The sequence below is a fragment of the Sinohyriopsis cumingii genome, chromosome 1 (assembly GCF_028554795.1).
Source record: "Sinohyriopsis cumingii isolate HCF-2022 chromosome 1, ASM2855479v2, whole genome shotgun sequence".
NCBI lineage: Eukaryota > Metazoa > Mollusca > Bivalvia > Unionida > Unionidae > Sinohyriopsis > Sinohyriopsis cumingii.
In genome coordinates this window covers 81,075,408-81,363,765 of record NC_142961.1, presented here as the reverse complement: position 1 = coordinate 81,363,765, position 288,358 = coordinate 81,075,408, and the positions used below count along the sequence as shown (strand labels likewise).

The 288,358-nt window shown below is 36.6% G+C and overlaps 4 protein-coding genes and 1 long non-coding RNA gene across 8 annotated transcripts; 3 read left to right on the top strand and 2 right to left on the bottom strand.

Annotated features, from left to right (window-relative positions):
• Nucleotides 1–38,560: 38,560 nt before the first annotated feature.
• Nucleotides 38,561–50,165, top strand: LOC149807223 (complement C1q tumor necrosis factor-related protein 3-like). The gene is made up of 2 exons (XM_089963755.1): nt 38,561–39,036; nt 47,854–50,165. The coding sequence occupies exons 1-2, from the start codon at nt 38,802–38,804 to the stop codon at nt 48,273–48,275; spliced, it is 657 nt and encodes a 218-aa protein (XP_089819881.1). The 5' UTR covers nt 38,561–38,801; the 3' UTR covers nt 48,276–50,165.
• A 5,285-nt stretch (nt 50,166–55,450) lies between these two features.
• LOC149807222 (C-type lectin lectoxin-Thr1-like) lies at nt 55,451–98,304 on the top strand. The gene is made up of 3 exons (XM_089963749.1): nt 55,451–55,852; nt 82,734–82,952; nt 97,910–98,304. The coding sequence occupies exons 1-3, from the start codon at nt 55,618–55,620 to the stop codon at nt 98,134–98,136; spliced, it is 681 nt and encodes a 226-aa protein (XP_089819875.1). The 5' UTR covers nt 55,451–55,617; the 3' UTR covers nt 98,137–98,304.
• Nucleotides 98,305–100,313: 2,009 nt separating this feature from the next.
• Nucleotides 100,314–105,037, bottom strand: LOC149807221 (uncharacterized). The gene is made up of 2 exons (XR_016414730.1): nt 104,813–105,037; nt 100,314–100,780 (listed from the first exon to the last, which is right to left on the bottom strand). It is a non-coding gene; the product is annotated as an uncharacterized LOC149807221 (long non-coding RNA).
• Nucleotides 105,038–151,213: 46,176 nt separating this feature from the next.
• LOC149807220 (tax1-binding protein 3 homolog) lies at nt 151,214–172,861 on the bottom strand. 3 transcript variants are annotated; one of them, XR_016422039.1, is made up of 5 exons: nt 172,788–172,861; nt 168,544–168,696; nt 165,645–165,722; nt 162,800–164,519; nt 151,214–162,736 (listed from the first exon to the last, which is right to left on the bottom strand). XR_016422039.1 is itself a non-coding variant. In XM_089963732.1 (4 exons), the coding sequence occupies exons 1-4, from the start codon at nt 172,836–172,838 to the stop codon at nt 164,337–164,339; spliced, it is 465 nt and encodes a 154-aa protein (XP_089819858.1). In that variant the 5' UTR covers nt 172,839–172,861; the 3' UTR covers nt 151,214–164,336. The 3 variants fall into 3 exon arrangements, 1 of the variants encoding a protein (XP_089819858.1); XR_016422038.1 differs by having other exon boundaries at nt 151,214–162,746; nt 162,808–164,519; XM_089963732.1 differs by having other exon boundaries at nt 151,214–164,519.
• A 162-nt stretch (nt 172,862–173,023) lies between these two features.
• On the top strand, nt 173,024–283,123 carry LOC149807219 (nucleoporin NDC1-like). 2 transcript variants are annotated; one of them, XM_089963722.1, is made up of 17 exons: nt 173,024–173,170; nt 183,425–183,545; nt 194,274–194,375; nt 195,986–196,157; nt 200,423–200,546; nt 203,557–203,665; nt 205,262–205,310; nt 211,813–211,945; nt 220,459–220,551; nt 228,767–228,848; nt 234,089–234,244; nt 241,082–241,144; nt 257,508–257,575; nt 259,808–259,922; nt 261,010–261,110; nt 263,127–263,278; nt 271,881–283,123. In XM_089963722.1, the coding sequence occupies exons 1-17, from the start codon at nt 173,138–173,140 to the stop codon at nt 271,942–271,944; spliced, it is 1,737 nt and encodes a 578-aa protein (XP_089819848.1). In that variant the 5' UTR covers nt 173,024–173,137; the 3' UTR covers nt 271,945–283,123. The 2 variants fall into 2 exon arrangements, with proteins under 2 accessions (XP_089819848.1, XP_089819841.1); XM_089963715.1 differs by having other exon boundaries at nt 173,024–173,196.
• The last annotated feature ends 5,235 nt before the right edge of the window (nt 283,124–288,358 follow it).

Sequence of the window (288,358 nt, the reverse complement as noted above, 5' to 3'; positions counted from 1 at the left end):
TCCTATATTGACATTTTTTCCCCAGTGACCAATGAAACTGATGGTTTATTCACTATTGCTATATAGTGTAGCCTTTAGATAATAAATAGTATATAAGTTAGACGGGTACTGCATCCTTTTGTATACGGGGTTTTGAACGCTGGAGGAAGTTTTACGTGAGTAATATGTGTAGTAATAAGGTTTCAAGATTACCATTGTTCGTCACTCAATTTACATACGTTTCATAAAAAGACCAAATATTTGACATTTGCTGACAAATGTGGTGCACACACGAAAATAACAAGCTAAGCCCTTTGCAATCTTGTGAACTGCTGAATCATCAATGAATCAAGAAGACCCACTACGATGGGACTGGGATTAAAAGGTAGAAGTGGTTTTCAGTAAGGATATATCGCTTATTGCTGTGCTGAAATGTTATTAATTTCAGATGTTTAAAATTCATCACAATTTTATATCATTACTAAAAAAAAAACAAAAGTCAATTAAATTACATCAGTACACATTCTTATATCTTACAAAATTGTAAAGATACTTATATAATCTTTGAATTAGAATGACTAATATGTTCATTTTACTGTCTTAATTGTATGTTGGTCAAAAAAACTATTTTTTTTCTTTTTCAAATTGGCAAGAGTAAAATAAAGTTTCTTACCGTCATCGAAGTCGCCAATAATAATAATAATAATAATAATGAGGACTTTGTATAGCGCCTAATCTTTAGAAGCTCTAAGCGCTTTACAACATTAGACAACACCTATAAGATAAAAAAACAACTTATAATGATATGATTACAAAAACAAACACCATGAACTTAGAAAACATAAAAAACATGCTGAGAATATTTAAGGTAGGAAACATTATTAGGTCTTTAAGTTTGTTCTTGCAGTCGAAATAAGTGAGTTTGAGAGCACTCTTGAATGGGATCACTGTGTCTTTGTGTCTAAGTTCAGTGAGCAATTCATTCCACGTTGCTGGGCCCTGATATGCAAAAGAACGCAGTCCATATGACTTTGTTTTCATAGTGGGAATAATGAGTATACGATTGTCAGAAGAGGAGCGTAAGTATCTTGCTGGTGTGTACACATCGAAGAGGTCGAATAGGTATGTTGGACTAGAGTCCGACAGTGAAACGTAGCACAGAGAACAAATTTTGTATTTGATTCTAGATCGAATGGATAGCCAGTGTAGGGTACAGAGCAGCGGGGAAGTGTGCTCTGATCGTGGTACTCTAAGTATGATCCGAGCAGCTGTGTTTTGAACTTTTTGAAGTTTCTGGAGCAGATATTGAGATGAACCAGACAAAATTGAGTTACAATAGTCCAGTCTTGAGAGTACTAATGAACACACAAGGGTTTTAGTGGCTTCAACTGAAAGCTATTTGCAAATCGAGCTGCTCCATCTCAGCTCAAGATATGCAGCCTTGCATATGTTCATGACATGTTGGTGCAGTGTGAGAGTACTGTCCAGAGTAACACCTAGGTTCATACTGATTGTGTGAATTTAATGTTGGCGTTGCTGATATTTATTGTTTGAGGTAAAGGATGTGAATGAGAAAGTGTTTGTGCTGTGATCAGAATGGCCTCAGCTTTATCATCATTCATCTGCAGTTTGTTACATGTCATCCATGATTTCACATCAGAAATGCACCTCTCCACACCTTGGATGGTAGCATCAACTTCAGTTGGGTGGCTAGATTTGTATCTTTGGGTGTCATCAGCGTACAATTGGTGAGACACTGGATGATGATCTATGACACTTGAGAGCGAGTGAGTGTACAGAATAAAGAAAACAGGTCCAAGAACAGACCCCTGTGGAACACCACAACATAGATCAAGTGGGCTGGAGTGTATTCCATTTGCAGATACAATTTGTGTCCTGTTGACCAAGTAGGACTTGAACCACAATAAGGCTGTATCATGAATGCCAAATACATGCTGGAGACGGTGAAGTAATATATCGTGGTATATTGTGTCAAATGCTGCAGACAAATCAAGGAGGGTGAGGACTGTAATCGTTCCGCTATCTAACGCAGAGAGAATGACATTAACTACTTTTAGAAGAATAGTTTCAGTATTGTGGCAAGGGCGATATGCAGATTGTACATTGCTAAAAAGACTGTTTGAATTCAGATGAGATACAAGCTGGGATAGAAAAACCTTTTCTAAGATTTTTGATATGAATGGGAGATTAGAAACTGGGCGATAGTTCTTTAAGTCGTTATGGTCTAGTGTTGGTTTCTTCAGCAGAGGCTTTACAATGGCAGTTTTGAAAAATGATGGGAATTCCCCGGATGAGAGAGAGGTATTAATAACATCAGTTAGTGAAGGCAATACTGGATCTAAGCACACAAGAAACAGTGATGTTGGAATTGGATCAAGTTCACATGACCTTGGTGCACTATTCATCAGGATTGTACGTACGAAATCCATAGAGACAGGTTCAAATGCTGCTATTGGTTGCCGCTCAAATTCTGTATCCCATCTGTATGGTGACGACGAGTCAATTGAAATTGTGGTGTCAAGCATATCTTTAATGGTTTGTACTTTGTCACGGAAGAATTTTGCAAACATATCAGGAAGGTCGACTGGAGAGAAGGTAGTTGGAAGTGGTGTAGATTTGTTCCTTGACATTAGCTTGTTAGTAATCTCGAAGAGCTCTTTGCAGCTGGAACTTTCCATGATCTTAGTAGTGTAGTGGGCTGATTTCGCTGCATGGACTATATTTGTGACATTCTTCTTAGCGGCTTCATAGATTTGCTTATGAATAGTGAGTCTGGTGGAAAGCCAAAGCCTCTCAGCTTTACGGCGGTCTCTTTTAACAGTGCGAAGCTGGTCCCTAACACTACTATACCATGGAGAACAGTTTTGAATTGATACTCTGCACTTGGTAGCTGGGGCATGTTTGTCGAGTAATGAACACAAGCAGTTATCGAGTTGTTCTGCTGTAGGAGGTAAGCAAGTTGTTAGGTTTGCTTGGATGTCGTGCATTAGTTTGGTTCTATTTATCATAGGAAGGTTTATCTTAGTAGCATATAAAGGTGGAGGGTTAGGGACTGATACGTCAAGATGGCATATAATGAAGAGGTGATCTGATGCAAGGTCATGGGATACCAGGGAGGGTCGTAGAATGTTATCATCAGGTCTATGAAGAATCCAGTCTAAAATGTGACCATGTTTATGGGTGGGTTGGTTAACTGACTGTTTGAGCTTGAAAACATTAATGGAATCTATGAGTTTTTATGTGTTTGGGTTTACGGGCAGTCAAAGTGAAAGTTGAAATCTCCAAGAATAATCAGGTTGCCACCTATCGAATTTCCATACTCCAGGAGTATCGGAAACTGCTTCAAAAAGAGAGATTCAGCCAGCTTGTTTTTTCTACTAGGAGGAGGGCGGTATAGGCAGAAACAAATGGACTGACCTTTGCTCCAGTGTAAGTGTGGTTGGGACTAGTTCAAACTATGTGTGATCGAAATTGAATGTGGTGGTGTGGTTAGGACGTTTGATCATGGAGTTCTTTGTGATGACAGCAATTCCACCTCCGCGAGAGTTACGGGGGAAGGACTTGATGGAGTAACCAGTAAGTGTTAGATCCGCACACTTGGGCTCATCGCCTGATGTTTTTAGGCATGTTTCTGTCAGGAGAAAGACGTGAATATTCTGGTCGTTGATACAATTAGCTATTTCTGTGCGATTTTCCGGTGGTCCTACTGACTGGGCATTGAATAATGCAATACGCAGAAGTATATCTTGGATAGTTGACATAAATGTTGACGAATTAATAGGGATTTGAATTAGGTTATCTAAATTAACGGTCGAATTTTTTTAAAATTGTTGAACCGAAATAAGGGAGATAACTGGAATTCTTCTTCCTGTTCTGTGCCGGCCAGCATTGAAACAAAGTTTCTTTTTTCGCTTCTGTTTACATTTAGGTAATGATGAATTAAGTCCCAGTTCGTTTAGTCTAGAGCATAATGTAGTGTGGAGAGCCAAGGAGTGATCATTTAAAGCAATTAATGAGGGTCCATCATAGCATAAACGGGTTGACTGGCGAGTATCACGTGATGGTGGTTTGTTCAAAAACAGTGGAGCAAGATAGATGAGAAAAAGTCTAATTGTTCTCATTTCCAAATCAAGGAGATGAAGAAACACATACGAATTGAACAGCCAATTCATAATGAACACAATAACGTAGAAGAAGACAGGGAACAAGCACAAATATCACGAAAACGGCACTAAAAAAACGGAACAGGTGTTTCAAGCCGGTTAAGCGATAGCGGCTATCTTGTTTTCCTTAGGTTAGTCGGGGAAAAGTCAATCGGAATATATTACATTTTGCTGTTTTACATCTGATATGGTGGAAGGATATACAGAAAAGAAAGAAAATATAATTAATGCACTTTTAAATGCAATAATTCCTAAACTACGCAATATAATTTTATCAGCACAGTGAAAATGTGGTTTTGATATAGGGAACTTCCAATAATAAGTTTAAACAGAATGCTCCATATTTGACCACTAAAGAGAAGTCAAGATTATGTTATTGGACCCATTCGGCCATGTATCGATCAACGTAACTTACTTTCTCACGGACAGTTTCTACTGAAAGTAGAAACATGCTGACCAAGGTAATGATACCATATTAGGAAGAACAAGATGTTTACTCATGAACATGAATTAGCTAGCTAACAATATCAGATTTACAATAGCTGAAAATACATAATCAGGTATGAATGAAAATACAGAAAATCACATGCTCGTAAAAATTAGGTCGCGTTGCCCCATTTTTTAGTGTATGAAGAAATTGAAAAAGCACATGAATGCGATGTAAGACACTTTTGGAAAATGATCAACATTAAGAGAGGGAACAATACAAATTTTTGTCAGGAACTATCAACTGATGGAGTTTGTGTCCGTGATGATGATTCCATCGCAAATGGCTTTGCTAGATACTATGAGGACATTCACACGCCGAATTTAAACCATAGTTTTGACGGAAACTTTTATGAATTTATAGAGAGAGAATTAAATCGGGGTCTACAGGACGAAGTAAGCCATATCGAGGCCTTACAGACCAGTATCAGTTTAAATGAAGTAAGAGAAATCATTAAAGGTCTAAAGAAATCAAAAGCATCGGGCCATGATCAAATTTGCAATGAACATTTGATCTATGGCAGCGACTACCTCATCGAGTGTATGACAATTTTATTTACTCGGATGATTGATCAATCTTACATACCTGTAGATTGCAAAAAAGGGTTAGTAATACCACTGTACAAAGGTAACAGAAAATCAAAGAACTCCCTCGAAAGTTACAGGCCTGTTACTTTACTGCCTGTTATCTACAAAACCTTTGAGAAAATTATTCATGAACGTTTGGTAACTTGGCTCAAAGATACTAATTCTAGTATACCCAGTTCACAACAACATGGTTACCAAAAAGGTTTAGGCTGCACAACAGCGAGTTTTGTGCTGTTGCAATCAGTACAATATAATGTAAACATGGGTTCACGGGTTTTTGCTGCTTTTCTTGATACAAAAAAGGCATTTGATACCGTGTGGCACGAAGGACTGCTTTTTAAATTATTCACGTTGGGAATTACGGGTAAATCCCTTTTGATATTTTCTAACATGTATACAAATTTACAGAGTAAAGTTCTTGTAAATGGGCAATTTTCAGATTGGTTCTCAATTGGCCAAGGAGTGAGACAAGGGGGTGTTTTGTCAACCTTGATGTACACAATATTTATAAATGACTTGCTGCTACAGTTAGAAAATAGTGGATTTGGAGCAAAGATTGGATCCTTAGCTGTGGGAAATCCAACCCTAGCTGATGATATTTCACTTTTGGCTATATATCCTAGCAATCTACAAAAGCTGTTAGATATAGCATACGACTACAGTAATAAGTGGCGATTCGAGCTTAGTGTTACAAAGTCATACATTATCATTTTCGGACCCCAATACAAGAATTTTATCAATATGAAATGGTATCTTGGCCCGTCATGTTTGCCGGTTACCGATTCGGCAACACACCTGGGTCACCGGATTAACTCAAAGCTGACGTCGCATGACGCAATACTCGATGCATGCAAGAAAGGGAAAAAATCTTTTCACGGTCTGTTTGGTATTGGCATTAAACCGAATGGTTTAAATCCTTTGGTTGCTGCAAATGTAATTAAAAAGGTAATTTTCCCTTCAATGTTTTATGGAAGTGAATTATGGTGTAACATTTCAAAAAGTGACCTCGCTTTATTGGATAAAACTCTGAGGTATTTTGCCAAACATTTACAAGGTTTTCCAATACATACAAGATCAGACATTGCCCTGGGAATGCTAGGATGGACATCAGCGCAGTCCGAAATTGATAGAAGAAAATTGATGTTTTTACACAGATTGTGTTTGATGCCTAACAATGTACATACTAAACGTGTGTTTAACGTTGCGTTATTTCACTTCATTCTGAGCGGATGCATGTCAAGCTGCGGGTTAATTTCAAATTTATATTATACCTCAAAGAAGTTTGACTTGCTCGGGTATCTAACTGATTATTTACATCATTCTGAAATTCCAGATAAACATAATTGGAAAGAAATTGTAAGGTCAAAAATTGTTGGTCTTGAAAATAGCCTCTGGAGAGTTCGTATGTCTAATCAAGCAGATTTTGATAGATTCTCTTCGATACACGAATACTTACGACCTGCCTCAGTGTGGCAGTCGGCTAAAACTAGACAACACACTAAGGTATTTACATATGTAGCTAAACTATGGGCTGCTGTTCCACAAACACAGCTTGATATGTGTATTAGATGTGGAAATGTTTATACAGACTTGATACTTCATTGTTGTGTTAGTTGTCCTTATATGTCGAACTTTCGAAATTCTTTCTGGGATTTCCTTACTGATAAATTTCCCCTGAGCCTGCACATTACGTTATTTAATGCAGAAGATGAGCTGCAACTACAATATCTTTTAGGTAAAAGGTTACCATCAGGAGTAATCGACAAAGAAAACTCCAAGCTATTCGTCCTGTATGCAGCATACTTTGTCATGCAGTGTGCAGCTATCTTCTGTAAATAAGGTACTGAAACTTGCAACTTATGAGTTGACGAACACTTCGTTGATTGATATTGCGTAAGAATTTGTTTTCCAATATAGAACATTTTTTTTTTTTTTTTTTTTTTTTTTTTAAATATTTATTGATTGTATTCAGATGATTTATTCTTATATCATGTAATCTTCCATGGAAGGAAATAAAGATGATGATGATGATGACCACTAAAGAGAAGTCAAGATTATGTTATTGGACCCATTCGGCCATGTATCGATCAACGTAACTTACTTTCTCACGGACAGTTTCTACTGAAAGTAGAAACATGCTGACCAAGGTAATGATACCATATTAGGAAGAACAAGATGTTTACTCATGAACATGAATTAGCTAGCTAACAATATCAGATTTACAATAGCTGAAAATACATAATCAGGTATGAATGAAAATACAGAAAATCACATGCTCGTAAAAATTAGGTCGCGTTGCCCCATTTTTTAGTTTGGTTGAGTATCAGTTTTTATTAGAGTATGTGAAGAAGAGTCCAATGTGTTACGAATGTAAATATTGAAATCACTTAAGTCCAAAATCAGGTCAGAATGATCTACTTTGGGTAAAAAAAAATGTTACTCTTCTTAAGATACACCCACGCCAATTTTCGTGAGTGTGCGTGAAACAGGGTCAGTTATACTGACGGAGCAAGAATTGCCAAATTGACAATATAAAAGTCACTAAAAGATAATTAATTAATTTTAGTTTATACACAAATTGATAATCTTAATTAACTCTAATTACACATGGTCCAGTTTATGACAGGGTTTATCTTACTAATAACCAGATAACTGCATTGATATTTTTGTTTACCAATATCTGATTATGCGTTAAGCGAGTGCTTTTTATTTCTTCTTTTTCTTCACATACGGAAATTATTAATAGTATTTCAGGCTGACGTGACCATATAAAGTTTGAATTGTCCCGTGATAAATGCACCTTTGTAAATGGATTTTATACATATTCATTGAATTTGAGAAGTAGACAATGACAAGAAGTTATTTTTTAGCCCCTTAACTAACCGTTTACTTAGTGCTATTTGTAGGATCATGTTCAGTGCATATGATCAGTAATCCTGTAATTGGCCATCATTTGCACTATTTTAAAAAAATAATTCAATGAAAGTAGTTGGTAATTATGCAGTATCATATGATCAATTACTTTCCCTGACCTTTCAAAGTTACAAACAATGGTTTCTATGTCTGGTCATCCAAAAATATTTTCTGGATTTGTGCTTGCGACTGTTGCAGCACGGTCGCAACTTTATCAAGGTGTTCGTTGTTTCAGGATTGTAGAAAAGAGAGACATTCGGGAATCAAAAACCAATCATGTTCCCGATCCTTTGCGGAATGGAGATGATCAACAACCGGATGTTTCCCTTCTCAGTGAATAGTAGAGCATTTGGGAACGTCCAATGAACTTAATGATCTCATTCTGTGCCAGCGGAAATAGAATAACAGACCCTTTTCAGCAACCTGAATATTGCGCCAGAGCCACATATACATATGCGGCAAAGTCTTTGCCGTTCGCGGAGACTGTCCATTCAATTCTGTGAAAACAGATTCAAGAGATAAATACGTTAGCCTGGTCTCCTTCTCAATTCCATACTATATTAGTCCCCACTCAGGCAACCCTACAACTTGCAGAGGAAATCCAAACCCTAGCCTGAATACTTGTCTTACACTACCTCAATTTATACAAGACTTTGGCATTAGTAAAGAATTATCTATGTGCATCCAATTGGACGCCGAGAAGAGGCCTTATATGAAAGAGATATTGTCGAAATGGCTTCCAGATAAGGCAGCATGGAATAATACGAATACCGTAAGATGATTTCTGCCCAGGCTGCAGCATATCTCAGGTACAATTATGTGAAAGTTGATTAGTCTATGATGAACAATACATTGTTTCTTTCCATATTCGCTAATAATCGGGCAGATCCCTGTGCCCTCTGAAACAGCAAGCTTCATCTTTCCGCATTTTGCTCCACTCTGGTAGATGGCAACAAACCTTCTGGCTTTCCAAGTTTCGTTGACAACTGATACGTCCTTAGTGGAACTAGGGTGAAACATCATGGCAGGCAAATTTGCAACAGCTTTAACACCGTGAAAGGATGTCATTAGACACGATTAAATAGCAAGCATATTTTTTTAACTTGTAAAGGCTTGCGCTCAGAAAGCACATGCAAGGCATAATAAACTCCCTGGCAGCCAAACTTATTGATCATAGAAAAAAAACAAACACAAAGAGGGACCAGTAAACATAACCAAGTTAAAAATAGGGTTGAAGGCTCACTCTAATCAATAATTTTCCAAATGGCAGGATGATTCCAATGTTTTGACTCAAGTCTGTGAAATTTGCCTGAGTACTATTATGGATGTAAAACTTTTGAGATCTAAACGTGCCTCCGTTTCCAACAAAATTGTCGGCTCTACTGCGGTTCTTGAATACGGTTCATGTTTTTGTGACCAATTTGAATTCTCGGTCATCATCTGAATGAGCTTTGGGCATGTTTAATTACTTGCGCAATGCAGATAGGACTCACAAATGTGCTACTCTATTCCTTTTTGAATGGAATGGTGACTAATTTTTCTTAAATGATACAGCAACAGAGCTGACGATATGCAGTTACATTGTGACGCCACACCTACGGGTTTTGGAAGTTATTTCAATGTGAAGTGGTTTCAGGGATACTTATCTCTCAAACACCTTCCACCCGAAAGTTCTGCCTCTGTGGGTCTATTTGATCTATATTCAGTTATAGTGTCACCTGTGTAATGAATTGTGACAATTCAATCAAATTCCAGTTCGTCCAAACTTTGTGGAATATTTATAATAACTGAATAAGGATATGTGCTGTGAATTAAGAGAGAGAGAGAGAGAGAGAGAGAGAGGACACTAGTCATGTAGCTTTTGTTTCTTTTCTTACACGAATTAAACATTTTTTTTATTGTACATCTATATTTTGTAGCGTAAAAAAAATAATGGAAGTTGAGTATCAGTAACTTTGTTGAATTACCGTCACGATTCTAAATAGCTAAACCCTCCAATTAGCAGAAAATATTTTTACCATTTTTTAAAGCAATATGCAATAATACAAATAATTTCTTAACACCAAATACGTTTTTATTTAAAGCTAATGAAAAACAAAATATTCGAAGAGACACACAACAATGTATACTAAGCAGGGCCGGCGCCAGACCCGGCCAGACTATCTGGCGCCCAATACAACGTTAGATTCTGCCCCCCCCCCCGCATATCAATTTCAGAATTTACAAACAATAATTATTTTTTTTTAAAAATGCGCCCCCTGAAATCAGCGCCCTAGGCGGCTGCCTAGTTTGCCTATATGATAGCGCCGGCCATGATACTAAGGAATGTTTTGCACATACTCAAGAGGTTACTAAACAGACGACCAACAAAGCAAGCAGTTACCGGTGGGTTTTCTTTTGTTGTTGTTGATGTCCTGACATTTAGGTCAACGAATATATTCTCCGTGAGATGCATCCAACTGCAGTGTCATTAATATTGGTTAAATAGGGCTCAAGACAAAGACGGTTTGACAAATAGCTTAAGATAATAAAAAAAGCTCGAAACATATGTCACATCGTCATAGTTTTTTATATGGTTAGATTATTCAATTTGATATGCATTCACATACCAACTTTCACAAGAGTGGGTGAAATATTGTCTAAGATAGTGAGGATATAACGCAGATGAAAATGCAAGTCACACCATTGATCAAGTGGGACGAATGGATCTAGTACTGGTATAGTCGAGTTACTTTTGTAAGATGCATCAACATAACCAAGTTTTAAAAATGCAGATGAAATAGGGTCGAGTATATTTAGTGTGTAATGAACCGATTGCGAAAAACAAAAGTTATTCCAATATGAATATTAGGTCACGCTGACCTAGATGTAATTTGGTTAAGATATTCTCACGGAGATGTATCCACATACCAAATTTTCACTGTACATAAAATAGTGTCCAGGATATTGGCAGAGTAATGAAAAGATAGTTGAAAATACAAAGTCACTCAAGCATGAAAATTAGTTTTATTATGGTCAAGTTAACTCTCATCGAGGTTTATTCTTATAACAAGCTTCATGGGAAAAAAATAGATCTAAGATGTTGATGATATAAAGTATAGCTGAAAATAAAAGGTTACTCGAGCACGAAAATTAGAAAACAGTGTCCTAGTTTCGGCATGGCCGAGTTGTTCTCCTCGAGATGAGTCTCAATACCATATTTAACGTGCAACAGACATATTTATCTCGACAAATGCATATTAGTAGTCAGGAGTATAGCAGAGTCCTGTGTGAAATGTTAAAGCACTTGTCCGTATTTTATACCCTAAAACGGACAACTGGGGTAACATTAATAGTTTTGATGAACCTCGAAATCGGCGATAGTTTCTAGAGCAGCTTATTTAAGTGATCACTTCTTTAACGGGGACCCCTCCACACGCACACTCTCTGTTATTCACAATGATGATCATACATCTCTGTTATATTTTAAACAGTCTGTTCAAAACGTAAAACCCATGGGCTGGGCATAACATATGCTTGAATGTATATCAATACAACATTCTCACATGCTTCTATTGGCTGCAGTGAAGAGGGGCTGCATGGCCTTATAAAACTTTGCTAATGGTCCACGTCAGGATGACCCACTTCTTTATCGGATTTGACCAGTCAGAAGGCGAATACGAGGGACCGGTGTTGTTGGTCACTCGGATCATGGGAAGTCAGAGATGGAATGAAGATTTTACTGTGCTCCAGAAAGACTTTCAGTGTCCAAGACAACGTCACTGCGGGGGCGGAGCCATAAACATGGACTACGCATGCCAATATATTTTTGGCAACTGCCTCTATCAAGTGCTCTAATGCAGCTGGAGGCTGGAATTCCTCGTTCAGTGGATTCAACAAAGTTGCCGAGAAAAGATCTAGACCAGAGGTCATCATATTCACGAGGCGTTGAAATGTACTCGGCGACCCTTTCATCCCAAACGGCATTACTTTATATTGGTAAAGTCCATCTGGAGTCACGAATGCCGAAATTTCCTTTGCTCTTTCCGTTAGTGGAATCTGCCAAAATCATTTCTGAAGGTCAAATTTGGTGACATACTTGGCATTCGCAATCTTATCAATACAGTCATCGATTCTTGGTAATGGGAATTAATGTTTTTGTCACATTATTCACCTTCCTATAATCAGTACATATGCGGAAAGTTTTATCTGGTTTTGCAACAAGTATGCATGGTGAACTCCAGTCACTTTTACTGGGCTCTATAAAATCATTCTCCAGCAAATACTGAATTTCCTTTTTCAAGTATTCCTGTTTGAGACGGTTCATCCTGTACGGGTGTTGTTTGACAGGTTTGGAATTTATAATTTCAACGTCATGGAAAAAAAAAATGTCCTTGTAGGAACATCTGGAAAAAGTGCTCATATTCAAATAATAACTGTTTAAGTTCATTTCTTTCTTGTTCTTGCAAATGTGAAAGTTTCTGGTCCAGATCTTTCATGATTTCTGAATTCCGAAGATGTGTCACTCCAATTTCAGTAGAATCTGATGATATTTATGATGTTCCTTCACTTAAAAGTTCACTGAGTGGGACAGGTACAACTAAATTAATTGCATGTTTAACTTGGCTATCTCTTTCAATATAATGGTACTCCTATAATTTATTTAGATCCCAGGAGCACTAATATTATAATTTAACTCATTCATTTTCTTTTTAACCTTGTAAGGGCCGTAATTTATAATCTGAAGAAATATCTGATGAATGAGCAGGTGAGACAGTTGTTGTTGTTGTTGTTGTAGGGTTTAACAACATTTTTCAGCACACGATAGGCTATACATGGCGGCCAGTATTAATGGTCGAGGAAGAACCCGGGAAATCCCCGGAAAGAACCACCGACCCACGAGAAGCTCCTTTCAAGTTTTCTCACATACCCACATTAGCCGAATCCGAGACTCGAACCCACACAGACAGAGGTGAGATGGCAGTGATCCGTAACGAAGAACGCTTTAGACCACTCGCCCACTCGGGGCCCCCACTATATTTGGAACATTATATGTAATTTCTTAACTAACTGGTCGGAATATCTGTCTGATTCTCAGTCTTAGATGCCCAGATTGTGTTCAATATTAAATGAGTAAGATGATAATGAATTCTGTTAGATAAGCAAATAATTTAGTATATTCATTTTGGTTCAACCGGGATTAAGTTTACAGGTTAAAAGAAAATAATTGTTTTTCCCAAAAGTAAATTTTTATTAGGGCACATTGGTGATACTCGACGATGTTGTTTTTGGTGCAAAAGTAAAAAACCCTAGCTAATCCTTTATCCCCATATAAAATTAAAATAAGATAAGTGACGATTAAAACAAAACAATGCTAATCTTTCGAGTTTAATTCACTGAAGAAATTGCTTTAAGCAATGGGCAACTATAAGACACTGGCCATTCTCAAGGTTGACTTTTTCTAGTGTAATATGCTGACGGTAGAGAACATAAACTGGTACCAAATAGTAGGTGATTTCAGGTGTATGATGAATAATTGATAAAACCGATGTTAATATTTTTGCCAGAAGAAACTCACGGCCTTGGGTAGATGAATAAATATCGTCTTTACATGTACCGCAGCGTGGTATGTGCACGTGTTGATACAAGAATAACATGTTAGTATTGTTTACTTTCTTTATAACGTCAGCGTATACCATTGTGTAATTTTCCATAAAACCAACATTTTCCAAAGTAGAAGCCACATTAATCTGTTTCGTCACAAGATGGACAGTGCCTTTCACTTCGTCTGCATAATTTTGATTTTTTCCATACGAGGGGGTAAGCATATTTTTCCGTTTTTCTCTGTCATTAACCGTTCAAACCAAGCTATTCACCCTAAAATGTATGTTTAATATTGGATAGTATTAATAGATTTTTATAATAATGAAAAGTGTGAAAATTAAATTGTTAAGAATATTTACAAGAAAATAAAACTAATTATTGGAATCCTTGATAATTATTAGTTCAAAACGTGATGTGACGTAGATTTAAGATATTCATGATGTCCAGAATAGCAAATTGGTGAAAATCACGGACAATCGAGACGCTAAGTTATTGCAATAAGAAAAAGAAACACGCGTTAAGACAAAAGGATTGTAATTATTTTTTCTCACAAAGATTTTTTTACCTTTTGAATCGCTTCTTTGCCATCAAAAACGTCATAGTCCTAAAAACGTAGCAAGATGTTAACTCATATATACCCATTATTTTAGCTATCAGTAATGCTGTCTACAGGATTAGTGCGTCATGATCTCGAAAACAATTTATTTTTTCTGATATTGGCTGCTTTTAACCCAAAATTTTACATTTGTTTGTGTCATATTCTCCATCGATTATATAAAAAAGTGTCTTAAAAAGTCTGTTCATCTCTTTTATACAAAAGTGAAATGCAGTCGTTCATCAATCTTCCATGACTGTTCATCTTAATATAAAACTACAAATGGTACGGATCAGTTTGTTTCAAGTGTATATTGTAAATGCAGAGACACAATGGTTCCACGGAAAGACTAGTTTTACCAATCGGAACATTACTGGCCTTTTCCGTTATGTCAAAAAAGAAATATTGGATGTAATTAGCCGCCATTGAGGACAACATTTGGAACTATTTATACACAACAAAACAATACTGAATTGTACATGCAATGAGTTAATACATGCACTGTAATAAATATAGGATACATGGGTATATGCATTCTCTCTCTCTCTCTCTCTCTCTCAAACATGCCACTATTCATTATTACCAATAGTTTACAACATCAAACTCAGAAGTACAATAACATCAATACTTAACTAAAATATCTTAAAATATTCGGCTTTCTCAGTGGGGGCTACTCATGGGCCAGAATCTGAATGTAAAAGACTGATTCCCAATCGGTGCTAGGCTGATCCCAGCTTTACGATGTATTCTGGGTTGATCCCAGCTCAAGTAAAATTAGTGCTTGGCTGATCCCACCATTCGAGTGTATTCTGGACTGATCCCATCTTAAGTAAATCTATGCTAGACTGACCCCAACATTATTGTGCATTATGAGCTGATCCCAGCTTAAAGATAATTGGTGCTAGGCTGATCACAGCATTAAAGTGCAATCTGAGCTGATCACAGCTTCCGTAGACTGTGCTAGGCTTATCCCATCTCAAGTAAAATCTGTGCTAGGCTATTCTGGGCTATTCCCAGCTTAGCAGAATATGTGCTAGGCGGATCACAGCATTTTAACGTATTCTGGGCTGATCCCAACCTTACAGTGTATTCAGGGTTGATTCCAGCTCAAGTAGAATTGGTATTAAGCTGATCCCAGCTCAAGTAAAATTGTGCTAAGCTGATCCTAGTATTTGAGTGTATATCTGGCTGATCCCATCTTCTAGCCAATATATGCTCGTGTATTCTGGGCTGATCCCAGCTCAAGGATAATTGGTGCTAGGCTGATCACAGCATTAAGGTGGTGCTATGCTGATCCCAGCTTCCGTAGATTGCACGAAGCTGATCCCAGCTCAAGTAAAATCTAGGCTAGAATGATACCAGCATTCAAATGTATGTTTGGCTCATCCCAGCTTAGCAGACTATGCACTAGGCTGATCCCAACATGCTAATATATTTGGGCTGATCCCATCTGAAATAAATCTATGCTAGGCTGATCCCGCATAAGATTGTATTCTGGGTTCATCCCAGATTCGTGGAATAGAGCTAGGCTGATCACAGCATGAAGAAAATATTTTTATTTTATCCTATTTAAAACTTTAAATGAAATCTATTTAACGGGAATGACCTTTACGTTATTAGTATAGCTTATGAGTATCCGATTTGGGGAAAATGTCATATTGAATTTGATATTTAAATATAGCAAATGAGAACCCAAAATAGGATGCTTGTTTGAATATGACAATCCATTTGGAAGGAATGGTGTCCAAAGCACCTAACACTAAATGTATGTACACAACTGTTCCTGAGCAGAAAGAAGTCCACCGGCTCAATTACTGCTTCTACACACTGCATATAGTACACAGGATACAGGACACACCACGAGGTCTGAAAAAATGAAATGTTGATACCACAGAAGTCAGCACAAAATTACAAATTGGAATTTTTTTTCACTCAGGTGGACGTATTCTCAAAGGGATGTGACTGGTACCTATTCAAAACCCGAATAATACTATCTGCTAGACGATGCTTAGCACCCTAATGCTGCCCAAGTCCTAAAAGTATGAGTTCTGAATAATTGAGGATTAAAATCGCATAGCACGAGCGATGTGCGCAAGGCTTGATTGAACTCCTGCCTGGTTATGGGCACACACCCCGCCCGCGAAGAGGTAAGGAAGAGTAGCCGCTATTAAGAACAATATTCGGAACTATTTTTGTTATATGTCATAATATGGCAAACTTCATAAGTTCCTGTGTTGTTCAATGCCGATCACTTCTATTTAGCTAATATGGGATTGCGGACGACATGCTAGATTTTTTACACCTCAGATATAGAATAGCTTGACAACGTGGAGAACTATGTACCTTCTAAACTGAAGATATGTTAACACATCGTTTACAAAGAATTTTACTTAATTTAAATTACAATCAAGACATACACTAGCTTGAACTTAGCAAGTCATAAAATTAAACAAAGTAATGGGGCCAAGTGTTTGGAACTATCTTTTTTATACTGTTAACATACAGAAGTGTCCTCCGAATTAGTCAGCGTAGGGATAATATCCGAATCACAAATAAAACCCCATCAAATTAATTTGTATTCCTACAACTACATCCGATGTTACATTTTCGACTTGATATAATTGGCCCAGCCATGTTCCAGCTGTTGATGTACTATATATACTGATTTGCTATTCTATTTTTCGTGCATAAAAGTCAGAATTAATGCCATTTACAAAACATTGTCGTAGCGATGTTCCACCCATGTAAGTAATACCATCTATTAATATAGCCAATAATTAACTTTCTCTCGGCACATTTGCTAAGTGTGATCGTATTGGTGTAAAATACATGCTGCAATAACACCATTTGCAGCATTTTAGCTGTATAATATCAGCGTACTATATTATTTCTTTTCCTCACTAAAAATTCTGTAAGTCTTCTTGTGTTTATCTATGGGTGTTTCTTATTGAGATAAATCACAACACCGAGTAATTTTTTTTTCTTCAGAATTCCTAACACGTTCGTACAAAAGAATTTCTACCTTTGACAACATGTTAGGAGCAGGTCCATATCTATGGATAAAAACATTAGGAACATCTCTGGGGTGTGGACTTTCCTGTAGCTATGACAAAACATGTTCTTCTTTCTTCTATCATGCCAGAAGGAAAGAATGTCGGGGTTCAGAGTCGAATCACCAACATTTGGATGGAGCAGCGATCTTAGAAAACGCGTGGATTTATTTAATTCAAAATTCAGGTAAATCATACATATTTACTCTGTTTCTTTCGTATTCAAGTTAAAAAATCAGCCCGTGTTCTCCTTCAGGGGTGTTAAGTGTAATATGTTACATCTTCTTATCTAATCACAGGTAAATATTTTTTTGCACCCTAATCGAATCACAGGTACAATGTAATTATTTGTATCCTAATCTAATTTTTGCAACAGAAGAGGAATTATTCTATTACAAATTTAAGGCTACGTGTCATCAAAAATTTGTATATTACATGATTACTGTAACATCAGTGGCTGTAATTATTTACATAGCTACATTTTAACATTGCGTACAAATATTTTTGATGTTTGGAACCTTTTAGGAAAGGTATCAATTGCGTGCGTACGATATTACAGTATGCTTTGATATAAGGAAATGGGGAACAAATATTACGTCATTATTCAATGAATTACAGTAAGACGTCCTCAGTTTTGAAGGCATGTAAACAAGACAAGAGTACTTTAAACATTTTTAAACGGACGCCATTGATCTTACTCTTAAGGAATTCTATTATGATTTTTCATTAAGCACCACACATTGGATTAAGGATTACTTAATAATTACACTCTGAATTGGCAGCTGTAGTATTCAGCTGTATGTATAAATGTAAATGTAAAGCATTAATTACAATGCACATAATGGTTAGATAAAATGAAACGTGAATATAAAATTTTCAATAGCAAAAGGTATCGAATTATGACGGGAAGGAGAGCTAAGATGATTAGTTCGTGTTAGTGTCATGACATTCGCTTTGACCGTTAATTCTTGCTGTTAGTGCCTAATATTATTTCTTTGATGAACAGATTTCACGAAAATCTTTAATTATATATTTATAATTTATGAGGTGGATGTTTTATATTTCACTGACAGATTGAAGTATATCCCATCTGAAACTTGAGTGATATGCAACGTTTTATCACCCCCTCCTTCGCAGAACAAGAATGTTGTAAAGAGAACGAATAATTAGCATTTCAAGCAAATCGGGTGTTTATCATCAGTTTGAATTAATTTCAGAGCGTCTAAGCTCGATAACAACCACATTTTCGACGACAGTGACTTTGCCGACAGCCAGCTTAGAGCCAGCCGCATCCACGACGAAGAGTACGACACAGCCTCTGGACCCATTCGGATGCATCAAGCCTCCAGCAAGCAAGCAAACCACCTGCCCAGCTAATTATATCTATCATGATTCTCCTAAACTGTGCTTCCGTATTGAATCATCAAGTATACACTCTTGGCATGAGGCGAAGTGCTCCTGCGAAGCGGATGGTGGTTACTTGATCAAGATTCATAAAAAGCCAGCTTGGCATTACATACAAGAAAAATTAAAGTCGGGTAACAGCTATACTAATTTTGCATCATTTATTTTATACGTGTTTAAAGTTTTCTGTGACACTCTGTGGTCTATTTTCATATCAAGTAGCCAAGCTAAAATTCCTTTGAATGCATACAAACAAAAATAGTAAGCATGTTCTTTGGAATTATTAAGTATTTTGCACTGCAACCCAACGTTCAATTCATCTGCTTAGTTTGGTCTAATAATTTGTAACCAATAATCTTATTCGCCTAAAAGTACCAGAAAAATGGACTTATGAGCTTGGCAAATTTGGAATTATTTAGCATATAGCTTCCCCAATCATCAAATGTTTTCTGCCATGATTCTATACTTCTCTTGAAACGTCACTGCCACCAGAAGATGATTTCTGCCACTATCTTTGCAAAAATGGATTGTTTTTTTTTTCACCTCTGTATTCATGAAATTTGCCACAAGTAACGTAAAATATAAATATTTTAAAGCTTCAACCCAGATGACTCTAGCAATAGTTTTCTGTCAACGTCAACGCAAAAATGACGTAATTTTTAGTGATGCTGACCATGGGCTCACAAGGTCTTTGCAGGAAGTATCGATGTTCACCTACGCCACTTGAGAAAGTTTGGACTCTACCTTCATAAATTAAAAAATCTTTCTTAAAAAGAAAATAGAATAAGATATTGCTCATTGTGGACGTAAACGTCATTTTACAAGCATGATGGATCATACTGAATTTTGTTTATTCACGCCGAATCAAAGTAGTACCTTTCCACAGCAGCACCAAATCAAGTACAGTCTGCAACCAATCATGGTTTGTGTTTTCCCTCTTTTGTAAGCTTTTCTTCATCAAAGCAAATGACCTCTTTCTAGTGAGAAGTGACAGTATTTGGAAGAGAAAGTGAGATTTGTTCAATTAATCGGTAAGAAAGTTCGTATTGGGTCAATGTTATGAGACAATTTTATTAGGACTGGAAATGACAGGTTAAGCAGATTTGTTCATATTCGTGAGAAAAGAGCAAAGTTTCTTGCAGGCAACCGTGGTTGAAAATAGAAAGTAGCCGATTTTCGCCCGTGGCTTATGACGATGTATTACTTCCCGCTATTTTCATAAATTAAACCTTTATGATAGGCATTGTCTTCAATCTTAATGCAAATATTTTAGAAATACATTTGGAAAAGAATACTTCTTGATTTTGAAAAAAAAGAAATAATCCTCAGCAAACATTAAAGGTGTAATGCAATAGTGTACAAGGACAGTCCGTTGTGTAAAGAGCTGCCAAACTCGCGCTATAATTTTATTACTATGAAGTATTTGCATTGCAAGGATTAATCTGAATTAAGGTGTAGCTGTTACAAAATGGCGGTATATATCCCGCAAATGGACAGTTCCAGTTAGCAGAGTGATTAAAGCAAGTAATCAGATGCATCGAAATATTTTCCTAGTAAAATGATCGTACCATACATATCAAAATACGCTCGGCATACTGCATTTGTCGTTTACATTCAAAATAAATGTGCCAAACGAAGTTTCATGAAAATTGGCACAGTATTCTGGGGACAGAGACTATGAGACAATGCCAGAGTTCTCATTAAAAGGTGTAATATATGTTACTGCGGCTTATAATCGGAGTTAGGTATCCATTCACTTTACTGCGGCTTATAATCGGAGTAAGTTATCCATTCACTTTACTGCTACTTATTATTAGAGTAACATTTCCATGTACCTCATCATTTTACGCATATGCATCAGGCATCACGCATCCATATTAAATATCGGCGTCAGTGTCGCCGACGGCATATATATCACACTTGTTCTCTGCCCATACCTCTCTTATTATAGTCTTTTATGTATTAATACATCGTTATCAGAAATCATCCCTGTTCGCTGACGACCTTTTTGCAAATTCTATTGAAAATCTAACAGATAGAAGAATTGCAAAAATGTATAACAATATGTCTTAACTTACGCTTGTGAAGTATAAATGATATATATCCTAAATGTAGATGCATTATTGACAACCAATCAATAACAGAAATATAATATGACCTCCCTTTTATGAACTGAATTTTTTTCTTAATTACCATGAAGGTAGTTTACACTGTAACGTATGTGCAAATGCAATTTATTATTTGCTATTGGAATAGACTTTGTAAAGAGACCTTATCGTTAGCCTTTAAATGGCCTGTACATTATAATTATTATTATCATTATTATTATTATTATTATTATTATTATAGATCATTCTTGTGAGGGATATTATGTTGGAGGAAATGATCTTGATGTGTTGGGTACATGGCGATGGTTAGATGATACCCTAGTATCTGACTCATCCTTGGACTGGGTACGTCACAATCCGAAGAACGACCCCAATCACAGATGCATAATTCTGGAGCCAGACGATAACTACAAGCTTTCTACGGTCACTTGTGCCATTCAGTACTGTTATATATGCCAAATTGATCTTACCGCTGAGTAAGAAATTGACCCAGGACAATTTAGCAAGATAAGTTTGAAGCAAACGTACTCACTTGATCTACTTAATTGTACAATGACATCCTATTCAACCTATTCTTGTTAATTTACGAAATTAAAAAGTTTATAAACCATTACTTTGACTCGGAAACTGTAGTTCATTTTATTAATGTCTTGCCAGGCTTCATTCCATCGTTTGAATGGGGAATATTTGTTATGTGAATGAATAGTCTTTTGTGTAAATGAGGAGTCTTTTGTGTAAATGAGGAGTCTGTTGTGTGAATGGGGAGTTAGTTGCATGGGACAGATCTATATTTACGCGTTGAAATAACTGAGGTTACTGTAATGTTACTAGAAATAAATCTAAGTTTTGGAGTAAACATTTTTATAATAAATCCCTGGAAATGACATAATATACCATCGTTATGTAATAACTAATAGCATGTAAATAAATTAAATTCGAAAAGTAATTAAGTTATTATATTCTCTACAATATCAACTTAGCCAATATTTTTTGAAGAAATAAAGAAATCAATTTGTTTTTGTTTGATGAATGTAGCCTTATCTACCCCAAAAGCGGGTTGATAACATTTTTATTTATGTGCTTATTGTACTGTACGTGAGTGGCGATTAGTACCTGTGTTTGGATTTCTAGTAATGGCTTGTGGCTCTTAAACCTTTAATTTAACATTAGGTACATATATGTGATATACTTTCTTCAAATCCATTTATTGAGAAGCATCAGTATCTACCAGTGGTGCTGATAGATTTTTACTCTTACCGTAACGATGCCGACCCCCGACATTTCCTGTACGGCCGTACCCGGATTAATGTCATAACTGTACAGCATGCCTGACTGTACCGGCTTTACTTGCACTACTTAATATTAGAGGTGCTTTCCATGCCGTCTTTTCCTTGCCACGTAGTGCACGGTGAAATGCATCATCTCGAAGAAGTTCATGAATCTGAGGACCAAAGAAGACACCTTCCTTTATCTTAGCTTCACTTAAACTTTCAAATTTTCCACGGAGGGACTGGAGAGCTGCTTGTGTTTTGTCCATGGCTTTGACAAGTTCTTTATCAGACCCAGCTTTGACTGCATGACCAACTGGCATTGATGGCAAAACATCGCCATTATGCAGCAAAACAGATTTAAAACTCTTCTTTGACGAATCAATGAACAGTCTCTACTCATCTGGATGATGAACCATGTTGAGGGTCATCAGAATATCGCTGTTGTTGCAGTCTCCAAGATCACCATACATGAAGAAGAATGGGACAAAATCCTTTTGACGGTCACGGAACATGGAAACCCCAACATACCTGCCAGGAGATTCCACTGCTCTTATCGGGAGCCCAACAACTCTGCCTTACTCTTGGATAGTTCAAAATCCCTGACAAGGTTAATCAGTTCACCTTGTGTTATGAGGTGTGGTTCAGAGTAGGAGGATTGGAGAAAATATGGTTCATGTGACATTGATGGTTCAGGACCAAAAGTTTCATCCTCTTTCTCTTCCTCGTCTGACTCAAATTAGAATTATTGTGGTGCACCAGGAACCGACAGTCCTTCTCTGTAGGATACTGGGCGTATATCTGATGGAATATTTGGATAATTCACAGTCTACTTTTTCTTATTTGACACACCTTTCCCAACTGGAGGCACCACGCAGAAGTAACATTTGCTGATATGATCTGTTGGCTCTCTCCAAATCACTGGCACTGCAAAATGCATAGATTTCATTTTCCTGTTCAACCGCTGGAGAAACTTGGTTGCACAAGTGTTGCAGCATATGTGTGGGGGCCCACCTCTTGTCCTGATCTCCAATTTTGCAGCCAAAATAAAGGTAATAGTCGTTCTTAACAATAGTGATTATACTGCGCTTTTGTGATGAAACGTCACTTCATGACAAATATAAGAAGTTATCTGCATCTATATTCCCTTTGGCATAAAATAAAGGTGTCCCTTTGCAAAATCAAACACTGACAAATAAGAGATCACAACACTGTATGATTTCTAGAGCTGATATAGGACAACTTGTGAAGGAGAGTGACGTAAGCTTGCTAATGATTGCATCATCCATGACTTCTAGGAATAAAATGATGCAATTCATATCATGTATGACGCATTATTATATGCTTCTTTTTTCTCCGTGAACTTTATATTGTCAGAATCGTTTAGTATTTTACGATATTGCACACCTTCATATTGCATTCACGTGCATAAAGGAACTACTTTCTATTGTAAACAAACAATGGACGCAGACGCCAGCACTTTTGATTTGTAAACAAATCATGTACACTCGCGTAGTAGGCGCCTTATGTTTTGGTTGATTAAATTTGTTTCTGAATGAAGTAACGCAGATGTTTCGTGGACTGACACATACCAGCTGCTTTGGCACATATCGAGTTAACTTTTTGATACAATGTTTCGGATTTAGACTAGCTGTACAGTAGACACCATAAAGAGTCTTTACAAATAACATACAAGGGACAAGGCATAAACTGTCTTCTTTAGCTGGTAATAAGTATGACCAAAAAAAAATATACTTACAGTTTTACATCCTGAATTTCCTCAAAATGTCTTTTCTTAATTCTGCAAATCCGAATTACATGAGCCATGTCATAGGTTTTCAATCTGGATTACACATTTCGAACTTGTGCTGTAATTTCGATGATAAGTGCAACTGCATCCTCCTTACTGCACTCAAAATGAAATAAGCATTAAATTCCATAGCGTCTTTTTGATAATTGCAATTGAAAGACTTCATATTTTTCCCACATTATGATTTCAAACATTCAGTGACAGAAACAGAAACACATTTGCATATGTAAACACGCTTCTCCTGCGCCGCTTCAATCCGATATATTTCATGTATAATTTGCACAGATGAATCCAGTCCAAAATCACAAACTTTCGTCGAATTGAAACAAATACCATAATATATTCATTCCAGATCAAATGGAAAAATTGTTGCAATGCGCATTCATTCACAATATGACTGCAAATTTCAATTTTAACTAGAAACGCCATTTCCTTTCGAAAGTTATGTCGAGCGCGCGACTAAGTTCAAATTTATCTGGGCGGAGTTAGATGCGCATTAATAATGATGTTATTATGTGATGACACATATGCGCTTGTGTATTTAGTTTGGAATACGGCATTCATTCATTTACGTTGTTTCTTGCAGCGTATTTTGTTAATATAATTAACCCTTAGGTAGAATTTAAAAAAAATGAGCATATAATTAAAAGGCTACTGCGTTTGTATGGGAAAAGATGAGCTCATTTTGTCGGATGAATATACTGCACTCCCAAGGTCATGCAGTTTTACATCCGAAAAACTCGTTCATATTTTCCCATACAAATGCAGTAACCTATAAATACCAGCTTCAGATTGCATCATTCATTGTTTTGTTGAAAAAACAAGTACTGTCCAAACCCAGTCATAGATTTATTCATAGATCCAGTCAAAGATATTTTAAAGTCATTTCTGGTTTAAATTGAGATCCCTTCCCTTTATAACTCACTTATCATCCGCCTTTCCCAAATCAAGGGTCGTATATACTGACCCAGTATCATATCCTTAAAATTAGAGCCAATCAACAATTGTAAGCATCGTTTTCGTTCTCAGTGACCCAGAATTAACAAAGTTTGACTACATTTATTTCGGAAGCATTTCGGCTGTTGACCAGTGTTAGCGATATGTAAATTCCAGTTGACGTGGTGATCAGTAAAGACAACAAGAAGTTTGCATTTAAGGGCGGATTTGGTCATCTGTTGGGGTTGGGGGTTAAAAAATTTCAAACGGGCCCTAACTTTTCTCAAAAGGGCACCATAGCAAATGTGTATGTGTCTATTCACTCAAAGTGTGCACAACACACAGTAAACGTGCGTAATAGTACAATTATGGTCAAATTTTAAGCGGCCAGTGACACTACCTTTGTGTGTGTGTACGTCTTTTTTTTTCTAAGCCGGGGGTAGGGGTCCGGAAATCCCCGACCACACTCCAGCCCCGTTCCGGCCATAGAATTGTATCGCTAAAACAGTTTGAACCATTTAAAGTGCCAAGTAAATCCATTAGATGCATTGATATGTATTCTGTTGTGTTTACACCAAAGTGATGCATTACTGAGGTCGATTTGAAGCTTATTTGCAAGATGCAATGTAGAATCGTCAGCACAAAGATCTGTGTTGAGTGCACTGGAGTCAAAGCGAATTCATTAATAAACAGTAAAAAAGCCATAATATAGGGCCTTTAGGAACAACACTTAGAATATAACTCGAATCAGAAGTATATACATATCCGTACAAGCAAACTGTAATCTGTGAGAAGTTCGCCGGATTAAATCGCTGGTAGCTACTGGTCTATATGTTTATTCAAGGCAGTCTTAATGTTTTTATTGAAAAAATTGATTGCCATGTATGGAGGAGTTGGTCTGCAAATTGGAATTGTGTAGCTGTGCAGTGATTAATAATTGTCATTTATGGAAGAGTTGATCCGTAAATTGGTGTCGTGTAGCTGTGTTGTGATTTTGATTGTCATTTACGAAGGAGTTGATCCGCAAATTGGTATTGTGTTGCTGTGTAGTGATTTCTCACATTGGTTGACTTTGTGAAATTCAGTTAATGTTTTCTAATCCTACGCTAACACGAAAGAGTCGTAGTTTTCTGTGTATGACAAGTTAAATGATCTTCAAATATCCACCAATATTTCATATATTGCGACATGTACTTGTCCCGTCTTGAAACAAGACCAAATACAACGAAATTGTCTACCTGGACCAGACACTAGTTGATAAGGAACTTACATTGAATCCCAAACTGATTTTGGTCCAGACCTATGTCAGCGTCACTTTCTCCTACTTGGACAATAAGAGTATGATATTTATTGAGATAAGGTTTGTTCAATTCTGTTTTGAGGCTGTCAATGGTGGCACCAGAGTATGTTTTCACATTTATATTACATGAAAGGTGGTTTCGTTTGATTTGCATGATCATGCGGCTTTGCTGGTGGTAAAGGAGAATGATCATATTAATTTTGATCTGTCCAAGTTTGTTCATGACTGTTGTTAGTTTGTATTGGTCTGGCAGCCTCTGATTTATTTCTGTCTTTTTTTAAAGTCACATTGTCGTTGTATACTTTGTATTACTCTTTTGTGTTTTGTTGAGTAATGTATCTATTTTCTTTTTAATTTCAATTTTGACATCTAATGTTTACTGTGTGATTTATTAAAGTTACATTGAGATTGATTATTTATACACATCCATGCGCTTTGTGACAGTGAATATTTGGTCATTTATATTTAGAAGGTTTGGTTCCATTTTGTTTGACATAGTTTGTATTGATTGTAATATGACAGTTGGGCGTGTATTTTGATTTGTGTATATATGTATGAACATTTTTCAAGTCATTTGGCATTTGCTCATATTGAATATCGAACAAGAATCCCACTGCGTCTGTTTGCATCTTTCATAGGAGCAAATCATGCATATATTACACCATGTCAAGTTTTTAATCGTTTTACTTTTCAGTCATAGTTACATTTGTATTCATTTTCAGCATCAGTGCGACTTTCATCAGATTACGTCAAGACACTGCTTAAATATTCCTTATCTCTGTTTCACTTGCGTTATAATGTCGCTCACGGTTTTTGCTTTAATCTGATGCTCATTCAGGCTATCAAAATATGTATGGATGTTATTTTCACCTAGTTTGTCGTCATCCAGCTCTGAAATAATCGCATCAATGTACGTAACTGTATAAGACGGAGTGTGATAAGGGACTGATTAGTTCTCTTTCGACGCATTTCGTTAACTGTTGCGTCCGATTTTGAGCTTCACGCTCAATACACCGTTGTTGACCATGTTACAAAATCTGGATCCATCGTACAGTATGAAGGTCAGGAGTTCTGTATCTTAGGGTTTTAGTTAAACTGTGCTAGGCATTCGCATACAATAGCAAGCAGTGGTATGTTAGTAAGATTATATAGGTAGTTTGAGCTGTTGTAGCTTGGCGTATGTCCACACAGCGTAGCGGAGAGTAGTAATATACTGTAGGGAATGTATGATAAAGTAAGCTGGATAACTTAACATGTCCTGTATTAAACAGTGTAGGCCAATAATAGACGCTTTCGTATGAGTATCAGCATTGAACTTGAACTGTTCAGACTTTACCAAGATAATATAGCGCGTATCTTCACATTAATTTCGATGGTAAAATTAACCAGTTCCATTAAGTGCAGCAATCACAAAGTTGAAAAAAAAGTGGCGAGCGAATTGTTTAGATGCCCTAGTCTTTTCAATGTTCTATTCGTCTTAATGTCCTACTCGTCTTAGTGTCTAACAAACACATTACTAGAATGCCAGATGTGTTTTGAAGTTAAAATTGTTACCTACGCGTTACACGATATTCCATGTAGACTCTGTTGGCGAAACTGTACGCTGGAGCAAAACACACCAGAGCAGTTGCACATAGACTTAATAGTTATACTTTAATAATGCTACCTAAAGCGAGAAAAGGAAAGACATTAAACAGGTGCCACATATATTACTTCTTAAAAGTAAGTCAACAATAATCGAATAGATGATATTGCATTTTGCTGTAGTATCTAAGAAAATCATTGATTAATAATTGAGTATGCCAGCTGGCACTGGGTGTTACTGCAGTCTCTAGGAAAATCTTCGACATTTTGTCTCTGATTTTAGCTGTAGATATACAGAAAAATGAGGAAAAATATTACTTGTATTCAATTAAAAGCAGGATTAAACCCAAACAACAGACTACTATAAATGATAATCAAATTCAGCCTCTTTAGTTCTGCATAGGATGGCAAAAGCTAACCGATGCCATTTGGTATCCAGAAATCATACTTGCACTACAGGTTTTGGTCATTTCATTCAGATGTAATTGTGTGTAAACAATGTTGCATAACCTGTGCTAAAGACATAACATGTCGTGAACAAGTTAGCAAGTGCTAAATATTTAACACGTGCCCAATTAACATGTACTATGTATTTGACATATCGTGCCCCAGTTAATGCTTAAAAATGGAAGATAGTCTTGGCACACATAATGCACTCGAATTTCTTAAAAATACAGAAACATAAAGGAAATATGTAGGAAAATACATTAGAGTAATGAGACCGAAGCTGCATCTTTCATCCCCACCCCTCCGCTGAAGTACAACACATATTGCAATATTTACTTCGAATAGTTGATTTGTGTTAATGTACGGTAATCACATAGAACAAAACCATAATTAGTCCGTTAGAATACAAATTATTACAAATGTCTGATTGTGTTTGCTTTTTTTTTGTTAAAAAATATTTCGAGAAAAAAAATTGGTACAGACATTGGGGAAAAATAAAAGGAGTAGAATCTGAAAATATGAACAATAAAAGTATTTATTTCCCTAAGAAGAGGTAATGCTTTCAATGGATTTTGTTAAATTATAAAAACAGTTAACATAAAATACTTTTACAATATTTGTCAATGGTCCAGTCATGACAAAGTGTCATTGTTCAAAATTGAAGAATATCACAATTCATTCTGTGACTTACATATACGTATGTTATACATATACCAAACTGCTAATAATTTTATCTAGCTTCAAGATGCTCGTAAAAAATTATGCAGGCAAAAACCCTTTGCGGATCAAAAACCTAACGGAAACTCATGAATATTTTGTACCAGATGAAGTACTTAACCCATACAATCACTTGGCACATGACGTTATTATCTCCATCAGCGTACTTCGCCTTAAACGTCCTAATTATCAGTGAAGGTCAATGTAAACGATGTAGAGTTTCAATCAGATTTTATTTTGAACTGTTTCAACCCGTAGATATTAAACTCGAAAGCCAGGGACAGTCGGAGTTGGGTCAGGGTTCAGGGTGTCACTTGTCACTTGAAATTTGTGCATATTTATTGGGTATTATGGCACTCTTAGTAAATAGACAAATAGACCTTTGTTATGGTGCTCTTTCGAGGAAAGTCAGGGCCCATTCAAATATTGGACCCCCACCCCTTTTCAACACTTGACCGGATCTAGCCTGACAGCAGTGTATGTTGAAAGATAGAGAAGGGTGACGTCATAGATATACGTTTACGTCTTGAAGATGAGAAAGATTAGCGGATATTGCTGATTAATTATGCTCAAAGTGGCAAAACTAGAGCACCAAATGAAACAATCTTTCAAACATGCCCCAATAGAAAAACAATTTTCAGATAGCTAGAAGTCCAAAATCGTTACAGTATACAGGTCAACACGATATTAAGCCACATAACTGCCTTAGTAACGTACACTGGCACGTGTCACGTTTTGTTGACACTAATTGGTTTAATTTCGCGTCGCATTTTTTCTCAGACGAGGATGCCACTTGAATTTGAAGTCGCTTGTAAGTTAACACCAGTCTCAGATTGTAGTTTGACAAAGAGAATCCTATTATGAACGTATTATTGAGCAAGTATATATCAACCAAAGGTTAAGAACATTTCTGACAAACATTTCGTTTAAAAACAATTAAAAGAAATTCTGTTACCCTTCACTTTCAGTTCCATTTGAAAAGATAATTCTATAGTGAACGTATTACTGACCAAGAGTATATAAACCAAAGGTTAAGGACCACTCTGACAAACATTTCGTTTCAAATATATTACAAGAAATTTTGGATATCTACTTAGTACTATTTGAAAAGATAATTCTATTGTGAATGTATCATTGACCAAAAACTATCAACCAAACTTTAAGAACCGCTCTGACAAATATATCGTTTCAAACACATTACAAGAAACTCTGGTACTCTTCGATGTTAGAAATGATATTCATATTGTGAACGAGTTGTTGGCCACGAGTATAGCAACAGTTATATAGTGGGCCAGTCGGTGACATAAATGGGTGGGGTCAAACATTTACGGTGCATAAGGTGAAATTAACTTTAGTGCGCATTTAAAAACTGTTATGACTGGAGTGTCAATTCTATGTTTAGTTTCTGGAAACCGTGTCTTGAAGAACTAAACACCCCCACTTCATATTATATGAATGGGACTTCTTATAAAGGTTGTTACACAAACACACGCACGTACACACCACTACCCCCACCTATCCACCCCACACGCATATATATATATATATATATATATATATATATATATATATATATATATATATATATATATATATATATATATATATATATATATATATATATATAATGAGCGTCGTTATAATTAAATTTTGTCAATGCTTTTCGTTTTTGTTCTTCAATGATTTATACAAATGTTAAGTCATACCAAACATACAAGTATACATTTATAATTGCAATTAATGCGGTACTTTAATTGGTCAAAATGCTATCACGTGACTACCAATATTGTTAATAGTTCTCAATAAACAATTGGACCATCTTCAGCCTTTGGTGTCAAGTTAGAAAAAAAATAAAGACATCTGATGTATATGGGCGATCGATATCTCCATTTTGGATGAAAACAAATATATAAACAGCACAAAACTCTTGCACAACAAGTCTGTTTATTGAATGGATATTGATTTAATAACAGGTAGATTAAATATAATCACGCTAAGAAATATAATGTAAACTTAAAAAACCTTTTGAATGTTTTTCTTTTTCTATTTCCAATGAACAGTGCATGCAAATTTTCTTCCTCTCAAATAATATCTAAGTACAGCATAAAATACATCCGTAGACTTGACGTTACAACAGGAACACAAGAAATAAGAATGATTCCAAAATATGAATGAATCTGATACCACCTGACCGATCCGTCTAATGGGAAAAAGACCGAATCTCGTAAACATATGTACTGATGATTATATTATTAGTAACTATCAACACATACGTAAGCATCTTTTAATTATAGATCCTGTGCAGTTTTTGCGTTCTTTAATATCTTAAAATAAACCTTTGCACATACGAAACCTAGCCATAGATAAGCACTACAATTTACAGCAATGAACAAAACTTTCAAATATTAGAATAAGAAAATCATTGTATCAGGAGTTACACAAAATGTAGATATACATAACACCGAATACAGCATTTAATGAACTTCGTTTTTGTGCTAAGAATATAGCCGCGCCGAACCAAATGCATATAACACAAAGAAAGAAAAAGAAATGGCGAGCATCGTAGTTTGTGATTCGACCATGTGAATTCCTGTGCTTGTACATATTGTATACGAATAAAAATATATAAGCTTCCAAGTTTCTTTAAGTCAGTAAATCGTGCCCCATTTATCCCTCGTAAAGCACAATTCTAAGGCCGCCTCCCAAACTTAGAATCCCCACTGGACATGAGATGCCAAATCGCACCTATTGCAACGCTACTGCACATCTTGTATACAATTATTTACATAATAAATATACAAATAAAAAGTAAAAAAGAATAACAAATGAATTTATGCAATTACGCAGTTCTTACACGACATGGAAATAGTGTTAGTATGCACCTAAAAACAGAAATGTGGCTATGCAATAATGCTATTCAAAATAAAGAAACTTGTTTATACAATTTCACTGTTAAAATCATGCATGTGGTTATGCAATTATGCCGTTCAAATAACAAAACTGTAGTCATGCAATTACACTGTTAAAATAACATAAATGTGGTTATACAAGTATGCTGTTCAAATAACAAAAATGTGGCTATGCAATTACGATGTTGAAATAACAGAAATATGTTTATGCAATTATGCCGTTCAAAAACACTATGGTTATGCAATTACGCTGTTAAAGAAACAAAAATGTGGTTATGCATTTACCCTGGTAAAATAACAGAAATTTGGTTATGCAATTATGCTGTTTAAATAACAGTTAAAAAATTAAAGAAACATTCTGTTTACTATATAAAATGTGCACTTGATTTCACACAATATATATATATACAGTGGAGCCTCGTTAATCCGGACTCCGTTTATCCGGAAACCTCGCTATCCAGACATAATTCAAAGGGAACGGAATTTCTAAACGTTAATTTGCTCCGTTAATCAAGAAATCCGCGTTCCGGATCTGGAAATCAAAATCGGGGACCAAAGTGTAAAATTACTTTAAAACTTGTATCGATAATCCGGAAATAATCTGTCCAAAAATAAGAAAAATAGAAAAATCGTATATGAAAATACAGTCAGTCGGATAATACAGATTCACCTACGCAAATCTGGAGGTGTGCCAATGTATCAATCTCTGATTGTTAAAATTCTAGTGGTATGTTAAAGTTATCCATTAATCACGTGATCATGTGTGTGGAAAAACTAGATAGCGTGACCATGTTGTACATGTAACCAGCGATTGTATAAACAATGTTTTAGCTAGTCGCCGACGGGGGTGTTAATAATTAAATAATCACACTAGGATCAAATTGTCCACGCTTTTTGACATAACATATGGTAAATAAATTTAGTGTGTTATTAAGCCTCTTTGTTGTTTACCAATTGTATGTAACAATCATAGTTTATTGATGGCTGTACAAATACAGTTAATTGATTTAAGCTGTGGACAGTACAGGGCTTCATATCAGAATAAATAGTGGACGTCAATTATCAGCTCATTAGCAACAATAACAGCTGTAAAATACGACTAATAGAAATGACTGCATTTCATTAGTTTACCGTAACGTGAGGTATCAGTTTGTATTCGTTGTACATTTTACATATATTATGGCGACACCATCAAGCAAGCGTAGACGAGTAGAGATACTGGCCAGCATAAAAAGGATTTGCCAGCACAAAGATCACCCAAGAGCTACCATTCAAGATATACAGCAGCATATTATGGCTTATTCATCCTTAGTCACTGGCATGTCGACAGTTGCGGACATCATAAAAAAAACACGGGCAAATGGTTTTCCATACCTGCCGACTCAGCAGACCTAACTCGCGCTCGCCACGCCAAATATGAACAAGTCGATGATGCCCGTCTTCTTGTGGTTCTCAGACATGTGGACCCACCACCGATGAAATGCTCATTGCCAAGGCAAAGATACTCTGAGACCAACTCGGTATCACTGACTTTGCCTATTCTCGTGGTTGGCTACAAAATTCCAAGAATCGGCGGGGCATCAAAGGCAAATTGTATGAGGGAGAAGCAGAGAGTGTCGACATGAACAAAGTGTTCATTGTCTAAACTTATATTTACTGTACATGTATGTACAATCGCATGTTATAATAATATGAAATAAACACACGTCAGTAGAAGTATTCATTAATTTATTTCAACCATTATAGAATATACAGTACAATTACAGCTAGCATATACATGTACATGTATACGGTGTGATGACATCGTAAAATAAAAATGTGCATGATTCAATTATCCGGAAAGCTCGTTAATCCGGACATATTCACTGGGAACGAATGTGTCCGGATTAACGAGGCTCCACTGTGTATATATATATATATATATATATATATATATATATATATATATATATATATATATATATATATATATATATATATATAAAGTGCAATTCTGCTGGCGAATAAATGGTCGGATCGTGCGATTCAATAAGAGACATGAATCGTGAGATTATGCTATTAAAATATATTAATTATGCGATTATACTGTTCAGTTAGAGACTTGAATTGTACGGTTACGCTGTTAAATAAGAAATGTGAACACTGAAAGAATGCAGTTCGCATAATAGAAATGAGATGCCCTATTGAACTTCATTAGGGCAGATAAACAAGGATTGATAGCAGTTGCGTGATTCATTTGAAATTACGTCCATTGACGTGCTCTCCATTGCCGACGATAAGAAAAGTATAAACCGCCACTTCCGGGGAGCAATTTCCAGCAGTGGCTAGGGTACTTGGACATAGATCACAATTAATTTTACTATATGTTCTTTACATTTGTTTCTCAGTACTGACCTTTCCAGTGTGTGACAATCAATGCAAATCGTATGTTAATCTAAAATACCTTCAAAGATGACTTCACTGTGAAGTTCTTGTCAAAGGTTGACCTGCTCTTTTTTTGGACTGTCAACGGAGCAGCATGTAAACAGAACACAGATTTCACTTCCGGATCATCACTAAGGACTTATTACTCACTCTGCACTGTCGCCCAAATACACATAGACAACAATACCCTGAGCTCGTATTATCAAGAATAAACAATTACCTTTAAATCCCTACCAAAAATGCATAAATAAAACTCTTCTATCACCACCAAAATAAGAAAGGAAAAAGTGTTCTAAAAATAGACTTGAACTACATTCGTGGGTACTGAACTGGAAGTACTAATTGTGACCTGATTCCACTTATTATTGTATGTGCTCTGTGGATAGACGGACACACAGGAACACATGGCATACACCACTATTTAAGGGGGTGGGGTGGTGAGCAATATGAGTTGCATGCTTTCTCAGCCGCAACCATGGGTAATAATTATCAATCTTCTGAGCACAAAACTCCAAATCAAGACTAAAATTTTCAGATTGTATAAAATTTTATATAAATGGATGCTTACATAACATATATCAATGTCAGGTAATTGTGGAAATAATCATGAAAAATTAGAAAAGATGTGCACATGACATTGACTTAATGTGTACCTAAAATGTAGTATTATGAATATCCCTCTTTAAATTTACACAAAAAAAAAAATGTATTGAAGTAGTACTCTTCATGCAGCTTGACAGTAACAACATCTCACAACAGGTCCTTGTTCTTAATGTTTTTAATACAATGCACACATACATTTATTCTAGAAATCACAATTTAAAGGAACATAAATTGAACAGCGTAAAAATCTGAAAATACTATTTCAATTTTTTTTTCTTTTCTTTTAAAAGTATCCAACAAACACATACATTGATTGTTTTGACAATACTGAATTATGCATCACCTAATGGTTTTAAGTCTTTCCCATGTTTAATATGTCTAGTAAAAATGTCAGGGACAACTGCATGGAGGTAAAACTCATTCAACATGGTGACTATACTTTCCCAAAATTCAATCTAAAAAAAATACGTTCTACTGAACGTCCTTCTAAGGTCCACACACAAACGTCACACGATTTGTATTGTGAAATTGCAAGTTGTCCCTGCACCTGATAATAATAGGAATGACTTTAATCGATGTGTGGACATTTGGGATCGATTTGTACTTGTGGCAAGTACTTAGTGGTTTATAGCTCTGTACAAGATTCATTCGAAAACATTTTTATGTTAAGCAAAAGGAAATGTATAATTAATATATCACTTGCATAACGTCTCAAAGTGCAAATATTAAAGTTGTTATCTCATTTGCCTGTATCTAATTGACCGTGCGCTATTTCATCTAAATAGTTGTCGCCGAGATGTCAAAAACCAAAGTTTGGTATTTCCCCAACAGGGTCATATATATTTTATTTCAATCTTAATATATATATATATATATATATATATATATATATATATATATATATATATATATATATATATATATATATATATATATATTAGTTTTCTTCGATGTACTCGAACCCCATATTTCTTCACAAGCTTGCTATGTTATTGTTGTTGTTGTTATGGGTAATTTGTATTTTCAAACCCCATATTTCTTCACAAGCTTGCTATGTTATTGTTGTTGTTGTTATGGGTAATTTGTATTTTCAAGATTTAGTTATTCATTACCAAAAAGGAAGGATAAGTGCTTTGGCAAATTTATAAATTACAACTGTTTCTCTATTTCTCCCGCATATTTAAAATTTACGTCCCCTCAAGTTTATGCAAAACTTTCCATCATTTGAAACAAAACTAGGGTAAACATTTATGTAAGCAAACAAACTACACATACAATTCTACTAAAATACAATTTAAATCTAGTTCAAAGATTCATGTTATTAGGCGTGAAGTCCAAATTGTTTGAACGTGATCCAGTTTGAGAGCAATAAATTATTATGTTTTATTGCAATTGACTCATAAATCTTAAAGTAAGAGCAAATGAAACATTTTACAATTTATTTCCTGCTGAAAGACGATTTCAGAAGCATCAGAAGTTTTAAATCAGTCGACGTTTTAAGTTTCAAGTAAAGAATGGTATTTTTCAGAGCGTTTATGTTACGTACTTGTAACGTTTAAATTTGATGGATCGCCTTTTCCTTTGTTTTAATCTATTGTTACAATGCTCCCCGGAAGTAACTAATGTATGCTCATTGCAAGAATGATAACTCTGCAGTTATTCTTTAAGGGAGGTAAATAATGTTATCGAACTGGGATAAACGGCCATTGAACACAATTAATTTTACTATATGTTCTCTATATTTGTTTCTCAGTACTGACCTTTCCACTGTGTGACAATCAGTACAAATCATATGTTAATCTAAAATACATTCAAAGATGACTTCACGGTGAAGTTCTTGTCAAAGGTTGACCTCCTCTTTTTTGAGATGCTGGACTGTCAACATTGCAGTATGTTAACAGAACACAGATTTCACTTCACTAAGGCCTTATTACTCACTGTGCACTGTCGCCGAAATACACAGGAAAACCACACCCTGAGCTCATATTCTCAAGAATAAACAATTATCTTTAAATCCCTACCAAACATGCATAAATAAAACTCTTCTATCACCACCAAAATGAGAAAGGAAAAAATGTTCGAAAAATAGACTAGAACTACATTCGTGGGTATTGAACTGGAAGTACTAATTGTGACCCGATTCTATACATGCCATACAACTACTTACGCCTGCGTAAGTACATTTATGGGTGGTGTGAGGAGGTTGGGTCTACCTTTACCTTACTCTGTTATGACAGTGAACATAGTCCGGGAGGGCCAATTGAATTGCCCCGTAGTGGTCACGTGGGTTTCACTGGCCAATCATTAGTCAGGGCTTGCAACTGCGCACAGTTACTGAATGGTAATTAGCGTCACTTTCAACTGAACAGCAGAGGAGCAGAGACGTAATCCTAGATTCTGAAAATATTTGGTGTGGAATTTTAACTCCCACGCCGCCCCTACACAACCTCCCATATATATGTATGTGTATTTATTAGAGTGTAGGCATTCAATTTTTATTATGTTGCATATATAGGTGTTTTGTAGATACGTATGTAGGTATATGTGTGTATATAGATTATATGTATGTGTGTATAAGTATGTACATAGAGAGATGCGGGGAATTTTATGGATCACACTTCATGAACAATAAAGAATTTTGTTACTGTCCATTAATATAATCTTCTGGCTCAATAGTCAATCGTTCTTTCCCACTGTGTATTTCATTATTATTTCATTATTGATATTTTATGTGTTTTTTATTTATATTGTGTGGCTGTCTGAGCCCCAGATTTCAAGCACTTGAGCTTCATTATGTATGTAAACCATCATAGCAGTAACTTTCATATTTATTTCTATAGATAATCTATGCTCGTCACTAAAAGTGGCCTGCAACAACAATCATGGTGTATGTTATTATTTATTCCCTGAAGCCGAACTCGAAACACGCTCGCCTTGCAGTATCATTCCTGATTCCGTTATCCGTGTCCACAGTCTTGCTTTCCCTCGGGCTGTAAACAAACACCTAACCATAAAAGCGCGCACAAGAAAAAGATTAAACTTACACAACAAAACTGTTATACGTTTAGAACCACTGTAGCACCAGATTATATTATGATTAAGTTCAATCGCGCATTGTATAAATATAGTAATAATCGGAATGGTGTAATTTATTAATATGCTTAATAGATTCAACTTTGCTGAGTGTATTCAAGGTAAGGTTGATTTAGTATGTGTGTTAAATTAACACGACACGAGAACTCACTAACCTATATTTGAGATTAAATGGCGTAGTCGTTGTCGAGTTGTGAAAATGCTTTGAGGTATAAAATAGCCTAGTTGTTGTAGAGCTATGAAAACGCTTTGAGGTATGAAAATAGCATAGTCACTGTCAAAGTGTGAAAATGCTTATGGGTTTGAAAATTGCCTAGTCTTTGTCAAGCTGTGAAATAGCCTAGTCGTTGTCAAGCCGTTAAAATAGCACATTCCTTGTCAAGCAGTGCGAAAGGCCTACTTGCTGTCAACCTGTGAAAATAACCTAGTCGTTGCTTTACGGTGGAGACTCATTTGTGGGCAAGAACCGCACATACAATATAAAAGAAAATACAATACGTCAAAAACTTGTCTCATATTTCCCAATTAAAAAACCAACATGCTTTAAAATATTACGTGGCACTTACTTATAAGGGAAAAACATTTGATATATAATGATACGTTTTGAACAATCGTTACGGAAGCCCGGAAAGCTTCGACACGCAGTACGATCTGATCAAAAAGTTTAAATTCATTAATTTTCCTATTTTACTATCAGACTTAAGAAACAGATTAGGTGTTCCAGTTGCTATACTTGTTGGCATACAACATATTTATTCTAGTAAAGCAGTCATTGACGCAATTATAACAGTTTGGGATAGCGACGAATTTCTAAGTCAGAATGAACAAAGTGAATCTGGTCATGATTTTCATTATTTTCAATGTATGGATGTTAAGCTTGGAAGCAGTTGGTCTGCTAGAAGACGCAGAGAAGGGCGACGTCAGTGCCATACGTCTACGTCTTGAAGAGGAGAAAGAGAAACGGTTACTGCTTACTAATGACGTCGAAGTACTGATGCTGAAAGTAGCCAGATTAGAGCGCCAACTGGTGCAGTCTTCAAAGCAATATTCATTAGGTAAAACGATTCTTCTTTTATTTCGCCTGCCAGTCAGTATACCAAGGTCAGACTGTACTCCTTTAGTATAATTAGGCCAGACTGTACTCCTTTTGTATAATTAGGCCAGACTGTACTCTTTTTGTATACGAAGGCCAGATTATGCTATCTTCTTATACCAAGGACAGGTTGTACTCTTTCCACGCATATCAGTATTTTGGTAAATGTTTGACCATCAATGTCCACTGATACTTATCACGGTTCAATAACACAGATACCCGCAATTTTTAGTTCTCTACTTTCGATTTAACTATAAGGGGCTCTGAGAGGTCCTATAAAAATATTGGAATCCATTCAATCTTTTCATGACTCCATAATATTACTACCTTCTTGGCTAATAAGTGACATCGATAAAACTTGATCTGCTAACCTAAGTGTAATGTCAATAATTTTTTCTTGGAAGATTTATACATTCATTAGGACTTTTGTATCATTTAATTTAAATGTTCATTTCATTATCAACAACTGTGGTCCTTCGGAAATCAATTGTCTTCCACACAACGTTCATGTACATTCATCTTTCCTAAAATTACTCTTGTTTCCTTGAAAATTTAAAAGTCAACAATAGGTTCAGAGTCCTTCTAACTAACACTGCGATATACTTATATATATATATATATATATATATATATATATATATATATATATATATATATATATATATATATATATATATATATATATATATATATATATATTAGTGGCTAAAACAACATTTGACATTAAGAGCAGAGTACATGGCTTGTAAGTGACTTCATGTACCGTTTGTATTGCTTCCTAAACAAATTACATGTCATATCAATACACAGTACATCATATAAATAGACAGTATGTCATATTGATAAACAATATGCCATCTCAATAAACAATATGTAACATGAATAAGAAGTATGTCATCTTAATAAATGTATTGTTATATCAATAAAGAGTATGTCATATCAGTAATGAGTATGTTATCTAAAGAAACATTGTCATATCAATCACAGTATGTCATATCAACAAACAATATGTCATCTAAATAAACAGTATGGCATATCAGTAAACAAGATTTCATCTCAATGCACAGTATATTTCAACATATCGAATATGTCCTTTGTCTTAAATTTACGACAATCTCCTTTTGAATTTTCATTTTCAACTTCGTCCCTTTTCCAAACTGTTTTCTTATTGAAGAAAAGTATGTAACTCCGAGGATCAATAGGTTGATTGTCATTCCTGTGCATTTATTTATTTTTGTTATTATCATTTAATTTGTTTGATTGTTAACCACGTGCTGAGGCAGTAAATAGAATCTGAAGGTAATTTCTCAAGCTCTCAACAAGGAATAATTTTTTAATATAAAATGGCTGATCCTTGATAAAAATGTATGTTGCTACTTGTTCGAAATATTTTGTATATTTAAAACGATATATTTTATGCCAAACGAAATAGCAGGTTAGCCTAGTTTTCAGAGTGGTAGACGTGCCAGTAAAATTTAGTTATCGCTAGAAATGACTAATAGAGTCACAGCAGAGTCGATGACGTCACACTTATATTGCTCTTGTACTATGAGGTCATCTTTCGTGAAACACCTTTTAAATGGCTTTGTCACACAGACAGGTTGTATCATGCATGCATAAGAATGAAAAATTATATTCTTACCAGGTAAGAACACTCGATGATTCAAGATGACGCTATCATGCACGTGATTAGAATCTATGGATAGAAAATCAAAAGAATAGCACAAAGACTTTTCGACAACGGATGATGAAACGGAACAGGCAACTTTAGTGAAAAGTGGATTTTAGATAGCATTAGAATGGCAAAAGTAGTAATGTGGGGCACTTAAGCGTCAGACCGCTGAATCAGCATTACGTCGCAGATTTATATTTGAGAGTCACTTGAGCGTCTAACATGAAATTTAACATGGGAGCAATTTATAGCATCATACTACAATCCACACTAATTTACAGTACTATCCAAAGCCAACTTTATGATTACTAATCAACATGTCACAGTCATTATCCGAAACCCGGCTTTTTGATTACTTTCCAGCACATACTTTTTGATTACATCTAACACCCACTTATATACTTACTTACAAAGATACTTTCACATAAAAGGGGATAGGATGTAAAAGAAGAGTGGTTAAATACACAAAAGCACACACACACACACACACACACACACACACACACACACACACAAACGTGGATTGTTTAAGTTTTCATTTGGTTTTGTCCTGGATCATGGGTGCTTATTGCTGTGCAGGACAAGTACACATTAGAGACATAGCTTGTATAATTAATCAAAGGATCTGGCGACAGAAAAATTGAGCCTAAAATCAGGCTCACTAGTCTCAGTTTCCCTGTCTTAAGACTGTTGAGTTCGTTGCTGCTTAAGGCTTTATGGTGGTTGCTGCGGCAGCCATTCCTTTTCTGCCATCTATCGCATATATTCTTGGTGAATCATTAAGTTTGCATTAGTGTGCCGATATTCCCTATCTTTCACATTCTGCTTCTACGCCTGCATTTCTTCATCTAGCACTTCTCTGATGATTCCCATTGCATAATTTAATTATATTCTCTCTCTCTCTCTCTACTCCAAGTTACTGAGGCTGGGGTAGGCATGCAACTCTTTCCATCCGGTCCAGGAGATGTTGCACTCAGTAACATACGTTTCATAACCGTATTCAGTTACCAACTTTGCAGTGCTGGATAACCGTATTTGTTTCTACAGGAAATCAAGAATTTAAGTTGTGTACGGCCAATATGATCTTTTATGACTGGTTAGTGTGCTCAAAGAATTATTCTTAATTATTCGTCGTTTGGAAAACAGGAGCAACCAGTCGATTATCTTATACCTCTGTTGTTACACTACTAGACTGGCACCCGCTGCGTCGGGCACGTCACGATAACTCCCCAGGAGTTACATTATCGCTTTTGCGTACCTACGCCTTAGAGAGATCTAGCTGTTTTTTGCTTGCTTGTCCTCATTAGTATTCCTTCAATACTTTGGAATGAGTAGGTTGGTTATCAGCTGTGTCTTACTGCCACGTATATGCAGTGAAGCCCCTGACTTTCTTGTATCAAGTAGTACGCAAGTCATTAGCTGCTCGTGGCAGGACGGGAACACCTTATAGGTGGCCCATCTCCGCTTCTACCACAGCAGGCGCGGCACGACGTTGTTGACTGAGCAGCATGTCTCTGACTGAGAACGAATGAATGAATGAACGAATGAATGACAAGACTGGTGAACGCACCTCTTTATATATTTTAGGAACGGAAGTAGAGAAAAACATTTTATAGTACAAATGTCAGAACATGTAGGAAAGAATCTACTGTACACAATTGAAAATAAGCGAAATTTCGCTGACCATTAATAAACTATTCTTTCTTCGCACACATTTATCAACATTGAACTGAGATATGTTTCATACATACAGGTTAGGTAGTGTTCAAATATACAATATGCCCGCAAATGCTCAGTCTCACTAGGGTAGAAGAGGTTTAAGTTAACAGACCTAATAAATTGGAAATATTAAGGACAATAACAAGGACGGGGAGGCCTTATCATGGGTTTGACTACAGTGTAGGGTCTTCTCCAGAACGGGGAGAAAAAAACCCATTACAAATGTGAAGATTGACAGAAATAATATGAATAGTCATATACAAATGATGATTTTTGGGGTATAAAACCAAGACAACACCATTTATTTTAAAACTCAAAATGTTTTCTTTAATAACATTATTTGATATCCATACGGCGCTCTTGATCTTTTCGGTAATTGAGGGTAGAGGCCTGCCTGACTACCCCCATCTTTTATTGCTGTTGTTGTAGGGTTTAACGCCATTTATCATCACACAATAGGCTATACATGGCGGCCAGTATTAATGGTGGAGGAAGAACCCGGGAAATCCCCGGAAAGAACCACCGACCCTCGAGAAGCTACTGGCAAGCTTTCTCACATACCCACATTGGCCGAATCCGAGACTCGAACCCACGCAGACAGAGGTGAGATGGCAGTGATCCGTAACGGAGAGCGCTTTAGACCACTCGGCCACTCGCCCCTCCCCCCCTCTTTTATGTGTAAGTTATAAATAGATTGTTTACTGGTATTCTAATCCAGGGTATTGGTTATTTCCTTGGAAATATCATGGTGTAACTGAAATGACCTTGTTTACGAGTTTGATGGTGATTTCCATTTTAAATTACTTAAGCCCAGGTCTTTTTGTTGAGTCATTAGTCAAGTGACAGTCTGTATAAGTCAATTTGTGCTCAGATTTAATTTTAGAGGAATCTTATATTTAAAACATTCACTAGAATTACAATGGCTAATCCCTTCTTCTTTATTTACAAATACCAAAACATTTAATATCAGCGTATTTACATGGTTAACAACATTGTAGAGTCAGACCTGACTTCCAAGGATCTAATACAGTTTAATTTGGTCAGCAATGCACACTGCGTTTCTGTGTCGAAAAAATTGTTTGTCATAACTTTCACCAAACCACAGTTCTATTTTCATTCTTGCTTTAAGAGAACTCGTGATTAAAACAAGTCACAAAATGTTCTAAGGGAAATTAAAGACTGCGTTGATTAAAAAAAATTGATTAAAAAAAAAAACTTGCAATAATGTCCACACACAATGGAATCTGATCCTTGTATATCTCACATTATTTAACTGTGCAGAAACGGAGGTTCTTCTCATAAAGTCGACGATGTCGCCCTTCAGACTCAAAGTTCCAAAGAGTGGTCGCTGGAAAAGTAGAAGGCTACACAATGGGTTATTGGGCAATGATTGTGGTCTGTGTTGATGACATAGGCTTAAATATCCTTAGGTATTCGATGCGGAGGTTCACCTTGGTCACACACCACAGGATTCCAAGATGTGTCTGAAGTTCCCAGTTATTCATATTTTTTATTACATATAATGATATGTTATCAGATCAAACTTAATTTTCATTACTTGAAAATGTTTTTTTAAGTAAGTTCAGTCTCTGTACTTTGTTGTGAAAGAGCTTCAATGCGTTTCGTTTCCAAGGACATCAATGGAGGTTAAGAATGGTCACTTGAGTTTTTTTTACCACTCTTAAAACTCTTCGTGTCTTCTAAGATGGAGTCCATGCCTCTTCCAACTTGTCTTCTGAATTTATCATTAAACATTTATCGTGTTGGTTTTGTCCGGAACGATAAATTTGGCAACCATGACAATATTCTACAGTTAGGTCATTAATTTATTCAGTCAAGTCACGAGCAAAACAGGACTCTCCATGTTTTGTGCTTATAACCATCTTGATATGATGACTGTATTTGTCTTGTTTTGTTCCTGCTTCGGTTGGTCTTGATGGAAAACATCCTTTTCGCCTAATTTCATAAGTTCTGTCTTTTTTTTCTAATACTCTATGGTCGCCTGTATTAAACTGTTGGCTTGCTGAGTATTATCGAATTCTGCATACAAGATGACGTTAACTGTGTTGACCATAAACAGTGCAAACTGATGTCACGCCTGAATTCATAGATTGGAACTGTACCTCGTCTCTGCCATAGTCTGAAATGGATTAAAATCCTTACAAGTCATATTCACCTGCATGATTGTAGAACAAACTGCGTTGATTATGGATGATTCTTAGTTGTTATGTGGCTTCGAACAGTGTCAACTAAGATATCAAGTAATTTGTATGGACTAAGTTTGGTTCAAGCGATTTGCTACACAAGGTTTGGCCATCTCGAGTTACTTCTCTCGTGGACACGTTGAAATGTTAGAACTCAAAAGGATTTTCTTTGATAGTCCCTTAAAGAGCCACATTGCTGAGATCCCGATAAGCAAACATTTTGGTAGCTGACTTAGGAAAAGATGTCTCCAAGCTTGGATAAATTTATATAGTCCAGAGACAACCATGAACGTTTCTTCTTCCACACATTGTAGAGGATACTGGGCTGTCATTATACTCAGGGTTTGACGGACGAAATTTTTGAGTTTAGGAAATTGTTGTTGTTGTTGTTTTTACTGCCTGTACATTTCAAAGAAGGACTGAGAAGAAGATAACCAATACATCTGCTGAATAAGATAGTTCACATTTGTTTATCTCCTTGCTGCAAACGCAAATTTCCAATTGCAGTTCCAATGACACAATGCACCACACATATCTAGTAGATAACGTCGAATCCATTTTACGGACATTTTCTCCACACCACACCTACTTTGTAGTTCTTGGAGAGAGAAACTCCGAGAAAGAAATTTTGCTGCATTTAAGGGCTTGGTGTTAACTTCTGCTCTTATTGTATAGTCGATGACTTGTGAAGCAGCAATCCAAGAATTGAAACTGGTTGGATATCCATTCTAGCGAACTTTCACTTCTTCAGATTGATTTGTTTCCCACGTTGCGTTTTTTCGATTGAGAATATTTTCGATTTCAACGACGTTGTCTTCTTTTTCACCACTTGTAAAAAAGCAAGAAAAATGTTTTTTTTTTGTAACACGTATCCTCACATATCTTCCAATTTGTACATGGGAGGACCACGTCTACTCCCGTCGAGTTACACGAAACAATTCTTTCGCCCAGTTGGGAAAATAAACCAAAAGTGCTTTTTGTGCTTCTAATGCGAACTCAATATGTCGCCTTTAAAACTTATTTCGTGCTTTGGACGTTCCAAACATTCGATCAAACACTATCACTTCTTTTTCAGATATCACTTCTTCTGATATATATCCGATACTACTCTGGTACGACTGATTGTAAGCTTTAATTATATGTGGTAACACGTCGATGTATTTGAGTATGTCGAAAAAAAAATATTATTCACATATGTTCTTTGAACGTTCTTGAAAACGTTCAATGACACTAGCTTTTGTTTCGGGATTTTTAGTTGTGAAAACATGAACGTTACTTTTAATTTCTTTTTAAAATTATGGTTAGGAAATTTTGAGCCTTCTCAAAGGATGTCGACCACATTGTTTAAAAGCCAGTTTTAAAGCTAGCATTAACTGTAACATTGCTGCAGATGTAAAACAAACTACCAAAAACGATTGTGAAAACATGTCAGTTTTATAACGAGAGATATCATTTGAATATCTTTGCCATTGACAACTGCTGCCTTCTATTTTCTATTTTCACTTTTTTTCTTTTATTGAAAGGGTGTCAATATTGTCAATTTTGCTTTTTGTATTTTATTCGCCTTTTATGATATTCTTGAAACCTCTTAGAGTAGGTTTAGCCGTGTGGGGTAATGCTTTCCATTGAAACAGCTGAATGAGTAGCAATAACTGTCCACAGCGTTGCGATGTTTCTTTCTTTTTGAAAACCGGTTAGATCTATCAGCGATTGTACATCTTCTTGTACGTTTAACATATCAGTAAGATTAGGAATGGGAGATAAATGAAGTGTCCGTTGTTCATACCAAGGATGGACTTCAATAAGATTTCGTCCTTGCGTAAGATGCAAGGGTTCACGTGTGATATTCTTAAAGAAACGCTTGTCCTTTTTATATTCTTTTTTATGATCTCATCGCTCCTCCTAAAGGTGTTCTAGCAATCGATCCCAACAAAGCATGGGTTGAAATACTCCTCGTTGAACAAGTATTTATTTTCTTTTCACTGATGTGAAGTTTCTTTTTCACTGTTTGGCAAAGAAGGTGAATATGTCGTCGTTAACGTTGTTCCTTTTAAAACGTTCAAGCATTACGCAGACACTGCATCAATAGTTTCTTTTGATACTTATCTAATTATTTATTTTTGTATCGGAATAATGGATGTTGTTAGTACTGTTAAGGCATCCCACTTTTTAACTAAACTAAGATTCCCTTTTCGCTTTTGCGGAAGAAGGTTACTTTAGACGTTGTCGATGATGATGACGTAAAGTTTGTGACCTCTTAGTTTCGTAGGAAGAGACTGAAGTGAATCCTATGCAATACTTCTTTTTTATACTGGAATTCGTCTCCACCGATTGTCGGGACGTCGTACAACTTAACTATGGGCACCACTCAAATATGGCGTGTTTTGTTGGAGTAATTATAGTCAGTTATTATTTGGATAAATCCAGTAAACGTTGAAGAACACATGTTCTGACCCGTACTTTTGTCTTCGGAGAGACCACCTTTTGGATGCAGCAGTAGCTAGAGCAGTAAAAAAAAAAGTTTTGTTTTAGATCGCTTTCCATGTGTTCATCAAATTGGGTAAACTGGATTGGCAGGCATCATAATAAACGGAGTAGAAGAATAATAATTGGCAGGAGAGACCGTAACTGAATGATCTTTTCTTGAATACATTCGCGTTATATTCGCAGTACATCTCTTTCTTGCAGAGATGTTTTCGTTTCCTTCGAGTTCTTCTTCTTCTTTTTCTTAGAAGGTGAACTTTCTGCACCACCTCTATTCTTTATGTAATGACACCTCCAAAAGATTTACTTCCATTAGGTTTCAAATTGACTTGCGATTTGGGTTAGAATATCGCAGTTTATTTGCGAATGACTTGCAATTTGGACACTGATTTCTAGTCAGAACAATAGCTGTTGGTGCTAAGAATATTGAACCGGCAGAAAATCTGGTAGAAAATCATTGAAAATTAACATAACGCTTAGTGGACACGTTATTAATCAAAGGACGTAATAAGAAATCAGTCGAAACCACCGTAACCATTACATTATCATGATGAACATTTGGACACACTTAAAGCTAAAGAATTTTATTTTGGATACAAATTGACATTTTTTCGTTTAGCATTAGATACCATTATCATAATACATCTCCGTATGCAAAGTGTTATCTGACTCCATGTAATTTTTAAAATATTTATTGCAGATTTACATAGAAACGACAACTCTACGCCTGCATTTATGACCTTCATGACTAAATCGTTCGTATGTTTAGCGAATCAGCATTTAGTACTCGATGACGTGCGCCTCAATGTCGGCAACTACTACAATCGACACCATGGTGTTTTTCAGGCACCCGTATCTGGAACATATCACTTTGCCCTGACCTTGTCAATTGATAATCAAAGTGGGCATGATTTCTATGCGTTTCTTGTAGCAGGCGATGGCAGCAAAGTTTTAGGCTACGTATTTCAACCCGGCACGAAAGAGATTTGGCAGTCGAAAACTGTTTCAGTGCTGGCCTATTTGGAGAGTGGCGAAGATGTCTGGATAAAGTGCACCCATGACAGTGAAATTGCTGGTGGGTTACATTCATGTTTTTCTGGATTCTTGGTGGATAGTCGATAGATATCATTTTCCTTTTCTTTCTTTGCGAAAATTAAATTAGCTTTGGTCAAAGACGGCAAAGAATGGATGCTCAGTAACCAAATGTGTTTGTAGGTATGTATATTTCAAAACTTAAACTCAGTTAACATCTTGAAAGGTTTTGACAGTTACTATGATAAAAATGGTAAATGTTTATAGTAACATGCGTGCTGATAATAGCATCTTAAAAGGAGTTGACAATTTGTATGACGAACATTGTCAATGCTTATGTGACATGCAAGATTATAATAATAAAATGCGTGCCAAGAGACTGAATTCTTTGCGGCAAATTCATTATAATTTCTTTGATGTCATGTTTTATGCATTAGAAAAAAGAGCAATGTCTTCTGAATATAATAGTGATTACTTGATTCAAATAGAAGTCCTATTAAGAGAGATAAGATGGTTGTTGTTGTTGTAGGGTTTAACGCCATCTTCCAGCACACGATAGGCCATACATGGCGGCCAGTATTAATGTTGGAGGAAGAACTCTGCAAAACCCCTTGAAAGAACCATCGACCCACGAGAAGCTACTAACAAGCTTTCTCACATACCCACATTGGCTGAATCCGAGACTCGAACCCGCGCAGACAGAAGTAAGATGGCAGTGATCCGTAACGGATAGCGCTTTAGACCATTCGGCAACTCGGGGGCCCCTGAGAGATAAGATGGTCTTATTCCATTGTGAACAACATCATATATACAAAAACACAACAACAGAAATAAATAAATAAGTAAAACAAACCATGAAATAAATAAATAAATACATAAGTAAATAAATATATAAATAAATGACGGTTTAATTTGTTTTCGCATTTCCTTCTTTTGTCTGTCCTGTCTGAATGAATAAGGGAATTTAATACTCCAAATCACGATAAAACGAAACTTTCCGTGTTTGACGTAAATCTGAAGAGTTAACTATATTTTCGGTGTTTGACGTAATATGGAAGAGTTAACTATGTCTGTGGTGTATGACACATTTGAAGAGACTTTGGTGTTTGATACAAGCTTGAGGAGTTAAGTATATTTTGGGTGCTTGACATAAGTTTGTGGAGTTAATTATATGTTTCGGTGTTTGACATAATTTTTGAAGAGTTAAATATATGTTTTGTGTTTGTAATAAGTTTGAAGAGTTTGGTAGAAATATGCTACACATCAGAAAGATTCTTTAATGAACTTTAATAATACTGTCCGGTCAGAATACCAATAAATATCAATAATTTCCATTACTGAGCTCGAAATCATAACTGTGGTATTATCTCTTTGCATGGTCCAGTGTCCCTACCTTGTTTTTAAAGTCCCACCAAAAGTAAAAAGTACAAACATACATAAAGTTACAAAAATGCCCTGCTCGCAACGCTCATAGATTAGTTCCTGAATGTTAACATTACTATTTAATTACAAAATATCCAGTACAATTACTCATTAGTTAATTCCCATAGAAATACGTTAACATTAGAAACCACTTATTCCTGTTATTTAGACATTTGTATATTTCTTTCTAATATATCAAATGTCTTTCTAAACATTTTTCATTCCATTATTGTTGTTTTGAGAATTGTATGAGTACTTCAGATATTTTATATGGTTATTGAACTCTCGCAACTAAAACAAAAAATGTCATTAGGAGGTTGTCTATAAAAATGAATTTCACCTACCGTCTTAATTTTACTGCAATAGTCCCAATGTTTACAATGTGACCTGTCCATTGGAATTATATAATGGAGTTATTATCGTCCATTAAAATTGTGCTTACAATGTAAATTGTCAATTGAAGTGATAATACGGAGCAATTATTGCATAATAAATGGTTTCGATTACCAATGAGGACCAGGTATAAAATATAAACTGTATTAAATATATTTTAATTTTTGTTATATGTTCAGTTTTTATTTCTAATATTTTTGACGATTAATTGAGCGTATTTACGCTGATAAGCGCTTTATCTGGAGATATGAAATGTAGAGATACAATTTTGCTAAAGCATATTTCAAGTATCTGCATCTGAAACGTTAACGAAAATATTGTAAATTAAAATAAAGCAAAGGAAAATTATAAATGGATTTGCAACGAGCAAGCGAACACTGTAGGCAAATTATTAATAACATTCATACACAACTCTGCGCAATAAAGAAGTGAGGGAACGCATTTTACTCAGATGCTGGTTGACTATGGCGAGTGAAGAAAAGGTAAGGCAACGCGTAAAAAAGAGAGTATGCCGTTCCCGCGTCTTCCAACAGCACTACACCGCTGTATATATTTCAGTTTAAAGTTTATGTGGCATGTAGAAAATGCACCTTAGGTGTGATTAAAGTTCGTGGCGCGAGTATAAAATGCACCTTAGGCGAGTTTAAAAATCCTACGACTTCAACATGGAGTGAAGTGATACCTGAATGGTTTGCATTTATGTAAATTGTATCCCCATTCTTTTTTCAAAGGTTGAAGAACCAGTTCTAAAATGTAATGTTCAGACTTGTTTAAAGATGATATCTTTCCCCCCTTTTCACTCCACCTCACTCTGAACCTCACTCCCCTTTTCCCTCCAATTGTGAGTATGGTTAAAGTCCCCATAATATAATGTACAACTTAAATCATGGACCATTCTTAAGCACACAATATAGATTAAATGTACAAAACACATCTCCTCATAAAGAAAAATATAGATTTATGTAATAAAGCTGTCTTTTAATACTTATCAGTAATGCGTATTACATTAAAACTACATAGGAAGATGTCTTATGTATGACACGCAGGTTAGTTATACAAAATATACACAAACTACAGCAATATAGTACGTATTCTATACATGTGACAGTGCACCTGTACCTACACAACCTTATCACTTACATCTGAATACATTTTAATAATTGGCTTAAACAGCTGGTGCACTTTTAAGTATGGTTTTAATTTCTCCAACTATATAGGACTATTTTCAGACCAATGAAACATGGATTTACTACTCAACATCTCTAAGAGATACTTATTGAAAAATGTAAGCAAAATTTCCTATAACATCCCGCCAAACCTAATAATATCATATGCCGATCTTGCTTCAACCCAAAAAGCTTGTTGCTTCCAATGTATTTAGTTGAAAGTGACGCTAATTACCATTCAGTAACTGTGCGCAGTTGCAAGCCCTGGCTAATGATTGGCCAATGAAACCCATGTGAAAAATACGGGGCAATTCAATTGGCCCTTTCGGGCTATGTTTGCTGTCATAACAGAGTAAGGTAAAAGGTATATCCCAACCTCCTCACACCACTCGTAAATGTACTTACGCAGGCGTAAGTAGTTTTGTGAACAAGTTTATGCTTATCTAACTATAAATTAAAACAGTTTTGCAAAATATGCTAATGTACAAACAGTTACCAGAGTCATTGGTAGTCTGGCAAAATATGCTGATGTACAAACAGTTACTAGAGTCATTTGGTAGTCTGGCAAAATATGCTAATGTACAAACAGTTATTAGAGTCATAGGGTAGTCTGGCAAAATATTTTTATTGTGCAATCAGCTGATAGAGCCATAGTGCACTCTGAAAAAGACTCTTATTGTACAAACAGATAATATAGCCATAGAGCAGTCTGACAAAAGATGCTAATTGTACACAAAAATTAACAATAGTCACATAGCAGTCTGAATACAGATGCTCATGGTGCGTGCAGTTAATAAAGTCATGGATTAATTTGACAAAGGATGATATTTGTACAGTTAATAGTCGCATGCTGACTGGAAAAATCATCTCAATAAAGCTGTCACCCTAGTTCGTCTGAACTCTCAAACAAAAACAGCAGATTTTTTCCCAAATTGTGAAGACGGCAAATTTAGAATAAAATACAACGGAGTCTAGAACTTCCAACCTGTGACCTTGGACCTGACCTTTCCGCCCTCTCGTCCCTTGCCACGACCGGACATTAAAATCTATCAGCGTTAGTGCACACCTTTTGCGCTACCTTCATAAGCATGAGTACGTGAGGGGTCCATTCCCACTCATACACACCTTAGGCAATTCAATAGATGCAGACTGAAATCCCCAGAAGGAAACACCGACCCACGAGAAGCTACTGGCAAGCTTTCTCACATACCCACATTGGCCGAATCCGAAACTCGAACCCACGCAGAGTTGAGATGGCAGTGATCCGTAACGGAAAGCGCTTTAGACCACTCGGCCATTATGGACCCCTGATGCGGACTGAAAAGCTGAGTGTGTGTTAGGTCTATTCCCACTCTCTTCAAAGCCCTAGATTCAGACAGTTAGGGACTATCTTAATCCCACTGCCTGACGGCTTCAATTAAACAGTGCTCCTTGAGCACATAAAAGCCTGGGGGAAGTGGCTCTAATTCCTATGAAGGCATAAAACTGGTACATGCACGGATGTGCGAAAACCACTTTAATCCAAAGTAAGCATGTAGATAAGTTGCTATGAAAGAAAGAGCTTCAGCTACGATTGCAGCTTATTTTGAATTGGCATCGTATCAGAGAAAGAGCTTAGCTACGAATTCGATTGATTTCGAATTGGCATTGCATCACAGAAATGGCTTAGCTACGAATTCGACTGATTTCTAATCGGCATCAAGGTATTCGGTTCATATTTCAACTTTTGGAAAACTTTAGGATTAAAAGAGGAAACAAAATGTCCATTGTTTGGTTAATTATTGTTGTATGTTAATGCGTTAAGTATATGTATTCCTTTGTAAGACGGTGAATAATGCCAATATTTTCTGGTTTTCTGTATGAATTTTGCGTAATTTCTCTTGTCCACTAATTGCCTTCTCCCTAGTCGAGCCAGTGTGCATTATGCTTACTGGTCCTTTCTGATAAAATTATTCCTGGCATCCCACTCAAAGTTTCCCTGCCTATTAGATCAATAGTGAAGCTAGAAATGATAGACTTCAGTGTCAACCGTTATTATGTTTTGTATCAAAATGCTCTCTGTTGTCAGCATAATTGCTTTCCCTGTGTGGGAACTATTGCATAAACTACATCATCCACTTTTATTTAAAGCTTTTAGAGTATCACTTACGCAACGATTAACATACACAAACAAATTCATCTACTATAAGGTAATGATCACTTAATTTCTAGGGGTGGGATTGGTGGCCAGAGATTATCGTTCAAGTCTAAGATATTTTATTTTATTTTCTGGCAAAAAAAATTAATTTCCCTAATATAATTGCGGACGTACTGTGATACGTATTACGTCATGTTCAGAAGAACAAACAATTTTGTGGTTCTCAACTCTAGTTGGAGCAGAATGCCACTATCCATAAGATTATTTATGATATTCTGATGTTTTATAGCAAAGAGAAACTGTATTAAGATAGGCGCCTATATATATGTTTACAGTTCTGTGCGCACGATATAATTGCTATCGCTTCTACGGCCTACTATTAACTTTCTCTACATGAGACCGTGCTGCTTAGTTTGCATGCATCTTTCATCATTTGTGTATACTAGTGTTTGTAATTATTCGTTTATTTGCTTATTTTTAAAAATTTAATTATCGTAATCAATATATTTATTATAATTAATTATTATATATATATCATGTAATCTTCACTGGCAGGAAAGGAATATAAAATATGGTGATGTTAAAGTATACACACAATTTTAATTTGGTACATAAGGTCATTCACAGAGACCACTACACTAGGTCGCTCAAATAGAATACTACACAAGATCGCTCATAGAGACTACTACACGATGTCATTCACAGAGACAACTACACTAGGTCATTCACAGAGACAACTACACTAGGTCATTCACAGAGACCACTACACTAGGTCGCTCAAATAGAACACTACACAAGATCGCTCATAGAGACTACTACACAATGTCATTCACAGAGACAACTACTCTAGGTCATTCACAGAGACCATTACACTAGGTCGCTCAAATAGAACACTACACAAGATCGCTCATAGAGACTACTACACAATGTCATTCACAGAGACAACTACACTAGGTCATTTACAGAGACCATTACACTAGGTCGCTCAAATAGAACACTACACAAGATCGCTCATAGAGACTACTACACAATGTCATTCACAGAGACAACTACTCTAGGTCATTCACAGAGACCACTACACTAGGTCGCTCAAATAGAACACTACACAAGATCGCTCATAGAGACTACTACACAATGTCATTCACAGAGACAACTACACTAGGTCATTCACAGAGACCACTACACTAGGTCGCTCAAATAGAACACTACACAAGATCGCTCATAGAGACTACTACACAATGTCATTCACAGAGACCAATACACAAGGCCATTCATAGAGACCACTACACTAGATCGTTCATACAGATCAATATGAAGGTCATTCATAGAGACCACTATACAAGGTCTTTCACAGAGACCACTGTACTGGATCGTTCAGAGACCAATACAGAAGGTCGTTCATAGGGACCACTACGCAATGTCATTCATCGAGACCACTACACATGGTCGTTCACAGAGACCACTACAGAAGGTCTCTCAAATAGACCACTCTACAAGGTCGTTCATGTTGACCACTATGCAATGTCATTCATAGAGGACATTACAAATGGATCTTTCACAGAAACCACTACAGAAGGTCGTTCAGAGAGACCACTACACTAGATCGTTCATGGAGACACTACACAACGTCATTCACAGAGACCACTACACAAGGTCGTTCATAGAGATCACTACACATGGTCATTCATAGAGACTGCTACAGGAGGTCGTTCATAGAGACCACTACACTAGATCGTTCAAAAAGACCACTACAAAAGGTCATTCATAGAGACCACTACAGAAGGTCGTTCATAGAGACAAATGCACATAAATATTATTAATTTTAATGTATGCAAACAGTTTGTCCCAAAAGTAACTGCCAGAAAATAATTTATAAATTAGATAAAATAGTTAACGAAGTCGACAAAGTGGTATTTATTTTTAGAAGACAAACCAGTTTCTATATAAAATGTGTAGCTTATATAACGTATTTTGTTTAAATTCGGAAGATGAGTGCCAAATATAATTAAGAAGCTGTTACGTATAATCTGCAGAAAAAGAAACAGGATGTATATCAAAGCGATTTTGCTGCCTTTTGTACTATATTTTTAAGTGTACGGGAATGTTGTGACACGGTGTGATTTCTAATATGAAGTCGTATGTCTTATAATTTTAAGTGGTGTAACTCAACTAGGCAGGGGGCGGGATAGAGAGCTATACACACGAGCCAATCAATAGACTCATTATAACATCTGATGTGTTGAATTCTGTTCTTGTGCTGACTTGCTACATACACTACAACAGTCGCAGCTCTCTGTCACTGTTTATTTTTATAATGCAAGCAACGAGTCTGATCTTCTTTTTGCTTTGCCCGAAACTATGGATGGTGGAATTCACAGCTGCAGACCTGCTAGAAGATGCAGAAAAAAGCGACGTTAGTGCGGTACGTTTGCGTCTGGAGGAAGAGAAAGAGAAACGTATTCTTCTAAACAATGATGTTGAGGTGCTTATGCTGAAAGTAGCCAGATTGGAACGTCAAATGACCCAAGTCTTACAGAACAATAAGGAGGGTAAGCACTCTTAACGAATATAAGTATCCAAAGTTTCCTGTTTGTCATATCATAAACTAATATTGAGGTGTGAAATCGTTTCTACTTGACAGCATTCATAGTTTTGTTATATGTTCATTTTTTTCTCTGTTAAATTTACATTGTCAGAATCATTCAGTATTTTACGATATTGCACACCTTCATATTGCATTTACGTGCATAAAGGAACTACTTTCTATTGTAAACAAACAATAGATGCAGACGCCAGAACTTTTGATTTGTAAACAAATCATGTACACTCGAATAGTAGGCGCTTTACGTTTTGGTTGATGAAATTTGTTTCTTAACGAAGTAAACCAAATGTTTCGTGGAGTGCCACATCCCATCTGCGTTGGCACATTCCGCGCTAATTTTTTTGATACAATGTTTTGTATTTGGGATAGCTATACAGTAGACACCAGAAAGGGTCGTTACGAATAACATACAATTGATGTGATGTGATTTTGATTTTTAACGTAGCTTTAACCATTTTTCAGTCATATCACTACGATGTGATGTCTAGCACTGGGGCATCATGCCGCAGACATTTAGCATGATGTCCTACCCAGTCACATTATCCTAACACCAGGCTGACCAGTCCTAACACTAACCTCTTAATGCTGAGCGCCAAGCGAGGCAGCTGTTAGTACCGTTTTTGTAAGTCTTTCGTATGACTCGGCCGGGGATAGAACCCACGACCTCCCGCATCCGAGGCGGACGCTCTAACCACTAGGCCACCGGAGCGGTGCATACAAGTGACAAGACATAAGCTGTCTTCTTTAGCTGGTAATAAGAATGGCAAAATAAAATATAATTACAGTTTTACATCCTGAATTTCCTCAAAATATACTTTCTTAGTTCTGCAAATATGAATTACACAAGCCATGTCATAGGTTCTCAATCTTGATTACACATTTCGAAATTGTACTGTTACATCTGTTACTGTTGCAATTACATCAGCCTTACTGAATTCAAAATAAAATAAGCATTAAATTCCACAGCGTCTTTTTGATAATTGCAATTGAAAGACTTCATATTTTCCCCCCATTATGATTTCAAACATACAATGACGGAAACAGAAACGCATTTGCAGATGTCAACACGCTTCTCCCTCGCTTCTTCAATCCGATGTATTTCATGTGGAATTGTCACATATAAACCCAGTCCATAATCACGAAATTTCGTAGAATGGACAAAAATACCAAATTCTATTCATTCCAGATCAAATGGAACACTTATTGCAATGCGCATTCATTCACAATATGACAACAAAATTCAATTTTAAGCAGACAAAAACGCCATATTCTTTCGAAACTTATGTCTAGCACGCGACTAAATTCAAATTTATCTGGGCGGAGTTATGTTCGCATTTATAATGTTGTTGCTGTGTAATGATGAATCTGCGCTTGTATATTTAGTTTAGAATACGGCATAGATTCAGTTACTTTGTTTCTTGTAGTGTATTTCGTTATATAATTAAGCCTTAGGTAGAATAAGAAAATGAGCATATAATAAAAAGGTTACTGCATTTGTATGGGAAAATATGAACTCGTTTTGTCGGATGGATATACTTCACTCCCAAGGTTGTTCATATTTTCCCACAGAAATGCAGTAACCTATAAATATAAGTGGAACGAGTTATTATAAACTAATATTGAGAAACACCTTTTGCCAGATTCTTTAATTCATTCTAGCGTTCATCGAAGAAAAACTGAAACTAGTTGGGTATCTGTTTCAAATCATTAGAAAATTTTGACTTAATTGTAAACCAGCATTCTCGATCTGGTTGACCTCTTGGTACTATTATTCGTTAAAAGACTGGTCAGGTCCGATTCTAAGTTATTACTCGTAAAATGTACAGTTTCTCAGTTACACAAACAACCATCGCTGTAAGTCAATTAGCTTTAATGATTGTCTGAAAGATTCTTGGCAATTAACATGTATCACACCTACAAGTTAAAAGAAAATATAGGTTTCAAATGACTGGGACATTCACTTCTGTAACAGTCTCCATTAATATTACTCTCTCTCTCTCTCTCTCTCTCTCTCTCTTCCAAGATCATGTTCTTTAAATGCACACTTTTATTTAATATATGTACTATCGCCACATTCGAAAGGTTTATTTTTGTTTTTTTTTTGTTGCAGTAATTTTAAAATCGCTATTTAACAGAAAATAGTTACTCTTTGTAACATCAATGTAAGAAATATTCCAAGGTGAAAGGAGGTTTATTTAGTTAAGTGCCATATCTGTACATGGATATGGAACTAATACGACAGCTTATACCACAATATCGGACAAATAAGAAAAATTGGCTTCATATATTAGAAGTCGGTCACTTTCGTTACCACGTGTGCATTATGGAAACCAATAATTTTACAGACACTATAATAAATACTTTTAGATTTAAAATATAAAAGAAACCGTTGGGAGTGTCTCTAAAAATATTTAGCGGTATTAGTTAAACGTAATTAGTTTGAAACATGCATTCCATAATAAGTCTGAAACATACATATATCACTGAGAAGTGTCAGTTTCTTTCTATCTCTAGGAGATAGAGTCCACCTACGAAGGAAGTCCCAAGATGCCCCTTATATTGCGGTTTCGTCTCCACGAAATTTGTAAGGACTTCCTTCGTAGGTGGACTCTATCTCCTAGAGATTAAATATCAACGGAGGGTTAATGTCAAGACGGTATATAGAGTGGACGTAATGACCCACATCTGTATAATCTTACGGCATGTGTTCTGTTTGAATTCCTTTATTTAGTCGCGAGTTTCTCGAAATCGGTTCGACGAATTTTCTGTAAACTTTTTCTACTGTTAGAAAAAAAGGCTTATTTCGAAACAGTATGAGAGGCGTTGAAATCAAAATCATCTAAGTAAGTGTCCCATGAGTACATACTATTGATACAGTTTATTAACATTTGCGTGTTTTTCATACTCGGTACCACCCCACCCCCCAGGTGCTCCTTATATTGCTGTTTCGTTTTCACGAAACTTGTCAGGACTTCCTTCGTAGGTGGACTCTTATCTCCTAGAAATTAAATATGGAGGGTTCATGTCAAGACGGTATATAGAGTGGACGTAAGGTCCATTGTCAGAACTCGCTGAAGAGGAGATGTAGAGGCACCAACTATATACGTAAGGTGTAATCTGATTGCATGTTTTGTGCCCTCCCCATTGACCGAAATGTAAGATCCGAACAAACTCGAGTGCGCAGTTAAGCGCTAAATACGAGCAGACGATAGCAAAGAAAGAAATGGACAATTTTATTGTGCCATGGTAAAATGAGGTTAGTAACGTAGATACTGCTAATTGTCTAAATGTAAAATTGTGTTCAATATTTTATACACACTCGAATTTATTCGGATCTTACCTTTCGGTCAGTGGTGAAATCCAAGACTGTCCGAATGCAAAATGCACTTCTAGTTGGGTTGTTATCCAGACGTCAAGATCGGCGAACAATTATTGCATTTTTTCCATTATATCACAAATTGAACGAAGTGTGAAGAGCTGTTTTGAAAATTGAACTATTCTTGATTACGACTGGACTAAGTTGGAAATTAGCATATGCAATTAGGATAAACTAGCAGTGTTGGAACTACCGAGGGGTGTGGACCGGTGTCTTTCCTTGTGTTATATCATTACAGGTTAGAACCCCCATCCCTTGATTTTCTTCGTAACGAGCCCCTGTGTTTCTGACTATATCCCCCCCCCCCTCTCTCTCACGGACATTGATTCTGTCGAGTACGATGACTTCGTCTGCTACTATAATAAGCTTATGCGTATAGCATTTTTAAAACGGAATTAAAATTAGAACATTATTTGTTAAAACACACATTTAATAAGGTCTTTTTATTCATTTCCTATTTAATATACACTGTAAGGCGAAATATACATTGTTACTGAAAGTAGCGAGAAAGAAGCTCCGATCATCACATGAATGGACTGCCCCAGTGGCATCATTGTGATCCATAGTACTGACGTCATAGTCCAAGAATGACATTTTTGTGGGACTTATCAATTAAATTGATGGTTTACTTTCTAGTACTATACAGCGTAAGCTGGAGAGAATATAATAGTATACAACTTAGACAGGTACGGCGTCTTTTTGTAGACGGGTTTTCGAACGTTGCATGAAGTTTTACATGTATAACATGTGTAGTAATAAGGTTTCAAGATTACTTCTGTTTGTCACTCAGTTCACGTACGTGTCAAATATATGACATATGCTTACAAATGTGGTACACACACATGACAATAAGAAACTCAGCCCTTGCAGTCTTACGAACTGCTGATTCACCTCTGAATCAAGAAGATGGGAATGGGATTAAAATGGTAGAAGCAGTTTTCAAAAAGGGTATTTCGCTGATTGCTGAGCTGACTTTTTTATATATATCAAATTCAGATGTTTTATATTCATCACAATTTTCTATTATTACTAGTAAACAAAGTCAAATTTTACATTACATCAGTACACATTCATATATCTTACAAAATGCAAAGATAAGTATTTAATCTGTGAATCAACAAAAACAGTACACGGTGTAGTATAATGTACAAATTAGGTACTGTCAGGCAATGTGTAAAGTGGCTAAAAATGGCATAACATACATGTTTTGAAAGGCAGAAACGAGGCATATCCCTGTAATTCTAAAACCAGGATAGAACGTGTATACCGTACAATTTTGGTTATGGTTAACAAGTGCGATAAGTATACATCCTGAATAAATTACCCTAGAAATCGGAAAAGTGTACCGCAGTCACTAACAAAAAATACGATGGTTTCTAGCAACTGTGAAACTTTTGCAATCCATACATACATCTTGCATTCGAATAAACTTGTTCGATCTAGCTACCGTTTCATCATTCAAGAGTCAAGAGGACAATATAAAGACATTACAATCCAAACATGGAATAGATCATACATTATTTAAATATGTAGATAGATATTTGTGCTCTAAAAAGTACTACATACAATTTTCTATATCATCTGTAAATGCCTTCATATGTAATATGTTTACTTAAAAGTTCAAATGATTTAAATATTTTTATTATTGGACACATCATATCGCTGTCAAAGTGTTAAGAAACGTTTTAAATAATTGTAACGGATATCATGAAACTTGCTGTCTAGTACAACATGTTCGACACTACATTGTTTTACTCACAAACAATATCAGAGAGAAATAAATCTAAGTCGGCTTACGTACGTTGTAGAAACAAATTATTCTTTCAGGTAACCCAAATGGTGCCAATTTGGGCAGTAGGTCTGTGAAATGTAAGCGAATAACATATCCTTTGTCTATTTATATTCAGAAAAAAAGTGCTAGAAATTCAGGTTCCGTGAATTCACTATTTTCATCACGTACCAATATTCGTGAGTTTCATGATTTCAACAAACTGGGAATTGAGATATATAGAAGAATAATCTTTCCGTGAAAAATGCTGGACCCATTCCCCAATTCGGTAAACTTAAAATCTGACAAATATCATTTTCCGCGAAAGCCCGAAATTTAAAAAAAAATAATAATTCACAGTATGTGAAGATTTGGAGTAACAATTACACGACTGACAGATCTGGGAGATACCGTGTTTTAAGGCTTTTAATAGACGGCAAGATGTATGGACGGATGCTAAATAGAGGTTTTCTTTACATTTTAGAGGTTTTCCGTTATCAACAGGCTGTCTGCTTTTAATCTGGAAAAGTCCAAAATTTCTGAAGTGTTTTCTTTTATCTCCAGTGTCTTGAAAAATACAGTTAGGCTGCGATTGTCATACTCTGTAGGCGAAAATCAAAATGACAAGTGTTTCTATCTCGCCGGAATTTAAGATGTAAGAAAATGTGCAGTGTTCTAAATTTCCAGTATTTTCCTGACATTTTTTATTTAATTTAAGTAGGGTGTTACGTCTATTTGTGGCATTGGATTTAAGTGAGCTCTTATTTAATAACAAAATCAGAGAAATTGTGTTTGAATATATGGCCAGGAAAGAAATACAGTACTTAATCGATGATGCAGTTTAAGAAGTGCTACATTTAACATTGGCTCTCAAATATATAAAACTATTGTGTAAATTGTCCATCATTAAGCTCGACCAATCATTACCGTCAAGTAGATATAGAACTGTTAGTGCTTGCATACCGTGAATGAAATCATTTCGCATTGTAATGTTTATTCATACTATTTATATGTCGAAATCACAAGAGCGGTTGTACAGTTAACATAAGTTCAGGATAGGTTGGGTGATAGAAACAGAATCAGCGGTAACGAAGATTATCGCATTGATGGTAGTAGTGAATGGGGTCACTAGAGCCTCAATGGGAATTAGCATTACAGAGACCCCTGGGTCACTATAGCCTCAATGGAAATTTAACATAGAGAAAAATCGTGGGTCAATATAGCCTCAAGGGAATTTAACATGGGAATTAGTCTTGGGTCACTATAGCCTCAAGGGGAATTGAACATGAAGAAAAAGTCTTGGGTCACTATAGCCTCAAGGGAATTGAACATGGGATTTTTTTTTTTTAAAAAAAATTTAAAAAAGGGGTAGGCAATTGAAAAGTCATTCTCTTTTCGAGAAATATGGGGGCCCTGAAAAGGGCTTTTGGGTTTCTTCTGCTTCTTTTATTTCCTCCATTTCCTCATCCACCCCCTAATTTTTCCCAAAATTCCTTTTGTTCTTCCTCTTTTCTTTTTCTGGTAACCAGTCTGGGTGCCCCATAGCCCTGAACTTCTCTTGTATCTTTATCCAATTGTTGTTGAGTTTTTCAAATGCGTCTTTTTTCTTTAAGTTTTCTTTCTCCTTTCTTTCTTTACTCCACTTGTCTTTGATCTTCATGACCTCTTCCTCCATCACTTTTCTCATAAGTTGTTCCGATTTCTTAATCTGGTCCAGGCCTTTTTTGACAAAGGACCACTCTGTCCATTCCATTACTTCTTCCAAAAAACACCTTACTTCTAGCACATTATCCATGGCTTCTTTCAAGTGGCCAATCTTTACATACTCTGGATCTATAAAGCCTCTTAGTCTTTTTACTTCTTCTATCATCTCTGCCACCAGATCCATGGCTGATTTTAGGTTTGTCACTTGCCTTCTTACAAAATCCCTGGTTACTTCATACTTCCATTCACGGTCAATCCTTTCCACTGCATAAGCTCCATCCACCATCCAATACCAAATGTCCTTTAACTGGTTAAACAATTCTGTTACAGCTACCATTTTCTTTCCTTTATTCCTTAGAATGGTGCGAACGACGAACGTTGTGGGTTCTTATACTTAAAGCGCGTACGTGAAGGAAAACATTCCCCTAAAACATAAAATTGATCTTACCTAGATCATGACCAAACAACGCGCGGACGTGAAGGAAAACATCCCCACTTTTCTCATTTCATATAATAAAACCCAAACTATACTCTCCACATACGCTAAGAAACAATAAAGAAACTACTATTCACACAAACTTTACTTGTGCAGTTACTAACACAAACACAAACACTCGCACTATTAATAAAGAGTTAGTGTTTATATTCACACTACTCTACCTACACACATTGGCAAATTGATAGTTATTTCTTTTCTTGAGTATTGTGTAGCCCTGAAAAGGGCTGGGGTTTTTTTTGGAACTTCATGGACACCTGGTTAATGGTGGCACCTTCCAGGCCTGGCGCCACATACACATCTTGTTCCCCAGTTACTTTTTACTTTTTTGGGGGAGAGAGCAGAGGCAGGATATGTGGCTTCAGAATCCCAATTTTCGGTTTCTGGGATTCTGAAATTTCTTCTTCTTCTCTCCTTTTCCTCCTCCTCTTCTTTGTTTCTTCTCTCCTCCTCCTCTTCTTTGTATCTTCTCTCCGCCTCTTCTTTGTATCTTCTCTCCTCCTCTTCTTTGTTTCTTCTTTCCTCCTCCTCTCTTATCCTTCCCTCTTCCACAATGGCTTCCGCGGCCAGTTCATTTAGTATGCGCTTGGCATATTCCAGATGCACATGAAGTTCCAACAGTTTCGCCAGTCTCGTGTTCATTTTTGGTGTTGATCAATCAACAAGGGTAGCTAGACTGCCGAACGGGTTTCAATTTATAGTGAAAGCGCGGACGTGAAGGAAAACATCCCCCTAAAAACATAAAATTGATCTTACCTAGATCATGACCAAAAAAAAAAACAAAAAAAAAAGCAACGCGCGGACCTAAAAGAAACACTCACTCGCTTGTTTGTGCTACCCATCACTATTTTAAAAATTTTTATAAATCACTTCAATAGACTATTTACATACGCAAAGCAATCCAATCTAACCCCAAATCTACACCTCAAACACCAAAAAACATTATTTTAATCTACTATCCTCACCAACTTACGTGAGCGCTTACAAACACACAATCCTATACACAAACACATACCCTCACATTTTTAAAAAAGAGTTAGTGTTTATTTTCACATTACTCTACCTACACACATTGGCAAATGGATGGTTATTTCTTTTCTAGAGTATTGGGGTAGCCCTGAAAAGGGCTGTTTTTTTTTTTGTTTGCTATGGCAATCTTTTTTTAGTTTCTAAGAATGCGATGTTCTCTGAGGATAGACTTTCTGGCGATAGGTCTGCTTCTTCGGAAAGAGAAGAAGAACTCTTTGGTGATACGACAATCGACAAAGCCTCTGTCAGGTTCAGGTTGTTGCTGCTGCTGTTGTTGTTGTTGTTGCTGCTGCTGTTGCTGCTGTCTCTAAAGTCTGTACTTCTCTGTCCATTCTTCTTTCTCCCTGTTCACTTCTTCTCTGAAGAGCTCTTCTATCAGGTCTTCAGTGACTTTTAACATTCTCACATTCTCTATTTCTTCTGGCTTCGGTATCAGACTGTGTCTGACCCTATGCAAATTCACGTAGGCTTCGTTGAGCTTAGCTAGTTTGGAGCACATCTTCTTAGGAGGATGAGTCGACAATGGATGGTTAGACTGGAATCAACCCGGTTCTTAAAGTCAAAGCGCGGACGTGAAGGAAAACATCCCCCACACGGTTTTCGAGTCGCAACGTTCAGTGAGTGTCATGAGAGGGATAGCAAGAAATGAAAGAGCATGAATCCAACATTCTTATAGCTAAACAAACCACAAAGGCATTTTTTTCAAAACACAACATTTTTTATTCAAAAATCACTTAACACTAACCAACAACAACTCTAACATATTTTAAACAATAATCCAACAATATAACATCAAACATTTTTTCTTCAAATACAGTCTACTTTAAACAGGGCTGACAACGTTGTGAATGAAATTGTGATTTCCACTGTTGGAAATCATTAGGCCATTGATGGACACTACGTTTCCTAGCTTGAGACAAAAGATAAGCATAATGGTCACAAAACCATCGATCTACTTTCACATCGTTTCTAGAAGAAGAACGAGGATCAAAATGAGTCACTAAATGTTCTAAGGAATAGCCCAGGCTGCGATGATGCAGAAAATACACACAGTACTGTCCACACACCAAGGAATCTGTGCCTTGTAATTTCACATTATTGAATCGGGTGGTCTGAGCATTTCTTCTCATAAAGTCAATGATATCGTCTTCCAAAGGGGGCAATCCATACGAATCGAAATATTCCACACATCCTTCTTGAGGAAAGTAAACGGCTACCCAGTGGGTTCCTGGGAGATGACTGTCGTCCTTGTTGATCACGTAAGCTTGATGGTCTTGAGGTTTGCGATGAGGGAGTTCATCTTTAGCACAGACGACAGGATTCCAAGAAGCCGTATACGAACTGTGGTTCAAAAGGTAATAAAGTTCCCAGGTATCCATTGATTTGTGTGTTTTTTTCTTCTTCACAGGTAATAATACGTTGTCAATTCGATCCTGACTTTTTGCTTGAAAATGTCTGACAAATAACCGTTTCTTCGCTTCGTCTCCTCACTCTGATTCAGGAGAGCTTCGATACGATGGATCTCTTGAGTGGTTAATGGTGGACAAGAATGTTCACGCAAGTCTTTATACCACTGATGCAACACGTCTTTGTCCGAGATGAGACTCCAGGCTTCGTCCAGATACTCGTCCAATTTTTCTTCTTGACTTAACATCAGGCATTTATCGTGTTGAATTTGACTGGGATGATCGTTTTGACATCCATAGCAATTTTTCTTGATCAATTCCGTCATTTTTTCGACCAAGTGTTTGGCAAAACAGGAGACTAAATGGGCTTCTTGTTCTGGCCATCTTGACTTCATCATGATCACTTCTTCTTCCACAGTCTCCTCACATTTCATGTCTAAAGTTTCTCCATTAGGTTAAGAGGGATAACAGTCTTCCATGGCTTCTAGTAATCTAGAATGACTTCTCTCAAACTGTTGATTTCTATCGTATTATCGAATTCTGCATACAGGATGACGTTCACCGTTTCATCAGGGTTTCGTTTTGCAAACTGAATTTCCACACGAATCTGGCCAGATTTTATAGGGTGGAAATGTCCCTCGTCGCTGCCTTGGTCTGGAGTGAAATCGAAAGCCCACAAAGCATAGCCTCCTGCATAATCTTCGTACGATATGCCATGACTGGTGTTGGTTCCTAACTGACCAGTGGCTTCGTACAGGGACAAGTACGATCTCAAGTAATTCTTCTTGTCAAAGTCAGGTTCGAAAGGTCGGGTACACAAGGTCTTGCCATCGCGACTGACTTCGATCTTGGACACGCCAAAGTGTCGAAAGTAGAAAGGATTTTTTTCGGCAGCTCCGTTGAAGGCTGTATTCTCGACGATACCAACGATCAAACGTTTGGGTAACTGTCCTTGGAACAGATGATCTTCGATCATGGATCGCTGTCCCTTGGGAATGGTGAAGGTTTTCACTTCCACGCGTCGGATGGGATACTTGGCGGTCGTTCTGCTCAACGTCTGACTGATATCGTTTCCCACTTTAGGTAACACTTCCACACGGCGTACGTAGAGTCTGGCTTCTTGGATTTTGGTTTTGTAACCGTCACTATCAGCCATTAAATGGAAAGCGCTACTGCTACGATTCAGTCTCAGGCGGACATCCACCCCGTTGAGCAAATACTTTTCTTGCAACCACATGTCCAAATGCAAACGATCCATCAGTTCTAAACTCTGTCCATTTAATATTTTGTTTCTTCGTTCTACAAATCCCTCATTGTATTCTTTCTTTTTATCAGTTCTATCAGTTTCCAATAATTCAAACTGGCCTGCTTCGTCAGCTTCCCATACCACACAGGCATTGAGATGAGTGTTCTTGGCATCTATTCCGTACGTCAAGAGATTTTCCAGATAGGTACGGTAAGGGTAAGTATCCATGCTGCTACTGACCAGTTTGTTATTCAAGTACAAGTCCACTCCGCTAAACAATGAATGCATGAAATTGTTGACGGGAGCTACTGGCTCAGTGTCTATAGCATTTCCATCCTTATCTTGAACTTTGACTTTCAAGTACAAGTAACTGCTATTCAGATCGATGTAATCTTTGGGCTGTCCTTTGATTTCAAACTCGATGGGAGCAGAATCGGTCAATGAGGAGACGGGATGAAATTCCACCCATTGGGATTCTTGCATGGTCATCATGGTGGGTGGCATGGCAAACAGATCCAGTTCCGACTTGGAACAAGCGCAAGACTCTCGGTGCATCATTTTTTGTTGCTGTGTCTCAATAATCGAAAACGTCTAAGTCTCGAACGGTTCTTCTTTTCTTGGCCTTTCTAGCTTGAAGTCTGGTGAAAGGGTGTTTTCTTCGTCGTCTCTTTCTGCCTTGTCCTTGCTGAATGCCTGATTCGGTAGCGTGCAGGGCATTTATAGGTGTGTCTCGTCGGCCCAAAAGGTCTTTGCCCGTTTGCAGCAAGACATTTTTGCCTGCCCTCATGAAAGCGTCTTTAGGATTTTGCTTGTCGTTGATGACATTTTGGAGAAATTCTTTGCCTTGCGTCAGTGCCGCATCTTTCAAGGCGTGCAATCCGCGTGTCACCATCGGTTTCAACACCAGAGCCACCGAACGAAAGGCCGATTTTAACATGTCTCCTAAACCGTGTCCTCGCTGTCGAGCAACCCCTCGGTACACTGGATACATGACTTACGAATCGTGAGAGAACCGTTTTCGAAAATGGAGTTTCACCGTGACTTTTCCTTTGGTGAATGGAATATTTTGTCCCAAATCTCCTTTTATAGCAATGTTGACCGTGTCCAAATACGACTTGCTGACAGGCAAATAGTGAGGATGGACAAATTCCCGGTGGACGTGATAGGTGTTTCCACTTTCCTGGTCACTGGTTGTGGTACTATCCACTTTGAAAGGAATGACACGCAGTAACGGCACGGAAGTGTGTCCCACCACGTTGTACTCCACCACATCGGAGTACACAAACATCAAATTCAGTCCTTGGTTCAGTTCTACCGGGTTTCCAAAAGCTCTGTAAAAATCCATATTACTGTTGATCTTGGGGCTCCAATTCTTTGCGACCATTGTTGGATGTCCACCCAAAATTTCACACAAACGACCATTGAACCTGAGGGACAACATTTGGGTGTCCTGAAATTTCATCAGTAAGCGACGAGCCACTTTATGGTAGTCCAGGGTGACACGTTTGTTAGTTTGTTTGTTCAGGGCTTTGCCAAAGGCGAACTCGAACCTGGAAGCAATGGTATCCACCAAATGTTGGCCACTAAAATAAAACCCTGCCGGAATTTTCAAGGTGTAGATACTGAAGGCTGGATTGCTGGCTGGTCTTGTGATGCCTGAAAACCCGATGTCATTTATTGCTTGTTGTAATTGTTCGTTCAGGATTTCGACCTCAAAAAAGTTTTCAGTTTCAGTGATGTTTTGGATTTGTGAAGGGTGAATCATTTCTACTAAAGCCACTTCCCAATGGGCTTCGTGATCTAACTGGATGGCTTGAGGTAATTTGGCCGTGTAACAGCACAACGTGTTCTTGGGAAACACCTCCATGGAACTGTCACTGGGTAAAGTTAAGTAAAATTGGTTTTGGTGACTCATAATTCCAGAGTTCTGTGGCTGTCCGAGGGGTTAGTGGACGTCAGAGGAGTGTCTCCGCCCAAAATGGGGTTGTTGTTGTTGTTCGGGTGGTGACTGACACTGGCACTGGACACAAGGTTCCCGTGGTTCCCGTTCGAGGTGAATTTCAGGGAGGGATTAGGAAGCAGGTAACCGATGCAACTGCTCAATAAAATGGTCCACAATTGTTTGTCTCCTTGTTGCAAACTCAAATTGGCGATGGCTGCCCCGATGACACAATACACCACGAAGATTTGGCAGAAAAAGACGATTTGCGTTTTAGGCATACGTTCTCCACACCACACCCACAAGGGTTGTTTTTGTAAATCTTGCACAGAAGAACTAGGTGAAGGAGGAGTGGTCGACGTAGCTGCGTCTGTGTGAAAAGGCATGGTGGTCACTTCTTTTTATAGTCGATGACTTGCGAAGCGTCGATCCAAGAATCAAAACTGGGTGGATATCCTTTCCAACGTACTTTGACTTCTTTGACACGTCGTTTGCCCACTTTACGGGTTCTGCGTTCGAGAATGCTTTCGATGTCGTACACGTCGTCTTCTTTTTTGGTGACACGTTGTAACTCGGGCAAATAAAACGTTCCTTTGAGCACTTCTCCGTTCATGTCTTCCAATTTATAGACGACAGGATGACGGCCATGCACTCGTCCAGTGACGCGAAACAATTCGGTCGTCCAGTTAGGTAAGTAACCTTTGTCGAAAGTGCGTTTGGTTTTGCCAATGCCCACCCCATCTCCTACGGCCAACTCTCCACTTTTCTTGGGGACAGCCCTCGTCGGGGACGTACCAAACAGGCGCTCAAACACCAACACTTCGTTCTCGGGAGTCACGTCTTGCGGGGCACGTCCAATGCTTCGATGGTAAGATTGGTTGTACGCTTCCACCAGGTGCGGTAAGATGTCGATGTACTTCAGAGTGTGGTGATGCGTAAAATATTTCCACATGCGTTCTTTCAAAGTGCGTTGAAAACGTTCCACGATGCTGGCTTTGGTTTCTGGATTCTCGGTGGTAAAAAAATGAATGTCACGTTTCTTTAATTCTTTTTGGAAAGCTTGGTTCAGAAATTCGGTGCCTTTGTCCGTTTGCCATCGAAGAGGGTGACGACCGCTTTGTTTCAACACCCGTTGCAGGGCTCGCACTAACTCGCTGCTCGATTTGGAAGTCAAGGGCACGACCCAGGCAAATTTGGAAAAGACGTCGATGACACAAAACAAATATTTGTAGCCACGATTATAGCTGGCCAAATGAGAGACATCGGCTAAATCGGCTTGCCATTGATGATCGATGCCTTCCACTCGGGTGCGACTTCTGGCAAACTTGCGTCGAATGGGTTTGTGTAAAGTGTAGGTAGCTTGTTCTTGTAACCATCGTTGCACTTGAGGTAAACGGAGACGTTTCAGTCGAGTTTTGGCAGCACGATACAATTTTTGAACTCCTGCGTAACCTGCAGGATGGGAGGGATCGTAGTAAATGCTGGCTAAGACTTTTTCCATTTTTTTTTTTGTGTGTTGGTTGGTGTGTTAATAAGGTACCCACTCTTGGAAGATGCTACTCTTTTTCTCTTGGGGTATTTTCTTGGATTGCAATGCTTTGCGTGTGCGACCGGCAATAGGTGTTGAAGAGGAGGATGTCTGAGCGGGGGATATCGGTTCTTGTTTCACTTCTGCCTTCACTTCTGTCTTCACTTTCTTTTTCTCTTGTGATGAAGAAGGGGTGGCCATCATCTTTTTAATTCATCCAATTCTGGAGGTAGGTGGTGTTGTTAACTTGCGTACTTTTTCTGGTGGAGTTTGAAACCCTTCTTCTTCTTCTCCTTTTTCTGTCTTGGTCACTGGTAGTGGTGGTACTGGTACTGGTACTGGTACTGGTGATGGTGCTGGACTTTTCATCAAGGTCTTAAAATCTTTCAGAGTGGGTAGAGCTGTTTCGTCTAAAGCTTTCTGGTGAAAGAGTTGCAGTCTTTGCAAGAGTTGACCGTACTTTTGCGATTTTTCTGTTTCGGACAAATCTTGGCGATCCATCAAGGACTGCAATTCGTGTTGTAACTGGGACATCTCACTCAAATTGGGATTGGGAGGTAAATGCGGGGTGCGTTGTTCTTGCCAACGATGGTATTCCATCCATCGTTTGTAAGGTACTAAAGCTAGTTTTCGTCCTTCCATGGGGTTGTCAGGGGTCGATTCTGAGATCTTGGGACTTCCGAGGACCTTTTTATCTTGCTCCCACCAGTCCTCCCAACATGGTTCCCAAGACTCCTTTCAGTATGGGGCCTAACAAGAGAGGCAAAATGCCTCCACGTTGGACCAACATCTTCTTCTTTGGACGAATGGGAATTTTCTTTTGAACCATTTGGCGAAGAACGTGACGATGTTTGCTTAAGCATTGTTTCTGGTGTTTGGACAAAGGGATCGTGCCTTTCAAGACGTTCAAACAACATTCACACACGGTATTGATGACCTCTTTGGAGGCCGATTGAATGAGTTTTTTTCGTAGAGGTGGAGAAGCTTTGGACAGGATAGATAACATGTCCCCATGTTTGACTAAACGTGGTGGTAGTCCTTTCCTTTTCTTTCCTTGGGGTTTTCTGGAGGGTGACATCTTTGAGTCTTCAGGAGTACCAAAAAAACACTGATACCCCCGACTTGGTCACAGGCCTTTTTTATACTGGAACGCGTCGCCACTGATTGTCTTTACGTCGTATCAGTTTGAGGACAGGCATGACACGTCGTGCAGGGGTACGTAACGGACTAAATCGAGCCAGTTCTTGCTTGGACAAATCCAGTAAACTTTGTAACATGCCCGATCTTTCTTGGACTTTGATTTTGGGAGAAGGTACTTTGTGAGCAGCAGCCACTGCCACTAAATTGGAGGGTCCTGCCACTGGGGAAGTTCTTTTTGGGGTCATCACCGGAGAAGTTCTTGGTGTAATCAACGTCTCCAAGTACTCTTCAGTTCTTGGTGTCATCAACGGAGAAGTGGATGAACGTGAGGATGCCGGAGACGCAGTCACTGCCGTGGCAGATCGTGGTTTGCGAGTGTAAGGTTGCGTCCTGGCCGAAGTGCCTCTCTTGAGACTAGTTTTCTTCTGTGGGCTTTTCTTTTTCTGGGGACTTTTTCTCTGTTTCTTTTTCTGGGGGCTTCTTTTCTTTTTCCGGGGTGGTGGTGTCTGATCAGAGGAGGGTCCCGCCACTGGAGAAGTTCTTCTTCTTGGGGACCTGGTCTTTTTCTTCTTGGGGCTTCGTTGGACTTTTTTCTTGGGTATAACTTTTGGGGCATTAGGATCCCATCTTAAGAGAGAGCGAATGATGACCCCTCCTAGAGTACCGCTCCCTCCAGGTTTCAAAATGATTTGTTTTTTGGTTTGAGTGTCGATGCGGGGATCGGCCAGTTGGACCAAAGCGACTTTGTTTCGATCGAAAAAGCGTTTGGTTTGATGAGGAATCTGAATGATTCCTTGGAGTATTTGACGTGCCGTCACCGTGAACCATCTTAAGACTTCTTTGAGACTAGCTTCTAAGACACGAGCTCGTGTTTGTGGATTTTTTTTCTCGACTGATGCCATACAAGGCACGAATCAATTTGACGGGAAGATGCGACTGAAGGGACGTCATGTTCACACTGTGTGAGACAGACGAAAAAAGGTCTGAGGTTTTTATAGATTTTTTTATGTGGAGTGAAATTAAGTCGAGGACGGAGACGTGTACAGGACAGGCCCTCCGTCTTGGCACCAGTGGTGAAACAAGTGGGTACGAAATCGCAAATCCTCGGGGGTCGTAGGTTTCAAATCGACGAGTAAATAGGCGTGTGGCGTTTGAGTGGCATCGTCGTACTCCTGAGTCAGCCAAGGCGTTCCTAACTGTTTGGCTAAGACTTGCACTTGCGATTTATCTCGAGGGTTTTTAAACAAGACCACGTAATGCGCATTGAGACTGATGGTGCGATGGGCTTTACTTTGTTGAAACAAATTTTGGATGATGTAAACGACACTGGCATTACGGTGATGCCCTTTGCGCGTGAACCACAGTTTAATTTCTTCTTCGTCTTCTCCTAACATGTCGTCGAAAATGACCAAATGGGTTTGACGAGAGTCAGAGACGATGCCGTCGTCTTCTTTAGGAATGCCTTCCACAAACACGATGGAATCGCCTTGACTTTCTCGCAAGAGGCTGTACACCGATTGCCACTCTTTGTAACACCACACGATCCGTTGAGGTGGCCGATCGATCAAATGATGTTTGTGTTCGATCAAACGTTTGACGAATTCGGTTTTGCCTGAACCGCTAGGTCCAGCAATGAGCATGTTAAAGGGATGGCGAAGATACAAAGCCTCCCAACTGGCACGATCTAAGTGTTCGTCGATGACTTTGACAGTAGAGGAAGAGGGAGCAGAGACAGCAGAGGTAGCCATTGTGTGGGAAATGTCACTTGTGACACGAAAACAAACAAGACAAGAGTTTATATACTTTTTCAGAACACGTTTATTGAATGTTTTTTCAAACATGAATACGAAAGACAAAAATACATAAAAGCCAAAGGCTTAAGTACAAGGATAAAAGGCACATGATAACCATTAACGTGGAATAAACACAAGTGTCTGTGCAACAACATGTTTTGGGTAATGTTCTAACCAGTTCTATAGTAGGGGGTAAGGTCGCACAAGTGTCCTCCCGAAAGGGTCTTTCAGGCCTGTCCACGACAGTCCCGTCTTGGGTGACGGGTTCTTCTGGCACCGTCACTAACACGGGTTGAAAAGTAACTTTTTTCCTTGAACAACTTTCGTGCATACTGGGCCACTTCTTGGGTCCAAGCCTCAAAATCCCATTCTTTCCAGGCACGGACATCTGTCCAATGGGGGTGTAAGTCACAAGCTACACACACATCGTCATACACGTCTTGGGTAGCTAAAAGCTGACGAATCTTTTTTTCCTGTTGAGGTCGAGAAGTATCCAGATGAAAACGCAAGGCTTTGAGCAAAAGGAGTTTTTCGTGACCATTTAAGGCCATTGAGGTGGTAAGTACTGATCGTAAAGAGTCCACAAAGAATCGGCTGGTAAACGAAATCCCAGAAAACAAGTCACTAAGGCACACACCAATTGTCGTCCCAAATTGAATGGATACAGTTCTTGTAATAATCGATGGTAATGATCTACGGTTTGAATATGGTCATTGAGTTCCTTCCACGGAATCTGTTCAATCACTTGTGACATAAGCCGTGGCATGGCAGCCTGATTTTATAGTCTCTTTGTTTCGGAAGCAATACAGCTCTCGGTAAATCCTTTCTCTCAACTCCTCAGGCAAGCCCAAAATGTTCTCTTGTAAAGTATCCATAAGTATATACACTGTTTTTGGAATCGTTGGGTGGTGGCCAATAGCCTCGTTTAACTTTGTGCCTAATGTAATATCCACTCATGATCAGTCTTCTTGTACTTTGGAACAGAGCATAATTTAAAAACGGTTGAATAACTTTGCGTTTGCGTTTCACTTGTATTTTGATCAGTTCTCGGTAAATGCGTTCTCTCAACTCCACAGGCAAAGCACGAATGTTCTCTAGCAAAGTATCCATGAATAGGTCATACTAAATCCTCTTTGGTCTGACACAAGAAATGTACTCTTTGCAGAAACATGGTTTTACTTCAGTGTCGAATTTAAATCGTTTAGTCACTAATCTACACATTACAATTCGTTCAGAAGTTTCCTCTTTCACTAAGTTGACATTGTGTTCAAGATGTTGGTAATTCGTTAACTCTTCCTCTGGAATTCGATGCAGTAAGTTTACAATGATGTAGTAAATAGAATCGTCCATAACAAACCAATCCTTTTTAAAACCAGGGGATCGTTGATCAATGTCTGTCCAATGGAACACTTTCAATTGAATCAGTCCTTGTATAGCCTTCAGGTACCAGTGGTTCAAACACCGGTGACGTAACGGATGCAATTGTTCTTTACGTTTCACTTGTATTTTGACCAGTTCTCGGTAAATGCGTTCTCTCAACTCCACGGGCAAAGCGCGAATGTTCTCTTGTAAAGTATCCATGAACAGATTATGGTAAGTTACTTCAATGTCTCGGTCCCACTAAGGGTAAGTAATGACAATTCGGTGACCATCGAGCATGTTCTACGTAGGCCGAATCTTGCGGTTCCCAGTGGTGAAGTGACACACCGCAACTGAAGCACTTGACTTTATCTCCTTCGCCCAAGTAGAAAAATCCGGCTCTGGCTAATTCTTCGGGGGTCGGTCCTCCCAGATACTTAGGCCATTTTCCTTTGAACGATTGAAGACGATTTTCAAAGTCGCAGTATTCCGACAAACGCACAGGAAACGAATATTCGTCTTTCACAGGTTCGTTTCGATGAGGGTTGGGTGACATGAACAGGAGTTTGCTCAGGGCTGGATGACATCCGTAGGGGGGTAGACGTGAAGGTGAACATTCCCCTTTAAAACGAAACCCAGTAAAATGTCCAAGAGGACGAGTGGCATCACTTTCGCATCCCTCAGGTTTGACACGCACAGCATCACTTTCCATGATAGGGGTCGTAAGAACAAAGTTCCCATGATGCTTTACGGCATCGCTAAGGTCACAACGTACAGCATCGTACCCATCGCAAGGCTCACAATCGCATTCCACTTCAGAAGCCTCACACTTGAATTGTGCTTTTCTAAACAACTTGTTTTGTGTTTCTCTGAAAGTATTCATCCTGTTCCCTCGGTCTTGGTAGTCACAATGAACTATCGATCTTGCCTAGGGTTCCCTTTTTATATACAGACCAATACCGACGTGTCCATACGGTAAGGTGAAATAATTGGGAAGTCGCACTCGCTTCTGGTACACAATCTGATAGACTTTTTCCAAGGGCCGACTGACGATGTGATGAGTGGGTAAACGTACAATCTTGTTCGGTTGATTGGTGGTCACTTTAAAGTTTCCATCCTCTCCGGATTGCAAGGCTTCTTTCAATACCCCAAAGTTGACCACTCGACTGGTACGATAATTCAGAGTCAGTCCTTTCACTTTGCACGTCGTGTGCACTTCTCCTTGTTTGTCCCGATATTCGTAGCCGTAATTTTTGGGACCGCCACTGACGAAACTTAAAATCTTGTCGTCGGGATGCTCGTCTGTCCAGGCTCCTAAACGGTCTCCTTCGATGTCAGGGTGCTGTTGACTCGGGTGATGGATGTAAATGCAACTGTCCGTGTCAAAGTACAGGACGCGTTCTTCTAACAGTTCTAAAGCTTCGTACAATTTTAAGCGAGCATGAGCTGTCACGTAAGCCGCAATGATGACATTTCCAAAAGGGTCGTCTTGTACAAAGTCCAGATCTTCTTCGTAATTGACCAAGATCAAATTCTCTCGAACGACGTCCACGTGTTTCATGTATTTGGTTTTGTCGTGAATCATCTGGAAGTAGCGGGAAGGTTCTGTCAAATATTCCGTCTTGGGTAAACACGGTCGTTGTGCCATTTTACCCCACAAGCAATTTAACATCACTTTGGCAAACGATCGCCTACCTTCGTTTTTCTCGATGTGGTCTAAAGAGATGCCTTCTTGTTCATAGTATTTCTCTTTGAATTGTATTTGGTCTTCGGGAGTGTGACACCAGGAAGGATAGCCGCTGACTTCTTGTTTCAGTTTCAAAAAGGCATCCACGTAGTCGGCGAAAATGCCTTTCTGACTGGGATCACCCTTGTGGTATTGTTGTGTCTTGGAAAAGTGGCAAATTTCGTACACTTCTAACAGTTGGTATCCCATGTCCAGAGCTTTGAACAATTCTACGCTGACCCAGGTTCCCGTCAAGGCCCGTTCTTCCTGGGTGTGCTGACAAGGCTGATCTTGGTTGCACGTTTCGGCACAAGTACGGCACAAGGGAAACATCAGTTTGCCTTGACAATGGTGAGGTAAGACGGGATGGTATAGGTTCGTGGGAGGCAAAACTTTGCACTTGATCAAGCCTTCGTATTGTCGAATGTTGACCAGGTCGATGTGTTCCGTTAACAATTGCGGGTGCCCTACAGGAAAACGACAATATTTGCACACGTAGGGATACAGCGAACACACGTCCAAGTATTTGATTTCTTCTCCTTTCTCTTCGTCGGCTTGGTACAGCAAACAGGTGGCATTGGTCCTTCCTCCGTACAAACTATCCCTCGGGTTCAGCGGGTCCATGAACTGGTAACTTTCCACGAGGCGTTTAAACTCGGGATCGGTTTTCATACGGTGATCGTACTCGTGTTCCCACATTTCCACCACTTGGTATCCTTCCTGTTCCAACTTTAAGCGACGCTGACAAGTGTCCTGGTACAAGTCTTCCATGGTTCGTTGTAAAAACTGATTTTTAGTGCTACGGTCAGGGTAACAGACGGGACATCCGTGAAATAAGCAACCGTTAAACTCGTACACGATCTTGGGGTTTTCTAAGTCCCAGCCATCGACCGAATACGTTCCGATGGTCTTTTCACCCCCTCCGTTGCGGGCATGCTGAATCCACTTGTCTTCCTTGTCGCACAAGTAATGTAACCAACGTAGGGCTTTGACCGAGTATTGACGTTTGACAAAGTGGGTCGTTTGAGGGCTGATGACAGCCACGGTGTTTTCAGGCATGAATCGTTGTCGATACACTAACGAACACGCTTTGGCAATGGTGCAAGCTTCTTTCAAAGGAACGACCCCTCCGTGTTCCATGAACAGTTCTCGAAATTTTCCACAGCAACGCCGTAAAATGTCCACGTCGGAACGACAATACTTTAGCATTTCTTCTTGAAAGTCGAGAGCCTGGTACCAAGCGTAGAAAGCTTCTCGTTGTTCGGTACGCATGTTGTCGGGGTCGTAATAGTGAGCCTCGGGCAAATGGGGTAGAACGGCGTGTTGATTAGCTTCCGTATTGAAAAAGTGTGGAAAGTACCCTTTAGCCATTTCTGACATTCCAAACATTTTAGGCATTCGACTCAAAGGCATGGCCAAATAGCTCATCGAATCTTTAAACTGCACTTGTCCCACTTGCATGAAAATGATTTTGGCTCCGTTGAAAATCACTTAAGGACGTTCGGTGCCATGTTCCGTATAGTACCTCAAAAGAAACTGTCCATCGTATCCGGAGAAATTGTGAGCCATCACCGTGGCATGACGATGACAATCTCCGTAACGTTCGATGTCCTCTTGGCTCCACGTCTTGTCGACGGGGTCTAAGACCCATTGTGCAAAATCGGCTAACGTGTTCGGTCCCCGAAAGATTTTTTCACGCCCTCCAGGAATCTTGCTGCAGTGAGGGCAATGACTGAAAATAGGTTCTTGAATGCACTTCTCGCACGCTCGATGAGCCACGCAGAAATTAGGAATGTGAATGCCAGTCTCTTGGATGCATTCGAAATCGAAAAAGATGAAATTGCCTTTCTTCTTGTGACCGTCCTCTTTCTCTGGTGGGGGTTGGTATTTTTGCACGTAGCATTGGTGTTCCAAGTCCACGATGTGGTGACAAATGTGACATTTTTTCTTTCCTCGACATACGTGTGCCTTGGTACTGTTGGTACGTATGCCTTGTCCACACGTAGGGCACAATCTCAGGAGTTGACAAGCACATTTCTTCTGTGAACCTTGTGTTTTCAAATGTTGTTGGTAACAGGTAGGGCTGACAAACGTGCGCAGACAAGTTGAACAAGGCACTGGCCCTTCGCTCAGACAGGGTGGAGAGGTCAAACATCCTGGGCATTTCAATCCACAATGTTTGTGTTGCTCTCGATTGTTATAACCATAATCACATTTCTCACAATAATAAACATATCCCAGGAATCCGGTGATGGTGGTAATGGTATCGAAATGGTCATCGTGATAATAAACATGAATGTATTTTCCGTCTTTAAAATCTTGGCCTCGAAACAACAGAGGTCCGCGCACTTCTTGAGGGTGCACTTTCAAGGTGTAGCGTGGAGCTAGGGCATCTTGCAATTTTTGCATCTCAGGAATGCCACAGGGTGTGTCTTTGGACAGGCCAGCTTGTTGCAACAGGTGTTCTGCTTCGTTTCGTTGTTTGGCTCGGTCCGATTGTCGAATAGTTTTCCAGGCTCTTTTCCATTCTGCCGTGTCGTTCTTGTTGGCATAGGTTCGTCCCACCACGATGGCTCGAGCTAAACACATCTGGTCTTAAGGATTGTGAATTTGGACGAGGCTACGCTTAATGCTGCGAAGCTCGTTCACCAATAACATCTTTTTGCGTCCGGTCCCTTGAGGAGGAGAGACGTGGGCCATTTTCAGTGTGGCTTTACCATCGGTGATGTCAAACTGATCATTAGATTGTTGTACGTGTTGAATCTTGTCCATGACTTTGGAAGCAGTCAATTCTGCGGGTCTGCTAAACTCGATCCAAACAGGGGATTTCAAACCGTCGTGATCTATGGATAGTGTCAAGCGATCGTCTTCTTTGGGTTGACATTGTCGCTTGAGTGCGGTGAGCAAAGAATCCCACACCCCAGTGATGAACCCTTCTGCTTTCTCCAATGGTACGTCGGACTTGAAATCTTTAAACTTCACTGTGTAGGTGTAAGCGGTGGTTCTAAATTTTCTAGAGGAGCGCTTTTCCGTCTCTCGAATGGAATAGTACTTTTCAGGGTTAACTAAGGGTGGTGAACTTGGTTTAGAGGGTTCGGATTCTGGTTCACTCATGTCCTCTTCAAAATCACTGGCATGAATTTGTGCCAAGATTTCAGCCCTGGTACGAGGCGATAGATCACGTTTCTGCCTCTTACTTTCTTCTTCTTTCTTCTCGAATGAATATGATCGTTTCATCTTGAGTGCAAAACGTCAAATGACTCAAGTTTAAACACCATAGACTAATTTATAGTCATGGCAGACCAGCGTATATAAAAGGGTGTTTGTCTTGTCCTTTCACTATTCATTTCACTCTCAAGCTGAGCACAACGATGGAAGAGACTACCCAGATGGAACGTTTCGTCAGAGCTTTGCGAGGGGTCATTAGAAAATTCTCTTCAGACCAGCCGACGGACTACTCTCCTTCCTTTCGAGATAAAAGTCAAGATACTTGCTATATCTGTCAGAAGAAAGGGCATTGGTCTTCAGAGTGTCCAGACCGTCAAAAAAGAACAAAAACAGGGGCTAAAAAAGACAAAAGTCAAGATACCTGTTATTATTGTAAAGAAAAAGGACATTGGTCTCCAGATTGCCCAAAAAAGAAACAAGAGGAGTCAGAAGAAAAGAAGGATTCTTGAGAAGAAGAGAGGGATTCTTCGGAAGAAGTGAGGGATTTTTCAGAGGAAGAAAGCAGACAGGTGAAGAAAAAGAAACAGGAGAAGAAAAGAAGAAGGGAAGAAAGTGAGGAGGAAGAAGAGGAAAAGAGTGCGACGGTGAAGAAATTCAAAAGACAGAGAGACTAAATAAGGAGATAGAAGAAGTCAATGAACTTTTTATTAAAGTGTTGTGTTGTGAATTGTGAATTGGATTGTAACAATGGATAAAAGAATAAATTAATGATATAAGGTAAGTGTCTTTGAGTTTTGATTTTAAAATAAGAACGTACACTCACGCACTCATACAAAGACACGTACTATAGGGGTAAAATGGGCTGTTCATTATTTTTTTTTTGAGTTATTGGCAATTGAAATTATATTTCTTTTCGAGAAATGTGGGTGGCCCTGAAAAGGGCCTTTTTATTTTGGTGTAGGGGTGAGTTTAAGCAATCAACTTTAACTGCCTTAAGCCTTTGCCACGGCCAAGGCCTACTTCTGGACTGCGTAATGTTGATGATGATGATGATTGGGTTGAAATCACTAAGGGTGGTACGGTAGGCTTAGTCACAGGGTTGACGTGTTTAGCTCGGGAAGGTCGTATTCTCTTCGGTCGTAATAAAGAAGTCTGATACATTTGTTTCAGACTTCTTAACTCCGTTAAAATGTCCAACAGTACCGTGACCGTTTGATTTTCACCCTCTTGTTTCTTTGCTGCTACTTCTTCTTGCTGTTGTTGCTGTTGTTTTTTTTCTTACCTCTTCTTCTTGCTGCTGCTGTAAGAGAAAAGCTTGTTCCGCTTCCTTTTGTCGTTGTATGAATTTCTCCAATTCTTCTTTCTGTCTCTGTCTAAAATTCTCCACTTGCGGTGATGAAGAAGGTAACGAAGGTTCCGGAACAAATTCTTGCGAGGTAAGAAAATCCACAAAATCCCAATTCACCTCTTCTGAAAGTAAATCCGGGTTCCCTTGGGCAGTCTCCCCTGCTGGTGCACCCCAATGGATCGTTTTCTGAGTTTCCGTCATGTTGAATCACTGTCGCATAGATTGACTGCACACAAGCGCTAGCGAATCTATATAGACCACGTGACGTCACAGACTACTCTCTTCGGATTGGATGCGGACTGACTGAATTTTGTAACGCGTGTTCGGATTGGTGAATGAACTCAATCCGTTTCAATCCTTCCTCTACCTATAAATAAGCGCAGTTCACTGCATTGATTCACCTGTTCTCGTCGCTTCAAGATGTGGACCACAGTCGAATCATCCACCCTTGTGTCTTCCATGATGTTTAGGACGGACATGCTCATGTATGTCCGATCCAAGTGGACCGTTGTACACAGGACAAACACCAGTCTGTGGATACGTAGGATCTACGTAGAAAGACAAGGATGCCTCAAAAGAGTGCTGATTTACGGGCCAACAGTGAGACGGAGCCTAAGGACAAGAAGAAGACCAATGCGGTGCCCTTTATGTTAATGGATACATTAACATAAACCCAAAGGCCCTTTTCAGGGCCCCCATATTTCTCGAAAAGAGAATGACTTTTCAATTGCCTACCCCTTTTTTTAATTTTGTTTAAAAAAAAATCCCATGTTCAATTCCCTTGAGGCTATAGTGACCCAAGACTTTTTCTTCATGTTCAATTCCCCTTGACGCTATAGTGACCCAAGACTAATTCCCATGTTAAATTCCCTTGAGGCTATATTGACCCACGATTTTTCTCCATGTTAAATTTCCATTGAGGCTATAGTGACCCAGGGGTCTCTGTAATGCTAATTCCCATTGAGGCTCTAGTGACCCCATTCACTACTGATGGTTCCTAAAAATCGATTCGATGAGTGCAAGTCTTTTGTTTGCGTACTACAGACAATGGCAGTCTATTATGGACGACAGAGCTTAACTAGCTATGTTATTCCTGAAGAAAGTATGAGGAACATAAAACAATCATCGTCTTTGTGAGTAGCAGAAGTTTGTATGGCCAATTAATCTAACATCATTCGGAAAAAAAAAATACGAAACAAAGTAAGCAAAAAAATAAATAATTATCCCATACATTACATTGATTTGCCATGTAATGTGGAGGGGGTGGGGGCGAAACGATTGGAAATCATAAACAAGTTGTCAACAAACACATTTTAGTTTTTAAAATGAAAAGATAAAACTTCACGCAATGAACTAAAAATTCTCCCAATGAACTAAATTGAAGATCGTGTCAAATTCATAGATGTTCATGACGCAACTATATGAAAGTAACATGACGCTTCGTAGTTTTTATTGCGTCGCGCTGCTGTCACGCAGTAGCTTATTGTTGACACTCCTTAGCCCCATTCCAGCACATAGAGCTGGTTAAGACTTAGAAGTGACACCCTTAAACCTTTACACTTTTAGGCTCGTTCTCGATATGCTTCAGTGCGAGATACATGCCGATGATTTTCCGATTAGATTATATGTCAGGGAGTATGCATTTTTTATCGTTTTCATCGGTGCCTTCAAAAGGATTTGAGTCGTGTTATATATTGTCTATTAACTTTTGTTATTTTATTTTAACTGTATTGTTGTTGTTTTCTAGTTACTTAATATTTAAATTTACAACACGAAGGATAATTTCTATGGCAATGTTACAGTCTGTACAAATGGAGGATTGACGGGAGCCAGCCGCTGTCAGTGCCCCTCCAACTATACATTCCACACGCCGCTGAATCTCTGTTTCCGACTGTCCAAAGAAAAACAGACCTGGCAGACTGCGAGGCAAATCTGTGAGTTGGAGGGAAGCCACCTTGTCAAGGTTAACAGCACCGAAATTCATCTGTATCTCAAGGAACAGATAAAGATCAATCAATACAGTAAGTCACTCACTTATTTAGTTTTATGGTTTTTTTTTTCAAATTTTATTTTGATACATTCTTGACTCATTCTAGACCCAAAGAAATATCTTGGTCTAAATAACATATTGGACTATATAAAAAAGGCCAAAACCTTTATAACAGAAACTGCAAGTATCGTCAGAAAAATGTCATCACATCGTTATCATATGTGTAGGGTATTCGAATGTACTCGAAAGTAATTTCGCCTCTTTGTTTTACTGTTTCATTAAATATAAATTCAGTATTCCTCATCACGTGATGAACATAATACTACTTACGTGCTTATCTGAAGGCTTGTAAAATATAGAATGTCTTCATATGGTTGGATACCTTTCATTTGATGTTAGATCTTTTGTACGATCCCTTATATTTAGGTTGAATTTGGCGCTCTTTGAGCTCATAAATATAAAATAGTCCCGATGCGCCCTTCCTCGCGTCGTAAGAGAAGAATAGTGGAGATAAGCAGCAGAGGGGGTGAACAGACCAAGCTTATTTCCAAATTTAAAAGCTCCTACGAAATAATTTTCCGTAGAAACTTTTAATTTCAATTCCAAAGCTGCTACGGGTGGTTATTTTCGATCGAACAGACCATAGTGACATCATAGGTGTATTTGAGACATCATCGATGAGGCAAATCTTATTTTTTAAAAATATTTGGTCGAGACCGACCAGTAATTTTTTTATTATCATAAATTAAAATCACTTGTATATTAAATACTCATGAGTGTCGGAGAACCACATTCTGCTAGATTAGCACGAGAACGATTAGAAGCAATAAAACAATATCTTCCTGTGAGAGAATCTATTAAAAGAAAAATACGATTAATTGATGATGCAAAACGTGGATTCAGAGAACTATTGACGGAAATATTTAAACCAGTGACTGAAACCACCGAAAAAGTTTTACTTGGAGATGTTAAAGATCCTGATGTAAGAAAATGCGGTATTCTTCCGGTGTTAAAACAAATTGAAGAACAAACTCGACCTCAGCCTGCACCTGCACCTGCACCTGTACCTGCACCTGCGCCTGTATTTCAGCTTGTACCGGCGGTTAAACCTAAAATTAAATCTAAAATTAAGTTTAAACCAAAGGCTGGACTTAAACCTAAGGCTGGTAAACCTCAAGCTGAGGCTGAAGATGAAGAATTTGAAGACATAGAAGAACAAACCACTGGTAAAATTTCTGGAATTGAAAAATTTACCGATGATGCTATTAATAAGATAAGATCGTTAAAATATAATGATCTGGTTAAATATACCGTAGACAATTATAATAAACGAAAAGATGTTTTAAAATCTGAGCACGCTGATAAATCCTTATCTCGTGAAGCATGGGCGAGATGGATATATTATGTGTATAAAAATGTTGATCGTGTCTCTCAATCTGATAGTGAATATGTTAATTTTATCAAAGCTGTAAATTTTTATGAATCACAATCTCAATCATTATCGTTACCAAAACCAACACCTCCACCTGTACAAATTCAACGAAAACAAATACCACCTGAACCTGGAAAAGTACTACCTCAGCCTGATGAATACTTTACCAAAGACGCTCTTGATACTTTCGAAGATAAAGAAAAATTAATTAATATTGCTAGGTTTGGTTTTAAGGACAAAGATCATTATTTGAAAAAGGAATATTCTAATAAAATAAGAGAAAACAACTGGATTTCTGTGGTATATTTTGCTTCTGAGAAAAACGTTATTGATTTTAATGATCCAGGTTATATACAATTTAGGAAGAAAATAAACGAAATAGAAAAACAAGAAGCAGAAGAACAAAAAGAAGAAGAATCTTTCGCTGTTCCAGAAGATAGATCGACGTTTCATGGTCTTACAACTACAACTATGTTTAATGATGATACTCTTGCTAAAATTGGAGGCGATGAAGATGAATTAGCTCGTATTGCTACATTCGAGTACAAAGATAGGGGAAAATATATGGTGAAAAAAAATATTGATACTGTTACCAGTGATGACTGGATTCCTGCGTTATATTTTGCTAGTAAAAATTCTAAGGTCAATCTTGATGACCCAGAATATCAAAGTTTTAGAAAATATATATATCAAATGAGAGAGCGAACAGGCGTTACTGGCAGCGGTTATAACTCTGTCTGCCCTGATAGTGTTGTTAACGACGTATCTCGGCTAGAAGTTCTTATTGGAGGAAACCGAGCCGGAAATAACTCGCGCGAAATAATCAACGAGGCAGCTGATATTTGTCAGCGATTATTTCGTGGCGGCATCGTAGATGTTCACGTTTATAGAAATCTCATTGATGAAATTATCGACGACCACAGCGACTAGTTGTTAAATAAAGAATTAATTAAATAAAATGATTGTTCACAAGCATCATCGTAGACCTGTGCAGGCTAGAGTGGTAGATGCTCGGTTGCCCATGTACAGAGATATACTCACGGAAATGGACTTGGTGAGGTTTTTAAAGGTTTTGTTACAAGAATAGCTCCTAAAGCTGGAGATTTTTTAAAACAATTGGCAATGAAAGGTATGGGAGTAGTTCGTGATAAAGTTGTTTCTACTGTCGGTGATTTTGCTGGTAAAGCTACTGGTGCGGTCAAAGACAGATTAATAAATTTAGCAAGAAAAAAACCGGTTAAATTACCTGGCACCGCGGTGATGCCTAGCGACGTTAGTAAGATAATAAACGGTGTATCAAATCAAAAACTAGTAGAATTAGCAAATCAAGAAACAAATAAATTAACAAATCAGGAAGTTAATAAAATAGTAAATCAGGAAGTTAATAAAATAGTAAATCAAGAAATCAAACAACCAATAAATACTAGTTTCATATCAGGTAGTGGTCTTCGTTTTAGAAGATAATCTTTATAATAAAATGTTTGCACGGACATCTACTGAGGCATTTGACATGGATGAACCCATAAGCAAAGATACGTCGGTGCGTGATTATCAGTATTACTCGTACGACGCGGTAACACCAAATACTGAAAATCGAGTTGAAATTCAGGTTCATGATACAACCAGATATTTTCTACCATCTGAGGCATTTATCGAAGTTGTAGGTGAAATTATAAAAGTAACTCCCGCTCCTGGTCCTACCATCGTTGACACGTTTCCAAATATTTTCAAAATAGGATTTGTCAATAATGGTATTATGGCGTTATTTAAGAGCGCCACATATATGATTGATGGAAGAGAAATTGAATCAATTTCTGATAATGTTGATATTGCTACGACAATTATAGGCCTAGCTAGGTACTCAGATGATTTTACTAGATCAGCTGGTCCAAGTATGATGTTTGCCAAAGATAATTCTAATGAGGCTGAAAATGTTCAGTTTGTTCACAGACAACCAAAAACTGTCGCTGATAGTAACGTCAACGCCGCTGTTGAACCAGTAGTTGCGAATATAAATGATAATTACAACTTAGGATTTGCTACACGTAGAGCTATGTTACAAGGTCTTCGAAGAAGATTTTCATGTGCAATTCCGTTATCTCACATATTTGGATTTTGTAGAAATTTTAGAAAAGTAATTTTTGGAACCAAACACACAGTTGTGTTTTTTCGAAAAGGTAACAACAATGATGCTATTTGGCGAGAAGGTGATTCTGACCCTGCTCATGCCGCTGCCGATGCTGCTAATAATGCTAAAGTTGTATTAACTAAACTTACCCTATGGATGCCAGCAATGACTCCATCAATAGCCGAAGAAGGTAAATTACTTTCTTTTATGGATCAAGGTGGTAAATCAGTTATGTCGTGGTTAACAACAACTACTGACTCTACCACTACTAATATTAATGGTATTTTTACTTGGCGTACTGCATCACAACAAGGTGTTTCTGCTCCTAGACACATCTTTATTGCTCTTCAAAATGCTAACAGATATGATCAGCAGCATAGTCACATGATATTTGATAATCTTGGTGCTAGCGAAGTATCGTTGAAATTAAATGGACAACAAGAACCATCTGAAGAAATATCGATAGATTTTGGAGCTCATTCAGTAGCTCGTGCATATCATCGCCTGTTAAGTTTTATGGGGCGAGATCAAAATATTGATACAGGATTACAAATATCACAGTTAGATTTTATGAATTTATATCTGATCTATTATTTTTCACTGGAACATCTTGATTTGGTAAAACAATCTGTCGTTGATATACATTTTAGATTTTAGAGCCAGAATAAATAATGCACTTAATAACGAAGTTAGAGCAATCGCAGTAATACTTAGTGATAGAACTATGCTTCTTGAAGGTATTAGCGGCCGAATGAGAATTATTGACGCGCCGGTAGAAAAAATGTGATCTAAATTTAAATCAACCGTATAACTATAAAATGCCATACGATCATGTTAGTGTCACTCTGACTCCGGGTCAGGTAAAAAGACTTCAATCAAATATAACAAAAACCTGCGGGGTAAAATTAACGTTAAAAAATGCTCAGATTCAAGGTGGACCAAATAAATTAGCGTTAACTAAAACTCAGCATAAACATTTTACCAAAGCTAAATCGGCAAATACTGGCGTCCACCTTGATTTTAGTCCAAGCGCCATCAAAGACATGGTCAAGGTTGGTGGATTTTTCCCACTTCTAGCTGGAATTATTCCAGCAATAATTGCAAAAGCAGCCATGGCGACTCCGTTAATAGCAAAGGGCGCCGTGTTAGGTGCGGCCGGATACGCAGGCAGCAAATTAGCATAAAAAAATAACAGGGGGGCGATATGGTAAAAAAAAGGACGCGGCCTTCGATTGGGACGGCCACAGTACGGACGAGGCCTTCGATTAATGCGGCCACAGTGATTACACCGATGTCAAATTTAGATTTATCTAACGAAGTAAAAAATAAAAAAATAAAATTCTTCAGAGGCGTATTTATGCGAGATCAATTACCGGCTAAACCAAATCGTAACGAAACCGGAATCATAAATCTCGATTCAAGTATTGGTCCAGGAACACACTGGGTTGCTTACGCGATAAATCCGTGTGAAATTATTTACTTTGACTCGTACGGGTTAGCGCCGCCAAAAGAATTTCTTAATTACGCAAAAAAATTAAATATTCCAATTTGGTATTCAACGCTACCGACGCAGACGCTAACTGATCCACCAATATGCGGCGTTGAAACAATTAATATTCTTGATGCGATATCAAGATCAATCAAACCATATCACAAAGTCGTACTTGATTATACTTCTGATAAATTAAATCAATCGCGATTAAATAATGGTTGACATTTATGGAAGATCTGTATCAAAAACATTAAAAAAAGGACCAGCGGATGTTGATTTATCTAAGTACGCGACAAAAGATGATCTTAATAATTTATTAGCGATATCGGGAATTGATCCCGACGAAGTTGTAATTTTTCAGGATCAACAAGGAAAATTACAAACAAGTAATATCAAATTAACTGACATAATTAAACGAACCGAGTACAGCGCACATATAACTGATTTTACTGGTTTACAAGAAACTATTAAAAAATTTAATGAAATAACCGCCGAAATAGATAGAAAAATTAATGAAAAAACCGCCGAAGTAAATAGAAAAAAAGCTGAAATTAATCTAAAAATCGCTAACATCAGCACTACCGTTGATTTATTTGAGGGAACTAGCGCATTAATTGCAGGAATTATTGGTAAAACCAGCTTTATTAAGTTTCCACCGGCAATAGCGTCGTCACAAGTCACCAATATAACATTCACAACCGCGTCCGGGTCAGCAGCGTGGTCACCAGAAAATAATAGTTTCAAATACACCGCGCCGATTACTGGCGTATATCAGTTATATGTTTTTTCCTCGATGAGATTCAGAATAATCGCTAAAGAATATAAATGGCGACATACCAGCGATAGATTTCTTGGATTTTTAAATCTTTTAATGAGCAAAGACGTCGAAGAAACATTTACGTTAGAACCACCAGAGCGAGCAGTAACGGCGTCAACAGATTTTTGGTGGTGCATTGAATTTATCGCTGAGTCACCTCAATTATTTAGTAAATAAAACAATAATGACCGCGTCCGATTACCGATTTAATCTTGCACGGTCTTGGCAGGATTCGCAAAAAATATCATTAACACGTAAACGCTAAAAATAAAATAATATCAGCGTCGATTAGTTGTCATTGAGGTAGTTGTTTATTCGGTATCGGCGGCAGTTGCCGGCGCTGAAATAATATTATCCGCGGTAACAATGATGGCACCGGTCGCTGTCACAATTTACATCTGTGCAACTACGACAATCGCAGGCGTTCTTAATATTATTGCAAAAAAATATCTTCGTCGATATCTATCAATCTACGATCAGATCCGTTCTAGGTTGGCCTGTAATTGAGCCGGTTTATCCACCAGCACAACCAGAACCTAAAAAATCTGACTATGTTACAGACAAACAATCTTATCATGAAATTATTCCAAATTATAAAAAAAAATTACTTTGGTTAAAAGATATAATAACCATAAAAAAAACTATTTGGGGTGTTGGGAAAGAAGGTAAAATAGCCGGATGGAGTTTCCTTGGTGAGAGTAAAATATCACCAAGAGCATCTGCCTATTTTGATCATGAAGAAATTGTTGAAAAGTTCGAAGAAATTAATCAAGAACATAAAAAACAACTACAGATGCTACGACGGTATTTTCAGGAGTGTATTTTTAACGTATCAAGCTCATGTAACGAGATCATTAAACGCGGAGAAATATTAAAGCAACTAACATCCGATATGGAATATATTCACCGGCGAATAATTCAAGTAGTAATTGATGATGATGGTCGTGATATTAATAAATAAAGATTTTTAACTTTATACAAGCTGACCGAGGCGACGTTGCCAGATTTTAAATATGCTGGTTATAACGCACCTGAATTAAGAAAATCCGTCACTCATACCATCGATGAGTTGTTTTCTCAATTACACGCTGCATGGAGAAAATCGTTACCACCAGCATCTATACTTGGTCATGATAATGATCCATCCGGGCACGGACGTGATATTTCACCAGGTATAGTAAATATAAGAGAAGTCGTCGCGGTTAATCTTCACGTGGACGTCATCGAGGGCAGCTACAGCGCAAACGCGTCAGTTTCAGATCGGGCTCAACAGGGATTTATTCTCTATTCGTTTTCGCAAGATGTATCACCGGGATATTTAATTATACAAGAACCTATTAATCCGGACTATCTACGGTGTCATAATCGATTATTATCGAGAATCAATTTCAGATTAACTAACCAAGACGGAAATTTACTTGATATGCGCGGTGAAACAGTAAATATTAATTTGTTAGTAAAATCTTAATCTTAAGGATCTTTGATCAAGGATCTCTTCCATCAAGGATTTTCAATCCTCACCACGGTAAAAAAAAATGACAAAAGCGTAGATAAAATACAATAAAAATTAGCAAAATTGATATTTTTTAAAATTCTCAGTGGAAATTTGTATATTTTTGTAATTTTGATGGGGTATTTGGTAGTCAAAGTTAAGAAATTTGTACAATTTTGTAAATTTGTTGGGGTATTTACCAGTCAAAGTTAAGAAATTTGTACAATTTTGTAATTTTGATGGGGTATTTGGTACTCAAAATTAAGAAATTTGTAAAAAAAAATAAGTAATTTGTAAAAAAATAAATAATTTCAGTAAAAATTAATTCTCAGAATTTTTAGAATTTTACGAATTCTTAATTCTCATTTACTTTTGCCATTTTTCTTAATTGTCTTGCTCGAGTATTTATTACTTTTCTTGACTCGTACTCGTCAGATAATTCTGATCTAATCTTTTCGACGGCACCAGATAACGCAACAAAATCTTTAATTTGTACCTCGTTAACAGATGCCAACGACTGATACATCGCTGACTGAATTCTCTTTATAAATTTATATTCACCTGTTAGAACGTATCTACCTTCGTTATTATTTTGTGCGAGTATCTCAAAGTCGGAGATAATTTTATCAGTATCTAACTCGGAAGATAATTTTATTTTTTTGTTTTTTAATTCTTCGATGGAGTCAATTACATTATTAATATTTTCTTCATTCATTATACAATATTTTGTATCTTTAATAAATATAAATAAAACAAATTATATTTCTGAAATGAATTTATTAATCTGTGTACGAAAATTCGATCCATGAGCCAAATTCGTACGAAAATGTTGATTTAATTGTTCCTTCTGCAACCTTTCTCACTGAGATTGAGTTAATACCAAAGTGTTTTGCAGCAGATTTCATCGATGGAAAGTATTCCTTCTTGCCGGTTTTCATATTTACTGATTTAACTGCCTTAGATTTTTTGCGTCCACCACCAACATTACCAGATTTACAATTTTCACTTTGAGTAATAACCCTCAGATTTTGTATGAAATTATTCAATTTATCTCCGTCAACGTGGTCAATTACAAGTTTATCTTTGATTGGTTCGTTAAAACACTCGTATATAAATCTATGATATAAATACGTTTTCCTTTCGGTATTAACCCTAAATGTCAAATAACCAGCATTATTAACAGTACCAATTGATTTTTTTGTTCTGCAGTTTCTGACAACGCCGTCGCACGATGCCTCATAGTTGTCAATGATTGGGTGCCTTATGAATATTGAATCCATATAGTAATTATCATTTGTCTAAATTAAGATTTGCTTGAAATCTTTTAATATAATCTTCTTCACACTTAATTATTCTGTCGTTAAGGTCAGTTTTTTGTCATAGTGTCTCTTTAGTTCTCGATAGCGTTTTTCGCCACATTTTATACATAATCGAGTTTTTCCTCGAACGCCAATATTGCATTTTATGCATCTTTGCGGCCCTAAACTACCCGCACGGATAGCTGGCATATGTTCGCCTCAGTATTCACGTTTGCATGATTTATTACAACAAGTTAACGAACCGACCAATAGCCATTTGCACTGATTCATTATTATTTAAACGTTTGTTTAAAATATAATATGAAATTATTTGACCTTGATGAAGCTGAATACGATATACCTGACGCGGGTCGAGCTAAGAAAGAAGTTTTTGATGATGGAGCAGTTCATACTTGGGCAACTTGGAAAACAAATTCCATTGACAATACAATGACCGACGAGCGAGCCAAAAAAATAATTGATTATATTCGAGATAATCATAAAAATGAGCAGTTTATTTTTGGAATAAAATTTATCGCACAGATGCCTGACGGCGTATGGGTTATTCGTGATAAACGCGACCCCGTAATCGGAGGAAAGAAAAATGTTATTCTGTTCGCAGGTAGCCGGCCCGGATTAATAACAGGCATAGATAAACCATATTATGCTAGATCTTACCCGGTAAGTGCAGTTGTTTATGGAATTTACAAACTAAATAACAAACCAGATGTTGGAAAATTATCCCCGATGAAATTTTCTTCGGTGATAAATTGTGTAGCTGAACGAGTAATGGAACATCTAAAAAATACAAAACGTGGATCAGGTTTAACCGCTCTAAGGTTAACAAAAATAAATACCTGGGCGCAGTCGGTCGTTAACGGTGCGTCAATAAATGACGTTGCTGAGTTATCGGGTAAATTAAAATTACCGATGGTAGTAAAAACATTATCGGGAGAAATTCTTTATGATTCCGCGTACAAATCTCGAGGAGCATCTATAGAAATTATCGATCATAATTCCCACGCGTGGACATCCGCGGTAACAATTTTCCCACGAGACCGCGTTGTTAAATTTTATCCCGAAAATTCCATGGAGATGTTTAAATTTATTCACAAAATAAGTAAATCTGATCCGGTGTCGGTGTGGTTATTTCGCAGCGAAGATAATTATGATCAATTTGTGCGACCTAACGGTGACGTTTACAGAAATAAATCATTACATGATTCAATGAGCGAATTAGCAAATAAATGTTCGGCAAATTCTGAACAATTATTAGTTAATTGTTTTACTGTTCCTTCTGTTGCTGCTCACGCTGCTAGATAAAAAAATCTCATGGAAGTCAACTAGGAATGAATTTCTCAAAGATGTCCAACACAGTTGTATCGAAAATGGTCACGGCGGATTATGGAACAGCGAATACGACAGCGATAATATGATATCTGTTGACATGGCCGCGTGTTATCCTGGATGTTTTCTAGGATACGGCGATTGTGCTAAATATTTTGCTCAATTTGGTCATCCCTGCAGTGAGATGACTAGGGTGTCAATGAATGGTCCATTACCGGATTTTCCCTTAACTGGATTTGCTCGTGTTGTATCATTCGAATTTGCTGAAAATTTACATAAAATCTGCTACGTTTGGTTTGGTAAACACTTTGCAAATCAACGTTGGGTTCATACGGCGCTACTTCGATATATGTTAGATTCGTCCATGTTGACTTCGTTGATAGTTAGTGAAGCAATTATTTCGTATAAAAAACAAACTAAAGTTTGGTTGCTAACTGACCTTGATGAAAAAACCGCCAAAGATTTAGGTAGAAAAATAATCGGTAAATTTACTCAAGGTGGCGCGTATGATCACCAACGACATCATTGTAGATTAATCATGGACGATGCTGAATTAGATTTTATAATTGCCGATACCACATCGAGGAATATATTTTGTAACGGAGAAACTATTCACGTTGATGGAGTAAAATTAGGCACCGTAGTTAGTTATTTTGATGGAGAATCACCACAATATACTCATTTAAGATCATCGATGCTCGCATACGTAAGTATTATTTTACTTTCAATGATAAATAAATTTCCTAATCACGCAGTTAGAGTAGCTACTGATTCGTTTTACATCGACGAAAAACACTCATTATGGTAGAAAATTTAACTGGTGACGGTGCGTGGGGCACTTGGAGAATAAATGATGAGAATATTCTTTGTTATTGTGAATCCGCCGACGTCGCAGATAGTGACGAATATCATCACGGTGTAAAATTAGAAATTTCATCAGCACCGTCCGTGCATGATCCAATATCGCGATATAAATTTGTGTATATAAATGGGCCAGGTGGTTCAGGAAAACCTATAGAGTAATCGAATTATTTAAAAATTCAGACTTAGTTGTGTTAACGCCAACACAGATTAGCGAAAGAAATGAAGCAACTTGGCGTTAATTCCTGTACTTATCACAGTTATTTCAAATACAGCGGCGGCATCTTCGAGGATGGGTGAAAAATATATAAATAAAACTGTTATCTTTGATGAAATTTGCACAGTAAATCTAGATATGTTAAAATTATTTCTTGAGTGGTTGTCGTTGAAAAATACCGCCTTGATAATGTGCGGTGACCACGGTCAACCAAACCCTATTGATGGTGAATCACCGCATAACTGGCTAAAGAATTTTGTTGATTATTACGAAGGAGTTGATACCGATTATAGATCTCTTGATGAATCACTGAGTTTAAGAAATTAATTCGATTACAATCAAATAAAATCCAATGCGACGTAATGAGAAAAGTAATCAACGAAACATCGATGAAAGATTTCTTAGATTGATGGAGACCTGATCACGTCGTAGTTGCAAGTAGAAAAATAGTTTGTGATGATCTTCAGCGACAATTATTTCAACGTCAACGTGAAAAATTTCCATTATTGCCGGTGCCGTTATGTTATCGGCCAGCAGATACTCGACGGCAAAATATCGACGTTGATATACCAGGAGGAGAAAAAAGAAATTTAGTATTGAATGACATCGTCGCCGTTGATATTAATCTCGTCGAAGAGGCGTTAAATGCAGAAAAATCTCCTTGGAAATTAGGTTACGCCATGACGATTCACTCATCGCAGGGATTAACCATAGATACTTACGTCTGGATCGTTGACGATCGCATAGAATGGTCAAATTTAGTTTATTTAGCCGTTTCTAGAGTTAGAAAATTATCTCAACTACGACGAATTGGTTATCTAAGTGATTTAGGTGGCAACTGAGTATCAGCGGGAATTACTTGTAATTCTTCGCGGGTAAATCCACGTTGAGGAGCTAACGAATCAAGAACATGAATTGCAGGTCTTCCTGTTGACCTTGTTACAGTAGATATTTTATGTGATGTTACGCTCCAAACGGGATCAGTTGCTCTTTTTCTGCCACCTTCAGCCTCGCCGGGTTTATATAAATATCTAACAATGATACTACCTAATACCGGCCTAGTTGAAAAATCACGCCTAATTATCGGTATATTTGTTTTTGTGATAGCAATTGCTCGTTTCATTTTTATTGTTCGTGTTATTTCGTTATTAATTGCGCTAATTACGTCTGGTAATCTTTCTACCCATTCCTGAGATCGCTCATCGGAGACAAATTCTCTCGCATATTGATATCCAAATAATCTCTCAGCAAGTGTTTAATTAAAACGCTCAACAATTGCTTGATCTCGGTGAATTCCAGTGTGACCGCGCCGTATATTTGTGTTATTTTTTTTTTCATCAGCGACGAAACAGCACAAAGAAGTTCTCTACCTGGGTCAACTTGAAGTAAATTTGGCCAAGTTAGTGGTCCAGGTGCTTGTTGATAAATTCTGTTAAATGCGTTTGCAACCTCGATAGCTGTTTTAGTTGTCAGCGGCTCTGCTTCTTTGTATCTGCTAGCGATGTCAACGACCGTTAACACGTATTTGTAAGTTTTTCCGTTAACGGTATCATGAGGGAGAAACATTATATCGGCCTGATGAACTTCATTCGGCACGCTAACGTCAAAGTGTGCGTGTTCAATTCGTTTAGGTGGAGGAAGATAAATTTGCCAAACGGCCTGCTTTGATGACCACGATGCCGCCACGAGATTTTTTTACTTTAGCGGCTTTTGCAAGTTTGCTAATTGCTGCTTTACCTCGCCAAAATCCTCGCGGAGAATAATAAATTGTTTCCATATTATTTATTACCAGCACCGAACATTAATTTGCCTTTCATCGCGCCTTTGATTATCCAAGTAGCTAATCTTTCTCCGAGAGATTTATCAGGAATAGAATTTAACGCGTGAATCAAATTTACATCCGCGAGATGCCTTTGTTGTAAACCTCCACTTCGATAAGCAATATCATGAATGAGACACGCATCATCGATGGCATTTACCGGATCTTCGCCTGGATTTGGATTATTATTATCATCAAGTCTAATATCTAATCGAGTACCAGGGCCGCAATAATTATATCCAGGTAAATGTTTTTCTCCGGGATATTTTGCCCAAGGAGCACCAGGTAATTTTGCTAATCCTGAGGCGATATCACCGCCGTGTTTCTTTTTTTTTTTTGGCCAGAAATAAATCTAAATTTTTTTGTTCCACATTTCGCACACGCACCGGTCATTGCTGGTTTATTATTACGCGTGACAACTTCAGTTAGACCTATCGTTGAAGTACGCGATTGACATTTTACACAATATAGATCCATAAATATTATTATATCATGAATGTAATTGATTTTTCAGCCACAAAAAAAACGTGAGCAGGTTAAAAATCACGCGGCATTACCAAATTCCATTAGAATGATAATAATAGGCCCATCAGGATCTGGTAAAACGTAGTTATTGTTAAATTTGATAATGAGATGGTTAAAATGGGACAAATTATATTTGGTTGCACCATCTGTTGACGATCAGCGATGTTATTAGGTATTAAAATATTTTAACGAAAATGCGTCCGCGATAACCGACAACGTTATTGAATTTATCACAGATATCAACGAAGCACCATCTGTTGAAGATCTTGACGGAGAAATAAATAATTTAGTTGTATACGACGACGTGATGTCAGATAAACAAGCAAATCCGGCTAGGATATTCCCTCGCGGGCGCCATAAAAATACAGACGTTATTTATGTAACTCAGCGATATACACAAATACCAAAAGTTATCAGGGATTATTGTAACATTTTAGCGGTATTTAACGGCGTTGACACGCACACGCTAAGAAATATTCATCAAACTTGGTGCAACAGCGACATGGATATTGTTAAGTTTAAAAATTTATTTAGCCGTGCTCAGTTAACTCCACATGGATTTATAACGATAAATTTACATGATCCACGATCACGATATCGGATCGGTCTCGACCAAATATTTAAAAAAAATAAAATTTGCCTTATCGATGATGCCTCAAATACACCTATGATGTCACCATGGTCTGTTCGATCGAAAATAGCCACCCGTAGCAGCCTTTGGGATTGAAATTAAAAGTTTCTACGGAAAATTATTTCGTAGGAGCTTTTAAATTTGGAAATAACCTTGGTCTGTTCACCCGCTCTGCTGCTGGAGATACGAACCATAGCGGCTCGGTGATTAGCCTGCAGGTTCGATCCTACCGTTGGATAAGCCCTGATCGGCTGACGTGATGCGTCCTTCGAGAATGTACTTTACTTCAATACTAAATACTTGCACTCAATTACCTTCTTGTGTTGCTTTGTCGTATTTGACAAATCGAATGTTACGTTAGTGGTCAGTTCAAATAAGAGATAAATATCATACAACTTGTCATATAAATATAATTTCAAATGAGCAATGGTGTACCTTGTGGATGAAAAAGGATTACATTTTTCAAGGAAGAGTAGTGTGTAGTCATATGATCCTCTCTCTATGACTTTCACTCATGAAAATGTAAAATAGATCTTTCCCTTTCGAGGAATACTAGAACGAAAAAAAAAGAAAGAAAAGTAAGCTTACTGTATGGTTTACGTCACATAAAAGTATAGAATTATTTCATTTAAAGATCAATAGCAAATACTCTTTGCGTCAGTCTATACAACATATTGTGTGCAAGGAGTTATCTTGCTATCTTGTGTTTTGTTTATTTTAGATGGTCGAATGGTATGAAAATATGAATGTCTCTTTTTGGTTATCATTTAATCATCATAAACAAGTGTCCTTACTGTATTTTAGATTTTAAACGGCACTTATAAATCAATGTGAAAAATTCGCTACATGCAAATAACGTTTTTATTAAAAATGTCAAGAATGGACAACAATCGTAAAAAAAAACTTATAAAATCTCTTTTACATTTCAGTTCCTAAAGGTTCACATGTGTTTATCGGTGGAAATGATCACGAGGAAGAAGGAATCTGGAGATGGGCTGACCGCGAGCTCATCGACATGAAAAGTCCCGTTTGGTACTCTGGCGAACCAAATGGCGGAAAAATTGAGAATTGCTTGCTTCTGTATGGAGTCGTTGATTATCTTGTAATAGATACTGTTTGCTCCTTGATGTGGCATTATATTTGTCAAATTGGATAGAAAAAATGATTTTCATGATGTGGCTGCAACCTATTGCAAAACTTAAGTTCTTTGCTTCTATTGGTTGGGTCAATTTATATAAAAAATGCATTCAGTTTTTTTAAAAAAAGGACAAAAACTACTGATATTTAAATGTACCGTCACAATAAATGTACATATTAAACCCAAGGCACCGTTCTTATCTCTTTTTGAATGCTCACATGTTTTCCATTAGTCTCTCGTCCTTTCTTGTGTTCGTCACGTTTTCATCCAAATCATTTAACAGATTCGTGTAAAAATGTTCAAACTTGCCAATTTTCCGAAACCACTGTTTGTAGCGATGACCAATTTAGTTGATGAAGATTGGATTGGTGATTTTTGTAATTTAATGGTGTATGTCACCGATGCGTAAAGTAGACACTGTGTAAGCGGGTTAACACCTAATTTGTACTGGCCCACCAGTTACACGCACCGATAAATATTTTAAACAACATTTAACAATCATTTCTTGTTATTACAAATATTTGCTTTATTGGTTACTTTCTTGGCATACGGAATGATGAGTGAAGAATTTGTTAAAGGGAATGGCGCCACAAATCAAATACTTAGTCCCACCTCCCTAGAATGCGTTCAAAATACAGATTTAGCAACAAGCTTAACCTGAATGACATGGCCTCAGGAAGAACAACTCCATCTTATCAATTGAATGTCAATTTAAAACAGTGTTCATTAATTTATGTTTGCTATTAATATTGTAACAAGATAACAGGATTGTATTTCGGATTTATAACAGAACACATTTGATGGTGATACAAATACAATGTTTACTGATGAATTACTTGAATGACAAAAGAATTATGATTAATACGTGCGTGCAAAATTACTATAATTTGAACAAACAAACCGTATTTTCCTTCCCGGAAGGCAACAAAAACATAAAAAGTGTACAAAAAAAATAATGTTATATGTCTACTTAACCCTCCTGTATTGTCAAGAACGTCTGAAACACACACAATATCATACAAGAATAATTAAACAATAATTGTGGTTCTCCGTTGAATCCGAGATGATCCCACTTCTGACACTACTTGTAACAAGATAACCGGGTTGGATTTCCGATTTATAATAGAACACTTTTAATGGTGATACAAATACAATGTTTAATGATGAATGATGTGAATGAGAAAAGAATTATGATTATTATGTGCGTGTATAAGATCCAAATATTGGACAAATTCGCATAATCCGCACGAACCTAATAATGCAACAAATGAAAATGTAAATAAATGACCTTACACAGTACAAGGACAAAGGTGAATGATCCACAGTAATTTCACACGACGAAAAGAATGATGTGTTTTATTCAAGTAGTAAAAATGAATTCACTCAAATAGTGACAAATGAAGTATTTTACTCAAATAGTAAAATGATGAAAACAATTGGATAGATATCACACGAAATATTTTTAAAGCTCCAAAACACTGAATATTGCAAACCCCATCATTAGCCCACGGCTAAAAGATTTCTTGTATGGAGTTACACACTTTATCACCAGCACACTTGGCTACCAATCACACTGGTCAATCAAGCAGTCAGGTTTCCAGGTAGTCGCTGACCACCATTCAATTCCTCGGTCAATCAAGCAATCAGCGCCCACCAATCAGTGAGTAAAGCTCGCCTGCTACTCGACCAGCAACACTGTTCACTCAGCCCTACGGTTGCTATGGTTTAGTTCTACAGCCGCTATGGCCAACTTATATCGTTAGCTCTACAGCTGGTACCACGTCGACTCCAATCAGCTGAAAATGTGCAAGTCCTTAAGTATTTACCACTCACTGACAAGACGTTCCGTAATGTGTAGATTTAGTCTTACGGTGTAGCATTTATACACAGATGATGTAATCATACATCATCTGTGCGCTGGAAGTATTCGGTTTTTTTTCCATCGAAAGCACTTTGCACGTGCGACGTAGGATGAACCGAACTCACTGTCTCGAAATATTGTATAATATATAAATCACCCTTGGGTATCGTTGTACACAAAAACGAAACTCGAGTACATATATTTAATAAATATGGGGATTTATACAGTTCCGTGGCAAATATGTCATACTCAGGATATTTACGATATGTACGCAGGACACGTAATACACGAAACGATGAAATGCGTCCATGAGATGTATCGCAACAATGTGCACTCGCATAAGTACTTGAAAATTTAATCATTATGTGAGCGACCTCCGCCAACAAAAATTCTCAAAATCTTGGACAAATTAAACAACCGAACCAACAATATGTATTCACAAAACAACAAACATTATGATCTTGTACACATAAAATATGTAAGAAAGATGTTCAGAATGTTGTATAGATTGGTAAAACTTTTACTTTTGTCATCCAACTCATAACAAGGCTCGTTGTAAGTGAAAAAGCTCATTCCCCTCTCAAGCATCCGGTCACCCAGCCACTCACCCGTTGTTTTCCACCAGAGTTTCTAATAGAAGTTGGGAGAATCTGTGTCTGCAGTCGCCAGTACCTTTAATAATATGTTAATGCCGAATGCTTCGCACAGAAAATCAGACAACCATAAAGTAGAAGTTAGGTTTTCCTGGAGAAAAGTTTCTAGAGCTACTTCTACTTTAACTTCAGAAGTACAATTTCGTAGCTGAAAATAAATGAAAAAGTTTATAACTGTAAATGTCAGAACTAATTGAAGCAATAGAGATGAGAAATGTGACATATTAACAGAAAAAGTGTCTCATATTAATATTAACGTTGTATTAATTATATATTTTTTCAAGGTGCTAGAATAGATAGATAATTAACATTTTCTTACGTGCTACAATCATTAAATGACAGAAAATTAGATTGGTTCGGTATAAAAATTAGTATGGTTCTTATTACGACTATGGGTCTTAAAGAATTAAGAGAACGAAGCGAAACCAAAACTTATAGCAAACACAAAAATACTTTATTTATCTAAATTACAAATTGAAAATTTAAGAGATACCTACAGTATAATGAATTGTATCCCAACTAATACTAAATATCCCATTATACGTCCAAAGTATGAAATGTTCCGAATGAATTCCAATACTTTGAATGTCTTGATGTACGAATTGCCGTGAAAGTCTTTGAATGAATTCACAAAAATCCAAACAAATGTGTTATTTAAGTCAATCATCACTTAGTAACTCCAACGAATGATTGAAATAAATAATTTGTCTAGAGTTATCTTGGAACACAACTGCAAAATCTAATCATAGGTTCCAAAAGATATTTCCTGATATGAAACAGGAATGAATTGTTTGTTTATGAGGCCCCCTTTATATATAAAAGTCACTCGACCTACGACGTAACAGATTTCCAATATAAGGTTATGGCTAGGTTAAACGGACTAATCCTTGAGACGCCTTAGGCCAAATAAGATAAAGGTTTTTATATGTTCGTTTCTCCCCACCCCCACCCCCATGTAGCGTTTATGATAAAAGCCAAACATAATTTAGAAGATAATTTTTTAAATTATTTATATCATTTTAATTAGGGTTCCTTTTCTTTGGGTTGGATGAGCACTCGGTTAGATTACTGTTTCCAGGTATCTTTCCATTCCATTTCCGTGAATAAAGTCTTTTTATGAAGGGCTCCTACTACTCTCCACAGGCATTACACTTTTCGGCTGGTTTCCTTGCCCTGACAAATTCAGTGAGCCTTGCCAGGTATCCGTGTGTGTGTGTGTGTGTGTGTGTGTGCATTTAAAGGTTATGTTCTATTGTTGTAGTTCGTGACATATACCCAAATGTATTTATGTTTGGACTGGCCTTGAATTAGTCAAATATTGATATTTTTTATTTAAAAAAGGTTTGTTTTTAATTTGCATAAAAATAAATAACAAATTTAATAAAACGATAATTAGGGTAGAATAGCTTGGATGTAGAAAGTGGCAAGAGGGCACACACAATTGCGAAACCATATCCGTTATGGGCTGGCCATCTCAAGGAGGCTACATGGACAAGGATCGCATCTGTCCGGGCCTCCTTATATATTGTTTCAGATGTATTGGTTTGATCTTGTTTAGGTTCCTCGTGGGAGACATTAAGATCATTTTGTAGGGCAATGGGTATCTTTACGGGCTTGGCGGCATACATATTTTTGTCACTTGAGACGTCAGATCACCATCCAGATTTAGGATCGAGCTGTGAGGAAAACTACAGACTACTTTAGGTAAATATGATGTATGTTTTCCTATTATAAATAATATGACATTTTCATTTATTGATGATTTGGAAATCTATTCAAACTGGCAAAGAGGTGGAGCCATAGCTGTACAGTGTTATACATTTCTATCATTGTGATGACGGCAAAGGACACAAACTTTTAAAATGTTTGATAAGTTACTTCTATTACGATATACTTATAGGTTCCATTTAGTGACCTGATAAACGAAAAATCATGCTTTGTAATGCGATTCAACGTGTGTGTGTGTCTCCTAAGAAAGGTTGATGAATACAGATGCAAATACCCACGTTTATGTAGATTTCCAAAGGTAAAGTGCTTTCATATTGTTTGAATATTCAACTCTCTTGCTATACCCCTCTTGAACGTTTGATTTCAATTCTCGGACATGTAAATCTTACAACAATAATCGGATAATGACAACAATTAATCAGATTCCCTTCGTCACTACTGGTTGAGTTTGCAGCATGACTTTATTTAGTCGCATTTCCTTGTAAACGAAAGCTAGATGGATGGATCCTTCTGCATTAAGGCAGTCTGAAGAGGAAGTTCGATATAATGGCGCTATTTCAGAATATGTTTGCTTTATCATTATCAATCAAATACACAACATGCATAACATCATTAATCTTGTAATGTTTTACCAAGTAATAAATGTCTCAAATTCAACTGGGTCTTCCGCATGGGAAACGATTCTTTTTTTCCAGTGACATTTGCATATTTATTTCCAACTTTAAATCGCGCCCTGACGAGAAGAAGCTTTATATAATCTAATAATCACGAAGATCGACAAATAACGTCGTGCTACTTTTACTGGCTGCTTCTACGTTGGATTTGGTTTGATCATTGAGACCATTGACGAAGAGTCAATCTCACTGATTTATATTTGATTCATATGTATATTCTGCAAACACTTGTGATTTTTGTCTCATGGCCGGAGTGAAAGGTTCAGTTCAGTCTTAAACTAAAACCGGGCCCTGAGTGGCTGAGCTGTTTTAGGTGCATGCCGTTACAGATCACTGACATATCTGTACGCGTGAAAGCTTGTCAGTAGTTTCCCGCGAGTCGGTAGTTCTAACCAGTTTTTCCTGTGTTATTCCTCCACCAATACACTGGCCATCATGGATAGCCTATCATGTGCTGAAAAATGACATTAAGGCCACAAAACCACAAAACAATTAGGCTAAGTCCCTTTGTTGTTAAGTGAAAGTCTGATGTATGTGTACAAACACCGCGTTACAAAAGCGCTTTCTAGCAATAAATGTTGCGTCGGAAAATATACGGAAATAGTTTAATTTAGGGAAAGACTACTATTGTATGGATGAAACGACGCTTATCATCCAAACCAGAATCCGTATGCAATCAAATTGGTTGCAAATCTAAATGAGATATCGCCTTTTCATAACAATTCTTCTGGAGTAAATCAAAGAAAGAAAGAAACTGACGATTAACAGCGACGTTTATATAAATTGTTCCAAAGTTATGGAATGCATGCTAAAATAATCTAGTTATTCACTTGAAGAGGCACTCTCAACGGTTTGTTTTCACTATTCATTCTAAAAGTATTTTGTTTATAATTATTGGTTTGAATAATGCACACATGACAACGAAACAGACCAACCTCTAATATACGAAGCTATTTGTTCTGATTTGTCCGATTATTTGGCATACATTTTCATATTAATCTCTTGCGAACCACTAAAAATTCTATACCCTTGTACAGAAATGGCACTCGACTAAACAAACCTCCATATCACCTTGGAATATTTCTTGCATTGATGTCACCAAGAGTAACTATTTGTTCTTAAACAGCTATTTTCAAATTATTGCAGAAAACAATGCCATTCGAAAATGTGAAAAGTACTTATGTGTGATACCAATACTTGGGCATGCAACATATACTATTAATGGAGACTGCTGCACGAGTGAATGTTTCAAATGTGTGTAGTTTGAGACATTTAAAATCTGTATTTTCTTTCAACTTTTCAGTGGTTTAGTATCATTTGTCAGTAATCTTTTTAAACAATTATTAACGCCAATTTACCTCCTGCGATGGTTGTTTGCGTAACTGAGAAACTGTACCTTATAAGAGCAGTAACATGGAATAAGACCTAACCAGTCTTTGAAAGAGTAATACTACCAAGACGTGAACCAGATCGAAAAGTCTGGTTTACAATGATGTCACACTTTTTAATGCTTTTGAAATAGATATCCAATTAGTTTAGGCTTGGTTCGATGAACTCGAGAATTAAAAAAAGAATTTACTTAGAGGTGTCCCTCAATATTATTTTATAGTAATGCCTTCAAACTATATGGCTATTTGTGCTGCCAAGAGCAAACAAATGTACGCTCAATATTAGTTTATAGCAAGCCGTTCCATCTATATGGTTATCTGTCCTGTCCAAAGGAAATGATTTGACAAACAAGAAAGCTTTGAATAATTATATTCAGTAAGACTGCTTACCTTCCGGATGATTGTTCCAGCCTGGATAGTTTCAGCATAAGAACCTCAGCGTCATTGTTTAGAAGAATACGTTTCTCTTTCTCTTCCTCCAGACGTAGACGTACAGCACTAACGTCACTTAATTCTGCATCTTCTAGCAGGCCTGCAGCTGCGGATTCCACCACCCATAGTTTCAGGTAAAGCAAAATGAAGATCAGAATCGTTTCTTGCATTATAAGAATAAACGGTGACAGGTAGATGCAGCTGTGGAGGTGTGTGTTGCAAGTCAGCCAAAATGAGAATTCAACACTCCAGATGTTAAAACGAGTCTATTCATTGAATAGTGTGCAAAACACTCCCCTTCACCGCCCGCCCAACTGAGTTAACCACTTGAAAAGGTAACACAAAAGACTCCATATCAGAGGTCACACTGTATCCCTACAGTCCGGTATACTTAAAAGTCTAGTGCAAAAGGCAACAAAAACTTTGTTTTACATCCCTTTTTTTTTTTTTTTTTGCATGTTATATATATTAGCCACTTTGTTATGTTTGGAATTAAACTTTCGAACGTAAACAAAATACCATTTACATGCCAGACATTTTATGGAGAAACTGGTTTGTCTTCTAAAACTATTGTATCTAATATAATGTATTTGCTGGCCAGCACGTGTTTGCCAATTCTCTGCATACATTAAAAGTAATGATTTCTGCGCAGTGGTCTCCATTTACGATCCTGTGTAGTGGTCTCTATGAACGACCTTGTGTAGTTTGTTAACAACCTTGCGCAGTGGTCCCTATAAATGACATTGTATAGTGGTCTCTGTGAATGACCTTGTGTAGTTATCTATATAAATAACCTTGTGTTGTGGTCTCTATGTATGACCTTGCGTAGTGGTCTCTTTGAATGACCATGTGGTCTAAGTAAATGACTTATTGTACCAAATTAATACTGTGAATATAATTTATCATCAGCATGATTATATTTATTTCCTTTTGTAGAAGATTAGATGATATAATAATTAAGTGTAATAAAACCTCTTGATTAAAGTCATAAAACGTTCACAAAAATTAAACAAGTACATAAACAAATACAGACAATAACTAGTATATACATAGAATGAAAGATCAGCCATTATGTTTAGCTTTGTTTGTAGAGTTTCTACAATTTCCACAAGTGCGATGTCTGAAGAAACTTCAGTCACAAGAACGTAGCATAGAGGTATGCAAATATTCTCTCCATTGTGCATGTTGCAAATGCGGACAGCTTCACCGTACAACTGTCAATCTCTCAAAAGTACGCATTATATATGTGTGTATGTATGTAAGAGCGGCCCCGTAAGCTGTAAGCTTATATTGGATGCTCACCGTTTATGTTCTGCTGTTTTTTGGTACATTTGCACCGAAAGTATGACTAGTAACATAATTTTCGTGCCTAATTCAAGGTAAGAAACCACATACTGCGGTAAAAAGATTTGAAACAAAAGAATTAAGTTTGTTATGGGGTTTAAAAGTGGTTCTTTTGCATGACAGGCCGATTTTTTTTAACAAGATTCATCATGCCTTGAGTAATGATAGAGCAGATAGATGTTCGTATGAAAATGATGGTTACTTAATTACCAATCACCTATTGCCTTGCTTAATTGATTATACATTTGAACGAGTCAGGACGCCGAAGTGGGTGATAGATGCAGGTGCAACATCAGCCCGCGCACTGGCGGTACTCGCCCTTACTCGGGCTGTAAATCGTATACTACCCCGCCCCTAATTCTCCACACAGCCGCCCCAAGAAGGATGTCCCATAATTTAATAATCAGATGTTGTATGGATGGGTATTCATTAAGTCCTACTTCTAAATATGTCACTAAACTGCATTGCTTGTGTAACCACCCAGGGTGCCGTAGTGGGTGGTACTCGCCCCTACTCGGGCTGTAAACCGTACACTACCCCCGCACCCACTTCCCCACCTGTTTCAACGCATGAAACTGGCTGATGGTGATTGGGTAAGTGACTAATTTTAATTATATATAGAATGTGTGTTGTCAGGCCGGTCTGAGTATAATGGATTGGGTTGGGTTATATTTTATTGATTTTGTCAATTTCCTTAAGGAAGATTAACATGGCATCATTTGTTTGATTGGGGTTGGGATTAGTTTTGTAAAGAAGTTAGGGGTAGGTATATGACGAGCCAATTTTCTTTAACGTAGTGGCTATTTTTGTCCTTTGTTCGTCATATTTCAGGCATATGTTGAAAACAGGCCAGAGGTCTTCATCATCAACGCAGTGGGGGCATTTTGCTCCGAATCCACAATTAGCCAGGACATATTTCCCCATACTGCTTGCAAGTAGGGTTTTTCCTGTATTGATTCGGTTAATGATCCATTGATGATGTTTGATACTGGTTTTCGGTGCTTTGGTTTTGCGACTCACTGTTTGTTTTTAATCTAGTACATCGTACATCCTTTGGGGCATGTATTCCATTGGGTTTGCCATTTAAAGGCGATTTTTTGGGGTATCATGCTGTATAATTCTGAGACGCTGTAATCTATGTGGGCTGGTTCTAGTTCGCTTAGTGCGTTCTTTGCTGCTTGGTCGGCCTTGTCGTTACCTGCTATGTTTATATGCGACAGAATGAATGAATTTTACATTTTGGTCTTGTTTTTACATGTTGTTGAATAGCAAGTAGGTTTCTTTTAGGAGGTTTTCACACCCCTTTGAGTTGCCTGTTTCCAGTGTTTTAGCACAATGAGTCGCTTATTATTCATATTTTCTGAAATTTCTGTTGATATGCTGTCTTTACTGCTTCAAATATGATCCAGAATTCTGCTGTGTATATTGAACAGTTATCCGGGAGTCTGCTTCCTATTTCGTTATTCAATTCCGGGATAGTGAGTTCTGCGGCAGTTCTCTCTGGGTTGTTTGATTTAGACCCATCTGTGTACATTTTAACAAATCCTTTATAAGAATCGTTTAATATAGTAAGGATCTTTGATCTTATTTCTAAAGGATGTTCTTCTTTGGGTCCGAAAGTTGTTGCTAAGGTGTTGATAATGGGGGTTTTCCTTGTCCATGGAGTAGGGTCTGGATATCGTATTAGTGCTGCACGAAGGCAGTAGAGTTGTAGTTCTTTGCAGGATGTGTGGATAATTTTCCCAAATGATGGGGAGGGGACGAGTTTCTGGCTAAATGGGATGTTGCATTTGTTAATGATGTTCCTTGTGGGATTGCTCGGGTTTATTATAGAAATTCTGGCTGCATATTTTATTGTTAATTCTTCTCTCCCTAATGTTAAAGATATTTCGCCTGTTAGGGTCTATAGTTCTTCTTTAGAGGTATTTTGGAGTGTGCCTGTACATATACGCAGAGTTTTTGCTTGGATTATGTCAAGGTTTTTGAGAATTGATGGTTTCGCAGATGCATAGATCTGACATCTATAATCCAGTTTGGATCTAATTAAGGCCATGTAAAGTGTTACCAGTGTATCTTGGTCTGCACCCCATTGTAAACCTTTGATGTTTTTCAGGAGATTAAGGTCTCTGCTACATTTTCGTAATAATTCGGTGATGTGATGATTCCATGTGAGATGTTGGTCGTAGTACATGCCTAAAAATTTTGCGACTCTTTCAAATTTAATTGGTTCGCCTTAGATATATAGGGTTGGTGGTTTTATATTGTATCCTTTATGGGGGAGAATATTATTCCTGTTCTTTTTCGTTTTGATAATTTGAAGCCCATTTGCCGATATTAGTTAAATTGGCTTGTAGTTCTATTAATAGTTGTTGGCCGCGTGGGTTGCCCGCTTTCCATAAGCCGCTGTCGTCAGCAAATTATGATAGGTCAATTTTACTGAGGTCAGCAGAGCGTTCTAGATCGTTTCTCATGATGTTAAATAGGGTCGGACTCAGGAAATTTTATTGTGGGGTGCCGTTCTCTAGCACATATTCTTCTTAATAGTGTGCCCTTATTCTGGTTCTGATGTGTCTGTCTTTTTAAAAGGTTTTAATCCATTTGTGCATGTTGTCATTGATTCCATAGTGATTCAGTTTGACAATGAGACCAACAGTCCAAACCAAATCGAAGGCTTTCTTAAGGTCTAGGAAAATAACTATAAACTGTCTATCGCATTTTCTTTTAGCACTGAAAGCTAGTTTGATACGAGACTCGAGCCTTCTTAGTTAATCTAGGGTGGATCTTTTATTGCGGAAACCACTTTGGTTATGTGGGAGGAGATTCTAGCTTTCAATGTGATGTCTGAGTCTGTTGTTTATCATTGTCTCCATCACCTTGCATACGGTATCGGTGAGGGAGATCGGTCTGTAGTGTCCTTGCCAGCCTTTGGGATAGGGATAACTAAAGGCTGTTTACATTTGTGGGGAATATGTCATGTCTGCCATAATTAAATTATATCTAATATGATTTCTTCCATATTGGGTGGTATGTTTTTATATATTTCATTTCCTAGATTGTCTGATCCTGGGGAAGTGGATTTCTTATTTCTAAGTGCGGATCTCCATTCGTCCAAGCTAAACAGTTCATTTAGGGGAGAACTCCTTGGATCTAGGTCAGTAAAGAGGTATGGATATTTGTACTCTATTCTATGCGCTTGAAATGTGGCTATATGGATATCATTCTAGCGAAATATTTTGCTAGATGCTCTGCTTTTTCTTTGTTAGTTGTTGCACTCTTGATATTTGGAACACTGTTGCTATTTTTGCCTATCATTGTTTTTAGTTTATTCCATCCTGTTTTGAATTGCACTGATTTATTTCAAGGTGGATCAGTATTTTTGCTTTGCTTTTTTGATGATATTCTTCGCTTATTTTTCTTTTGTTTTATAGTTTGTATAATCAGCTGATTGACCTGTATGGCGAAATTTATTGAGGGCTTTTTTTTCTCCCATGGTTATATTTGTGCAGTCGTCGTTCCACCATGGGATCGGTTGTTTTGCTTTTGGGTGGGTATCACTTCCAGTAGAGAGAATACTTTGAGTGGCGGCTGCATTGATCGCTTCAAGGAATTTTTTTATTGTATTTGTCAATGTCGTCTTCCCGTAGGTTGGCTATAGTTATTCCGGCGAGCAAGGAATTGAATGAGTGGCAGTTGGCTTTGTCCAGTCTCCACTTGGAAACGTTAGAAGAAGTGGTAACTGGATTGGTGAAGTTAATACTATTAATTATGGGGAGATGGTCACTGCCCAACGTGGCATCTCTCTCTACTTTCCAATTAGATATAGATGCTAATTGGGATGTGCAAATTGTTAGATCAATTGCCGATAGTGATCCATCCTCTGGTGAAATTCTGGTTTTAGTACCATCATTTAGTATGACCAGATTGTTGTTGGTGACCCATTCTTCGATTAATTTGCCTCTCTTATCTTGGTGCTTTCCTGTCCACCTTTTGCTATGTGCGTTGAAGTCACCGCATAACATGTATTCATTTGTTGTGCTAATTAGTTGGGCATAGTTAAGAGGGGAGACGGCATAAAAATTGCCCACTGTGGATGAGTATCGATTGATACACAAGGGGTGTGGGATTGTTGGGGTAGTTTGTGGCTACAGAGTGCTGTTGGAATGATGTATTTGGGAGTCTGTCGCTGACGAAAATGGCTAAACCACCCCCTCTTTGCTCATTGTCTCTCATAGTGAAATTACTGGCTGAATAACCTGAGATATTTGGTATATTTTTATGTTTTTGTTGAAAGAATGTTTCTTGGATAACTATTAAATCAGGTTAATTTAGATTGTTGAAGTTTAATCGTTAATTCTTGTTTATTAATATTTAATCCCCGGCTATTCCATTGCCAGATTATTATACCCTTTTTCCTGGTATTATCCATTCCTGATGTTATAATTAATTATTTTAGTGGATTATAAGGTCAAATTAGCGTTTGGCTTGGAGGTGTTTTTCCAATAAGTCTGATAATAACCTGAAGAATGGGATACAAGGTATATGATAATTTAAAGAGATGTCTGTAATTCTCATCACGAGGTCCTCAAGTAGTGGATAATTGTGTCATGCGAGAATTCCTCATGTTGGGGCGCACTTATGTTACGTGCATTGCTTTCGGCCTTATTACTTGCATTGCTCGGTAATAGTCGGTCTGCATTTTCTGTTTTGGTTTGATTTCAAACCTCCCGAACGAAGGTCGATATGTCAGATTTGGTTGGTTTGGTAGTATTATTAATAACCTTAATTTCTTGTTTTGTTTTGTGATCCACCTGTTTTTATTGATACTTGCGGGCAAGACGGGTGTTCTTGTTGTCAGCTGGTTTGTTGAATTTGGGTGGGCTTGGATAGGGGCGGGCTTAGTGTTTGGTTTAGGGTTTGGCTTAGTTATAGCAGGTATTTGTAATGTTGATTCCTTTTCCAGCACGGTACGTTTCAATTGGACAATTGATTTGGATTTTGCATAAGGCAATTTTTGTTCCGTCATCACTTTTATAATTTCCTTTTCTCTGGTGTATGGTGCTGTGGTTGCAACCGCAGTTGTCGCATCGTTTTTTATTTTTGCAGCTGCTGGTTTGGTGTCCCCATGACTTGCAATGACTGAAATGACTGCAGAAGCAAGGTTTGATGTTGTATTCAAGTAGTGGGTACAAGTGGCTATCAAAGTAGATGAGCAGTGGTGGAATTAAGTAGAAGTCCAGTAGGATTATGTTGGTCAGTTGTCCTTGACTCGACTTTAACCTGAAAGCCATTGATATGTCGGCTCCCTGGTTTATTAGTTCTATGGCTATGTCATTGTTGTTTACGAGGTTGTAGTTTTGGTGTTTTGGTATAGTTTAATAACCTTTTGTAGGTTATATTTGATATTGGTCTATTCATCTGTGTTGGTTTGATATTGGTTGTTTGGACAGCAGTTTTTTCCTCCTTTTTCTTGATCATGGTATGGTCATGCTGGATTATGGTCAAGGTGTTTTTGGTGAGCGCTTTGTGCCTTGTTACTTTGATTTTGGTTGGGCCTATTTGCTGTATCTCCATGTATTTGGTTACTTGCCTTAGGGTGCTGCACCTGACTGTGATGTAGTTAGATCTTGGTCCGATGATTTCGAAGGCTCCAGCATACGTTTTAGTTAGGATAGATGCTAAACTAATGGTTCTTATGCTGAATTGTTTGGAGCTGCTGATGGCGATGAATATTGTTAGGTCTATACTGTGGTATTGAATTTTAACCTGTTTATCTCCCATTGTTGGTTGATTATCCTTTCTTTTTGGTTGTGTTGTCCCTTCCTTATTGTTACTTACTGTAGGTTGCTTGGTATTCTTTATTTCATTGATTGTTTTGTTTGTTATCCTAGGATTTGACTTTGTTGTATTTTTTTCCTTTGGTATTCCGTTCATCGGAGTTTTCCCATTTCTTTGATCCAATATCTCCTCTGGTGACCGTACTCTCCTCTTTTCTGGTGATAGCATATGCCTGTAATCTTCATCTGTCGTTTAAAAGTCATACATGTTTGGATCTGCTAAATCTGATATGGTTGTTTCGTTTGAAGGGCCTGGAGTTGGCTGGAGTGTTTAACTTATTTTGCCTTGTGGTGCTTCAGGTTGTTTGATTTAGATGTATCTGTCAGCCCTTTTTTGTTCTTGCCTTGTGGTAGTGGTGGGGTTTGAGCCAACTTTCCCGGTTGGATTTTCTTACCCTTGTTCTTGGTAGTAGTATGAAGTTTTGGGGCGTCTGGAATTATGTTTACCTCCTGACCTTTGTGGTTAGGGGATTGGCGGGTGTTTGGTGAGGGTGGTAACGGTGACAAACACCTTGGTGGGTAATTTATTAGAAATGGGATGGTAGGTGATGATAATTGAGTGTTGGATTTTGAGTAAAGGATAAATGTGAGGGGTTCAGTGAAGTGAAAAGGTCCTTCTGATGTTAAAGCATTTCAGGAAAATCTGGCAAGTCCTTCAAATCTGGCATTTTTAAACAGCACAAGTAGATGTATACCCGAAGGTTTAAAACCAAATATATATTTTACCTTGAATTCCCTGACTTAATTTGGAAACAAGATGGTGTGGACATATTATAGGATTCTGCGGGGGGGGGGGGGGGGGGCAGCTAGGACTCATCTGCTGGTAGAAACGGGAAGGCAGGCTGCTGAGCCTCTTCTGCAGGTCGAAACAGCTGGGTTGTCTGGAAAAGTCTCTGTTATTATTGTTGTTGTTATTGTGGTTGAAGACTGGTTGCAAGTATTGGCGGTTATGTATGCAGCTTGATCAAAAACAAACTTGTAACATTTTTTGGATCTGCCCCTTCTTAAGAGCGATAAAATCCACGTGTTGATTGTTCGGCGTCTACTCATTTGAGGTATTAGATAGCGCTCCCGTAAAAAGTTTAAACGCTTTGTATTGTATGTTGTTTAGTTTTTGTTTAGTTTTTGGAGCAGAGTGTTGTTGGCCGATGCATACACTTGGCAGCTTTAATCAAGTTTAGCCCTGATTAATGATCTGTGGAGGATGAGCATTGTTTTTTTTTGTATGTGCACCACTTTGTCCCCTTAATACTTTTTAGAAGGTTGAGGTCCTGTTGGCATCGTTTGGTGAGGGCTGTTATGTGCTTTTTTCCAGTTGAATGTCTCGTCAATTAACATTCCCTAGAAAGAAGTGTCTTTAATAAATTTTATTCGTGTATTTTACAGATGGAGTTTGGGATATGTCATATGTCTATTTGTTGTTGGTGGGAAAAGCATTGCAACAGTTTTGGTGCCTGATATTTTAAATCCCCAGTGTCTGCCCATTTCCAGATTTCATCTACGCTCTGTTGCATTTGGTTGATGTTGGTTTGGTTGTTTGGGTTGCCTGCTTTCCAGATTCCACTGGCGTCAGCAAATTGAGATAGTTCGATTAGTTTGTTAGTAATATTGTCGTGTAGGTTGTTGACCATAAGGTTGAATAGTGTGGGGATTATCACACTTCCTTGAGGAGTTCCGTTTTCCAAACTGATTGAGTTTGGAGATTAGTTATTTAGCTCAGACCAAATCAATCGCCTTTTCTAGGTCTAGAAATATTTCAATTAGATGCGTATCTCTTTTTCGTTTGGCATTGAAGGCAAATTTAATGCTTTCTTCCGATCTAATTAGTAGGTCTAAATCCACTTTGGCTTTCTATGAGCAAATGGTTTCTTTCCAGGTGGTGTCTTAGCCAATTGTTAATCATTGTCTCCATGATTTTACATATGGTGTTTTTCAAGGAGATGGGTCTGTATGATGATGGAATTTTTGGGGTCTTTCCCTGCTTTTGGTACGGCTATGACTATGCTTGTTTCGACAATGTTGGTATGTTTCCTGTTTTCCAGATTAAGTTGATCATATCTATTATGATTACTTGCATATTTACTGGTAGATGCTTATAAATGTCATAGCCTAATTTGTCTTCTCCTGGGGATGTTGTATTTTTATTAATTAGTGCTTTTTCCATTTTTTCAATGCTGAAATAGTCGTTGAGCGGTGACTCTTTGTTGATTTGATCCGTAAATAAGTGGGGGGAATTCTTTTTCCAGTGTTAACTTTTGTGTCACGAATTTTCAGGAGTGATTGTTGTTACTGCTAGATTTTGCTTGGCTGGTGTTAGATCCTGTTAGTTTTGGTGTTGACTTCCTTTTGTTTGGAAATCAGGAAGTCCGAAGAAAGTTTTGCATGTTTAAATCGATTGAGGGCTTTCTTTTTTTCGTTAATGGCTATTCGACGGTTCTCGGTCCACCATGGTATACTGTTTTTGCTGGCTTTCCCGCTTGTTTTGGGTATGCTGCTTTGTGCTGCTCCATTTATTGTTTGAATTATATTGTTGTAATATTGGTTGGTGTCGTCATTATAAAGATCTAGTTGTACTTTGCTTAAGTGATGTTGGAACATTTCCTGTTAGCTTTCTCTGTTTTCCATCTTGGTATGTTTTGTTGTTGCTCTTTGAGGCTTTGTGGATATATTGTAATACATGTTTGGAAGTGGTCACTGCCCAATGTGCTTTGCTCTAGGACTTCCCAGTCCGTAAACAGTGCAATATTTGGTGTTGCAAGTGTGAGGTCTATTGAAGCTAGTTTTCCACTAATATGTTCAAATCTGCCCCAGGGTCATATATATTACAGATGTTCCATTTCCCATCTACTTGATTCAAGTCTAATGACAGACAATATAAGCATTATGTTTCACATATGGCGAGAGTCAATATAGCAAGTAAACCATAGTCTCATCCATGCGACAGAGAAATCTACATGTTTTGCTATCCTTACTTTTTCTATCTCAGTCTGGCTACCTCGCACAGTCGTCTCAGTCATGGTGTCCACGCGCTTGGGACTACTTTATCAAGGGTCTCTAGCATTATTGTCTTCTGCTTGGCCTGATGGAGTGATTTTTCCATCCAACAAACAACGGAACTTAGGGAAATTTCAAAAATAGCTTTTGGAGGTTAGAAACAAATAACATACAAAAGTAAGATTTAAAAAAAAAGCTATGAAGATAAAACAAAAACGAAATGGACTACAAACTAGGGAACATCTTGACTCTTAAAGGTAGGAGAGCAAAAATAGTAAATGTTTACACAATTGTGCCTCATTTGAATCAAGCATGTACCTGCATCCATCAATGACAAAAAATGCACTTACGAGTCACAAGGAATGATGTATCCGTCCACACGTTATTCCACAAACAGATATCCCTGTAACATATCCGTCCACTACTTATAACAATACTTGCCATATTTCCAAGACAGAAATTAAAAAATGTCCTAGAGACCGATAATTTGATAAGATCCGCAAATTGTTATCCGATAGCAACTGTATTTGCAAGTGTTTCGTGCGGGGGGTTGGGGTAATTTTACTGATAATATTAATTACAACACCAGTAAATCACAAATAGTTTCACCTGGTCGAAAGAAAAGGAGAGTTATATACGATAGTAACACAGATATCTAATTATCCATGAATAATCCAACCACGGTCATGCTACCTGTAACTCTTCCCTATGGCCTATATAGAGCTGTGTACCCAGTATCGTTTCGTTATTTACAATATACATTGTCTAAATTGGAACTGATGAAAATGAAACATTTTCTTGTAATAAATATTAATTATGTATTGTTAATTTCAGATAACTTTCAGTGTTGGATTTAATTTGGATTTCCATTTAAGTTTATTCAGAAATTTTATTATTAGGACTTGTATCTGTAATTCTAGCATTTTGGGGATTTAACATAAGTTATTTTGATTTTTTTAATTTTCATTTGCATTCTAGGAAAATGAATTATTTGTTGAATTGTTTTTCACCCTTATCTTTTATTTGTTTTAAGAGTATAGGTTCGTAACATTACACACACACACTATTTATCGAGCACGCATAAAGGGGAATAAATCAATGGAAGGTTTGGTCCACGAGGAAGCAAATTCTTGACCCTGTTGTATATTTTTTTTTAAATTTCTGCCATCTGACATTCCAGTCTCATTACTGTCACTTTTCTCAACGTCTTCTAACATGCTTGCTTCTACCGATTCCAGTATCCATGATTTGAAGCAAAGCAAGCTGAAAACCAGATTTGTTTTGTTCCTCTTTGGAAAACACGGTCAACTATAACTGTAATTTTGGTGACGTATTCAGCAAGCCTACTGAAGAAGAAAAATCGAAACATCAACCCTGTAATACGAATCATCTGCTTGAAACATCTCTGTTGTACTACGATGAACACGTAATATTTCTTTCAAATTACAGCATATTCCTACCGTTATAAGATTCCTAAATTATTTATCACGATAGTGAACAAATTCTTTATTATGTCTCCTATATTTCTGCATGTGTTATATATTTATTTTGTGTCTTTAACTGTTGGCGTATTTCCTGTAGGTTGCATAGGATCTATAGACAATGTGTTTATGGTTCTTGATATTAATAATGAACATGTTTACAAGTTTGGGGTTATTTCCCACTGAATGGACAAGTCAAGTAGGATCTTTTCCGACTGAGGAAATAGTGACAGAAGACAAATAGTGAGCAGGAAACGTTTGCGTTTTAGAACCATGTGGATTTACATAGGGTCAAAGAGTTAGAGACCTAATTCATTCGTTTTAGACAATGCAATATTAATACACATATTCGAAGCAGCTGGAGTCCATTCGGAACACACGATTAATTTGTGTATGTGTAGTACTTTTCATCGTTGAACTTTGAGAATTAAAGTATTTGTTACCTTTTACAAAACTAGTTTTGCTTCTTTCTGTTACTTAGTTTATGACCATAGAGTCGTAACACATGTATTTATTTATTTATTTATCTTTATAATTGAACCATCTATGTTTGACACTTTCGAACGTGAGGAAAATGGTTCAATATCGACTGAATGTAGTTTATTGGTTCTTGTTCCAACTAATGATACTATGATACGTCAGCTCTCATTAAAAATACTGGATGATTATCTCTTCCAACATGCTGTTCGTTGCTGATAACCAAACCATTTTCTCTCAACATTTCTTATAACCATAGCTACGTGTCCTCGGCTGTGTATTGCTTTGATGGTATTTTCTTGTAAATTCTTGGCACAATCTTGTTTAATCTGAAGATGAAACCCTCCATTATCCTAAAATAATAATGTGAAAGGTGCAATATCAAATTCAATCGTATTAGGATCATCTCCTTTTGATTTTGAATGCTCTCTACGTCACGCATGAAAACACTCCCCAACAGACACACACACACACACACACACACACACACACACACACACTCACACGTTGAGTCTGTCAAGAACGATGGCTTGCTTTGTTACCTCAATAGACCTAACGACATTTTCGGTCCCATCTTTACCAGCCTCAAGAAAGCGACGCCTGGAGTATTCTCGTGAACAACCCAATCACACTAATAATAATGCTGCATCAAACTTATCCTTTTTTTATCTTCCGCGGAGGGAGCGTTTTGCTTGTTTTGTTACTATACAACAACTACATTATAACTGTGTATATTACACGTACTCTTTCTACTACACACATTTGAAAATACTACGAAAAATTCTCTTCCATTTTTTTCATTTCCATTAAAGGCATTCATCAATTAGCGATAACCACAATAGTGCTAAATAAACCATAGCTGAACAATTTTAGTTACCAGTCTATGATACGAAAATTGAAGAGCCATTCAGCCTGCTTCATGATGTCTGTAAGGAGCGATGACATAACTTTCAACACGTTCAGTCAAGTCACATCAAATAAGACAAGTCTCTAAATCAAGATCTGAACACATTAGGTCAGTTTCGGAAAAATACCAATAATGTGTTATGTAACTAAATTTACAGAATGTTTGTTTTATTCATTTCCTATTTAATAAAGACTGTATGAAAAATATGTATCGTTACTGAAAGTATCGAGAAAAAGCATCGATCATCTCAAGAACAGATTGGCGCTTCACTCTGATCCATATTACTGAAGTCTTTGTCCTATATTGACATTTTTTCCCTACTGACCAATGAAACTGATGGTTTATTCACTATTGCTAAATAGTGTAGCCTTTAGATAATAAACAGTATATAAGTTAGACGGGTACTGCATCCTTTTGTATACGGGGTTTTGAACGCTGGAGGAAGTTTTACGTGAGTAATATGTGTAGTAATAAGGTTTCAAGATTACCATTGTTCGTCACTCAATTTACATATGTTTCATAAAAAGACCAAATATTTGACATTTGCTTACAAATGTGGTGCACACACGAAAATAACAAGCTAAGCCCTTTGCAATCTTGTGAACTGCTGAATCATCAATGAATCAAGAAGACCCACTACGATGGGACTGGGATTAAAAGGTAGAAGTGGTTTTCAGTAAGGATATATCGCTTATTGCTGTGCTGAAATGTTATTAATTTCAGATGTTTAAAATTCATCACAATTTTATATTATTACTATAAAAAAACAAAAGTCAATTAAATTACATCAGTACACATTCTTATATCTTACAAAATTGTAAAGATACTTATATAATCTTTGAATTAGAATGACTAATATGTTCATTTTACTGTCTTAATTGTATGTTGGTCAAAAAAACTATTTTTTTCTTTTTCAAATTGGCAAGAGTAAAATAAAGTTTCTTACCATCATCGAAGTCGCCAATAATAATAATAATAATGAGGACTTTGTATAGCGCCTGATCTTTAGAAGCTCTAAGCGCTTTACAACATTAGACAACACCTAAAAGATAAAAAAAACTTATAATGATATGATTACAAAAACAAACACCAAAAACATGCTGAGAATATTTAAGGTAGGAAACATTATTAGGTCTTTAAGTTTGTTCTTGCAGTCGAAAGAAGTGAGTTTGAGAGCACTCTTGAATGGGATCACTGTGTCTTTGTGTCTAAGTTCAGTGAGCAATTCATTCCACGTTGCTGGTCCCTGATATACAAAAGAACGCAGTCCATATGACTTTGTTTTCATAGTGGGAATAATGAGTATACGATTGTCAGAAGAGGAGCCTAAGTATCTTACTGGTGTGTACACATCGAAGAGGTCGGATAGGTATGTTGGACTAGAGTCCGACAGTGAAACGTAGGACAGAGAACAAATTTTGTATTTGATTCTAGATTGAATGGATAGCCAGTGTAGGGTACAGAGCAGCGGGGAAGTGTGCTCTGATCGTGGTACTCTAAGTATGATCCGAGCAGCTGTGTTTTGAACTTTTTGAAGTTTCTGGAGCAGATATTGAGATGAACCAGACAAAATTGAGTTACAATAGTCCAGTCTTGAGAGTACTAATGAACACACAAGGGTTTTAGTGGCATCAACTGAAAGCTATTTGCAAATAGAGCTGCTCCATCTCAGCTCAAGATATGCAGCCTTGCATATGTTCATGACATGTTGGTGCAATGTGAGAGTACTGTCCAGAGTAACACCTAGGTTTCATACTGATTGTGTGAATTTAATGTTGGCGTTGCTGATATTTATTGTTTGAGGTAAAGGATGTGAATGAGAAAGTGTTTGTGTTGTGATCAGAATGGCCTCAGCTTTATCATCATTCATCTGCAGTTTGTTACATGTCATCCATGATTTCACATCAGAAATGCACCTCTCTACACTTTGGATGGTAGCATCAATTTCAGTTGGGTGGCTAGATTTGTATCTTTGGGTGTCATCAGCGTACAATTGGTGAGACACTGGATGATGATGTATGACACTTGAGAGCGAGTGATTGTACAGAATAAAGAAAACAGGTCCAAGAACAGACCCCTGTTGAACACCACAACATAGATCAACTGGGCTGGAGTGTATTCCATTTGCAGATACAATTTGTGTCCTGTTGACCAAGTAGGACTTGAACCACAATAAGGCTGTATCATGAATGCCAAATACATGCTGGAGACGGTGAAGTAATATATCGTGGTATATTGTGTCAAATGCTGCAGACAAATCAAGGAGGGTGAGGACTGTAATCGTTCCGCTATCTAACGCAGAGAGAATGACATTAACTACTTTTAGAAGAATAGTTTCAGTACTGTGGCAAGGGCGATATGCAGATTGTACATTGCTAAAAAGACTGTTTGAATTCAGATGAGATACAAGCTGGGATAGAAAAACCTTTTCTAAGATTTTTGATATGAATGGGAGATTAGAAACTGGGCGGTAGTTCTTTAAGTCGTTATGGTCTAGTGTTGGTTTCTTCAGCAGAGGCTTTACAATGGCAGTTTTGAAAAATGATGGGAATTCCCCGGATGAGAGAGAGGTATTAATAACATCAGTTAGTGAAGGCAATACTGGATCTAAGCACACAAGCAACAGTGATGTTGGAATTGGATCAAGTTCACATGACTTTGGTGCACTCTTCATCAGGATTGTACGTACGAAATCCATAGAGACAGGTTCAAATGCTGATATTGGTTGCCGCTCAAAGTCTGTATTCCATCTGTATGGTGACGACGAGTCAATTGAAATTGTGGTGTCAAGCATATCTCTAATGGTTTGTACTTTGTCACGGAAGAATTTTGCAAACATATCAGGAAGGTCGACTGGAGAGAAGGTAGTTGGAAGTGGTGTAGATTTGTTCCTTGACATTAGCTTGTTAGTAATCTCGAAGAGCTCTTTGCAGCTGGAACTTTCCATGATCTTAGTAGTGTAGTGGGCTGATTTCGCTGCATGGACTATATTTGTGACATTCTTCTTAGCGGCTTCATAGATTTGCTTATGAATAGTGAGTCTGGTGGAAAGCCAAAGCCTCTCAGCTTTACGGCGGTCTCTTTTAGCAGTGCGAAGCTGGTCCCTAACACTACTATACCATGGAGAACACTTTTGAATTGATACTCTGCACTTGGTAGCTGGGGCATGTTTGTCGAGCAATGAACACAAGCAGTTATCGAGTTGTTCTGCTGTAGGAGGTAAGCAAGTTGTTAGGTTTGTTTGGATGTCGTGCATTAGTTTGGTTCTATTTATCATACGGAGGTTTATCTTAGTACCATATAAAGGTGGAGGGTTAGGGACTGATACGTCAAGATGGCATATAATGCAGAGGTGATCTGATGCAAGGTCATGGGATACCAGAGAGGGTCGTAGAATGTTATCGTCAGGTCTATGAAGAATCCAGTCTAAAATGTGACCATGTTTATGGGTGGGTTGGTTAACTGACTGTTTGAGCTTGAAAACATTAATGGAATCTATGAGTTTTTATGTGTTTGGGTTTACGGGCAGACAAAGGGAAAGTTGAAATCTCCAAGGATAATCAGGTTGCCACCTATCGAATTTCCATACTCCAGGAGTATCGGAAACTGCTTCAAAAAGAGAGATTCAGCCAGCTTGTTTTTTCTACTAGGAGGAGGGCGGTATAGGCAGAAACAAATGGACTGACCTTTGCTCCAGTGTGAGTGTGGTTGGGACTAGTTCAAACGATGTGTGATCGAAATTGAATGTGGTGGTGTGGTTAGGACGTTTGATCATGGTGTTCTTTGTGATGACAGCAATTCCACCTCCGCGAGAGTTACGGGGGAAGGACTTGATGGAGTAACCAGTAAGTGTTAGATCCGCACACTTGGGCTCATCGCCTGATGTTTTTAGGCATGTTTCTGTCAGGAGAAAGACGTGAATATTCTGGTCGTTGATAAAATTAGCTATTTCTGTGTGATCTTCCGGTGGTCCTACTGACTGGGCATTGAATAATGCAATACGCAGAGGTATATCTTGGATAGTTGAAACAAAGGTTGACGAATTAATAGGGATTTGAATTAAGTTATCTAAATTAACGGTCGAATTTTTTTAAAATTGTTGAACCGAAATAAGGGAGATAACTGGAATTCTTCTTCCTGTTCTATGCCGGCCAGCATTGAAACAACGTTTCTTTTTTCGCTTCTGTTTACATTTAGGTAATGATGAATTAAGTCCCAGTTCGTTTTGTCTAGAGCATAATGTAGTGTGGAGAGCCAAGGAGTGATCATTTAAAGCAATTAATGAGGGTCCATGATAGCCTAAACGGGTTGACTGGCGAGTATCACGTGATGGTGGTTTGTTCAAAAACAGTGGAGCAAGATAGATGAGAAAAAGTCTAATTGTTCTCATTTCCAAATCAAGGAGATGAAGAAACACATACGAATTCAACAGCCAATTCATAATGAACACAATAACGTAGAAGAAGACAGGGAACAAGTACAAATATCACGAAAACGGCACTAAAAAAAAAAACGGTATAGCTGTTTCAAGCCGGTTAAGCGATAGCGGCTATCTTGTTTTCCCTAGGTTAGTCGGGGAAAAGTCAATCGGAATATATTACATTTTGCTGTTTTACATCTGATATGGTGGAAGGATATACAGAAAAGAAAGAAAATATAATTAATGCACTTTTAAATGCAATAATTCCTAAACTACGCAATATAATTTTATCAGCACAGTGAAAATGTGGTTTTGATATAGGGAACATCCAATAATAAGTTTAAACAGAATGGTCCATATTTGACCACTAAAGAGAAGTCAAGATTATGTTATTGGACCCATTCGGCCATGTATCGATCAACGTAACTTACTTTCTCACGGACAGTTTCTACTGAAAGTAGAAACATGCTGACCAAGGTAATGATACCATATAAGGAAGAACAAGATGTTTACTCATGAACATGAATTAGCTAGTCAACAATATCAGATTTACAATAGGTGAAAATACATAATCAGGTATGAATGAAAATACAGAAAGTCACATACTCGTAAAAATTAGGTCGCGTTGCCCCATTTTTTAGTTTGGTTGAGTATCAGTTTTTATTAGAGTATGTGAAGAAGAGTCCAATGTGTTACGAATGTAAATATTGAAATCACTTAAGTCCAAAATCATGTCACAATGATCTACTTTGGGTAAAAAAAAAATGTTACTCTTCTTAAGATACACCCACGCCAATTTTCGTGAGTGTGGGTGAAACAGGGTCAGTTATACTGACGGCGCAAGAATTGCCAAATTGACAATATAAAAGTCACTAAATGATAATTATTTAATTTTAGTTTATGCACAAATTGATAATCTTAATTAACTCTAATTACACATGGTCAAGTTTATGACAGGGTTTATCTTACTAATAACCAGATAACTGCATTGATATTTTTGTTTACCAATATCTGATTATGCATTAAACGAGTGCTTTTTATTTCTTCTTTTTCTTCACATACGGAAATTATTAATAGTATTTCAGGCTGACGTGACCATATAAAGTTTGAATTGTCCCGTGATAAATGCACCTTTGTAAATGGATTTTATACAGATTCATTGAATTTGAGAAGTAGACAATGACAAGAAGTTATTTTTTAGCCCCTTAACTAACCGTTTACTTAGTGCTATTTGTAGGATCATGTTCAGTGCATATGATCAGTAATCCTGTAATTGCCCATCATTTGCACTATTTTAAAAAAATAATTCAATGAAAGTAGATGGTAATTATGCAGTATCATGTGATCAATTACTTTCCCTGACCTTTCAAAGTTGCAAACAATGGTTTCTTTGTCTGGTCATCCAAAAATATTTTCTGGATTTGTGCTTGCGACTGTTGCAGCACGGTCGCAACTTTATCAAGGTGTTCGTTGTTTCAGGATTGTAGAAAAGAGAGACATTCGGGAATCAAAAACCAATCATGTTCCTGATTCTTTGCGGAATGGAGGTGATCAACAACCGGATGTTTCCCTTCTCAGTGAATAGTAGAGCCTTTGGGAACGTCCAATGAACTTAATGATCTCATTCTGTGTCAGCGGAAATAGAATAACAGACCCTTTTCAGCAACCTGAATATTGCGCCAGAGCCACATATAGATATGCGGCAAAGTCGTTGCCGTTCGCGGAGACTGTCCATTCAATTCTGTGAAAACAGATTCAAGAGATAAATACGTTAGCCTGGTCTCCTTCTCAATTCCATTCTTTATTAGTCCCCACTCAGGCAACCCTACAACTTGCAGAGAAAATCCAAACCCTAGCCTGAATACTTGTCTTACACTACCTCAATTTATACAAGAATTTGGCATTAATAAAGAATTATCTATGTGCATCCAATTGGACGCCGAGAAGAGGCCTTATATGAAAGAGATATTGTCGAAATGGCTTCCAGATAAGGCAGCATGGAGTAATACGAATACCGTAAGATGTTTTCTGCCCAGGCTGCAGCATATCTCAGGTACAATTATGTAAAAGTTGGTTAGTCTATGATGAACAATACATTGTTTCTTTCCATATTCGCTAATAATCGGGCAGATCCCTGTGCCCTCTGAAACAGCAAGCTTCATCTTTCCGCATTTTGCTCCACTCTGGTAGATGGCAACAAACCTTCTGGCTTTCCAAGTTTCGTTTACAACTGATACGTCCTTAGTGGAACTAGGGTGAAACATCATGGCAGGCAAATTTGCAACAGCTTTAACACCGTGAAAGGATGTCATTAGACACGATTAAATAGCAAGCATATTTTTTTAACATGTAAAGGCTAGCGCTCAGAAAGCACATACAAGGCGTAATAAACTCCCTGGCAGCCAAACTTACTGATCATAGAAAGAAAACAAAAACAAAGAGGGACCAGTAAACATAACCAAGTTAAAAATAGGGTTGAAGGCTCACTCTAATCAATAATTTTCCAAATGGCAGGATGATTCCAATGTTTTGACTCAAGTCTGTGAAATTTGCCCGAGTACTATTATGGATGTAAAACTTTTGAGATCTAAACGTGCCTCCGTTTCCAACAAAATTGTCGGCTCTACTGCGGTTCTTGAATACGGTTCATGTTTTTGTGACCAATTTGAATTCTCGGTCATCATCTGAATGAGCTTTGCGCATGTTTAATTACTTGCGCAATGGAGATAGGACTCACAGATGTCCTACTCTATTCCTTTTTGAATGGAATGGTGATTAATTTTTCTTAAATGATACAGCAACAGAGTTGACGATATGCAGTTACATTGTGACGCCACACCTACGGGTTTTGGAAGTTATTTCAATGTGAAGTGGTTTCAGGGATACTTATCTCTCAAACACCTTCCACCCGAAAGTTCTGCCTCTGTGGGTCTATTTGATCTATATCCAATTATAGTGTCACCTGTGTAATGAATTGTGACAATTCAATCAAATTCCAGTTCGTCCAAACTTTGTGGAAAATTTATAATAACTGAATAAGGACATGGGCTGTGAATTAAGAGAGAGAGAGAGAGAGGGGACACTAGTCATGTAGCTTTTGTTTCTTTTCTTACACGAATTAAACATTTTTTTTATTGTACATCTATATTTTGTAGTGTAAAAAAATAATGGAAGTTGAGTATCAGTGACTTTGTTGAATTACCGTCACGATTCTAAATAGCTAAACCCTCCAATTAGCAGAAAATATTTTTAACATTTTTTAAAGCAATATGCAATAATACAAATAATTTCTTAACACCAAATACGTTTTTATTTAAAGCTAATGAAAAACAAAATATTCGAAGAGACACACAACAATGTATACTAAGCAGGGCCGGCGCCAGACCCGGCCAGACTATCTGGCGCCCAATACAACGTTAGATTCTGCACCCCCCATCAATTTCAGAATTTACAAACAATAATTATTTTTTTTTTAAAAAATGCGCCCCCTGAAATCAGCGCCCTAGGCGGCTGCCTAGTTTGCCTATATGATAGCGCCGGCTCTGATACTAAGGCATGTTTTGCACATACTCAAGAGGTTACTAAACAGACGACCAACAAAGCAAGCAGTTGCCGGTGGGTTTCTTTTGTTGTTGTTGATGTCCTGACATTTAGGTCAACGAATATATTCTCCTTGAGATGCATCCAACTGCAGTGTCATGAATATTGGTTAAATAGGGCTCAAGACAAAGACGGTTTGACAAATAGCTTAAGATAATAAAAAAAAAGCTCGAAACATATGTCACATCGTCATAGTTTTTCATATGGTTAGATTATTCGATTTGATATGCATTCACATACCAACTTTCACAAGAGTGGGTGAAATATTGTCTAAGATAGTGAGGATATAACGCAGATGAAAATGCAAGTCACACCATTGATCAAGTGGGACGGAATGGATCTAGTACTGGTATAGTCGAGTTACTTTTGTAAGATGCATCAACATAACCAAGTTCTAAAAATGCAGATGAAATAGGGTCGAATATATTTAGTGTGTAATGAACCGATTGCGAAAAACAAAAGTTATTCCAACATGAATATTAGGTCACGCTGACCTAGATGTAATTTGGTTAAGATATTCTCACGGAGATGTATCCACATAGCAAATTTTCACTGTACATAAAATATTGTCCAGGATATTGGCAGAGTAATGAAAAGATAGTTGAAAATACAAAGTCACTCAAGCATGAAAATTAGTTTTATTATGGTCAAGTTAACTCTCATCGAGGTTTATTCTTATAACAAGCTTCATGGGAAAAAGAAATAGATCTAAGATGTTGATGATATAAAGTATAGCTGAAAATAAAAGGTTACTCGAGCACGAAAATTAGAAAACAGTGTCCTAGTTTCGGCATGGCCGAGTTGTTCTCCTCGAGATGAGTCTCAATACCATATTTAATGTGCAACATACATATTTATCTCGACAAATGCCTATTAGTAGTCAGGAGTATAGCAGAGTCCTGTGTGAAATGTTAAAGCACTTGTCCGTATTTTATACCCTAAAACGGACAACTGGGGTAACATTAATAGTTTTGATGAACCTCAAAATCGGTGATAGTTTCTAGAGCAGCTTATTTAAGTGATCACTCCTTTAACGGGGACCCCTCCACACGCACACTCTCTGTTATTCACAATGATGATCATACATCTCTGTTATATTTTAAACAGTCTGTTCAAAACGTAAAACCCATGGGCTGGGCATAACATATGCTTGAATGTATATCAATACAACATTCTCACATGCTTCTATTGGATGCAGTGAAGAGGGGCTGCATGGCCTTATAAAACTTTGCTAATGGTCCACGTCAGGATGACCCACTTCTTTATCGGATTTGACCAGTCAGAAGGCGAATACGAGGGACCGGTTTTGTTGGACACTTGGATCATGGGAAGTCAGAGATGAAATGAATATTTTACTGTGCTCCAGAAAGACTTTCAGTGTCCAAGACAACATCACTGCGGGGGCGGAGCCATAAACATGGACTACGCATGCCAATATATTTTTGGCAACTGCCTCTATCAAGTGCTCTAATGCAGCTGGAGGCTGGAATTCCTCGTTCAGTGGATTCAACAAAGCTGCCGAGAAAAGATCTAGACCAGAGGTGATCATATTCACGAGGCGTTGAAATGTACTCGGCGACCCTTTCATTCCAAACGGCATTACTTTATATTGGTAAAGTCCATCTGGAGTCACGAATGCCGAAATTTCCTTTGCTCTTTCCGTTAGTGGAATCTGCCAAAATCATTTCAGAAGGTCAAATTTGGTGACATACTTGGCATTCCCAATTTTATCAATACAGTCATCGATTCTAGGTAATGGGAATTAATGTTTTTGTCACACTATTCACCTTCCTATAATCAGTACACATACGGAAAGTTTTATCTGGTTTTGGAACAAGTTTGCATGGTGAACTCCAGTCACTTTTACTGGGCTCTATAAAATCATTCTCCAGCAAATACTGAATTTCCTTTTTCAAGTATTCCTGCTTGAGACGGTTCATCCTGTACGGGTGTTGTTTGACAGGTTTGGAATTTACAATTTCAACGCATGGAAAAAAAATTTTGTCCGTGTAGGAACATCTGGAAATAAGTGCTCATATTCAAATAATAACTGTTTAAGTTCATTTCTTTCTTGTTCTTGCAAATGTGAAAGTTTCTGGTCCAGATCTTTCATAATTTCTATATTCCGAAGATGTATCACTCCAATGTCAGTAGAATCTGATGATATTTCTTCACTTAAATCTTCACTGAGTGGGACAGGTACAACTAAATTAATTGCATGTTTAACTTGGCTTTCTCTTTCAATATAATGGTACTCCTATAATTTTTTTAGATCCCAGGAGCACTAATATTATAATTTAACTCGTTCATTTTCTTTTTAACCTTGTAAGGGCCGTAATATATAATCTGAAGAAAAATCTGATGAATGAGCAAGAGAGACAGTTGTTGTTGTTGCTGTAGGGTTTAACGCCATTTTTCAGCACACGATAGGCTATACATGGCGGCCAGTATTAATGGTGGTGGAAGAACCCGGGAAATCCACGGAAAGAACCACCGACCCTCGAGAAGCTACTGACAAGCTTTCTCACATACCCACATTGGCTGAATCCGAGACTCGAACCCAAGCAGCAAGAGAGACAGAACTCCATTATTACAATAAATTTTGTGTCTTCTGACCTTGAGGGCCAGATCTCTTCTTCCTCCGCCGCCTGGGCTGACAGGTGGAGGAGGCAAGGGACCAGAAGGGAGAAGGCGCCACTTCAACTTTGTTCTAGTCAGGAGAATTCACGAGGAATGACACAAGGGCTTCGTCCTGCTCTCGCTCCTGGGAGGCAGGACTTTGCTGCTCCATGACACTGATTTGGGAAGACCTGGGATAACAGGATCCTTAACTCTTAGCACGCAGTCTCTGCCGGTTGACTAGAACTTCTCTGAACTTTCCTGGAGCGTCTGGAGATGATCTACATCAATGGATGTGTATACTACCTGTGGTAAAACACGATTTGCTAACACTAAAATACTTATTTACTTATGTATTGGCAGCAAATATACTCATAAGAACAAATGAGTGGAGTACTATGCCAAATCACTATAAGTTTACGACTGGTAACCACCTGAATATACAAAGAGAAAACAAAGGGAGTGACCCACTTTGACAAACAGTCAAAAAATCAATATACCACATAAACAACGAATCATCGTTTTTACCTCATATTTTATTTAAATGAAAAACAACTGAACAGAGAGCACTATCAATTCTGGGAATGAATAGGAGAGGATATTTGTCCAAAAGTCCAGAATAACAATAAACACTTGATCGCCAGTGTCGGAGAACCAACACAAACAGTGTCATCATGAAATTGATGATGAATACTCAGCATGGACCAGTGACAGGGCAGAGCAGACTGGGTGCGCGTTCTTCTAGTCTGAACTTGTAACATCTTATGGAAAGTTCATCCCCATATGGGAGGATGAATTATTATTATACTGATGAAGACAATTCTGCCCTGGAAAAAAGTAATAGCAAGAGAAGACATATTACTGATATTAAATCTGTTGTTTCTCTAAATTGTGAGCTGAACCACATTTTGTGGATTTCGTTTGCTACAAACCACACATTTTTTGAAAAACCAGCAAACAATAATCAGTCTGTTGAAATAGTACCGACTGCCTCCTCCAGAAATGAAGTACCAATAAAATGTAATTTAATTTTGTAAAACATCAAATACTGATACCAAAAAAAATGAATTTACAGTAACTGATCCATGTATGAAAAGTAGGTCAGTTTGATCCATTTCTCCACAAGATGGATTTCCCAATGAACCAAAGTAATATCCTGACAAAATTACCTGAAGTCACCATCATTATGATTGAAGTTATGCCAGGTCTGTCTAAAACTGTTACATTTAGCAAAAAAAAAGTCTCAATCTAAGAAATGTAAGTCGCTGTGACCTACTTTTCCCGGAAGTGGTGCAAAATAATGCAAAGCGCCACCTCAACAATTCCATGATGATGTCTTTACAAATGCTGGAGGTTCTGGAAAATAGGCATAATTTAACAACAGGGGTTAATGTGACTGGATTACAAGAATATCTACAATATCAACGAACTGGCAAAAGCTTTTATGCTTCATACAGTAAGCTGAGAAACTGCATTACACTGGCAAATTAAAATCTCTTTAATGATGGCCTTTCTTTATCAAAATTGCAAGTTTTGTAATGCAAAACCACCGGCAGCATATTTGTGAACATCAGCCCATATAAAATGTCATCAAATCCTATTTTTCAAAATATATGTAGTAATAGTGGATGGTGAATTAACTTTTATTTTCTCAAATTTGAATGCTCATCAATACCAAATTGTACAAAATCATTTTTAACCAATATAATGGAAGCTGATGTAATTACCTCTACTTCTGAGTAAATGGAGCACATATTTGTCACATCAATAGTACATGCGCCAACTTTTATGCTCTTGATATCAATGGCTAAGTTTGAAGTTCTTTGTTAGAAAAGCAAAATTTTTTGATGCCAGATGTTTAAGCTTTTCTTGTTTATTTGTTATGGGAGATGGCATATTGTCACATAGTGTATAAACATGTAAACCTTTATTACATCTTTCAATAAACAATTTCTGAGGTCATCTAAATATTGTGCAGGCTTTGTTTAAAAAATATTAAAAAGAGCAAAAGGTCTGAGCAAAGAAACTGGATAAAATGTTATCACGGCATCAAAATATAGATGAAATACGAATGAGGCAGTTAATTATCACGGGGTTGAAGATTCTAAAAACAAAAACGCTCACAAATTAGAATTTTAGTAAAAATTATAGTTATCAAAACACATGTTTACACTAGACAAAATCTGTCAGCAAAAGGAGGCACTAAATAATTCTGGGTGTATCATACTATTGTTTTACACTTGCAATGATTCACAAAATAATTTAGCAAACAGTACAACCTAAAAAAATATACAGATTAACAAAAAACAGGTATTTAAAAAGTTTCCTTTCAAATACATTTTTTTCTTATAGATGATGTAACTAGTTATATCATTAACTCAGCAATCCGATTAAAACTGAGATCTCTAAAATAAAAGACACATGAAAGATGCTGATAAAAAGACATGTTCTGTTGACCTTTTGATTCACCAATCAAATTACAACTTCCACATTTACCGATGTGAAAAACTTCCTTTGAAAGATGTGGTTTCCTATAATTAATCTGTACAAAAATGTCACTGAAAATATAAGTGGACCATGAACTTCAAACAGTGGCTGTAAGTAGTGAAGGGGGGCACTTTACGGACAATGGGAATTAGCATTACAAGACCCCTTGGGGCACTTTACGGACAATGGAAAATTAACATGGAGAAAAATCGTGGGGCACTTTACGGACAAGGGGAATTAACATGGAGAAAAATCGTGGGGCACTTTACGGACAAGGGGAATTTAACATGGGAATAGAGTTTGGGCTTGTTTAGGGACAAGGGGAATTTAACATGGGATTTTTTTTTAAAAAAAATTTTTTAAAAAAGGGGTAGGCAATTCAAAAGACTATCTCTTTTCGAGAAATATGGCTGGCCCTGAAAAGGGCCTTTGGTTTATGTTAATATGCCCTTAACATAGAGGGCATTTGCGACATCTTCTTTTCCTCAAACTTCGTCTTACAGCAGGGCCATACATCAGAGTCCTCTTGAGGCAACCTTGTCTCTCTATATAGACTCTTCTTATCCACAGGCTGCTGTTGGTCCTGTGGACAACGGTCCACTTGGATCGGACATACATGAGCATGTCCGTCCTGAACATCATTGTTGACACAAGGGTTGAAGATTCAACGTCTGTCCACATGTTGAGGCTCCGAGAATAGGTGAATCAATGCAGTGAACGGCGCTTATTTATAGGGACAGGAAGGATTGAAACGGATTGAGTTCATTCACCAATCCAAACACGCGTTACAGAATTCAGTCAGCCCGCATCCAATCGTAAGAGTGCAGTATGTGACGTCACGTAGTCTATATAGATTCGCTAGCGCTTGTGTGCAGTCAATCTATGCGACAGTGATTCAACATGACGGAAACTCAGAAAACGATCCATTGGGGTGCACCAGCAGGAGAGACTGCCCAAGGGAACTCGGACTTACTTTCAGAAGAAGTGAATTGGGATTTTGTGGATTTTCTCTCCTCGCAAGAATTTGTTCCGGAACCTGCGTTACCTTCTTCATTACCGCAAGTGGAAAATTTTAGACAGAGACAAAAAGAAGAATTGGAGAAATTTATACAACGACAAAAGGAAGCGGAACAGGCTTTTCTCCTACAGCAACAGCAACAAGAAGAAGAGGTAAGAAAAAAACAACAGCAGCAACAGCAAGAAGAAGTAGTAGCAGCAAAGAAACAAGAGGGTGAAAATCAAACGGTCACGGTACTGTTGGACATTTTAGCGGAGTTAAGAAGTCTGAAACAAATGTATCAGACTTCATTATCACGACCGAAGAGAATACGACCTTCCCGAGCCAAACATGTCAACCCTGTGACTAAGCCTACCGTACCACACTTAGTGATTTCAACCCAATCATCATCAGCATTACGCAGTTCAGAAGTAGGCCTTGGCCGTGGCAAAGGCATAAGGCAGTTAAAATTGATTGCTTAAACTCACCCCTGCACCATAAAGAAAAAAAGGCCCTTTTCAGGGCCACCCACATTTCTCGAAAAGAAATACAATTTCAATTTGCCAATAACTCAAAAAAAACTCACCCATGTTACCCTTATAGTACGTGTCTGTGTATGAGTGCGTGAGTGTAGCTTCTTATTTTAAAATCAAAACTCAAAGACTCTTACCTTATATCATTCATTTATTCTTTTCTCCATTTTTTACAATCCAATTCACAATTCACAACACAACACTATAATAAAAAGTTCATTGATTTCTTCTTTTCTCCTTGTTTAGTCTCTCTGTTTTTTGAATTTCTTCACCGTCACACTCTTTTCCTCTTCTTCTTCCTCCTCGCTTTCCTCCCTTCTTCTTTTTTTCTCCTGTTTCTTTGTCTTCACCTGTCTTCTTTCTTCCTCAGAAGAATCCCTCTCTTCCTCTGAAGAATCCCTCTCTTCTTCTGAAGAATCCTTCTTTTCTTCTGACTCCTCTTGTTTCTTTTTTGGGCAATCTGGAGACCAATGTCCTTTTTCTTTACAATAATAACAGGTATCTTGACTTTTGTCTTTTTTAGTCCCTGTTTTTGTTCTTTTTTGACGGTCTGGACACTCTGAAGACCAATGCCCTTTCTTCTGACAGATATAGCAAGTATCTTGACTTTTATCTCGAAAGGAAGGAGAGTAGTCTGTCGGCTGGTCTGAAGAGAATTTTCTAATGACCCCTCGCAAAGCTCTAACGAAACGTTCCATCTGGTCAGTCTCTTCCATCGTTGTGCTCGGCTTGAGAGTGAAATGAATAGTGAAAGGACAAGACACACACCCTTTTATATACACTGGTCTGCTATGACTATAAAGTAGTTTATGGTGTTTGAACTTGAGTCATTTGACTTTTTGCTTTCAAGATGAAACGATCCCATTCATTCGAGAAGAAAGAAGAAGAAAGTAAGAGGCAGAAACGTGATCTATCGCCTCGTACCAGGGCTGAAATCTTGGCACAAATTCATGCCAGTGATTTTGAAGAGGACATGAGTGAACCAGAATCCCAACCCTCTAAACCAAGTTCACCACCCTTAGTCAACCCTGAAAAGTACTATTCCATTCGAGAGACGGAAAAGCGCTCCTCTAGAAAATTTAGAACCACGGCTTACAAATACACGGTGAAGTTTAAAGATTTCAAGGCTGAAGTGCCGTTAGAGAAAGCAGAAGTGTTCATCACTGAGGTGTGGGATTCTTTGCTCACTGCACTCAAGCGACAATGTCAACCCAAAGAAGACGATCGCTTGAGACTTTCCATACAACACGACGGTTTGAAATCCCCTGTTTGGATCGAGTTTAGCACCCCTGCAGAATTGACTGCTTCCAAAGTCATGGACAAGATTCAACACGTACAACAATCTAATGATCAGTTTGACATTACCGATGGTAAAGCCACACTGGACATGACCCACGTATCTCCTCCTCAAGGGACAGGACGCAAAAAGATGTTATTGGTGGACGACCTTCGCAACACCAAAAAGAGTCTCGTCCGAATTAACAACTCTCATGACCAGATGTGTTTAGCCCGTGCCATCGTGGTGGGACGAACCTATGCCAACAAGAACGACACGGTAGAATGGAAAAGAACCTGGGACACTATTCAACGATCCGATCGAGCCAAACAACGAAACGAAGCAGAACTCCTGTTACAACAAGCCGGACTGTCCAAAGACACACCCTGTGGCATTCCTGAGATGCAAAAATTGCAAGATGCCCTAGCTCCACGCTACACCTTGAAAGTGCACCCTCAAGAAGTGCGCGGACCTCTGTTGTTTCGAGGCCAAGACTTTAAGGACGGAAAATACATTCATCTTTATCATCACGCTGAACATTTCGATACCATTACCAGTATCACCGGATTCCTGAAATACAGTTATTACTGTGAGAAATGTGACCATGGTTATAACAATCGAGAGCAACACAAGCATTGTGGATCGAAATGCACAGGATGTTTGGCCTCTTCACCCTGTCTGATCGAAGAACCAGTGCCTTGTTCCACTTGTCTGCGCACGTTTGTCAGCCCTACCTGTTACCAACAACATCTGAAAACGCAAGGTTCACAGAAGAAATGCGCTTGTCAACTGCTGAGATTGTGCTCTACGTGTGAACAAGTCATACGTACCAATAATACCAAGGCACACGTATGTTCAGGAAAGAAAAAATGTCACATTTGTCACCACATCGTGGACTTGGAACACCAATGTTACGTGCAAAAATACCAACCCCCACCAGAGAAAGAGGACGGTCACAAGAAGAAAGGCAATTTCATCTTTTTCGATTTCGAATGCATGCAAGAAACCGGCATTCACATTCCTAATTTCTGCGTGGCTCATCGAGCGTGCGAGAAGTGCATTCAAGAACCTATCTTCAGTCATTGCCCTCACTGCAGCAAGATACCCGGAGGGCGTGAAAAAATCTTTCGGGGACCAAACACGTTAGCCGATTTTGCCCAATGGGTCTTAGACCCCGTCGACAAGACGTGGAGCCAAGAGGACATCGAACGTTACGGAGATTGTCATCATCATGCCACGGTGATGGCTCACAATTTCTCCGGATACGATGGACAGTTTCTTCTCAGATACTATACGGAACAAGGCACCGAGCGTCCTAAAGTGACTTTGAACGGAGCCAAAATCATTTTCATGCAAGTGGGACAAGTACAGTTTAAAGATTCGATGAGCTATTTGGCCATGCCTTTGAGTCGAATGCCTAAAACGTTTGGAATGACAGAAATGGCTAAAGGGTACTTTCCACACTTTTTCAATACGGAAGCCAATCAACATGTCGTTCTACCCCATTTACCAGAGGCTCACTATTACGACCCCGACAACATGCGTACCGAACAACGAGAAGCTTTCTACGCTTGGTACCAGATTCACGCCTCGGACCCTTTCGACTTTCAGGAAGAAATGCTAAAGTATTGTCGTTCCGACGTGGACATTTTACGGCGTTGCTGTGGAAAATTTCGAGAACTGTTCATGGAACACGGAGGGGTGGATCCTTTGAAAGAAGCTTGCACCATTGCCAAAGCGTGTTCCTTAGTGTATCGACAACGATTCATGCCTGAAAACACCGTGGCTGTCATCAGTCCTCAAACGACCCACTTTGTCAAACGTCAATACTCGGTCAAAGCCCTACGTTGGTTACATTACTTGTGCGACAAGGAAGACAAGTGGATTCAGCATGCCCGCAACGGAGGGGGCGAAAAGACCATCGGAACGTATTCGGTCGATGGCTGGGACTTAGAAAACCCCAAGATCGTGTACGAGTTTAACGGTTGCTTATTTCACGGATGTCCCGTCTGTTACCCTGACCGTGGTACTAAAAATCAGTTTTTGCAACGAACCATGGAAGACTTGTACCAGGACACTTGTCAGCGACGCCTAAAGTTAGAACAGCAAGGATACCAAGTGGTGGAAATGTGGGAACACGAGTACGATCACCGTTTGAAAACCGATCCCGAGTTTAAACGCCTCGTGGAAAGTTACCAGTTCATGGACCCGCTGAACCCGAGGGATAGTTTGTACGGAGGAAGGACCAATGCCACCTGTTTGCTGTACCAAGCCGACGAAGAGAAAGGAGAAGAAATCAAATACTTGGACGTGTGTTCGCTGTATCCCTACGTGTGTAAATATTGTCGCTTTCCTGTAGGGCACCCGCAATTGCTGACGGAACACATCGACCTGAAAAACATTCGACAATACGAAGGCTTGATCAAGTGTAAAGTTTTGCCTCCCACGAACCTATACCATCCCGTCTTACCTCACCATTGTCAAGGCAAACTGATGTTTCCCTTGTGCCGTACTTGTGCCGAAACGTGCAACCAAGACCAAGCTTGTCAGCACAGCCAGGAAGAACGGGCCTTGACGGGAACCTGGGTCAGCGTGGAATTGTTCAAAGCTCTGGACATGGGATACCAACTGTTAGAAGTGTACGAAATTTGCCACTTTCCCAAGACACAACAGTACCGCAAGGGTGACCCCACGCAGAAAGGCATTTTCGCAGACTACGTGGATGCCTTTTTGAAACTGAAGCAAGAAGCCAGCGGCTATCCTTCCTGGTGTCACACTCCCGAAGACCAAATACAATTCAAAGAGAAATACTACGAACAAGAAGGCATCACTTTAGACCGCATCGAGAAAAACGAAGGCAGGCGATCGTTTGCCAAAGTGATGTTAAATTGCTTGTGGGGTAAAATGGCACAGCGACCGTGTTTACCCAAGACGGAATATTTGACAGAACCTTCCCGCTACTTCCAGATGATTCACGACAAAACCAAATACATGAAACACGTGGACGTCGTTCGAGAGAATTTGATCTTGGTCAATTACGAAGAAGATCTGGACTTTGTACAAGACGACCCTTTTGGAAATGTCATCATTGCGGCTTACGTGACAGCCCATGCTCGCTTAAAATTGTACGAGGCTTTAGAACTGTTAGGGGAACGCGTCCTGTACTTTGACACGGACAGTTGCATTTACATCCATCACCCAATTCAACATCACCCTAACATCGAAGGAGACCGTTTAGGAGCCTGGACAGACGAGCATCCCGACGACAAGATTTTAAGTTTCGTCAGTGGCGGTCCCAAAAATTACGGCTACGAATACCGTGACAAACAAGGAGAAGTGCACACGACGTGCAAAGTGAAAGGACTGACTCTGAATTATCGTACCAGTCGAGTGGTCAACTTTGGGGTATTGAAAGAAGCCTTGCAATCGGGAGAGGATGGAAACTTTAAAGTGACCACCTATCAACCGAACAAGATTGTACGTTTACCCACTCACCACATCGTCAGTCGACCCTTGGAAAAAATCTATCAAATTGTATACCAGAAGCGAGTTCGACTTCCCAATCATTTCACCTTACCGTACGGTCACGTCGGTATTGGTCTGTATATAAAAAGGAACCCTAGGCAAAATCGATAGTTCATTGTGACTACCAAGACCGAGCGAACAAGATGAATACTTTCAGAGAAACACAGAACAAGTTGTTTAGAAAGGCACAATTCAAGTGTGAGGCTTCGGAAGTGGAATGCGATTGTGAGCCTTGCGATGGGTACGATGCTGTACCTTGTGACCTGAGCGATGCCGTAAAGCATCATGGGAACTTTAGTGCCCCTACCCCTATCATGGAAAGTGATGCTGTGCGTGTCAAACCTGTGGGATGCGAAAGTGATGCCGCTCGTCCTCTTGGACATTTTACTGGGTTTCGTTTTAAAGGGGAATGTTCACCTTCACGTCTACCCCCCTACGGATGTCATCCAGCCCTGAGCAAACTCCTACCCATGTCACTCAACCCTCATCGAAACGAACCTGTGAAAGACGAATATTCGTTCCCTGTGCGTTTGTCGGAATACTGCGACTTTGAAAATCGTCTTCAATCGTTCAAAGGAAAATGGCCAAAGTATCTGGGAGGACCGACCCCCGAAGAATTAGCCAGAGCCGGATTTTTCTACTTGGGCGAAGGAGATAAAGTCAAGTGCTTCAGTTGCGGTGTGTCACTTCACCACTGGGAACCGCAAGATTCGGCCTACGTTGAACATGCTCGATGGTCACCGAATTGTCATTACTTACCCTTAGTGGGACCGAGACATTGAAGTAACTTCTTACCATAATAATCTGTTCATGGATACTTTACAAGAGAACATTCGTGCTTTGCCTGTGGAGTTGAGAGAACGCATTTATCGAGAACTGGTCAAAATACAAGTGAAACGTAAAGAACAATTGCATCCGTTACGTCACCGGTGTTTGAACCACTGGTACCTGAAGGCTATACAAGGATTGATTCAATTGAAAGTGTTCCATCGGACAGACATTGATCAACGATCCTCTAGTTTTAAAAAGGATTGGTTTGGTATGGACGATTGTAGTTACATCATTGTAAACGTACTGCATCGAATTCCAGAGGAAGAGTTAACGAATTACCAACATCTTGAACACAATGTCAACTTGGTGAAAGAGGAAACTTCTGAACGAATTGTAATGTGTAGATTAGTGACTCAACGATTTAAATTCGACACTGAAGTGAAACCATGTTTGTGCAAAGAGTACATTTCTTGTGTCAGACCAAAGAGGAATTAGTATGACCTATTCATGGATACTTTGCTAGAGAACATTCGTGCTTTGCCTGTGGAGTTGAGAGAACGCATTTACCGAGAACTGATCAAAATACAAGTGAAACGCAAACTCAAAGTGATTCGTCCGTTTTTAAATTATGCTATGTTCCAAAGTACAAGAAGACTGATTATGAGTGGATATTACATTAGACACAAAGTTAAACGAGGCTATTGGTCGCCACCCAACGATTCCAAAAACAGTGTATATAATTATGGATACTTTACAAGAGTACATTTTGGGCTTGCCTGAGGAGTTGAGAGAAAGGATTTACCGAGAGCTGGTGAAAATACAAGTGAAACGTAAAGAACAATTGCATCCGTTACGTCACCAGATCTTTAACCACTGGTACCTGAATGGTATAAGAGGACTGATTCGTCAGAAATTTTTTCACTGGTCAGACCTTGTTGAATACTTTCAGTATATGAATGATGATGGGCTAGACGTTCGTAATTTTGGTTACTTGGAGATTCACTTACTGCAACGTACTGAGGAAGACGAGTTAAAGGATTACCAACATTTGTTACATGGAATCTGCTTAGAAAAAGACGAAACATCTAGACAAACTCTGACGTTTCAGTTACAGTATGTAACATTTAAATTCCCTACTGGAGAACGAACGTGTTTGGTTAGAAATTACCTTTATTGCTTCCGAAACAAAGACACTATAAAATCAAGTTGCCATGCCACGGATTATGTCACATATCATTCAACAGATTCCGTGGAAGGAACTCAATGACCATATTCAAACCGTGGATCATTACCATCAATTATTACAAGAATTGTATCCATTCAATTTGGGACGACAAGTGGTGTGTGTCTTAGTGACTTGTTTTCTGGGATTTCGTTTACCATCCGATTCTTTGTGGACTCTTTACGATCAGTACTTACCACCTCCATGGCCTTAAATGGTCACGAAAAACTCCTTTTGCTCAAAGCCTTGCGGTTTCATCTGGATACTTCTCGACCTCAACAGGAAAAAAAGATTCGTCAACTTTTAGCTACCCAAGACGTGTATGACGATGTGTGTGTAGCTTGTGACTTACACCCTCATTGGACAGATGTTCGTGACTGGAAAAAGGGGGGTTTTGAGGTTTGGACCCAAGAAGTGGCCCAGTATGCACAAGAGTTGTTCAAGGAAAAAAGTTACTTTTCAACCTGTGTTAGTGACGGTGCCAGAAGAACCCGTCACCGAGAACAACCACTCGCTTCAGGACAGAACTGTCATGGACAGGCCTGAAACGTCATTCCGGGAGGACACTTGTGTGACAATACCTCATGTAGAGACTGTAAGAACATTACACACTGTCCCTAGGACATCTTCGTTACCCAAAACATGTTGTACAGACACTTGTTTATATTCCACTTTGATCGCTTTGCTGTGTTTTATATTCCTGTACATCACTATTTGGGTTGTATGTATTTTTGTCTTTCGTGTTCATATTTGAAACATTCAATAAACGTGTTCTGAAAAAAGTATATAAACTCTTGTCTTGTTTGTTTTTCGTGTCACAAGTGACATTTCTCACACCATGGCTACCTCTGCTGTCTCTGCTCCCTCTTCCTCTACTGTCAAAGTCATCGACGAACACTTAGATCGTGCCAGTTGGGAGGCTTTGTATCTTCGCCATCCCTTTAACATGCTCATTGCTGGACCTAGCGGTTCTGGCAAAACCGAATTCGTCAAACGTTTGATCGAACATAAACATCATTTGATCGATCGGCCCCCTCAACGGATCGTGTGGTGTTACAAAGAGTGGCAATCGGCGTACAGCCTTTTGCGAGAAAGTCAAGGCGATTCCATCGTGTTTGTGGAAGGCATTCCTAAAGAAGACGACGGCATCGTCTCTGACTCCCGTCTAACCCATTTGGTCATTTTCGACGACATGTTAGGAGAAGACGAAGAAGAAATTAAATTGTGGTTCACGCGCAAAGGGCATCACCGTAATGCCAGTGTCGTTTACATCACCCAAAATTTGTTTCAACAAAGTAAAGCCCATCGCACCATCAGTCTCAATGCGCATTACGTGGTCTTGTTTAAAAGTCCTCGAGATAAATCGCAAGTGCAAGTCTTAGCCAAACAGTTAGGAACGCCTTGGCTGACTCAGGCCTACGACGATGCCACTCAAACTCCACACGCCTATTTACTCGTCGATTTGAAACCTACGACCCCCGAGGATTTGCGATTTCGTACCCACTTGTTTCACCACTGGTGCCAAGACGGAGGGCCTGTCCTGTACACGTCTCCGTCCTCGACTTCATTTCACTCCCCATGAAAAAAATCTATAAAAACCTCAGACCCTTTTTCGTCTGTCTCACACAGTGTGAACATGACGTCCCTTCAGTCGCATCTTCCCGTCAAATTGATTCGTGCCTTGTATGGCATCAGTCGAGAAAAAGATCCACAAACACGAGCTCGTGTCTTAGAAGCTAGTCTCAAAGAAGTCTTACGATGGTTCACGGTGACGGCACGTCAAATACTCCAAGGAATCATTCAGATTCCTCATCAAACCCAACGCTTTTTCGATCGAAACAAAGTCGCTTTGGTCCAACTGGCCGATCCCCGCATCGACACTCAAACCAAAAAACAAATCATTTTGAAACCTGGAGGGAGCGGTACTCTAGGAGGGGTCATCATTCGCTCACTCTTAAGATGGGATCCTAATGCCCCCAAAGTTATCCCCAAGACAAAAGTTCAACGAAGCCCCAAGAAGAAAAAGAAAAAGACCAAGTCCCCAAGAAGAACTTCTCCAGTGGCAGGACCCTCCTCTGACCAGACACCACCACCATTACCCCGGAAAAAGAAAAGAAGCCCCCAGAAAAAGAAACAGAGAAAAAGTCCCCAGAAAAAGAAAAGTCCACAGAAGAAGAAGAAAACTAGTCGCAAGAGAGGCACTTCGGCCAGGACGCAACCTTACACTCGCAAGCCACGACCTGCCACAACGTCTCCGGTAGCCTCACGTTTGTCCACTTCTCCGTTGATGTCACCAGGAACTGAAGAGTACTTGGAGACGTTGATTACACCAAGAACTTCTCCGTTGATGACCCCCAAAAGAACTTCCCCAGTGGCAGGACCTTCCAATTTAGCGGCAGTGGCTGCTGCTCACAAAGTACCTTCTCCCAAAATCAAAGTCCATGAAAGATCGGGCATGTTACAAAGTTTACTGGATTTGTCCAAGCAAGAACTGGCTCGATTTAGTCCGTTACGTACCCCTGCACGACGTGTCATGCCTGTCCTCAAACTGATACGACGTAAAGACAATCAGTGGCGACGCGTTCCAGTATAAAAAAGGCCTGTGACCGAGTAGGGTATCAGTGTTTTTAGGTGCTCCTAAAGACTCAAAGATGTCACCCTCCAGAAAACCCCAAGGAAAGAAAAGGAAAGGACTGCCACCACGTTTAGCCAAACATGGGGACCTGTTATCTGTCCTGTCCAAAGCTTCTCCACCCCTACGAAAAAAACTCATTCAAACGGCCTCCAAAGAGGTCATCGATACCGTGTGCGAATGTTGTTTGAACGTTTTGAAAGGTACGATCCCTTTGTCCAAACACCAGAAACAATGCTTAGGCAAACATCGTCACGTTCTTCGGAAAATGGTTCAAAAGAAAATTCCCATTCGTCAAAAAAAGAAGATGTTGGTCCAACGTGGAGGCATTTTGCCTCTCTTGTTAGGCCCCATACTGAAAGGAGTCTTGGGAACCATGTTGGGAGGACTGGTGGGAGCAAGATAAAAAGCCCTCGGAAGTCCCAAGATCTCAGAATCGACCCCTGACAACCCCATGGAAGGACGAAAACTAGCTTTAGTGCCTTACAAACGATGGATGGAATACCATCGGTGGCAAGAACAACGCACCCCGCATTTACCTCCCAATCCCAATTTGAGCGAGATGTCCCAGTTACAACACGAATTGCAATCCTTGATGGATCGCCAAGATTTGTCCGAAACAGAAAAATCGCAAAAGTACGGTCAACTCTTGCAAAGACTGCAACTCTTTCACCAGAAAGCTTTAGACGAAACAGCTTTACCCACTCTGAAAGATTTTAAGACCTTGATGAAAAGTCCAGCACCATCACCAGTACCAGTACCAGTACCAGTACCACCAGTACCCGTGACCAAGACAGAAAAAGGAGAAGAAGAGGAAGGGTTTCAAACTCCACCAGAAAAATTACGCAAGTTAACAACACCACCTACCTCCAGAATTGGATGGATTAAAAAGATGATGGCCACCCCTTCTTCCTCACAAGAGAAAAAGAAAGTGAAGACAGAAGTGAAGACAGAAGTGAAACAAGAACCGATATCCCCCGCTCAGACATCCTCCTCCTCTTCGACACCTATTGCCGGTCGCACACGCAAAGCCTTGCAATCCAAGAAAATACCCCAAGAGAAAAAGAGTAGCCTCTTCCAAGAGTGGGTGCCTTATTAACACACCAATCAACACAAAAAAATGGAAAAAGTCTTAGCCAGCATTTACTACGATCCCTCCCATCCTGCAGGTTACGCAGGAGTTCAAAAATTGTATCGTGCTGCCAAAACGCGACTGAAAAGTCTCCGTTTACCTCAAGTACAACGATGGTTACAAGAACAAGCTACCTACACTTTACACAAACCCATTCGACGCAAGTTTGCCAGAAGTCGCACCCGAGTGGAAGGCATCGATCATCAATGGCAAGCCGATTTAGCCGATGTCTCTCATTTGGCCAACTACAATCGCGGCTACAAATATTTGTTTTGTGTCATCGACGTCTTTTCCAAGTTTGCCTGGGTCGTGCCCTTGACTTCCAAATCCAGCAGCGAGTTAGTGCGAGCCCTGCAACGGGTGTTGAAACAAAGCGGTCGTCACCCTCTTCGATGGCAAACGGACAAAGGCACCGAATTTCTGAACCAAGCTTTCCAAAAAGAATTAAAGAAACGTGACATTCATTTTTTTACCACCGAGAATCCCGAAACCAAAGCCAGCATCGTGGAACGTTTTCAACGCACTTTGAAAGAACGCATGTGGAAATATTTTACGCATCACCACACTCTGAAGTACATCGACATCTTACCGCACCTGGTGCAAGCGTACAACCAATCTTACCATCGAAGCATCGGACGTGCCCCGCAAGACGTGACTCCCGACAACGAAGTGCTGGTGTTTGAGCGCCTGTTTGGTACGTCCCCGACGAGGGCTGTCCCCAAGAAAAGTGGAGAGTTGACCGTAGGAGATTGGGTGCGCATTGGCAAAACCAAACGCACTTTCGACAAAGGTTACTTACCTAACTGGACGACCGAATTGTTTCGCGTCACTGGACGAGTGCATGGCCGTCATCCTGCCGTCTATAAATTGGAAGACATGAACGGAGAAGTACTCAAAGGAACGTTTTATTTGCCCGAGTTACAACGTGTCACCAAAAAAGAAGACGACGTGTACGACATCGAAAGCATTCTCGAACGCAGAACCCGTAAAGTGGGCAAACGACGTGTCAAAGAAGTCAAAGTACGTTGGAAAGGATATCCACCCAGTTTCGATTCTTGGATCGACGCTTCGCAAGTCATCGACTATAAAAAGAAGAAGTGACCATCATGCCCTTTCACACAGCAGACGCAGCTACGTCGACCACTCCTTCTTCCCCTAGTTCTTCTGTGCAAGATTTACAAAAACAACCCTTGTGGGTGTGGTGTGGAGAACGTGTGCCTAAAACGCAAATCGTCTTTTTCTGCCAAATCTTCGTGGTGTATTGTGTCATCGGGGCAGCCATCGCCAATTTGAGTTTGCAACAAGGAGACAAACAATTGTGGACCATTTTATTGAGCAGTTGCATCGGCTACCTGCTTCCCAATCCCTCCCTGAAATTCTCCTCGAACGGGAACGTTGTGTCCAGTGCCAGTGCCAGTCACCACTCCAACAACAACAACCACAACCAGAACCCCATTTTGGGCGGAGACACGCCTCTGACGTCCAGTAATATCCCCTCGGACAGCCACAGAACTCTGGAATTATGAGTCACCAAAACCAATTTTACTTAACCTTACCCAGTGACAGTTCCATGGAGGTGTTTCCCAACAACACGTTGTGCTGTTACACGGCCAAATTACCTCAGGCCATCCCCTTAGATCACGAAGCCCATTGGGAAGTGGCTTTAGTGGAAATGATTCACCCAACCCAAGTCCAGAATGTCATTGACGATCAAAGTAAATTTACGGTGGAAGTTTATGACGAACCATTGCAAAAGTGGATGAATGACAATAACAAATATCCCCATAAAAAACAAAACAAAGTCAATCCAAAGTGGACCGACTATGAGTTGTTCATTCCCTCAGGCTATTATTTTAGTGGTCAACATTTGGTCAGCGCCATAGCCTCCAAGTTTAATGGCGTGTTTGGGGAAGCTTTTAAGAATTTCAAGTCCAAAGCTGTCACCCTGGAATACCACAAAACAGCTCGTCGCTTCCTGATGAAATTTCCTGAGGGAGAAAAAATCATGGGTTTCTATTTTTGTGATGAATTGTTTGACATGTTGGGTGGTAACTTAAAGATGAGGAAGAAAGTAGAACAAACACTAAAAGAAAAAACCGTCATTTACAGCAACGAGTCTTTTGGCCAGTATTTTCATACCCCGGTAGAACTGAACCAAGGACTGAATTTGATCTTTGTGTATTCCGATGTGGTGGAATACAACGTGGTGGGACACACCTCCGTGCCGTTACTGCGTGTCATTCCTTTCAAAGTGGACTCTGCCACAATCGCTGACGAGGAAGGTGGAAACACTTACCACGTCCACCGCGAATTTGTCCATCCTCACTATTTGCCGGTCAGCAAGTCGTATTTGGACACGGTCAACATTACTATAAAAGGAGATTTGGGACAAGATATTCCATTCACCAAAGGAAAAGTCACGGTGAAACTCCATTTTCGAAAACGGTTCTTTCACGACTCGTAAGTAAGTAAGTCATGTATCCAGTGTACCGAGGGGTTGCTCGACAGCGAGGACACGGTTTAGGAGACATGTTAAAATCGGCCTTTCGTTCGGTGGCTCCAGTCTTGAAACCGATGGTGACACGAGGATTGCACGCCTTGAAAGATGCGGCACTGACACAAGGCAAAGAATTTCTCCAAAATGTCATCATCGACAAACAAAACCCTAAAGAAGCCTTCATGAGGGCAGGCAAAAATGTCTTGCTGCAAACGGGCAAAGACATTTTGGGCCGACGAGACACACCTATAAATGCCCTGCACGCTACCGAGTCAAGCATTCAGCAAGGACAAGGCAGAAAGAGACGACGAAGAAGAAAACACCCTTTCACCAGACTTCAAGCGAGAAAGGCCAAGAAAAGAAGAACCGTTCGAGACTTAGACGTTTTCGATTATTGAAACACAGAAAAAATGATGCACCGAGAGTCTTGCGCCTGTTCCAAGACGGAACTGGATCTGTTTGCCATGCCCCCCACCATGATGACGATGCAAGAATCCCAATGGGTGGAATTTCTTCCTATCTCCTCTTTGACCGATTCTGCTCCCATCGAGTTCGAAATCAAAGGACAACCCGAAGATTACATCGATCTAAATAGCAGTTACCTGTACTTGAAAGTCAAAGTAACCGAAGCGAACAACGATGACCTAGACAATGCTGATGCAGTAGCTCCCGTCAACAATTTCATGCATTCCTTGTTCAGCGAAGTGGACTTGTACTTGAATAACAAACTGGTCAGCAGCAACATGGATACTTACCCTTATCGAGCGTACCTGGAAAATCTCTTGACGTATGGAATAAACGCCAAGAATACTCATCTAGATGCTTGCGTGGTATGGAAACCTGACCCAGCAACTAAGTTCAACGCTATTGTACTTGCTGCGGATGCTGCACATTCAAAGGGATTTGTAGACCGACGAGCGAAAATTGCTGGAAGTCGTAGTTTAGAACTGATGGATCGCTTGCATTTGGACATGTGGTTGCAAGAAAAGTATTTGCTGAACGGGGTGGATGTCCGCCTGAGACTGAATCGCAGCAGTGCCGCTTTCCATTTGATGGCTGCAGAAAATGCCACTTATAAAACCAAAATCCTAGAAGCCAGACTCTACGTGCGTCGTGTGGAAGTGTTACCTAAAGTAGGTAACGACATCAGTCAAACATTGAGCAGAACGACGGCCAAGTATCCGATCCGACGTGTGGAAGTGAAAACGTTCACCATTCCTGCTGGACATCAATCCATGATCCAAGATCATCTGTTCCAAGGACAGTTACCCAAACGTTTGATTGTTGGTTTAGTGAAGAATTCAGCCTTCAACGGAGCCTACCACGAAAATCCTTTTGAGTTTCAACATTACAAAGTGTCCAAGATTGAAGTCAGTCGCGACGGCAAGACCTTGTGTACCCGGCCTTTAGAACCTAAGTTTGGTGACGGGAATTATTTGAGGTCGTACTTGTCCCTGTACGAAGCTACCGGACAGTTAGGAACCAACACCAGTCACGGCATTACGTACGAAGATTATGCAGGAGGCTACGCTTTGTGGGCTTTTGATTTCACTCCAGACCAAGGCAGCGACGAGGGACATTTCCACCCTATAAAATCAGGTCAGATTCGTGTGGAACTTCAGTTTACTACAAATCTAACAGAGACGGTGAACGTCCTCCTGTATGCAGAATTCGATAATACGATAGAAATCAACAGTTTGAGAGAAGTCATTCTAGACTATTAGAAAGCCATGGAAGACTGTTATCCCTCTTTACAAAGTGAAGAAACTTTGGACATGGAATGTGAGGAGACCGTGGAAGGAGAATCCCAAGACGAAGAAATTGTCATGATGAAGTCGAGATGGCCAGAACAAGAAGCCCATTTAGTCTCCTGTTTTGCCAAACACTTGGTCGACAAAATGACGGAATTGATCAAGAAAAATTGCTATGGATGTCAAAACGATCATCCCAGTCAAATTCAACACGATAAATGCCTGATGTTAAGTCAAGAAGAAAAATTGGACGAGTATCTGGACGAAGCTTGGAGTCTCATCTCGAACAAAGACGTGTTGCACCAGTGGTATAAAGACTTGCGTGAACATTCTTGTCCACCATTAACCACTCAAGAGATCCATCGCATCGAAGCTCTCCTGAATCAGAGTGAGGAAACAGAACGAATAACCGTTTCTTCGTCAGACATTTTCAAGCAAAAAGTCAGGATCGAATTGACAACTTATTATTACCTGTGAAGAAGAAAAAAGCACACACAAATCAATGGATACCTGGGAACTTTATTACCTTTTGAACCACAGTTCGTATACGGCTTCTTGGAATCCTGTCGTCTGTGCTAAAGATGAACTCCCTCATCGCAAACCTAAAGACCATCAAGCTTACGTGATCAACACGGACGACAGTCATCTCCCAGGAACCCACTGGGTAGCCGTCTACTTTCCTCAAGAAGGATGTGTGGAATATTTCGATTCGTACGGATTGCCCCCTTTGGAAGACGATATCATCGACTTTATGAGAAGAAATGCTCAAACCACCCGATTCAATAACGTGAAATTACAAGGCACAGATTCCTTGGTGTGTGGACAGTACTGTGTGTATTTTCTGCATCATCGCAGCCTGGGCTATTCCTTAGAACATTTAGTGACTCATTTCGATCCTCGTTCTTCTGCTAGAAACGATGTGAAAGTAGATCGATGGTTTTGTGACCATTATGCTTATCTTTTGTCTCAAGCTAGGAAACGTAGTGTCCATCAATGGCCTAATGATTTCCAACAGTGGAAATCACAATTTCATTCACAACGTTGTCAGCCTTGTTCAAAGTAGTTAGTATTTGAAGAAAAAATGTTTGTGATTTGAAAAAAATTGTTTGATGTTATAGTGTTGGATTATTGTTAAAAAATGTTAGAAATGTTGTTGTTTAGTGTTAAGTGATTTTTGAATAAAAAATGTTGTGTTTTGAAAAAAAATGCCTTTGTCTTTTGTTTAGCTATAAGAATGTTGGATTGATGCTCTTTCATTTCTTACTATCCCTCTCATGAACGTTGTGGCTCGAAAACCGTGTGGGGATGTTTTCTTTCACGTCCGCGCTTTAACTTTAAGAACCGGGTTGTTCCCAGTCTAGCCATCCATTGTCGACTCATCCTCCTAAGAAGATGTGCTCCAAACTAGCTAAGCTCAACGAAGCCTACGTGAATTTGCATAGGGTCAGACACAGTCTGATACCGAAGCCAGAAGAAATAGAGAATGTGAGAATGTTAAAAATCACTGAAGACCTGATAGAAGAGCTCTTCAGAGAAGAAATGAACAGGGAGAAAGAAGAATGGACAGAGAAGTACAGACTTCAGAGACAGCAGCAACAGCAGCAACAGCAGCAACAACAGCAACAGCAGCAGCAACCTGAAGCTGACAGAGGCTTTGTCGATTGTCGTATAGACACCAAAGAATTCTTCTTCTCTTTCCGAAGAAGCAGACCTATTGCCAGAAAGTCTATCCTCAGAGGACATCGCATTCTTAGAAACTAAAAAAGAATGCCATAGCAAAACAAAAAAACAGCCCTTTTCAGGGCTACCCAATACTCTAGAAAAGAAATAACGATCGATTTGCCAATGTGTGTAGGTAGAGTAGTGTGAATATAAACACTAACTCTTTATTAATAGTGGAAGTGTATGTGTTTGTGTGTTTGTGTTTGTAAGTGGTAAAATAGGTTGGTGTGGATAGTAGATTAAAATAATGTTAGTTTTTTTGGCTGTTAGAGGTATATATTTTGGGTTAGATTGAATTGCTTTGCTTATGTGGATAGTCTATTGAAGTGATTTATAAAAATTTTAAAATAGTAATGGGTAGCATAAAAAGTGAGTGAGTGTTTCTTTTAGGTCCGCGCGTTGTTGTTGTTGTTTTTTGGTTAATGATCTAGGTAAGATGAATTTTATGTTATTAGGGGGATGTTTTCCTTCACGTCCGCGCTTTCAGTATAAATTGAAACTCGTTCGGCAGTCCAGCTACCCTTGTTGATTGATCAACACCAAAAATGAACACGAAACTGGAGAAACTGTTGGAACTTCATGTGCATCTGGAATATGCCAGGCGCATATTAAATGAACTGGCCGCTGAAGCCATTGTCGAGGAGGGAAGGATAAGAGAGGAGGAAAGAAGAAAAAAAGAAGAGGAGGAGAGAAGATATAAAGAAGAGGAGGAGGAAAAGGAGAGAAGAAAAAATTTCAGAATCCCAGAGAGTGAAAATTGGGATTCTGAAGCGACATATCCTGCCTCTGCTCTCTCCCCCCAAAAGGTAAAAAGTAACTGGGGGATAAGATGTGTATGTGGCGCCAGGCCTGGAAGGTGCCACCATTAACCAGGTGTCCATGAAGTTCCAAACAAAACAGCCCTTTTCAGGGCTAACCAATACTCTAGAAAAGAAATAACTATTAATTTGCCAATGTGTGTAGGTAGAGTAGTGTGAATATAAACACTAACTCTTTATTAATAGTGGAAGTGTGTGTTTGTGTTTGTAAATGGTGAAGTAAGTTTGTGTGAATAGTAGATTATGGGTTTCTTAGCGTATGTGAAGAGTATAGTTAGGGTTATATTATATGAAAAAAGTAGGGGATGTTTTCCTTCACGTGCGCGCGTTGTTGGGTCATGATCTAGGTAAGATCCATTTTATGTTTTAGGGGGATGTTTTCCTTCACGTTCGCGCTTTTCGTATAAGAACCCACAGTGTTGGTCGTTCAAACCATTCTGCAAAGAATAAAAAGAAGATGGCGTCAAACCAAATGGACAAATTACAAACCTTGCAAGACGTTTTAGACAACTTAGGAATAATGGAACAGATGCTAATAAGACTCGTTGAAGACCATTATTCCTATAGTCCCCATCGTGTAAAGATGGAAATTAACAATTTAAGGAAAGCAAAGGACAAGATTAGTGGTGTCATGAAAGAGATCAAGGAGGAGAAGGAGGATGAAGAGGAAAAGATAAGAATAAGAACATGGAACGAAAAAATTGAAAAAGAAGAGGAAAATGAGAAGAGGAAGAAAGAAGAGGAGGAAGAGAAGAAAGAAGAGAAGGAGAAAAAAAAGAAGAGAAAGAGTGTTGGAGATAAAATAAGAAGTTGGTGGAGAAAAAGAAGAAATTAGAAGAAGAAGAAAACCCAAAGGCCCTTTTCAGGGCCAGCCATATTTCTCGAAAAGAGATAGTCTTTTGAATTGCCTACCCCTTTTTTAAAAATTTTTTTTTAAAAAAAAATCCCATGTTAAATTCCCCTTGTCCCTAAACAAGCCCAAACTCTATTCCCATGTTAAATTCCCCTTGTCCGTAAAGTGCCCCACGATTTTTCTCCATATTAATTCCCCTTGTCCGTAAAGTGCCCCACGATTTTTCTCCATGTTAATTTTCCATTGTCCGTAAAGTGCCCCAAGGGGTCTTGTAATGCTAATTCCCATTGTCCGTAAAGTGCCCCCCTTCACTACTGCTGTACATGAACAATCATCAGTTCCTTTCCCATCTACTTATCATAAGTAGATCTGATTTTAATCATACTGATTAAATCACAAAACCATTACGCATTAGAGCATATAAATCGTTCCATAACTATTATTAAATATTATAACAAATTCAGTCAAAGCAATGAAACAATATTTAATTAAATAAAGAAATTCCTATAAAATAATGTACAAAAAGTACTGATGAATTGAACATAAACACATTTGTACACGTTATTGAACTAATTCATTTTAGTGGCTTGTAAATTATCAACAAGTGAATTGAAAAAAAGGTATAGTAAGATAAGGTAATGTTAATATGACAACAACCCTTCTATTTTCTATTTTTGGTCCAATTCCTACCATCACAGCATGGATACTGAAACAATTCTTCTCACTTATCAGATGGTTACAGGAATGTGGAGAGCATTACTCAAACTAGATGTATTCAGGATTGAAGGGAAAAGTTCTAAGCCAAACAGGGACCATCATAATTTCATCAAATTTTGTCTCAACAGTGGTGAAAATCAAACCTGACCATTTTCATATAAAGCTTTCCACAATATTTAATTCTAATTCATCAAGTCCTCCACATGTCTATGAGTTTTAAACTGAGGTTAATATTAAGTCCAACAGGGGCCATTACTCTGTAAAATATGCCTGGAAATGGGTGAAAAACTGAAGCTGATCTAGGTCTTCTTAATGTAATTCTTCATCAACCCTTTAAATCCTTCAAAGTTTATGAGTAGAAACTGATGGAAAAGGTTCCAAGTGAAACAAGGGTCATAACTCAGTGATTTGATTGTAAAACAATGAAAACTAACTCAACCAGGGCATCCTTAGCGATAAGCCTCATACAAAAATTTGGCTTAAATCCACAAAAATTACCAAGCAAAACTGAAGGACCAAACTGTAATTCAAAAAGAGGCCTCAAATCCTTAAAATCTGTCTGGAAAAAGTTGACAACTCAATCTAACCTACCAGCAGTTCTTCATGTAAAAGCATATACCAAATTTGGTTTCAATCCATGATGTCCTACAAATGTTTTAGGAAAAGAAATCCATTGACAGATGTGTTGTGACACAATGCTATGGACATGGATAACATTATATCCAACCTCTACAGATATGGCTGGGGCATACAAATATTGTCAGCATTTTTCAGATTTTTTTAACTTGCCTTAGCAAAACATAGGGGATCATTGTAGCCCTGTGTTAATGTATGTAATAACATTTATATTTATGTATGTGTGTGTGTGATTAGTTTTACGTTTTTGTTTTTACTATTAGCTTAGGGATTTTTCAACTCTGTATACATACCACACTGTACACAGAATCATGAGAATTGGTGAGGATGCAACCATATCACAAAAGTAGGTCACTATGACTATTAGTTCATGATTTACTGGCTGGTTACATTTTGTTTCATTTCAGAAGATCTGTTCATGCAAGAATCATCAAACTATATTACTGAATACATCTACATTTGTACCACATTCTTAAAAAAAATGTCACTGTGACTTATATTAAAGATTTTACTGGCTTAGGCTAAGGTTTAGAATTTTGCTCCAAACCACATTAGGCCTTTTGCATCAGGTGTATAGACTGTTGCCAATGGAATCATAAAACACTTGGTGTGACAGTGCATCTTGATGAGTAATACACTCTCATCACAAAAGTAGGTCACAGCAACTCATATTTCACACATCACTGACATTGGGGAAATTTTGTTTGAACTGTACATGCTAGATTCACTGAATCTTATGACTGTATACATCTCTATTATTACCACACCCAAAGAAGCTTCGGTAGCTCAGTATCTTGAGGCTTGGATTTCTAATGCAAGAGTGATGCTTTTGATATCTGGCCAGCCAGCCTAGGTCAGAGTCTCTGAATCTCCTTCCAAAAGGCACCTAGCTCCTGCCTCTACATTATATAACCAATAATGTGTTAAAATTACTGTCAAATTCAACATAACAACCAAACACCTCACCCATACAGAAAAAGGTCACAGTGACCTACAATAATTCACAGGTTACTGGCTTAAGTGAACTTGTTTTGCATTTAGCTCATGACCACATTTGTTTTGCACTCCTACTATATACTACATCTTTTTAATCTTGATACATGGTGATGAAATGTATCTTAAATACCTCACTGCTGAAGTAGGTAATTATGGCCTATATTTTAGATTCATGAAAGATGACATGAATCTTTTACAATTTTCAGTTAAGTTTCTGCATTTAGCTCATGCCCACTAGAGTTTTGTGTAAGCTATGTGGACCATGTTCTTTCCTTAAATCATGAACCTAGGTGTAGGAATGCACCTTAACAAGTGTCACACCATTAATGCAAACAGATGTTACAATGATCAATATTTCATGTTTCTGTGACTGTTAAAATTTTGTGTTTAAAACTCATAAATTGGGTGCTGTTTATGTGTTTATGTCTGAATCATGAAACTTAATAGCTGGAATCATCTCTATTATTACTACACAATTACAACCATAGAAGGTCACTGTGACCTACATTTTTTTTACAAACATAGGTTAAGTGTTTCTATTTAGCTCATGACCACGTATTTTCCATGCTATATACACATTTGAAAGTAGGAATAAATGGTGATTCAGTGGCAACTTTCCATGTTCATGAATACATTGTATGCTGTGCTAGATTACCCTCAACAGATCAAATGTGTACTGTACACATGAATAAGCATGGGAATTTGAGAGGTGGACTGCATGCATGAGGCCTCATCAGTAGTGGATAATCAAGGTTATTACTAATGTGAAAACTATTCTTTTTCTACTGCTGTCACTTCAAGGTTACTCAAAGCCAGTGACTCTCACCAAGTAAAATTTGGTTTCTATGGAGTGGGCAATAATAGCTTTTTAATTAGATTTAAGAACAATGATTTATTTAAAAAAAATTGTTCTCCACTTTTTAAATATTTGTACCATGGAAAATGATGTTCTTCTTTATTGTCCTTTGTCATGTGTGACATGTCACAATGTGGATCTGGTTTGACAGCACAGAAGCACATTACTGGCTAGAGAATGCTAATTAAAAGTGAAGTTTTAAAAAATGCAGGGATAACAAAATTACTAAAATAACTCGAGTTAAAAACAAGGACAAGATGTCACTGTCAAGAATAATACAGACTGAATTTATTTCTTCTTGATAATTAATGTTTATCATAGCTACTGGAGACTACTAAAAGCTTTGTAGAGATGAGCCAAGTAACTGCTATCACATTCTGGTTAATATGAATTTGTTTCAGACTCTATGATAAAAATAATCTGAAAATCACCAAACACAAAACATTCATGTGATAGGACCGAATTGCAAATATGTGTACCAGAGGTACAAGATTCTGATGCTGGAGATTTGCAGTGCAAAGCGGAGTTTTGTTTTAATCAACATGTCCTTATATTCTCAAAAGCATCTGTTTTAATCGGTTCATAACTTTTATGTATTCAAACAAAAGGAAAGAAAATGAATGAAAATATCTGAAACTGTGTTCAGCTATAGAGCAAACACTTGAATAAATAAAAATAAAATTTTAAAATCAATTAGTATGACACACTTTATCCATTTCTCTACCCTGTCAGATATCACTGCATATAAGCAAATATAAAGAAAATGTAATTAAACTATAGCACTGAATATACATGTCAACTCAAGGATTATGTAGTAACCAAATATAATAAAAATGTACAGCTGAAAAAAAAATATGCTAAACATTTCACTTGTGAATGTTAAATTCTTTTTAGAATAATGTATTTCAAGAATCTCTATTTAATACCTTAAAATCAAATTTACTCAACGCATTTCTCTTGTACAGTTGTGTATAGCAAGTGACCAGGTGAGTAATGCAAGTGACCAGTAAAACTAATAATTAAAAAATATCATACATGTAATTGTCAACTTCTTAACCTGGGTTCCTGGGGCACCTGTGTATGTGTGTGTCACTGTATTTGTTAAACAAGTTGTTTTTGGGGCGATTTCAAAGCTGAGATATAATGTGATCTCCACTGGTACTTATAAATATGTAGTTGCAATGGAGATCTGAAATGACACTGGTGGTGTCACTGTTTGCCAAATAGAATATCACACACACATTTAACGGTTAATGGATAGTTAACAGTAGACAATATATTTTATTTATTAGCTTAAGCTGACAACAGAGTGATCACTCGTGAATCAAATACATTTGTCATTCTGGAAAAAGTTTATATCATCAAATCCATTCTAAGTGAAAGCAACTTGTAGAATAGTATCAGAATCCTTTTTAGGGGCTTTGGGGAATACAACACAACCATCATGAATTTTCACAAAAAACTTGAAGTATCAAACAATGGAAGATCTGGTTTCCCAGCTGGTGGAGAAGATGTTTTAATGGTTTACCAGATGACTCCTGGAAATTCCAGGAGTTATCACATACAAGCAAAAACGCTCAGAAATACCATTTGTATTTAAAATTTAAGAAAAAGTTTGACTAACAAATATGTATTAAAGACATACCATACACTCAACATAATATAATCTGAGTCTACAAAATATTTCAATTACATAAGTAAAGGCCTAATGAACAAAATAATTCACAATTTTATACATGTTTCAAGGAAAAATTCATCTAAAAGCATGACAAAATAAATACTGGTAAACACAAAGAATAAAAAACATGCATCCTGATTTATAATACAGCTAGATAGGCATACATAGCACTATTAATCATACAATATATAAACCATATTACAAATCATACAATATATAAACCATAAGCACCCAGTTTTCTTGTGAAAAACAACAGAAAATGCACCAATAACACACATGCACACAATCTTTATCTGCCATAGGACCAAATGGCCCTTGAGCAAACATACACAAATAAGCCAGAAATTAAATTATGGCATTCCAATTTCACCCATAATGTGAATTACAATGCACTGCAAATAATAATAGAAAGGCAAAATATAACTCCATGTATATGAAAGTTATATAGAAACTGTGTGTACATGTTTGTGCATATAGCACTGACCACAACAATATAGAGCCATATATGTGCTCATGTGCAACAGAACCACTTTTAATCAAGGAATCATCAACCGAAATGGAAATATGAAGTTCAATATAACAAATGCACTGTCTGGAGTATGTGATATACCCATAATGAGGCAGTATATTATGTGTATTATTGTTATTTACTATAGAATTTAACAAGATAGCATGAAACTGCTGAGGGTAAAGAAAGCCATCCAAAGATGTAAGAAAATGGAATTTGGATTTTGTGATGTAACAGAAAAACAATAATCAAGAACAAAAATTCACAATCCTAAAAGAATTTATAGGAATTCAAGATTAGACCACTTCTTCGTTGTAAATGCTGAGTGATGACACCATCTCTGATATTCTCGAGTTATAATTTTCATCTAGAACAAACTAGACACCATTAGAAGACATTTGGTGAAAACCTCATGTTGAGAGACCACCCATTCAAGAGTTTTACTTGCAACAACATTTTCAGTATGTTCACTGTGGTACCCAAATTTGAGGTCAGATCAACACCATTTCATTCTGTACTGGCTAGATTTCATAATTAGCCTTCTTTACAGAAACCCCATGTCTGAATGACTCTCTATTTGAAAGGAGTAGCAATAACACGATATTCAAGATGGCTGCCATAGTGTCCATACTTGATGTGAGATTGAAACCATTTTCATTTGATACCAATAAGAAGTCTTCTGGTGAAAATCCATTGTTGATATGACTTTCCATCTAGAAGTAGCCTTAAGATTTTCAACATAGTGGCTATGATAGGTAGCCATATTGGACAGCAAATAGTAATGATTTTTATTTGAAACCAACCAGATATCATACAAAGTCTTCAAGTGAAAATCGCATGCTGATATTGCTTTCACAATGGCTGCCATTGTGGCCAAATTGGCCATCCAACTGGCACCATTTTCATTAAAGACCAACTAGATATCATAAGAAATCATTTAATGAAAACCCCATGCTGAGACGACCATGCAATCCAGTCATCTCCCCAGATAGTTTTGATAGCATCAGGATAAACACATGATAGCATCACAAAATATTTCCAAAAACATGTGCTGTCCTCACAGAAGTTAAAAAATTAATATCAATGAAATGTAAAAGTACCTAATTTTACACAGTATTCATTTAATGTCAAAACTCGTCAGTCTCTGAATTTAAATAAACCATGAAACTACTTAAGTTATACTCATTCTAAATGCCAAAAACATAATGTGGTTTTAAGTTCATCTGTGGCAATTATGAAGATTGCAGAAACGGCTCAGACTGAGGACTGTATGCATGAATCTGTATTAAATCTGACAAAACAATGATGTCTATTACTGCAGAAATATACTGATTAAATAATATCAATGCATAATTTGTAATGTAATAAATTCCAATTGCAAACTATTTGTTCATTGTTGGAGAAATATTTCAAATACAAATGAATTAAAAATCCAACAGTTTTTATTCACGTTTTCAAAACCAGTAAAATTGGAAGTTTTACTCGGATAGACAGAAAAGAGAAAATCATAGGGCAGCATCGATATAAGTTGAGGTTTATTAATGAAACTATTTTTTTTCTTGCAGAAAATATTGTATGTATGTAAATAAAAGAACATTCCATGGTTAAAAGCAATATTCATTCACAAAATTATTCTCTTCACATGTTCTGGAAAATACCAAGTTGAGAAAAAACACAATTATATCATAGTCAACAATTACTACTACTACAACAACGAAAATAAAAATAATAGATTGTAATATGGTGCCCAAAGAATTATACACCATCTCTTCACCCTACCCAATCTCACCTGTTGATAACTTGATCTAATTATTTTTAACAATATGGAAGATTTACCTTTTGATCCACTAACCTGTAGCCAAGTATAAAAAATTTTCCACTGGCCTGTCTTCCCTGTTAATCTGGAATCTTCATAGCCAGCCCAACACATGGCTAGCCAGACAAGGAATATTTTGTTTTCTGACTGTGTTATTTCCAATTTTCAAAATGATCATTACGAATCTGCTCAAAATAAAATGTATTTGTGTTACACTTTTTGAATCGGTAAAATAAATGACTGAAATATATGTAACACACACTGCCAGTAAACTCCATTATCAATGGCCAGTCACTTGACTACGTGAGTGCAAATACAAAACTATTATCAAAAGTTGCACACCAGTAGTCAGGCAATTACTGGTACAAAGGATAATGACTGTGTAAGTTGATAATTATCTTAAATTATCTATGCAGAGATGCTGCCATGATTTTAACTAACGAGGGTAGCTGGCCCCTTCTCATCAAAATAAGTGGGGAAGATGGAAATGAAATGGGGATGGAATACTGCCATTGTTCAATATTTACTAACACCTAAATATCCTTCACTCTCTCTTTAAGTGCTATCATTTTCATTTTCAGGTTCAATGTTACTCACTGGCATTTCCAGTAACCATTTCCCAGCTCCAATAATCTTATATACAGTGGTCTCCCTCTTATACAGCCACCCCTTCTGCACCGGGAAAGTGGCATTATAGGATGGGTAGCCCTTCCAGAGGGGGACTTTTTTTTGTGAGATGTGTATGTATATGTGTATATAATAGAAAAGCTACATATAACTTAAAGAAGTTAATATCTTCATTTAAAAGTAGCATTAATTATTAAAATGTTCTTCTTGTCTTAAGAACAGAGTTATTTCAAGGTAACATAAATTAATAGTTCTTATTGTCAGGTGTGGAATGTGAGTGGGTTATTGTTGGTATGTGCATTACGAAACCATTATTTAAATCTTGGTACATATGTTGTTTCATATTTAAAATAGTTCTCTTTCCATTTACTCTATTTTCCCACTGCTACAGAATATTCTCCTTATTTTTAACAATCTTTTTTATTTAAATCTTGCCAACAAAAAAAATCTTTCAGAAAGTGAACTCTTACTATTGTCGTCAAGTCGAATAACTTTTACTTTCCTTCTAAAGAATTTTTTCTTTGTTTATGTGATGACATGTTAAAGTTTTGTAATGAGTTATTCCTATGTTGCTAATTGTACAGTACTGCACTTTAATTTTGCAGACATAACTTTTGTAAATGAAAAACCTTGTTATAAAAGAAGTGATACATGTACTGTCATGTGATTTTTTGGTGTTTCTCTGATACCCTGTTTTGTTCAAGGTTAATTGTTTCTGAGTGTGTGTTAATCCACAAAATCTATTTTTAGCCTAACTGACCACATTATGATCTTGACAATTATGTTGGTCGTAATCGTCAGTTTAAAAATAAATTTTAAAAAAATCCTCTGTGTGAAGCCAAAAGCTTTATCATTGCTGAATCCATTTCTATCTCACCATGTTGTGATCATAACAATTCTGTCTGGTTGTACTCGCCAATTTAAAAAAAAACAAACTTCCATGTGAAGCCCAAAGCTCTACCAAAACATTGCTGACCCCATTTCTACTTGACCATGTTGTGATCATGACAATTACATCTGGTCATATCATCAATTAAAATAAAAAACACAGAGTGAAGGCCAAAACTCTATCGAAACATTGCTGACCCCATTTGTCTTTCTATCTGACCATGTTATGATCTTGACAATTATGTGCAGTCGTAATCAGCAATAAAAAAAACAAAAAAAAACAACCACTGTGTGAAGGCCAAAGCTCTATCAAAACATTGCTGACCCCATTTCCTGCAAATGTAGGTGTTAATGTTATAATAACCTTAGTAGTGTCATACATGTACGTTAGCCAACACTTCTTTCAGTAACGAAAACGTGACATCTGGAAAAAGACATCAGGGATGATAATCGGATTACTTGCGTTAATGTAATTAAATATTGGTTCTGGACACATATTAATTATAAAATGTGGCCACTTGTGAGGGGGTAAATTTTACATTTGTGCACTAATGTTGGCCGCTGGTCGCGTTATAGGGGTGGCCTTTCTTGAGGGGTACTTTTAAACACAAAGTCATTGGTGCCAAGGGATTCTGGATGCAAAGAGTGAGTGTCTGCTGGTCAGGGGGACGTTCATGAGGAGGACCACTGTACTTTGAAACTTTAAAAACTGTCATCATCACTATTATTAGTGAGTTTTGCCGAACGAAATCATGACCCAAAGATGAACCATGTTGGGAGTCAGCCAATTTGTGCAAGTTTCTGCATATCACTAATCTCAAAGTGCACGAATTCATACAAACTGTGCACGATTCTAATTCTCATGCAACCAGGCAGCATCTCTATGCGAGAGAGCAATTACCCTGAATTATCTGACTTACATACCCAAGAAGGATGATTGTCATTTGAGTTATAGGATCCTGAATTAGGCAAAACCATGATTATTTAACACATTAATTTTTAAAGGATATCAAATCATTAAAGCTCATCGACTATAGTGCATTACAAATCAACTAAACATTATTAAAAGTCTTTTTTTAGTAAAAACCAGATGTTGATATGACTTTCCATTCAGAAGGAGTAGCAGTAACAAGATTTTCAAGATGGCTTGTGTGGTGGTCATATTATATGTCTGAGCAACACCATCTTCATTCAGGACCAACGATATCTTGGAATGAATGTGTGCGTCAAGTTTTATGGCAAACCTCCAGGCCAACATAGGTCTATGACCTGTAATGCTAAAAAATTAATGAACACAACTAAATGTATTGGCAATGCTACGGGTTGACCATGGTTATACTAAGAAAGGGCTTAACAGAAGTAAACCAACTTTATAAGCAGATATAAGGGAAAGAATGCCTCAAATAGTGGAAATAAACATGACTCACCAGCATCCCATGTATTACATTTCTTGCCTCTTGCCATCACATTAAATGCGGACAGAACTGCACATTTCTTGCCCATGCAATTTGGAATTACTTGCCTGTAATCAGGTCATTTAATTTGCTACATGTTTTCCAGCACTCATCAAATCCTGATTTGACCTATATACCCATGAACCCAGTTCTTGAAGGAATTAATTAATCTCATATCCAAAAGCTTCAATTTTAACAACATTTTCCATGGATGCAAGGAAAAAAACCATGTTGTTGTTGTCGTGGGGTTTAATGCCATTTTTCAGCACAAGATAGGCTATGCTTGGCATCCAGTATTAATGGTGGAGGAGAACCCAGGAAAACCCTGGTAAGAACCACCGGGAAAAACATGCACTGAAGTTATATTAGTAAGAATATTATTCTTTATTGTGTTCAATAATAAAAAGTATGGAAGCTTTTGTGCATTAATGTATGAAATATCAGCATATAACGTGTAAAAAATCTTTTACTCTGAGTTGCAATTTCATCAATAATGCATGTATTTGTTAACTAAATATTATTAATTTCCACAAAAAATATACCCCCCTCCCCCACTAAAATTAAGGCATACCTAGGCCTCTGTAGAAATCATCTACAGGCTAAACAGCTCAGCACATTCAGTACTCGTAAGTCCTCCAATACATGAAGGGTGGACAAACTTTACATCTGTTTGCTTGGTTCAAATCTGCATCCAGGTTATCAATTTCATTAGAAAGGAAATGAACAAAGGTATGTGTGAAAGTTAAAAAAGCATTTATTTTCCACACCTTTCACAGTTTAAAACTTAAGCACTTAAATAAATTATAAGACTGCAAGTTATGCACAAACCAAGCGTAGGTCAATGTGACTATTTTTTGCCAACTGGTGTTTCAGGACTATGCAGCAAAAAGAAAAACTGAAATGTGATGCTAAGGAAGCTGACCTCATAAACAAAACCTCAACATTACTAAATAAATCCTGACATGTACTGCATTTAATCACCACATTTTTGTTTTGCAATGGCAAATTAAAACTGAATATGTAATCACAATCTATCATACGTACCCTCTTATAAGTTGGGTCAAACTGCAAACAAAAAAGATTTTAATCTGCCATAGCATAATGCACCTGTAGATTAGGATCTGTGTTATTTGTTTTACTAATTACTCCTAACAAACTGCACAAACCCAGATCTTTCTGGTGCATAATGCAATGGCAGATCTGGGTCTGTGCAGTTTGCATTTGGATTCAACTTATAGCTGAGTACATATGGTATGCTTCACCAGATGCGTCTCTTCTTTAATGAAACATCGTTTTTGATCAATAAAAATAGTAAGTACAGTTTCAAGCAATAAATTGAAAGTGAGATGACATGTATTGTTCATTTTAAAAACATAGGATATGCAGCTTTCTTGTGCAAACTGTTGTTTACCTTAAACTGTTGTGCACACTGCCTTTTTCCAAAATGAAAATGACTGGCATTTTTATCCACAGATTTGAATTCAAACATTTAATATAAAAAAAATCTGTTTCACACACAAACCTTTGAATGGCTAACTCACCCTATCAATGGTATTTACTCACTGAAAAGGTACACAGTTGCTACTGTTTTTCTGTCTGGACCATTTAAAGATTTTCCCTATTTCTCTGGTAAATGGGGAATGTAAAGAATATATGATATCCTTGTTCTACAGTTATTTTGTGCAGTCACCTATGTTGGCAGAATTTTTTTTATAAACATGCATGGTATTTGTCACAGACAAGACAACAAACATAACCCTTTTCTCTCTCTCTACACACACACAAAGCTCTATGCTTGATATTTACCTCTCTCTCTCTCTCTCTCTACACGCACACAAAACTCTATGCTTGATATTTACCTGTCTCTACACACACACACACACACACACACACACAAAGCTCTATGCTTGATATTTACTTCTCTCCTCTAAAGCAATAATCTATACAATGGGTTGACTATGGATGTTACTTCTTGCTTTACAGACTTACACGACATGAAATGACATCCTGCAGATTTACAACGACTGTCATTAAACTGTATGCTAATGCCATATGAACTATCCATAAAAAATATTTCAGAGTTGTTGAATTTTAAAAGTGGCAATCAAGGACCACAATTCTCCAAAAGCTGAAATCCAGCACATAAAAAGTATAAGGTTTAAGAATAAAAACTAAATATCTAATCACTATTATTAAAGAAAGGGGTTGATGTATAAGCAGTCAGCTTATATGAGTATATACACTAAGTCTGTCTCCAGGGCAGGGGTACTTGTCCACTAAAGAATTTATTAAAGTAAAAAGTTTCATGTGATAAGAAAAAAAAAACTATTTATTCTGTAACAGCAATAGTGGTTTTAGGTCAGCTGATTTGTAACAGAAGTGAAATCTGTGATAATCCCCACAGTAACATACCATATATATTCACGTTGACTGCAACTGCAAAATATACACCATGATTTGCTGTTATATAATGCATAGTCAGTTGAGGTCTATGTTGATTTTTCTACTGATTAATCCTAACAAGCTGCTCAGACCCAGGTCTACTGGTGCAATATGTGATGGCAGATCTAGGTCTATACAACATGCAGCTGGAATGGACCTCAAAATGAGTATATATGGTACAGATTTTTGAGTGTGTATACATTGAAACAATGTTGTCAACCAGAATTTTATCATGAAACAGGAATAGAGTTGAGACAGAAAAAAAACCAAAAAACAAATCAATCGATTATTGATAAACCAGTCCAAAAATTTTGAAGAAACAAAATTAAAGTCATCCATTACATATTAAATTCAAAAATAATTAAAAGAAATCTTGAGATGTACAATGAAATGTGGTATTGTTTGTTCTGCACAGGTTAAGAATGTGCACATACCAGTGGGTGAGAAATCTCCAGCACGTCATACAATGTCTAAAGTCTGCATACATGACATCATGAGAAGTTGGTCTGTTGTGCTTGTAATTTAAGCAATGCCTAATTTTATATTACATGAATTTAGAGTGGCCATAATAATTATGTAAAATCAGAGAATACAAAAATGCACCATTCTAGAAGTGTCATGAAAAGCAGCTAATGTAACAATCTTACACGACTGTAACAGTCTGAATATTATATGCACGCATCTAATAAAAATACCAATGTATCATTTTAAAAGTCAGAATGTGTCCTTACCATTCTGTTAAAGGTCCAGGTTTGCAGGCATTTCTATATCTATATACTTATATTCAGACTCAGTATGAACTACATCCACCTGCAGCATACAAATATATGAGAACAGAAAAACATCCACTTCTCCATTTGATCTGTATTCTCTTGTTGAAGATCATCAAACTGACAATAAGCATCTATGATGACTGTTACACAACCCATGAAAAGATGTCAGATGAATCTCTTTCTGTGTTTCTGTTTCATCTCAGTGTTGTGCCTGCATGGGGTAATCCTGGGACTGTGTATATGACTGGAACTGAGTATGATGATTGCCATCTTGATAATGGGGCACACCTTTCCTGTACACAAGCATGTTTAGCACTGGCTTTCTCTGAATGTATTCCACAGCTTTTTTATGTGTGACAACAGTAAAATCATGTCCATTCACCTGCAAGAAAATAAATGACATAACTCGTATGAATATTTCAGTAAGTTTTTTATTATTATTTAGGCATAATGTTGCCTTGTTATAGTACTACAGTCTATATTATGACTTTTACCTTGTCTTGACAAATTGACTCAACAATTTGCCTATGGAAAACCAGTATATAAAATAATTTTACAGTGTTAATATTTCTATGAAGGGTATAACATTGTTGAATCACTTATATTTTCTGTGCATCCTGGGGAGTAAAATGTTCAAATTATTAAAGAAATGTTGCATAATTTATAAGTTAACATGTGTAAAAATTTACTTACCACAGAATCAAACATAGTGATTTTGTGCAACTGTAATATATACAGTAAAGCAATTTTTAACCAACCCTTTTCACAATCTTGCAAAAGAGTTGTTTCTCATGCTGGTAGCATATGGAGAAAGAGGCTAACATTATGGAGTTGCTGTGTGACAGCAGTCTGACATGAATACTGTGTATGTGCAGTATAAATATTGTTTCTCATGATGAATAAAGTTTTGGCATAGTTTCTCATGCTGGTAGCATATAGAGAATGAGACTAACAGTGTCAAGTCACTGTCTGACTGCTGGCCAACATTAAGAATACAGTGTAAGTGTTGTTTCTTATGCTGGTAGCACACAAAGAATGAGACTAACACTGTAGAGTCACTTTGTGACAGTAGTCTGACGCAAAGAATACAGCATAAGTATTGTTTCTTATGCTGGTAACATAAAGAAAATGCAGCTAAAGTTTAGTGCCAATGTCTGACAGCTGTTTCATTTGAACAGTATTAAAAATGACACTAAGGCTGTAAAGCCACTGTCTAACAGCTGCATGATTTGAATACAGTGTTCAGAATGAGACTAAGCCTGTAAAGCCACTGTCTGACAGTAGCCTGATGGGAAGAATACAGTGATACATCACTGATTGATCTTGTATATTTGAATAATCACCCATTTATTTTAAGACTGATGTTTGGTGTTTTCTTTATAGAAGAAAAGCTATTCCATATTTCTTGTCTTTCGCTTTCAACGATTATCAGTTTCTTGGATGCCAGCTCTTTTCTGATCTCTCTGATTTTATTCTGTGATTCATTACTTCTACCTGTTATTCTTACCTGCAGTATTTTATCATGGACTTGAAGACCACATCTAGCAGCAGGACCATTTTCATGAATGTATGTAACATAGACACCCTGAAAATAAATCATGGTTATCCAATATAGTTATGTAATTACTTTAAACACTGTTCATGTACTGGTTAATTTACATCGTCTTTATATATATATATATATATATATATATATATATATATATATATATATATATATATATATACACACACACACATATACGATTTTCCAGTTGCGACTGATATCACTAATAACTGATTTCCCTTTGAAAAGGAAAATATGGATTTTATTATATATTTCCATAAATTAAACTGTTAAGTTTGCTTTAATTGTGCAGTCCTTGCATGCAGACATTCCTCTTGCCACAAAATCAAAGGAAACAAGAAACATTGCATTATGTGCACAACAGACATACAGTAAAGACTGTTTATTATATTCTTGGATACAATGTTTTCTCTGGCAGAACATATGAGCTTGATTTGCCTGGCGAAATTACTAATTACTATGTATACCAAATGCTTTGTTATAACATTCCATTGTTACAATGTTTAATTGGTTATGCATCAGAACTGTGTGGTCTTCCAGAGAAAATTAGCACGATTATAAAATTTGTATCACACGATGCCCCAAAACCAGATAAACAATGGCGGTTGTTTACATAACAAAGGTGTACAAATAAAGACACTATAACCATAAATCATTTATAATCAGTAAGTAACAAAAAGGCATCAGGTAACATAGGCATGATAATTGCAACTCATTCATAATTGGTACTTTAGAATCACAAATGGCTGGTTCAATGCAATCAAAACGATGACAAGAATCATTTCTAATTTGTATTTTTTTAAACTGAATAATTAGAAATATCCTTTATCTATCATTCTATTTCCATTGACTGAGTACAGCTTAATAAATTATACATGAATATTGACAATTTCTTTCCATCCAAATAACCTGACATCAAGTTAATGAACAAAGATGCTGTCACAGAAAAGTGATTGTTATGATTCACTGGCTAGGTTGACACTTCCATCAGATATAAAACTTTATAGTTTATCATATTAATTTTCTTTATGATTACATTTAATGATACAAATGTATGTTGGCTGAAAATATTATCACAGTTATATATAAGTTTTGACCAAAATCATATAAGTATTAATTGTTTACTAGATGCACATGTATGTCCATGAACAAGTATATAAGCATTTTTAAAAATAAACAATGAAGTTGATAGTAAAATAGCATTTATCAAAACATTGCAAAAATCACCCAACATTGGGTTCCTCGTTACTAATTTTCTAATTTTCAATCTTCCAAGTTTGGTACGAGTTTCATTGTTCCACAAAGTGCCTTATTCAGTTATTACAACAGAGTAACACAAAATTCAATTAGCTTTTAACTGAAATATATCAAACATTTCACTCTTAGGGATCAGTTCCACTGCTGTTTAAGTTGTAAATTCTGTCAGTGAGCAATTCAGCTGGAAATGAAGTGGCACAATGTGATGCTGTGAACTTAAGAACTGAACAGTAGCATGACCTTTGAATAAAGTAGAAGTGGACTGAACCATGGTATCCAGAGGTAAGTAAACGGAGCCCAGGATATGCAGCCTAACAGTGATGCTAATGCCAATATACTGCTATTTGACTGCTTGAGAAATTGTTTAAACAAATGGAATGAGTTTAATGCCTAAGAGAATAGCTAAGGAGTAGGTGTGATCCCCAATGTAGAGAATGGCAAGGAAACACAGTAACCAATGACATGCTGACATAATGTAGATCCATGAAAAAGAGGGATACAATATTAAATAATCAGACATGGTAAATCAATGGTATAAACTGCAATAACTGATTCACTAAATACATTATATTACTCTAATGGATATGTATCAGAATTATTTAGTATCTAACTGAAACCTATATAAATAAACTGCTACAAAATTCCAACAGGTGAAAGTAACATCTGAACCAGGGGGGTATTTAATATAAAGTCTATACTAGACCTTTGTAACTGCACAATATATTGCCTTACAAATCCTAAAAGTGTCTCAGTAAATGTGCCTACCTTTACTATTGAGGCTAAGTAATCTTTACTTTCTCAATGTGAATCATACTGAGGAAACATAATGTACATGAGTGACAAGTATGTAAATGTTGGAAACGCATAATGTACAAGAGTGACAAGTACGTAAATGCTTGAAATACATAATGTACAAGAATGACAAGTATGTAAATGCTGGAAACACAGTCTACAAGAATTACAAGTATGTAAATTTTGGAAACAGATAATGTACAAGAATGACATAAGTAAATGCTGGAAACACAGAATGTACAAGAATGACAAGTATGTAAATGTTCAATGTGCTAACACAGAATGTACAAGAGCCAAAGGTGTGTAAAAGTTCAATTTGCTAACAAAGAATGTACAAGAATGACAAGTGTGTAAATGTTCAATTTGCTAACAAAGAATGTACAAGAATGACTAGTGTGTAAATGTTCAATGTGCTAACAAAGAATGCACAAGAATGGTAAGTGTGATAATGTTCAATGTGCTATCACTGTGGGTGCATAATTAAAATTACTTTTACCATTAGCCACACAGGTCTGTTAACTGACGGGAGTTGTTACTGTTTATATGGGTTATGTAACTCAGATTTTCAATAATTTCTGGGTAAAAATTACATCTCTTTTGGCATTCAAAACCCATGACTGCTGACTTTAAAGTTACCTTTTGTACAATAATTATAGTGTAAAACTAAACACTGGATGTTTTAAAAAACTGACTGGGGAGACACAAGGCACTGCTAATAATGGAAGGATTCCCTATCTGTTTGGGTTTATCACATGAATGAAATATAGATATCTGATACAACTTCACTTACCTTGTCAGGATAACCCTGTGGACTCTTTGTATTATCTTGATCAATTCCCCCACCTATTCTGAATCCACACCGGTATCGTGGTTTACCATCTGGACCTAACACAGGATTTCCTTGCTCACTGCGGTCAGGGTCTTTATGTAGAACTATAGGAATCTGAAAGAAATTTAATCCTTTTCATACATTTTTTCTCTTCTATGAGTTTTTGTACTAATCACAAGAATTGAACAACATAATATTTCAAAATGTACAATATGCTCTATTCAAACTGGAATAAGGAAATGTCTGGCAGTCAAATTGTTTTCCGAAAACTTGGATGATCATGCTAGTGTTTATTGCCACATGTCACATGTGGACTGTGAACTTATTCCCTCTCTGCTAAAAGAAAGTACACTAAAAACTTATTTTACTTACCAAACTCATTTAATATATCTTAGAAGAATTTTATAATTATCAAGGGATACTGGTGTTGCCCCTGTGAATAACTGTCGGTGCCCTTTCAATACTTCCCCTGCCACAATGCTTAAAGGATTTTACCGAAACCTTGTAAGCTAGATGTATACTTTTTACATCCAGGTCATTTACTGAAATTTTTTTCACAAAGGAGTACTTTTAGAATTAAGTTTATCATCAATACTGAAACTGATAAAAACATCTCTGCCAGTTCAAAGTGAAAGTATGAACAGATCATCATTCAACAGATCAAGTACAAGTGACTTGGCTTAACCTTGATGAAAGAAATGAAGAATGAAAGAAAAGCTTAAAGACCTGGAAAAAATTTCCTAACTATTATGAGAAACATGAGGACTAAATTTCAAAACACTGCATTAATCATGAAGACAAACCATGGACAAAACAACACTGCAGAGTCAATCAACCATAGACTGCATGCAACTGGAAACCAATGAAATGTGATGAGCTCACTGACAATACATAATTATTAAATTCCTTGTAAACGATGCACAGTAATACACTATTATCCTACATTTTTGCACATTCTTTACATGTCCTGTGGTGTCTTCTTGTGTCTTTGCCCTATCTCTGCAGTGCATTCTAACAACCAACAACTACTAACAAATAGATCATATACATATATCTCATACATGTATTTCTTCTGATGAAAGATGTATCATTAATAGGATATTCCTAGTTAGGTAAAAGTTTACAAATATATTTGCACACTTCTCCTTTCCCCAAATAGATAATCCCACTAAATTGTATGCATAATTATAAACTGATATAAACTATGTTACAAATAATGATAAGAATATTCCATTTTTGCTGACAAAATACATTTCTGAATAGGTATCATCAGAGGAACCCCAAATGATGTCACAATTAAACACATACAGAGTTCTGGTTGGCAGAACCACCATGGCAGTGTAGAAATGAAATGAACTCTCACATTATGCAAATGTATTACCAAATCAAGTGTTGTCTTTGCGATATGCAAAGTTAAATTTCATTAAAGATCAATGGGAACTGCTTGATTGATATAAACTTAAATCAGGATGGCTAAGATTTGTTACATTTGTCTGTGTTTGGTTATTACTATATTTCTTGCATGGTTTCTGCAAGCATTTTGGCATTTAGTTCCAAGCTATCATTTGTTATTTTTATAACAAACTTTATTGCTAACATTACAAAACTTTATGATGTAGTGTCATTAAATAATAATGAGACTAATGAATAAAGACTGTTGATGTCATTCTGATATATGGATCATACACTATTTTATGCATCCTGAATCATATTACTAATCTCTTCTAGTTTACCAGTATCAATAATTTTTATAAAATCAGCCTTTTTATTTTCTTGCCATCTTGGTTTTTGTCATATTACTGTCAACAAGAAAATGTTGCTAAGTTCTGAGGTAGAAACAAAAGTAGAAATTAACTTAAGCGCTCACATTCTTGGAATGAGCATGTTCACATTATACTTCATACAGTAAACTACTCCATTAGTTTACTAAAGAACCACAGGTGCATACTTGATAATCAATGAACATATTGTTCTAATATATGGCTCCATAGATAAACATACGCTAAGAGACAATGATTGTAGCTCTAGAAATAGAAGCTTCACATATATATGCTTTTTTTAAGCAGTTTTAGCATTAACACCGAAACCTTTCAGTGATCTGGTGTCATAATTTTCTTTTTCAAACAAGCTATCATGCATTTTTATGAGTTGGATAGTGAAGAAGTTAACACACTGAAAATGTCAAAAATTCTATGATTGTGACTGACCAGACACTGTTGCACTTGTCTCATAGATCACTAGTATTTTCAATATATTATCACCCCAAAAATCAATAGGCCAGTATATATTTGGATAAATATGTAATTACTTTTCATAAGAAAAACTGACCATAACTTGCATCTGAAAGAAGAATTACAACCATCTGAATTTTCAACATGTGCCCTAAATGATCCATTTTGGTCAAATATTCATTTTCCACACTGGTCAAATATCCATTTTTGCAAGCTATGAACAGGCACCATAAAAAAGAAGATTGCTGATTGGACAAAAGAAGTGCGAACATTTCTAGGTCATTATGACAATTATATTTCAACCAATCAGATTTTATCTTGGCATTCACTGCATTATCAATAGATTACAACAGCATGCACTGTGTGACAGTTGTTGGGACTTGGCTGAGACACAGGACATTTAGATTACTTATTCTGAATGTAAGTTGACAACATTTTTCTTCTGAAAAATGATTACATAATAAAATCCATATCTGCTTGACTCTACCCTTTGACATTACAATGCATCAATAAAAATTCGGTCTTGAAAATACCAGTCACCTTGCAAAATTGTAACATGGTTTACCAGATGAAATTTTTAAGCTAATATTCTCTGTCTCTTAACTTCTCAGAGGTCATATTGAATAAAGAAGTGTGATAGCTTGTTGAAAGGGAAAATTCCCCATATCAAAATGATGCCTAAATTACTTAAAAGTATCACTGTTAAATGTGAACATCATTAATTAAGAAATCAAGGGTTAGGTGAAAAATGCAACATAACATTCATAATATTTACACATTTTAGCATTAGGCTTACACAAGATACCTGTTTAAAGCAAAATGAAGTCTATCCTTTGCAACATGTTTTATACTGATAAGTAGGAAAATTAGGCAAAGGTTATTCATAACTGATGCACACCAAAATGTTAAGTGATGCTGAACTTCTTATGAGTAAAAAACACACTCAGATATATACTCGAGATGCAAATCTGAATCTACTCGATCCAGGGATGAATACATAGTAAAATCTTATTCAAGTTTTATCCAGTCAGGACAAGAGGATATATATTTTTCCTGAGCCCTGTGCAAGGAGTAGCGAACTGTAAAAAGTTGGTAAAGTTGATGTATGCAAAAATCATTGCAATACTTCAGAGGATTTCTTGAAACAACAGAAATAATGAATAGCATGTATTTTAAAAAGTCGTAGAACTGACACTTGTACTGTCTCTACCTCTTCCATTTGATATACTAAGATTATTATTTCTGCATAAATATATCACTATTTTCACTGTGGTATTAATCTCCTAAAACTCATCTTTTCCAATTAATCGCTGATGTCATGAGTTCTGGCATTGAAATTTCCTTTTAAAACACAAATATATTAGAAGTATACATGATAGCAATTTAGGTAGCAAGCATATCAATTTTATCTTGTCGTAGAAAGCACTGAATATGGAGATACCTAGATAAATCGACAACAAACATCCATCTTTGCCAACCAGACCAGGACCCCCACCCCCGCCACCCCGTGACCACGCCCATCGAAGTCAGGCTGGTGATCGCTATATTTACCATGATTCATTACAACTCTGAGTGCAAAGAGACATCTTTTTTTTTTTTTTAAATCATATATTATAAAAGTGGAATCAACAGTCTGAATTCCTAACATTGACCAGTTTAAAATATCTCTGTGCTGTCTTTGTGGATTTACAACGATATTTTATAACTTAATTAAATAACCCAGTAATATACTTTCCTAAAACATATTTGCAATCTTACTGTGTGTGTGTGAGCGTCTTTGCGGTGTTTGCAAGAACCCGACCATCGAATGTCAGTTGAGGCTACAACACCCCCCCCCCCCGACACACACAAATGACAGACCAGATTTCTAATATCTGAAAATCACGTTCGAAAATCGCACACAATACTGTCTTAAAATATGAAGATACTATTTATAACTAAGATGATATCTGGTGTGATATCTGTCACACATACACTGAAACATTCCAAAGGATCCCCAGCCGTGTGACCTGCCATCATTCGCATCTTTCTCCCAACAATGTTTACATTCTCCAAGCCACAGCCAGAGCGATTTTTTTCTGCTGCAATTTTACAAAATTCGTTAAAACATTTAAGATATAAATTATAAGCAAATAACGATGTTTTGGAAGAAATCAAAATTTAATCTTAGATAAATGCAAGATGGCACATTTTCTTTTCTTTCGCGGCTTCTGAAAATGGCGGCATCTTTAAAAGTATGCCCATAACGTGGAACGGTGACTCAAATTCTATGATTATTTGTTCTCGTTGCGTAGTTGTAGACGATTTACATATCGCTGTTTAAGATGGAAACGTTAGCTGAATGGTTCATAAGAGAGGTATGAACTATCTTCCTCAAAAAGAGGTGAAATTAAAAAAAGGTGTATGATGTCAATCGAAACTTGTTCATGTGAGTGGGTGGTCGTGACTCAGGCTCGCAAGAGGGGACGATATATAAAGAATTATAAAAAATGTTTCTGAGTGCTCAGAAAAAAGCAACATTTCATGATATTTGTTCAAACAAATTCACAGGAAACGATGAAGCACATACATATACCTTTGGTCATAATTATATTGGTCTTTAATTTTGCATACTCTTGACTTCGTATTTCATGCTGAAATTTGCATATTTCATACACATTGTCATTTAGAAGTCTTTTTTGAACATTGAGCTTTAAGAATATATGGATTGTTTCTGTGTTCCGGGTACATCTGAAAGCTTTCTGATTCAATACAATGCACCCTTAACATTTCAGCATGTATTGCCATATTCTTGAGTCACACACAAGTTGAAGTTATGTTCCTCTTCAAACCAATAATGCATACTCATTTCACTGCTCCTGTAGATTTATAGATTTATCTGAATTCACAATTTAGTCAATCACAACGGGGCCGCACAAATCACCCAAAACTAGTCCTACAACATAAGACATCACCTGATATTTTTGTTCTGGGGGTGATGGATCTTGCTACCTAACTAATGGCGCTGCGTAGCGTGTTTTGATGGCGACTAACAGTATAATGAAGGTAAAATTTTCAAAAATATCACACAACTGGCAACCAATAATGACAATTTCCTACAAGGTAATGTTATGTTTTTTTCAGACTTTACTTACCCAGATGTCTTTTCTCTAATAAATTCAAATTCTTACAAAAGAAATGGACTTGTTTTCAAGTTTCGTTGGCTTACATTTCAGTTAGCTGGAAAGCCGGGAATGCCGAAATCGGGTTAAGTTGAAATATTATTCTTTAACATAACGCATAAAAGTATATCATGCCTATTGGAACTGTAAAGCAACGTTTCATTTCATTCAAGAAACATCCACCACTTGAACCTACTTAAACATACTTCAGCATACCTCGACTACCATCGCATTGCAACAAATTCAAGTGTATGTCAATGGAACATGAAAATGCATTCATTTGCTAGTGTCATATTTTCATTCTGCCTGGATAAAGACAGCACAGAAAGTATATTAGTTACACATAAATTAGTGGAAGATTGTTGGTATATGCTGCCAAATGTGTGAGATATTCCTGAAACTTTGACTACTTGTTCCGATGTCATTGACATCGGACATTTTGTCTAGCGTGTTCCAATGTCAATGACATCGGAACACGCTATACAAGCCCGTTATTTGGATGGTAAGACATAGCACTTAAACAAAAATAACATGTGATATGTCTTACATTGTAGGACTAGCCCAAAACCTGCCCATATCCACCACAAACGTTATGTAAATCAAATGAAACATACCCAAAACCACAAGAAAACATTGGAAAGAGTACTATGTTGTTGAAACAGACAACAAATTATGCTGGATTTAGTATTTACATCGGAGGGAAATGACAAATTTGAGACAAATGTTACTGGATTGATCCCCAATGCTGGTTATCAAGTCAAAGGCACCCAGTCAATATGTTCCAAGTATAAACGTCCTCATTGTGAAGTAAATAATGGAGCATCTGTGCCATACATATCAATAAGGATGTAAACAATAACATATTCAGAATATATTTTTACATGCACTTGTTATTGTCTTTATTAACAATTTTTTTGTCCCATAGGGCTGTAGCAATATATTTCTTCTTGACGTTTTAAATATAAAAAAATTTGAAATCATGTAAAGGTACTGATTCTTTATTTCTAAATTGAAGCAAAAATAACTGCTGATTCATTATTTTCTTTATACTTCATGTCACTGCATTGCCATTTAAGAATATTATTGTTGTTGCTTGAAATTTAATGATAATGATAAAGCAGTCTTCTACGCTTGGGAATCATTTGTGCAAGGCAGATGGGAAGATCTATAGATAGATACATACAAATGTCATGCAAAAAATTGTCTTCAAAACACAATTTGTTTTAGTATGAACCAAACTACATGAGTACATGTTGTTACAAAATGGAAGTTACAGATGGCAGTACAAATCAAATTAGTAGATAAAAAGTAGGGTTTTCTACAATGAATGAGAATGGTGAGATTATTGTGTAATTGATATTATATATATATATATATATATATATATATATATATATATATATATATATATATATATATATATATATAGTTGTGATAGCAATTTCAATCATTGATAGCAAAAAATGCAAACGCAGCAAACTATTATTTTAGTACATGCTTTGACAAAGTGGTGGTCCATGGAAACTACAGAAAGTGGTAAAAATCAAAGAAGTGAGTTAATAAAAGGTAGGATGTTCTAACATTAATGAGAATGGTGAGATTATTTTGTAATTGATTTAAATGGTATCTTCAGGCTAATTCAAGAAAAAATGTATAGAGAAAAGAAAATCAAAACATCTGAACCAGGAAATTAAAGTCTAACTGATTATTTAATAGAAGTTTTTGGTGAACTTCACACAAATGACTCTGTCCAGGAAGTGATTCTGACAAAAAGAAAAAGCCCAGTTATTGTACTGTATACAACGGAACAAATTTTAGACTTTATCAAAAGTTGTTCAGGACAGGATAAAAGAAATATTGGAATAGACTGAACTTTTAACTTGGGTAAGGTTTTATAACTGCAATGTCATTTAAAAATAGGAGCGTTGTAAACGGGAAAACTGATTAATACCCTATTTTTTTAGGTCCGCTATGTCTTCATTGGCAGTCAGATGAAAACATGTATTACGACTTCTTTTCACATATTCGCGAAACAAATTGGAGATGATAAGTTTATATTTAGTATGGATGATGAAAAAGCTGACAGATGCTCTAAGATCCAATTTTTGTAATGCAGAATTTTATATTGAACTAAGCATATTAACGACATCATTCGGCACTCTTTGCATAAACATGGATATGACAATCTCGTCACAAAATCAATACTTTGTATGCACTTCATTGAAGACTGGCCTAATATTCAGTCAAGATGATGCTGAGTTTGCGAAACGAGAAGACAATCTGGCAATGTATTTAAAACAACATCCCAATTTCGCACAGTACTTCAAAAACTTCATATGACAAAAAATTTAAATGTTTGTGTACAAACTATTAAAAAACAAAATGATCACGAGTCTTTGGACCAACAACAACTCGGAATCTATAAATAATAAACTTAAGCAGGTTGCTGATTGGAAATAACACAAGGTACCTGAATTAATCAACAGGTTATATAGTGTAACTCAAGCTCAGTTCATAAGATTTGCGGGTGGACGTAATCCTGGGCAAAGAAAGTATGCAAAGGTGGAACGAACATTGCGAAAGGAATGGCAACAATAGCGAGCATTGACCTAAGCTGTGCAAATTGAACTAGAAATACACTTGTCTAACGTCGATGAATGGCTACGCATTTCCATTGTTTCAGTTTTTTAACTGGTTTTATGTAAACAAGAATCTTTGCAATGTTTATAATCTTTGTACATTTTTGAGAATTTGTAGTTACCTACAACACAGGTTGCAAGCATTATGGCTTTAAATTATGCAAAATACAATTGAGTTGAACTTTGTTTGTTTAATGTTGATAAACTTTGTGTCATATTTTAAAACTGTGCTTGATAAGACTTTGAACAATAACCTTTGTACATATTTATAAGTTTTAATTAGCGGCGAGACATGCCATATTTGATAAAATCTGAAATCAATTATAAAGAAATTATGTGGTACTTTCAGTTGTTCATTGTTTTGTAATGTTATGTTAATCTCATTTGACAGTTATGGTACTGATAGGCAGTTATTTACTTCAGATGATTCTAAAAAGAATTTAAATAAAATGCAGTGAAGAAATACAATAAATTGCTAGAGCCCGTAGCAACAACCAATTGCTAATAAGGACAAGAACATTTACATTGTGTTATATAATTGTTTTCATCCTCGTTGGCATGTGGTCCATTATTTACTTCACAGAGTGGTCGTTTGTACCTGGAACATATTAACTGGGTCCATTTTGACTTGATAACCAGCACTGGCATTGAATATAGTAACATTTGTCTCCCTTGTTTCAATGTTTGCATCCAATATAAAAAATAAATCCAACCTATTTTGTCGTCTGTTTCCACAAAATAATACTGTTTCCAATGTTTTCTTTTGGTTTTGCAGATGCTTTGTTTAATTTACTTCATGTTTGTTGTGGATTTGGGCAGGTTTTGGGTGAATCATGCAGCCGATAACAATGTGAAATGAAAATAAGGCTTTAAAATTTAAATGTTGAAGTGCTTGGTAGTCTTGTGAATGTTGACTAAGTTTCTATTGATAATGAAAAGAATGTCATTTCACACCAGAAGGCAAATATGTAGCTTTAGACTCCATCCTACAGTGTAAAATAATGATGCATATATACATTTAATATGCTTACAAAAAAATACTATTCTTTCCATTGTCAAATATCATCACCATGTATATACAGGTATTGTGCAAACATTAACATAATCACATGACACATCATGTTATGGCAGGTATGCTGTTACTAGCAGAACTCCTAAAGTGAATTTTGGATCCCATCCTCGTTTTGGTGTTTGTCAATGGCCTACCATCTAGCATTAAAAAAACACGGCTTTTTGCAGACAACTGCAAAGTCCACCTGGAGGTCAATGCTGACAAGGAATGCAGGTTCCTCAGAAAAGCCTTGGATCGATTAGTTCTTTGGAAAAGATGGGTATGTCCTTCCACCCAGAAAAATGTAGCATCCTTATTGTTTACAAGAAAAAGTCTCCAATCCTGTTTGACTACATCCTGCATGGGCACAAGCTAGCCACTGAAGATTCAACAAAGTAATTTTGGAAGGAACTCTCTTAAGACCTGTTTTGGAACTGCCACATAGATAAGATACTGACAAAAGGGAACAGAAACCTTGTTTTCCATGATGCAACCTTCAAATAAGCAATGAGGAAGTTAAAAAAATCCTCAGCATGCTTCTCTTTATTACCACATTGTGAATGTGAACTACCTCTTCAAAACTTTTTGATCTTAAAGAAAGTATGTGATGTTCTCCAAACACAGAGTTGATGCTGTGGTATACAAACATGAAATCTATTTACAGCAGAGATCTCGGACACGCTTAATTATGCGTATTTGGACACAAAATTTTTTATCAGGGACACAAAATATCACTCATGCTGGAGTCCTCCATATGTACTTTTTTGTTGCAAACAGGAAAGTTTCACGGCACAATAAATATGGTCTAGTCACTATGAAAAATGAAACAATAATTTTATTTAAGCTTGTTGCCAACTTTGATCAAAGGTTGTTGGCTTGATTTGATGAAGGTGCATGTGTTATTGAAGGCACTGCTAAAAGCTCTCTTTGAAGGACCAAACAAATGCCCGTTTGTTATTGCTGTGACAACATCAGATAATTGTAGAACATTGAAACAGATTTTTTTTATTTGCCTGGCATTTATAGGTGCTTCAAAGGTAATCAGTTTTCTTTGAAGTTGCAGGAAAACTTTTGTCTGTTACATTTGTTTTTAAATTGCTGTCCTCTGGTTGACTATAGTCATTTCCTGTTCATGTGTTCAGAAGAGGTCGATTGTAGCTAGTCAATTGCATGGCTGTTTTGGTTATATTACAGCATACAGTACCAAGGCCAGACACCAGCGTAAGTGGGTTATGCTATAACAATCCACTGTTGGGGTGGTTTGTCAATATGAAACAAGGATTTGTTTATGTAACAATAGATTCCAGTGCATTTTTATATCCATGTTTGCAGGGACCTGTCATGGTGCATTTGAATTTATTCACTCCAAAAACAAGACTGTGCATACAGTTTTTATCAACCAAAAATGTTGCCACCAAAAATATCTCCAGATGGTATATTTTGTGGCTAATTAGGGAAAAAAATTGCAATTTGCGACAATGGCGAAGCCCTGTGAGATCCCTGTTATTGTGTTCATTTCTGATTGTAGCCATACAAATATTGCATGCGACCTCGAAATCAAGGCACGTCAAGACTTGAACAAAATGCCATGTGCAATTTTGGATAAGTATTTTGGGGAAAACTGATGAAGATTTTATTGAGATCCAGAACTCTGCTAAAGTTGCTAGAACTGATAGCTTGGATGGGACAGTAGCCAAGTGTAAGAAAGTGTGTTATGCCTGGCTTAGTGTTTGGAATAAAAACTTTCCTTGGATATACAAAATTCATTCTGATTGACAAACAAGAGCTATATGCCAGTGGTGTAAGGAATGTGGAAAATTAAAATCAATGGCAACTACTGGTTCTTCTAATCTGCAAAGTTCCACGTTTTCTAGGCATGAGACATCTTGAGACCACCTACTTGCTAGGTAGTCATAAAATCATTGAACTGCACACTGACAGAAGCCTGTACTGTCAAGAGTACAGAGATTTCCAGACTTTGCAGTCTAGCATCCATGGCATGCAAGAGAGGCTTTAGTGTGCAGAACAAAATCAAGACTAAGAGAAGGTCCAGAATAAAACACGAGACCTTAACACAAATGATGGCAGTCAAAGAAGAGGGACCTAGTGTGGAGGAATATGATCCAAAACCAAGCATCAGAAAATTTTGTGAAATGTTGCATAGACAAATGTGAACTATATTGTATTAAAGAATATATTTGTACACAATATCAGTTTTAATACATAATTGTTTTATATAGAATAATAAATTATTACAAATAAATAAAACTGACAAAGTTTTATGTCTGTTTATTTGTGCGTTTTAATGGACATTTAGCCACTTCAACATGTTTCTGGGAGGGGACTGCAACTTTTGCTGGTGGGACTCTAATTTTTAACAAGTTAGGAGTCCTGGACTCCTAGTTTTAAAATCATAGTGAGACCTCTGTGCAGCAAATATAATCCTTTCTATGTTAGACATGGAAGTTACAACTCTACTGTAGATATTTTTCTCCTTATTTTTAATTACATGACAAACATTCCACCATAATGCAATCTGAATAAAAGTGACTGTCATATTATTTTTTAAATTCATATTTTGGTAATTTTTAAGCTGTGTTTTGACTAAAGTTTTAAAAAGTAATTTATACATTATTATTATTATTATTATTATAGAAACAACTGTTAGCAGATATATGTAGATTAAGTAATAAGTAAAATATTAATATGTCTGAAAAACAAATCAAGGATAAGTACAAGTAGAAAAAGAAACAATATTTTAAAAAATGGTTAATTTTTGTAAATTGTATCCAGCTATTGAATTTTATTTATGAAAAATGTAGAATTTATTTTTTGTCAAAAAATGAACACGTAAAGTATTGGCATTATAAAAGAGTTTCAGGTATTTTCTGAAGACTTTTCCAGACTATGTTGATCAGTGTGGGAGAATCATGAGTTGGTGTTTCTAAAAAACAAATATTTGTTATAATAATAGCAATGTTATTATCTGGCTACTGTAGAAAATTTGATTTCACATGTATTTCATGAAGTACATGTATTACTATTGTTGTAATTATTATTATATCATGACACTTAAATTACATTAATAATTTTTGTGTGAATTGTACACATCCAGTAGCTAGCAATATTTTTTTAAAAAAACGGTCTAATGTACCAGTAGCTTATATTTAATTTGAGATAAGAATAGTGTGAATAAAGAATGAAAACTGGAAGAAAGATATGAAATGCATGCAAAACACTTTTTTTAGTGTCAAGGAAATACAGTTAACAAGTTTGAATTATTATGGTCATGTTATTGGAGAATAATCTTTTGACATTATCTGCCAGCTTGTAAAAGTATGTTCTGGGATTCAAAATCCATGTAAAAATAAGTGTTCTTTTAATTTTGGAAAATTACATGGTACGCAAGGTTTTTTAAAGAAGAATTTGTCTTTTATTTTATCCATTTCTGATAGCAGACTTTTTTGGTGACAAGTGCAAGGCTGCAGATAAGCGAGTTTTAGCTGAAGTTTTGCAAGTTTCACCTATAACATTAGTGGCTTGTGAGTAAGGCTTCTTGTCACATAACTGTTTTTGAGACTAATGGATGAAGTTTTAAAAAAAGCGAAAGGAATATGGTAATTTGTTTCTTCATCCAGTGTTGGCAAATTTATTGATTTGAAATGGAATTAAGCTAATTATATAAATCAATGCAGAAAAGAAACACATTTTCCTTGATTCCTTCCAGCTGCACAAAAAATTAAAGAATGGCAAGATAAAGCTATTGAGAATTTTTTTAGTTGTAACATAATTTGCAATCACAATTATCGCTGTCCTCGCTTGTCTTTGATTTACATTCTTTTATTATAATACTGAATATTTTATAATGAATGAGCATTATCATTCGGATGACTTTTTATATTGGTGACAACAATTCATACCATATATACTTGCTCGTAAGTAGAGTCAAACTGAAAACAACAAAGATTGTGATATGATGTAGCATAATGCACCTGCATATCAGGGTCTTTGTGTTCTACTGATTATGATGTTCTGAATTAGTGCATGGAAAAAGGGTATCTTTATTTGAACTGCTATTTTTAGGACTGGGACTCCCAACTTTCTTTTTTTCAAGCAAAGAGGTCTAGGGCTGCAACTTTACAATCCTATAAAGGACCCTGATTTTGATCTAATTTATTTTCATTCTAAAGAATTAGATCTGAAAAGATATCACATATGCATGCTTGTAAGTTGAAACCAACTGTAAACTGCACAGATTCAGATCTTCTGGCACATTATGTACTGGCAGATCTGGATCAATGCAGTTTTATTATGATTAGCAAGTAGAGTAAACAAGATAGATCCTGATCTGCCATCATATGATGGCAGATTGAGACCTTTGTAGTACATGTACAATTGAATGCTGACCACACTTCATATTTAGTCGAATCCCAATGAGCAAGTTGATAGTAGCTCACTGACATTGATATTAACATCAGACATCATGACTTGGTTTTTGTCTGTACTGGCTTGTAATTGTGATAACACAGACAAAAATTAATAGATTTTATATGCCTGGCATAAGGTGGAGCGTATTATGTTAGATGTCCATTTGTCACGAAGTTTGCTTCAGCAAACTTGATTTGTCCACCATCTAGTCACCAAACTTTCTGGATGGCTTGCACTTGAGGCGAGGTTGAGCCTTATTAATTTGAAAGCTTTAAAGAACAAGGTCACTAACTGAAGGGTGAAAAATAGATTGTGCACATTAACTCAAGTTCGTCAGACCTTACAGTTACCAAACTTCGTCATTGACAAGGAAGAACCATATGGATCTAAAGGTGAAAAGATGCAAAGTTAAGGTTACTTACTGAAAGAAAGATGGTTTCCATACAATAATAATAGTTCTGATAAAAATTATATATATATATATATATATATATATATATATATATATATATATATATATATATATATATATATATATATAAACTATAGGTAGAATTTATGGATTTTGTTTTTCTGCAAAATTGTCAAAATGTCTAAATTTCTTGTATGAAAAGCAATGTTACCATACATTCTATTGCATAGTTTTTCTGAACAGACTTTGTGACAAAAATATGTATTTATAGACAATATTGTCTGTTTTTATACCATTCATATTGGCCAAAATTCTACCAAATTTCCTGAGGAAATTTAATATAGTTTTTCATTTAGGTACTTCCTGCATGTTCTTGCATAAAGCTGGGCCCAACTGCAAACTACCAGACCCAGATCTGCCATTGCATAATACACTGGCAGTTCTGGGTCTGTGCAGTTTGTTAGGAATAATTAGTAGAACAAAGAACAATACCATGGCCTGCAGGCGCATTATGCTATGGCAGATCATTATCTTTGTAGTTTGCAGTTTGACTCAACTGATAATTGGGTATATACAGTATACTGGAAACACTTGACAGCTGCTATATCAGGTGTATCGCTTTTTTATTGAATAGAAACAAATTTTTAAACAAAGAAGATAATTCAGACTTTATGATATTTGAACTAAGATGTTTTAAAAAAGGGATCAAAGACAAAAAGAGGTTTCTTTTAGTGCTAGAATTTTAAGAGGTGTTATTTTGTGTTGGTAGTTTGGGAACTGATAGACCTTATTTTTAATGTTGACAAATAGAACATTTTGGGAAGAGTGTTATTCATTTTGGATATGATCTGCTTCCAGCAATATAGCTACCTTTTGCAGGTTCTCAAAAATATTTATGTGTTATCATTTTGTCTCCCCAGGTTTTCAGATGGAGATCTGGAGCGGCCATCACCTGGACTGTAATAATGCTATGTCCTCTGACAACCATGTATCTCCTCTTGGCCACTTTCTATCCCAGCCATCCATTCCAGTGGATTACAGGTAAAGTGAACTAAAGTAACCACATTGGCTGCCCATTTCAGATAGCATTGCTTTTTAATGCCTATTTCCGCCCCAACCTCACACTCCCCATTAACCTTTAGACAGTGATCCTGAGGTCATTTTACAAAATTCATCACATACTGTAGCTTCCACGTTTTCGTGTGGAACCAATGTTTATGGATGCTCAGGAGTCAAGCTAGACTTGAATTTTAGGGAGAAGTGACTTATCCTTTTTGACAGAACAGAGAGAAGTGAAAGCTGAACAAGGAGAAGTGGGAGCAAAGCAAGACATTTATATATGTGTGTGTGTGTGTGTGTTGTTTTCATTCTCTTATTTGAATTATTCCCTCTATTTCCCAGTATGCATATTTGCATTTAACATTGGTTTTCAGAAATGTTTTATTTTCAAGTTCCTGAGTTCTATCTATATTATAAACACATTTGGTGCATCTTTAAAACTATCATATTCATATTCAGTGTATTTTGGCAATATGCCTTAAATAGAGAACAACTGAAGCTATACATCGTCATGAATTTTAACTGAGTAGCTGGATTACAGTGTTGTAATTGTAAGTTAGTACAAATGCTTAATCAACTACCCTTAATCAAGAATTTTTCTTTCTGAAAGTTCACTATAAAATGGCATCTGAGAAGATTTCTAAACTTGTTAGATGTAACACCTGTATTATGTACATGAGAAAATGCATGCGTCTTTCAGATCATACCATTCACCGTAATTTCTTTGTTGCCGATAAAACTTTACTGTAACTTTTCAGACAACACATTGAAGTTAGTATATGAATGAACTTAACCCTTTTTATTCAACTGACTAGACACTGCCAACATGCAAGTTCATCTATTTTTAGAAAGATGGGTTATCTTAATGTTGCCACTCACATTATAGCTTTGTTACAACAGTCCCTTAATAAGATAGAAGTCAAATAGAAGGTTTTTATTATTTGTCTACATATTTGGTGTAACATAAGGCATTGGTTAATTAGTATTTGCATTGCTGTTTTTTTTTTGTTTTTTTTTTTCTATTTTCATAAAAATGAGCTAACTTAGAATACAACCTTGACTTTGCTGGCTTACAGTATCTCTCGAATTCCACAACATAACATTGTCCCATATATATTTCTCACCTACATAATTGTATTTTAAAGCTAAATCTTTAGTAACATAATATTTAGACTCTGTTTTCTATGAATTGTATATTTTCCTGTGAAACAAAAAATATAAAAACACAATTGATGCATAAAGTCCTCCTCCACCCACCCTATTTTCTTACTGATTTATTCTAAGTGATTAAAACATTCGTTTGATAATTCAGCTTCATTACTGTAATAAAATTGTGTCTTTTATATGTTTTTGTTTTATATGAACTCTTTTAGAAAAAATAATTTATAGAGCATTTTATTTTGTTTAATACATACATTTGTATGCAGTATCCAGGAGCGGCTGGTTCTGCTCACTGCCGTTAATTTGTATGTTATGTCAGTAAAGAGAAGGAGAAAAAGAGTGTGCAGTGTTTAAGTAATATTGTTATTGAAAAGGAATGAAATGATAAAGAAAGGATTCCCCAAAAAAATTTCATGCTAATTTACATCGATCCTTCATCCGTGTTTAACTACTGTTGAAATGTGTTCAAAATAAATGCACTTAGCTTATTCTCTGCACTTTTCTGTGATTTACAATCAACACACAGTTGTATTCCATCTACATAAAGCAAAAATGTATACTTTTAATAACAGTTAGGAAACTTTCATGTGAAAATTTAAATCCTCCTGATACCACATTTTGCTTGATCCACACCTTTCTAATTTGAAGAAATGAGATGCAGTGTATCCCCTAGGGGTGTGAGGTTGAGAGTAAAAAATCCCTTTAGTGTCAGAACTTTGATAAGATTGAGTAAAAACACGTGACCAACCTATATTGGCATAGTTTTGTTCTTTCATATTTTTTATTTTGGATAATTTATAAAGGTTAATCCTTGAACTTTAATATCATTAAATATGTAAACTTTGACAGGCAAATCCACAAAATTTAGTTTTTCAGATGTCTTATTTAAAAAAAACCATGAAAATTAATACCCATCAAATAATTGAATCCATTGTATATTTATAGCATCTTCTAACTTTGCATTTATAAAGTTTGTTGAAATGGATCTGAAAATGTCATTATAATTAAAAATTCATTTGAAGCTATCTTTTGATCTCCTGGGTAGGGGCAGTAAATAACATCGCTGTTAGGAGATAAGGTTCCCCCAGGCAACATAGTCACTAACATTTGTAATTTCCACCAAGCAGTTTAAGAAGAAATATGGTTGCTGACAGACTGGTGGACAGACAGGGTATCACAGTATCCCTGATGCTTTTTATAAGAAGTGGGTTGATAATAAAGGCACAGTTTCCCGTCATAAATGCGAAGCAGGATATACTGTTTTGTTCTTCAACCATCTGTACTTCCATTGATCCAGATGGATGATATTCTGACTGTCCATCTGCCACACCTAGGTTAAATTTCGTATTTTGTTCAGTTTCTTGTGCATTTGTGCTGCATGATCATAACAGTGTCTCTGGATGCTTCTTCGTGATCATATCACTCTCCCTCAAATGTAGGATAGGTGACCATCATTTCACGCTGAAGTGACCATGGTTAAGTTTTGCAACTAAAGAGGAGTTTTGGAACATACGGCTGATGTGTAAATTTTAAATTGGCAATAATTCTTATTTATGTTTAATTCGAAAGTTTTAATTTATGGATAAGACTTGTGTTGGCTGAAATAAAAGAGAACTGTGCTACGCTATCATTATTTCTGTCAATGCTGCATTTAGTGACTGTTGGAGTAGCTTTACATTGCAGATTGGGATGTCAGGCGGCCATTGCAGTATCCACCATATAATAAATTAAAGAACTGAGACTGAAAAAGAACATTGTTAAGTGGTTTGTCAAATATCTTGGGGAATACTTAAAATTATTGAATTAAAGTTCTCAGTCTCTAACTGACAGCTATATTATTTTCATAGAACAAGGAAGCTTAAGTGCATTGGGATCACATACATTCTTTCCTCTCCACATTCAACTCATTTGGCTCCGATCTCATCTGTACACCTGATCTGGTTTCTGCATTCGATGGCCAATCCCGCCTGTAGTTGTGGTTTGTTTACTGCATTCAATGGCCAATCCCGTCTCCAGTCGTGGTGTATGTGTGTTAAATACGTCTCTGATTGGTTACAAATGGTTTTTTTCCCCAAGAATCAGACCAATATTAAACCAATCAGAAATGATTTTACTTTCGTTTGTGAAAATTTGAATTGTTCAGAAGCCAAAGGTTACTAATTGATAGCAGTTTCACTACATGTGTTCTGTTCATGAAAAATCGTTAATGATGGCAGACGTAAGTGTGATTTTTGATGACAATGAGAGTGAAAATTAGGAGTTTCTTGGGTTTCATTACAAAAATATTGAGCAAGCAGAGAAAAGATATCTTCGGCAGTTGGATATTTTGCGAGATTTAGATTGGACATAGAAGTGTCTGAGATTGAATCATCATCAGAAGAGGATGCTGATGATGATAGGGCTGATGACATATTTCTAAAAATGTTGCACATAATTTTGTAAATAGTGTATAAATAAGTTGTGAAAGACTTGGACTAATAGGGGGAAAAATTCATCACTGTGTAGACAAATTCATTTGGAATAATTGATGAAAATTTCGTGTGATTTTTATTGGATATAAGAAGAGAAAATAAGGTAAGAGTGAATGCATCTGCATGATGTTTAAAAGAATTTCCAAACAGGTAAAAACTCTGTGGGGCACAAGCAGCTAGACATGGCTTAGTGCTGCTGGGGCATAGCAGCAGTGATAATGATAACAGTGCTGGGGCTGAATGAGTTAATGGTCCTAATGTTTAGCTTTGCATTGTAGCATAATAGTCAAAACAGTGTCATCTCCAGATAAAGACTGCATACTGAGCAAAACAATATCAGCTGCATATTGAGGTGAAACAATATCATCTATGTACTGAGCTAAAAACTACTATCAGCTGCTTTATACTGAGGTAAAATAATATGATCAATTGCTTATTTAGTTTAAACAATATCATCTGTTTACCAAGCTAAAACAGTATCATCAGCCATGTACTGAGCTAAAAACAATATCAGGTGCTTTATATTGAGCTAAAATGATACCTAATGCATACAGAGCTCAAACAATATCAGCTGCATATTAGAGCTTAAAATCATCAGCTGCATACTGAGCTAAGATAATATCAACTGCATACTGAGCTAAAGCAATATCAGTCATGTACTGACCTAAATTCTCTCAGCTGCTATATACTGAGTTAAAACAATATAACCAAGTACATACTGGGCTAAAGCAATATCATCAGCTGTATACTGTGCTAAAACTATATCATCAACTATATAATATGCTAAAACATTATTATCGCCTGTGTTATGAGCTAAACACGTTATCAGCTGCTTTAAACTGAGCTAAAACAATATCATCAACTGCATACTGAGCTTAAATAATATCAGCTATATACTACATTAAAAACAATATCAGCTGCTTTATGCTGAGCTAAAACAATTCGTTAATTGCATACTGAGCTAAAACAACTTAAATAACTGCATACTGAACTTAAAACAATTTTATCAGCCATATGTTGACCTGAAACAATATTGTCAGCTGTATACTGAGATAAAACAATATCAGCAGCCAAAATACAATAGCATGTTAGTCGGGGGTAAAACACATACAATTTTATCTAGTCTTGTATACATATATCGGTAAATATATGAAGTTACAACACCTCAAATGGATTCAAATTAATAAAAATGCCTGTAGTGAACTGCTGTTGTATGAGAGCTGGAAGTGCTGTGTATCCAATGCTCACATGTTTTGCATTTTTAATTTGCAGTAATTTCTACACCATACCACAGAATGTTTTTGTAGGGTTTAATGCCATTTTTTCAGCACAGGATAGGCTATTCATGGTGGCCAGTGTAAATGGTGGAGCAAAACCCCAAAATGAACCGCTGACCCACAAGAAGCTACTGGCAAGCTTTCTCATGTACCCACATTGGCCAAGCCAGAGACTTGAACCCATGCAGACAGATGTGAAATGGCAGTGATCCGTAATGGTGAGCGCTTTAGATGACTCTTCCACTCGGATACCCCTATCACAGAATGTGAAAAAAAGACAAACAAATTAAATATTTATTATTCAAAATCTGTGATTTACATTATCCTTTATTTTTGCTTTTCATAAGAGACAGTGGATTGGAACCCTGATAAGAGATGTAAATAAATGCCCTGATGTACGGAACTCATCTCAGACATTGCATGAAGAATGTGGGAGTCATTGTAGGAGCCATAAAGCAATGTATGGGACTTGCACATGTTTTAGCTTTTATTGTTGTAAATCCTGTTGATTCAGATTCTCATTGGGAATAAACTATCTTTGGAGACAATAAAATGATGAATTGCTACAGGATCATAAGACTCATGAAGTTGTTCAGGGCTAAGTTATACGAGGTTATTGCAATTCAAATATTTGTATGTTTTCATGCTGCTATTCCCATTCAGAAATGCATATATGGTATGCACTTTGCTCATCCATTTCTTGACAGTATTCATTGCACAATACTTGTAACTATGTCGTTTTTTTTTGCATTGAATAATTTGAAAATATTGCAGGTAATTAAACACTTCTCACCACAAAGTAAAGTATCCTTCACTTTTGTGTGCCATGGTTGTTGACTAGCAAGTATATTGCTTCCTTTTTTTGCAAGCCCTAATAACCTTATTTTTTTAATATTGTGTTTTTGCTGTATAAACACTGTTTGATGTAATAAAAGTTTTGATTTAATTTGTATTTTCCTTTTCCATCACTTAGATTTCATTCCCAATTGATATTTCCCAAGTTTTCGGCCAGTGCTCATAGCCTGGTAAACCCTTGGTTCTAAAGGCAGTACCCACTTTCTTTGCTAGTTGACAATCTTGTTGATCAAGCTGCAAATTTAATACATGTACTTGTTCAAAGTGAGTTTTACATCTTCCACTGAATGCTTGAATTTAATCTCTTAGCTTGTAGATGCATTATCCTCATTGTTTTCCCACATGACAACCCTTTGATCAAGTCACAAGTTTGATAATTGCTCAGTGCGAAGTAATGGAGGGTAGTTACCTGAATTACCTGTGATCTTGCTGTACAATTGACACATCTTCAGTTGCAGCCTTTTATAGAGTTCAGACTGAATGATCAAAGTATTACTTACAGAGCTCAAGCTCAGTCTCTAAATAAGCTTCCACATTTGATAGTGAAGCTGTGGAAATGGAGTTAGATGATATTTACAATGACTGGACAACAAAGGAGGATTTCAGAACTTTTTCTGACATTGAGGATGAATTTTTGAACTATGTACCCAATACAATTATATAGCAACATAGGATACTTTGAATTACAAAAATATGGACTTATCATTTGTTTGTAAGGCTTGTGGAATTAACATATTACAGGATTTTGTTAATCGGATCATTTAGAGCAAATTTTATACTGGCACTGTATGTGACCCATCATTGAATTAATGCATTTATCACAGTATTTTATTTTATAATGATTTGTGGTTATTCTCTCTCTCTCTCTCATATCTGTCTATCCAGTTTATATTATTTTTCCAAAGTGCAAATCACTATCTCTGATGAAAAGTCACCCCTTCAGCAAGATCTGATTTGCAGAATACTTATATGATGGTCAAAGAAAAATTGACTTTTTTCTGTAGCCCTAAAAATGTGTGTGTGACTTGTAGTTGAGTTGACATGTAAGCAACTATATACAGTAAATTATTTTGTTCAGTTGTTTTTTGCTACTTTTATCCTGATTAATTGTGTAGATTATTGTATGTACTCACTTGTAAGTCAAGTCCAAAAATGAACAGCACAGACCCTGATCTGCCATTGCATCTTGTACTGGTAGATGATGGTCTGTGTTGTTTGTTTTACTTATTTCTCCTAATAGACTGCATAGACCCAGATCTGTTGGTGCATTATGGCAAATCTGTGGGTTTTTTTTGCAGTTTTCAGTTGGACGCAACTTGAAAACTAGTATATATGAAATATGTATTCTGTGAATCACAAATTTATAGAATAGTTTAGTTTTGATCTGTTGGTTGACTTCATGAAATAAGATTGCTATGAACAAAAAAAGATTGCTTTTCATATTAACATTCTTGTGCACAAATTACTGAATAAGGCTGCAACATTTAGCCTGGAACGCTGTATTATCGCGGTACTTAATGTTCTTATCAATACATAATAAAACTGTTTTGCTATTGCTGCTTACTTATAATTTATAACGTTTCAATGACTTTCCCTCTTTCTATTCCTATAAGAATGCTTTGTCAATCGAAGCTTGTAAATGTAAATATATATAACAGCATATGGTGACTGACCCAGATTAACGTACCATATGGGAACGACTCTGTATTATCACGGTATTTGCCTAACTTGCGTATGTGAGCACGCAGATATTATAATAAATATAAAATACCACTCACCTATGAAAAGAAATGTCCACGCTTGTACTGGCATAATATTTCCAAAATAAATGAAAGGATCTAATAATAAAATCAAACACACATATGTAATTCAAACATAATTCCATGAATAACAAAATTACAAATTAAAAGCAAATATTATTTAACGTTGTATGAATTTTAAATGCAATGAGGGCAGTGACATGTGAATATATAACAACTATTATTAATATTATTGAAATATTACTGATTTCAAGAACGTTTAACTGTTATTATATTCTTATATATTTATTTGAAGTATGATCATAAGCAACATTTTGTAAATTTTGGTCCACACTAGCTACCATGCAATGAAATTGCAACCTTAACCTTGTAAAGACATGTATGACACAAGCAGTATATGACCTATACTCATCAAACATCAGATAATACACTGAATATATTTCATAATCAAAGCCAATGCTGGTATAGCAAGTTCCACTGGAGTTTTTATATGATGATAAACGTAAATGAATGCACTTTACAAAAAAGTGATCATTCTTTTTCATTGTAAACTTATAAAAAATGTAGACATTTTAGAGGATATTGTGCTGTACGATATTTGCATCCTTAGTGGCTACAGCTTTACATATCTGTAAACAATTGCAAGATGGCGCGTGTCCAGAATTAATTGGGAAATCCTGTTTGCCGTGATAATATAGAGCCCATGATAATACAGCGTTGGAGTACACATGTGTAAATGAACATGCACATGGCTCTCAGTGGTGAAGAAACTATTGATTCCAATTAATTAAGATATTGCTACATTGTATGATTATTCTGTTTCTTTTTTCTTAAAATTAATGATGATTTTCATATCAAATGGGTCATAACTATGAAAAGGCTAAAGTTGGCGAGATTTAGGTTGAATACACATTACACAACATTACGGGGCCCCGAGTGGTCTAAAGCGCTCTCTGTCACGGATCACTGCCATCTCACCTCTGTCTGCGTGGGTTCGAGTCTTGGGCTTGGCCAATGTGGATATGTGAGAAAGCTTGCCAGTAGCATTCTTGTGGGTCGGTGGTTTGTTTTTCCCAGGTTCTTCCTCCACCATTAATACTAGCCGCCAAGTATAACCTATCTTGTGCTGAAAAAATGGCATTAAACCCTATAACAACAACAACACATCATTATAGGCAAGGTTGATTTACAGCTCAATGGGTCTATTTGCCTTTGAAAGTTCATTAACATAACCTTTGATGAGTAGTATTTTAAAGAAGCCCATTTCAATCTTGTAAGCCACCAAAGTTTCTTGTATTCATTGAAGATGTTGTTTTTGCTGTGCTGATACAACATCCAGTGGCAGCCATCTAACAAAGTTTTTTAAAGCTATTCCTCTAAAATGGATGACCATATTGGCATGGAGTTATAATAAAAAGACTTCTTATGTTGCCATGGCATTCATTTTCAAATTCTACTATGACAGATGGTCATATCAACATGGTGCTTTCATTTGAAGGTCAGATGACCACCACTGTCTTTCTGGTGTTTACTTAGTTACAAATGAAAATGTTGCCAATTTAAATTCCACCATGGCCACAATGACGACCATCATGAAAATCATATCACTACTAGATGTTTATATTTAAATGGCATTTTCACTGAAATATGTATTGATATGTTTAGGTGGTCTTGGAAGAAAATGGAACAGATCCAGCATCCAGTATGGCTGCCAGAATGGCCATCATGAGAAACCTGTCATTTCTCTCTCTCGTGAAAGGCTAGTTATATCAAAACTTAAGACTCCTCATGATGCCTTGTGGGTCCTAATTAAAAATGGTTAAGAATATTACAGCCAACATGGCCTTCATGAAGAATACCTTGAAAATTATATTCTATAGCTGAATGTATGCTTCTACTGGCACTGGGTTTTCACCAGATGACTAGTTGGTACTAAATGAAAATAGTTCTGGTCTTACTTCCAACATAGTTACTACATTTTTTGTATTGCTACCAATCCTAAATGGATGGCCATAGCAATATCAGGCTTTCAGTGAAAGTCTTCTTTTTATGCTTGGTTTGTCTTGAATGAAAATGTTGTTGATTTAACATCCAATATGGTCAGTATGTTGGCCATCTTGAAAATCCTGTTCTCCTCTTGAGGATGTATGGTTATAAGAACATAAGGGTTTTCATTAATATACTTAAGCAGCATGTAACTGTGTTTCTGAAGGACAGTGGTGGTCATCTGACCTACAACATGGCACCATAGTGACCATCTCAGAAATCCTAATATCATTACTACTCTTGCTTGATAAGTGGTATTTAAATGGCTTTTTCACTAAAATGTTTCTAGCTATGTTTAATTGTTTATGAATGTAAATGGTACACATCTAATCACTTCTATAATGGAGTTTTGATAACCAGACCTAAATCACCTTAGGGTCAGGTCAAAAGTCATTGCTTGTACTTTTGTACCTTATTGAGTTTATGACTTGTATGTGTAAAGTATACAACTGAATTTTGACTAGACTTAAGTATAGCACCATGGGTGAAGCTAGAGGACAGTTTATTTGCTCAAATGCAAGGTGGATATATCTCAAGAATTCCAGAAACCATAAAGTATAAGATAAATAATTTAGTTTTTTCCACCACAGTAGTAATTATATTGAACCAAATCTGCCTCTAAAGTACTGATGGTTATACATTGGAAACTAGAGAAATTGTCAATGAAATTTTCATGCAGCAGACCTTTGACCCTAATGCAGGACTCGCAGAGGGGAACCGTAGATCACACCCCTCTTATGGTTACCCCAAGGTCAAAATAACTAAAGAGCGCTTCACTCTCACTATTCATTACTAATAAACACTTACCAGATGGAGTACAGATGGTTTTGAGTTTTTTCATTACTTACAAGTTCTGTTTCAAGGGTCACCAAGTAAGTTCTGAGAAATAATTTTTCACATGATCAAATTAACATTTTCATCTTTTATAATTCTGTACTTGCTGGTTGAGCAGAATCTTATACTTGTAAAATATGCTTGGTTCTCACCAGACAGTGTAAATGGAGTTTTAGATGTACCATGGATTTTGGTTTTGGTTTCAAAATGTAAAGGATTTGAATTCTAAGATCTTTGACAATTTATTGTTTTGAATGAGTTAGCTATCACTTTGATGACAACTTTGTTTTGATTCCTTTATTTCAGATTTTCTGTTTGCTGTGATTTCTTTGCCTTTCATAATGTCATTGACATTTCTGTCACTTGTCAGCGTGTTGTTCCATGTCATCAGTAGCAGAACATTCACTGGTAAGAGGAGTTACTTTTTTTTGTGTCTCGACTTTATAAAGCTAAGGAAAGCTATTGTACTACTCCTGGTGTCAGTGACTGCACAGATAAAAGCATATACACATGTACAACCTCACTAAGTCTCAATCTTTTATTCTTCCTAGGTCCTAGGCAACAGTTTGGAATGGAATTCATTGCACCTACCACCTGGGAAGGGAGATAACTTGTATACCTTGTTTGTAAATTCTTGGTAAAAAAAAATTTGTTTTGCATATAGCAAATTTTGCATCAAGCAGATTTGTTTGCCGGCTGTATAATAGTGCAGTAATGATTAAAGCAATATAGTTTTGAGGGCCTTTATCCCTAGAAATGGAATTTTGTGTCACAAAATGATCAGTTTTAGAAATTTTAGGCTTTTGATTTTTAAACTCCCCATCACTCATGTTGCAATTTTTTTTTTTTTTTCAGCTGTCCTATTTTACAGATATACATCAAATTTCTTGAAGATAATATGTTTTAAATAGCAAAACAGTGAATAGTTGTTACTCGAGTTGAATGGTCTCGTTGTTTCATATCAGTAGCAATGTGTAAATTATAGTATATTAGTAAATTATGTTCAGATAGAACCAGTCAGTCTTTAATTAACAGCAGATTTTATCACGTTTATGATCCTTTTCAGTTTATGCCTGTGATATTCAATGGTTACTAAACACATTCAAACTGGTAAATTGCTACTAATGGTGAGACATTTATTTGCATTTACTGATAGATTAATTAGTTATCATTTGGTACTCTTCCACTGGGAGTAATGGTGCAACATACACAACATGACCTACAATTCTTTCTATTTTAAAGCATACTTTCATGGAATTAAGTTCATTTCAACATTGATTGACAAGCATTTGATTGTTGTTGTTGATGTATTATGATAGTTAATATTGCTATTAAAACAGTTGCAGAGTTGGTTTAGTGTAAACTGTTCATACTACATGTGTTTATTGTCTGCATCAGTATGTATTGTCAATTATCCAAACAGCTATTGTAAGATAATTGATCTTATTAAGGAAGGAATATGTACCTGTTGCTACAAAAGTGGAAAAGCTGTCTGCTTTTCAACAATGTATTTATTTTGAAGAATCCAAATACTATTAAGCAATGCCAAGTATTTTGACAATGAAGTTAACTTCCAGTAAGGGTTAAACTTAGGTAAAAGTACAGTTTCGATATGGTCACATTTGTTACTGATATTGGAGGAACCATAATGTGTAGCTTCATATGAAAAAGTTCTACGAAAGGTTGTATAATCTGCAAAATCTGTACTTATCAATAAATTAACTTTTGCTTGAATTTGATCTTTGAAATTTTGTCTTATGATGATGATGTGCCATTCTATATAACCAGCATTACTACAAAATAAATGAATTCTCAAAAGTGTGCTTGGTCGATTGCAACTAAATTTAACAGTCAAACATTGGGTTTTTGTTTTTACTATGGCTTGATTGATAAGCAACCCTCAGGCCATCATACCACCTTATTGTCTGCAGCAGGACATTTGGTTGGGATTTGAAAGTGGTCTGGTATATCTATGTGAGGATTGTGCTCACCATTGTTTTAGTTCTTTTTATTTTCAGTTGTACCAGATATATCACTGACCAGACTGGCTGCCCTTTTGCATCTGTGTAAAACCCAGTGTGTGACCTATGGAACTGTATGTGCAGTGACAGGGGGAATCATTGCATGGACATGTACCTGTATGCTTGGAGGGAGATACGCAAACCTCTCATTCAAATGTGATGAAAGCAGGTAGTAAATGTAGCTAAGAAGTGCATAGATTCTAGAACTTAAGTTGTATGCATGATGGAGTGCATGCATGGATTCAGTCATTTAAGAGAGTTAGCATATTCCATTATCATTGTTAATATAACATACAATTACTCTGGGAACCTCATATAACAGGTCAAGCTAAGTAAGAATTTGAGAGAGAAGACTCTTGCCTTCAAGAGCCAGAAGGGAGATATTTGCTTTCAGTGGGAGACAAAAAAGAAATAATTATTAAAATTATAATAATATTTGGTGATGATATTCTGTGGTTTTTTATTTTATATTGCTTATATGTTGTTTTTGTTGTTGTAGGGTTTAACGCCATTTTTCAGCACATGATAGGCTATACATGGTGGCCAGTATTAATGGTAGAGGAAGAACCTGGGAAAACCCCCGGAAAGAACCACTGACCCACGAGAAGCTACTGGCAAGCTTTCTCACCCACATTGGCTGAATCTGAGACTCGAACCCACGCAGACAGGTGAGATGGCAGTGATCCATAATGGAGAGTGCTTTAGACCACTCGGCTACTCAGGGCCCCAGCTTATATGTACAATTTTGGAAAATTCAGTGAAATTTCACTTGCCTTACAATGATTTTTAGTCCCCCACTGAATATTATTCTTCATCTGAGGTGTGCATATTAGAGATGGAATGCCATGCCTGTGCCATGTACATATTGCAATACAAAACCTGCAGTTTGACATGCATCTTTTTTTGAGAATAAAGAGGTAAATGACTAACAATTATTCATGGCTATTGAAAATTAAAAGTAACTTTTAAAAATATAATATCATTTTGAATTGATTCTCCACCTTTAGTATCAGTGTATGTATTGAAACAGCACAAATATTGTTGCATCAATACATTTGCAAATTGTTTTAACTCTAGTGCATATTGACCAGTTACTGATTTTATGAATTTGTTCAAATTTTTGTGTGCATCTTTTCAAATGCAGATGGATGCACAGCATGATAGAATCTTCTGATTGCAACTGAACTCATGGTTTTTAGCTCATCTGGCATCTGGCTCAAGACCAAGTGAGCTGATGATGTGATCCCAGTGTCTGACATGTTTCTGTAAATAATTGCTTGTGGAAATTCTGTTGACTTTATTTATAAATAGGTTTAGACGAAACTTTCAGTGTAGCCTTATATAAGCAAGGTATGCCTCGTGTTTTAAATATGCAAAGTCTGCATATGAATGAGGTGATCTGATTTCTGATTGGACAACATATCTTATCTGTGAACATATTTTGATAAAACTTGCTGAGTAACTTTATATCAACACAGGCTAAGCTGATATTTGTTCAAGATTTTGTGCTTTTTCCTTTCAGAAAAGTAATATGCATTGTATGTGTGCACAAGTAATTTCAAGTTTAGACAAAATATTTATATCTGGTAGGTTTGTTAGACATCATACATAGATGTCTGTATCACTTAATCAGTATGCTTTGACGGATAAAATATTTATCTTTATTAATGTGCTCCAGTTCCTAACTGGAGTTCATTAATGTGTAAGTGTACTTTACAAACATTTTACTTGAACATAATATTGCTTTTATTATGGATATAGGTTTGATGTTAATATTTAATATTTCAACATTAATCAAATCTTTCCTCCTTTTGCATTGACATGGTATCAAAAAGTGATGGATGTGAAACCAGAATTCAGTGAGTGCATTCTTCATAAGAACACAAATTATGTGTAGTATTTGCAAATGATTATTTTTTTAATGTTATTGTCCTGAAACCTGATTAAAATAAAATTGATACACTGAGAACTGGGACTAGAACTGTGTATTTCTAGTCCCATCTGGTAGTTTTATTTATTTTATTATCCCAAACTCATCATCATTCGTAGATATAGTAGTAGTTTATGTGTATATATGGGTATTTGCTGACTTATGCGAATTTCGTAATGCAATTTCTTACAAATTCTTTTAAATGTAATTTTTTTCTCGTGAAGACTTAAAAATAAATTGAAATTGTTTGTCTAAATAAAATGATTTGGATTCATAGAAGACTGAAATGAATGGTACAAAAGAGCCTCGTTAACGAGTTTTCCGGATAATTGAATCATGCACATTTTTATTTTACGATGTCATCATACCATATACATGTACATGTATATGCTATCTGTAAATGTACTGTATATTCAATAACGGTTGAAATAAGTTAATGAATACATCTATTGACTTGTGCTTATTTCACATTATTATAACATGCATTATGATAAACTAATAAAATGCAGTCATTTTTATAAGTCATATTTTACAGCTGTTATAGCTGCTAATGAGCTGATAAATGACGTTCCAATTTTATTTTGAAATGAAACCCTATACTGTCCACAGCTTAAATCAATCAACTATATTTGTACAGCCATCAATAAACTGTTATATACAATTGATAAACAGTAAAGAGGCTTATTGACACACTTAATTTATTAACCATATGTTAAGTCAAAAAGTGTGGACGGTATGATCCCAGTGTGTTTATTTAATTATTAACACCCCCGTCAGCAACTAGCTAAAACAGACTTTGTTTATCCAATCGCTGGTTACAATATCGTCACACTACTTTGTTTTTCCACACACATGATTACTTGATCAATTGATAAGTTTAACATACCACTAGAATTTGACCAGAGATTGATACATTTACACACCTCCAAATTTATGTAGGTGAATCTGTGTTATATGAGTGACTGTATTTTCATATATGATTTTTCAAATTTTATTATTTCTGGATTATCGAGACAAGTTTTATAGTAATTTTACAGTTTGGTCCCCGATTTTGATTTCTGGATCTGGAACACGGATTTCATCATTAACAGAGCAAATTAACATTTAGGAATTCCCTTTTTCATTGAATTATGTCCAGATAGCAAGGTGTCCAGATTAACGAGGCTCCTGTATTAAAGTTAATTGAGTTACTTATTTTTTAATGAAAATTAAGAGCAGTGAAACCAAATATTTTGAGTTGCACAATTTCATTGTCTGTGTATGTATACACATTCATGCATGCACAGACACACAACACTCTCTACCTATCTTTACAAACTGATTTTCTTTTCTTCCCATCTTTCTGGTACAGATATCTATCTGTCTTACATTTTCAAAAGAACTTTCATGTGAAGTTATCTAATATTGTTTTGATGATCATTAGGTTTTTGTCTGTGACCCCTAAAAAGAGCATGTGGTGGGGATGGGTGGGGGCAGTGTTGCTCTCTAGTAAGAATTTTTAATGAAAATCCTGATATGAAGATGTGCATATTGACCAATATCTGTATGATTTTGTCCATTTTGACTTGCATTTTATAGTAACGATCTCAGATATAAAGGAAGTCTGATGGGTATTGATTAAAGTTTATGTTCAGGTGATCTTTGGAATTCTGTGTTCACTTATGACATGTCTGCCCCTATAATCTGACTGCAAGTCTTACTGAAATGGCCCCATAATTACAAACGTTTGGAATAATAGCAGCAACAAAAAAAGCCCCTGAAAATGCAATAGTTGCATCAGATCCGGATATTGGCTTGTATGGATTTGATCTGAATCCAGGTTTTCATGTTTTAATTCAGTGAAGTTTGTCCGAAAACCAAAACTCCCTGAATTTTGAAAAAGTTGGTTTGTCCTTTAGAAGTTCTTGAATTTCCTTTAAAAAATTCTAAAACTAACTGAATTTATTATTTTGGGTATATAGAACATCAAAATGGAATAAACGGTATCACTTTTTAAATTCAGAATGTTTGTGATCAACATATTTTGTCAAAATAGTGAATAGATAAATACATAATATGGGATAAAATTGGGTTAGTCAAATGACACTTGTGGTTACCACATCGAGCAGCTTCTGTTTACTCAAGTGTTGCATTAATTATGTTTTTCTTCTTTTATACCGATTTAAACACTGTGACATACAGAGCCAGTTGTTTGTTAGAAAAAAATACTCCTTAAAACTTTTGGAAATCTTAGACTTGTAAAAGCCTCGGAAACCAACTGACTGAGGCTTTATAAACCATGAAAATGGTGAATCTAATGGTCAACAGAACATCACCAGGTCTACTTATTATAGATAGATCTAGACTTTAATCAAATTGGAGGCAACTAATTGCACCATTCCTGTTGTTGCTTATAATATAATTTAGTTTTATATCATGCACATTCTGGAATTGCAACCTCATCCTCTTAGTTTATGGATATAAATTATGAAATCAAAATTCAAGTTGTTTGACTTTCCTTGCAGTGATGCATACTGTTTGAATGAGTACCACTTATTTTTGGTTCTTTATGGGATCTACACTGGGCTGTTTTATTTCACTCGTCACTATCTTCAACAACAGAATTACATGGAGTTTCCAGCCCTTCAGGTGAGTTTCTTGACTTAATCATATTATCTTTAGGCAGTTTGAAAGTTCAGACTTTATGTACCTTGTATAAGTTCAACTCTATATATATATATGTGTGTGTGTGTGTGTGTGTGTGTGTGTGTGTGTACAGCAGTCATATGTATACATTCTTGACAACTATGATGATGGTTTTAGGTGGTGGTTAGGTGCAGGAAACTGTAGATGTTAGAAACAAAAAAACTTCAATGTTCATATGTCTGAATTGCTTAGTTTACTCTCTGTAAATGTTTGCAAAAACAATAACTGTAAACGAACGTGTGTGTTTAGCTGTAAGTGATGCCAGAACTAACCATGCATACATGTGATTGGATAGGCTTCAGTTCATATCTGACAGCCATGAGCAATACTTTAAGATGTTTTGAAGTGTTGAAATAATTTTCTGTAGTGGAGCTGGGTGATGAGACAAAGTAAAATAGTTACATGCAATAAACACAAGCTTGTACATAGTGAAATAGTGATGCTTTGGCATATTGCCTCAAGTGTAAACATGCATTGTATTTCAAAACATCTCTGTTGATATCTAATGCATCAAAAACCCTGACATTTAAACAAACGCTCATAACAACTTACTGGTGGTTCTGATGTTGTATAGCCATAGTAGTATTTTAAAATCAGTGTTCACCTTAAATGGTTATATGTGTGTGTGTGTGTGTGTCAGTTCTGTGCATCTGGTAATTCTGCGCATTTCTGTAAACATTGGATCACTTGTTATTTTGGGTCAAAAATCCATTTTGTATCGAGAAAGAACGATCATACTTTAACTAAGAAAAGTGATATTCATACAGTGTACAAAAATATCCCCCATTTAGACTCGAAATGCATATGAAAATGTTATTTCTAAATGTCAACATGAAGACCCACTCCATGACCTACTTGGCCCTGTAACCCAGAAAATCCTATATATTATGTATCTTTTAGAATTATACAAATGTGATGTGATGTGATTTTGGATATTTAACATAGCTTTAACAAGTTTTCAGTCATATCGCTACGATGTCTGCAGTATGACAGTTTATAGTGATAAATAGTACTGGGGCATCATGCTGCAGACATGTAGCATGATGTCCCACCCAGTCACATTATCCTGACACCAGGCCGACCAGTCCTAACACTAACCTCTTAATGCTGAGCGCCAAGCGAGGCAGCTGTTAGTACCATTTTTTTAAGTCTTTGGTATGACTCGGCCAGGGATCGAACCCACAAACTCCTGCATCCGAGTTGGACGCTCTAACCACTAGGCCACCGGAGCGGTCAGAATTATACAAATAATACATTATATAAAAGATGGAAGTGTATACCTTAAAAAATTCTGCATCTTAATCCAATTTTCCAATTTTGCAAGAAGTTGTTCCACATGTACAAAATCATCTGCTACCCAACATATCAACTTTCTGCTAGAACGAGATTCTCGAGAAATTCCCTGGCATATAGTCTGTTTCTAAATTCTATAGTAATTTTGCCCTATAAACAAGACATAAACACATTACATCCTATTCATTGTTTCTCTTTCACATAATAGCTTATTTTTTTTATAAAACATTGAAATTTGCTAATTTTTGTACAAGATCAGTTTAGTTTGCTTAGTACCTCTTGCCTTTATTGGCATTGTTATGTTGAATTTTGTAAAACTAGCTATAAACTGACCTAATTACTTGACTGAACTGCTGACAGAAAAAGTCCAAAGTAATGTATTTCATTTCTATAACCCGATGGGTAAACATTACATATTTTCAAAGCTGTGTGCAGAATAGGCCAACATATCGCGAGTCATGAAAACACCGTAATGGTATCTCATGTGTCCAAAATTAACATTTTGGTGACAATTGCCACTTTTCAAATGGTAAGCATTGCATTATTTTATTTTCAGCATTTGGTCGAATTTGGTATGTGTTTTGTTTCAATATCGGAGACAGAAACCTTAAGTGCGCAGAGATGCTAGACAGCATTGTGTGTGTGTGTGGGGGGTGTGTGTGTGTGTGTATATATATATATATATATATATATATATATATATATATATATATATATATATATATATATATATATATATATATATATATAATTTAAAATATATGATTAAATAGAGATAAACAGTTTTATCAATATTTTTATTACGTATAATGCACACTTAATAAAGATATAGAAAATAAATAAATTTAAATAATAGAAAAATAATATATTATATTTTGATATATTCTTGACGAATGTTCATTAATCAGCAGAGGTCACTCAAGACCGGTTTTACTGTAGCAGGTATTGTATTACTGCTATTGAAATATAGTTTGGAGGTGGGGGAGGCTGGATGTACAACTAATTTTAATTATGAAATAAATGCCTGCTACTGTTGCAGTGATTCCCTCCTTATACCCTGCTCTGATGTCCTGTAGCCTCAATCACAGTCAAAAGAGGAAGATATTTTCTGTGAATTGGCAATGACTAAGGAATCAGGCTGGGACTATTTTCTTTTGAATTCTTGGCCTCCAGTTACTAATGAGGGGAGGGAATATTTAGCTTGGACTGGGGAGGGGAGTTGGCAGTCCAGAAGAGGTAAGTAATGCAATAGTCGCAGGCAAGTATTACATAATTATAATTAGTTTTATTTTCCCCACCACCACCAACTACATATTTGGGAAAAGATCTCATGTTTGATCCAAGTTTTAGGAATAATATCTGCATCTAATGAAAAGCACAAATCAGGATACAAAGTGGAAAAAGCTCAAATGCATATAAAAGTCAACTTCTCTGCCAATTGTACCCTATAGTTTGAACTCTGAATTGGTATCAAGACCATGACAGCATGAATTAAAACTTTATTGTCCATGATGTCTATAAACCAGATTTTACCAGGGTACATATATTTATGTCCTAGGTTTGTTTTTGCTTTTTATTCTTGCCTTTCATCTTCATTGTATACAAATATAGTTAAGTTTTAGTATATGTAACTCTAACCCTAAAAACTTTTTTGTTTCAGCAAGCCAAGGTCTTTCAAGTTCGGTCCCAAATTGTTCCAGTTCTGTGCTCAACTCTTGCTTACGTGTTGTGGCAAATTAAATTCTTCTACATTTTATACTACTTTTTTGGTAAGTTTTTTCTTTCTTGAATTGTCACCCAGCCAGCCTGCACACAATCATGTAGTACAGTTAGTCCCACATTTTATTTTATTGATTGCCATGAAATTTGCTAAATATTATAATCATTACAAAAGAGGCACATTCAACAAGTCACTTGCCTCATGCAATTTCTATAAGAGTTATTTCCCTTTCTTCCATTGAAATGCTGTGTATGGCAAAATTTTCAAAGTTGATACCATCGATCTTAAAAATTGACACCAAGTCCTGAAGAAGAAAAGAAGTTTATGTGCCCAACATAATGCATGAGAAATGAAGGTAATTTTTCGCTCTAATGGTGATAGACCAGAAGAGCTTGCGTGAGGCCTGTTGTCCATCAGGCCGCTTATACTAGTCTGTTATCAATACTCCTAAATTTCTTTGAGGATTGCCATGAAATGGTGCTGGTTGGATATTCAATATGGCCTCCTCAATGGCCATCTTGAAAATCTTGTTACAGCTACTCATCCTATCTGGATAGTCACATTACCATATTAGTTTTTACTGAAGAAATTCTTTTGATGTCTAGTTGGTTCTCATTGGAAAAGGTGCTAATCTGACTTCCAATATGGCCACCATGATGGGCATCTTGAAAATCTTGTTGTCATTATTTCTCGTGAGCTAACTGTCATATTGACATGAAAATGGTGCTGCATGGACAATCAGTATGGCTGACAGTGGACAGCTTAAAAATCTTATCAAGACTTTTTCTGAATGACTGGTCATGTTAACATGGGGTTTTCACTGAAGACTTGTTATGATGCCTAGTTGGACCTGAATGAAAATGGTATTGATCTGACATCCAGTGTGGCCACCACAGTAACAATCTTGGAAACCTTGTTTTGGGTACGTTTCAATTCACATATCATTCTGGGGTTTTCACCAAAGTCATCTTATGATGTCAAGTTGTTCCTTATGAAAATGGTACCATTCGGACAGCCAATATAGCAAGCGTAGGTCATCTTGAATTTTTTTATATTGCTACTCCTCCTGGTCAAATCAGCGTGGAGTTTTCACTTAAAGACTTTTTATGATGTATAGTTTGTCCCAAATGAAAAGGATACTGGTCTGACCTCTAATATGCCCACCACAGAGGTCATCTTGAAAATTTTGGTATTGCTTGCTACTCCTCCAAGATTGATGGTCATATCAACCTAGGGGTTTCATGAAAAGATATCCTGTAATAGCTAGTCTGACCTAAATAAAAATGGTGCCAATCTTACATCCAATATGGCTACCACAGCAGCTAATTAGCAAATCTTGTGTTTTAAGGCCTGACTGATACTTGTGTACAAGTCAGATCCATCTACATAGACCCAGATATGTTGTTGCATAATGTGCCAGCTGATCTGGGTCAATGCAGTTGGATAGTTGTAATCAGTAGAATAAATAAGATAGACCATGGTTTGCTGGTACATTATTTGACAGCAGATCAGGGTCTGTTGGGTTTTTTTTTCAGTGCAAACCTGATTTGTGAGTATATACATAACTATTTATTGAACACAATAAGGGGAAATAATTATAAATCTGCAGTAGATATATTGACATATAATTTTCTTAATTTTTTAGGTCATATACCAAGAAACTGGATATCTAAGAATTCATCATTGAGACTGAGGTAAGAAACATTTGTATTTTAAACTTTTGTTATAACTACTCATCCAGAATCATATTAACATAAAGTTTTTAATAACAGATTTAATATGATGTCTAGTTGGTCATAAATGACAGCGATACTGTTTGACATCCAGTATAGCTACCATTACAGACATCTTCAAAATCTTGCTTCTTCTCCTGCAACTGCTGGTGGTCTAGAAGTTAGAGCATCTGTCTTGGTTGCGAGAGGTTGTGGGTTCGATCCTTGTCCGAGTCATATCAAAGACTTACAAAAATGATACTAACGTCTGCCTTGCTTGGCGCTGAGCATTAAAAGGTTAGTGTTAGGACTGGTCGGTCTGGTGTAAGGATAATGTGACTGGGTGGGACGTCATGCTACATGTCTGCAGCATTATGCCCCAGTACTAGACAACGCTATAAACTGTCACACTGCAGACATTGTTACGATATGATATGACTGAAAAATTGTTGAAGCTACGTTAAAAATCCAAATCACACACACACACACTCTTCTGAAAGCATGGTTGTATCTATATGGGGTTGTTACTGAAAGACTGATGTTGTCTATTTGTACTAATTAAAATGGTGCCAATTCAGACCTCAGTCATGCCTCAGTCATCTTGTTATCTCTTAATCTATTCTAATCAGATGTCCCTAATTACATGGAGTTTTCAGGAAGGTAACAATGTTTACCAAAATTTCTTGTTTTCACTAAGATTGCAATGTTTGTCAAAATTACTTTGTGTGTTCAGTAACAGAAATGGTGACTGGAGGTATAGTTGTGTTATTCCATATTGATTTGAAAGTTATCAACCAGGATTGATTCAGAAATATTCTGTACATGTCACCAAAAGGCCCCTTCATCTGACTAACTCAAAAGCAGTGAGAAGTACCAGTGTCTAAAATGCAGATGGGTTTGTTGTGGGGTCTTTTTGTCTCACTCAGTTGCATGATTTTATGAAGAGGTAAAATCAAACCTTAACTGAAATCAACAGTCTTCACTTAGCTTTTCAGTTTAAAAATAAGACGATCACTACCCAGCATGAATACAATTTTCAGTAAAAATTGTCAGCTTATAAGTGAGTATATATGGCACTTTTTCAGCTGAAGTTATTAATATTCAGCACACTGACGTTGATTTTGAAATCAACAGTTGTCACTTAGTTTTTCAGCTGCACTGGTTTGTAATAACATGAACAAGTATGATTTGATCTTGTTGTTTAGCACAGACTGTGGATATATCAGAAGAATGCCTGTAATGATTCTTTTTTTTCTCCAAGAAATATTACCAATAGATTCAATCAAATGTTGCCTGAGATAAGTTCATTGATCTTCAGCCATGATATCAGGTTCAAGGTCAAAGGTAATGATAAAGACTTGTCATCTGTACTTATAGGTATCTTGTAAACATGTTAACTCAAACATAAGAAAATAGTTTATTACCAAATTTGGTATGGAGTTTCACAAGAATATCTGAGATGGTTTCATTACTCAGCAGTGAAAAACAAGAAGTGATCTTATGTTGGCTTCCTGGTAATTCTTTTTAGCCAGTAGATCATCAGTTCCTTCAAGAACAACTCTTATGGAGTAAAATTTAAAAAAAGAACATTTTAATATATAAAGAAAATTTTAATATATAACTCTAATATGCAGTCATAATTGATTCAAGCATATGAAAGAAACTTGTGTAAGATAGTTCATCATGTACACTGCCTGTTCTGCCATGCTTGGATAACTTGCAAAACCAAATTACTGTATGGGCAGGTGTGGATCATATTTGTAAAAATAGAAAATGCCCTTAAAAATAGGCCTTTATTTTCTGAATATTAATAAAATTGCAACTAAAACCTTAACATATTAATCATTTTATAGTAGAAAATGGCAGTTTCTGGAAATTAGTAAGTCGTATATTGCATTAAATTTTCTTTTAAAAAATTCTTAAACACTAAGTAACATAAATTATGACAAAATATCAGCCATTGCAAATGTTGGTAATGCGTATTGGTAGCAACAGATCAATAAATGAATAACAATTAAATAAGTGTTCTCAGGGAAATTAATGTTTTAGTTTTATCTTTTAATTTGGTTTCAGTGTAATCATCATAAATGTAATATGCATTCTTGTGTACAACATGAAAAGTGTCAGTCATCTGTCTGAATGAAGCCTGCAAGTGTTTCCATAAGAACCTAGTTAAGTACCAACTGTTTTGATCCATTACTTTTGGAAGTGCTTGGTGCATTGTTACAATCAGTTAAAAGTAGACCTGTTTTGGGGTTAATTACATCTTTTTTTGTTAAATGAAGTAATGGGTGCAGAATGAGAAAAATGAATACATAAGAGATAGCAGTCATGGTTGTGTATCCATCAGCTCTTTTCATTTGACTGATCAAACACAGCTTTAAATATTACGTAGAACAAAGTATATAACATTAGTAACACAAAGTTTGTAACATTAATCATTGGATAACACTGGACAACAAATTTTTACAAAAGTCATGTTACTGAAATAAAATTAGTCAATTCTTATCAATTTTTATGTGCTGAACACGAATATGACAGTCAAATTGCAAAATTGGCTCTAGTTTTTTTGTAATCTGCAAGAAATTAATGTTTACATAACGAAATGCATTCCAATAGTAAAAGGTCAACTGTAATAGCCTACCTATAAAAAATCAAGTCATTGACTACATCTTAGATTTCTTCGCCTGTCTCTTGTACAGCTGTTCGGGAGCATCTCTGAGGAGTGTCCAGCAGTAGTCAGCCAGCATTGTAGTGGACCATTTTCCCTGGTATCTTTGTTCCATTGTTGCGATATCTTGATGAAAACGTTCGCCGTGTTCATCACTAACAATACCACAGTTGCTAGGAAAGAAATCCAAATGGGAATGAAGGAAGTGAATCTTTAGAGACATATTGCAGCCAAGTTTCTTATACTTCATCAACATGTCTTCTACTAGTTCCTTATAGTTTTCTGCCCTAACATTTCCGAGGAAGTTTGTAGAAACTAGGCGAAAAGCATTCCATGCTTGTTTCGCGTCACCTTCCAGCAAGTTGTTGAACCGGTCATCTTTGAAAAGCTCTCGAATCTGAGGACCCACAAAAACTCCCTCTTTAATCTTTGCTTCGCTGAGTCGAGGGAATTTTTCATGCAGGTATCGGAATGCTGGCAAAGTCCAGTCAATGGCTTTCACGAAGTTCTTCATCAAACCTAGTTTGATGTGAAGGGGTGGTAGCAAGATTTTCTGAGCCTCAACCAGAGCTGGGTGTTGGATATTCTTCTCTCCAATGGCTACATTCTGCCTGTGAGTCCATTCCTTCCTCATGTAGTGCATTTCCCTTGCTCGGCTATCCCACTCGCATAAGAAACACATGTATTTTGTATATCCTTGCTGCAGTCCCATTAAAAGGGCAACTACCTTCAAATCACCACAGAGGTGCCAGCTGTACTTGTTATACTCAATGGAATTCAGTAGCTGCCTTAAGTTATCGTATGTCTCTTTCATGTGGACAGCATACGCTACTGGAATAGATGGAAGAATGTTTCCATTGTGCAAAAGCACAGCCTTGAGACTCAGTTTCGAAGAGTCCACAAATAGTCTCCATTCTTGTGGGTCATGAGTGATTTTTAAAGCATTCATGAGGCCCTCAATATCGGAACAGAATATCAGATTACTTTCCTTTCTGAAGAAAGGCTCCAATTGCTGGTGGCGCTTTCGATATGCAGTAATTGTGACATCTTCTTCTAGAAGATTCCATTGTTGGAGTCTTGATCCTAGCAATTCTGCCTTGTTCTTTGATAAGTCCAAATCACGAATCAGGTCATTTAGTTCTTCCTGTGTTATTCTGTGTGGGGTTGATGATGCACCACAGTGAAAATCTGGATCACTGCATGCTGATGGACCAGGAGAAGAACAGGTCGACTCACCTTTGTCTTCGTCAGATGAATCAAGAGAATATTCTGCTGGAGGTTCTGGAATAGGAAGTCCCTCACCATGTGGAACTGGTCTCAATGCAGACGGAATGTTTGGGTAGACTATTCTCGACTTCTTTCGCTTCGTTATTCCGCCGGAAAGAGGAGGAACCAAGCAGAAGTAACAGTCATTTAGGTGGTTGCTTGGCTCTCTCCACACCGTTGGGACTGCAAACGGCATTGATGACCTTTTGCAATTCAACCACTGTGAAAGCTTTTTTTTACATGTAGCACAGCATATATGCGGAGCCCAAGGCTTGTCTTGGTCACCAACCTTGCATCCGAAGTAAAGATGATATGCCTTCTTCACTTGAGAATTGATACTTTTCTTCTGGTTGGCAAATGTCACTTCCCCACAAATATAGCAAAAATTGTTCGCGGTATTAACACACTTTCGAGGCATTACTGTTCTTTATTGTACGTAAATGGATAAAATAATAAGTTTTATGTAACAGTAGCTTGAACTGTCTCGCACAACGTCTAAAATATTTTAAATGCTGAACCTATCTGATTGGGCTTTATATAGTACACTGCTTACGTCAGCTTCAGCAGCCGCCTGGCATTAGTATAATAGGCCTACACATGTATAGTACACTGCTGACGTCAACTTACTTCAGCAGCCGCATGGCATTAGTATTGCATTGCATCAGAAAATGATGCAATCAACTGTGGATGATGTGAGCATGATGGTATTATGCAATGTTACATCATTATTCCGGATGTTGCTGCAGTCCTACTGGAGAAATTTACACAGTGAAACATAGAAAATGAGGTATATGAATATCTTCAAAACGAGAGCCAATACAAATTTTTCACGGTTATATTCGTGTTCGGCACACCAAAATACTACAGATTAGGGCCTTTTCAAGTCAGTAATGATTTCACTGTTGACCAGTGTAATCCTACTCATTTGCAAATGTGATCAAGGATAGCAAGGGAACCAAGTGAAAGGCATGCATACAAAGCTGAGCATCATATAAAGGGTTCATCATCATTTTGGAGAAGCGGGCTCACAGTCTGTAGTGAACTTAAAATTTATGAACTGGCAGGCAGAGGTTTGCCCAGGGATGAGCCAAAATTTCACAGTTACTGGCAATGAAATCACAACATCAGTATTTTACTGATAGAAAAATAACAAATAAAGTTTAGACATTGTTGTTTTGCAAAATGTTATTTTGGGTAAAAAGAATCTAGTTCTAGTCTGAATGAACAATAAAATTAGATGGTATCCATATTCCCATGCAAAAAGCATTGATATAATGCAAAATGTTTTTGCTGGTACACATGTTTGTTCAAACCTAATGTTTTTAATGATCATTCAAAACTTGGTTATCGTGAAAATAAAGGTAGTTTATAAAATAAAGTGATGAACTTAATAACAAAAATGCTATTTACCAACAATTATTCTCATTGCAATTATAGAACAAGTACTCAACCATTTTCCCACCCACCCCTTCTCACTGTTGATATCCATACTGTTTTACAATTTTCAGAGGTACCTTAGTAACTCTCACCTTCACTAATGATGTGGTCTCTGGTTTTGGACCTTGATGTGTCAGTTATTGAGGGTGAGATGTACACATAAAGTTTTCCACAAGGAACATACTATAATATGTACATGAATTTAGAACTCTGACTTTCTATAAATCATAACAGTTCAAAGAGTTTGAGAATTTTGCCTCCTTAGTCTAAATGATTTTGCTTTAAAGTGCAGAAAGGATTGCAATAGATGTTGCTTCGTTAATCTTGTAATTGTATTCAAGTCAGGGGCCCTGGTTGGCCAAGTGGTGTCAAACACTTGCCTTTACCTGATCACTGCTATCTTACCTCTGTCCTCATGGGTCTGTGTCTTGGGCTTAGCCACTGTGGATACGTGAGAAAGCTTGCTGGTAGCTCCCTGTGGATCAATGGTTCTTACTGTTTTCTTCACCATTTATACAGGCCACAATGTATAGCCTATCTTACGCTGAAAAATGGCAATAAACTCAAGACAAAAACAACATTCTAATCAGAATTAATTTGCACAGAAGATAAAACAAATTTCACAGTTTCTACAATCAAATTCACAGTTTAAACACGATCATCATTGTTATAATCATCATGCATACAGTCAGTTTATGTATGTTCATCCATTAAATTGTTTATTCCTGGCTTGGTTTTCTACTCTGTTGGTAAATATTGTGAAATTATTCATCACTGGAGTGATTCAGATTATATTATGTGTTGTCTGTCCATGCAAGACAGGGTCAGCAAACACTGGATAGGAAATAATAGAAGTAAATAGGAGAAGAGAAAAAATACTAGTGATGAAAATGTGTCCATTTAAGGGTGTTAAATATGTTTAAATAAGGTCAAGGTCAGATTAAGACGAGTTTTAATGTAGTATATTTGGATATGAACTACTTCAGTCTTTATTGAACTGGTATGAACGCCAAGAGAAACAACTTTAATTAGGCTTCATAAAAGTAATCACATTTTCATGAAAGAAAATTTGAAAAAAGATGCAACAAACTAATAATATATTTATTTCAGCAATGAGTACTCCCTGGACACATTATATGGACTGCTAGATGTGATGCTTCTGTGGCAGACTTTCTGGTGTGGAGTTTTTATACAGTATCCATGGAGCCTGGGTGCTACACTCTTCAAAATCTATAACACAGAGGTAAATTTTGTTGGTCAACATGCATCACACTGACTATAATGTTTATATATGCTATTCATGGTGTATTGGTCCACACTCCTATCTAACATAAAGATAAAATTTTCCTCCAGTTAGTAATTGGAGATGTAGAATAAAAACAGTCTCAATCCAATGCCATAGTCAGTTTTATCACTCAGAACATTATTTTTTCTTTTCCATGGACTTCATGAAATATAACTTTTGTGTCTGAGTGCTCAATAGTTGTACTAATTTGTTTATTTTTTTTTTCAGTCAATCATATCCTCTCATTCATTGTTTTCTTTTCTTCATTGATTGGTTGTTCCTGTTTGTCATTTTGTCAGTTTCGCTAGTTTAGCATTGTTTCACTAATTTTATTCCCCTAGTTGGTATCAGTATTGGAATAGGTATTGTACATTTTGTTCTGGTCATTTGGCATACATGCCAACTATTACGCTTTTGGTGTAATCATTACACTTTTTTTTCACTAAATTATGCTTCACAAGTAAACGTATATGGATTATGCTTTTTCGGTATATCCACCTTCCCAAAAAAATCAGTTGTTTGTTTTCTCGTTTTTATTAACATCCCATTTATCCCACAGACCATATTTTAGAAAAGACGGCTTCTACGTAACTACAATGTAAGAGTACGCTTGTCCGTGCACTTTCCTAACAGTATTATGTTTTATTTATAGCAACTATCCTATTACCCAGAAACATGCTGGTTCTACTTTCAACTTTCGACCTTGTATTCTATTTATAGCAGCTGTATGGCTTAGTGAAGAGAGAACAGACTGGTTTGCTAATTTTTAATCTTTATTCACAGATTCTTTTTTCTAATTTATATTTAGTACAGAACCAGTCTATAGGTATTTGGCGCTAAAAAATATAATTTATTTTAGTCGATGCGTGTATGAGAGCAAAAATATCTCCTTTCAAATAATTTCACAGATGGATTAGAAAAAGGCCAAAAATAAACGAAACAAAAAATAACAGAATCCTCCAAAGATGAGGACGCGAGGGAAGCATCACGTGACGTCTATTGCAGGCTTATGGAAATAATTTAACTATATGGCGCTAAAAGTCTTCAGATGTATTCTAGTCGATGTTTGTGTTAGAGCACATATATTTTTTCAAAGAATTTCACAGGTGGATCAGAAAAAGACAACAAAAAAGAATCCTTCAAAGATGAATACATGAATGGCATAATACAGCGTTCCATTCTCGGGCACAGGGGCTTGTGCCATTGCTTAAAATCGACCTGTCATACATGTACTATATAGTATATGTATGACAGGTTGGTTTTAAGCAACGATACAAGTCCCTGTATTCTAGGGCAGCATCATGTTCATTGCAGTTTGTGTGGAAATGATTCTAATATTGGGCATGGTGGTAAATTTTATGTGGAGAAACACTTGAAAACAAAGAAACACATCGAATTAGCTCGTCTTACGAACTCCAATACTAAGGTAACTTCTTATCTACAGCAGATCTAAAGTGCAGATATGAATATTATAACTGCAGAGGTGTTATTTATCAAGTTCTTAATAGAAAGATAATGAAGATCTTGCTATTGGTGCAGAAGCAAGAGAATTCATAGAACACAATTCTAGCTGTGAAGGTGTTTTATGATAATGTTAGAAATTATTATGTTACAGCCTGTGAATACATGCTCCAGAAATTCCCCTATGGAGATGAAGTGATTTTAAATGCTTCAGTTGCTGATGTAAATGAGAGACAGTCAAAAAGCTTCAAAAGTGTTGGATTCTTTGTCAAGAGATATCCCTTTCTATTACCATCCTTGTCTACCTTGGATCATCTGGAAGGAGAATTCCTGAAGTATAAAGTTGGGATTCTACCTGACAATATACTTAATGCAGATACAGTTGATGTGCAGTTGCACCTTATTTCCCAGCTAAAATACACAATCACTTGAAGATATAAATTTCCTCTTCTTTGTCAGGTTATGAAAGGAATATTGGTTCTTTACCATTCTAATGCTGACTGTGAGAGATTGTTCAGTATTGTTAACAAAAATAAAAGTGAATTCGGATCCAGGCTCAGTAACCCAGTACTTTGTGCTGTACTGGTGTGCAAAACATTCATGGTCTCAGCTGGTACAAGGTGTTTTAAAATACAACATGAAAATATGTTGCTTTCTAAAGCTAAAAGTGCTATATATGAAAACTTGAAGCAGTAAAGGATGTTAAAAGATGAGAGGGGCAATTAAATCATTGTTTATTAAATTTTTAGCATGTTATATGTGGATTCCTATTTTTCTGCTTGGATTCCTCTTTTTGTCCACTTGTAGTACACTTTATCCTCGTCAGGGGTTGGCATGTATGATTTGGTTTACTTTTGTTATCTTTTTAGCATGCCACAAGATGATGGCAAATGTGGCTATGACAGGTTTTTTGGGATACCCAACCCACTTCTTTGGCCTGTTTTAAGTGTAATTGCATGGACAATCCTGAGAGAATTCACAGGCAGTATGGGTCATTGGCACTTCCCACTTTAAGTAAGTCAGCAACACAGCATCCAAGGCACATATTAGTGTAAGGAAATTGCCATCAAGTCAGTGTCATGGGAGATCATTGACATTTACTGGTATAAGGAAATAGCAATTTGCCAATCCTGTATGGGATCAGAGGTCCCTCCTGGTGTAAGGAGGCTGCCATCATGCCAGTTCTAGGATGGATCAAATTATACTTCTCTCTGTCAGGAAGTCACCAGTTCACTGATACTGCAAGGGATCAGGGAAACTTCTGTTGTAAGGAAGTCACCACCAGCAAGGCTGATTCTGCGAAGGATCAATTCATTTTTATCTGATACACAAAGATGAACAACACACAAGTTGTTGGCCATGATCCAGTACTGGATAAAAGACAACAAAGCACCCTCAACTTGAGAGGTCTGTGGTTCCCAGACATTAACGTTTTAAGCAGCGGTCCCAACAGACAGCAGAACTGCCAGACTCACTTTTGAACTTGTTGCTGTTCATTTGAAATCCTTCACTCTGCATAAGCATGGATGCAGTTGGTCGTAGGAAGTTGTTCCTTTTCCTGCCTAGTCACCCTGTTCCAGACATCTCAGTATATGACAGACTGGGATGCTTTCCAGAGATCGGGTAAGACTAAAGGACTATATACAAGTTTTTTCAACAATAAGAGAGGGTTACTGGGTTTATTTATGGAATCCTTCACCTCTATCCAGGAAACTCATTTCTTTTCACCAGAACAATATGGTATCCTTAAAGCAAGAGGTAAAGACCCATACAAAATTAAGGAGGCAGCAGAAAGATGATAAACATTCCAAGTATATGATCTTCATGGTTTCAGTAAAAAAAGGAATATAATTTTGCCTTGTCATTGATCTTTCCCCTTTAAGCAAGTTTATTGAGGAATAGTATTTTAAGATGATGTTAGCCTCAGTAAGGAGCACCAGGCAGTCACCAGGGTGTTTACCTTCACATCCCCATCTTTCTTTTCCATACAAAACTCCTATGGTTCTGTCAGAACAAAGAAGTTTTTCAGTTTTCCTTTTGGCTTATCTTCCTTACTCAGTCTTTACTTGAGTGTTTGGAGTAATATTAGTTCACTTAAGATCTTTGAGGTTGCCTGTTATCCAGTGTTTTGCTGACAGGTTGATACACAATGTTCGCAGACATATCTTGCTCAGAGACCTGTCACACTTTTGGAAACCAGTGGGCTTATTATCAACCAAGGCAAGTCAGACCTGATTACTTCTCAGACTTTCATGTATATGGAATGAATTTCCTCACCAGTCGAGGGATGGTCAGTGTTTATTCTGATAGGATTACATAGATATTGTTCCACATAAAAAAGTGTTAGAGTGGATTACCTCTTTGTCATGGAGACCCGGAATGTGGCACTGGAAATAGTTGCTTCTTATGAGGCCATTCTGGTTTCTTCTGCTTGCAAATTGGAGACCTCATGGGGACCTCTTTTCAGCTTGGATTTGATTGAAATCCAGATTTTGTCACCACCTCAGCTGATGCAGAAATCAGGACAGGTTTCTGGCTAGAGTTAGGATATATGCATAGCTGCCAACCCTCATGAATTTGGAGTGAATTTCACGACTTTTGCAGCGATTCACGGATTCACCTTGCAAGCCACAAATTCACAAATTCTCCAATTCTTAATTATTTTCAATCATTAATAAAATAACCAATTTCCCGTTAAGCGCTAGTCGTGATATTGGCAGTTGCCGTAAGTCAGGTACTGCTGGTCGCGATATTAATAGAGCTACAGCCGATTAGTACAGTGGGCCTGGTAGCAAACATTTTAGCCTATTTTAATCTATATATATAAAAGTAGTTTTACAGATGTTTTTGAGAGAAACTGGGGCCTAACTGGAATTTTGCTCCACGCATGCATCACCAACACTGATTTGAGTTACCGTTCAGCATTGCATGTAAGATCTTGAAAATGTCTTCACCACCAAGGATAAAGAATGTATTGCTCAAAAAGTGAAGTTTAATTTGGAATATATCAAAAATTATCCGTGCATTCTGCCATTAAACATTGATATACATCATGCTTTTTGCACACAGTGTGCCATAAATTGTAGTATTGGGCATGGTGGCAGAGACGATGTGAGGAAGCACATCGGTTGCAAAAAACACATAGAAGTTGGGAAAATTAAGAATTCACAAATTTCAGCTCTGGAATATTTTAAGCCATTGGCGGAAGACTTGCAAGCTACCAATGCTGAAGCATTATTTGTGAGTTTTCTTGTTGAACACAATCTACCTTTATCAGCTGGAGACCATGCTAAACATTTGTTCTGACAAATGTTCCCGGACTCGAAAATCGCTTCCAAACTTTCCTTTGGAAGAACCAAAAGTGCTGCAGCTCCTGTGCATTCCTCACAGCAACAGTGACGGCGAAAGAGTATCTTCTCTAGTGAGGAAAAATAAGACAGACTTTAGGGCCTCCTTAGCTGCAGAAAATTTGTCAGCAATTTTAGTCACCAAGATCAACCAGCAGGCAAGAAGTCTGAACTGTTTAGAAAACAAATTTAGGATCAAGCAGTTGAGAAAGTTCAAGTCTGCCACAGTACCATGTCTTGATAAATAACCACAAGAACAAGTGAAGTTTATGAATACCATAATAAATAGAAATGCAGATATATTTCTGCATATATGTAATGTTTTAGTTTTATATTGTGATCTTGATATAGTGTAGTATTGATGGTCAGAGTGGATGGAGTTATTGTCATGGTATTCTTCACTAATTCATGTCCAGATTCACTAATTTTTATTCCTATTTTCACTAATTGTGAGCCTGGAATGTTGGCAGCTATGTATATGGCCCAAAATCTCAGTCCTTCCTATATACCAGTGCATCAGAATTGGGCTGGGTTGCTCACCTAGAGTCATCTTCGCTAGCCAAAGTTCCAATGTGCTAACCCCATCTACACCTTGGCAGATCATTCAGATATTTCATTTCTTCAGGTCTGTGAATTTCATTTGATGTGGTGGCAAGCCACTGCATCCAATCAAAATCAAGTTCAGATTTGAACACTGTTCCAGCAAGATCAAGACAATAGGAGCACACAACTGGAATGGACTCATAAATAATTTTCCAGTGCCAGTCTGTGTTTTGTACCAATACGTCATTTCTCCAAATATACCTGTAATGGCTTCTGTCTTGTATATTGTCATACTTTTGATGTTAAACTTACAAAATGTCCTTTTGAAGTCAATTTTCTCTACCATTTTAAGCTGACATACAATACACTGCTGTTACACTCTTGTTGGTTAGTTGGCATTACATACCAAGGGAGACCATTCATGAAATCCAATAGATGACTCTAGGACAAAGTTCTGAATATCTGACCGATCCGCCAAGGTGTAGATAGGGTAAACACATCAAAATCTTGGCTAGCAAAGATGACCTAGAGCCAATGTGCGTATTCCCTCAAGGTTTGCATTCTGGTGAATATTCTTCCTTGGATATCAACAACCTGGAAATGCATGCCATATTTATAGCACTATAGTTTAGTATTTGGTTTTGTTCATTTAATGCCATCTTTCAGCGCATGATAGGCCATACATAGTGGCAAGCATATTTGGTGGAGGAAGAACCACTGACCCACAGGAACCTACTGGCAAGCTTTCTGACATACCCATGTTGGCTTAGCCGAGACAAACCTGTACAGACAGGTGAGGTGTGATTGACTTGTAAAGGCAAGCATCTTAGACTATTGCCACCCAAATAACCCTCTAGCACTATAGTGGTGCAGTAATCTCATAAGACATGTCAATTGTGGCGTACCTCATACACTAATGAGGTATTCATTGATCTGCCCTTTCCTTGGAAGTTCAGACCTACTCTGATGGACAGCATCAGAAGGGATCACTAGCGGAGTTCATCACATTCCAGGGAAGAGGAATTCTTTAGTAGACAGCCTCATCAGTCAGGGATGTGCAATACTCATATAATGTTCTCTGCACGACCAATAGAAGGAAGTTTTTCTAGTGTGGGTGGGTGAGTGATACCAGTGGTAGATTTGTTTGCAGTAAGGAAGAACTAAAACTTTTTGTTTCCCAGTGCAAGACAAAGAGTGCATAGGTGGTGGATGTCTTCCGTCTGAAGTGGGTTTAGCTGTATGTCAGCACTTTTCAGAATATTATTTTGGGTTCTTTACAGTCATGACTCCTGGATGCCTCCTGGAGTTACTACTGGATCAGGATGTGCCATGTCATTCTTTGCTGTGTTTTCCTCAAGCAGGCCATTCTTTACATCATGCTAAGATTTTGTTGCTATTTCTTCAGTTGTAAAACACTCCTTTTAATTTCTTATGAATGTAAAGTCACTTATATCCTCAATTTTTAATTCCTCATTTTCATGATCACAAACATCAATATATCTATCCCCTAAGCTTAGGCTATTCATTGCATAGCATGTCCCACATGCGCTAAACACCACATGGTATAACATACAGGAGTCCCTTGTTTCTCACAGCAGTTAGTGTGCTCAATAATGCCAATTTTCAGTTGTCAGTTAATAATTTAATGATGTTCAGATATTTTTTTTGCTCCAAATTTAAGCTGAAAACCAAAGAGGAAATTTGGCAGTACTAGTTCATTCTCAAAAGGACCAAGTTGAAAGGTACACTAATTGACTGGGTGTAGCATTCTTTTTAAAAGGCAGATTAACATAGTAAACAGAGAGATCCTGCCCTTTAATAATTTAAATCATACCTCCTAGGAATTGAAATAACACATGACTGAAGAAGAAGAAACTAGTGAGTTTGGGTGGTCACACACAACTGATTACTAACTTTTTCATTATAGTGTTTTGCTGGTTTCCAACAGTCTTATTGTCACCGTTTCCATATGGGCAGGTAAAGTAATGCTGGTCTCAGGTTGCCTTTGATGATAGGTCTCGGAGCATTTGTATAGTATAATCATCACCTTGATTATTTGTTTCTTGCTTTCAGAATTTTATATTTGCAGCAATATGTCGCAGAGTGGCAAATGTAGGCATAAGAAATCCTCATTGAATATGCTTCCATCAACATTGCATGCACAAGTTGCCAGTGAACAGATGTGTGTCAGTTCTGTTTTCTTCTTCCTCCTCTCTAGACTATACAGGATCCTTCTAAGGGTCCCTTTAAACTCGGAAGAAGATGATGACTCCTAGATCCCAGGAGACTATGATATCTTTATATGGACCTAGATGAAGACTCCTAGATCCCAGGAGACTATGATATCTTTATATGGGCCTAGATGATGACTCCTAGATCCCAGGAGCTTATGATATATTTATATGGGCCTAGATGAAGACTCCTACATCCCAGGAGACTATGATATTTTTATATGGACCTAGATGATGACTCCTAGATCCCAGGAGACTATGATATCTTTATATGGGTCTAGATGAAGACTCCTAGATCCCAGGAGACTATGATATCTTTATATGGGCCTAGATGATGACTCCTAGATTCCAGAAGACTATATCTTTATATGGGCCTAGATGAAGACTCCTAGATCCCAGGAGACTATGATATCTTTATATGGGCCTAGATGAAGACTCCTAGATCCCAGGAGACTATGATATCTTTATATGGGCCTAGATGATGACTCCTAGATCCCAGGAGACTATGATATCTTTACATGGGCCTAGATGATGACTCCTAGATCCCAGGAGACTATGATATCTTTATATGGGCCTAGATAAAGATTCCTAGATCCCAGGATCTTTATATAGGCTTTGATGAAGATTACATTTTCAGTGGAGAAAAGCAGCACCCAGGAGGCTTTGGAATCATTCACTGCTTCTTCACAAAAATCACTCAACAAAATCTGACCAAATTCTATAGAATGCATTATGAAGTAGATGGCTTTCAAAAATTTGTACTAGTAGTTCTGATCCTCCAAGTGACCTTATGGCATGGCCCTGCATCCATTATGAATCCCTTGTGGCTTTTCTGGCCATTGCTTGAAAAAGGTATCCAATTAATTGATATCCAACTCTTGTTTTGCAGCATTTTGAGTTTCCTATCACCAGTATGTTTGACAGTTTTAAGAACAAGTGCCTGGTTGATGCTTTGAGTGAAAAACCCCTGTCTCTTCTTCAGGTAAAAGAATTTCTTTTCTTCTAATTATTTGACAAATATGCTTTTAATCAGAACTTCTTGAAGTGATCTTTAAAAACCCTTGGTTAATGACATTAGCATCACTGTTGTCCTACCTGTAACTCAGTAACATTTCCAGTCAGGATCATTAAATGTAACTAAAAGGGCCTAATTTATTTCACAGGAAGTATTTTAAATGTATTATGAACTTTTAGCTACATATAATGACACTGACCCAAAAATGTATTGAGTTACAGATAGGATAAAACTCATGATGCTGTGTGGAGTTAAGTTATAAAGTTATAATAACTTATGGCTTCGTAAATATTAAAAGTATCACTGTACGCTATTTCAGATAACCAGCAAATGGGGAATTGCATCATTAGTCCTAAAATGCATTTTGGGTGGGTGGGGGTGGAGAGATAGAGAGATACAGAGAGAAGGATGCATATGTATTCCATCGCATTTTTCTTTTTGCGCCTCGTGATCAAGATAAAATGTCTGATATATGAGAGAGTTCAGCTCTTTGTGAATCTTTTTTTGGTCTTTTTTTTTAAATGACTTATTGCCCCTGTGTTACTTAATCTTGTGTCAAAGAGAGAAACCGTTAATAAATGAAATAGTAAATGTAAACTGTGAAAATACATACCATACTCCTTCAGGGTTTAAATATTCACAGTAGTTATATCCATATAGTCTCTATTAGGTTAAATCCCATGAATGACCATTTTGCATGCTGTCTAATTTTCTTTGCAAGTATAACAAACCCTCCATTCCCAACAATCAAGATTCTGTTTAAAGTGCATGTACTCTTTCGGTATTTAGGTGGCAGTTGTTTTTGATCTTAACTTATGCTAGATGTAGGTTAAATTGGTGTCAGTTCCGTTGGCAAGTTAAAAAAATGTCAGTGGCTGTGAAATTTACAATAGTAACCACCTGGCCTTTCCTTTAACTATATAATACTCACTGGTAGCCTCATTTCCCCCAATGGTAGCTAATCTGATCTGGTCTGCAGAATCTTGACCTCAGACAGGTGTTATCTTGGAATGACTGAATACAGCCATAGCATATTTAATTAGCATGTAAATACAACTAGAAAGCCCTGTGACTCTTTTAATAATGATGTGGAAACAAAACTTAGAAGGAATTGCTTAACTAATGGTATTAATTGATTAAGGAATATGGTACTGCACTTGTACACAAGTAAAACCAGTCATCTGATAAGTGAACAATACAGATTTACAATCATGAAGACATCTCTGTCTGTCTGTCTCTCTCTGTCTCACTCAGTGGGGCATACAAATTATTTGATCATTAGGTGCGAGAAGAAAGTTGTGATGGAATATGTCTTTGTCAAGGTTATTCATCTTCTAACTTGTAAATTCTAATGCACATACATGTAATTAGATTTCAACAATGTTAATTACAAACAGCATACATTACAAGTGCATGCGCTTTAGCACAATTACATCTGTTCTGTTAATTTTTAATACCGACGATCATGCATTTGTTTAAAATACTAAATGTGGGATCCCATATTTGTTCATACACAATCTCTTGCCCAAAATAAAATATTGTTTGCTCATTATTTTTCGTACTCTTGGAGAATTATTTTCCATACAAAAAATACAATAAAGCGATTCAGATGACGTATATATATATATAAGTTGATTCGGAGTATAAGACAAAGCTAAGATTTTCTGGTCATAAAGTATCATCTTGTATGCCGGCAAATGTGAGTGTGTGTGTGTGTGTATATATATATATATATATATATATATACATATACATATACATATATATATATATATATATATATATATATATATATATATATATATATATATATATATACACACTCGTGTACTGAGGATGGTGATCATGTGATATATATACATATATATATATACTTGTACTGAGGATGGTGGTGATGTGATCATTTGATATATGTATACATATATATACTTGTACAGAGGATAGTCAAGATGTGATCATGTGATATGTATATATACATATGTATACTTGTACTGAGGATGTAATGATGTGATCATGTGATATATATCCTAATAGTGAGGATGTGATCATGTCATATTTATCCTTACAGTGAGGATGTGATCATGTGAAATGTATCCTTATAGTGAGGATGTGATCATGTGATATGTATCCTTATAGTGAGGATGTGATCATGTGAAATGTATCCTTATAGTGAGGATGTGATATGTATCCTTATAGTGAGGATGTGATCATGTGATATGTATCCTTATAATGAGAATGTGATCATTTGAAATGTATCCTAATAGTGAGGATGTGATCATGTGATATGTATCCTTATAGTGAGGATGTGATCATGTGATATATATCCTTATAGTGAGGATGTGATCATGTGAAATGTATCCTAATAGTGAGGATGTGATCATGTGATATGTATCCTTATAGTGAGGATGTGATCATGTGAAATGTATCCTTATAGTGAGGATGTGATCATGTGATATGTATCCTTATAGTGAGGATGTGATCAGGTGCTTTTCTTTGAATAAGTAATAATGCTGGCATGCTTTATTAATGTGAATAAAAACTGGGACCAAGACTACATCACTTCTTTAAAACCCAGCATAGTAAATATTGACATTACATATTCTAATGGGCACATGCATGATATCTTTATGCTCTTGAAATTATGTACTTGTTTGGATATTTTCTACCTAATCATATATAAATGTGTATATTGAAAATAGTTTTGTTGTTACCAAATTTCTCCTTTTTCACATTCTAAAAATTTTGTTTATGAAAATCCTCCCATAAATTTGAAATGAAATCTCCTTGTCAGATTTTGTAAATTCCCTTGTTTGACCTTATTATGCTGTCATATGTATGTAAACTTTTCATGGATTCTTGCATATTAGCTTGTTAACTTAGTTTCAGCTTGATTTCTTGCCAGACACGCGGTAGTTGGGAGTCAATAGACCTCAACTGAGTTATAAGCAACCAGGTCAGGTAGTGAAGAAAATGATACATGTACCCAAACAAATTTGTGGGGGTCGGTGGGTGGGTAATAAATGCGGGCGGTAAAATACATGCTTCATTGGCACAGTTACCATCTTAAATTGATGCATATTAAATGTGAAATACACCTGTAGTGAAAACAGATAAGGCATATATAATATTTTACTTTATATAGAGAACCATGGATTGGTATATATACGTGTATAATGTTTTTATATACATGGCTTATGTATAGCATGAATAGAGTATCAACACCGTATTCACCCGTGAATCTCATCACATACATTGAATCCACAATACAAGTAATTCCATCGAAATAATCCACACAGATTTAAAATATTCAATAATTTTGCCACAGGTCATATAGGTCTGAATTCAATGGATAAAAATAGCACAATCACATAACGAATGATGAAGCACATTTACTTTTCAGTACGTCCCAAGTTGGTAAAAGTTTGTGTTTTAAGCCGCCATTGGTGGCATTAGTGAGCACAAACTTTTTCCCTGCAAAAAGGAAACTTTCACGGGACAGTAAATATGTTCCACTCACGTTGGAAAATGCAAAAATCCATCAGATTCCATTGCTTTTATTTAAGTTTGGTACTGAATTCTTTGAAGAAATGTTCTTTGTTTTTATTGAAGATTGTAGTCACCTTTCCTTGATGAAATATGCATGCGCTATTGAAATCACCGTTAAAGGCCAGCTTTAGAGAACCAAAAAAATGCCTGTTTCTTATTGTGGTGGCAACATCAAATAATTGTATTGCATTATTGAGACTGACTTGTTTCCATTTGCTTAGTATGTTTTCATAACAGTCAGTGCTTCAAAGGTAATGTTTTCTTTGAAATTTCAGCAAACTATTTTATCTGGGTACATTTTTTATAAAGGAATTGGCCATAGTTTGGTTGATCGTAGTTACAGTTCCTCCCTGCCTATTGATTAAGCCAACAAGTAAGATTTTTTTTTTTTTTTAATTTGTGGTTGCTTCCACTCAGTTTAACAAAGGGTCAACGGACGATAGAGATGCAGGTGTTCGGGTCTGATGACAAGGATTAGTACAGAACATGTGGGTATTCTGAAGGATTTAATTCTGAGTGGAAAGAAGAGAAATTTTACATACCATCCACACACAAATGTCAGTCTATATAAATATGTTAATTACTAGCGAGTGGCTGAAAATCTGATGAAAGATAGATTACGATATAATGCCTTGTCCGGTTGAGCTCCGCTACCAGAAATGTCAACAACAATAGGAAGAGGATATCTCACAACATACAGTATTCATGCTCGATGTCAATATAGGCGGATTATGATATAACAATGCACTGTTAAGATGGCTTGTCAATATGGACAGAGAAATTGTTTATGTAACAATAGATAAATTTCAGTGCATTTTGTATGAGGTTTGCGACTTCGTTTCATGGGGCCTCTGAATTTCTCCACTACAAACCAATGGTTGTATATACAAGTTTAAACAGCCAACAATGTCACCAATAAAAAAATTGCCAGATGTTATATTTTGCCACCAATTAGGAAAACAAAATCACAGTTTGCGACATTGGCAAAGCCCTACGTGATCCTAGAATAAACATTATACACTTTATTTTTCGTACTTTTAAGAAGAAAAACTTTTTTTGTGTACTAGAAAAATACATATGAAATTTCAGAAGCCACTCCACGATCATCTTGTATTATTCATGCGCAGTCTCTTTCCCAAAATGATAATAAACGTTTTACCTTTTTTTTCGTACTTTTCAGAAAGATTTTTTTGTGTGTGCGAGAAAAATGCATGTATATAAAATTTCGGGAGCCACTCTGCAACCATGTTATATCCATATTTGCGTTACAATGGAGCGCGCTATAGTGGGTCACACTGTATGTTGTGTCTACAATCAAACTGATAAAGCTTGTGTAGAGTAATATGTTGTGTCTACAATCAAACAGATAAAGCTTGTGTAGTGTAATATGTTGTGTCTACAGTCTGGCCGATCAAACTTGTGTAGTGCTTGCACCCTCTGTCAGATGTGAAGCATGATGCATTAAGGTTTTTATGTTGCACACCTTTGAACACAAGACCTTGGAGATTATAGGTCTACAGTCAAACAGATCAAACTTGTTTAGTGCATTATGTTGTGTCTACAGTCAAACAGGTAGAATACACAAATACATTTAGTATGAATCAGCTAATCAGTTAGCACTTCTATATGTCGTTCATCATGGCCAAAGAAACGAGCATCTAAAACTAGTACCCAGAAAACTGGCACTGCACTTGGAATTAAGCCAACTTTAGCACAAGTTCTAAACAGGTCACAAATACTTTCATTTATTTCAGAGAGAGCCTCTTCACTCTATAAAGCAGTGTTTTACTGTTTACTGAAAGACTAGCACCCTCTGTCAAATGTGAAGCATGATGGATTAAGGTTTTATGTTGCACACCTTTGAACTCAAGACCTTGGAGATTATAGGTCCAACTTCAGAGTCTTGAGCAGCCGGACTATTCCCTTACTAGTGAAAATATTGCTGCAGTCTTAAATAACATAAGGCATGACCAGTGACTATGCATCAGGTTTTGTCAAAGCTCTGAAACAAGTCTGAGAGGTGGTTGGGGTGCCTTGCCTATGCACTTGACATGCAGTAAAAGCAGCATTGGGAGGAAATGACAGAGCTATACCAATTCCAGAGGATCTTGCTGTGCTTGCCAAGGTTAATAAAGTGTACAGTACTTTGAAAAAAGCTCACTAGCTTCTCAGTTCCTAGAAATCCCACAAGTTCTCATATCGTAGAAAAGCCCACAAATTTGTAATGCCCTTGAAAATCCCACAACTTTCTCACATCCTAGAAAAGAAGTGAGTGATTAGGATTTTTAACATAGCTTTTTATTAAAATTCAGTTATATCACTACGATGTCTGCAATGTGGCAGTTTATAGTGATGTCAAGCACTGGGGTGTCATGCCACAGACATGTAGCATGATGTCCCACCCAGTAACATTATCCTGACACCAGGCCAACCAGTCCTAACACTAACCTCTTAATGCTGAGCGCCAAGCAAGGCAGCTGTTAGTACCATTTTTGTAAGTCTTTGGTATGACTCGGCCGGGGTTCAGACCCATGACCTCCCGCTTCCGAGGTGGATGCTCTAACCACTAGGCCACCTCCTAGAAGAGAAGCAAAAATTTCTGTATATGGATAAGTTAATCCTTGATTGTGAAACCAGGTGAAATTCAACATTTGATATGTTGGAGGGATATATTTAAAGAGAAATTGCAATTAAAACAGTTATAATTGGCCCTCATTGTAAGAGTGTGTGCTAGCTTATGGCTTCTTGTTTGGAAAGATGTCAAGGTTGTATAGCAGATTGATAGTGTTCTGAAAGACTTAAACAGCATTAGTAACTGCTTGTCTACAAACATGCCCCTCAGTTGGACAAGTGTTGCATCTTCTTTCAAAATTGAGGCCAAACCATTGTCATTATCAGTGATGAATTCATGAAAAACAAATCGAACAGAAAATAAATGCCAACTTGGCAATAAGGTATAGGGAAGTTCACAATTCACTGCTGATTGGCATCCTGCTTGACTGGATAAACAAGCGTGTCATTTCTTCCTTAAGAAGAAATACAGAAAGCTAAGGAGCTTGCAGAAGCACTTAAAAATAACAAATCACAGCATCATGTTACAGTCAAGCAGGAGAAGGACCAAGACCAGCCTCAGGAGGGTCTGCTTCAGTTACCAGTGTTGCCCCGTCATCAATACTGGCCGCCATGTATAGCCTATCATGTGCTGAAAAATGGTGTTAAACCCCACAACAACAACAACAACCACTGTTGCCATAGATCCCAGTCTGATGCTGGAAATTCCAGTCAAGAGAACATTGAGAAGGTTCACATCCCCAAATGTGCAAAAGGTGAATGGCAGAAATCAGTAGTACAATATTCAAAGCTTGAGCTATGCCAGATGCATTAAGCAAGAGTTATCTATCACTGCTTCCATTGGAGCACATGTGAACTATGTAAATTTTATGTCCTGAACTTGTAGAAACAGAACACCCTGGTATATCCATCATTGGTTTTAACAAGAACGTTTCTGTATTCATTGCATATGTGTTGCTAGTTCGAGAAACTTTCTTAAGTTGTGGAACTTGTGATGGAACATCAAACTCAGCTGCATCCTAACAACCTGGATAAATTGCTTTTAACAAAAACTGGGCTGAAGACAGGTTTTATTGAGTATTTAATTAGTGATGCTGATTTCGTCTCTGCATATTAACGTAGGTTTCTCCATTTGATGCATTTTGTGTATAACTGATCAGTACTATTTTTGGTAAAGTGTAAAATACTGGTTAGGAAGACAGTTGTTGACCTTATTTGTTTTGCACAGGCTAAATTTACGTGACTAAATAGAGAACTTGGCAACTCGGACTTTAAAATTGTACAAAGAAAATGTGAAAATAGTTATTGTTTATTGGTATCCAGGGACCCAAGGAGAATCTAAAAAGTCATCAAGTAAAGTTTTTTAGTCCTTGAAATGGTCATCACTGATCATTACAGGCTGCTGAGTATTTGCTGCAAGTACTTTCCTTCCTTGTGGAAGCCCAGATTTATTGCAACAGTGTACAGTTGTATCTGCTGTTGTTAATATCTTGGTAGATCAAGGCTACTGGAAATTATTTGCTGAATGAACATTTTAACCGTGATCTGTATATCAGTCATAAAGTCTTGGGTAAGACTGATTGCATTTAGGCTGGAAATTGGAAAATATGAGTCTACTAGCCTCAAAGGCTGTCTTGATAATTCAAAATGTAAATTGATCTTTGTCATGGTAAATCATTTTTTTGGCAGCGACAAGAAAACGAAGATAAAAGAATGCACACAATAATTTCTCTTTGAACTTTTATTTAAATCTATTTCAAAATGATCTCATTACGTATGTTAGAAGGTACATGTAGAGCTGAGCTGACTCAAAACTCACTAGACAAGAGTGTCACGCATCTAAAGTTGGGTAAAGTTGGATTTTTTTCTGAGTGACTTGGAACACCAGTATTAACCATATTTTATTGCCAGTATTTTCTTAGTACAATAATGAAATAAGATAAAAACTATGGTCCTGATTTGCCTAAATGACTTGACTAAAACAATTGCATATAGCATGAACATTTGAAGAAAATAACCATGTGTCCTTGCTACTACTGACTGTAATTATGTTGCCTGATTTCAGTATCTTGGTTTCCATGATCTTTGTCACCTGTCCAAACACTCTTTTGAAAGGAGAAAAGAACTCTTCAGCCTCAGTCAGCCAGGTGAGAGTAACTTGCTTATCTGGTAAGATTTGTTCATATTGTAATGTCACTTCATTAAAAAATTTGAAAGTACACTTAGATTTTGTTTAATTTCTGACATTTAAAGACAGTTTGATAAATCCCTTACCTTACTTAGCTTTCAACATTACTTGGTTTCAGAGTAATTGTCATAATACAACATGCTTTCTTGTAATCGAGCATGAAAAGTGTCAATCAACCTACACAGTTGTGTCTGCTGGCATTTCTTTGAGAACCTGATTAAGTGCCAACTCGTGGAAGTATTTGTTGTATTACACTTAAAGCAGACATGCTCTGTATTATGATGTTAATTATGTCTTTTGTATCAAGCAGATGAAGGGGGTAGAATAAAAGGAAAGTAAATGTCATGCAAATCCTACAGGTGTAAGAGCTGGTTGGTCATTGTCGTCAGTTCAACTCATTCAACTCATTTCATTTGTTCATGTTTAATTACATGTAAGTAATATAATTAAACTCCTTAAATTAGCCTGTTCATTCAAAAAATTTGATTAAAATAGCAAGGCAACCAAATGAAATGAACACTTGTTGAATAAAAAGCTTCGTTTCCACAGATAAGGTTCTTAATTGAGAAGGTTACTGGCTAGAAAAAAAAACAATATTTGGTTTCTGCACCAAAATCTTCAGTTTTCAAACATTTTACCATCACTGAGTGTGTAGATCGTTTTGGTAAGAAAGAAAGCCCACTGATTTTGTGGTTAAAATGTCAAAGGTCAAGGTCACTGAGTGGAAGAAGAAAAAGCTTTTGCATGATAACTATAGTTATAGAGGGTTGTTGATTTGGGGGTTGAAAGGTCAAAGTGCATGTGACTCAAAATAGATTTTGCAGAATAAGTTTTATTCTAGAATAAGTTTCTTGACCAGAGCTGGTTGATGGCTTGCACATAGGATAAGAAAGAAATCTATTTGTTTGGAGATCCAAAGGTCAGAGTCAATGTAGCTGAAGACTGGTTATTGAAACCCACTGATCAGGAATCTCCTGAATCAACAATGTTCTGCTTGTGCCTATATCAAGGACCATAAGAAACACAGGATGAGCATATAATATATCACTGATGGTAATATTCTTTGTGAACAACAGGCTAATTAGTCGAGAACTAAATATTCATATTTGTGACAGCATTGTTGTACAGGTTTGCAGTATCCTTGATGTCAAAATGAGTACACCTTTGCCAGTATCCATTAATGTTGTAGAATGTACCCAAGTCAGGGATTTTCATTGTAATTAAATGCTTTTATTAAATATGTTCATAATTTTGCATTTCCACATTGCATATAACACTTCGGTGTAGAAGTCTATGTCATCACCTGAATTCATGTTTGCACAGAAAACACTTTACCTTGCAGATAAAGTTAGGTTAGGCCTCCTGAGATACATATATATACATTAACTGATCTGAATTTTATTTCAAAGCTTTAAAATGAAGTTTACAAGTGTTATTGTTTTTTAGCTCACCTGGCTGTAAATACTGGGCACTAGACATCGAGCACCGATCACCAGGTATGGTGATTGGTACTGATCTCCCTTTTCAGTCTAATGGTACCAAGCACTGAGTTCAGGCACCGGGGACTTGGATTTGACCAATTGCTAGGGAAATCTGTTAGTTCAGTTATCCCCGCCCATTTCTTTTCAGTGTTTCTATTCAATGGGGGAAAGGACCCTATGTTAGAAGGGATTGTGTCAATACCCCTCCATTTTTGATGCTCCCCTTCAACCCCTGTGTGGCCTGGCAACTCCCACAATGGAACGGTGGACAATGCAGGCTGTAGATTATCTCCAGCTTTTGCCTCAGCAATCAAAGGAAGTGACTGCCACTTATCTTCTGGCTGGAGATGAAATCAAAGATGAACAATGGGTTAGACCCATTCCCTGGCCCCTTCCTCGTGAGTGGGAATGGGACAATGAACTCTGAATCTTAGTTCCCTTCTCCAGCGAAGGAAATAAGACAGAATAGTCCTGTCTAGCAACATGAGCAAAGTCAGGTTTACAAACAGTGTTTGTGGAGACAATAAGTTTCCAGAACTAGTCATATCTGTTCCTTCTTATTTGGGTCACCAGCTTCATTTCACCCTACAGGTGATGGAGGAGTAAGTATCTACCTTGTACACAGCAGAACTAGTCATATCTGTCCCTTCTCCCAAATCTGGCTCCAAAACCCTTAGTTCTTTCTTGCTCACTTATTCAGCATTGGTGAGGAGGTAAGTCAGAAGTTCCCTCAAGGCTAAAAAGCAGCTAGACAGGTGAATGGGGTGGTCTGTCTCGTATTCTACACTTTTGGCCTCTGCTTTCAGGCTCCAATTACAGGGTCCATTCACCCACATGGTTTCTTAAGCCCCCTACTTTGAACTTGGGTACTTCCCATGTGGGGATTTTGGCAGGGACATATGCCCGTCTCCCCATCAAGCCTCCCGAGGTTTTGGAACTGATGGTCTCTACACAAGTTCCTATGATCTCACATGCTGATCTTTTTGCAGCTGACTCTGTTCAAGAAAGAATCATCCCAGACTGCACTGCCAAAACATCAAGACCTGCACTCTTTCATATCTGTAGAGCTGTTGAAGGAACACCCCTTTCTTGGAAGGTTTATGGCTTCATCTCCAAAGCATTTTAAGCAGGTGAACCAACAGAACCATCACATTAATTTAAAAGTCTTTTCTGTCTGTTTTTCTTATGATGATGTGGCTACAGGAGCCAGAGGAAGTCTATAAACTCCTCCTTCTTGCCACCCGTCAGTAATTTGATGATTCATTGATGCACAATGTCTGCAGGTTTGCTTTTTTTTTAGGATCTGTCTCTAATGAGACTGTCTATGCCTAATAACCAACCCAAAGAAGTTGGATCTGATCCCATTTCAGTTTCCTTTATGGGGGACGAATTTTCTCACCTGTCTAGGGATAGCTTTTGTTCTGTCAAACAGAATCTCTCACACACTTTCAAGATTGGATGAGAGGACATTTTGCTGTCAGCTGGGAACCTGAACTTGGTAGCAGGCTTTTTTCCCCAATGAAGGCTTCATATGCAGCCTCTCCAATTTGTGCTTAAAGCAAACTATAGACTTCACAAGGACCCCCTGTTCACTCAGATCATTTTAGGATCCAGATTTGAGTGAAAATCATGCCTTGTCAGTTGTAAAGGGTTCTTTTTGGTTCAATGGTGATTATGATTCTGTCTTTTGTCCTTGCCAACCTGGGTTGCTGGCCAAGAAACCCACTTAGTTCCCCAGTTTTGGTCATGTCTGTGAGTATGAAGAATATAGACTACTTGAACTTCTAGAGCTTTATGTTTTGATCTGTCTAAAACACGGCCAAGTGATCTAAAGTACTCATCTTTACTGATCTCTGTTATTTCTCCTCATCCCACATGGGTTTGAGTCTCGGGCTCAGCCAGTGTGGGTGGATTGTTGTGACTATTACAAATGATTATCAGTCTCTCACTGAGAGAGATCTTTCATGAAATCAAAACCTATTAGGTTATGACTGTTACTTCATCTTGGGCCTATTTTAATCCTTTTTGGATGATGTCATGAAAGTCACATTCTGGCTGTATCACTCTACCTTCTTATCTATTTACTTTCAATCATTGTTGTACCAGAATGTGGCCATTTATGCACTGTAGCCCAGTGAGTTGAGAAGATCTTCTCCAGTCTGCAGTAGAGCACCTACTGCTGGCATTTATGAGTTCATTTGACAGTTTTCCATTAGTTTTATGCTGGGCAGGCAAATTCAGCAACCTAGTAATGTCAGGTAATATATTATTGCTACTGAAATTTGTGTTTTGGAGCTAAAACTAATTTTAAGTATGTAATACTTATCTTCTATTATTGCTTCGTTTACTCCTTCCCTGTTCTGATGCACTTTCTTTGTTTGTCCAAGTCAAAGAAGGGCCATGGTCTGATTGTCAGAAGTGTACTAAAGCATCTGACTGGGATCAGGGTGTCAATAATCTCTTTAGACTTGTGTCTGGATCCAGGAAAAGATATAGCAACATAATAATAGCAGATAAGTACTAAATCATTAAAATTGGTTTTATGCCCAGAAAACTACATTTCCATTGTAAATTTCAGCATTTATGGAAATATCCAAAGATGACAGCCACTCTCAAAATAGAACATTCACTAAATTTAACTGATAGAAAAATTGTGTTTAAACATTTTGTGTTGTATATGTGGTTCAACATAGAATTGTTAATGCACATGGAAAGGCCTATAGCAGGGGCGTCCATTCTTTTTTGGATGGGGCTGAAACAGATAAAAAAAATGCTTTAGGTCATGGGCCACACAAGTTGGTTTCTTGACCAAAATTACCAATACAATTTAATTTTTTACATTTAATAATTAAATGAGAAATAAAAAGTCCAACACAATTATTACCTGACACTTATAACATTCTTATTACCTGGTTGTAATAATATTGTTTAATAAGATAGCCATATATTGTGGTAGATGCATAAATCAGAAAGCAATTCAAACAAATGGAATAAGTTTAATTAAAATGCTTATATTCAAAAGGACCACTTTTATGTCTGTGAGCTGTACATTGTGAAGGACTGGGCCACATGCGACCCATGGGCCATGGGTTGGACACACCTGGCCCAGAGGTTGCTGGAGATTTGTCAAAGGGAATTAACTCAGGAATAGAATACAGATTTGGCATTGAATACATGCATAATTAGGTTCTCATGGAAGTGCTCAAGGGCATCTCCATCACAATTAATTAACTATTTCCCACATTTGAATTGTTGATAGTATGACATTTATGATGATTACACTGAAACCCAATAAAAAGATAAAATTTAAACAAGTTTCACGTCAAAAGACATTTTAAACTGTTATTTATCTTATAGTCTTGTCACCTGTTAGGCATCAAATACTGTGTTTATTGATTCATAAAATATTTGTAGGGCAAAAGATCTGACAAAATGTTTGGTTTCTTACTAAAACTTGCTTTAAATCTTATGATGATTCTGAAAGGTTCTGATCATTAAGTTGCATTGTGACGATACAGTGAGTGATATATCATGTTATAAGCAGGTAAACGAGTTATCCAGGTGTGCTTAAATCTTGTAGTTGTATACTAGGTATTTCACCAGCAAAATTTGCATGGTTGTTATTTGTATAAACAAACAGTAGATAAGTTATCAATATTGGAATATTTGTTTTACTACACTTTGTAATGTCAAATTTTTACTAATTATTGTATTTTAGGAGGACATCCTCACAATTGGAACAAAGTGCTGTCTGTCTGTCTTTCTGTGATCAGTGAACTTAATGACAAAGTTCAAGAGGCCAACTGGCTTGTCTTATCCGGTGCCCCAGTTAGACAGACCAGTGGGGAGAAACCACATCCATCTCTTAGTAGAGGTACCAGTGTTGTTTTTATGATTGACCATGACATAGATCAGACATAGAATTACTGTTGTCTGTCTGCCAATCACAGTTTGCTTAATTTTTGTGTTTATGTCATTTTAGACACAGTGGTGGTGCATCTGAAACCTGTTTCCATGAGATACATCACCTTATTGCTAAGAATTGACTAATGCCACCTATAGAATCCAGCAGTACCAGAATGAAAAGAAAAATAGTATTTGCATAATTAAGTCCCCTCATCATTGCTTGCTTGCATCCTGTATACCGAATATTCTTCATCTTGAGCTTTCCCTGTGATGTTGTCGAGAACTTATTGTTATCCTTTTAAAAATCTGTCAGATTTCAACCTTGATTTCAGCCGTCCTTACAGTCATTATGGTATTGTAATAGTAGCATTAATTCAAGCATAGATAACTTTAGTTTCTATTTTTCATTAGTAAAGAGTAGAATGCAGATATAATTGGTAGAGCAAAAGCATACATGTATATTTTGTTGTTGTTGTTGTTGTTGTAGGGTTTATGTAATTAGACATATGGTATAGGTAGGAAAGATTCTGGAAACAGCTACATTTTGAAGTGAGAGAGAAAGAATTATTTCAAGACTAATTATTTATTTATACTTACAACTTTAGGATTTGGGAATAATTATTTTATCCAGTTTACAATTATCATGTAGTCACCTTCAGATTGGAGATGAACATCAAAATATTTGAGAATCCGATTTTTGAGAATAATATTTGAATGTGTACATTTGTCTATTTAATTGTTTGCCAAGCAATTTATATCGAGACTGTGGGTGTTACATTTTCTTAACATTGATCATACTTTGAACGAAATCTTCCTGTAATTACTCATTACAAATGAGTACCTTTTATCTAAACACACACCTGTAAAACTTGTCTCCCAAGTTGCATTTTTTACCAATTAACACCTGGTCTCCTTAAATTTGGCAACATGTATCAATACAGTCTTTGAAAAGCCTATTGTTTAGAGTTGGCACTGCTTGAGGTTAACTTTGGACAGAAAAGTCTGCAAATCCCTGTTACATACAATTATCATGATTACATTGTACTTGATAAGTTCAAATATAACTATAATATGTAATTCTTTATTTGTCAAAACTTGTTTCCATAGTAAATATTCCTATTATCACGTCTGCATGAGAAAATCTGAGACTGGATGTGCCACATACAAATGCTAATAAAGATGACAATACCTGTGTTGTGGAGAGATTGCACGTATAAAACTTGCGGCACATAAAGCATTAGGAACTGAATATGACCCCTTGTCAGCAAATTAGCTCACACAGAATTACTCTTTTTAACCTAGACCACCCAATCTTTGGGAGGCCTTCACACAGCTTCTTAACCATGTTTTTCAGAGTCCCATTAAACCACTAGACCAGTCCGTTACATTGAGGATGATACGGTATAATCGTGAGGTGCTTAATCGACATCAGTCGGTTCACCTCTGATGTCACATGACTCATGAATTGTGTCCCTTGATCAGTCAGGAACTAGGTGTGCACTCCGACTCTTGACCAAATCTAAAACAGCACTTAAGCAACAATTTCCAAATCAGTATTACACAATGTGACAGCTTCTAGATAGCGTGTAGCGTAATCTACGACCGTTAAAATATACCCATTTCCTTGCGACGATGCAGGTTTTGGCGGTCCAATCAAATCCATCTTGTCACATTGAAATGGTCCATCAATAAGAGGTGTACTCCCCATGAGGACGGATCAATGATTCGTTTTTGGTGCCATTCTCTGACACTTGTCACAGGAGAGACAGAACTGCTTAACATCTCCTTGGACCCCAGGCCAGTAGAATTCCTTGAAAAGACAATCACACATCTTGGCAATACCCATGCTTCTTCCCATGAGACTCTCATGCACGAGTTTCAACACATCACCTCACTTTTCCTTTGGCATGACGACTCGCTTGAAGTGTTCGTTTTCTTTCCTGGCATGGCAACACAAGATCCCCTTCTTGTATACGAACTTAACTGCACCATTTGTAGTTTCTTTCTCCATTCCTTCTGCAGCGTATTTGTGCAACTGTGCCAGAGTTGCATCTTCCTGCTGCAGCTTGCTCAATTCAGCCAGAATTACATTACTGATCGGTGTTGATGTAACTTTCATTGGCGTCAGTTTCGTCTGTTGACTCTTGGACCTGGTTTCCACAGCACTCTGCAGCATTGGTGTGCAGGTTTCGGGTTTTGGTTGTGGCAACACTGAATGACGTCCCAGTATGTCATCATGTGATAGTCCATCCAAGCACGCAGCTTCAACTTTCCCCTTCACGTTTGGTGAATCGAGGTCAATGACAGCCATGGGTGCCGTTCACATACTGGACCTCAGTTACCTCCCTTGTATAATCCTGAAGTTAAACATCTTGTCAACAAGGTTTGCTGGTTTACAGCTTGCCTCCAGCTCACACTCTTCCCTAGGAATGGCATTCACCTGGGTCTGCCTGCTCTTGGGACAGTCCTTTGCAAGATGCCACTGGGCGCTTGCAGTTGTAACACATTGGCAGACCTCACCATCCTGCAATGTCTGTTTTTGTGGGTGAAGCCTGTCCTGGTCTATGGGTGGCATCCTTACCTGTAGATCCCCTCTGATCTTGTTGCCCTGACGGTTACGGACAGCCAGCTCGAGTGTGCCTGCTTGTATCTCTCCGCCATGCTGTCAATCATTTTGAGAGTACAGTGCTCTCTCTCTGCCAAGAATACTGTCAACGCGTGACAGCAAGTACTCGGGACATGCTTCTTGAGTATAACCTCGTGTAGCCCTTCATACGATCGTTCGACTTGTGCCATCTTTATCCACTTCTCAAATAACCCTTGAACATAGGTGTCTAATTGAGAGTGGGTTTTTGTTGCCTTTTTCGTTGAGTCCCAAAAAAGTTTATGGTAAGTTTTGGTGGTCAGCTGATAATAGCAAAGAAGGAGCTTCTTGAGCGCATTGTAGTCGTCAGCTTCTTCTGGGGCTAAGTTATGGTAAACTTCGCGAGCTGTACCTTGCAAAAAGGCTGAGATGTTTATTGCCCAATGTTGCTCAGGAATTTTATGAACGAATGCAAGTGTCTTAAGTTGCATTGAACCATGGCATACTTATCTGTACCATTTAATGGTTGATAATTGGTTGTACGCTCCTTCCAGAGTTCATACTGGAGTCATCCCTGTCAGTGGTCCTAGTCTACCCTTAATTTCTCCATTTTGAGAGCATGAGTGAGCTCTCTTTCTTCTGCAGTCGCTGCTATCCTGGCCAGCTCTGTCTGTGCTTCTCTGTCTGCTGCTATCTTGGCCAGCTCCAGCTCCTTCAGTGTCTCTCTGTCAGCTGCTATCTTGGCATTCTTTGATTCTCTCCTCTATTCATGCTGCTAGCTGATCTCCCTCATACCCATGATCTTCCTTGCCCATGACATCATACTCTTTAATCATATGTCTTTCTGTAACCATTTTATGATGATACTAACAGTAAGTGATACCCTATATTGACTTACTAAACAATTGGCAGATGTTACACGTTCCTAACCCAATACTTACATTTTGACTAACTTCGCTCAGGTAAGATATTTTGCCTGATATTTGCTTCACAATTACTGTTAGTATCTTAAATCTGTCAAGCATGCAAATATCAAAATATAATATACACAAGTTGAAAAATCATAAAAATTCAAATACACAGGATGGAAAATATCTCACAGCTGTTCACTAATACTTTAGGTCGTTAAGATAATTTTTATGTATAATTCTGATCCTGGACAAAGCCACCACTGTGACGTGATGGATTGTTATGCCGTCACTGTGAGAGGTGTGTTATGGTTGGGGTGGGGTACTTCCAGTATTCTATTTCAGTTATTATAGAAGTCTCACCTAGGCTCAATTTTGGTTGGAAGTTAAATTAGTGAAGGACAGATGTAAAGCTCCAAGCCCCCAGTCAGCAATGCCGATAATTAAATGATTGAATATACAAAAAAGTGAAGTTTAACAAATAACAATTTAATGACAGTTCAATAGTCAATTGATTAAAATTTTCCAAGTACTCTCCTTCCGCTCGACCTGTTGATAGCCTAATGCATCACTTGATTAGTAGTGTGAGATAGCTTTCCACCTGCCCTTGTATTCTACTCATCTGTGTATTCTTCTCTCTTATTCCTCGAATTCCTTCTCTTCCTCCTTTCTCCAAATTCCTTCTTCTCCTTGACTTCTCCATCCTCCTCCAGTTTCTCCTCCTTGACTATTTTCCTCCTCTTCCTTGACGCTCTCCATCAACTAGACTTGTCACCTCCGACTGCTCTGCTAGTCTCACTTCCATCTCCCCTCTTTGAGACTAGGGACTTAACTGAATGTTCTGTCCCCCAAAAAGCTTTATGAAGCTTTGTTGTCCCTTAGAATATCCTAAGTTTTACCGCCAAATTACGAGTGGCTTCCTGGGACTAACCCTATATTGCTCAGCAATCATCCTAAGCAAGACTGAATTTTCACTTGCTAGTTAGAAGTTATAATTCGGATTGAAATTGTTATCACACTTCCGATTTGGTGTCACTTTGACTCAGTCCAATTAATCTCAGCGGACAATGTCCTTCTCACTGTCTGTCCACGTGGGGACGGATTTAGAACACGCCCCGTTTCCCTCACATGTTCTTCTGATCTTAGCACCAAGCTGTAACACATAGGTGGGAAGTCGTGTGATCTAACGCATGTGCCGATTCAAGATGCTGGGACTTCTCTCTGGTCATGGTAACCTTGCATAAGAGATGAACTCTAGCCTGCAGCATTGTTTAGACATCAAACCATAGCTTGTAATAATACCTTAATTTATACATGACTTACTATCTGGGGCTGAGCAAACCTGACAGCCTCTTATCATGTCTAGTTGGTCCTAATTAAAAATGGTGCTGATCTGATGTAAAATATGTCTGCTTCAACAGCTCTCTTGAAATGTTTGTTATTACATAAAGACATATTGACCTGGTCGGATGCGGAAGGTCGTGGGTTTGATCCCCGGCCGAGTCATACCAAAGACTTACAAAGATGGTACTAACAGCTGCCTCGCGTGGCGCTCAGCATTAAGAGGTTAGTGTTAGGACTGGTCAGCCTGGTGTCAGGATAATGTGACAGGGTGGGACTTTCTGCTACATGTCTGCGGCATGATGCCCCAGTGCTAGACATCAGTATAAACTGCCACATTGCAGACATTGTAGTGATATGACTGAAAACTTGTTAAAGCTACGTTAAAAATCCAAATCAAACACAAACATATTGACCTAGGGTTTTCACCAGAAGACTTGATGTCTAGTTTGTCCCAAAAAAAATGTTGCTGATCTAGGGTCCAGTATGGCCACCATGGCAGCCATCTTGTTATTGCTACTCCTGCTGTCACATTTGCTGTTTGAGTCACCAATGAGATGCCTGTTACCGGAGACAGTGTTAAAGATGCTGGCTTCCAAGGTCCTTTTCAGTCAGCTCTCTCCTCACTTTCAGTGATAGACTTTGATACAGTGGTCAGATTTGCTCATCATGATGCCAATCATGCAGCAGCAGTCATTTTACACACTGTAAAACCTAAGGTGTCAATGTGCCACTCAGTTCTAGAAATAACCTAATGAAGGGAAGTATAGTTCCACCTCTCATGAGCCTACACCCAAGAAATCCATGGCAACAGCCCACCACCCTTGATCAGGTTTTAAGAAACAGAAGTAATTTGAGTCAAAATCCTGTACTGTATTCAGTCATGTCAGTCATGAGAGCCTTTTTTTACAGATCAGTCATTAGAAACATTGTGGAACCAGTCATGGAAATTATAATGATCACAGGATTTATTGATTCCATCATTTTCCTATAGATTGCTTTTCCTTCCTGAGAAAGATGTACAAAATGATTAGAATTGTAAGTAATTTGAATTATCACAGAAGCTTTTAAATTTATTCTATCTCCATCTTTCAGAAAAAGATGAAATGTCTTTATGATTTTTAAGCTCTAGATCTAATGATTCTTGGACAGAGACTTTGATTGGGCTATTTGGAAGCTGTTTCATACTTGCACAATAGATCTCTCTGGATGTTAACAGTGGTTATTTCTAAATCAGTAAGGTCTACAGTTAAAATGCCTGAAAACTTTTACAAAAGTCATGCCATGATAAATCTCTTATGACATAGAAAAAAATCTGTGCCATCCAGAGTGTATTACGCCATAATCAAAATAGACCCAAATCATTCACTACTTGAAAACACGGCAGAACATTTCCATATAGAATGCAGTCATAGAGTCTCCCCTGACCTAGAACAAAATTTATGTTTTGCCTTTATCACAGTTTTAAAAAAAATAACATTCTACTTCAGTTTGAATAGTAAATTTAAAAACTTGAACTGAAAGACGAATAATAGTGATCTCCCATTGATTTGGGGAAAAAGGGGCAACTGTCTAAATATAGGAGTCATTATTGAAGAATTCAAGGTCTTCTAGATATTATGACTGATTGAGCAAGTTTTTAGAAATTAGTGTGATATCTGCAATTATACATCCTAGAATAGACCCTGGTGTTACTCATCACCATCATGCAATATAATCATTGATTGTTCCAATTAAACAGCTGATTATTTCTTCATTTTCACTTAGATTCACTTGCTTTCTACTAAAAATATTCAGTTAACCTCTTTAAATTGGCATCAGAGTTAATAGGTATTGAGTTGTGGTAAATGAAGTTACTTCAGGTTCCTATCAATACCAGCTAAATTTGATTAGCTAAATACTGATTTAGAAATACTTGTTGTTGAATATTTTGAGGCAATGTGATTAATGCATATTATAATTATCATTACAGATGGTCAGACAAGTAATCTTCATATGAGGAGCTTCCACCAATTAGCGCCCATTACAACTATAGGTAAGGCCAGTTGTTTTCATTTAGCACCCATTTCAACTATAGGTAAGGCCAGTTGTTTTCATTTAGCACCCATTTCAACTATAGGTAAGGCCAGTTGTTTTTGTTCAGCACACATTACAAGAATAGACAAGGTGAGTTGTTTTCAGTGAGCACATATTACAACCATAGGTAAGGCAAGTTTTCAGTTAGCACCAATTACAGCTTTAGGTAAGGCCAGTTGTTTTCTAATTATTTGAGTGATAATTATATGACTAATTGTCAGAAATGTATTTTGGGGTTCATTCTAAGATTGCATTCGGCACCATTGCATTCATGCGATAAAATCAGGATATTAGAAAAATTTTGATCAATAAATTTACTTCTAAATCAGTAGTAACATGTATTCTCATATTATAATAAAATAGCAAGTTTTGAACATGAATCAGATTCAGAAGGCAAATGTTATGATAATAATATGTCAGTGTATTATGAATTAAATGAAAATGGATGAGATATTTATCTCGTATTACACTACAAAGATTTTTTTATATATAAAATCCATCAGCATTTTTAGTTTCCTCCACAAGTTCACTGCCTGGTGATCAACGATGACATACACTGTGGTGATGAAGTTGCACACTTAAGAGACACTCAGTAGTTTTCTGGTCCAGATTTCCACTTCAGTTGCTAAGTATTTTTCAAAGAATAGAAAATTTCCTCTCTTTATCAGCATTGGAATGTTGATCCAGTCTCAAAAAAGACTTTAAAGTGAGTGTTTGTTGCAGACAAATTATTGTTGACACATGTCAGTGTTAATTGAATTAATCGGAACACATGATTGCACTGTATACTCCACTGCTGGACTGATTGTGACTGGTTTCTGTAATGTGTGGAGTGAATGCATAAAATTATTCAGGTGTTCTTTCAAATTTTTAAAAGCTCTATTAATTTTCAGATGTGCATTATTTAAGCTATAAATGGTATATGCAGTGTACAGCCTTTAAAATGATATTTTTTCCTACCCCATGTAGAATCATATTCGTGCTATTGTTGCATTGATGAGACAGAGGCGCATTAAAAAATAAAATTATGGAGTCTCAGGCATACACAGGAGTTTGTGACACATGTATTTAATGCTACATTGTGCAGTTTTGTCAAAACAGTGCATCTGGATGCTTTGAAGAATAACATTAAGTGCATGTTGATCAGACACAATTGTCTAAGGCAGACTAGTTAAAATAGCTAACACAAATGCAAGTCACATGATGCAGGTATGTTTGTATGATGGTTCCATTTGGTACCTAATACATGAGGTTCATTCCAGGAATACCTGTCGGCCTTTGTTTTGATTATGATTAGGCTCTACAAGCAACATTAAGGTTGTCAGATCTGATGTACAATTACTATTTGCAGTGTTTTTACTCATAGGACAGGCCCCAAAAATTTGGATAGTTTCTATCCAAGGTAATATGACACCCCAGCTGAATGGCCCTCTGCTATTAACATCCCAAGCCCATGCCTGTGTGAGCCTGATGAGTTCTTCCAGGCTGGTGTAAACTACTGTATGAACCCGGTTATTAGTTCACAGAACCTCCAAATATTGCAATTGAAGCAAGTGTTTGGACAATATAATGAGTGTCGTTTTATATGCATTTCATTACTGTACTATAAAGGCTTATTACTTCATATGATTTTTTCTTCCAGCCACATAGAAACATTCTATATGGTTTTATGAATAGTCCATATAAATGTTGTTACATCCCACATTGTAATTTGTCGGTCTCAAAGAATAATGCACCTGCTTTTTTAATTTCAATGAATGTGCATTTTTAAAAAAATATTACATAATACTTTTAGAAATTCTAAGATGGTAAACACATGAACTTATCAAAAAATCATTTGCTATGCCCCATTTTTACATATGACTCTTCTACTATAACACTTTTGTACAAAATATGTTTAACATCTATTGCAGACTGCACTGTAAATTAATAAAGTCCAATGAACGAATCTGATATTTATTTTCCAAATGATGATATGTAAATTAAAAGTATTGTCAAAGTTTACATAAACATTTCATACATCCGAACCAGAACACATCAGAGGTAACATCTATGGTACGATATCAACTATGCGTCTATCCATGCTTATTACAAGATCCTAGAATTATTTGAGCATTGTATTTACAACTGTTCAAAATGCTGCCCTATGGGGTACACTGTCCACATTGTGTGTTATTTCCATTTTATATGAATTCCTTTTTAAGGTATGAGTCGTTATCCTATCTGAATTGCATTGGGCTTTAATGGCCATTCAATATTTTCATCATTCCTTTCTAAGTCCTGTAGTACATTATTTGTTGTGTTTTACAACGTCTGGTTGCTAATCGCTAGGAAAACTTCATCTTTCTGGAAAAGAACACAAATTCATCCAAGTACACTGCTGTATGGTAAACAATGAAACTTAGATTCAAAAATAGATCTTGATGGAATGCGATTTATGGGTTCCTCAAAACTGTATATATAGATGCACCACGGTAAGGTATATAAATCAGTTTAATACGGATAATTAACACATAGATGCATGCAAAGTTTTTGTCCCAAGAAGAATGTATCTACTGAGGAAAATAAGTACTGATGTTGATTGATCTACAATTGGCCATTTGATATGTGACGTTTGACCAAAACAGTCCAGTACAAATTTTCCCCATATTTAGCGGCTAAGTTAACAGTTTTTCTTTCAAAGATGTTGCCAGGAAAAATGAGAAGCAGAAATCTATGAGAAGTAGCTATACATTTAAAATGGTCTAAAAATAATTTTGTTTATTTTATGAATAGCTATCTGATAAACCTTACTGAAGCATTTTATGATCAAATAAAATAATTTAAACTGTGTATAACGGCAATGTACATGTATGCATGTGTGCTGTGCTTAATTACAATTCAAATTCAACTGCACAGCTTGTTCACAGAGAACCCAAAAAGAAAGAGAAAGAGAGAGAAAAGAAAGAGAAAGAGAGAAAAAAGAAATTTGTTGAGTTAAAAATGTTTGTATGCTTACCTTGGAGTTGACATTAGAGGCTGTCGTTTTCTCGGATTCTGTTTGCATGGTGTATCATGCAAGGCACGTTTCTTTGATGTTCGTACTCTAGTTTGTTTCGCACAATTAATTTTCTCCTGGAGTAGCTCCTCTGGTATTGATAATAATTGTTCTTTGTCAGATACATGAACATCATCTCCAAAACTGTAATAAACTTCACCGTCTGGACACAGAAATACAACAGTATCGAAGAAGATCTGGCAAAGCGGCCTCGTGACACCATATAGTCAATAAATAATCTATCTGAACTTGAATAAGGCTTCCTAAATTCCTCAGGGCACTTTCCGGGGGCATCCATGTTTGTGGATGTCGGAATTCTTTCCCAGGCATTTTGATTGTCATTTGCCTTACTTCTTCAAAAGACAATGCAGCTGCATTGTAGATCTTTGGACTACAAATCCTTTAAAAAGGAAATGTATGCATCAATATTTAGCATTATGGATGAAATTGACTCATCTGTCTCATGGATTTCAATGTGAAAGAGTTTGAAAAGCTCAAGACCTTGATTGTCAATGGCTTTCATTAAAATCTTTTCGTGTGAAATTCTATAATGTCATGGCAAAAAGTCATTTCCTCCCATGCACAAAATGATGGCAATCAGAGCCGCCGAATACTTCTTATTGAAGTATCTTTCAATACTTTCTATGATTTTGGAAATGTTGTACAGCTCAGGCTTTTGTTTCTGTAGCCAAACATAAACAGGGCGTGTAAAGGTTCCAGCTTGGTTTCTTTTCCAGTGGAGACTGATACCAAATAGGTGAATTAGGACTGTGTCGATATCAGCTGATGATACAAAGTTGACAACAGAATCTCCATCAGACAACTCAGCATCAAGCTCCTTCATCCAATCAAGTTGAGCCATTTCTGCTTCTCCCTTTCTCTGCCTGATGTTAGACAGTTTCTCCATACCAACAATTCCTGATTCTGAAGTAAATCGAACTCTCAGTGGTGTTGTGAAAGGACAACATGTGCAGGGGACCTCTTGGCAATGACATGCTGTCAGCAGAGCTTCAATGTCTATATCCAGTATAATATTTTGCTTAAGAAGAAGCTGATCAATGTGATTGCCTAAATAGGAACTTACAAGTTTCTTGCCGGTCGCTGTTCCCACAACAGAGGGCTTGTGAAATGTATCTTCACTGATCACCTCTTTTTCTTCCTTCAAATGTAAGATAGATATTTTTCCTTTAGAATCCCGCATTTTTCTTGTATGTGCTTTTAGTGTGTCTGGTGTGAAGGAATATTTTTCCTCACATATAACAATGTGACGTAAATTTGGAAGGTGTCCTATCAGCTTGTGAAGAATTGCCTTTGATATGTACTCTGCGTACTGGTCTCCAGTCGAAGCTGATGTCTTGAACTTCACACCGGCAAATTCTACAACTGAAGCTTTCGTTTGTTCCTTTATGGTCGGTGGAACAGCTTTGAAATCTGTTAGGATGAACTCATCTAAGTCTGGCAAATCGTCCTTTTGCTCACTTGTAGCTCGAGTATCAGATATTTTCTTTATCAACTCGAGAAGAGCTCTTTTCACACCAGCTGATTTATTTGTGGATGATTTTGTCCCATCTGGCTTAAAGATTGACTGACAAGTATTCATGGAAGAGCTTAGACAGTCCACAATCGTTGTCATCTTCTTTACTGTCCTTTTTCTTTTCTCCTCGCTTTTTTCTTTCATGCTCTTACATGATGTATTTTTGGGTACGCCTTTAGTCCTCTTGATTGTTGACCCTTTTGATCTTTTTATTCTGTTAATGAGATGTTTGGGTCCGTTTATCAATTCAATGTTAGGACAATCACTAAGTGTCATACCCAATAGACACTCTCTTGCTGCATATCTGTGAATCATGAATGTTCCTATCTCTTCTGTGGTTGAATCTAACATCTCTTGCTGAACCTCTGGATTCTCCTTGTGATATACATTTCTTAGAATGGGATCAAAACTTGATGACATTCCCTTTCTTCGATGTATCAGACCAACTGTTTTTACAATATGGCCCAAGTCATTATCACTGGCTTTTCTTCCCATGTACCTTTCTGAAATTTTGGATGCTATCTCTTCATCTTTTTTCTCATCTTGCTTAATCTTTGAAGCATCCTTTCCTGAGATGACAGACTGGATTACTTTATGGACTTGTCTCTGCTCGTCTACTGTGGACATCCTTATCATTACATTGCTTAGTGTGGCCCCTGGTCGAATACATTTCTTTGCATCTCTGTGGTCAATCTCTCGAGCAGTGTCTAATCCAAACCTGACAATACTACCATTGTGAGAGGTACTGAATAGAGCATGTTTCATTTGTCTGTGAAAGTGACTTGATTTGTAATGTTCTATCAAAAGCCATGTGCAAAATCCAGCATAACTGGAAGCTCCATTTAAGAATGAGAACGGAAGTGAAGACTTCACACTGGCCAGTAGTAAGTTGTATCCATCTTTTCCTCCTAGTCTTTCAGCAACGGCGATGGCTACAATTTCGTCACAATGCCTCATTATATCAGTATGCAGGGAAAACGTTTTATTCTCAGTGGATGTTTTCTTAATGAATTCTTTCAACATTTGTCCCAATCTCAATTCAAGCTGGCTGACGGATAACTCCTGATCACACAAATGTTTTTCCAGCTCCTCTGCATGTGAATGTGGTAGCGAGTTGATAAACGTGATGATAACCGAGATATGCAAAGCTGCTGACAATCGCCAAACATTTCGCGTGGATGTTCTCGATACTTACCAATTTACTGCAGTCTTTTTCAATATCATCATCTCTCATATATTTCAGTATATGAATGAGGCCTGATGTTTCATAATCTGATATTAAATTCATGATTTTAGACTTTCTCAAGTGCAGTACTGGAAATTCTGGAAGAAATGTTGCATACTTTTTGTTCCCATCTATAAGCTTAAAAGATTTCTGGCAATCTTGTAGTCAGGTGCAAACAGAACCTTATCATTTGTTTCACTCAGTTCAGCCTTCTCCAAAAAATCATCGAGAACCACTTTCAATGTGGTTATGTCGTCATCTCTACCACTGGAGAGTGGAGGATGGCGGCATAATAGTGGCGGTGATGGTGTGTTGTTTAGATCCTGATACTCTAGTATGCTACTATCAGTACTGCAGACAACAGTTTCATCTTTGTTTGTCATAAATGGTATCTGTATTTCTTCAAGGAGGGCTTGAACATCTTGGAGAATATCTTTATTAGCACCAACTTTTATCCTAATATTTGAATATTCTTCCTCCTCCTCTTCGTCTTCTTTTCCTCTTTTTTTATTCATTTTATCTTTATACATTGGATGTACATCCTCCTCATCTATATCACTGACATCAATATATGGTAACAAATCACAAGATACATTTGGATCATCCTGGATGTTTTTCATATCCTCGATTGTATCACCATTACTGTCAACTGATGTAATGGAGGTAATGGTTCCATTAATGTTCTCTATATCTCCACTGGAGATGTTTAGTGGGAAGTTTTCAGTTCTATCATTATTACTAATTTTATCCATTTTCTCCAAATCATGAATGGCCAAGGATGAAAAGCTTTCATCTAGATCCATGTTTTCTTCCTGAAATTCTGAATTTTCCATCGAAGCCGCTTTGCCTAGAATGTTTGTGAAGGGCTGTAATGATTAAGTCTTGTCCATATGTATTTCAGGCCCCATTTGGCTTGCTGCTGAAAACGTTCAAAAGCACACTCTTCATCAGAGGTCATCTTTAGTAGAACCCATTCTAGATCTTCTTTTTCCAGCGGTGGTGCTTCCTTGCATGCACAATCTTCTTTTTCTTCACACAGTGGAAGATGCCATGTTAATACATCGTTTGAATCTTTTGGAATGCCTTTGATTGTAATGGGCAGGGTGCATAGTTGATTTATTCTCCTTTCACCAGGTTGTGGGTCAGTTTTCATGGTGAGCTGGACCAGATTGTCCATGAAAAATATAAGATGGCAGTCTCTAATACAAACCAAATGTTCAGAAGATGAGACATCACTTGCTTTTATATAGCAAAGTGGGTATGGTTTCAGATATGTTTTAAAGTGACAAAGTTCTGGATCTGCAGCTTTCTTAAGACGTCTGTCTCCATTTCGTAGACTTTGACTCATATTGGTAGCTGATGTGATGGAAAAAACAGATGTGATGTTATAGTAGTTGATGAACAACTCATCTGTGACAATATCTTGTATGAGACCGCTGTAATTTCTGTTAAGTATGTTCAGTGATGAATCGAAATGGCAATATAAAGAGGATAGTTCTGATGTGTAGAAATCATCTGATGATCGACGCCTGAGGCTGTCTTTGTTCAGTAGTGTTTGTTCTAATAAACACTGGAATAGTAAAGGAACGTGCAAGTGCCATTCTCTCATTATTTGAAAGTGGTTCATATCTAAGGGATCAGCAAGCCAATGTTTCTCCTATTTAAAACATTGAAAGCAAAAGGAGTCAAGAATTCTATATTCCTCTGGGAGATCTTGGTCATCCAGACAAGATGAAAGTGACACATAATGGGGTTGGAGTTTTCCAGATTTTAGATGACTTCTTGCAGTAAAACGCTCACCAGGCGGAAGGCAGCCTTTGGGAAAGAAGAGTATGACAGGCACATAAACATTGTGACTTTTCTTCAGAGAGGCACGAACTATCAGAGACATATCATCATACATTTCAACATTATGTTGCAATTCCTGCAATTCGATACCAATGTGTACTCCTGCTTTATGTGCACACACATTTGTGCACTGAAAACAAATAATATTTTGAAACTGAGGAGCAGGTATGTCTCTAAAAGCATTTTCTGTGTCGGTTTCTATTTTCTCAGGTCGTTGGATACTTTCAAGATGGATAGTAATTCCATTTATTGCATCAGCAGCAAACTTTCGAGCAACATTCCGCTGACATACCTTCAAGCACAACTGATTGAGTTCTTGTCCTTTTTCTGCCAACTCTTTACATAATCTAAAGAATTCCCATTTACTTTCCTGCTCATCTTCATAGTCTGATGCTTCTTTCTTACAAAAGGAACTATAATGCCATTCGAACAATTGAATTTTATTCCTTTCGCTGTCGGTGAACTGTGTTTTATAATCAATAATTAAAGATGGAATCTTCAGCCCTTCAAGTTGTAGCTTATTAATTGTTTCTTCATACAGACCCAAATTTAAAATTTCAACAGACGCTAGTTGTTGATAAAGGTTCCATGTTGATTTATTCCATTTGTTTGAAGATATAGACTGTGTTTGTTTTTCTAAGAGTTCATCACATACCACTTTGCAAACCTGGAAGTCATCATAGTGATGGAACATATATCGAAAGAAAGACGACAAAGAAACCAAATTCTTTTCTTCTCTCTGGATTATCCCAGTATCATGTCGCTGTAATTCTTGTACAATATTTTCTTTCTTCACAATTTTTTTCTTGTCATGAATCGAATGGTTAGATTTAAGGAACTTTACAAGATCATCTATGGCTATGAAAGTTCCATCTTCGATTTTATTGAAAGGTAGAGACTCGAGTGATGGTATACAGATGGAAACCTGTTGAAGAATGAAATTATTTAACTATCTAATGTCAACAATTCTGTCAAACTAGATAATAAAATATAAAGTTAGAATTTTGGTACTAGATTTTATGTATTGGAAGATAAAAGATTACAAGTATGATTGATCAGTGATATGAGAGATTGATAGAAATATAAACTACAAACACATATGACCATATATCAATTGCTTCAATTTGTTGCCTGAATGCTATTTTCACAAGGCTGGTGTCAGTTATGATCCAATGTATGATTAAAGGCTTTATACACTTCCATGATCATTTACAAACATATATGCTAATTACCATAGTCTCTATCTATGCTACTTATAATATACATTAGGCAAAAAAGTACTACTATCTAATGATGATACACTTCTAATTTACCGACATAGACAATGTTATGCCTTAATTACTTCTTGCTGCAATTAGACAAATAAATGACCAACATGAGAATTAAAGTGACATGAACTCTGGGTTTCTTGATTTTGTGGATTTTGGAGATTGAACTTAACTTATTATTATTGAACTGTCAATGAACTTAAACTGGATTGATACATTAATTCTATAAACTTTTGCAAATGACCGTGGTATAAGGCTATTATATTTCTACAATTCCATATATATATATATATATAAAGTATCTCAAATAGAAACTCACAATAGAAAGTTTATGTATGTGATACACTAAGTGATAATACAAATTACTGAATGCAGGTAATATAGAATTCTTACCATTTCTTCCTCTTCAAATTCTTGATGATATTACATACTCCGTGTCTTCAAGATAAAACTGTAAGTATTCTTGTAAAAAGTCACAAAACTATTTAGACAATGTATTTGAAGCATCTGTCAATCAAATACATCACAACAACAGTCAGCTAATCTTATTTTGGTACAAAATATAGACCTACCATTTATTATGCCCAATACAATAAATATAGAAATCCCATATTTAAAGCTAGCTTTCAAACACAGGGAACTGAAATAGGGGCATTATAACTGGACAGTTAGCTGGGAGTCTAAAAGCAGTTATATTTGACATGAGTGAAAGTCACACTTGCTGATAACAAGGTGATGACAGATAAAGCAAACACTGGCAGGCAAGCAACAGAATCTAGAGATATTCAGACCTGGGGCCTGTCCTAGGAGTATTTTGGGGATGTTCACATTTCTCTGTCATTTGGCCAAAGTAAGTAATTATGCCCTGTTCTCTCTGAATATAGCAGATAAAAACTGAGTGCAACCAGGGTAATGATCTTCCATTTCTGGCATGCAGCTAGAAGAATAAACATTCTTGTCCGCTACCTGGGTCCTGGTTAAGAATATTTTTAAATCTAAGAGTGATGCCACAACGGCTAACATACCATTTTACTATCTGATGACTGGATGTCATGCTGACTTGAGCTGAACAATACAGCACTTCTTAGCAGTTAGTTTTCGTCATCTTGATAATTATTGGTTGTAATAATAGCCAGTTATCGAAGTGTCAAAACCTCATATCTAAGAAACACAACAGTAAGGATAATCCGATTGTTAACTTCTTTGTTTTGGACTGAATTTACTTTATTAGTATGTTGGAAGAAATATCAATGCATGTAGATGAAAAATTAACAAATAATAGTTTTGTTTTTATCTGTAAATAACCAATATGTGGCCGCTTAAAAGGGTAAATTTAACGTTTTTTGCACTAATATGTGGGCTACATTAGAATGGTAGCTGTCCTTGAGGCCTAACTCGTTATCAGCTGTTAGTACCATTTTTATAAGTCTTTGTTATGACTCGGGTGGGGGGGGTTGAACCCATGACCTTCCTGCATCCAACTCTGACACTCTAACCACTAGGCTACTGGAGCGGTCTATTTTTTGTGGTATTTTTTTGTTGTAAACATAAAGCCTATATTTAGCATTATAAGAATACCACCATTGTAAACAATCTCCCATTCTTTATATCTTGTTGATTTTAAGTGTTTTATTATAGTCTGAAAAAATTCTTTTTAATGATAAAGGTATATAAATCTAGATATGGATCTTACAAAAATATATTCTTATTGGAGCAAAATCAGTGTTTAGAAATAAAAGCAACATTGTTTGCCAACACATCTGTAGTTGTGCAAAGAAATTCTGACCCTTAATTACAACATTACATAGTTTATGCAAGCCTCAAATTATGTTTTCTTTCTACTATAAATGCATCTGCTCAGATGTTTCCTTAGTTACTATCTCTTCATCCACTCACAACATATCATTATAATTTTGCAAGTTTATTGTGGTTTGTTTGGTTATACAGAATTGACCTATCGCCAGTTGTCAATCATTCTGCTCGATTGACCAATCAGCGAGCGCTATTATACACACCTCCAGACACTGTTTACGTCCGCCATTTTCCTCCGACAAGCTGCTTCTGTCGATATCGACTCGGCTATTGTATATATTTACAAATTTCACAACGGTTTGGAGAAGTCGCCCCACTTCACCTGGAGAAGTCGCCCCAAGGATCATATATAGTAATTCCGAGATATAGCCACATGGTTAAGGCTTTATTTATTGTTGTTTCTCTTCAACCTAATAACGTATTAAATTTATAAAATTTGCAATTTTTCAACTTTTCCATTTCATCAACTCCGCTTCTGTACTTAACGAAAAATAAGTGTTATCTGTCCCTTTTGCTCTGCTCTTCAAATCATTAGATGCATTTTAATAATATTTGTAGAGATAGTGTTATCAATATTTTTTATTACATTTACATCTAAAAATGAAACATGCATACTAGATGCAGTATAAGTAAATTTAATCGTTGGGTGAAAATGATTTAGGCGATCAATCATTTTTTTTTCAGTTCTTCAGTTGAATGCTTCCAGATCATAAATATGTCATCTAAAAATCTGGACCAAAGAGATGGATTAAACTTTTCGTTTTGAATATAATCCTTTTCTAATTCACCCATGAAAGCGAAGAGTATATATGAGCCATATTAACACCCATTATCTGTATGTAATTCGTATTATTAAATTGAAATTAATTATTTTCCAAGATAAGTTTTTATTATTTTACAGATATCTTCGCTAGATAGTGTGCTATTATTAAGATTGTTATCAAGAAAATATTTGCACGCTTCAATACCATCTGCATGTGGAATGTTGGAATATAGTGATGTTACATCTAATGATACCAGGATTTAAATTATCAGATAGATGTGGAATATACTTCGACATTTTAATGAAAGTATTTGTATCTTTAATGTATGAAGCAAGTGATTTCATTAAAGGTTGTAAAACACTATCAATAAATTTGGATAGGTTTTCAGTATATGAATTACAACCTGATATAATTGGTCGTCCTGGAAAATTTAAAGGTAAATTATGGTCAGGATTTTTATGAGTTTTGGTAATACGTAGAACTGAGGTGTACGTATGTTAAGAGGGATAGTATCAAATTCCTCATATACAGAATTATTAATTTTGAGGTGTATGCATGTTAGGAGGGAAAGTTTCAAATTCCTCACATACGTAATTATTATTTTTAGCGATCTCATTAATGCATGTTGAAATTTTTTATTTAATTTCTAATTGACATTCAACTTCTTTAACATAATCGTCTTGATTCACAATAATAATAGTGTTTGACTTATCATCCTTTTTTAATCACTATACTGTCGTCATTCATTAGATTATATACAGACTTAATATCGTCCTTATAACTATTACTATGACATTGCTTTAATTTAGTTAATATCTCATGTGTGATCGTGTAAATATATATATATATATATATATATATATATATAAATCACGTAAAAGATGACTTAACTGTGTTATAAAAAGGTTATTTGGGTGACAAGCTTTGGGATGACTTCTCCAACCAATTGGGGAGACTTCTCCAAACACTCTGGGGCGACTTCTCCAGATACGTGGGGGCGAGTTCTCCGCATACCGACATAACTTAGAGAAGTGTAAGCGATGGATAAATGCTCTCGCTTTCTGTCTCTGTCTCAATGTTGCTTCATATGGCAAATATTGCTCACCAATATTGTCTGGTATATCTTTTAATGTTATCACGCACGCCATTTTCACAGAATGTTTGTCGGAGGTTAAGACGTTGTCAAGTCACGTGTTCGGTGGGCGGAGCGATCTACCTTCTGGCGTAAGGTCAATTGATCTAATGGACAGTTTTATGTACATGCTTTATTTCTGATGTATACTTCAGTCATAAAAGACCTATTATTTATTTCATTTCTGAATGTGTTTTATTTTGCTATTTTTTATCAGTGGTTCTATTAAAATGTTTGCAGATTTTGTTCCATAATTTAATTTTGTAAAATCTGATTTGCATTATTTTAGCAATAGAAAAGAACTGTGTGCAACCCAGAATGTGTGGTTCTCCATACTCCCTAGTATTACTTCCCCTGCTTTCCTTCAGATACAGAAGAAAAGTATGATAAAGGAGAACAAAAATTGATTGATTGCATAGCACAAGAATTTAAACTATTTCTGTGTTAAAATACATTTACATGCACAGATCTTTTTTTATAATAAATCTTTAATACTAGAAATCCTGATGAGCTAGGCTTTTTTATTAAGGTTAATTTAAACATGATCACAACTAGTCACTAAAGCCGAGTCTGTCAGGTGTAAGATCACCTCCTCAGCGAGACTTACGATTGAAAGGGTGTGGGTTTGAATCCTGCCATCGAACCAGCTTGGGTCTGCTACTTTCGTGTGCCATTGAGCAAGGCTCTTTACTACAGTTTCCTCAGCACTAAACAGGGATGGTCCTGGCTTTTAAAAAGTTGTCGCCAAAAAAATCGCCAACCTCAATATTTTATCACCAATTTTCAAAAAGTGTCGCCAGAACAAGTAGTGTACATTTTTCCAAGTGTTAATTTAGTCTATTAATGTAACAGGCAATGAAAATTACAAAAGATGTGTTAGTTAATACTTTAATTACAACAAGCATTAACAAAATGTTACAAAGTGTTACATGAAGATCCGTCGCAATTTTAGGGCTGCCCACTTGCTGAATGCAGTTTGTAGTAAGCTGCAAAGAAAGTGTTCCGCATAGCACTAATAATAGCATTTTTGCTTTTACTAATGGCAGTGATCTTCGCTGCTTCCATGGTGTCGGCATCCCGCATCACCGTTCGTGCACATGTATGACTGTTGTTACCTGGAAAAAAATGCATTATCAACTTTAGTTGACATTTTAATAATAATAAAACCCTATGATCGTACATTGCAATGTAAGCTAAGGGACGTATAATGCGACCGTCGATTGCATGCATTCCGTAATTAAATGACCCCCCCCCCCCATGGCTAGCTTCACAAAGCTTGTAGTGAATTGCTTCCTAAATCCCAAGAATGATCACTGAATGCTGTATAAATTTTCTCAACAAGCAAAATAGAATCTCCATTCCCACGAATGAAACTTACACGAATCAACACCTGGCAATATTGGACCGTATATATAAGCATAAATTCATACCCAATTTAGGGATTCTTTCACTCCTGTATTTTGAGTAATAAATAATTATTTTTAATTATGCAAAACTTGTTTTTTTTTTTGCTATTTCTTGTTGCGGAGTTTAAGTCTCTGCAGCCGTAACACGGGATTGATGGCAAAAGGAAAAGATTAATGAATAAAATGCACAAATATTACTTAACCCGCCTGGATTCATATTTGGTGACACACTCCTTCTTCAAAATATCACAGCCAGTTGTAAATGAATTGACGAACTCTGCCTTGATACATACATCACAGAACATCTGTTTTAACTTTTTATCATATCTCAGCCACGGACACCCAAGTTTCCAACTGTCTAGAAATTTTTGGGAATTTTTGCCCCGTTCATCATAATGTGGTGTTGCACTTGAAGCACTACATGTACATGATGTTTGACTGCAAGGTTTATCATCGGGTTCAGTGACTGTATTGTCTAATGAATTTGCACTAAATCCAAACGCTGTTAATTTTTGTAACTTAGGATGAGATGATGAACACGCAACGTCTAACTTCCGTTTGCTCATGATAATGTTGCACTGGTGACAGATATAATTGTGATTGAGATTTTTTCCATTTGCTTTGTATTTATACACAGTAGTCGGTACTTCAAAGGTTCAGTTTTCTATGAAGGTTCAGCAAAACTATTGTATTGGTATATGTAAAAAAAACCAAAAAACAGAAGGATTAGCCATTCAGTTAATTGTATCTGATCTATTCGTGTCTTCAGAAGTCGGTCAGTTGTAGGTATAGTTCGGTAGCATGATTGACTGTATCACAGCATACAGTACTCAGCCCAAATGTCAGCATAAGCAGATTATGACATAACAATGCACTGTAAAGATGGGGTTATCAATACGAACAAAGAATCATTTGTGTAACAGATTGATTCCAGTGCATTGCTTAGTCAAGTTTGTGGCTTCCTTTCGTTCTCCCTTTTAATTTATCCAGACCAAATCCATGATTGTATGTACAAATTAAATAACCAAAAAGTCTGTCGCCAAAAAAATCACCAGATGGGATATTTTTGTCGCCAATAAGGAAAAACATCGCAATTTGCGACATTGGCGAAGCCCAGGACAATCCCTGACTAAATAACCTACTTGTGTTTCTGTGCCATCAACCAAAACAGCCTCACCAGTATGCATTGCTGTTAATTGCCTCCACCCAAAATGATGTCCAAAAATAGAGAAAATGTGATGCTGTTTATCTACTCGCTGATAATGTGCTTATTTTGAATTAGTAAATTTCACACAGTCCAGTATATGTCCATTTATTTAAAATAACAACATAATGGAATAAAATAATTAGTATTGGCTGTTTTTTTATGCTGATTTTTCTGCCTGCAGTAAGTTGACTCGGCCTTTAAAACAGGGGTGGGCAAACTTTCCAATGCAAGTGCCGCATACACAAATTTACACCTTGTCGCGGGCCGCATAGTTCATTAAGTAAAATAATTAATATTTGAAATAGCAAAAACAAAAGGTTTTTCTAAATAACATTAATTAATTTTCAGTTGTTAATATGTTGTTAATATTTGAAAACTTAAACTTCAAAAGAAGCACATTTATTTGATAAACAGAGTCAGTGCGAATGATGACTTGTTCCTAGGCCGCATGAAAACCCTTGGCGGGCCATATGAAAGCCCTTGGCAGGCTGCGTGCGGCCCGCAGGCCGTAGTTTGCCCACTCCTGATTTAAAGTATAACCATATAATGTCAAAAATAGTTGATACATTAATTTTGTTTATTTTAAATAAATCATTTCCATGGTTTAATACAGAACAAAATATTTTCCCATTTTGAGCCAGAATTGACCCATTACAATTTTATTGTCATCTGACCTATGCAGTGTAAATCCTAGAATGTTAATGCAGTGTAGTATAGATTCGAATGTCAGACTTAGCTGTTGGGCCAGTCCTTGGTTTATGTGGGCCAAGGCAGTGTAGGGTCACTGGTCCTGGACCAGTGAGTCAGAAGTGAAATGTTCAGGCCCTGCTGGTGAACCATAATTACTGGTATGGTTTATACACTTTTATTGTCACAAATTAGGGCCGAAATTACCCTGGACTTTGTTGTGGGAAAGGTTTTTGGTCAAATGCATAATAGGGAGTGTTTAAACAATTTCGGTTAACAAGTAATAAGATTGTGTATGATGATGACTTAATTAATAAATTGATGCCATATATAAATTAGTAAACTTCCTTTAACAAATTCCTAATGTTGTAAGTATAAGATGAAAGTACAATTTTGTTGCAGGAGATGAGAATGGTAAAACAGTGGGTCAATCTCATCAAAAACAACAAGCAGTAACATTCAAAACCAAGGTGAGTAGAAAGCAGAAATGACAACATGGAATTAAGTTTGTATGTATCCACTGTGATAGCAGAAGAGGGCATATTTTATATGCTGCTGTTTGTCTACAGCCATATATAATTGCCTTCAACCAGAATCTGTGTTCTTGCAGTAGCACAAAAACTAATCATATTTGAGCCATGAAATTTCACAAACTTTGCCTTGCTCTTAAGCTCATAAGTAGATGACTTGATTAGATTTTATGGCCATTATGGTAATTTTTAAATTATTGTTTTTGCACATTTTTGTTTTTATTTCTTGAACTATCTTGATGAATTCCTTTTGCCATGAATAAGTAAAACCACTTTGGGTATGTGAAATTTAATTTAGTTGTATGTAGATGACCCATTTAGATTTGGAAATTATTACTGGAATTGATCTGTTTTTAGTTCACCTGGCTTGGTATGACAATGCATGTTGATTAATTCTTCACCGTTGTCACAAACGTAGGTCACTGATATTTCATGCAGAACTGACTTTTGGTTAAATTTGCTATTTTAAGTGTATTTCTCCAGCTCAGTTCATGCAAGAATGGTTCAACTAGATGATCATATGCATCTCTGTTAGTCCCACGCCCTTAAAATGAAAGAAGTTCACTGTGAGCTGCAGTTTACATTTTGATGGTGTAGGTTAGGCTTTAGCTATTGCTGTTGTGGGTTTAATGCTAATTTTTAGCACATGACAGGCTAATATAAGCGGTGAAGGAAGAACCCAGGAAAATCTTGGGGAAAACCACCAACTCATGGAAAGTCCTTTGAGAACCGTACCCTATTTACTTTTCTCAAGCTCTCCTTGGCATCATTGAGAAAAATGAGGGAGCTTCATGCCTTGTCAGTGCAAAGGGGTTGTTTATGGTTCAGTAGTAATTATGATTCAGTTTCTGTTCTTTGCTGACCTGGGTTTATGGCTAACAATCAACTACCTTTAGTAGATCACTTACTGTTGAGATCCCCAGTCTAAGTCAGATCTGCTGGGTATGATCAAGATAAACTCCTTTGACCAGTTAGGGTTTTAAGGTTTTATTTGGCTTCTTCCAAAGGTAAAAGGAATATTTGGAATCATCTCTTTTTACCTCTGAATTATCTTCTGATATTTGGCAGTCACCATTTCCAGATGGGCTGTCCTCACTATCAAGAGAGCTTATCAGTTCCTTGAAGATAGGGACCTTTGATGAGAATTAAAGCCCAGAAAGTTATGGATATTGCTACATTTTGGGCCTATTTTAATCACTCCTCTTTGAATGAGTTTATGAGAACTGATGCCACAACACTTTCTTTTACCTTCAATCTTTGGCACATCAGTGAAGTAATTTTTCTTTTGGCCCCACAGTGATGGCATAGCATGTGCCAACCTTCTCCCAGCCCACAATTTGGAACAATCGTACTGAAAGGGTAAATGCAGTTGTTTCTATACCAGATTTATTGAGATAATTAGCCTCCTTCCTAACTGATAAAACCAGTAACACAGTAGTAGTAGGTAATGTATCGTGGGGGGGGGGGGGGTAGAACTAACTTCGAAGTTGTACTCACAGCTTCACTTTTAGCAGCTATCTTCCAAATCACAACTCCTGATTGGATGGTAATATCAATGAGTTTTTATTTAAAAACTTGTATTATGCCTATTAGGTTCTGTATAATAGAATTAATATTATTTATATAGTCTAGAATCATAACATTTGGATGACACATCTTTCTGGCTATTACTGGTTTAAAATTAAAAAAATTGAAAAGTTGTCACTAACATGTATTTTGAACTTTACTGATTGGTTGTTTTTGTTTTCAAGTTTATTTATTAGGAATCATTAATGAATTATAAACTTAATAATTGTATGCATTTTGTTCAGTACTATCTCCTGTGATCTGTGACAAAAGGTGATACTTCATTTCAGGAATTACTGTCTGTACAACTGGACATTTATGCTTTAGGGTCCACCTGAAGTTTTGTGTTATGCACCATAGAAACAAGCCAGATGAAATAATCTAGAGTTCTTATTATAAACTATATATTTTTTTGAGTCACAGTACATTGAATAATACTCCTACTTCATGAAATGCATCATGAATGAATAAGTAGGTAATTATAGTGTAAATAAATAAAAGAATTTGTTATTTAAATTAACAAAATATTTTTGACAGTAGATAGAGTCATAGAAGATACTGTAATTGTTATTTTATTAAATATGATTAATGTCTTTCAAACTCCAGCTAATATCCAGCTTTAAGAAGCGGCCGATCATTGCTTATTTCCTTGGTGAACTCCCAGAGGCCAGGAGCCGACAGATATTTATTGGTGCACAGATTCAGGTCTGGGCTGTAGAGGGTGAGTCAGTTCATACTTAAAGTTACTGTACCAATAATCTAAATTATATCCAAGTAACTGTTCCTTTTTTGGAAGAATACTAGCATACACACCAAATTTGATGGCTAGTAGCATAGACCCAGATCTGCTGGCACATTATGCTGTTGGACTTGAAAGTGAATATATACAGTAAAAGAATACATTTGTATCCCCACTCTTTCAAAGAAATAAATATTAGGACACAGACTCTCTGCCCATGCATATCTACAAGTATAATGTTCAGGAACTTCACCAAAATGTTAAAGCTCAACACAGGAACGATGGCTGAGAGACACTCCTTTGATTGTGCCAAGCTATTTAGAATTTCATTCTTGTCATTGTCATTGGGACTAAAGAGGTTAGGGAGTGATTTTACATTAATTTAAAATAACTTTAAATCCCAAGTTGTTTGTTTCACATGTCTGAGAATTGACACATGTGTTCAATAAACCATGTGTCATCACATTTTAGACTGGATCATAACATAGAAACTATCGAGCTACCTAGCCTATATAATAAAAAAAATGGCCTATATTGAAATGGCCTTAAACTTTGATCAACAGATTTGATCTTCAAATAATTATGCCATATAATTCACATACAAGTCAAGTCCATCTGCACACAGCATAAACCCTGATCTGCCACCACATAATGTGCCAACAGACCAGGTTCTATGTTCGTTCCATCAGTTATTTCTTACAAACTGCATTAACCCAGATCTGATGATGAATTATGCGGCAGCAGTTCACTGCAGTTTGCAGTTGGACTTACAAGTGAGTGTATTAGGTAATAATAATAATAATAGAAATCATTCCTATCAAAGCATCAGATTCAAGTTACGAGGTTCGATTATTTGAAAATAGTATTTGCATTTAATTACAGTTTTTAGTTTGTTTCATTGTATGGTAAAAGTTTTCCCATTGATGTTGAAAAGATTTATTATATATATAATGTAGTGTTGTTATTCCCTCAGAAGTCATTTGCATTAAAAACCTGCTAAACTGGTTTTCAGATTGGCAAAGTCTTTACTAATTTTGTTGCTGTATTTGTATTAAATTTTTTTCTCCAGCTTTGTCCAGCTTGACGGCAGCCTCATATCAGGAGGATTCCTATGGTGTGGTGCAAATGTCACTACCCAGAATCATCACAGCTATGCTTTCTCTTCAGGAGGTAAGACTTGCTTTTCCCAGGATTAGTTCTACATTTCTGTTATTCAACTTAGTAAATTTTTTGTCATTCACTTTGCCTTTCACCATACGAAAATAGGGGAATGTCTTAATACACACTTTTTTTGGTATTGACATCCATTTATTTTGTAAGTACTCTTCATATATTAATGCCATTGGGCTAAATTATCAGTTCATTTCTATGGAAGTTTAGAAATATCATGAATAGAAAATAACTGAATATCTAGGTAGGAGAAAAAACTTCAGTGGCAGGGAAATTTGAGCGAAGTCTGAAATCTGAACACCCACAATTTTTTAATATAATGCCAAAGGCATGAAAAAGTGGAAAGAAAACAATGAGTGCACAGTTCACTGATACACGTCACCCTCAATAATTATGCACAACAGGGATCCAAAAGCATAGAGCACAGCATAAGCAAAGTGCAATTTACAGATACAGAGAAAGGCCCCTGATTGGCTGATTGGTCTAAAGCACTCAACGTTATGGATCATTGCCATCTCACCTGTCTGCATGGGTTTGAGTCTCGGGGTTCAGCCAATATGGGTATGTGGAAAGCCTGCCAGTAGCTTCTTGTGGGTCAGTGGTTCTTTCTGGGGTTTTCCTGGGTTCTTCCACCACCATTTATACTGGCTGCCATGTATAGCCTATTTTGTGCTGATAAATGGTGTTAAACACTACAACAACAACAACAACAACCATCTTTTAACAATAAAACTAGGTTCCCTTGCTATCCTTAATAAAATTGCAAATGAGTATGATAATGTTAGATAATTTAATATTCAACAGTGCTCAGTTTTTGCCCTTTAACTTTCTTTATTCTTCTAGTTTGCTTTATTTGATACAAATTACATAATTAACAACATTATAATACAAACCAGATCTTTTGTAATTGATTGTATCAATGCAGCAAGCACTTCCACAAGTTAGAAGCAAAACACACTTAATTTGGTTCTGGTGGAAATGCTTGCATGCATCACTTTGACAGTTGATTAACACTTCTCACAGAGGGCTTATCACATTTATGATGATTACACTGAGACCAAAGGAGAAGATAAAAAGAAGATAAAACTAAAACAAATTTAACTTAAAAATACTTATTTAATTGGTATTAATTTCTTAAAGTGTTGTCACCAGTAAGCACAACTGTTTGATTTATATTTCACAATATAGTTATTCACACTGTTCTCAGAATTTTTTGTAAACATGTTTGACATATTAAAAGTTGAAGATTTCATGGTATTGATTCAAATTTCCAGATTACCTCCTTTTAAGGGACCCCGAGTGGTCAAGTGGTCTAAAGCACTCACCGGTACGGATCACTGCCATCTCATCTCTATCTGCATGGATGTGAGAAAGCTTGCCAGTAGCTTCTCATGGGTCGGTGGTTCTTTCCAGGGTTTTCCCAGGTTCTTCCTCCACCATTTATACTGGCTGCCATGTATAGCCTATCTTGTGCTGAAAAATGGCATTAAACCCTACAGCAACAACAACAAACACCTTTTAACAATAAAATGAGCAATATTTGATATACCACTTATTTTATTTTTAATTTACCAATTTTGATATTTTTTTATAAGAAAAATAGGACCTACAGCTGCCTCTGCATAATAAAGAGATTCAGAAGTTATCTCAGTGTGCCAAAATTAGGGAGTGGTGTATAATTTTGTGCTTTTCCAAATATAAATGTGGTGTGTTTCCTCACTGAACTGTGTTAATTTCTGCTTGCCTAGAAATTTGATTCCTGTGCACTGTGAGCCCTTGTTGGGTTCCATTATGGGGATGCCGACATAGTCACTGGAATTAAAGTACTGATACATGAGAGTCCAGTGAAAGATGCCATTACCTGTGTTGGTTCAATTCCTGCTTTTTATGAAGTGCAACTTTCTAACCATTTCATTATATTTGTGTCATGATATATTTATTCAGGATAATGCAGACCTTTTATTTGCCATATCCTGCCATATCCTTACATAAATAATTGTATTGTATTCCTTCTAGAATATTGATAAGCATCTCAAAACTGTTGGGGGACCGGGAAGGAAAGGACAAAAAGACCAGGCAGCCAGTAACCTTGCCTTAAGATATCTACTGCAGAATTCTCTCAAAAGTTCTATATACAGAATTATTGATTCATTTGGAAAGTGTATCATGTAAGTATTTGATCGGAAATAAGAATTAGCAGTAAATGACTCCTTGAGAGAGAAATTTATATTATCAATTTGTGGGACAGTTTTAAAAACAAATGGCTTTAGTAGGTCATTACATATGAGAAAAAATGTGCCGATCATCTCTCTGCAATTTGTGACTAAATTTATTCTCTACAAATATTACAAAGGTCAATTCGTACATTCTATATGTGAAAGTGTTTACACGCATATGTAGCATCTTTTAAGTGGCATAGCTTTGTAATACACAAATACACATCTAAGATTATTCAGCATCTAAGGGAATAAATAATATTTACACCAGATTTTTAAAGTTTACCACATTGTGCCATCAGCAAATCAAAAATTACATTTTATTCCAGACCAATTTCACCATTCACTCTTGAAGAAAGGCTCAAAAGACTAGTAATGCTTGCAGACATCAAGATAGAGTGAAGTTTATTGAATCTTTAAAACGTTTGTATTAATTCTATGGGTACATTATATTGCCATATGTTACACAAGTTATTTAAATGATGCAGAACTAAGCTTGAAGAAAAAACAATAATATGCAACAGCAACCAAAATGTCATAAATTAGTGTTCCAAATGTTGTAAAAGGCTATATTAAAATTAACTATTTTTGCTTTGAAATAATTCCCAGATTCAGTACAAAAGACTTTTGTGGACAAAAAAAAAGCTGCCAGGTTCATTTTCATTCAATAATTTGTCTGTAAGGGCTGTTCCATTTACAGACATGATTTTTCTCCGTTTTAAAGTGGAATTCTGCTTTTGTCCTGACGAATCAGATTTTTCTTGATATAGTGTGTTTTTTATATCATCTCCGATCGGTTTTTAAAAAACAGTCTGTCCGGTCCCATTCTGCAACGACCCTTATAAATTATTCGTTCCATATATTAGTTAGCACATGACTCTCATAAAGAGTATTCTGATAGGTCAACAGTTTAAATTCATGCAATGAATCTTCGTGTAATTGAAACTGATGGCAGTGGAAAGAAGAAGCATGCTTGCAAAACTTGGCATCCCGAGTTATTGAGAGAGAGCATGACAAGAAAAGTTTAGTTAAAGGTTTAAAAAAAACTTGGCAATGGGAATGGCTGGAGCAAAAAGTTGACGGAAATTTTGTTGGTCAGTTTATAAGAAATCTGAATGCTAGAAAACTGTCATTTTGTGACCTCTGCATGAAAGATCTGAATTGCGGTAATCGCAGTTGGAAGAGTTTGGAACAGCACCTACAAAAGTAGCTAAGAAAAAATTGAAGGTCAGAAGGCATCTGGAAAAAGTGAAATTAATTACTATAAGAAGGAGGATTTCTTGCATGAGAGAACAGATGTAGCCCTCTGTCAGAATATGTTTACTGCATGTCACCAATACAAGCACCAGCTTAAAAGGAAAAAGGCTTTCACTGAGAAGAAAAAGAAATGATTGCACATTTGAGCAAAAAAAAAGTCAGTGGTGACAAAAAGGAAGGCTAAAGAAATCTTTGCCAAAGCCACAAAAAGAGTTTGACTGGCATATCAACAGGTTGTGTCCATTGGTGAAAAAGACAGGTGAATGTATGGGATTATTTGTATATAGTTGATGTACTTGGGTGTTTATTTTACAGATTTGTTATGAAAAGAGAGAAGTAAAATATATTTGCAGCAAAAATTGACAAATTGTTGTGACCTAATTATGATGTGAACACTGACATGCATATGAAATAACTTCAGCATCAATAGTATTGGAGAATGAATTCATGTGACTATAAATATTGTGAAATTATTGAAGTAAAGTTGAACATTTTTAGTAAGTTTATTAGTTTTTCAAATGATTATTTTGGTTTATTTTATGATCATAAGTCGCACCAGGAGCAGTTTTTTTACGAGTGTAAAATGTGTTTTTGGCTGGGGGCCCTGGACTCCCAGAATAGGTGTGCTGCCCCTCGAGACCCCATTGGGGAAGGACCCACAAACCCCCCTTAAAATTTTGTCAGCTTTTTTTATGGAAGACCAAAATCATGTCTGCATTTAAACATACATGGTACCCAGGAAAGGCAGTTTTTAAAGAAGATATGCCAGGATACTTTGATTTCACAAAGTTCATATTAAAATGATAAGAAAATTCTAAATTGCATCAATGGGTGAGTTCCCCATTTTAAAAGTGCCTTCCCTGGGCCCTTTGTTTGTTTTAATGGAACATCCCTAATTAATGACTTTGTAGCCCATTGCAGATTGCATTCTGTTTGTTTTTTTATGTCCAGGTCATTTCTTTAAGTTAGTTCCTAAACCTCCATTAATATTTAATAAAATGAGTGAATGAAAAGCTATACTGAGCATTACCTGTCACATCCACAATGATGATAGATATTTAATACATACTTGGTGCTACAGTATTTTAAATGTAAATGTGTAAATACCCGTGGGCAGGATATAATGTAACATTAATCCATCATATGTTTTGGATATAGGCACAGAAATAAATTATTATTATGATAACTCTTTTCTTACTTATGACAAGTGTTGCAGAAGGCAAAGCATAACCATCACAGTGTCCATCTGGCTGACCAACCACTGTCAGTATTTGATGCTGGATTTTGAGAAGTATGATGGGTGATAAGAAAAAAAACATGTTCCCCATGTTTTTGAGCAGAATATGAAATTTCAACCCTTAGAGACAAAGAGTTGTGGCATGGACTCTGCAAATGTTGTCCCAGGGAACAAATCTTATCACAGTGGGTTGGATTACACTTTTTCCTTGCCAGGGGTTGGCAAGTATGATTATGATTTGGGTTGGGACATAAGTTCAGGAATTTAATGTGTATATATATGACAGCAATTTTACCTATTACTGTGTAAACCAGTCAAGCTTCTTAGGTGTGACCATTAGATAAAACTGAATGGTACTTTCTTTGGTGACCACTCCAGTATTCTTTATTTTGCTTGTCCCACAATGCTTGCAGCATCAACAACCATGGAGTCTGCAATGGTCTTACTCACAAAAGCAGACAGCAACAAAGGTTTGTGAAGTTATTGTCTTGTATGTTAAATACAAATGACAAAATAATTGTTCAGAATATTTTATTGCCTTGAGTAATGACTTTATAACACGCATTCATCTTTCAAAAAACAAAACAATTTTTTCCACAACAGGTAAACTAATGTAAATATAGTTCTGTTTTAATGTAAAATGCACACCTTGTCCTAACAGCAAGAAAAGTAAGTAAAAACTGCATGATACACAACAAAATATGGTTGTCCAAAAATTGGATAGGAGCATTCATCTTGAGGGTTTATTCATGCTCTGGACAAAAGCAGGTCACACTTGTCTTCTTATATTCCAGTATTTTTTGAGGTTTTTTAAAAACTATTTTTTGACACATTTTTGAAATTATTTAACTTAGAAGTTAATTGTGATGGCATATTTTTATCCATATGCGGATGACTTGGTCTGAATTTCACCAACAGAATTTAAATCTAGGCTTAAATTTTATATTTGAATTCAATGATCTAATGACTAACATTTAGGCCTGACCTAAAATTGACAAGTCACTTGTCTTAATTCCAGACTTAACTCAAACATTAAAGCCCTAATGATGCCATTTATCATAAATTTCACCATTCTTCCAGTGTAACTAATGCTTGGAAGGAAGGAAATGATTTTTTTTGAAAGCTGTCTGACACAAACCATTATTTGAAATGTTGGGTTTAAACAATGTTCAAATATTCAGTTTTGAATCAAGAGGTGCCACCCCTTCAACAAAGTTGCTCATAAGATAGAATGAAGAGAGGCAAGCCTGAATATTTTAAGTAGATCTGAGAAGAAAAAGCATGCATTAGATAAAACTTAAGACTGGTGAATATTGGTGATCAGCTGGAATGCCAGAAGGGCTAACTTGGGCTGAAGACTTCTTATGTTTATAATGGTGACATCATCAAATCTCTCATTCCATCTTTCATCTGAAATCGGTTGACCCATAGATGTTGCCGATCGACATTGGATTAATTTGTACACGTGAAAAATGGCTCATAATATGATTAAATGTCGATGTTATCTGGTTTTAATGGAACCCAACTGTGTTAAGGACCAATATCTTTTAAGATTCAGTATTGTTCAGATGATTTGGCACATAAGACCTTTTGCACGCAATTAGTGCTTTAAGTTGGTGAAATTGATGCCTGGCAAGAATTTCTGGCCACTACAGCGATTAGTTAATTTCTTGCACATTTTGAAACTTTAACTTATTTGATAAAAACCTGTCAGCATAATTAACCAAAAATCACTCAAAGTAGTAAAATGAAATTTAATAAGCATTTTTGTGACCTGATTATCAGGCCATTACAGCAGTTTTGTCATTTGTTTAACAATGTTTTGAGGGGGAGGGGTCATTTTACTTTTTTCAAGAAGGGCCTTGTTAGCACAACTAAGCAGAAATCATTTGTGATTGACAATTTTTTACAGTAGGCACATTTTGAATTTTTATGCAGATTTTCCAATTAGATTTGTAGAAATGTTTTAACACAGCTTTTAACTTTTTTCGATTTTTTGTTGTTGAAGCTTTGGGCATGAATGACCTGTTCACAAATCACACTGCTATAGACAAAAATCATGATTTTTCTTAAAGAAAAAGTAAACCCCCAAAATTTGGTGGAAGTTGAAGCCATATCAGACTATTTTGGTTCAAGTCACTTCTGGAAATTTGTCATGTATGATCAGTTTCTGGTATATAACTTGAGAGTGTTTTCGGACCTTTCCAGTCTTTTTTGGTAATTTGCAACATGAGGTTAGTTTCCAGTATGTTAAATACTGTAATAACAATAACAGTTCATTTTGGTCCTTTCCAAGTGTTTCTGGTAATTCATGTCATATGATCAGTTTCACTTCTTTATCCAGAATGCTTCATTTCGCTTTTGTTTCTTCGTGATGTACTGTGTTTGCTTTTTTATAATTAGATTTCTGCAATATTCATGTTTCTTTGTGAACTATATTCGGCCGTGTTTCAGTAAACCTTTCTTGTGTCTTGACTTTAACATGTCAGACAGTGACTGAAAGCCCACCCCTGTTGCCGTGTTTTAGTAAAAGAAGCTTCTGGCAAAGCTGAAAAGAGCCAGAAGCAGTTTAGAGGACAATTAAAATAATACAAAGAGCTGTGTACTGTAAATAGTGCTATATAAGTGTACATAGTTTTGTAATGTTTTAAATGCTGTTATCATTCTTCTGGCATCCACCTGGCATTTTCCTTTGCTGTGATAAGTGTCCCTATTTTTTTAAATAGAATCACACATTTTTTACCCTCTAGGCCCTAATTTTCCTAGTTGGCAATGGGTACCTCTGCTAGTTTTCAATTTTTTTTATCTTTATGAACTTTATTTCAAAGAAAAATCATTGTCCTTATTTAATCTAATTTATCATTCATGACAAAATTATGTTTTCTAAAGTACAAAAAAGTTACGTAAAAAAATTATCATTTCACCAAGACCTATGATCCAGATAAATTTTAAGTTATACATTTATAAAAATATATGCTCATATGCAGCAGCAAGACTTGAATCCAAATGAGTGATGTAGTTTGTTTGCTTTTAATTTGGAGATAGATTTCATCTCTTTTTCATGATATGGTGTTCAGTAGAGTGGCATCTACAGCCATATCAAACAAGAATATCCTTTATCACTGAGTGCAAGTACTTTCCCTGTTAAGTAGAATTGGGTCAAAACACCACATGTTTCAAGCAAAGTTACTTGATTCAATGATTTACACTTATTTCAGCAAGTACAAAGTGTTACTGATTATGAAATTTGAAAGTGTAGCACCCGGCATACAGTGTACCATATCATAAATGCACATCATTTAATGAAACAAAGATTGAAAGGAATACTAAGTACTGGTAGGATGTGTCCAAAATAATTTAATTAGATTGATTAGTAAATGGTGTTAATTGTCTGAAAAGTTGGAGGATGGGATAGAATAAGGGATCTGTAGAATAGTGATTTAAATTAAACCTAGAATCCTGTGATTGCAGTTGTGAATTGTAGTCAAAATGAATACACACAAGCTTTCCATGTTGATACTGGAGAGATTCCTATCAACACAAGCTAGTTCATCAAACCAAGCTTGTTTCCCTTATTGTTTTCACTTACAAGCTCATGTTCAGAATCATTACTTTACAGCGAAATAAAAAAGACCCTTACTTTCTTTGATTATGGACACTTTTAGGGTTTGCAAAATGGAGTACATCAATTGCTGTAAATATTTATTGTCTTCATCCAGATATAGCTGTCTATGATTGACACAGGTATGTATTATTTTAATATGATTGGAAAGATTGATACCTGATGATTTAGACATATAAAAGCCAAAATTCTTGTCGTAATTTCAGTTGATGTACATTCTGTTGAAATTATCTAGGTCCTTTGATTTACAGTGATCATTGAGAGAAATGCTTACATGTATATAAATCAATCCATTTGTTCCCTAGTTCATTTCCTTAAAATAACTCTGGTTCTTCTTTTCACTATCTTCCATTACCAAACTTTGTAAATAGCTTGCATTGGGCAACAATGAAGCCTATCAATTTTAATGTCAGGTCATTGTCAGCTGGAAATAAAAAATGTGTTTCTGCACTAAAACGTTGTTTGTACATTACAGACAGAGACCAAACTGTGTCCATGGTTTACACTTGGGGTAAAGCAGAAGCCTATCAGTGTTGGGTCAAAGGTCAAGGTCACCATTATTGAAACAAGAAAAATGTTTTTTGCATGGTAGTTTGAGATGTCCACCATCTACATTTACCAAACTTGGTGGATGTTGTGCGCTTGAGATAAGGAAGAAGCCTGTTGATTTTGGACTCAAAATGTAAACAGTGTCACTGACTGAAAGAAGAAACCTAGTTTCCACACAAGTACATTTGTTCTACATTACATACCCAAACCAAATATTTGTGGTAAGATTGCAATTAGGTAAAGAAGACTTCTGATTTGGGCATCCATAGATTAAAATTTATGGTCACTGTGACTGAAAGAAGGAGAATGTATGTGCACAAAAACTCTGGTTGTATACCATGTTGAGTTACCAAATAATTTGGACAGTTTTCACTTTGGATAAGGAAAAACTGTCAGTTTTAGGATCAAAAGGTGAAGGTCACTGACTGAAAGATGAAAAATGATTTCTGGACATTGACTAAAAATAATCCCTCATCTAAAGTTACTAAACTTTATGGATGACTTCTACTGAGGGCATGGGTGAAGTCTCTTGATTTTATGTTCAAATGTTAAGTCAAGGTCACAGTGCCTGAACTTGTAAAACTGTTTCCAGTGAATAACATTTGTTCTGCTCTGCATACCTGTACCAAACATATATGCAGTATAGAAGAAGCATCGTAATTTGGGGTTCAAAAGGTCAAAGTTCATGGTTACTCACTAAAAGAAGAAAAATGGTTTTGCACAATAACTCAAGTTATACACCAACAACAGCTACCAAACTTTATGGATAACTTTGACAAAAAATGAAAAATGGTTTCTGTGCAACAACCTAAATAGTCCACCATCTACAGTTTCCAAATTTTATGGATAGCTTGCACTTGGGATGAAGAAGAATCATGTTGATTTTTTAGTCAAAAGGTCATGGTTAGTATGACTGAAAAAAGAAAAGTTGTTTCTGCAGAACTACTTGAGTTCTTCATTGTCTACAATTACCAAACTTTGTGTTATACTTGTACTTGGGATGAGGTATAAGCCTTTTGAATTTGGGGTCAAAAGGCAAATGTCATGGTCATGATAACTTATTGGGGGAAAAAATGGTTTATATGCAATGACATTAGTTCTGCATCACATACTTTGGGTAAGGATGAAGCCTATTGGTCACAGTGACTGAAATAGTTTCAAGACAGTAAAATTTCTTCTTTGGCACATACCTGAACCAAACTTTAAATCTGCAAGGTCAAGTTCATTGTAACTAAAATAAGAAAAAGGATTTCTGCATAATAACTTTAGTTCTTTACTTTATATTTTGAGCAAAGTTTGTAGAAGGCTTGCACATAAGGTATTGATGATCCCCATTTATATCGGGATCAAAAGGTCAAAGGTCTGGTTAGATAGAAAAATTGGTTTTGAAGAATAGTCTTTGATCTGGAGTAAGTTCCTTGTCTAAACATCATGCATGGCTTGCACTTAGTGTATAAAGAAACCTATAGATTCTTTTGTTTGACGGTCACTGCAAGTCTGATAAGAAACAAATGGCTTCTGCACATTTAAGTTAATTGTCACCATATACATGGACACCTTGTATACCTTTTACATTGACCAATGGTTGAAGTTATATAAAACCATAGGTTACTGGTAGTAATCTCCAGAGTCAACCATGCCCTACTAGTGCCTTCATATAGGACTATTAAATATGGGACAAGTGTATAATGTGCTGTTGGCAGTGCTCTTGTTGCATTTAGCATAGTAGTTTCTCTGACACTGTATATACAGTCATGAAACTTGAATCTACCATGCTAACTTATGCCCATGCCTATAATTTAGTGTATATATTTTGACCCCATTGATCACAAGTTGTACTTTGATATCTCATTAGATCTGTCTTTAATAGTCTCATCTTTATCTTTCAGAGACTTGAGATTGCCTGCTGATGTAGAAAAGAAGATAAAATGTTTTATGGACTACAAAGAGTGATCAGGACATTCAACGATTACTGTAGTGTTACAATATATAGACTACAAAGAGTGATCAGGACATTCAATGATTACTGTAGTTTTACAATATATGGACTACAAAGAGTGATAAGGACGTTAAACGAATACTGTAATGTTACAATATATGGACATAATTTTCTCATTGCTTTTAGTAGCTACAAGCAGTTTTATTTCAGTTGTAGGTTCTTTTGTTAGATGCAAAAGATAAGGACCATATAAAAGGGTAAGATTATGGCTGCAACACTTACAAAAGTTCTAAAGATGTACATGGTATACACTTACAAAAACAGTGTCATTTAATTGAAAGTCAGTGTAATTTTCCTGTCTGTACCTTGCAGGCCCTCAGCTGACAGTATTTCTACCACACGTATATCATATTTGATTAAAAAAATATAATGCACTTTTGTTTACATGGTTACCAATTTTATAAATATTTGCAACCAGGTATCCTAACCTGAGATGTTTTCATCTTCAAATGTTTCAGTCTTCATGGAGAACTTTTTTTGTACCATTTGAGAGTAAACATTATTTAATTTGTTGATGTTTCATTTATGAACAGTATTATTTATTGTTTTTTTTTAAATGCAGTGATTGTAAAATAGGCTTCAGATTCATTTTTACCCAGATAAACCAAAATTATCAAATGGAATTAACATCATTTGAATAATGTTTGTGTACTGGCCACAGCAATCATGGGTTTTCTCCCATTTCTAGGGTAGGATTCCTCATGGAGCATGTGTACTTTGTCTAAAACTTGGCTTTGGGGTTGAGACAGAGATGTTTTTGTTGTGTATATGTTAAAATGAACTGTATTGACAGAAACAACTTCTTAATATTATGGAATGCAGAAAAGAGCTGCTGGCAGGTTTTCAAGTCTAGCCCTGAAGTTCTGTTTGGTTGGATTATGGATAACAAAGTGGGTAGAAAATCCATTTCCTGGCACTATGGCAATAGACGAATACTTGAAGACATCCTAAGGCACTGATGTTTGGAAAAGCACTGTGAATTGCAAGTGCATTAATCATTGGATGACATTTACTAAGTGTTAACATCTGTTTAGTGTTTTGTCTTGAATAGCATCATTAGCCATCTGTTGTATCAGGTTTTGCCTTACACCTAGGCAGGTCTCTGTGACCCGTATTTCATACTTATTGAGCTAAGTTGTGTGTTTTAAGTTCATTTCTTTGGTACTGTTTTTATTAGACTCATTAAATTTTATTAGATGCCTCTGTTAGTACTACACCCTTATAAGCAAAGAAAGTCACTCTGACTTAATTGTATGCTTTTTTGTCTACAGCTTGTAATTTCACTCATAACCACATTAATCACTTTATTTTCAGAGGGTGACTCAGTTTGTTACAAATAAGAACTAATCTACTTGAGGCCATATATCTTGTACATGTCTAATCATTTAGCTCATGCTAGGTTTTTTGTGCCCCTGTATGCATACTGTTAGATTTTGTCTGCTGTAAATTTCTTGGGTGCTGTTCATATTAGAATTGTGATGCTGATGACTTGCATTTCTATTAATACAACATCCTTATGACTACACAAGTTTTTGCCATGCTATATGCATACTATACTACCTAGAATCGTGAAATTTTTGGTGAGAATGCATTTTGGCAAGTTCTACATTCAACTTGGGGAAAAAAGTTTGTGAGCTATGTTTCATGCTTAATTGACTTTTCTGAAATTGTCTCCTTAAAGTTCACTTATTGGGTGCTGTTTATCTTGTGTCATGAAGCTTGATAATTGGATGCATCTTTATTAATGCTACATCCTTACAACTAAAGGTCCCTGTGACCAACATTTTATGCATTATTAACATGGGTTAAGTATTTGTGTTTACCTTGTGACCATACAGATCCTTCCATACCATATACATACTAGACTACTTAGAAGCCCATTTGTGACCAGTGCAGTTGGAAATGGAAATAAATATATTTATTCAGTGGCAGACTTTTAATATCATTAACTATACATTGGTGAGTATAGGTATTAGATGAGCATTTTGCATGCTTTTCATGTGAAACCTTGGATGTAATGGCTAGTCAGTGTGATATAACCATCAGTGCAACAATAATATTTGTACTTCATTATCTCCCAATACAAATACAAATTTGCAGCAAAAACTCCAAAAACAAAATTTATATTTATTTTCATGAAGATTCATCCACTGGCTGGGGTGGGGTGTGTCGGTAAGGGGCTGTTTAGCTTTCCACAGTGACCATGCCATTATATCTCTTTATTCATTATTCCTCAAAATTCTTCTCTTCATAACTGACAGATACTTTTAACTTTTGTTCTTTACATGGAGGAACTGGAACTGGACTAACAAGATTATCTGTATATCTTTTTAAATAGGGAAGCATTCAACTGGGATTCAACAGAAGTATCCAGGAATTATTAAATTGCAGTATGATTAAGTATGATAGATTATCATCAGATTGTTATACATGTGGACGTCTTGTCTTGTCAATATGTTGCACTGGAGTAAGATATACAAGGACCTTCAATGAATGCAATTAGGAATGTTTCCATCTAGAGGGCAAGTTCCAGTACAAAATTCAGCAAGGCACACTTTGCAAGTAAATGTAACAAGGTCAGCTGCAATCTTATCATCTTCAATCTGGTCCAAAGCAGTGATTTTGTTCTCACATCATAGCCCACAAATTCTTCAACCAACAGTGCAACACTCGAAATATATTTAATGTTGGCACCAACAATTTTTACTATTAACAATTCAAAATTTGGAGAGAGTATTCATCAATTTAATATTGCATAGGTAATGAAATTTAGATATGTAATTATATATAATAAATTTGTGGTTTAATTTAACCTTGAAAAGATCAAGTAAGTAAATCCTGTTAAACATTCGTCTGTCATAAACCTACATATTATGGTCACTACAACCAAATGATAAATGAAATAATGAATTAAGCAGCCACTAGTCTTTGCCATTCTCATTTTTTTATTTTGAATTTCTATTTAGAGGACAGGTTCTGCTTAAAAATTTAATTTAGGGTTTTTCGAGTCATCATGTCATCTGTAACTTCATCAGTCTGAATCTGGCCCAGTGCAGTGTTTTCTTTAAGTTCAAACCCCACAAATTTTTCAACCATTTCTGCAAAAGTACATCAAATGTAGGTGCCAAAATTGTTCATACTGAATAAGTTTTACAATTCAAGATATGGAGAGAAGTTTCATGAATCTAATATTGAATAGCTAATGAAATTTAATATAAAAAATATGTTTTTATGTTATTCCTCAGCTTAGGCTTCAGAGGGCATCCTCTTTCGTGTTGCAGTGACCATGGGGGCTGCTTCGGCATAAAATATGTCTAACATTGGGCCAAATGTGCAGACTCGGCTGACTTCAGATCTACCTCTATATTCTTCTCTTTTCACCATGCTGAAATTCATGTTTTTCAGCTTGGTAGTAACTATTTGTTAACATTTGAATATTTAGATGTTTGGGAAGAATCATCCATGCATAAAATTTGGGGAGAATCATCCATGCATAAAATTTGGGGAGAATCATCCATGCATAAAATTTATTTATATAACAGATGTGTTACATTTTTAAGCTGTCACAAATATTAATTTAAAGATAGACTATATTTTATTCACTGCAGAACAAGTCAAATATTTATATAAAATGGCATTATTGATTTAAAAATTTTTTTCTTTAATTTTTGCACACAAATAAACAACATATTGCCTTTTCATAATATATGATTTAGGAAAATGATAAATAAGAGCAAATGAAGTCTCAAGCAGTATTAAGCTTACATTAATAAACTGTCCAGTATACTGTTTATTGTTATTATTATATTTCATTTATTATGATTATTGAATGAATGGATAAATCTACCTGTGAAAGTGTTGTAGCCCCATTGAGTGTTTTTCTTGGTAGATTTTGACTACCGCTGTTCAGATATGTTTAAGAAATCTTCCTCATTAAGTGATTTGAAGCGTTTTGTTTGTGGTCATCCTGATGATCAGCTGGAAACTGGACTGGTGTTGGTTCATTCAAACTAAATGATAACTCAGTTTGTGATACATCTTTCACTTCAAAAGGCTCATCAGATGTGGATGGGTCAAAATTATCGATATCTTTGTGCATGAAATCTATCTAAGGCAGAGTTAGTGAAAAATCTCCAAATTCTGACATTTCAGTGTCAGCATTTGATAGCTATAATACCATAAACTTGTGACCTTGACCTAGTGCACTTCAAACATTTTTATCCATATTTTTCACAAATTTCGACAAAGAAAGAACGATTTTAATCATAAAAGATGAGAAATATCAGTTGCTTTATTTTTTTTTAATTGCAAGAATGTTCTATTCCATTAATGCTTACTTCATGTCTGCCTTCACTGGCAGTGTTTATCTTCTGCTGTTCACTTGACTCTATTTATAGAAGTGAGTATTCTTAGAAAAGTAGTTCTCCCCACAGTTCATACAGGAAAAAAATTCATTTTGATCATGTGGTAACATTATGACCATTGCAAATATTATATAACTTTCCTTTACCAGCTACTGCCATTGCAATTATATTAAACACTCATCTGTATAATAAACTTATATATTACAATTTCTACAATAAAATGAAAAATGAAATAAATTTTTATTAAGCAGTCATCAGCCTTTGGAGCCATGCTTGCAGTTCTTAAGACTTTTAGGGTGGTTGTCACACACACTCTCATATCCTGTCCCCAGCTGAGCTTGAAACTTTCTCTGCCTTCTGCCCCTTGCATTGGTTTGGCATCAGTTTATTGGGTTTCTTGTAAATCATGCCGTTATCACCTAACTGACTTGTAAGATAATACAAGCACAAGCATATTGGTGTTAATCTAACGTTAAACTACCCCCATCACTCTGATCTAATGGTTGCAGATTCATGTAATGTGCTTGTACTCCAGGAATTATTTGTTAATCTAACGTTAAATGACCAAATTGCTGATGGATAATCATTTGATGTTGTATTATATTGACTTCATTTTTATGAAATGAGATAGTAATACAAACATTTATGTAAAAAGACATTTTGATACTTAGTGATTTTCAAAAGGCTGAAAATGTACCTCAATGCAGTATTATGCTGAATGACAGTAGAATATGGGATCTAATGGTTGTAGATGCATGGAACGTGATTGTACATCAGGAATTATTTTGTTAATCTAATGTTAAATCAGCCCATCACTAATGGATAATCGTGTGATATTGCTTTATGTTGACTCCATTTTTGTGAATAACATAGCTTGTGTCCACCCAGCGAGATGTGATAGTAATACAAATATTTATATTTAAAACACATTTTAGTACTTAGTGATTTCCAAAGGCTCGAAGACATCCCCCAAAACACACCATATTCTGCCAAATGATAGTTGAACATGGTATCCAATGGTTGCTGATGCATGTAATGTGATTATACATCAGGAATTATTTGAACACAATCACATTTTGTGCATTGTCATGGGGCACCGGTCAGTTGTTGTTGTTGTTGTAGGGCTTAACGCCATTTTCAGCACAAGATAGGCTATACATGGCGGCCAGTATAATTGGTGGAGGAAGAACCCTGGAAAACCCAGGGAAGAACCACCGACCCACGAGAAGCTACTGGCAGGCTTTCTCACGTACCAACGTTAGCCGAGGCTGGACTCGAACTCACGCAGACAGAGGTGAGATGGCAGTGATCCGTAACGGCGAGCGCTTTAGACCACTCGGCCACTCGGGGCCCCCCCACCGGTCAGACTTGTGACATTACTCCTGCCAGTTATATATGGGGCGCATTTTTGGTTGACACCAGAAAATTGGTTGAGGGGCCATCCATATATGACATCACTCACCGAGGGGGGTGGGGGGCTGATTTGTGTGAATTTGGAGGTAAGTGGGTTTTGTAAAAATATGACATCATAAAGCAACAAAAGTGCCATCTACCAGAGAAAATGTAAACTACATAGCATCGCAGTATCACGATGGAAGGAAGAGAACGTTGAGAAATGAATTCATAAGATGAGATTAGTATATCTGTATCCCATGCATTTTAAGTCTTTTTTCCTATCCATAATTTTTCTCTTTAGGTTTCCAGAGGACTAAACCTGCATGGATCAAGATATTTTTTAAAAGTATTAAATAATTCGGGATACAGCATTGTATTGCTGTATTTTTCTATACAAAGTGATGTCAAACCAATTTTACTTTGCAACATTTTTATTTGGGTAGGGTCAAAGCTTGTCATGTTGTATATGAGGATTCTGAGTTTTTGTGACGAAATGTGATAAGCAAGGTAAAGATAAAAACTCACTAAAATTGTGTGATGTTATATATGGATGGCCCCTTTCACAGAATTTTCTCCTCTGGTGTGTTGGTAATGAATAAAGGCAACTGATTTATGAGGGGCCCCTGGTGGCTGAGTGGTCTAAAGCACTCACCATTACTGATCACTGCCATCTCAATTCTGTCCAAATGGTTTGAGTCTTGGGCTCGGCCAATGTGGATACATAAGTAAGCTTGCCAGTAGCTTCCAGTGGGTTTGTGGTTTATACAGGTTTTTTTCCTGTTTTCTTCCCTAACCTGTTATACTGGCCACAATGTTTAGCCTATATTGTGCTGTAAAATGGCTATAAACCCATAAAAACAACAGATTTTTGTTTAAAATGATCTGAACTTGAGTCACAAGAACTATTTGATCAAAATGAAATAGCATTTCTGTTCACAAGCGCCAAAATGATACGACATGACACATATATTAGATTCCCAATTAGTATGTAATTCTTATACAATAGCTACTTCCATAATTAAATGCAAGTTTAGTAAGCAGTGAATTTCATGTAGTCTTTCAGAAGCAATTTTTAATGTTCAGATTCTGTATTGATCAAGATGCCTGCAGAAACCATTTTTTAACAGAAGCCATGCAGACTTTATCCATAGTTTCTTCTATACCACAGCTTTGTAAAAACTAATATTGAGTTCCTGAGAGGATTTATTAGCTACTGAAGGAATGACAGCCCCTCAAAACATCTAAATAATTGACAACTGAAGTTCTTGTACCCTGTAGAATTAGTAAGGCTGACAAATGTAAATGGCTGATCTAAAGCCCAAAGATAAATCTTTGTGTGTGCATATATATATGCATGTGTGTGTATAGTGTGTGTGCTTAACTTCTGTCCATGATTGTAAGTTGTACTTTAGACTATGGTCAGGCGTAAACAATGTTTATGTAGTATTTCAGTTAAAAACCAGTTTTATTTTACAATTAGACTGTTTTTCCTTTGGATTGCTTCACATTTTGACATAGGTAAAGTCAAAATGTATAAATGGAAATTTGATAAATAAGTCAATCCTGTTTTAGATCAGGATCTGGGAATCTGTTTGTGATCAGAGCTAACAGTTGTGTTGTTGAAATCAGATCTAATTCGAGAGTAATTAATTATCTATTTAAAATATTCATAGGAATTACTAAAGTGCTTATTGACATTTGAATTAATACATTGCTTTGGATTTTTGTGAACTCGTTCAAAGATAATTTAGATTACATCAAAACTATTGGAATTCATTTGGAGCATTCTATATTTTTGGACCTGTAATAGGACATTTAAGATTATTTGGGATTTAATTCACAATATTGTGTTATTGAATTTTCATTTTGTATTTTGGGAAGTAAACTTCTTGTTATTTTACCTTATTCAGTTGGTTTCACTTTCTTACATATTTTTAAGACCTTAAATGATAATATATATATTTCCATTGAAACCCAAGTAGAGATGCATCATGAGGATTAATTTAAATTTGTCCGTAAGCTTGGTTTAGATTACATTTAAAATGCTAGTAATTTCTGACTTTTACTTTGGTGATGTTTACTGAAACAGTGACAGAAGAATACATTAATTTATTTTCACTCCCAAGAAAATGATATTTGTCAACATTTTTATTGATAGAAAATTTTATAGTAAAAAGACATAAAATGACTTGAGCAGAAAAATAGATCGTCCTGAAAGGGATTCATTTTTCAGATCTTGGTCAGTAAATATGGTTATTACCTTGCTCCTTATGATTCAGAACAAATTTTACAATCCACAACTCTTTTTTTTTACAAACACCATTGGGGGCCCCGAGTGGTCTAAAGCGCTCTCCGTTATGGATCACTGCCATCTCACCTCTGTCTGCGTGGGTTCGAGTCTCAGATTCGGCTAATGTTGGTATGTGAGAAAGCTTGCCAGTAGCTTCTCGTGGGTCGGTGGTTCTTTCCGGGGTTTTTGGGGGTTCTTCCTCCACCATTAATACTGGCCGCCATGTATAGCCTATCGTGTGCTGAAAAATGGTGTTAAACCCTACAACAACAACAACAACAAACACCATTGTAACTTATAGAAAATGCAAAAGATTAAAAAATTTCTTTATTGAAATAATTTGGGAGCATGAACTTTAAAAAGATCTACATTGATGCTGGTCTTAGCTGGTATTCTGCAGGATTCAAAGATGTATAAACCTGATTTGGCAATCAAAGAATAATTAAATCACTATATTTCTGAGTTGCAACAACAATTTTTAACTTCATTCAGAATATCACTAGGTCACTGCTTGTGCTGAGGCTTGACATGATCTATAATTGAATATATTTTACAAATTTGATTGCATTTCCTGCATGGAATAAGTTTAATTTGATCAGTATCTTGAACGTTTCCTGGGATTTGAGGGATAATTGGAAGTTTCTTGCCCCGATATTTAAACATGGTGCTAATTTTACTCGCCCTGACAAAGTTATGCTCACCTGCAATTTTTCCAGTATATAAAGATATGCGAAAGTTAGTATATCATATGAAAATGATTGCAATACAAACCATTTTGATTTAGAAAAAAGTTAAGTAAATAATTTAGTTTAATTTCTAGAAAATTTAAGTAATAACTTTCAAGCCCCTGAAATTATGAGACATGAAAGCACTTTTAATGGAGAAGGTGGTCAATTATGTTCTGGTGGATTTAAAATTGAGTGAATGTTTGCAAACACATATGTAATTCTTTCATGGAACAAGATTTCCAAGAGTTGATGTAGGTAAATGGTAATTACAAACTTACCTTTGCTCTACCACTGCTTTCAGATTAATGAAGGAATGTGCCTTCAAGTCACATGTATCTACATACTGACAAATTGTAGGCGAGTGTAACTTTGTCAGAGCAAGCAAAAAGTAATGCTTACATTTTAGGGCCTATAACTTAGTCTGGTGAACAGAAAAGTCAACAGTGGCTTGATGAATAGAAAACTATGAGGTAAAATGAACCATAAATTGTGGCTGAGTACCTTCTTGGATGGGAATAGTAGCCAACAAGCAAGGGTCAGAAAGGGTGTGCTTGGAAATTACTTACCTTGTCTTGTATGTTAAGATAGACAGGGTCTGATGTAAGAATGGAACATAACAGTAATCTGAGAAGCTTTTGCCACTTGTAATATTTTTTTTATGCTTCAGGCTATTGACTTTTTGAACATTTAGCTTGTGTTAGCCACTTGGGGTATGACCTGATAACATCAGTTGATTACTCATCTTGCTGAATTCATCTTGAATGGATGAGACTGCTATAAGATATACCAACACAAGGTAATTTATGTGGAATGTATGAAAATTAAACAATATTCACACACTCAGGCCAAGTTGTACAAAAGCACAGACCCCCACCCCTCCCCTAAATCATTTATTGATTTTAAAAAATAGTAATTTATTTTAGTAACAAACCTTAGGTGAAACATGTATGCCTCAGTTTGGGTTGCACTTGTCAGAAGTGATTTTGAAGTATGCAGGCAGAAGAAGATTGTCCCACCTCCAAGAACTAGCATCAAAGTGCTTGGCCATTCTCATGTGAATTTTGGTTGGGTTTTGATGATTGGATGTTTCAAATCTACATTTGTTTCTTTTAAAATGAGAACACCATCAGACTTGTTCACTCGTTGATAAATAACCAGATTTTAATTTTCTAGCCTATGACTAACTAACATCAGAGTTTCTATCTTTGAGGGGTTATCTCCCTGTGTTTTGAGGTCTATTTCAATATGTCTACCTCATGCTGCATACAATTTCAGTAAACCCTTACACTTGGCTTAGTGGACAATTTTTCTGAAAAAGTTTTAATCCATAATGCTTTTCCAGGACCAGTGTTTTTGAGTTAAGCATTATTTGTAATTCTTCATGCCATAATGTTTACGTCAAGATTCTTAAAAGAAATATGCTCTGTAACAAATTCAAACCAAAGAGCTGCCTGAGACCAAATTTTTGAATATGTGACCCTATCTGAAGTTTTCTTTGTGCTGTCTGATTTTTGTATTGTCCTTGAAGTTTTGTTTTTTGATTGCTTGCTGTCATGACCAAAATATCTGATTCATAAGAAGTTGATTCATCACAAGAAGAAGAAAAGTCTGATGAACATTCTGAACTTTTAATTCTCAAATGAGACATTTGTTTAGATGCTTTATGATTCAAATAAGACATTTTGTAGAAATCTGCAATAGTAATGTTTGAAGTGTGTTTGGTATACAGGTTTATTGTGTGTTTTTTTTTTTTTTTGTTAAGATCTAAATACTGTGAATACAAGGGACTTGTATCTTCTCAGTAACATAAACCCAGATTTGCCTGCACATTATGTGATGGCCTATTCAGGGTCTGTGTTTTTTGCATTTGAACTGGATTTATTTTTTGAATACCTAGAGTATTGTGTGCTGTTAATCATACTTTGGACCCAGTAGGTTTGTTGCTGCCTGCTTTGGTGTTACAGCAGGTGTGTTGCACAGCAGCAGTATGTAAAATTGTCATGTCATAACATATATATATATGTCTGCGGCGGTTCGAGTCTAAGATTCAGCCAATGTGGGCATGTGAGAAAGCTTGCCAGTAGCTTCTCGTGGGTCGGTGGTTCTTTCCGGGGTTTTCCGGGTTCTTCCTCCACCATTAATACTGGCCGCCATGTATAGCCTATCGTGCTGAAAAATGGCGTTAAACCCCACAACAACAACAACAACAACATATATATGCACGAATCTGTCTTAAAAATTATAGAAACTAGATTTCTTTGAAACATTTGTACTTGCTTTAAATATATGAAAAGAAAGTTAAATAATTTATTATTTAATAAATGTATGTGTATTTTAATAAATTAGTCCTTGTACTGATGGATATTGTGTTTATTGCCCCAAGTGCAAGGGAACTGTAAACTCATGCTTTGTAATTTGGTTTTGCTGAGAATATCCAACAGTACTTACACTATAATCAAAAGCTATTAGCAAATGTTGGTATAGACCGATACTTTCAAAACCTCATCAGCACAAAATACAAACTGAGTCTTGAAATGTGTTTTTGATTCCACATCTTTTCTTAAATTAATGATCCAGTTCTAGAACAGATTTTGTAAACATTTCAATGACATTAATGTAATACTTAAGTAACATTGTTTCTCACTTAAGGACGAGATTCTCAGCAGAAGAGCTATAAGTTAGTACACTGATATGCAGTTTCTGTTGACTAGATGATCACTGAGTAACAAAGATAAGATGGTCATGGTCTGCATGTCAAGTCAACCCCTGAACTACATCCAGATTGAAAGAGCGTGGAATGTTTAAATAAGATTAAAATGAAACAAAAGTAACAATGAGGGTGGTTTGGAGTATGGATGGACATGCACATGGTCACCAACATGATCTTTTTGACAAGCTTCCACCCAGGCAGGCTCACAGAATCATACTGAACTCTATCAAATGCTGGCTCACGCTTTGAACAGTAGTGGATTTCAAGTTGACAGAAGTCAAACAACATAAAAAGTGTCATAGTGAACTCCTTTTGATTAAAGTTTTTATTTTACACACTATGATGCAGAATTTTCATGTGAGAGTGGCCAGTAGTAACCAAGAAATTTATCAAACTACGATTTTATAAATTTTTGACAATTTGATATTTTATCAACAAAGATGTATACGATAAAATGTTAATTATCCAGATAAATATTATTTGCTTGTACAGACTACTACAGTGTCCATGGACATTTTTACTTACTACAGTGTACATGTAGCAATAAATGAAGCTAATTTGCTGGTCACCTGGCATATGTATATATGTAACAGTAACATAAATAAACACAATCCAATATGTCATGCAATTATAATGGTAACATGAATTAATTAAATTATTTCCTAAAAGTAAAATAAATGTAATTGGGAGAGAGAGTGAGATACAATTATAGAAAGTTTGTTCTTACACCAGATTGTCTCGGAGTACCACTATAACAATTTATCCTACATCAATCCCAAGCAAGCTGAGCAAGATTGACCCAGTGGTCCATTGAAAGACAGTCTATGGCCTATAATTAAATCTCACCCAAAAATAAGTAGTGATAATAGGTGACAAAGATTAATGAATTACTGGCATCAGGGTGAATAAAATCTATGAGAGTCAAGTTTTACCTTGGTCATGGCCCTTTGACATTATTCATATTTAAACTTTATATTCTTTAGACATGGCATTTCTAGATAATGAACATTGTATTGTATATGAACTAAGTTGCATCACTCCCTAACCTTTAGTATTTTAGAAGCTGTGTTAATAACAAATTTAACCGAAGTTGGGGAAACATGAAATGTAGGTCACAATTACATAGTTTGATTAATCGGTATCGGCATCAGGTTGTATCCACATGCTAAGCAACATGACTATAGCCGACTGTTTGTCATCAGAAGCTTTTATTGTAAATTACAGTTTAGAAAAAGTTGAACACATTGCTATCAGTAGGTATTATTAATTTGATTGTATATAACAAATTGGAAGTTGCTTTGTTCAGTTTGTTCTAAAACTTTAGGGTAAAGAGAGAATTGGAATAAATATGAGGATGTGTAATAACATTAGCATTTTCCAGTAAATGGCTGGATTATAGAAATATACAAGAACTTGTCTGAGTCCTGACATTTTTCCTCAAAATTGTCAGATTAATAAAACCATGTGGATGTCTCCCAAGTCCTGCTTGATCTACACAGGAACAATAACCGAAACTTGTTCATCCGAACTATAATTTATTCAGACAATGTTTGCACTAAATCAGAAAGAATAACATTTCAAAATGCAATCTTAATAAACTAAAGAAAAGCTAAGACCAGTGCAATTATTGTTTTATTAATGATGGTCATTGTAAAAAGTACCATTTGTCTTTGAGTGTAACAGTTACAACGAACAAGAATATCGAACAGCAACATGTCGTGTAAGTTCAGTCACTGACATTTATAACGATTCACATGGAAAACTGATCATAAATTATTAATACTTAAAACCTACTTTTTCTTCTTTGGGAGAGAGAGGATAGAAGAAGAAAAAATTAAATAAGCCTTAACATGGAAATACAGGTCTGAATAACATACTTAAGGGCTGATATACTTCCCCTCCTAATATCTTAGAATGATTTTATAGTGCTCTAATGTACAATAAATTTAGTCAGCTATCATTCCTTTCTTTCTAAAATATATTTAGACGTTAATTAGATTTATTGCTAATGTAAGTGATAACGTAGAAAAACCACCTCAGTCCCATCTCTGACCCCTGATAAGACAAACTTCTTTTGCATTAGGCCCTTTTGTGTTGGTTTGGGTTCACTTTATTAGGTTTCATGTAAATCATTATGCTGTCATTTCCAACTTACTGTCTTTTAAAGATAATACAGTCACAAGCATATTAATTTAAAATATCTGATGCAGATCAAGCCATCATCCATGGATAAATGTGTGATATTACTTTGTATTGTCTGAATTTTTGTGAGTAAATTTCAGTATCTTTTGCGTCCATCCAATGTAATGCGACAGTAATACAAACATTTATGTTTAAAACATTTTGATACTTAACGATTTTCAGAAGCCCCTAAAACAAACCACCAAATACCACATATCCAGCCAAATGATAGAGATGAACTTATGAACTGACAGTTCCTGTGCAACAAACGCGATTGTACCGAAAGAAATGTTAGAATGCGAGTGTAGCTTGTACGTTGCCATTAGAGAACAATCAGATTCGTCACAAGTAACTTCTCATGCAAGATATATATGGGACGCGTTTGGGGGCGCCCTTCAGATTTTATGTACCTCTGAGAGTGAGAGGTGTAACGTTGTTTCTATTTGCGACATTAACAGTGGAGAGAATGTTTGCATGTAACTGTGTTACTTTCATGTACTGTGACTGATTTTTCTTTGGATATGATACTTGTGGAAATTGTACTTCATTTAAGCACTCAGCAAACAAAAATGGCTTCTACCATGTGTTAAAAAAAATGAACCTAAATTATTCATCGATTATACTATCTTCATCAGTTATTAAAATGGGGGGGGATAATTTCACTAGACTAGACAAAACCAGCTTCTGAAAGTGCAATGAATGAATTACAAAATATATCAGAATTTTAAAAGAAGTTATCAGCTCATATTTTCACAATTTACCTTTGACAGTCAGGAAGTGAAAATGACCAAGCGGACGTAGAATTTTTTTAAATTGGTGCACATCTGATGCGAGGCCAAGCTGTATAATGTATGAACCAAATCACACCTATCAATCATACGCCAAACTTAAGGTCTTATTTTTCAGTCAGGAAATAGTGAGGAAAGCCTGGGAAGAATTGTTTCTTTCAAACTATAATCCTATGCAAAATACGAAATTGTTGAGCACATTTTAAAACATTTTTTAAAATTGTTTTCCATATTTTCTTGTCATCATATATGATGTTCTCATCAAAACGGTACATAATAGTGTTGTTATGCATAAAAATACGCTAATTAGGCTTAATTTGCTTTTGCTTGCAATATATGCCTTTTTGCAGCATTATGAGCAATGAAATTAATTATGGAGAAATTGGAAATATTGGAATACACGAGTGAAATCTAATTAAATTTAAGGATGTTGTATTATATGACATAAAAAATTAGTGAACAAATAAATGTTTCTTTTCATTCATTTGTAATGAAGTTAAGGGAAAGTAAATGAAAGCATGATGACAAAGTCGATTCGCTTTCTTCCATATAGAAGTGTTAGAAGAATAAGTAAACCTTTTACATTTGACATCCAGCAACATGAGCTGTTCCATCCCTGTTCAAAGTATGAAATTTATTTGTGACATCATAAGAATAAATTGGACAAGTTTGAAGTACCTGTCAGTACTAACTTACATAGAAAATACATACATTGCATATACACAAATCTGTGCGGATGGATCAAAGACACGTACGAACCCACCCCCAACAAAACAGCTGTTGGAGTAGTCATACCCCAACTCTGCATATTTTTAAGAAGACTACCCAGCGAATGTTCAATCTACACTGTAGAGTTTGTGGTAATCCTAGCAGAATTCAGTTGCATCAGAAGCTACCCAATACACATCATTAGTTCTCAGCTATTAGCACAGGGTCCTTCAATCCTTGGAGCCTAAAAGTGGACCAATATAAACACACCAGCTGATACCAAACAAAGTCGTAAGTGTCATACTTCATAGTAATCACTATTAGAAAAATCATGGCTGGTTTCAAAACATACCCAACATTAAACAAACAAGAAATAAAACATTTCATACAAAATTCAAAAAGGGGGAATTCCTTAAACAAGATACCATCCCAGTCCACATGGGTGCGCACACAAACAAACCACAAATGTGAAATGAGAACGATGAATACTGACCTTTCCACTGTGTGACAATCAACACAAATCATATGTTAATTTAAAATACCTTCAAAGATGACTTCACAGTGAAGTTCGTGTCAAAGGTTGACCTGCATTTTTTTAAGAGGCTGGACTGTCAACAGAGCAGCATGTAAACAGAACACAGATTTCACTTCCGGATCATCACCAAGGCAGTATTACTGTGCACTGTCGCCGAAATACACATGGAACACCACACCCTGAGCTCATATTCTCAAGAATAAACAATTACCTTTAAATCCCTACCAAACATGCATTAATATAGCTCTTCTATCACCACCAAAATGAGAGAGGAAAAATGTTCTAAAATTAGACTAGAACTACATTCGTGGGTACTGAGGGTACTGAACTGGAAGTACTAATTGTGACCCAATTCCATCTATAATAATGATAATGTAAAGAAAATTCCTAAGGGAAAGACATAATAATAAAAATACAAATAATGTAAAGCAGAACAAAAATATAAGGCAGATAACACTAAATAACCAAATGGTCAATCAGGTAAGAAACACTAAGACAATAAGAATGCAAAAAAAGGAAACCCACCAGACAGATAAGAGCAGATATAAAGATCAAGAAAGAAGCAGAAAACAACAACAGTGCAGAACAAGGTGAAGAAACACGGTAGAAAGTTGTACTAATAAAGAAGAAAAGAAAAAATAGAAAGCAACAACACAGATGAGAAAGATT

Excerpts from the sequence above, each read along its gene's own strand:
- LOC149807223 (XM_089963755.1), top strand. The coding sequence starts at position 38,802 with ATGAACAAAGTGAATCTGGTCATGATTTTCATTATTTTCAATGTATGG. Across the intron at positions 39,037-47,853 it reads TTCAAAGCAATATTCATTAG|ATTTACATAGAAACGACAAC; the intron begins GTAAAACGATTC and ends TATTTATTGCAG.
- LOC149807222 (XM_089963749.1), top strand. The coding sequence starts at position 55,618 with ATGCAAGCAACGAGTCTGATCTTCTTTTTGCTTTGCCCGAAACTATGG. Across the intron at positions 55,853-82,733 it reads CTTACAGAACAATAAGGAGG|TCTGTACAAATGGAGGATTG; the intron begins GTAAGCACTCTT and ends GCAATGTTACAG. Across the intron at positions 82,953-97,909 it reads GATAAAGATCAATCAATACA|TTCCTAAAGGTTCACATGTG; the intron begins GTAAGTCACTCA and ends TTTACATTTCAG.
- LOC149807220 (XM_089963732.1), bottom strand. The coding sequence starts at position 172,838 with ATGCGAATGATGGCAGGTCACACGGCTGGGGATCCTTTGGAATGTTTC. Across the intron at positions 168,697-172,787 it reads ATCCTTTGGAATGTTTCAGT|ATTCCTATAGTTCTACATAA; the intron begins GTATGTGTGACA and ends AATTTCTTTCAG. Across the intron at positions 164,520-165,644 it reads TCCATGATAAAATACTGCAG|GTGAATGGACATGATTTTAC; the intron begins GTAAGAATAACA and ends ATTTTCTTGCAG.
- LOC149807219 (XM_089963715.1), top strand. The coding sequence starts at position 173,155 with ATGGTTCATAAGAGAGGTATGAACTATCTTCCTCAAAAAGAG. Across the intron at positions 183,546-194,273 it reads TCCATTCCAGTGGATTACAG|ATTTTCTGTTTGCTGTGATT; the intron begins GTAAAGTGAACT and ends CCTTTATTTCAG. Across the intron at positions 241,145-257,507 it reads AGCGCCCATTACAACTATAG|GAGATGAGAATGGTAAAACA; the intron begins GTAAGGCCAGTT and ends ATTTTGTTGCAG.